Below are 288358 nucleotides of genomic sequence, written 5' to 3' on the forward strand. Positions count from 1 at the left end.
GGAGGCATCAGACATATTAACAGTGAATCTAGTGCCTTGAAGATTCTATAAACACCTCTCCAGAATGCTGGAATTTCTTCCTTAGTCTCCATTCTTTTCAAATTAAATATGCTTTTTGGCTCATATTGTTGTTCAAGATTCCAAATATGGAAAAATTGAAACAGTTTCTTAATTGATTTTTATTATTTTATACATTAGTTATTAGTTTTGTGAGTTTTTAAATAATTTCATAGCATTTCAGTTATATTAGAGATTAAATAAGACCTTGGTGGTATAGCTTGTAAAATTATTTCTATAGGGAAAATAAACTCCACTGTATTACCCCTAACCAGTGAAAGAAATTCTTAGAAGCTACCACTTGTTTACAGGGACTGACTCCCTGGCATGAAGTCTGATGCAGCTGATTTCTTACTAAGGCAGCCTCCATTCTGCTGAGATAAGATATTTACCAGGAAAGACTCAATAACTTCTTTAATATCAAACAAAAGTGGCATTTCTCTAGAAGTGGATTGGCTTTTAATCCCCCTTATAAATGAGAGACTTATCCTTTAAGTCATGTTTGCTATTATGACTTTGACTTGTATACAAAGGTCATATTCATAGATTTATGGGATTTAATATGATATGGAAGCCCAAATAAATTTCCAAAGATATAAATAAACACAGAATTTGTGTGCTTCTGTTGGAGAAGTTAAAACACTGTTGCAGAGCTACTTTCAGATTAGTTTGAGTAGCCTGCCAACATTAAGCCTGTTTCAGTTCTCCTGGCCCACCTACAATGGGTCTGCCAAATTAAGAATTTATACCATATGCATGTATGGAATTATAACAATGAAACCCTCCTGTATTATTAATGTATGCCAATATGAAAATAAAATAAAATTTAATTAAAAAATAGCCAAGAGGTGGAAGAAACCCCAGTGACCATCCATAGATGAGTGGATAAACAAAGTGTGGTATATACATAAGATGGAATATTACTCACTTTTAAAAAGTAAGGAGATCCTGTCACATGTTCCAACACGGATGAATCATGAGGATATAATATTAAGTAAAATACCCAGTTGTAAAAAGACAAATATTAATGTACCCAAAATAGTCAAATTCTTAGAGCCATAAAGTAGAGTGGTAGTTACCAGTGGCTAGGAAGAGGGGGAGTGTGGAATTGTTTAGTGAATGTACTTTTCATTTTGCAAGATGGAAAGGTTCTAGAGATCTGACTTGCAACAATGTGCACATACTAACACTAACTGAGCTTGTATACTTAAAAATGGCTCAGATGGTAAATTTGATCGCAATATAAAATAATTTTTAAAGACTGAATAAAAAGGAACTTTAACACTGTGAATTTAAAAGGGAAAGGTAAAAAAGGTTCATTTATTCAAGTTCTTCAAAGAGAAAGAGAGAAGAACTAGCACTGGTTTCCTGCTTCTTATTCCAAGGTACCATTATCCTTAGCAGGTGAGTGGTTCTCAAATTGTGATTTGAAGACCACAAACCTATTTTACTTTCCTGGTGTGCTTATTAAGATCCATTCTCTTGGGATCCACCCTAGACCTCCTTTGTGATGGTTAGGTTCTTAAATTCACCCCCAAAGGCTCAGATTTGGAGGCTTGGTCTACCAATGTAGCAGGGTTCAACAGTAGGACCTTTGGGAGGTGACTGGATCATGAAGGTTCTGACTTCATCAATGGATTCATCTATTGATGGGTTCACAGTTTAATGGGCTATTGAAAAGTGGTTGGAACTTTAGGAGGTGAAGCCTAGTTGAGGGAAGTAGGTCACTGGGGATGTGCCCTTGAAGGATTGATTTTGTCCCTGGTTTCTCTCTCACTCTCTTTCTGCTTCCCAGCTACCACAAAGTGAGCACATTTGCTCTACCATGTGGTCCCTACCATGGAGTTTGGCTTTACCTGTGACACAAACTGGTGGAGCCAAGTAAGCATGGACTGAAACCTCTGAAAACAGGAGCCAAAATAAACCTTTCCTCCTCTTAAGTATTTTGTCACAGTGATGGGAAGCCAAATGACACATCCTGACTTGGAATTTCTGGAGTTGGGATTGAGAAAATTGCAAAGCTAAGTACCCCCTAAATGTTATGTATGAACTGCCCTGTTTGAGAGCTGGTGATACAGACGTTCTCTCTCAGGATGTACAAAGCTGGCAATGAATGTGACAAAAGTGCCCCCTTTTGATTCAGCACTTGGTCTTGCTGAACCTCCATTTTGTTTGTCCTTGACTTCTCTGGAGTATATTGCTTTAAATGTATTAGTTTGCTAAGGCTGTTATATAAAATGCCAGTCTGGGTAGCATTAATAATAGAAATTTACTTTCAATAGTCTGGATACCAGAAGTCCAAGGTCAAGTTGTCAGCAGTGTTGGTTTCACTTGAGTTTGTAGATGGATGTCTTTATCATCACATGACCTTTCCTCCACAAATGTGTATTATTTGGGTCTTAATCTCTCCTTATATAGGTACCAGTAATATTGGATTAGGGCCTTCCCATATGTCCTCATTTTATCTTATTTATCTCTTTAAAGGCTCTGTTTCCAAAACCAGTCACATTCTAAGGTACTGAGGGGTTAGGATTTTAGCATATGAATATCAGCTCACAACAGCCTAGATGGATCTTAAAACACTATATGAAAAGATAAAAGAGGAGTACTGTTGATTTCTTTTAAAGTTACTTTCCCAACTACCTTCTATCCAATAGAAGGAAGTCCTTTCCTGATTGGTCTTTCTTTTCCAGGACGCAGAGGGGAGGTCAGGACAATTGCTTTCCATTGACTCTGTTCCTCCTAAGATTCATTTATTTGAAAGGAGGGACTAATTGCTTTAGGCTGAACTGCTTTAAATGATTAAGGGTAGTGGTTCTCAAAGGAAATCTGAGAAGTCAAAACTCTTCATAATTAATACTAAAAAGATGTTCTTTTCCTTTTTTACTGCCTGGATTAGTCAGCTTTGCACTAGTATAATGAAGCAATTAATTTATAAAGAGAAAAGGTTTATTTTGGCTCACAGCTTTGAAGATTCCAGTATAAGATCAAGTGGCCCCATTTCCTTGGCCTCTGATGAGAGCAGTACATCATGGCAGGAGTGCAGTTCGGAGCAAAACTACTTTCATCATGAACTAGAACCAAAGGGAGGAAGAAGAAGAGCCTGGGGTGCCACCTTGATCTTTGAGGGCATGGCCCCAATGACCTTAGAACCTTTTACAGTGTTCACCTCTTAATGGTTCCACCACCTCCCAATAGCACCATTCTGGGGACTAAGCCTTAAAACATTAACATATGGGGGCATTTAACATACCGTAGCACTGAATGGAATTTGCCCTGATTGTGTGAGAGCAATGGTGGCCAAAGCATTAAGTTTGCTAGATCTCAAGCCTTGAGTACATCTTTTTAGTATTTTGTGTGATAAAAATAGAAATATGCATAAGGCACTTTTGTTGTACTCAAACATTCAGTGTTTGTTTTGAGGGAAAGCACTTGTGTGATTGAATTATAAGCTGAACTAGCCTCTTGTTTCGTGAAGGTTCATTTTAACTTAAAAGAACCAGAGACAAATGAACTATGGTTACTCAGACTTGGGTTGCTGGCAGAGATATTTACAAAAATGAATGAAATGAGCCTATTGCAATTTTCTTGAAGTATTTTGTTGCCCATGATAAAGTTTAAGTTTTCAAGGGAAAATTAGAATTTTAGAAAACTTGTAATATCTTTTACTGTGAGCTTATTAGTGTACCAGCAATTAATTTTTTGAGTGAGGTTAGAAATGAACAAATGTAATTTTTGAATGTCATGTAATGAAATGGATCAACACTTGGGAACTCAGCATAGCTCACTGAATCATTGTTTTCCAAATGACCAATGTATCTTGTTGCAAAAAATCCATTTAAAGTACAAGGTAAACCAACATATGTTTTCATAGCAGAGTATAAAATGTTCATGACATGATTTCAGACTCTGCATTGAAACTAACCCTTCAGAAATTACCTCTTGTCAAGTTTTGGTATATTATCAGAGAAAAAATATCCACAATTAGCTGAAATGATTATTTCAAATACTATTTTCTAACTACATATCTGAGTAAGGCTGATTTTCTTCACTTACTGCAAACAAAAACCTAATAAAACAGATTAAATGCAAAAGCAAATATGAGAATCTACCTATCTTCTATTTAAACAAAATATTAAAGAGATTAGCAAAATTGTAAATGTTATCTTCTTGCTGTTTTATTTTTATTTTTTGAATACTGGGATTTGAACTTAGGGTCTCATGCTTGCTAGGCAGGTGCTCTACCACTTGAGCTACTCCACCAGCCCTTTTTTTTGTGGGGAATTTTCCAGATAGGGTCTAGTGAACTATTTGCCCAGGGTTGGCTTTGAACCATGATCCTTCTGGTCTCTCTCTCTTGAGTAGCTAGGATTATAGGCATGAACCACTGGTGCCTGGCTTTTCTGTTTTGATATATACATAGAATATATAAAAATATGTTCTGTAACATATAATGGGCTTATTACTGCTATTTTAAAATGAACTAATTAACACATATTTAAATTTCTTTTTAGTTTCGATTTATAAAAAACTGAGTATCTATAGATACAGAAGCTTTTTGGGAGCTCCAGGGTTTTATTAAGAGTGTAAGAACATCTGGAGACCAAAAGGTATGAGACTGCTGACATAGGAAGACATTTTTCTAGCCATGCTGTCATAATTGGTTTAGAATTATCATGCTACATTTAAGGCCAAGTATATTCACTCTCTGAATACTGAATGCAGTAAGCATGACTTCTGCCTTTTTTTCACTGGAAGAAAAGTTGAAATAATATTACATATGAAAATATTCTCATGCATAATCCCCAGTCAGTTTAGATAATCATGGAGAAACTGGGGAGAAAATAAGCCCAATGTACAAACTAATGTTTTTGAGAGCTTTGCTTGAACCTAATGAAAATTTACTTAGATTAGCAGAGTGAAAATTTGCCCTATAGAAACATTCTTGGAAATTTTGCCACAGACATGCTCTTTTTTTTACTCTGCTTATTTTCTCCTTTATCTCATTTATAGGGCATTTTTCCTTGCTCTTCTCTCCTTTCTTTCTTGTCTCTGCTTTTCATCCTTTTCCTCCCTCTTTCCCTTTGCCTTATTATAGCTTCAAGTATTTCTTCATGTGCTGCAGTTTTGTTTTGTTTTTTCTGCTGTGTCCTCTAGGAAAAGATGCTGAATTGGTAAATATGAACAAGACATTGACAAAGTATAGGCCCATCTTTACATTCTCAGTTCTAGGATTAAACAGACTTCCATTCAGCATGTAAAATGCAACACTCAAGACTATAAAGGGTTGCTATTCTTAGATTTCTAGAGACTGTAAAGGAAGGTTAGGATAAAAGATTTTAACTTAAAAACTTTGACCTTCTAGAAAGAATGACTTCAGAATAAGTTCTGTTATACTGTTTTCTTCACAGATTTCTTTCTTGTTTTTCCTCTAGTCTAAAAATCATTCCCGGGTTGGCCTGAAATCAAGCACCAAGCAAAAGGTATGCTTTTTTCCCTCTTCTACATTGTTCCTTTAACAAATTATTATTTTTGGTGGGTGCTTTCTTTATCCTAAAAAATGATTTGTATACCTAGAAGCAAAGTATTTTGCCTCCTAAATAGTAAAACTGAAATTGGAGAAAGATCCTTGAAATGAAACAGAATTTGAGACATTCTAGAAACAGTGACAAAAATTTAGAATCTCTTGGTGGCTTAAAGGAATTTTGAGGCAAGGTCAGAAGACTCTATCAGATTCTGCTCTTTTATTTTCTAAGCCTTTCCCAGGAACCGTTCCTATCTCAGTTTATATTTTCACTAAACTTTATTCTCTCAGTATCTACTGTGGAGAATGGCTTTTATCTATTGCTTATAATGAATTGCTTAAAACATGAGTTCTGTGAGTCAGAAAGAATTGGTTTCAGTTTTTGATTTTGCTACTTTTTACTTTGTGGCCTTGGGCATATTTGTGCAAAGATGATTGTACCCCTAGTATGGTACATCTTAAGGGTAAAAATGAGATAATATGTGTGAAAGCATTTATAACTTAGTGCCTAACACAAGATAAGCAATTAATTATTTTAAAAAATTGATAGTTTAAAAATGCAGAACAGTAGAAAATTTGAAATTCCCAAATTATAATCCTTAGAAACACACACATTTTCTTTATGTTAATTCATGGTTATACATGGAACGATGTTATACATAGATTTCTCAGAGTTTGGACAGGTTTATATTCAGTTTTGGAGGGGTTCCTGTTAAAATATTATTCTTCCAATGTAGAAATTTTCCCTGGGTAGAGTCCTTGTCAGGTTAGTGGACATTTTAACTTGAAATGCCTTTCTTAATGTCAACTGTCATAGAATAAACATTGCAAGAATGCAAAGTGTGCTTGAGGTGCTTAAGAAAATTAAAGAGGCAATGGTTGTGGAAGCACTGAGACCAGTGATATGTGGATATCGCTGTTCTTATTAGAGAAGCATCATGGTGGTTGGGAAGACAGACTGGGGCTCCAACCCAGCTCCAACACTTACCAGATAGTAAACAGCTAACACTAAGATAGCAAGCACTATGCTCCATGAACAGTGTGAATACTTTACAGTGACTCACTCATTTAATACACTCAAAAACCTTCTGAAGCCAATGTTTTTGTGTCCCTCAGGGTCTGTCACTGTCAGGAGAAGGTAACCATGCCAATAATTAGAACAGAGAATTTCACAGGAAAAACTGTTGACCATGTGGGAAGTTGTTAACTAGGTAATGGAAAAGGTGAAAGAGAACTCTGAGGTATCATGAAGTAGCAATTCCAGGAAGTGACTACCACCTTGGGGGCTGAGGGAGCTAAGGAAAGTTGGAATTGCTAAGACTTGTAAGAAACTTTAGAGGACTGGCCTCAGAGGGCTGGATTTCAGACCTCTGTGGGGGGTGCCCTGACTCAAAAATGCCGGTGTCCCTGTCAGGCACACAATGAGGCTGATTCTGTAAGTACTGAGAAAACTGCAAACGGTGCTCAGTGGCTCTGCGGGGATGCAGAGGTGATGCAAGCGCAGAGGAAGGGTCAAGTCCCTCTGTCCACATCCGGCTTGGCAGCCTCCCTCTCACACTCCCTACTGGCAGAGCTAACAAGAAGTCAGCTAACAAAATGGAAATGTGTTTTGCAGCATCTCAGCCTCAGCATCACAAAGTGGGTTATAGAAAGATGAGACTGGAGGTGAGGAACAATTAGTAATGGGTACAGTTATTACCTCCATTTTCCAGATTAGGAAACCAGGGCAATGATCTGTTAATCTGTGTTTACCTGAAGTCACACAGCTAAGAAGAATCAGGGGAACAACTGGCCATGGGGGGAAAAAACATTCTCTGAGTTTTACTTTCAAAATCTGAAAATGGAGCTGATAACTCTTAGCTTGAGGGTAGTTGGAGTAAAGATTGAATAAAGCAATATAAATGAAGTGCCAGTCTTTCTTCTTGGCACACAGTTGATGTTCATAGATGGCAGATAGTTTTATTCTTGCTAAATATGACATTTTTCTTATTTTCAGTATGGAAACCTCTTTTTTGCCTTAGTAGCTAGATGAATAGTCCTGAAAGTATTGTCATGGTGCTTGGAGTAGTCTCCTTGCAGCACTCTTTAGCTGTGTATGAGTGCTCCAGTTTTCTGTGTTGGAAAGTGATTAGTAGAGGGAAGTTAAAGCTGGAGCTTGATCAATGGAGGCTTTATTGATGGTGGCCTTCAAGCCAGAATTTATCAGGTGTTGTGTCAGAGCATTGAGTTAGCCTTTCACTTCTGATTTTAAGCATGGGAGAAATCATTGAGTTTATCCACTCATTCTTTAATGCAACAGTTGTTTATTGGGTGCTTAATTGTACTGGACACTGTGCTAGCCATCAGGGGGAATACAAACATTGACATATGGATCCTGTGCTCAAGAGACTATCTGTTATAATTTAGTGGAGGATTATGATGCCACACCTTAGTTGCTCACTGTCCCCTACTCGTCCTTGTCCTAGACAGGTGTGTGTGTGTGTGTGTGTGTGTGTGTGTGTGTGTGTGTGCTGTTATATAAACAATCATACAGATAAAATATGTACTGAGCTTGCTACAGAGTCGACCTATGTCCAGAGGAAATTTATAGGGGAAGATTTATAGGGAAAGACAACTGCCTTTCCTCAAGGACAGTCATGGATAACCAGGGCTTTAGAGTCCTTTACTAGCTTGCCATGGTAGGCTCAGGCAGCTCCCTGTGTAACTCAGGGTATTTCTGTGCCTTATTTTCCTTGATACTTACTTTCTTTTTGTATAAAAGTGCCAACTGCTTCAGCAATCCTCAGAGAAGTAAAGGAAGGGTTTTCTTTGTTATGTATTAAGGCCAGAGCTTCAAGGACAAGTGAGCCGAGCCTTAGAGACCAGCATGATCTTCCTGAGAGACCACCAAGGTCATAGTCATGCTGTCAAGGTATCTAGGTCTTGTTGATCTTTCTGCAAATTCTGGTAAAAGTTAAGGAGATTAGATTATATTGAGACATAGTCTGTAGGACACGGGAAGGCCCCAAACCTTCTTTGATCCCCTGGCACAAGAGAGTAGGAAAATAAATGCATGGAGGATGGAGACTGGGAAACGTGTATTCTGTTACCTCAACATAGAATGTCAGAGAGCAAAACGGGAACCAAACAAAGGCTCTTTGCTCTCCCTACAAAGCCCACTCGCTCCTCCCTAAGTATTTTTTTCAAGGTTAGTAATAATATTAAAAGTAAAAAGAAGATATAAATCATGTTCTGGTTGTTTTGTAAACATTTAGCAGTTGCACTGTTTTCATTCCATTTAATTTTTAATATTCCATTTTATTTTTTTAGAGCAGTTTCAGATTCACCACAAAATTGAGCAGAAAGTACAGAGGTTTTCTATACAACTTTACCCCACACGTGCTATCCTCTCCCATTATCCAGAATGGTTCATTTCTTACTATTGATCAGCCCCATTGAGACATCATTACCACCCAAAGTCCATACCTTATGTTAGGGTTCACGCTTGGTGCTATACATTTCGTGGTTTTGGAGAAAATATAATGACTGATATCCACTGTTTAGTATCATGCAGATTGCTTTCATTATCCTAAAAATCATCTGTGCTCTGCCTTTTTATCCCTCTCTCTCCCTACCCTCTGGCAATTACTGACCTTTCCACTGTCTCCATCATTTTCTCTTTTTCGTAATGTCATAGAGTTGAAATCATAAAGTATGTATGTTATAATCTGTGACCTTTACTGACTGGCTTCTTTCACTTGATAATGTGCATTTAAGTTTTCTCCACATCTTTCTATGGATTGATAGCCATTCTTTTTACTCCTGAATAATACTCCATTATTGGATGTACTACAGGTCATTTATCCATTCATCTACTGAAGGATAAATATCCAAATTTTGGAAATTATGAATAAAGCTGCTATAAACATCCATGTGTAGGTTTCTTTGTGAACATAAATTTGCAACTCTTTTTTGGTAAATATCAAGGAGTATGATTACTGGGTGGTATGGTAAGAGTGTATAGTTTTGTAAGAGAAGGCTGAACTGTCTTTCACAGTGGTTAGGCCATTTTGCATTCCCACCAGCAATGAATGAGAGTTCCTGTTGCTCCGTGTCCTCACTAGCCTTTGGTGTTGTTCATGTTCTAGAGTTTGGCCATTTTAATCAATCTGTGGTATCTCATTGCTGTTTTAATTTATAGTTCCCTAATAATATGTGATGTGCAGCATTTTTTTCATATGCTTATTTGCTATCAGTATATCTTTTTATCAGTGAAATATCTGTTAAGGCTTTCAACCAATTTTTAATCTGGTTGCTTGCTTATCTTATTGTTGAGTTCTAAGCTTTTTTTGGTAAGCATTTTAGATAACAGTCTCTCATCAGATATGTCTTTTGCAAGTATTTTCTCCTAATCTGGGTCTTGTCTTTTTATTTTCTTGACAGTGTCTTTTGCAGAGCCAAAAAGATTAATTTTAATGAAGCCCAACTTATCAATTCTTTCTATCATGAATCAAGACTTTGGTGTTTTTATTCTGTTTTATTAGGAAGAAATGCATTGAAGCGTATAGTGACTAGAATGCTTTAAATATTCTCAGTCTCTCACTCAAACATAATTCTGATATTCAGTGATCCTGAGTTTACTATATCATTTCTCCTAGCAATATCATCTTTTCAGGTCAGATAAATGAATTCAAAGTGCACTTGATTCTTAGGACTTCAAGTCCATTCTCTCCTAAGGGTATTTCCATTGCAGTGAATGACAGGAGCTAATGAAATTGAGTTGTAGGGGTAGAATTTATGACTTTAGCAAGGAAGATACTATTTTTGGTTAGTAGAAACATCTTATTCCTGCTCCTAAAATGACATTGTTTGCCTTTAGGATCAATTCAGAAGCAGTTATTAATTGGTTAGATATTAATTGGTTAGATGATCATGTGTATAATTGTAGAGAGTCAATATTCCAGTTTGGAACACAGACTGAGTTTGACATACAGGATTGTATCTCCTTCCACCCTTTCCCCATCAACTTCCTTGTTTATGAGAGTATTATGTTCCTCTCTGTCACTGAACCATAAGCTTTCATCCAAATAAAAATTGTGTTTTGTTAATATTTGTACCTTTCCCTACTGCCTTTGCTTTTGGAAGTACTGGGGTTTGAACTCAGGGCCTTGTGCATATGAGGCAGATGCTCTACCACTTGAGCTACTCCCCAGCCCAAACCTGACTTTTAATTGTACATGTTTATGGGTATATGTGACATTTCAATACATGTTCACAATGTGTAATCAGTTTGGGGTAATTCGCTTATCCATCACCTTGGATATTTATTATTCTTTGTTTTGGGAACATTAAAAATCTTTTCTATAGCTATTTTGGTGTTTCGTTTTTGGTGGTACTGGGGTTGGAACTCAAGGCCTTGTGCTTGCTAAACAAGTGCTCTACCAGTTAAGCCATCCCTGCAGTTCATTTTGCTTTAGTTTATTTTTCAGGTAGTATCTTGAGCTTTCTGCCTGGAGCCAGCCATGGACTGCAATCTTCCTCTCTCTGCCTCCTGCCTAGCTGGGATTAGGATAGGGTTTTGCTAACTTCCTTGTTTTTTTTCATGAACTGGCCTTAAACCATGATCCTCCCGTCTCTTTCTTCTGCATAGCTGGGATTATAGATATGAACCACCACTCTTGTGCTCTACCAGTTATTTTGAAATATATAATTAATTGTTGCCAATCAAAGTTATTCTGTTGTGCTATAGAATATTAGAAATGATTTCTCCTATCTAGTTGCAGCCTTATATCTGTTAACTATCCTTTCTTTTCTTTCTTTTTTCTATTTTTGTATTGCTGGGATTAAACCCAGGCCTTGTGCATGCTAGGCAAGTGCTCTACCACTGAACTACATTCTCATCCTTACCCTTTCTTCATGTGCCCCCTGAACCCTTCCTGGGCTCTGATAACCACTATTCTACTCTCTAGCTTCTAAATATGATAGAAGCCATACAGTATTTGTATCTCTGTGCCCTACTTATTTCATTAAGCAAGACATCCTCGAATTCCATCCATGTTGCTGCAAATTACAGATTTTTTCTACTTCTGACTGAATACTATTCCATTGTGCATATAAGTATATATATCTACATATCCATCCATCTGTGGGTAGACACCTAGGATGATTTCATATCTTGGTGATTGTAAGCAGTACTGCAATAAACATGTGAGTGCAGATGTCTCTTTGACATACTGAGTTCACCTACTTTGGATAAATCCCTAGAAGTGAGACTGCTAAACATATGGTAATTCTTTCTAGTTTTTTGAGGAAACTCCACATTTTTCTTCAGGATGGCTGTACTGATGTACATTCCCAGCAACAGTGTTTGAGAGTTCTCCTCTCTTTGCATATGCGCCAGCACTTATTTTTTGTTTTTGACAATAGTCATTCTAACTGGGGTAAGATATTCTCAATGTGACTTCAGTTTGCATTCACCTGATGACAGGTGATTTTGAGTATTTTTTCATATGCTTGTTGACCATTTGTCTATCCTGTTTCACATGTAATGCAGGCTGGCCTCAAACTCTTTTTTTTTTTGGCAGTATTTGGGTTTGAACTTAGGGTCTCACGCTTTCTAGGCAGGCGCTCTACACTTGAGCCACTCCACTAGCCCTTGCATATCTTGTTTTGAGAAAGATCTATTTAGGTCATTCATCCATTTTTTTCTTTTACATTCATCCATTTTAAAAATGAGATTACTTTGATGTTTTGTTGTTGATTTGTTTGCATTCCTTATATATTCTGGAAGCTAATCCATTCTTCAATGAATAGTTTACAAATATATTCTCCCATTCTGTAGGTTGTCCTTTCATTCTGTTGATTTTCTCTTTTAGCTGGACAAAAGTTTTTTAGTTTGATGTGATCCCATTTGTCAACTTTTGCTTCTGTTTCCCATACTTTGGGGTCAGATCCAAAGCATCTTTGTCCAGATTAATGTCCTAAAGCATTTCTTCTATTTTTTTTCTTCTAGTAGAAGAAAAGTCCATAAGGGTGGTGAAAGTTGACATCCTTGTCTTGTTTTTAATCTTATAGGAAATGATTTTAGCTTTTCCCCATTAGATATCATGTTGACTGAATTTTTCATATACAAGCTTTATTATATTGAGGTTTCTTCCATCTATACTTAAATTTTTAAAGTCTTTTTTTTATCACGAAGGGATGTTTAATTTTATTGAATACTTTTTTTCTGAATCTATTGAAATGATCATTTGGTTTTTGTCATTCATTCTGTTGATTAGTGTGTTATATCTATTGATTTGCATATATTGAACAATTTTAGCATCCTTGGGATAAATCTCATTTTATTATGGTTTATAATTTTTGATATCATGTGATGTGTTGTTGGATTCAGTTGCTAGAATTTTGTTGAGAATTTTTGCATGTATATTTGTTAGAGGTGTTGGTCTGTAGTTTTCTCTTTTTTTGTGTGCCTTATCTAGTTTTGGTATCAAAGTAATGCTGATACAATAGAATGAGTGTGGAAGAGTTTTCTTCCTTTCAATTTTTTGAAACAGTTTGGAAGTAAGTGGTGATAGTTCATTAAAGATTTGGTAAAATTTAATGGTGAACTTATCTGGTCCTAAGGGTTTTCTTTGCCAGGAGTCTTTTTGTTACTGATTCAGTATCATTACTTGTTATTGATCTGTTCAGGTTTTCTATTTCTTAATAGTTCAATTTTGGTAGTTTATATGTGTCTGAAAATTTATTCATTTATTTTACGTTTTCTAGGTTTTTTTGCACATAGTTATTACAATAGTTCTCAATAATCCTTTATATTTCTGTGGTATTAGTTGTAATGTGTTCTTTTTCATTTGTGATTTCTTTGTTTATTTGGAGTTTCATTTTTTCTTGCTTGGTTAGTCTAGCTGAATTCTATGAATTTTGTTAATCTTTTCAAAAACCAACTCTTTGTTTTATTGATCTTTTTTAATCATTTTGTCTCTATTTTTACTCTGATCCTTATTATTTACTTTCTTTTTTCTTTTTTTTGCAATTAAAAAAATATCTATTAGTGTATTATTAGTTGTACCAGGGGTACATTGTGACATTTACAAGAGTGCTTGCAGTATATCTTAGATTTACCCCTTCCGTTTTTCTCCTTTATCTCCTTTCCTCCCTCTCTTAGAAGTTTCAGCAGGTCTCATTGTTCAATTTCCATACATGAATGAATAGTGCTTCCACCATATCCATTTCTTCTTCTATTAACTTTGGTTTTTGTTTGTTTTTTACATTTTTATATTTTTACAATATCAGGTTGCTCTCTCTCTTTCGGCGTAGGCATGGTTATGCATTTCCCTCTTATTATCGACTTTGCTGTATTCCATAGTTTTTGGTATGTTGTGTTTTGTTTTCATTTGTTCAAGAAATTTTTAAATTTCCTTTTTTATTTCTTCATTAATTCACTGGTCTTCAAGAACATGTTATTTAATCTCCAGATATTTGTTCTATTTCTAAAGTTCTGCTTGTCAATCTCTAGTTTTATTTCATTATATTTAGAGAAGACGTGCTATCAATCTGACATTTTTTAATTTGTTTTGTGACTTGACATATGGTCCGTCCTTGAGACTGTTTCAGGCACTGATGAGAAAAACGTTGGAGGAGACATTCTGAGATGTTAGCTCTGTTTTATCCACATTATAGTTTAGCTCTAATATTTCATTGGTGGTTTTTCAGTCTGGATGATATTTACCTTGATGAAGGTGGGGTGTTGAAGTCCCAAATTTTTATCGTATTAGAGTTTAGCTCTCTTTTTTGAGCTAATAATTCTTGACTTCTAGAATTGAGTTTGCCAGTGCTGGGTGTAAATATACTTACAATTGCCATTCCTCTTGTTGAGTTCATCTACTTGACTTTATATAATAACCTTCTTTGTCTCTTTTTATAGTTTTTGAATTAACTCCTGCTTTATCTGATATGTGAGTATAACTACTTTTGCTTACTTTTGTTTTCAATTTGTGTGGCATATCTTTCTCCCTTCCTTCACTTTCATCCTATATGTATCTTCATTGGTGAAGTGAGTTTCTTATAGACAGCATGTTATTGGTTTGTCTCCAAGTTCAGAAATTTTTTCTGTTGCTTCATCTAGTCAATTATTGAGCCTATCAACTTTATTTTTCACTTCATTTACTGATTTCTTTATCTCCAAGATTTCTGTTATTTTATGATCTCTGTTGAATTTCTCATTCATCCCATTAATTGTCTTCCTAATTTCATTGAAATATCTGATTTGATTCTCTTGTATCTCACTGAATTTCTTTTGAAACATTATTTTGAATTCTTTTTCAGGTAATTTATCAATTTCCTATTTTCTGAGGTCTATTGCTAGAGTTACCATTTCCTTTTGAGGCATCATATTACCTTGATTTTTTATGCTTCTTGTGTCCCTACACTGATACTTGTGCATCTGGCACAGAAGTTACCTCTATCAATTCTTTTCTTTGAAGTTCCTCATACATACCAAGCAAGTACTCTACTACTGAACTATATCTGTAGCCTTCCTCTATCAATTTTAAATGATGATTTTTTTTTATTCATTTATTCACATGTACATACATTGTTTGGGTCATTTCTCCACCCTGCCACCCCCCTACCCTCTTCCCTCCTTTAAATGATGATGTTTCTGGTAATATATTTTTTCCTGGCAAAGTTTCTTAGAGTGTCTATTGGATAGACTGTATTGGTTTTGGTTCTAGGTGGGCATTTTAGTCTAGTGTCCATGCAGTATTTTCAGCTATTATCAATGTTGGTGATTGATGCCTGTGTGACTCTTAGGGGCCTAGACTGCAGAGTTTGTGGGATTTAACCACCAGCTTGTATCTAGTTCTCTTAGGTGGGGTGAGTTTGCTGCCAGCTTTGAGTACAGTACTTAGTTGTCAGTTTCTGAAGGCTGTGTGTGGGTGGCATCACTCTGGTGTCTGACATGAGTGTGACATAGTATGCCTGTAGCAGGGCAAGATGCCTGTCAGTGTCTGATGGCTGCATGGGGATTCTGCCACCAGTACCCTTGACAAGGTGCCCACCAGTGTCCAAGGGCTGCATGGGTGGCTTTGTAGGCTTCCAGACATTGACTTATTTGGCAAAGCCTATTTAGTTGCTTCCTAGGTCATGGGTAGATGAGTGGGCTTGCCATGTACTTCTAGTACCAAGGGTGTAAATGGCTACCTGACTGTTTCCTTGGGGCCCTTTATGGGTCAAAGTCCTCAAGGTTTGGCTGCTCAGATGCTCCTCAGGGTTACAGGAGCGTGGGCAAGGCCATCTGGATGGCTCACAGAGCTGGGTCAGTGGTGCTTCATAGGCCTTTAAGTATGCAAAATCTCAAGATGGTATTGTGCAGCAGGATCCTGGATAGAGGAGAACACAATGTGCATTGAGCTGTTTTTCCACGGCATTGTGATAGTGCTTTAGTCTGGCAGCTTCCCAAACTGGACTCAAGACTTGTGAGGGCTGCAGGTTTCTCCATCAGCAAATATGTCAGCTGTCTGTCGGTGCATCCTAATACCTTTCCTCATCTTGCTAAGTTCCTTTGCTTCACGGTTGATCTTAAGAGATGGGATGGTAGATGCTATGTATTTAGTTTCCTCTTTGTATGGCCCCATCTCTACCACAGAGGACCCTGTGCTCTGCTTTAATTATTCTAGTGAAGTAGCAGTTGTTCTTTCTTCCTTCTGGTCTTTTGTGGAATGACACATGCCAGATCCCTCTAGTCAGCCATCTTGCTGATGTTACTCTTGCTCCTTGCTCATTTCTATCTCTCTGTCTCTTTCTCTCTTGTCATAAATTTTATTTCTCATTGATTTATTAACAAATCAAAAGTAAACCTCAAGGTATGAGGTGGTTCACTTGAGTGAGGTCAACCACCTTAACAGGGACAGTACACTTCAAGGTTTGGATAAGGCCCAAAATTCCCGGCTCATTTCTTTTTGGTTCTGGATAATATTCCATTATCAGAGGTTTCACCATTTACCTATTCACCTAATGAAGAACATTTTCATTACCTACAAGCTTTGGCAATTATAAATAAAGCTGGTAGAAATATCCATATGCAGGGTTTCGTGTGGACATACGTTTTCTACTCATTTGGGTAAACACCAAGGAGCAGAGTTGCTGGATCAGTTTTTTTAAATCATTTTCTTTTGGCAAATGTCTCACAGCCTTCACTCTATTTTCCTCAATTATATGCTCCAGTCCTGCATTTTCTCACATGTGCTATTTATTTCCTGCACTGAGCCTCTAGAACCCCCAAGAATGGTTTATGCCCTACTTGGAGTCATGTAAGCAAAGAGCAAAACACTATGTAACAATAGTACAAATAAGTTTAAATGCAGCAGCTATGTTTGAATGATTAAGAAGTAGAATAGGAGAAGGGAACCAGGAACTAGAGAAAAGGTTAGTTTGAGAAGAATTAATTTAGAATATAACACATATGTACAGGAAAGCAATGAGAGTAAACTCCCTGTATAGCTATCCTTATCTCAACTAGCAAAAACCCTTGGTCCTTCCTATTATTGCTTATACTCTCTCTTCAACAAAATTAGAGATAAGGGCAAAATAGTTTCTGCCTGGTAGCGAGGGGGTAGGGAGGGAGAGGAGAGGGTGGGAGAAAGGGAGGGGGTGGGGGTGGGGGAGAAATGACCCAAACATTGTATGCACATATGAATAAAAGAAATAAAAAAAAAAGAAGTAGAAACCAGAAGATGAGTTTATATTGCATCCAGGAGTTAAATTGTTGTACTGTCATACAGTTTCTACTGGCATCAGAAAGACTGGTTTAGGCCTTTTATATTACTGTGAGATGCTGCAGACTGAATTTAGCTTAAGGGAAATTAAAAGTCACCTCCTTGGGGTAGTGACAATTCTCCTTGAAGGTTTTGACAGGAGAAGGAAAGGAAATCAGACTCCCCAGAGCAGAATTCATATTATCTTTAGTTCATGTTATCTTCTCATGGCCTGTGAATGATGCCCAGTGGCTTTCTGGAAGATGCTTCATGAATAAAAAGTGACAAAACAAGCGAGATGAATTTAAAAGAAATGGAGATCTCCTCTAAAAGAGCACAATGATAGGATTCTAGTAGAGTCTACCATTTCTATTATTTTTTCCAGAAAATAAGCTAAATTAACATTTTTTATATTTTGGTTAGTTATCAAATACTGTTTTGTTTTCTAGATAGAGGGAAGTTTTTGAGACAAATAGTATTCAAAAGATCAAAGACTGTGTGTCAGACATGCTGACATTAACTTTTATAGTCACCGCCTTTCTGAATTTAGCCATAAAAAGACCCAGAAGGGCAAAGTAGGCATTTCAGCAATGTAGGTCAAGTTCAATTGCTGTGAGCTTCAGGGGACTGGCTGGCTGGTGCTTTTATACTTTTTGAACTTATTTTATATTGAGTAATGTTTGCAAAACATGAGCCTGGGTGAAGGCTCTGGGAGAGTACCTTGGATGTTTTAAAATTTTTATTATTAATTGATAATAGCTATATATATTTATGAGTTATACTGTGTCTAGGATTTTTAAAGTGATGGCCATTGTTGAATGGTGCTTTTACCACTTGCCTCGGGTGGGGATGCACCCGAGTCTTATCAAAGCTCACGTGCCTTCTGTGTTTCACTCCCCTGTGGCTCCAGCCAAGGGTCTCCTTCATTTCTGTCATTTTGTCCTCAAGTTTTAAATATTCTGAGGCATGTGAAAGATAGCATGCATGCTCAGACTCACATAAACCACAGCCTAACAACTCAAACTCACAAGAATCAGCTTCAGGGTTGGTGTGGGTCAGTGGCTTTAGAAACTCCCTTCATCAAAGAGCAGATGTGTTCTAAAGCCTGTGGAAGGTGAGACCCAGGGTGGGTTGCTCAAAGCATTTACCTTGTACTTCTGGAAGAAAGGAAAAGCAGTAATGCCTTGGAGTATAGCTCACCTTGTTAAATATTAAACATTTAACTGCCAGATTTCTCTGTAGTTCTCAGAATTTCAGTAGGTTCTTTTTTTCCAACTGGTCTTCTAATGTGCTTTTCTAGCCTGTGAGTGTGTGTAGCCAGTGTTTTGGAAGATAATCACTCTGCAAAGAGAACCTTACATTTAAACCAGGAGGTAGGGACTAACTAGGTGAGGTTTTGCTGGGAAATGTCACAAAGAATCTGTAATGCAGCCCAAATGCAATGCAATTTCTTCTCTTAACTGAAGAGAATACTAATTGGAAAATTCATGGCACTCAGCTCAGAAAAGCTGGTCTGGAGACCCAGCGTCAGACTGTCATCAAGTCAGAACTTTGAATTTGCGCCTACAGTTTTCTCAAATTGGTCCTTTATTGTAGGTTAATTAGAACAAAGAAGATGTTTTAATTCATGTAAGTTCAAGTCTTTCATTCTCCCCAAATTCTCAAGATAGAATTTCAGAAGGAAAGAATGAAAATGCATCTCTTTCCCCACATTTATTATAACAAAGACCATCTTTATACAGCGATTACAAATTCACATCTCAATCTTGATTTATTTTGCCCATTTGAATGTTTCTGAAAACAATGAGTCAGTATTTTAGAATGCGAGTGTTTTCACATAAAAATCTGGATTTCTGGCAGATCCTGACAAACTGGAATATCTGAAAGGTTACCATGGATTTCAGAATGATAATAGTCATAGCTGTGAGAGGCCACTGCCTCTCTGAACAGGGCAAGGCACCTCCAGTTCACGACAGTCCTCACCTTCCTTATTACTCTTGGGGCATCCTCCAACTCACTGCTTTCCTGGTCTCTAGTGGCATTCGAGTTTTTGACCACTAATGTGAAAGATATTATTCTACCTTTTCTCTTGAGTTCTCAGTCCTTATATAGATGTTTTAGTTGGGATCAACTCCAGGCTGTCTTGCAAACACATAGTATTAATCTAATTTATTAGTGTTCACATTTTCTTTGAGATATGTTTGGCTTTCTTCAAAAAATTTATTTAAATAAATAGTCTTTGCTTTAAATTTATTTTCTTCTACTGAATGATATTTAAGACCTTTTGGTAAATGATAACTTAATTTTGTACAGTATTGCACTTCCTCTAAAGCTGTAAAGTGAGTTTACAGAATGGCAGTTCTGCATTTTATTTAATCTAAGAATCATTGCAATTAAAGACAGATATCTATATATGAATTCTTGTTTTCTTTCCAAGTCCAGGCATTATTTCAAACATAATTCTTTCAAGCCAAAATATTTTCAAACATCAATAATCCAATCACAACACCACCAAGATAAGAACAAAACAGATGGAGAAATAAGTCCAGAAAAGGAAAGATTAGCGAGGAAAAATTTAGACATTTAAATGTAAATGATAAGATTCTTTGAGGTTGCTGCTTAAGCCAAGAACCTCCCATACCACAGCCTCACTGCTACACCAGATGTGTTGAAGTGAGCGAGGCAGGTACAAAAATTAAAGGTATGCCCCCAAACTCAGTAGTTACAGTGAATAAGATTTAGTATTTTTTCCCACCCTTTTTTGCATTTAGCAGCTGAGAAAACAGAGGTATAAAGATCTTCAGTAACTAGCCCAAGGTTACAGCTAATAGCATACGGAACCAGGATCCATGCAGCTTACTCCATAGCCTGCTCGGTGTCCATGGTCCTACAATATCTACGACGGCTGGAATGACTTAGCCACTGTCCTAGAGCGCCTACTAGGTCAGGGATAGGTCCAAGAGCTCAGAAAAGCCTTATATAGATTGGCTTGAGGGAGTGTAATGATTAGTAGGGAAACATGGTTTGTTAGTTTTCTTATACTAGATGCTTTTGTCCAATCCAGTGCCAGATAGAAGATGAGGTGGAAGGAGGAGGAGGAAGAGAGGGACCAGAGGAGAAGAGGGAGAATCAGAGCAAGAACCTTAATGCTAGTGAGATCAAGCCAATGAAAAAATATGTTGTTGACAGAGGCAGGAGCAATGAGGATGAGACTGTTTCACCTTAAAGTCTGAGCCAAGAATGGGGAGCAAGGGAAACCTTCACCAGAAAAGGCCTCATGTAACTCAGTAGTTGAGCTATACTGGAGTTTATCTAAGATCACTTGAGCCTGTTTTCTGACTTTTTTGCTCTGTGTTCTTCACCTGTCCTTCTCTGAATATTCATATCCTTGAAATATTTTAAATGCATTTTAAAAATAAATAAATGCATTTTAATTGACAGTCCATATCTTAATAGATAGCCTGTGGTATTTACCACAACTCCAAAGAGCCCAGTGGATCCCGATTTCCAGACTCCCTCTACCCTGTCTGAGTTTTCGTCTTCTATCTTTTCACTGCCTGACATAGTCTTCCTGACCATCCCACCTCCACCAGTCATCATTACACCTTAAAGTAGGAGCTTCTGTCAATGGAACCATGATTTTCCTTGTGCAGTGCTTCATGAAATTGTAAAGAGCCTGTTGTCTGTGATTCCCTCGTTGACTTTCCATGCTTCAGGGCTGGAAGTTCCTCTATGTCTACAGGGATAGAAGCAGAGGGTGAGGGTTGGAGAGAGCTAATGGAGCAAGGGGCATTGTCAGAGAGAATGCAAGCAGAGGGAAGAGAGAGGTTCAGTTACATTTGCAGTATACCATAAACACATTGGCTCACTTCGTTAGCATATTCCCTGTACAATATTGACACTCAATTTCAGATTTGCTGCTGCCTCTGTAAACAGACTTAGCATACATGTGGTAGGTTTTCCAGAACCACTAACCACACTAAAAATGATAGTTACCTGAGTTGTTCTTAGTCCTAGTAGATCCAAGAACCCCTTTTGAAAATAAATATTTAATAAGCATTTTGTAATGATAATCCCATTAACACTTGCATGAATCATATAAACTATGCATAATTTTAAAAACTCTAACTGCATAAGAAGTAAAAGGAAAGGAAAGTAATTAAATAAAAAATGTTGGAAAGGACTGCAGACTATAGACACAGAAAGCTGTCAGATATTTTTACTTTTTTATTTGGTGGTACTGGAGTTTGAACTCAGTCTTGTTGATTGCTGTGCAAGTGCTCTACCTCTCGAATCATACCTCCAGTGTTTTTTTAAAGAGTCACTAACAATAATGCAGTCTTATGCCAGTGTTTTTTATTAGTCACTCAAAAAGCAAGAACAATGTTACAGTCAGTGAGGTGTATCCTGAAATGGTGACCGTGGTAAGCAGAATAATGGCCTCTCCAAAGATATCCACATCCCAACCCTGGAACCCATGAATATGTTGCCTTACATGGCAAAAGGTACATTGGGGCCATGATTTAGTTAAGGATCTTGAGATGAGACTTGTTCCTACAAGAGCAATACAATCATGAAGGAATGTTATAGGACAGAGGTAAGACTATCAAAGTCAGAGAAGGAGATGCAACCATGGAAACAGAGGTTGGAGCCAAGCGGGGTCATGAACCAATGAATGCCAGTGGCCTCTAAAACTGCAAAGAGCAAGAAAAGGTTCTCCTCTCAACCTTTCCAGACTACATCCCAACTTTTCAGAATGTTTGCCTTTGATGTTGGTGGATGTTCACTTTATCATTTCTATTGTTTGAACTTTTTACAATGGTCAATTACTGGGATCAAATGTATGTCTCTTTAATGAAAAAATAAAAGATTTTAATATTATTTTAGGTCAATTTCTTGCTTTTATGTTTCTACAGTTTTTCATTCATTCACACATTAAATTCACTCACTTAAGGAGTGTCACTGTGAATCAGAATTTGTTCTAGGCACTAGAGTATGGCAGTGAATAAGAAACAGGAAGGTTTTGTATTTATGGAGCTCACACTTTGGTGGGGAATGCACTCAACACTACATCAGGTGGGCACAGTAATAGGAAGAGAAAGAAAGCAGGGTAAGGTAGTAGAAAGTGGTAGTGAGTTCTCCATCACAGGGGTGTTGTGGGGGCATAGGCCTGAATGTAGAAAGAAAGAATGCTAGGTGAATATTTGATAAAGTATGTTCTAGAACCCAGTTTGTAAATTTATGCAATAAATTGAATTTTATTTTGAAATGAGACTTAATTGTATCAAAGCTATTTATTAAGCTAACACTGGGTGCTTGGTGGGTGGGATTGGGAGTTGGACGATGGAGGAAATACAAAACTTGGCATTGGATACCTAGTTTACAGCCTTGACGAGCACAGAGAAAAGTATCAGATAGTAGAACATTATAGAATTATTGGGTACTAAATTGTGTGACACAGATTCCAGGTTTTGGGAGACTCCTTTGAGTCTTATATCTTCTACAAGTAAAAGGCCAATTTTGCTGTGATCGAACATTTTTTAAGGATAAAGCAGTAGAACTGAAGTAAGAAGATGAGAAAAGTGTTCTTTTTGGAACTTTAGCTCTAACTCCTATAGGGATCTCCTCTTAGGAGGGCATCCTGAGATGGGGTTTTTCTTGAACCTTGATTCTTGCATCTCAGAAAAATGAGGGGAAGAGCAGCAAATGCATTATTTTTCTTCTTATCTTCCCTTGTACTATGAACAATTGGTATCAGTGATCTTGATTTAGACTTAAATTGAGACCACCCGTTGTCTAGCATAGCACAGTTAGGGTGGTCAGCAAATGATTCATGACTAGACTATGAGTATGCTAGCAGTGTTTGTGCTAGTAGAATTATGACACTTTAATATTTTTCAACTTTTCTGCTTTCTACAAATCTTGATAATTCATAGCACAGTTTCTAATTATAGTTCAGTTTCTGGTTATGTTACTTATGAAGGAAAAAAGATAAAAGGTAAAGATTTAAGAAATATTGAATTTATTATGTTAACAAGTGCATGTTGAGTTTGCACAATAGATTTCTCTCTACTAATTTTTTTCTTCAAAGATTTATGCTTGAATCCAGTCTTTTATTTTAATGAGGAGTAGTATTGCAAGCATTGATTATAATACCTAGTGCTCACATTATGGCATTATGACTTTCACCCAAAAATGTGAAAATATTTTTAAAAAATTCAATAATCTATAATTGAGCCTACCATAGAAGTCAGGCAACAGATATTTACACTTTATAGAAAGGCTTAGAAGTTAGTCAACTTAAAACAAACAAACAACAGCAACAAAAACTGGGTACTATTTCTTTTACCTGCCTAGACTATTCCTAAAGCTGATTGTAATGAAGCTAGTGAGAAGGTTTTCTGAAATACCCAAGTGCTGTTACAAATCTGAGTGGGAGGCTTTCCCTGTGGTTTTGATTTATAATTTCATTAGCCATAAAAATCAAAGATGAGATTCTCCCTTGTTTTGTTCTCTGGTGTTAAAATTCCAGGCAGTGATCTATGCGTGCAGCTTCTCAGATAGGGGCCTTTGATTGTTTCTGAGCATCTTTGTTGGAGTTGTGGTGTATCAATATGCTGATTTGCCTACACATGCCTTCTTTGCCTTTCATCTGCTCTGCTCCCTGTGACAGTGGGAATTGAACCTTGCAGGTTGGATTGATTCCTAGGCTCCTCCTTGTCAGTTGGTTTCTGGTAGGAGTTAACCAGTAGGAGGTACTCGAGGTACTAGAAGGCATCTCCTTCCACCAGGTACCCTCATGTCTTTCCTTCCCCCTTTGACCTGGCCAAGGGGTGGCAGAGCTTTCTGCTGCAGCTAATCTCTGGGCTGCCTCATTCTCTTTTTTGGCTTGTCAGCACTCTTCCATTGCCTGTGCCACCAATTCTGTTGTTAAAACTCTATTTTAACTACACAGAATGGTTTCTGATGTCTTAGTTAAACCTGGACTAGGGTAGTATCATATCCTAGGGATGTTTGCCAAGAGAGTGAATCATTGCCTCTGAGAGAACTTTTAGAAAGTAAGTTTATAAAATTTACCACATTTTAGATTCCAAAGAAGAGAATAATATGGAAAAACTGAGGAGATAATAACTCTATCATTTTGCAGGCAGGTATTTCTAAGCTGGTGAATTATTTTATATCCTGCTATAAAATGAGACATGTTAATTACATGGATCTGTGAGTTTATTTATTGTACACTTCAATTTATAACATTTCATCATTAGTGAATGATCTAATGTAGTATAAAGTGATGCCACTAAAATATATTAATTGAAATAGTTAAAAGTTTATACATACCAGCATAAGCCTTTGTCTTTATTTGAGACAGATGTATTTCCAAAGCAAAGGTAAAATAAGTTTACATGATTTTTCAGAGACAGGAAAAATGTTTATTTTGTCTCAGTTACCATCACCAGTAAGTAAAGGACTTTTTAAAAATGTTTTTATTAGTACATAGTAGTTGTACATTTCCATATATGTGTACGACGTACTCTGACTTGGTCCATCTCTTCCATGATTATTCAAGGGACTTGTTTTAGTTCATTTGCTGTTCCTCTGACAGAATACCACACACGGGTAAATTATAAACAAGAATGTGGCTGACAATTCTGGAGGCTGGAAAGTCAAAGACCATGGCACTGGCACCTGGCAAGGACCTTCGAGTTGCATCATAAATGGCAAGCAAGGTCACATGGGCTAGAGAGAGGGAAACTGGGCTACAATCATCCCTTTATCAGGAACCTACTCCTGTGATAACTAATCTGCTTCCTGATTAATGGCTTTAATTTATTCCTGTGGGCATTCCTCATGACCTAATCACCTCTTAAAGGTCCCGCTTCTTAATATCATCACAATGGCAATTAAATTTCAGTGATGAGTTCTGGAGGGGCTGTTCAAATCATAGCAGGACTAGCATGTACTGTCCATGCAGCATTCTGTAGCAGAGAAGCCACTGCAGTAGGAATCATTATATAGTACTTACCTGAGGTTAGGGTTGCTGGAGTTAGGATATGCAAATGAGTTATTAAGGGAAGAGTTTGTAAGGAAGTGAGGAAATAGGTTAGAGTGCAGAACCAAGATATACAAAGATATGTTTCATATGAAGTCAAGTCCCAATCTAATTGTGTGAGGAACTCTGGCACTTGAATGTCCTGTCTGGAGACAAGGTATCTAGGTTTTGCACCCCTGTCAGTCATTCACTATGGCTGCCTCTGGGGCAGACATACATAACCCTCAGGAAGGGTATTGTCTGGAGGAAGGCACAGCTATGAGCTCTTAGCAGCAACACCCACACACATTGAGAGATGGACACACTGATCTAATAAAGGAGGGATGTGTGAGGCAACCATAGCATCTACCATAGATGCAAGACACATGGGATTGTCTGCACCACTTGCAAACCTTTTGCCAGTGGGCAAAATATATAATCTGTCCAAACCTCCGGTTCCTTATGTATAGATAGATAGGGAGTTTTTGATAACTACCTTCACTATCACTCACCAGTGTGATTTGAAAGAAATAAAGTGTTGCGGAAGTATCTTTCCATCAGGTGGCTAGTCTGTAGCAGGAGAGGCAACGTAAGGGCATAAACAATTGAAAAGTTCCAGTTAACATGATCATAGTCATAACTTGGATTCCTTTTCAGGCAACATCTGAGAAAAGGACTTAATGAAGGCAATTTATTTTAGAGATGATCTTCAGAGGCAGGACTGATGGAGTGGAAAGAGTGAGGCCAGGGTGTAGAAAAAGCAGTTCTACCCCTGAGGCCCCTGCTAGGGTGTGGTAGAGCTCAGTCCTGTGCATCCTAAGGCCAGCTGCTCTCAGCAGAAATCAAGCTGAAGCCTGCATGACACTGTTCACCCCAGCACTGAAAGTTCTTGCCTGCTATCCTACATTCCTATTCTACATTCTTGGCACAGTTTAGACCTATCATTGTTCTTTGTCATCTGTCACTTCAAAGGCAGGTTGATCCCTGTCTCTAGGAAATGACTTATCAGAGGAGAGTTTGTGCAACAAGTTGCAGTCCCTTTGATGCAGCTGATTCTGAGGCCACAATCAGAGTCCACCATCTCCTCCACTATGACTTCCCTTTCTCCTGTCAGCACTTCTGAGGTGGCTTGTCAGTAGGTAACCCAGACCCTCAATCTTCAGGCTTCTGACACTAGGTTGACCAGCTCACTTCCATTGCCTGAACCCTGTGACCATTGGGTTGGAAACCGTGAATCCCCTGATCCAGAACTTATTCTTTCTCCCCCACAGTTGTGTAGCAGTGAACCTGGTTCCTCAGATTTCCATGGCCAATTACTCCTGCCAATGTAGATATTCTCTCTGTGGTCTACTGGCACAAACAGCCAGACTGACCAGTTTCAGACTCTGTGTCCCATGGTGAAAGTGTTGCTCCCAAAGAATCAGAATCTCTAGTCTATTAACGTTTAAAGTTGTGGAACTAAGAAGTCCAAATGAAACAATTGTGTCATCGGGATGAATAATGAGAGGGTCTGACAATACTTGTATCCCTCAGAGCCCAGACTTTTCTGCATACAGCACCTAACTTCTGGGTATATAGCACTGTGAAATGCTGTTGCTTCCATGCTATAGTTCAGCCTGCACAACGGCACCCCAATCTCCACCCTGGAGGTTTTCAACATAAGTTGGGGCCATTTCTGACCATTCTGGTCTTCTCTCAGGTTGATACTTATAATTAACATGATATACAACAGAACTAGTGGATTCCAGGACTATCCATTGTTAGATCTTCTCTAGGAGAGTGACAGTTGTCATGAATTCACACAAATGTACACCTCAGTCATGGCTGAAATCAGAAGTCTAAGAGAATGTCAGTTGGGGCAACAGATATGTCTGCTATAATTACCACCACAGATCTTTTGTGAAATTCTTCTTTGTATCAGATGCTGGGCTTAGGAGCTGTACCAAAAAAATGATAGATTCTGCCTCCTTTGATTTTGTGTTCTGTTCACATAGTCATTTAAGAAACACAATGGTGATTGTTATGTGCCAGGTTTTATGTTATAGATATAAATATGAGTACATTTCTATCCTTAAAGGAACTCCCACCTACCACAGGAAACAGGCATATAACCATTTTTGTAATGGTTTTGTATTTTTGTAATTACATATTTTGTAATTAATGGTTTTCATATAGAGAGGACAAAAAAGAGTGATTAACCATACCTGGAGAAATCTGAAAAAGCTTCAGAAAGGAGGTGGTATTTAGGTTGACTATTAAAAAATAAATATGAGTTTTCAAAGTAGTCTTTGGTTGGTAGAAGTCATGCAGAGTAGAGAAAATAGTATTAGTAGAATCATAGACACATGAACAGATGTTGTATGACTGGAGAATAATGGGAGCTTTGGTGACTAAAGCAAAGAGTGTGTATTGTTAGGTGGGATGGGGAGCATTACAGAGGGGTAGAATGTGTGGAGAGAGGTTGAACCAGTTGAAATGGACAGGCTGGTTCTAAGAAATCTGGACCAGACAAGAAATTTTAAACATAGACATGTCCATAGATATGGACCATGCAGTCAGCATAGTGGGAACATTAAACCAGGATATAAAAAGATAGACTAGGCTATTTAGGAGTGAAGCTCTCAGAGCCAGTGCTATGGCACTAACAGGGCTAGAACTTGAAGGAGCCTTATCTGTCATTTTAAAATGAAATCTTACCATGAAAGTCCACATAGTCTAATAAAATCAGAATTGTAATTGAAGCATTGAGGGTAAGAATACGTGTGATAGGATGGGTCTAGGGAACTGTTTGAAGTTTTCTTTGCTCTTTTTGTTTACCAGATGAAAACATGAAAAGTCACATGAAAATGTGTATGTCTCATCATAGGGTAGAAAAGGAATCTATGGGAGATATGAAACCCTTCTTCCTTATGATTTGATTATTCAGACATCTAAGTGCTATGGACAGAATCTCAAGTGACATGTGTACATTTTTATTTCATAAAATGTTAGGTTGCTATAAGATTCCAATCAGTGTTAGCTATTATTATGGATATTATCATTTAATAATGATAATATTATCCAGGAAGTATCCAGGAAAAGTGAGGGAGAGTCAGGGTGAGAACACACTGAGTCTCTACTTGGATAGGTCTGGGAAGGGGAAATCCCATGTCTGGACTGATGATGGGAAAGCTGCCAGAGCTGTCTCCTATGTGCCACAGTCCTTTTTCCTGAAATTGGCTCGTAGTCTCACATTAGTGTTGGAAACCCAGTACAGTCATGGAACCAGAAGTGGCAGAGGCAAATTGTAAATTACTCAGTCTCCATGTTGCTTTGAGCCCTTATCTTCTGCTCTGTGGTGACGACCTCCTTCATCTCTTCTCCCTCCTTCTTCTCTTCTTCTCTCTCCTCTTCCTTCTTTTTCTTTAATTTGGTCCCTCAACTATTGACCTAAGTGGGATGAGAGTAGCAAAATGAAGAGGAGGGGAACAGAAGAAACAGTCCTGAGTGGAGACTACAGGTAGAGGAGGCTGCTAGAATTATCTGGGGGGATTTTTTGAAGTTACACATCTCCCTTTCTCCACCAGTGGTGATGCTAATAAGCCCACCTTGGGAAAGGGGAGGTGGCCCTGTGTGCCTGTGAGTCCTTCAGTGTCCTGTCTTAGGCATACTGGAGAGAAAAAAAGGCTTAGAATCTCTGATCTAAGCTTTGCTTTTTCTTGTCTTTCTGTTAAATTCTGGGGTAAATCCTTTCTAATTTCATGTTAGTCATGACACCTGGATATTGCTATTTGTTTGCTTATTACAGTCCTTAGAGTTAATAATCCTAATTAATGATAGCACAATTAAAATAAATATCACTGCGAAAGTCTTAGGCTCATACATAGATAGTTCAGGACACATGTTGACAGTTCTGTCTGATTTAGCATGAGGAATGGAGCAAAAGGAAGAGGTTTTATATGTGTTTGTTGTGATCCTCTGTCATAAAGACATTCCTAGTGTTCTAAGTCACTTTGAAGCACCTACAATATGAGTGGATAATAATGATATGAAAAAGAAAGATAGCTGCAATGAGCTTTGTACTTTGGTAATTTTTGGGTAGCAATGGATGAAGCGGGAGAATAAATACCTTATAACCAAATCTTATATATAAGGTAAGTTTAGTACAACTGTATAACTTTAGTTTCCCCAGTGTATTTTATAAAGATTTAAAATGCAACTGTTTTGCAATTTTATCCAATGGTTAACTTAATTTTTAAATTTGTCACGAATAAATGTGCATGGTTTTAGAAATTAAAAAATGCTAAAAGACATATTTTTTTAAAATACCAGCCACTACCCCCACCAATGTAAAGCCAATTCTCCAAGAAGAATGATTTATTTACAATTCTTTTCTTGTTCTATAACTTCCTGTTTTATGAACTCAGAATTTTTACTGTCATTCCTGTTTTCTTTCCTCTGATATCCTTTCAACCAAGTTATTTAGTAGTTTTGGTTAAATCCCTATTCGTGTTCTTTTTAACCAAGTAAATGTTATTTATTGCTGTGTCAAATAGCAGACTGTGATTATCCTGGCTTTATTTAATGATATTTTGGGTTTCCCAGAATTAATAGCTGCCTGATTCACTGTTTTTACTGTTTTACTGCCACTGAGTCTTACTTAACTCTACCCATACCTTACAACAACTTTGTGCAGTATCTTTCTTAAAACTGTTCTCATAATCAAATCTATCAAGTTATGGACCATCCACTTTTCTTTGGCAACATCTGTAGCCCTGGGTTACTTGGTTGGTTGTTCCCTAGGCCTGGTACAAAATTGGCTTTTGCCCATAGCTTTTGATTTCTCTCTTATATGTCCAGGATTCCATGTTATTTTCTTTCTTAGTTTATTTTCTCACCATCCTGAATATTCTGCTTCCTGAAAAGTCATGGGAGATAAATTTTCTGAGATTTTACATATTTGATTGTAATCTTTACACTTGATTAAAGTTTGGCTAAATCCAGAGTCTTTGATTAAAATAATTTTCTCTCAGATTTTGAAGACATTACTCTATTGACTTCTGTCTTATAATATTGTGGATGTTTTTCTTATCCCTGATCCTTCACCTGTGACCTATTTTTCCTAGCTGGAAACCTTTAAAATCTCTGTATCTCTGATAGTCACACATTTCACAATGGTACTCTCATCCATTCTGCCATGTCTTTTCAGCACAAAATTAATGTCTTTCAGTCCTGTAAATTTCTTTGTGTTTCTCTGAGAATTTATCAATGATTTCTCTGTTCTTTCTGGATTCTGATTGGTTGGATTAAAGGAACTTTCTTAAGCTTCCTGTCCTATTTTCTGTCTCTTTGTCATTTTGTCCTACTCTCTGGGTGAATTCCTTAACCTAATATTGCCGTTCTTTTACTCTTTCCTATTTTTAAATTTTAGCACCATTTTTAATATCTAAAAATGCTTTCTTGATTTTTTTTGTTTATTTTTACAGCACCATGACATTATTTCATAGATGTAATTTAAAAATAATTATTGGTAAACTATCTACTTCCTTTTCTCCCACAGTAGAGATGTTAACATGTCTTGTTCCCAGGAGAAGAATAGGATAGTGCCATGGTTATATCACATCCCCATGCATGTTGGGAAGAAAAATTTCAGAACTCCTGGGACTTTGAAGTTTTGTTTTCTTCTTTATTGTGCCTGTTTCTTCAGAGTTCCAATTATTTCTTTGTGTGTCTTGCTTAAATCTTGCGTGCATTCCTCAAATGCCTGGTGTCCTTGACTTTACATTCATGCTAAGAGCAGATCTTTGGAAAGCTGACTGAAAGTTCTGTGTCTAGTTGTTGGCTTTCCAAATTGTGGTTTTCAGTGTAGGACCACCAGGATTCCACACTCAAGACATCAGAATCTGTAGTGTTTTTGTCTGGGGGTGACTCAGTTTTCCTAGAGAAGTCTTCTAGAAAGTTTCTTCTGTTTAGTCTGTAGATTTTTACTTAATCTTCCTGTCTTAATTTGTGTGTCTCCATTCTCCTGTCTCTGCTTCTGTACTAATCCCCATCTTCTCCTGCAGGGGTGAGGGGAGAATGGGCAGACCAGCCTCATTCTTCAGAATCTGGATGCTATGGGTATTTCCAGTCATTTCTCCTCAGCAACTTCCTTTGCAAGCTACTTGGCTGTGTCCTGCTTCCTCCCTGGGAAGTCATCGCCTTCTCAATTGCTGTCTCCATGTTATAATTTAATTCAGAATTAAAACTGTCTCCCAGACTGATTGAAGGTGGAAATTCTATTTCTGACTCTTATTTATTTGAGTGTTAGGGTGATTTTTAAAATGACAGAGACTGGAAATGTCTACTATCTTGTTACTGAAAATTTAGTAATCATCAGTTTAACTATAATGGTGAGTAACTAAGGGTGGATAAATAAGTCACTGCGTGGAAAGACATTGTTTTTCCTCCTTAAATTTCCCATCTGCCTAATAGCTGACACATTGACCTTACGAAATATGCCTTTTTTTTTTTTGGTGAGGGCAGATAGGAAAGCAATGGAGGTGATTGATCATGGCTGAAAATCACATTGAAGAACTTCTCTTCTATCACTGACAGAGTAGGGATTTCTTCCCGTCATTTCATACTTTCTGTCAAGGTTAGGATATAAATAAGAGGTAATTGTGAATTTTCTGGTGGTCAGTAGTACTCTGTGTTTTTGCACAGAAGTCCCAAGTACAATCTTGACTTGAGAAGTGCTTGGAATCCTGGTATCATCTAAACTGATGCATCATGATGAAAAGAAACAGAGGGAATGGACGAGCCAAATGACTGGCTTAGAAGAGAGAAGGATGCTAGTCTTTCCTGAGAGACAGTGGTTTTGTAGGATTGATATAAATGGGAACTAGATTGCAGGTGGCCAAACAGCACAGTGGGTGACAATTGACATTGAGTGCTTGCTATGTGGCAGGGACTGTGTTTGAAAGTGCTCATGTCATTGAATCCTCATAACAGCCCTATGTGGAAGATACTGTTAACTCTTCACAGGTTAGGACGCAGTAAAACAAAGTGACTTACCCAAAATTGCACAGGACCAGGGTTCAATCCTTGGCAGTCTGACCTGGGAGCCTCTGCTCCTAACCCAGTCTGCAGTGATGCAGAGATCATAGAGATACTGAGCACGAAATAAGGAGGCAGCTGCACATTCCAGGAAACTGTGCCCCAGGGGTCTTGTGAACACTGCAGAGAAGAGGGGATGAGGAAAGGAACTGTGTAAACATTTGCTTCTGCTTGAATGTGTACCTCCCAGGGCTCTTCCATCAATTAGGAGAGCCGTCTTGAAGAGTGCTGCCTCAGCTTCTGAAGAGAGGACCCCAGGACATGCATTAATGAGAGGAGGGGTAGCCACGGCTGACAGAATAATAAAGCTCTCCCAGGGAGCCCTGGGCCCCCACTGAGGCCTGAAGCTGGTTGACAGAACAGGAGGAGAGTCCCACTGCTGGGCCCCGTAGCCCTGCATGTAGCCTTCCTGCTGCACTTTGGACTAGGGCACTCTACTCCTATGACTCGCCTTATATGGGGCAGTTAATGAGCAGTACAGTGACAGGAGGCATTTCTCCATACTGTTCATAGTGCAGGTTTGTGACCAGACAATCCACCATTGCCCTTCTGGTTCCATTAGGGAAGAAGTGCCTTTTCAGCAGTTTGCAGAACTAGGTTGCAAAGCAATGGGCACAGAGTGCTATGCATCAAATCTTTCATTTATTTAGTCACTTGCTTTGGGAGAAACATGGGTTTAGAAGGGAGTGCTGTTTTGTTCTGTGGTACAAACACCCCATCATCATTACTGGGGTGCTTACTAAAATTACCTTAGACAAGGATGACTGGATTCTATTACCCACTAATTCAATAAATCAGGAAGTTTCTTAAATGAAGCAGAGTGTTTGAAGGACTTTTTTTTTTTTTCTCCTTAACCTGCTATGATTATAAGAGGAAGACAAGGAAACTAAGACTCAGTGCAGCTCTACCCAAGGCCACACAGAGTGGAAACGGAAATGAAAGTAAGGTTGTTGCCTTGCTAATAACCCTAGCTTCTTTCTTCAGCACCTTGTGTGTTCTTGCCTGTTAAGTTTGCTGAAGATAGTAACTACTCATCTTTGAAAGAACTCTTGTTCCAATGCCCTGTGAGATCATCCAGTTGGTTGCTCATTAGGTATTTCCTCTTCTGTTATACACATACTAAGTACATTTTCTGGGGCATGGAGAAAAAAAAGCCAGGTCATGGTTTCTGATTTTTTTTTTTTTTTGGTCTTTAAGGAGTTTGCAGTTACATTGGAAGATGTAAATGTAAACAAAATACTTAAGAAAACAATTAAGTTCTTAATTACAGCAAGAATTATTTTAAAAAGAAGGTATAACATAAGCTGAAATACTTGAAGAGAGAGGGTGAATTGGGAGCGGTGGTGGAAAGATGGATGAGATGTAAGGGAGCAAGGAAGGGTTTTCAGCCAGTGGGAACACAGAATTAGAACAGATAGGAAACATTTTAGGCTGGCTTCAGAGTTGGGGTAATAACTGTAAATAGTGGAGGAAATCAGGGATGTGTGCATGCAGGATATACATTGCTTTTGTCTCTTTTGCTTTACTTGGATTTTTACTTTACACAAGGATGCACAATTTAAATGAGACCAAGAAAGGAAAAAAAATCTACTTTTTCTTATGTCTGTATGCATTGCATTTCTCTCTTTGTTTGTTTGTTTCTTTCTTTCCTTTGCTGTACTGGTATTTTAAACTCAAGGCCTCACACTTGCTAAGCAGACACTTTACCTCTTGAGCCTCCTTCCCAGCCCTTTCTGCTTTAGTTTGTTTTTCAGATAGGGTCTGATGATTTTTCCAGGGTCAGCCTAGGATGATGAGACTATACCTCCTGCATAGCTGGAATTATAGATGGGTGCCACCTGCCCAGCCTGTATTATATTTCTTAATCTGTTCATTTTACTAATCAGGTTTTGAAAATACCCTACTAATTACTGAATACATTGGGTTTAAATTCTAACCACTTTCCTCTCCAGAATTGATTTTAGGGATTTTTCTTTCCCCCAAACAAGTCTCTATGTTTATCAGAAAATCCACATGGGAAGAATTTGTATTAATGTAATAAGTTTAGTAAGGGTAACTAAAAGTAAGATTGCCATATGAAAGTTAGTGTTTCCATAGGGAAGAGACTGTAAATGAGGTCAGGCAGAGCCAGTCATCTCCACCCTCAGTGTTTTCACAGAGTTGTGAATAATCTCTCATCTTCACTGCACATGAGCTTCTAAAAGGAAGAAAGAGGAGACCATGTTGTGAACATCTTTATATCCCCAGTGCTGAGTATATACTTGACTAGTTGAAGTTACTAAAGTAATGTTAAGTGAATACATGATCATATAAATGGAAGTCTAGTTTTCATCCTGTGTACCAATTAGGATAATGCTAGCTGTCATATCAAGTAGGTCCCTAAATTTCAGTGACTTTGTTCAGAGAACTATAGTTATTACTCACAAGATAGCTTTGCTGAGACCCATTGTGGACATCTCTGAAGGGCCCTCCCAGCTTGGTAGCTCCCTGTGGAGTAGACGAAAACCTCTGTTGTAACCGAACTCAACTTCTATCCAGGCCTGTCTCCCTCACCTGCCTAGCTGTGATTTCCACAGCATTTCCTCATGAAGCTCTTGAATATGACTCTATCTCAGTGTCTGTTTTCTGGAGAACTGAACCTAGAGGATGAAGAAGAGAAGGGAAAGGAAGGAAAGCAAAAAGAAATCATGTACAGTGGTTTCTTAAGGAGCCTGCTTTGAAGGACCCTTCCAGATTGCCTCCAGGAAAACAGCGTAGGGAGTTGACATGACTCCAACTTGAAGTAGAAACTGTCAGTACATTCTTCTGGATTCCGTTGATGCGCTTTCTCAGCTAACAGAGTTTGTTTAATAGTGGTGGTCTGCTCACTTGGCACTATCAAGAAGGGGTTGTCCTGGGGCTACAATTTTGACTACAGAGTTTGCTTTGTTACAGAATGAATTTCCTGCCTCCCTCCATACTCACCACAAAACACAGTCTAACCTATCTAGTATTGCTCAGAGCAGAACAATAAGGTATTGGTGTGTCAGAATTCGCATGTTACAAGAAAAAGGGGAAAGTCTACTTATAGCATCTATCATGGGAGGAGCTGAGGAGCAGGCCCAAGGATTGGAAATCCTATGGCCTGCAGAGCAGCGGCTAAGCGGGGCCTAAGGGGCAGGGCTTGGCGTGCAGCGCCGGCTATTCTTTTAGTATATTGTAGGGTGGAGAAGCCTTCCACAAGCTAGGGGTTCAGAGTGCTGATGTTTCAGCTCTCCCTTGTGCTCTACCTTAGCCAAGTGTGTCTCAGCAAAGTCCCTGGTTCACGGAGCTCACTTACCAATATTAACACTGAATGCTAATGGACTAAATTCCCCCATCAAAAGACACCAATTGGCAAACTGGATTAAAAAGGAATATCCAACAGTCTTCTGCCTATAGGAGACCAACCTCACCAACAGAAATAAGCACTGGTTGAGAGTGAAAGGCTGGAAGAAGTTTTACCAAGCCAATGGTCCCTGAAAACAAACAGAGGTGGCAATACTTATCTCGGACAAAGTAGACTTCAAACCTACATTGATCAAATGAGATAAAGAAGGACACTCCATAGTAATAAAAGGGGAAATACACCAAAAGGAAATAACAATTACCAACCTATATGCACCCAATGTCAATGCACCCAATTTCATCAAACATACCCTGAAAGACCTAAAAACATATATTAACTCCAACACAGTGGTAGTGGGAGACTTTAATACCCCCTTATCACCAATAGATAGGTCATCCAAACAAAAAAATCAATAAAGAAATCCTAAAACTAAATCACACCATAGATAAAATAGACCTAGCTGATGTCTATGGAATATTTCATCCAACTTCTGCACAATATATATTCTTCTCAGCAGCTCATGGAACCTTCTCCAAAATTGATCATATCTTAGGGCACAAAGCAAGCCCTAGCAAAATAAGAAAATAGAAATAATCCCATGCGTTCTATCTGACCACAATGCATTAAAACTAGAAATCAACAACAAAACCAGCAATAAAAAACATGCAAACAATTGAAAGCTGAACAACACATTGCTCAGTGACGAATGGGTCATTGATAAAATAAAAGAGGAAATTAGAACGTTCCTGGAACTTAATGAAAATAAAAACATGACCTACCAGAACCTATGGGACACAGCAAAAGCAGTCCTAAGAGGAAAATTTATAGCCATGAGTGCGTACATTAAAAGGACAGAAAGATCTCAAATCAATGATCTAATACTACAGCTCAAACTCCTAGAAAAACAAGAACAAGCAAATCCCAAAACAAGCAGAAGGGAAGATATAATTAAAATAAAGGCTGAAATTAATGAAATAGAAACAAAAAAAACATACAAAGAATCAATGAAACAAAAAGCTGGTTCTTTGAAAAAATCAATAAGATGGGCAGAACCCTGGCAAACCTGACTAAAATGAGGAGAGAAAAAACTCAAATCAGTAAAATCAGAAATGCAAACAGGGAGATAACAACAAACACCATGGAAATCCAGGAAATCATCAGAGACGACTTTGAGAGCCTATACTCTAATACATTTGAAAATCTTGAAGAAATGGGCAGGTTTCTAGATACTGACAACCACCCAAAACTGAACCAAGAGGACATTAATCACCTGAATAGATCTATAACACAAAATGTAATTGAAGCAGCAACAAAGAGTCTCCCAAAAAAGAAAAGTCCATGGTCTGATGGATTCTCTGCTGAATTCTATGAGATGTTTAATGAAGAACTAATACCAACCCTCCTTAAACTGTTCCATGAAATAGAAAGGGAAGGAACACTGCCTAACTCCTTTTATGAAGCCAATATTACTCTCATCCCAAAACCAGACAAAGACACCTCCAAAAAGGAGAACTACAGGCCAATTTCCTTAATGAACATTGATGCAAAAATCCTCAATAAAATAATGGCAAACCAAATGCAACAACACATCCGAAAGATCATACACCATGACCAAGTCGGCTTCATCCCAGGGATGCAGGGTGGTTCAACATATGCGAATCTATAACTATAATACAGCACATTAATAGAAGCAAACACAAAAACCACTTGATCATCTCAATAGATGCAGAAAAACCTTCAACAAGATCCAATACCATTTCATGATAAAAGCTCTAAGAAAACTAGGAATAGAAGGAATGTACCTCAACATTGTAAAGGCTATATATGACAAACCTACAGCCAGCATTATACTTAATGGTGAAAAACTGAAACCATTTTCCCTAAAATCAGGAACTAGACAAGAGTACCCACTACTCCCACTCCTATTCAACATAGTACTAGAATTCCTAGCCAGAGCAATTAGGCAAAAAGAAGAAATAAAAGGAATACAAATAGGTGAAGAAACTGTCAAAAAATCCTTATTTGCAGATGGTATAATCCTATACCTTAAAGACCCAAAAAACTCTACCCAAAAACTCCTAGACACCATAAACAGCTACAGTAAGGTGGCAGGATACAAAACCAACCTACAAAAATCATTAGCTTTTCTATACACCAACAACGAACAAACTGAGAAGGAATATATGGAAACAATTCTATTCACAATAGCCTCAAAAAAAATCAAATACCTAGGAGTAAATTTAACAAAGGATGTGAATGACCACTACAAGGAAAATTACAAACTCCTGAAGAAAGAGATTGAGCAAGAAAACAGAAGATAGAAAGATCTCCTGTGCTCATGGATCAGTAGAATCAACATAGTAAAAATGGCTATACTACCAAAAGCAATCTACATGTTTAATGCAATTCCCATCAAAATCCCAATGACATTCATCACAGAGATTGAAAAATCTACCCTAAAGTTCATTTGGAAACACAAGAGACAGTGAATAGCCAAGGCAATACTCAGCAAAAAAGAGCAATATTGGAGATATCACAATACCCTACTTCAAACTATATTACAAAGAAATAGCAATAAAAACAGCGTGTTACTGCCACAAAAACAGACATGAAGACCAGTGGAACAGAATAGAGGACCCAGATCTGAATCCACACAACTATACCCACCTCATTTTTGACAAAGGTGCCAAAAACATAAGATGGAGAAAAGACGGCCTCTTTAACAAATGTTGCTAGGAAAAGTGGTTAACCGTCTGCAAGAAATTGAAACTAGATCCACGTCTATCACCCCGAACTAGTATCAACTCAAAATGGATCAAGGACCTAAATATCAGACTTGAAACTCTGAAGTTAGTATAGGAAAGAGCAGGAAACACTCTGGAACTAATAGGTGTAGGCAAAGACTTCCTCAATAGAACCCCAGCAGCCCAGCAACTAAGAGAAAGGATGGTCAAATGGGACTTCATAAAATTAAAAAGCTTCTGCACAACAAAAGAAATGGTCTCTAAACTGAAGAGACCACCCACAGAGTGGGAGAAAATATTTGCCAGCTATACATCAGACAAGGGACCGATAACCAGAATATACAGGGAACTAAACTCTTCTAAAATCAATTAACCAATTAAGAAATGGGCAACTGAACTTAACAGAACTTTCTCAAAAGAAGAAATTCAAATGGCCAAAAAACACATGAAAAAATGCTCACCATCTCTAGCCATAAAGGATATGCAAATCAAAACCACACTAAGATTCCACCTCACCCCTGTTAGGATAGCCATCATCAGCAACACCACCCACAACAGGTGTTGGCGAGGATGTGGGGAAAAAGGGACCCTAATCCACTGCTGGTGGGAATGCAAGCTGGTGCAACCACTCTGGAAAAAAATTTGGAGACTTCTTAAAAATCTAAACATAGACTAACCGTATATCCAGCAATCCCACTCTTGGGGATATACCCAAAGGAATGCAACACAGGTTACTCCAGAAGCACCTGCACACCCATGTTTATTGCAGCACTGTTCACAATAGCCAAGTTATGGAAATAACCAAGATGCCCACTATTGATGAATGGATCAAGAAAATGTGGTACTTGTACACAATGGAATTTTACTCAGCCATGAAGTAGGATGAAATCTTATCATTTGCAGGTAAATGGATGGAAACAGAAAACATCATTCTGAGTGAGGTCAGCCAGGCTCAGAAGACCAAAAATCATATGTTCTCCCTCATATGAGGACTTTAGATCTAGGGCAAATGCAGCAATGTGGTTGGACTTGGATCACATGACAAGGGGAGAGCTCATACGGGAGATATAGGAATAGGTAGAAAACCCAAAACATGAAAGCGTTTGATGTCCCCACTCCAGAGGAACTGATACAGAAACCTTACAGTAACAGAGGTTATCATGAGAAGGGGATCAGTAACCAGTGTAAAGATCGGTTAGAGATGAATCAACCTGGGTCATAATACATGTGTACATGAAAGCAATGCTAGGAATATTTCTGTATAGCTATCCTCAACTCAACTAACAAAAATGCTTTGTCTTCCTTATTAGGCTTGTCTGTTTTCTTCAACAAATTAGTGATAAGGGCAGAACAGGACCTGCCTGGAACTGAAGGGAGTAGTGGGGAGAGGCCCGGGGAGGGGGACAGGGTGGAGAAATGACCCAAACAATGTATGCACATGTGAATAAATGAATAATAAAAAAAGAAAGAAAGAAGATACTACATAAGGCAAAGAAATAAAAAAAAAGATTTGTATGTCGGTAAAAGTATGGAAATGATTGATGCATTAAGCTTATTACAGCCTCGTTTGTAACAGTAGGAGTACATTAGCTAGTGGGCTGCAGTAACAAAAATCCTGGAATCTCTGAGCGATTGAATGTTTTAAAGAACATTTGTCATGGTTCTATGACCATAATATAGGTGTGAAAATCAAGATACAGAATTGTGAATAGAGCTTAACAGCCTGCATATTGTAATCATCTACCTATCCATCATTTAACAAAATGTTTATAATGATTGTTGCTGGGATGTCAAATTATTATACTTTTGTTATACACTCTAGGGTCCCTTCAGTCCCAGGCAGCCTGGTATGGTTGGTCACCTTATTTTAGCCTGAAATTAAATACCTACTCAGTAACTAAATAAAGGCAATTTAATGTTCTGACTTCCAAACTAGAAATCTAGAATATTGGTAACACATCCCTGTCAGTACCTTCCCCATGTTTTATTGTCCCCCTCTCCCTTCCATTGGCAGAAAGAGGGACCAAAAAAACTTTGCTCTTTATATGAAAGATCTTAGGTTATGTAACTGTCATTTTAAGGTAACTGAGAGATGAATCCTTAAAGAACACCAACTGAAACTCAGCTGCAGGAGGTTTATGAATTTATAATAGATTTGGTTGAATGTTTATAGTTTTATTTTCAACTAAACATCTTAGCAAAAAATTTAAGCACAATTTTACTATTTGACTCTTTTGAAAGGACAAGTAAGAAGACTCATGGACCTATTCAGTTGTGGAGCGGTACTATACTGTAATGGAATAAATACCAGTTTGGATTAAATATTCTTAATACCAGTCTCTTAGTCTAAACTACAAAGGTGGCCCTTTAGCTTCTTATGAAGAATTGCCGGGAAAACTTAATACATGTAACATGCGCCTGGCACATATTATGTGGTTAAAAAATGTGAGAGAATTTGTTTGTAGCACTGTTTCTTTCCAAGGTTCAGTGATTCTCCTCTTCCAAACTCTACTTAGGGTAGGGTTTATGGCATCAATGTATTTCGTAAGAAAATGTTTGAGTATTCAATAAATGTGTTTAGGATGCAAAAAAAAAAAAACAAAATTAATTGCACCATGTATGTAACCAGTGTGCTCTTCCTAGTCAGGGTGACCCCTGAGACTGCTATCACTTTCTGGCTTTCTCAGCTAACCTGCTCTATCTGCTACCATTTAATGGAATTGTTTCATAACAAGAGCTCCCACTTGAAGAATACTGTTAATATTCTAAAATTTCCTTCTGTTTCAAGTTCTTTTTTCTTTGTGGATGAGTTTGCCATTCTGAGATTCAATTTCCCTGATAAAAGTGGGTTTTCTGGCCTCCTGTGTGTGATTAATTCAGAGGAAGTGTTTATCTGTTGTGATCTAAATGTGTATTTGTTTTACCCTGAGTCAATGAGACAATTACAAATGTTGCCTTGCCTGCAACCATAGGCTTGGAAATGCAGTTGTCACAGTAAAAGCCACAAAGCATATGAGTTCCAGGCTCTATGCTGACACTTGACTAGCAGCATACAAGCACTAGCTAGAAAAGTGGAGCTTTTTTTTTTTTTTTTTAAACTGGTTCTCTGCAGAACTGGAAATGGATTTTGTTTGGGTCTTGATTTGATCAAGAGTTGTTCCTAAAAGTGTACAGGGTAACATGACTATCTTAACTTTTCTATGATACTATATGCATGTGGCATTCCAAGAATTCTAATTCTGTCAAAGTACCTGCCCTCCTCCGTCTGCATTCTTGGTGACCTCTTGAGCTCTGATGTACCCCAGCATCTGGAACACACTCCAGAATGACTGGAACTTGAACAAGTAGCTCATGTTGTGTTCAGGAACTGGGTTAGGGCTGATGCTTACACAGGAAAATTCCAGGATAGAGCATCTTCTTTGCTATCTTGGAAGAAGTGAAGCCCAGTGGGCCATAAATCCATGTCTCTTGTTCTTATCTGCTTAAAGCTCATTAGTCCTTTACTTTCATGTGATTAACATTCATAATAAATACTGTTCTACTTTAATGCACAGGCCAAATGAAGTTCTGAAAGCATAGATGATAATGAAAATATACTAGTAATTGTGCCATCTTCATTGTTAAGCTGAAAAACTTGTGGCTTAGGTGATGCCCTTCAGTGACAGCTGAGTATCTAATGCTGTCTTGAGATGCCTCCTTAGGGAGCCATCTTATGTCATTTTCTTGTAACCGTCACTCTAATGTGCTGAAGGGAAGTTTTATTGTCATTTGCATATTTTGAAAGTTTACTGAATTTTAAGAAATGTGTGCCTGAGAAATAGCTTGTCTTGATATATTTAGGAATTTCTGGTTTGTTTTTTTTTTCCTGATTGAAACTGCCAAGCTTGACTGCTACTTTAATCATTTATTCAATATAGCTTTGTGTGGATTAGTCCAAGGATGTGGGGTTTAAAGAAATATTAGCTATGATTCCCATTCACAGTAAAAGGAGGAAGTCATACATGTAAGCAAATACTTGGAGTCCAGCATCCTTACTAGAGCTATGTACCAAATCCTCTGAGAGTGAGAGAAAGAGGGAAGAAAGAAGAGCTGACCAAGTCACCTTGTGGTCTTTTCACAGTGAGAGTGGCATTTGAACTGGGCATTGAAGAAGAAGTCAGAGTTTGATGGTGGGGCAATGACAGCAAAGACCACCCCAGACAAGGGGTAATGCATGGAAAGATAGGAGATCCCACACATGGGGTCTTCTTGTGGATTTGAGGTATTTTGTGGTCAGGAAGGTACACAGAGATAGTGAAGAGGCTTTATGCGATAGCCTGGGATTTACATCAGGCAGATAGAGTCATAGAAATCTTTGAGGCAGGAGTTTAAGTGTGGAGCAGAAGTCAGATACTGTGTAGAGTAAGATGACTTCACTTATCAGAACCACTAGTGAAAAACTGGATGTAGAAAAGGTCTGAGGTCTTAAATTCCTGACTCATTGTCTTCTTGCAGGCTGCAAGGCTCTCCTCATCCTGGTGGAAGAGGTATGTGCTGTTAGCAGCCACCTGGTGGGGTGTTTCTGAACCGCACTGTTTTGATAGGAGAGTTTTAGATCACAGGAGAGGCTGTTCTTGACAGCTTAACTTAGCCTGTTCCTCCATTTCCTTTACCAATTGTGTTAGGTACCTACTATCTGGCAATAAAAATACTGTTGGTTTAACCAGATTCTACAGTGTCAATCATTGTTATTAGACCCAAACTGATACTTCATCCTACCAGGCCTACAAGCTGAACTAGGAAGCCAATAAGGACATGGCTGCATTGTGTCGGGCTTGGTGTATGGAAGAATAGATCTGGTGGGGCGTGGGAGGCAGGGCACAGATGCAAGTTTTGCTCATTAGGCCAGGTGGGAAGGTAAATGAAGCCAGGTGAGGACTGAGTGCTAGGGAGGGGGTGAAACTCCCTAGCACTGGGAGTCTTTATGAAGGTGAGGACAGCTTTCACTAGCCTGGGATTTACATCAGGCTGGTGATTAGAGCCAGTGAAAGCATTAATGAGAATATACTGCATGGTTTGGATGAGTTAGAAGCTTGGTCGAAGTGAGGTGATGTTGGAAAGTGGTGGAACCTTTAAGACAAAGGGCTTAATGCGATTTAAGTAGGCCATTGGGGGTGCTGCACAAAGAAAGGATTCATGCTGGTCTCATGGAGTGAATTCTCCTGTTTGTGAGCTGTTACAAAAAGAGCAGGATGGCTCCTCCCCACTCTCTGGCTTCCTGTCCCCTGTGATTTCTTCCACAAGCACCCCTACCATTTTCCTCCATGAAGCCCTCACCTCAGCAGAGGCTGAATAGATGGGGATGCCTGGTTTTGGACTTTCAGCCTCCAAAACTGTGAGGTAAATGCACCTCTTTTCTTTATAAAGTATCCAGTATCGGGTATTTTGTTAGGCCAACAGGAAACAGACTAGTAGGGTGATATAGCTTATGACAACTTACATATTTTATGGATAACTTGAGGAGAGAAGCTTGTAGGTGATGAATACAAAGAAGTGATAAATGTTTAAGGTGATGGAAATGCTAATTACCCTACCCTGATTTGATCATTACACATTGTATGTATGTATCTAATTATCACAGTGCACCCCATAAATATGTATAGTTATTATGTGTTAATAAAAAATAAATTTTACAAAGTCTAAGGATAAAAATGAAGTAATTTTATCACTAAGGTTCAAAGCTGAGAGCAGTTATCTTATGTCTTAAGTATCTCAGATTTTCCAGTTTCCCCAATTTATAGCAAAAACCTGGGTTTGTGTAGGTAGCAAGCATTTTTTCTAAAATTTGTTTGGATAATTAGAAAGTAGATACATTGCTTCTATACATATGCTTCTAGCCTTCCAGTTGGATTTCATATTTAAATAACAATGGAGATCAGAAACTGAAGACAGATGGTGGCTTGGAATATGTTTTGTTTGCATAACTTTTGTAAAATGTTTGAGTTAGCTCACAATGATAAAAACTGAGAAATCTTACCAGAAAGCCAAGCGTACATGAAGACACAGGTGCTCATGCTGGCTGGAACTGAGAGGTCGTTATCCCATCAGGAAGGATACGACAGGCATCTCCAGCCCTAGCTACCTCTGTATTGCCCTCTTCTGTCATTTACTTTGCCTGCTGACTCCTATGGGCGTTTAAATTTATGACCCAAGTAATAGCTTATGATTGAATAAACTTGTCACCTGGACCTGGAACATGGAATCCTCCAAAAAAATAGGATGCTAAGAACATTCAACCATTGATGATAAAAACTTTATTTGTAATGTAATCTTTCTTATGAAAAAAATTTGTTTTTTGGGTTTCTGGTCTGGATTTTCAGAGTTTAAAGATTCGCAACTAATCTTTGTACTACACTATCTTCTTTGTTCAGCTCTGTTGAGTACTTCCTCTTACTAAGTTATTATTTATGCAAGTTGGAAGAAAAACTGTCAATCAAGGCATTTATTTGTCTAGTCTCTGTTGTCAGCCTCCTTGAATGCTCATTTCTTCCATCATGAAGGCTTGTCTGTCTTCACTCTGTTCCTGGGGGAACCCGTTCTGATCTATTTCCTTCTTTTCCCTCCAGTGCAGCATTTTGTGCACTAATGTCTTTATCTTCCTTTTCTTTTCTCATTCTTCTATCTTGGAAAATGCATCATTTATAAATAAAGTGCATGCCTGAAAAATGAACATAGACTTATAGCTACTATTTTGGTAAAACATACACAGAAAAGCCAACAGAGCTATTTCAATATACATGAAGGAATTAAATTTTATCCATTATTCATTCATGGAACAAATAATCAGCAGATACTTATTGAGAGCCTAATGTATTGTCTGCTATTTCTCATTCCTAAGGATGCAATGGTAAATAAGAGAGTAAGTTTCAGCCAGATTCTAGTGGGGAGACAGGTGCTAAAATGAGTATCTTATAGTATCTTGTCAGGTAGTGACAGTGCTGCAGGGAAGAACGATGCAGGGTAAAGTGATGGAATCACATGGGTGGTATGTCACCCACACTGGAGTTCATCTGAATGTTCTAGGAGAATGAATTTCAGAATAACGAATGTATGAGTATCTGAAGACTCAGACACACATCCGCATATGTTGGAACTGATGGCAAAGTCCTGCCTTTGCAACATTCTGTTCGAGACTCCAGGAGCACATTTGGTGGATATGCATTTAGTCAGATGCATCCATCAGGTGGGATAATTTTGATAGAAAACTAATTTGTGACATCCCATTGATAAAATGACAAAAACATTCATTTCCCCATACTGAAAGGCACCTCAGTAATTAACTGTTTGGAATTATTCTCACGTTAAAGACGTTAGCTTTCCTTCCTGCACCCTTTTCAGAAGGACACCGATTTACCTGTTTTTCTAGTAGGGAGGGTGGTCTACCATTGTGTTCTACTAAAGCCCATGGATAATAAGTGCTTTCTTCTCTTGCCAAAAGTTCATTCTCATCCCAAGTTAGAAAGATTATTATAGGTTTGATTTATTCCTATTTTTGATTTGGCAGGATTTTAACTCAGCATTATACTACAACACAACTCAAAACATTACTTCATCTCTACTTTTCTGTCCCTTGCTTACAGTACTTCAAGCACCCTGGCTTTCTTGTTTTTGGTCTCAGGTTTTGAACTTTCTGTGCCTTGAATAGTCTCTCCCAACATATTCACATGGCTCTATCTCTCATTTTTTTTCTGCTCATACTTCCTGCTCAAAGGTCAGGTTATTACTAAGGCCTTTCCTGACCATTTTTTGTTAAATAAATATGGTAGCCTGTCCTAAACCCAAGGCTTGACACTCATCTCTTTTACCCTGCATTATGTTTCTTTATAGTATCTATCACTCCCTACCATGTTGTTTACTTGGCTACTTCTTTATTGTCTCCCACAATGAACAAGGGTTTTGTTTTGTTAGTGCTATATTCCTAGTTACTAAAATAGTGTTGTGCACAGAGGAGTCATTACACTTCACAATGAACTCTATGATTAGTGACTGGTAGAGTCAAGTTTAAGGTCTATACCTCTGTTAGTAGCATATTCTCACCAACTAAGATACTTTCATAGAGGTATCAAAAGCCCAAGGTAAGCAACCCTTCTAGCTAAGTATCTGTATAGGCCAGTTTTCTTTGGATATCAGGTTGCTTTCTCTTACTAAGAGAAAAAAAAAAAAAGCAATTTGGAAGTGTTAATCATTGTGATTGATAAACTGTATTGAAGTAGGTCTTTGAATTTTTGATTGTCAACCTATGGCATTGGTATTATCTGGGAACTTAGAAATGTATGGTGTCAAGGCTTGCCCAGCCTACCTAATCTGCATTTACATTTTAACGTAAGTGATTCTTATATGTAATTAAAATTTGAGGACAGTTCTTAATCATCCAACTGATGTAAAAATCAGAAGAGATCTTCTTGAATTGGTTTTAGAAATCATAATTAGTAAAGGAGAGTTTTTCAATGCACTTTTTTCTTTTTAAATTGAAAATGGACTTGGGTTTTGGATTTTGAGTCAGTCACTTAATCTCTCAGTCCTCAAATTATTTTTCTCCATAAGGAGGCAGTTGGCCTCAGTGTGTGCGTGTGTTTGTGTATGTGTGTGTGTGTGTCTGTGCATGTGTTTGTGTGTTGGGGCATAAGCCAGAGAAGATTTGTAGTATCTTCAGCCCCACTTTTTCCTATTTCCTTCTCTTATTCTTCTAGTGACTTATAGAGCCACAGACGTAGAAACTGACCTCAGGAAAATGGTGACCACATTCTACTTGAAGGGATGAATCCATAGCTCTTGTCCCTGGGGGAAAAGAAAATTTCAACTGATACGTCAATTGAAATGAGAAAAAATAGTTTTTTGAGTTCTTACTCTGTGTGTAGGCATACTATGCTATGTACTTTACATCTTAAATTCATTTAATCCTAACACATCTTGGTAAGATGTGTTGCTGTTGTTATCACCGTTTAAAAATATGGAAACCAAAGTATGGAAGGGGTCAGTTATGAGTTCACACAGTTATTAAGTGGAAAAGCTGGGATTCTAGCCCAGGTAGTGTGCCCAAGGGCCCGAGTGCTTCACTATTTCTGAGGGAGGATCTTGCAAACTTACTAACACCTATTACCAAGAATGTTAAATTTTGGTAGAACACAGTTGTAGGTATGTCAGTGGGACTCATTTCAAAGGCTAAACTATGAAATAATGAATTTTGGGCTGAGTGATCAAGCTTTGTTTCTTTGGAGGCTCATTTTTAACCTTTTGTTATGCAAAGCTACTGATGCGGTTTTTCTAATGTAAAACCTGTTCAGAATGATTACAAAGTTGTATTTATTATTCACTGTAACTACTAACAAGTAGGATAACTTGAGATTGTGAAAATTGTGCTCAAACCTCCTTCAGGCAAGCATTAGCATTCATGCCAGAGAAGGCAGCACAAAACAGTAATTCCAGTGACTTGGTGAAGGGAGAAGGAAGAGTGGGAGACAAAGCTAATGATGTGTGTTTACACCTTTGCCTTGCTAGCCTTGTGCTGACTGTCTTACATACATTATCTTATTTAGTTTTTACAATATACAAATGAGGTAGTAAATTTCCTCTGCTTTACAAAAGAAGAAAGCCAAGGTTTGGAGCAAAGAACTTGCTCCACATGTTTTAACTAAATTATTGACCCATGGATACAGGATTCCAACCCGGCTTACCTGATCTCAATGCTTTATTTGAGGGAGAGGTTGGCATGTCTTCAGTTACTTCCTTAGCATTGTATGCTATGGCTGGTGTGTGCTGATCTGTGCAGTAAACACACTCAGCAGGAAATCCACCCTCTGTTTTCATTCTAGTGATTTGCTTTACTGGGTGCAGTTGCCAAATGCTGTTGACTTCTCCAAATTAAAAACTCACACTGATTCTATCTGTTCTTGTTCACATATGCTACCAAGATCTAAGAGACTTTGATTCAAATAGGTCAGCCTAGCCACCTTGAGAAGGCAAAATTCCTTGACATATTCCCGGGCATGTTGAAAGTCTGTGAAGGAGAGAATTTCTTCTTACTTAAAAATGCATTGTGTTTTTCACATTCCAAAAGGAAGGCAACTGGGCCCCTTAGTCACCGTGGATGCACGTTGGCTTTCTGCGTGTCACAAAATGGCTTTTGTAGCCTTTAATGAGGCAGCAGTCCCAGAAATTGCTAGGGAATCAGCACACTAAATGTATTCCCCCTGTTCCCAGTTCAAGTGGTTTCTCCTCTTTAAAATTAAAGACTTCCTGGAAGTCTTCAAAACATCTCTCTCTTTTTTTTTTTCTGCATCTTCTTGTGGTCTTTCATATGTAAGGATCTTACATTCTAGTAATTTGAGGTATCATTTTTGAATGTGGTATTATCAAGGCTTACAGAGCAATCATTTTAATTTGAATTACCCATGCATGCTGTGCTTGGTGCAGAATGAAAAGGGAGGCCAATCATGTCTTCTGCACCTTTTCCCAAGCCTGGGTTTCTTAGAATCCTCTCGGTTATTCTCTAGTGACAGTATTTTTTAGCTTCCTGAGAAAGCCAGCAAAACTCTGTATAAAAGGATTTGTCATTTTGATTCTAGTAGAAATGAAGCATTTTGTACACTACATGAAAAAATATAGAAGTCTTTTCAATGGATGAACAGCCTATTATCCATAGCAAAACTACTGTGTTTTATGTCTGTCTGAAAATTACTGATTACAGCAATAGCCCTGGCAGGAAGCAACTAGGCTGCTGCTGAATTGTTGTGGCTTGGAAATAGATGGGAGCTTTATTTTTTTAAAGCACTTTCAATTGGTGCCATGGTCTCCATTTTCTAAAGTACAAATGAGCTCTTTGGTTAGAAATCCTGAGGGTAAAAGGCAGCTACATAAATGGAAGAAGCATTCTATGACTGCCTGGTCGGTTTCGGAGTTGGAGGGGAATGATAGATAACTGATTCGGTCCACCAGTGAGAAAGCCTGCCTCTTTGAAACCTGTTTACCTTTGTAGGATGATCCATCAGCATTACCCATCTGCATCTGTGACGGCCAATTTGGGAGGAAGATCAGTACGTACCTTTTATGACTAATTTGTGTTGATTTTGACAAGAATAAAAAACAGTCTTTTATGGAGACTTACTACAGCTTCAGTATTCAGACATCATGGCCACCCAGGTTTGAACTTATCTTTTTTGTTTCTTGGGTATGAAAACCCTACCTCTAGGAGGAAAGACAGGAAAAATTAATTACAGAAAGCCTGGTTTGATGTTTTGAGAAATTTACAGCAAATATAATCACACTGAGCATTTTTTATTCACATACTCAGGACCCACTCCTTGGGCTTGTGACCTGTTTACTCACACAAGGCTAGCTTTCAGAAGGGACCTGCACTTAGTTTAATGCTCTGCTATTGTCTTCTTGAAATTCTTGGTAAATTTTGAATGAGGGACCCACCATGTTTGTTTTGCTCTTATCTCCATGTAACTAATTCTACATATGGTTGGTCCTAAAGCATGGGTCAAATGGGGACACTGACCAAATGTTCCCCTATCTAGCTTATACAATTGAGATTGTATAAGAGAACCCTCTTGTTCTTTTTTTTTTCTCTGTTTCTCATAAACAGAGGATATTTGTACAATGTATAGTTAAGACACAGGTTGAAGTGAGGTCATTCCTCATTCACTTGCTGTGTAATTTTGGGCAAGTGAGTTTATTCCCTAAGCCTTAGTTTAATTAACAGCAAAATGGGCATGATAATAGCATCTAATTCACAGGGTGGTTATGAGGAGTAAGTTAGATCATGCTCATAAAATATATAGTGTAGTACCTGGCAATGGTAAACAAGAGCTAGAATACCAGTTTTCTCTAATATTTTATGATGAAAAATCTCAACTGCTCAGAAAAGTTAAAAAGTTTATAGGGAGTACCTGTATTCAGGTCCTAGTTCTCACTTTGACATTTTACTATACTTGCTTTATTGGGTATCCATTACCCATCTCTCTATTCGTCCACCAATTCTTCTTATTTTTTGATAAATTTTAAAGTAAAAAACAAATATAAGTTCATTTCCTCTAAATATTTTAACCTGCAAATATTAACTAGAATCCAGTATTTATTTACATTTTAATTTTTGAGCTAATGTATACACAGTGAAACACTATAAGTATTTATTCTCCGATCCTTGACAAATGCTTGTACTCATTTCACTCAAATTCTTACAAGTTACTGTTTTAATTTGGGCTGCCAAAGCAAAGAACCATAGACTAGATGGCTTTTAAACAGTAGAAATGTATTTCTCAACAGTTCTGGAGGCTGGAAGCCAAGACAGGGGTACAGCATGGTCCTCTTTCCCAGCCTCCTTACTGGTTTTTTCTTAGAAGGGTACCAGTCCTACTCATGAATGCTCCCTCATGACATAATTAACTCCCAAATTACCACCTCCAAATACCATCACACTGAGAGTTAGAGTTCAACATCTGAATTCATATGAGCACAAATATTGAGCCCTAACAGTTACAGAAATTGGTCATTATTCCAGGAAGTGTCCCCATGCTGTTCCTTGTTAATCCCATTCCACCTTTCACCCCTATGGGCAATCACTGCTTTGTTTTTGATGGAACCTTGTGTAGGTAACCTACTGTAACTCTGTAAGTCTTCTTTTTTAAAAAAATAAATTACCACATATTAATTGTACCAAATAATGGTTTAATTCAAACTTTTCATTCGTGTATATACTGTACCTTGATCGCATTTATCCTCTCATCACTCTCTTTTGTTACTCCTCTCCCTCAGTCCCCTTCCTTTTTTCTAATAGTTCCCCTTTTATTTTTAGGTGTTTTATTATTTTTTTAAAATCTAGATTCTATATATGAGAGAAAACATGTGGTATTTGTCTTTCTGAATCTGTTTTATTTTTCTTAACATGCTCTCCACTTCCATGATATGATTTTGTTCTTTGTGGCTGAATAATACTCCATTGTGCCTATTGACCATTTTTTTTTATCCATTCATCCATAGATGAACACCTAGGCTGAGATTCAGCCTTGTGAGTGGGTATTTGTTTTTATTGCTGAGAACAATTCCATGTACAATTGACTATACCTCAGTATTTTTTTTTAAGTACTAGAGATTGAACTCAGGGCCTCCTACTTGCTAGGTAGGTGTACTACCACTTGTGTCACTCCATCAGCTCTTTTTGCATTGGATGTTTTTGAGGCAGGGTCTCACTTTATGCCTGAGCCAGGCTGGACTGTGATCCTCCTAGTTGTGCTTCCACAAATACCTACAATGACAGGCACATACCATGACACCCAGCTATTGGTTGAGATGGGGTCTTGTAAACTTGTTTTTGAGTGGGATGGCCTTGAAGCCCAATCTTCCTAATCTCCATCTCCCAAGTAATTAGGATTACAGGATAAGGCACTGTACCTGGTCTACCATGGTGTGTTTTTCCTTTTTCCTATTGATGTTCATGGGCTATTTTCAGATTTTAGCTATTATAAGGAAAGCTGATATGATGATTCTTGTAGAATTATTTTTGTGAAATATATGGATCAGTGTATATTTATTTTTATTTTTTGATAGCTATTTTTATTAGTTTATATTAATTGTGCAAAGGATTTCATTGTGATGTTTCTATACATGTATGTAATGTACTTTGATCAAATGCATACCCTTTATCTTATCCCTTAAAGCCCTTTAAAACAGTTTTTAGTAGTTTTGTTGTTTTGTTTTCTTTTTTTTTTTCATTTTTCTTTTATTATTCATATGTGCATACAAGGCTTGGCTAATTTCTCCCCCCTGCCCACGCCCCCTCCCTTACCACCCACTCCGCCCCCTCCCTCTCCCCCCCCCTCAATACCCAGCAGAAACTATTTTGCCCTTATTTCTAATTTTGTTGTAGAGAGAGTATAAGCAATAATAGGAAGGAAGAAGGGTTTTTGCTGGTTGAGATAAGGATAGCTATACAGGGCATTGACTCACATTGATTTCCTGTGCGTGGGTGTTACCTTCTAGGTTAATTCTTTTTGATCTAACCTTTTCTCTAGTACCTGTTCCCCTTCTCCTATTGGCCTCAGTTGCTTTAAGGTATCTGCTTTAGTTTCTCTGCGTTAAGGGCAACAAATGCTAGCTAGTTTGTTAGGTGTCTTACCTATCCTCACCCCTCCCTTGTGTGCTCTCGCTTTTATCATGTGCTCATAGTCCAATCCCCTTGTTGTGTTTGCCCTTGATCTAATGTCCACATATGAGGGAGAACATACGATTTTTGGTTTTTTGAGCCAGGCTAACCTCACTCAGAATGATGTTCTCCAATTCCATCCATTTACCAGCAAATGATAACATTTCGTTCTTCTTCATGGCTGCATAAAATTCCATTGTGTATAGATACCACATTTTCTTAAACCATTCGTCAGTGCTGGGGCATCTTGGCTGTTTCCATAACTTGGCTATTGTGAATAGTGCCGCAATAAACATGGATGTGCAGGTGCCTCTGGAGTAACAGTCTTTTGGGTATATCCCCAAGAGTGGTATTGCTGGATCAAATGGTAGATCGATGTCCAGCTTTTTAAGTAGCCTCCAAATTTTTTTCCAGAGTGGTTGTACTAGTCTACATTCCCACCAACAGTGTAAGAGGGTTCCTTTTTCCCCGCATCCTCGCCAACACCTGTTGTGGGTGGTGTTGCTGATGATGGCTATTCTAACAGGGGTGAGGTGGAATCTTAGTGTGGTTTTAATTTGCATTTCCTTTATTGCTAGAGATGGTGAGCATTTTTTCATGTGTTTTCTGGCCATTTGAATTTCTTCTTTTGAGAAAGTTCTGTTTAGTTCACCTGCCCATTTCTTTATTGGTTCATTAGTTTTGGAAGAATTTAGTTTTTTAAGTTCCCTGTATATTCTGGTTATCAGTCCTTTGTCTGATGTATAGTTGGCAAATATTTTCTCCCACTCTGTGGGTGTTCTCTTCAGTTTAGAGACCATTTCTTTTGATGAACAGAAGCTTTTTAGTTTTATGAGGTCCCATTTATCTATGCTATCTCTTAGTTGCTGTGCTGCTGGGGTTTCATTGAGAAAGTTCTTACCTATACCTACTAACTCCAGAGTATTTCCTACTCTTTCTTGTATCAACTTAAGAGTTTGGGGTCTGATATTAAGATCCTTGATCCATTTTGAGTTAATCTTGGTATAGGGTGATATACATGGATCTAGTTTCAGTTTTTTGCAGACTGCTAACCAGTTTTCCCAGCAGTTTTTGTTGAAGAGGCTGTTATTTCTCCATCGTATATTTTTAGCTCCTTTGTCAAAGATAAGTTGCTTATAGTTGTGTGGCTTCATATCTGGATCCTCTATTCTGTTCCACTGGTCTTCATGTCTGTTTTTGTGCCAGTACCATGCTGTTTTTATTGTTATTGCTTTGTAATATAGTTTGAAGTCAGGTATTGTGATACCTCCTGCATTGTTCTTTTGACTGAGTATTGCCTTGGCTATTCGTGGCCTCTTGTGTTTCCATATAAATTTAATAGTAGATTTTTCAATCTCTTTAATGAATGTCATTGGAATTTTGATGGGAATTGCATTAAACATGTAGATTACTTTGGGGAGTATCGACATTTTTACTATGTTGATTCTACCAATCCATGAGCATGGGAGATCTCTCCACTTTCTATAGTCTTCCTCAATCTCTTTCTTCAGAAGTGTATAGTTTTCCTTGTAGAGGTCTTTCACATCTTTTGTTAGGTTTACACCTAGGTATTTGATTTTGTTTGAGGCTATTGTAAATGGAATTGTTTTCATGCATTCTTTTTCCGTTTGCTCATTGTTAGTGTATAGAAATGCTAATGATTTTTCTATGTTGATTTTATATTCTGCTACCTTGCTATAGCTATTGATGATGTCTAGAAGCTTCTGAGTAGAGTTTTTTGGGTCTTTAAGGTATAGGATCATGTTGTCTGCAAATAGGGATATTTTGACAGTTTCTTTACCTATTTGTATTCCTTTTATTCCTTCTTCTTGCCTAATTGCTCTGGCTAGGAATTCCATACTATGTTGAATAGGAGTGGAGATAGTGGGCATCCTTGTCTGGTTCCTGACTTTAGAGGGAATGGTTTTAATTTTTCTCCGTTAAGTATAATGCTGGCTGTAGGTCTGTCATATATAGCTTTTATAATGTTGAGGTACTTTCCTTCTATTCCTAGTTTTCTTAGAGCTTTTATCATGAAATGATGTTGGATCTTATCAAAGGCTTTTTCTGCATCTATTGAGATGATCAAGTGGTTTTTGTCTTTGGTTCTGTTAATGTGGTTTATTACGTTTATTGATTTTCGTATGTTGAACCACCCCTGCATCCCTGGGATGAAGCCTACTTGGTTGTGGTGAATAATCTTTTTGATGTGTTGCTGAATTCGGTTTGCCATTATTTTGTTGAGGATTTTTGCATCAGTGTTCATTAAGAAGTTTGGCCTATAGTTCCCCTTTTTGGAGGTGTCTTTGCCTGGTTTTGGGATAAGTGTAATACTGGCTTCCTAAAATGTGTTTGGCAGTTTTCCTTCCCTTTCTATTTCGTGGAACAGTTTAAGGAGGGTTGGTATCAGTTCTTCTTTAAAGGTCTGATAGAATTCAGCAGAGAATCCATTGGGTCCTGGACTTTTCTTTTTGTGGAGACTCTTGATTGCTGCTTCAATTTCATTTTGTGTTATAGGTCTATTCAGGTGATTAATTTCCTCTTGGTTCAGTTTTGGATGATCATATGTATCTAGAAATCTGTCCATTTCTTTTAGATTTTCAAATTTATTTGAATATAGGTTCTCAAAGTAGTCTCTGATGATTTCCTGGACTTCCATGCTGTTTGTTGTTTGTTATTTCCCCTTTGCATTCCTGATTCTACTAATTTGGCTTTTTTCTCTCCTCATTTTAGTCAGGTTTGCCAGGGGTCTATCGATCTTGTTTATTTTTTCAAAGAACCAACTTTTTGTTTCATTAATTCTTTGTATGGTTTTTTTGGTTTCTATTTCATTGATTTCAGCTCTTATTTTTATTATTTCTCTCCTTCTATTTGTTTTGGGATTTGCTTGTTCTTGTTTTTCTAGGAGTTTGAGATGTATCATTAGGTCATTGATTTGGGATCTTTCAATCTTTTTAATATATGCACTCATGGCTATAAACTTTCCTCTCAAGACTGCCTTAGCTGTGTCCCATAGGTTCCGGTAGGTTGTGTTTTCATTTTCATTGACTTCCAGGAACTTTTTAATTTCCTCTTTTATTTCTTCGATGATCCATTCTTCATTAAGTAATTGTTGTTCTGTTTTCATACATGGACGTAAAGTACTTTGATCACATTCATCTCCTTATCACCTTCTCCTTTTGCCCCACCCACTCCCAGCTGTTTCTCCTCCCTCATAAACAATCCCTGTCTTGTATCATTCATTTTCTTTTTAGGTCTAGATTCCACATATGAGAACAAATATGAGATATTTGTCTTTCTGTCTGTCTTATTTCCCTTAACTTGATGACTTCTAGTCTATCCATTTTCCTGAAAATGACATAATTTTATTCTTCTTTATGGCAGAATAATATATAAGTACCACATTTTCTGTATCCATTCATCAGTTGATGGGTACATTGGCTGCTTCCCCAGATTGGCTGTTGTGAATAGTGCTGCTGAAAACATTGGGGTGCAGTTATTCCTATTGTGTGCTGACTTGTATTCCTTTGGATATATGCCTGGAATGGTATAGCAGGATCACGTGGTAGTTCTATTTTTAGTTTTTTGAGGAGCTTCCATACTGATTTACATTCCCACCAATAATGTAGAGTATTCATTTTTCTCTGCTTTTTCACCAGCATTTGTTATTGTTTGTTTCCTTGATGATAGCCGTTCTGACTGGGGTGAGATGGAATCTCACTGTTGTTTTGATTTGCATTTCCTTTATGACTAAGGACATTGAACATTTCTTCATTTATCTATTTGCCAGTTTTACTTCTTTTGATAACTGTTCAATTCATTTGCCCACTTATTTATGGATTTTTTTATTTTGGTGCTTGAAGTTTTGACCTTATTATATATTCTCGACATGAATCTTTTATCTAATAAAGGTTTATTAGATAATAAATTAATCTAGCAAAGATTTTTCTCCCATTTTGTAAGTTCTCTTCTCTTTCTTTCTTCTGTGGCATTATTGGGGTTTGAACTCAGGGTATTGAGCTTGCTAGCTAGGCAGACACTTTACCACTTGAGCCATAGCCCTAGTCTAGTAGGTTGTTTCTTGATTCTGGTAATTGTTTCCTTTGCCACACAGAGCTTTTAAATTTGATCCAATCACATTTGTCAATTCTTGTTCTTAATTCCTGCAAAATTGAAGTCTTATTCAGAAAGTTGTTACCTGTATCTGTATCTTCAAATGTTTTCCCTATGCTTTGTTGTAGTAGTTTCTTAGTTTCAGGTCTTATAGTAAGATCTTTGCTCCATTTTGAAATGATTTTTGTACAGGGTTACAGAAAGGGATCTAGTTTCAGTCTTCCACATGTGGATATCCAGTTTTCCCAACACTGTTTGTTGAAGAGGTTGTCTTTTCCTTAATGTATACTTTTTGGCACCTTTGTTGAAAATCAGATGACCATAGATGTGTGGGCTATTTCTGGATCTTTTATTCTATTCCATTAGTATATGTGTTTGTTTTTGTGTCAGTACCAAACTGTTTTGTTACTATGTTTCCATAGTGTAATTAGAAGTTGAATATTGTGACCCCTCCAGCATTGCTCTTTTTGCTCAGTATTACTTTGGCTATTTGGGGTCTTTTATGCTTCCATATGAATTTTAGGATTGATTTTTCTATTTCTGGGAAAATGACATTGGAAGTTTTATGGGGATTACATTGACTCTGTAGATTGCTTTCAGTAGTATAGCCATTTTCACAATACTAATTCTGTCCATGAATGTGGGAGCGCTTTCTATCTTCTAGTGTTTTGTTCAATATCTTTCTTCATGAACTTGGTTTTTATTGTAAAGGCCTTTCACCTTCTGCGTTAGGTTTATTCCTTGGTATTTAAATTTTTTGAGGCTATTATGAATGAGGTAGTTTTTTTTCTTATTTCTTTCTCAGCTTGTTCATTGTTGGTATATAGAAAAGCTACTGATTTGTATGTTGATTTTTATATCCTGTTACTTTGCCGAAAGTGTTTATCATATATAAGAAACTTCTCATGGAGTTTTTAGGGTCTTTTAAGTGTAAGATAATCTCTTCTGCAGCTAGGGATAATTCAACTACTTTTCCTGTTTGTATCCCTCTTATTTTTTTCTTTTGACTTACGGCTTTTGATACAAATTCAAGGACTATATTGAACAAGAGTGGAAAGTTATTCCTGACCTTAGAGGAAATGGTTTCAACTTTTCCTCATTTACTATGATGTTGGCTATAAGTTTATCACATATAGTCTGTATTATATTATATTTATTATAATATAAGCATATTATATTATATTTCTTCAGAACTTTTATCATGAAGAAATGTTGAATCTTGTCAAAGGCTTTTCCTGCATCTATTGAGATGATGTGATTTTTGTCTTTGATTCTGTTTATGTATTGTATGACATTTATTGATGTCAAACCATCTTTGTCTCCCTGTAATAAAACCAAGTTGATCACAGTATATGATCTTTTTAATGTTCTGTTGAATTCAGTTTATATTTTGAAAATTTTAGTATCTATGTTCATCAAGGAAATTGATTGTATTTTCTTTTTTGTTGGGTTCCTATCTGGTTTTGGTACCAAGGTAACACTTTTTTCACAAAATGAGTTTGGTACCATATCTTACCTTTCTATTTCATGGACTAGTTTGAGGAACAATTATGTTAACTTTTCTTGAAGTGTCTGCTAGAATTCAGCAGTGAATCCATGCAGTCCTGGACTTTGCTTTGTTGGAAGATTCTATTATTACCTCTTCAATTTCATTGAGTATTTTAGATATGTTTAAGTGGTCTATCTCCTCTTGGTTCAATTTTGGTAGGTAATATTCATTTAGAAATTTGTCTATTTCTTCTAGATTTTCCACTTTATTAGAATATAAGTTTTTAAAGTATTCACTAATTATCTTCTGAATTTCATTTTCTTTGTTGTGATATACTCTTTCTCACCTCTAATTTAATTTCTGTTTTCTTCCTCTTTCTTTTGGTTAGCATATCTGAGGGTTTGTAAATCTTGTTTACTTTTTCAAAGAGACAACTCTTTGTTTCATTGATTCTTTGTGTTGTTCTTTTATGGACAAGACAATTGTTCTATTATTCTTCTCCATTTCATTAATTTCTGCCCTAAACTTTATTATTTTTTTCTGAAGTCTACTGCTTTTTGGCTTTTGGCTTGTTCCTTTTTTTTCTGAGCATTTTAAGTGCACTGTTGGGTTATTTGTTTGAGATCTCTCTAATTTTTGTATGTAGGAACTCATAGATGTACACTTTCCTCTTAGTACAGCCATTGCAGTATGATAAACGCAAGTTACATTGTGTTTTTATTTGATTCTAAGAATCTTTGACTCTGTATGCTTTTTAATGATACACTTTTCATTTAAAAGTGAAATTTTTAGTCTCCATGTGTTTGAATATTTTTTGTAGTTTCTTTTGCTGTTGATTTCTGGTTTTCTGTTGTGGTTTGATAAAATATAGAAAGTTATTTCAATTTTTTGTATGCGTTAAGACTAGCTTTATGTCCTAAAATGTGATCTATTTTGTAGAAAGTTCTATGAGATGCTGAGAAGAATGTGTATTCTGTGGTCGTAGGGTGAACTTTTCTGTAGATGTCTGTTAAGTACCTTTGATGTATAGTGTCATTTAATTGTGAAATTTCTTTGTTGATTCCTTTTTTCCTGGATGACCTATTTGTGAAAATAGGCTATTGAAGTCTACCACTATTATAGTGTTTATCTGTGCTTTTATGCCCAGTAGTTTTTGTTTTATGAAATTGAGTACACCAAGATCTGGTGCATATATGCCTGTGGGTCAGACAGGCTCCCATTTGTTTCATAAGTACCTCCCCCCAGTTTGTGTCACCAGAGACAGTGTTCAAGTGTAAGGGTATCCCCTGAATGCATCAGAGAGTGAAGGAGCAAACAGAGCCCTGCATGAATTCTGCATTGGCAGGGGCATCTGAGGGACTGAGGTGCTCCTCTGTCTGCTTTTAGACTCTGCCAAGCAGTTCACCTCCCTTTGCTGTGAGGAGTCTGTTGAAACCATATGATTTGAAGGGCCTGCCTTCTGGGCTTTCAGCCCCACCTGACAGCAAACACACCATGGCATGCAGTTTCTGGAGGTGGACCTCAGTAGTTTCAGACCCTTAGGCCCTGCCTAGAAGTTTGCCTCTTTGTTGGGGGTAGGAGGCTATGGAAATTATGTGATTCAGTGGGCCTAGGTACAGGGCTCACAGACCTGCCTGGCAACCAACACACATATTTGGAAGGCAGGTTGGAAGCTAAGTATTATGCCAGGCATGGGCTCAGTGCCCTGTTTCTGCACTGACCCTCGGACAATGGGACTTGCTCCTTGGTAGAGAGGGTGAGGCCTTCTATTAATGTGAACTCACTATCTGAGGTCCCTGCTGCTTAAACTTCTCAGTACGACCACGTCAGACCCTTTCACTCTCTACAACTTCCTTTTATGGCTGTATTCCTCCCAGATACTCTGGTCAGGTGTCCAAGGCTCCCTGAGTCTTGATTGTTCTTTTTAGAGTCCTTAGAGTAGCTCAATCTCAGTTGGATCCTCTCAAGTTAGCACCTGTTTAAAGCAAGCTGAGATAAAATGATTGACAAACATTTTTCTTTACTAAAGGCAGCCTCCACATTGAAACAGAAATTATCTCACAAAATTCTGCACTGTGTTTAAGGCTTGCAGGAAGTATGGGATTATCCTGCAGCTAGAATTGCAGTCTCTTACCAGAGTTGTCTACCTTGCCTTGTGTTTGCACCTTTGGCTCCCTGATCTCCTGCCCAAGTAAGCCAGGGATGAAGCTTGGGATTGTTTTCTGCTTTTATCTGATCCTTTTTGGTGTCCTGCCACTTCTTTTGTGATTCCTGATGTTCTTTTTCTCTTTTGCACTTCACAATATAGTCTCTTCTTTGTTACCTGATTCTTCTCATTCACAGAGTCAAAATGAAGGACACTTCTAATCTGCCATTGTCTCCCAACTGTATATATTTAGTTTTATAAGAATTTACCATAAATTGTCCCCCAAAGTGGCTATATACATTGTTATGCTGGTAAATGTTTATTAACTGATTCTTCTAAAAAGACCAAGTTAGGGAGATGGAGGAGGAAGACAAAGAGGAGAAGTATGATGATGAAGAGACAACATCACAATGAATAAAAGTGCTAAATTGCCAGTTCCGTGGTGTGAACACTCCCACTGTGATCAATTTTAGGCTACAGCTGTGAAGTCACTGAGGGCTGAGATGGGGAGAGATGTGCACAATTTGCTCTTAGAACCTAGTGTAAGCTGAGTCCTGTGCATCACTTGTACTATATATTCTTATCAATAGTTCTGATGGTTTCAGTTGTACTCTGTCTTTGCTAACATTTGGTGGTGTTAGTCTCTTTAGTTTTAGCCATCTTTGTAGGTTGCAGTAGTATCTCATTGGGGTTTTAAACTTTCATTTTTCTAGTGACTAATGATGTTGATCACTTTTCATGTACTTATCATTCATTCATGTTACTTCCATTAGTGAAGGACCTGTTGAAATTTTGCCCATTTTTTTAATAAAGATTTGTCTAAAAACACTAATCTACTGCCAAGTGTTGAAGATATTATCCTGCCTTTTCTTTTAAAAGCTTTATTATCTAACTGCGTATGATTAGTGTATAGTCCATTTCAAATTAATTTTAGTCAGTTTATTTTTTGGCATATAGATATCCAGTTATTTCAGCAACATTTACTGTTGCTTTTTTTCTCTATTAGAATTTTTTTGCCCAAATTAAGAAAATAGTTCTACTTCTTGTTTCTACTCTGTTGCATTGATTTCCCTGCTCATTAGTGTGGCAGTAACACATTATCTTGATTACTGTAGCTTAAGGTTTGTCTTGAAGTCAGGCAGTGTTGAGTGCTTTGTTCTTCTTTTAGGAATGCTTTGGATATTCTAGATTCATTACATACTTTTTACTGTATTTTCCACTGGTTTTGGTCTGAAAATATAGCTAATCATTTCTATAATAGCTTGTTTAGTTTTAGAAGTTAAAAGTTTGTCTTACCTTCTCTGTCTTAGCAGTCATCCTAGACATTCGGATCAATTATCTTTGACCATGTGTATTCCACCGACTCTCCAGTATAAGACTAAGAGATGGGGGCCACCATTTTGAGTCTTTGCTTCCACTTCCTGTGTGAGGAACAGGAAATGTTTCTCTCTTTATCTCCACACTCCCATCTTGTGCACTCTTTATCCTGTTACACTAAAATAAGTCCTTGATGAAACTTCAAAAAAGTTTGTTTTAAGCATTTAGCATATTATAATCATAAAATTATTATAACACTATTATTTTATTATAAATACTAAGTATGGATCAGCAATTTCTCAACATTGTTGCACAGCATTGGCATTCTTACTTTATTTCATGCAAAGAGGGGCAGAGGCCCTTTTTGGTAAGTGCTCCATGGGTATTTGGTGAGGTATGAATTAGGTGTTCTGCCTTTAGAGACAGTGAATTCCATCAGACCATGCTTCTTGAGGCAAACTGTCATCTCTCAGAACAAGAAAGGGCACTAGATTTTCTAGTGGTCTGTTATCATGTAAATGTCATATCAGACTGTTTCTGAAGAATAAACATGTGGCCTTTGTGGCCTTATATAACTTGTATCACAGATTACAAAGAATTCTAGTGGACAATTCTAAACAACTTTGCTGTTTCATACATGTTTGGATTCCATGCTGTAGTCCCTTCTAAAAATGTTTGGGATAAGGAAGCCAATTAATCACAACCCTCTTCCTTTTAAATTCTGAACCACAGGAGAAATACACATAGATAAGACTCAAACATTGGCTCTGATGCTGGCAAAGTTGCTTCAGAATCTTGTGTTCAAAGGAAGCTTCCTGTTTCTTACCTCATGGATTAAGCCCACCCTCCCAGATGTAGACTACACAACCAGTAACTACAGGTCTCCCTGTAAAGACCTGTCCTGGGGAGCATTCCTATGGAGAGGAGGCAGAAGTGAGGAGACCAAATGTGATCTGTGTGCAGACAGCTGAAAGGGAAGTGGGGTGTAAGGAGACCCCAGCTAAATGCCATGTGGTGTCTTTTGCCCACCAGTGTAAGGATGGAAAAAAAAGCATAAAAGGGGAAGAAGAGAGGACAGAGCAGGAGTTTCCACTAAAATAACAGAGGTGAGTGCAAGGCAGGAATGTTGGAAGAATCTCTGCTTGGACATTTCAGTCAGAGGAAATCTGCTGTTTACCAAGGCAACATAATTATTTCCAACCATCCCTTGGGAAAAAGTTCTTTATTATTTTAAGTTGGAGCTGCCACATTGAGATTCTAACTTTTGGTCTTAGTTGTATTCTTCTGACACTCATAGGGTAAATCTTCAGCTTGCTTTCACACAAACTTTAAGTACTTAAGCATGTCATTTTTTCTTAATTCCCTGGACAACATTTAGCAGTTAACTTTCATAGATTCTGAAAAGTATACTTTATATTTTAACCTGTCCGGTGTCTATTCCTCTATTCTCTCTTATTTTGTTAATAACCCTCCAATTTATCTTATGAAACCTTCTCTTTCCTGCCTAAGCTATTTAATTGGGTTCGGCTATTGTTTGAATATTTGTGTCCCTTCCAAAATTCATGGTGAAACTTAATCCCCAGTGCAATAGTGTTAAGAGGTGGGGATTTGAGGAAGTGATGAGGCCATGAGAGCTCCATCCTCACTGATGTGCTTAGTGTCTTAGAGAAGAGCTAGAGAGAACTAGATAGACTTTTTTTTTTCAGCCCTTCTATCTTTTCTACCATGTGAAAGCTCAACACTCATGTCACTATTTTGGAAGCAGGGACTGGGCCTTCACCAGACAAATCTTGATTTTGAACTTTTCATTCTCTAGAACTGTGAGAAATAGATTTCTGTTGTCTATAAATTTCCCAGTCTTAGGTTTTATTTTTTTACAGCAGCACAAACAATTAAGGTGGGTGGGAGTGAACACTGCCTCCCTCACCCTCTTTGAAGCCCATATTCTAGGAAAAGGTACTTGATCCCATGGACAGTCAAAGGATTTGAGATCACCAAAGTCAGGAGCTCAACAAGATCTTTGCCTTCTGGGGAAGTAGTTGTATAATTAGAATATTTATTTTCTGGCATACTGCAACATCAATCATTATCTGTATCCAAATATTTTATTGCTGGCAAGTTTAGCATTTAATCAATTTTCAAGAAGAATTAGACACTAGCTAAATATTTCTGTAGTTCCATTGACTTGCTATCATCGGAGTGACCTCTAGAATGGCCAGAGAGAAATTTCTTGGCAGTTTATATCTGTATCTTCTGCTCCTTGATTGCAGATAGATTGCTATGAATGTGTACACAAGGTCCTTTCTGCTGGGTGTGATTGCCCCAGTGAAACTGAACTGTTCTGCTCTACAAAATAAAATGAAGTAATCTATACATTTCTTTAGATTCTTACAAATTACAATGAATGATGTAGTTTTTATCTTGCCCCCCTTATTTTCCATAATTAAGAATGAAATTGATGTAGTGATTTGTACTGGCTACTTAGGATTTCTGCATTACTCATGGTAATTGTTACTCAGAGAGCTTTTTATTGCCTGCATTTAAAGGTTTATTTTTCATTTGTTGTGTTTTCTTGGCTTTGCTTCTAGCAGGGCTGACAAATTAATAGGCATCAGGTACTAAAAGTATTTGCAATTAAAGCAAAGTGGTAATAAAGGTCATCTGTTCCAAGAAAGCTTTTCTTTAACAAAACCTGCTTAAATAAATGCACATGTGTGTGGATTGTTCTTTCTGCTGCAACCCCTTTTCCACAATCAAGTTTTAAATATTTTTCTGCTAATTCAAAACAAGTAAAAATTGTAAGTACTAATTTTTAGCTTTACCACATGTTCCTTGATTGTTGTCACACATATTTTGAACTAGACCTCTTGAATATAAACAGAATCAGAAATAATTACACTTACTTTAGCCTCCCCTATTCATTTAATTCAACAATATTTCTTGATTACTTCTCAAATCTGGGGATATAGAGAAGCAAGACTGTGCACTTTCTCCCTAGGAGTCACAGTCTAAGATAGAGAGAGAGAGAGAGAGAGATGATTGCTAAGCAACGTGATTAGTACAACAGAGCAATGCTGGACGTTTAGGAGAAGTGTGACTAATTCCGTCTTGAAGGTAGAATGCATAGCCTTTGAAAAGAAATGTGTTTTAAAGGATGAGCAGAAGTTCTTCTAGAAACCTAGTGGGAAAAGAGTCTGTCAGGTGGAGAGAGCAGCCTGTGCAAAGCAAGGCAACATCAAAAATCTTTCTCACTTCGGGAACAACTTGCAGTTTGGTGCTTCTGGAATATAAAGTATGAGGTGGGAGATCTGGAATTCTAGCGTGGGGAATTTAGTCATGAAATAAATTGTGTTCTACCTGTGTTGGATTTTTATCCACTGGGAATAAGAATTTTTAAAAGCTGGGATGTGCTAGGATCAATATTATATTGGGAAGGTTGCTCTGGAATAAATCCATGAGTAGACTTATTTGCTAATTTTAAGAGAACATGTAGTCAGCAGCTAACTATTTATACATTGGGTCTAGGAAACCACAAATAATTGATATCCTTCTATGATTTGACAGAATAAGCAAAAATTAGGTATCAGGCTGGGTTTTATTCCATATTCTAAGTAGCTGTACAACTTTGAGAACTCTTTTAACTTCTCTTGGCCTTGGTTTTCTTGTCTCGACATCTGAGTTTTTAGGCAGTTGAATAAATTTTATGAAGTCCTCTTCAGAGCTAATATTGTATGAATGTCCCATAGTGAGTTCAGTTTCCTTTTCCTCCATATCCTTTAACAGAATTTAAGTGATAATCAGGATTTTCTTCTACCATATACTAATAAAAGGGTAGGTAAGACAGTAGGTAGGTAGGAGAGTAGGTAGTACTCTTTAAGGATAGGATAGTGTGCTTTGATTAATAATTACTGAACCTCTTCTATGGATTTCCCTCTAACACCTATCTGTGTTTTGATAGATCTGAAATTTCATATGCTGGCTTTTATCAGAAAGCTTAAAAATCTGAGAAAATTCAAGACAGAAATCATGTTTTATTTATCTTTTAATGGATTTTCTTTCTAAAGAAGCAAGTAGCCATTTTAATTGGCTTTCTCCATGCTCATCTTATTTTCTATGCATCCCTACTTTTCTATTTCTTCTTAATTTGAGGATTCTTTTTTCATTTATCTCAAGGATTATAGACTATAGGAAAGGTGGTAAAATGCTGGTCTCTATGACTGGAATAGGTTAAAGATAGCCTTTTGCCTATAATGTTTTCATCTAAAGTCAGAATAATACAGTGTTGAAAGTGTTGTTCCTCAGAAAAGAAGTTAACCAATGCATATGAGCTCAGAGAATTAAATACTTGGAAATTTTTTATTCTAAACATTATAGTTTGTTATAATCCAGTTACTAGTATATGGATTAGAATATACTCATGGTCAGATTGAGTTTTTTGACCTTTCTGATACTAATTCTAATGTAAAATACTTAACTTTTGATGTCAGTAATACTTCTGCCTTTCAGCATTAATGCAAAAGGAGATGATACACTGTATGCAGGTTGGAGATCTGGAATTATACAGAACCCTAGGAGATAATAAAAACCATTTTTAGATGACCTCAGTGATAGAAAAGGATTTTGAAATTTTTATAGCATTTATATTTTTTGGATATGTGGATCATTTTGTTTTATATGGGGAGATTTTAATATACCTAGAAAAGGTATACCAATGTGAAATTCACATTCAATACCCTCACTATTCATTTTGGAAGGTGTTTATGTAAGACTCAAAGAAAGAAAAAACAGCAGTTTCTCTCCTTATTTTCATGCAGATTTGCATAGTTTGCATATGATTTGCATAATTTAATGTCAAAATGAACAGACTTTTCTTCAATCTTTGCAACTTTCTCACCAGTCTCTCTTTTTTGATTTGTTCATAGAACAAATCACATTTATTCATAATAGCTGATGAACATTTGGGTTTCTATTTTTTTTTTTTTTTTGCTATTATCAGTAATGTAGCTATACATATCCATGTACAAGTTTTTGTGTGGAAATATTTTGTAGTACTCCTGGGTACGTATGTAGGATGTGTTGTATCATATGTTAATGATATGTTTATCATTTGAAGTACTGTGACAATATTTTCCAAATCAGAGGCAATGTTTGTATTGCTGTCAACAGTGTATGAAAGTTGCAACTTCTCCACATCCTTGCCGCTGACATGTTTTTGTCATTCCTTTTAATTATACTCATCCTGGTGCGTGGGAAGGGATACCTCATTATGGCTTGACTTTTGTTTCCTTGATGACTGATACCTTTGAGCAACTTCTCCCATGCTTATTGTCCATTTGCATATCTTCTTTGAGGAATTGTCAATGCAATTTCTTAGCCCATTTTTAAATAGGTTATATATTGTTTCATCCTTTGAGTTGTGAGAGATTTTTTTTTTAATTCAGGGAAGAGAGCAAACTAGTATCACACCCTTATCAGATATGTGTTTTTCTGCCATTCTGTGATTGTGTTTTCACTCTGTTGATGGTATAATTTCAGCACAAAAGTTCTACATTTTAATAAATCCTATTTATCACATTTTCTCTTGTCATTTATATTTTTGGTTCCATATTTTAGAAATGACTGCCTAACAAAAGATTACTAAATCTTGGTCCTTTCTTTTCTTTTTTTTAAAATATCTTTTATTCATATGTGCATACAATGTTTGGGTCCTTTCTACCCCTTTCCCCCCTGCCCCACCCCTTTCCTTCAATCTTTGCAACTTTCTCACCAGTCTTTTTTAGTACTTATTTTCCCTTCTAAATAACAAGCTGTGTTTCTTGATTACATTTACTTCCTCTTTAGTTTCTAGAATGAAACACCTGTCCTTATAGGAAATCTAATCTGACTTTGTCTAATACAACAACATTCTTTCTCTCTGTGCATGTTTCAATGACCACTTGACTTAGGATTGACTTTTCCTTTTTATTCTAAGTTTTTGGGTATATACCTGCTGTTTGAAGAATATGCATAAAGACATGGTGTGATTGGCTTCATTCATGTGGAAGAGTAATAAATAGCTTCCTTTTGGGATATGTTGTATCTTAAAAGCACAAAGCAGTAGAGTATGGCTGTTGAGAACATGGGCACTAGATCTAGACTGCCTGCATATGAGCTCCAGTTCTGCCATTTACTGATTATGTAAGTTTGGGCAATTACTTAAGTTCACTGTGCCTCAACAGAGAGTGAACTGTATCTACCTTGTAGAGTTTGTTGTAAAAGCCAAATGAGATTATTCATTTTAAAAACTAAGAACAAAATGTTAAAAATATTAGTTATTGCCATTATAATCCAACGCATTCATTTTCATCTTGGTATATGAAAGGAATCTGGGAGGAGGTTATAAAAATCTTTATTTTTAAATGTTAAGAATGGCCCTAGACAAATAAACCTTTATAAAGCTGAGCTGACTTTAAGTTAATCTCTGTACTTTGCTACTTTAGAACAGGAAGAAAATCCAAAGCAACCACCAAAATGCCCTATATACCTGTCTAGTATTCTATTAAAAGTGCTAAAAGCAATTTAACATTTTAAGTTTCCTAAAAACACCTAAAACATACTTATAAGCTTCCTTTATATAATGCAAAACTGGAAATAAAATCCTTTCCCCATCTCTTTTCACTTGAATTCTGTATTTTATCAATAAATAATGATGCCCCTAATGAGCAATAGCATCTTAGATTTGATGAAATAAGATATCTCACATGGCATATTGAGGAGGATATCTCAGATGCCCTCCTCAGAGATGGGTATTGAGCAGTCTTTCTTCCCTCAAAGGACTCCTTCAAACAAATAATCTACATTGAATTTGTCTCTTGATGAATTTCTAATGCATTTCTGGATTCTTCTTTTCTCCTTTTTTTCACCTCCCCTCTGTTCACTTTTTCTCTCCCAGTACAAATCATGTTGTCTGTTCTGATTCCTCTTGTTCTTCAATTCATCCTATATTTCAAATGAATGCAACAGAAGACCCACCCCTAGCCATGAGGATTCATTAGTCTGATAAAGTTGAGGAAAGCAGAAAAGTCATGAACCATATTAGTTTGGGGTTTTGAATATAAGAGTGGCTGCAGAATCTTGCTTCCAGTACAATACTCAATTCTGTAGCCTGGTTTGCCTGAGCCCAGTACTACTTACCTTACTCCCATGTTTCTTAGATACCACCAAGTTAGAGACTATGTATATACCTACTCTCCATGGAAAATCTGACTAAAGAGATTAGCACAGTGGTAGATTCCAGGATTCCTGAGATTTCTTTTAGAGTTGAAAATCTTTTTACTTATATAGTTATAATAATAACCTCTGCTTCATTGCTAGAGTATTTGGAACATATAGGGATCAGTGGGAACTCAAAAGAGAAGTGGCTAATCTACCTGGTTGAAGAAGGGATTACTTAAAATGTAACTAAACAAGAGCAGACATTAAGAAGAGGTAATACTTGAACTGTATCTTGAGAGATGAGGAAGTGTTCATTGAATGGGGGAGAATTGGGAAGGAATTAGCTAGAAACTAGATGATATAAGTAAGTTCAGGCAAAGACATGAGCAAATACATAGAGTTAAAACACATTCAGGAGAGCCAATTCAGTGGAAAATAAGGAGTTTGGTTTATGTGAAGCATAGATTCAAGGAGAAGTCAGGGTTCATTGAAAAATATGATAAATTTAATTTAGACATATTGAACTTTTTTGACTGTAAATTACCCACCTGAAGCTATCTATAAGAGGATTATGGGTGGGTTTGGAGTAACAGCAAGTCTATGAATGGAAGTACACATTTGGGAGTTTTGAGTAATTAAAAGAATAGTAACTTGGAGAAATGGAGTAATAAAGCTGTATGGGTAGATAATTATGGTAGTAGACTACTATGTTACAGTTTAGGGTTTTTAGAAGTAGAGCAGTCCTGTTGTGGCAAACTCTAAGATGAGCAGATTCATATTAAGATGATACAAAATAGCATATGTTGTATCTTTTATAATCACATTTGAAAATGGTTTTTCTGTTTGCTAAATTCTTTTCAAATAAGATAATAAAGGGCACCATGAGAAGTGGATTAGGAGTCTGAATGCCATCTTTTTTAGCAGTCCTGCCTAATTCTCATACAATTTAATCTGTTAGAAAGCAGCCATTTTAGGATATTTTAAGCTTTGGCTTATGTGACCTAAAAGAGGGAGAAGGAATTAAATAATTTGGTGACTATAAAGCTTCTGTATGTGCAAAATTTCTAGTAGAGATATAATGAAAAATGTAAGATTAGCTGTCAGTAGTAAGTATTCATGTATCCCAAAGTAAGAACTATAGTTTGGATGTTGAATGTCCCTCAAAGGCTCATGTCTTGAACTCTTGGTCCTCAGGGTGGCAGTATTGGGAAGTGGTATATCTTTAGGAGGGAAGGCCTAGTAGGAGATCCTTAGTCATTGGGGATGTGCCCATGAAGGGCATTGTGAGATTCTGGCTTTTTCTAAGTTCATTTTGCTTCTTGGCATATGGTGAGCAGTTTTCTCTGCCACCAGCTCCCTGTTCTTGATATGCTACATGGCCATCAGAAGCCCAAAGCAACGGGTCTGCTCAGTCTCAGACTGGAACCTCTAAAACTGTGAGTCTAAATCAATCTTTGTTTGTAAGATCATTGTCTTGTTACAGCAACAGTAAACTGACTAATGTAGAAAGAATGATAATAATAGACTAAGGCAGGTGTGGAAGTGGCTATAATTATAAATGAGGTGGGTGCTTTCTGAGCATGGCCTCTAGGTTCTGCTCCTACTCATGGTGAGGCACACTCAGGACACAGGTGACTTGTGCACATCCTCTTGCAGATGTGGATGAACTTTACGCTATTGCTGCTTTGGAGACTATATGTGGTGATGACTGTTCTCAGACCTTTGAGAAGAACTAATTTGCATTTTCTTCTGTTTCTGTATCGTTTTTCGGTTGTGCCCTAAAGATACCATATTGTATTTATCAATCTGAAATCTTTGGAGGCAAAAATATATTAGTCCAATTTGTTGAAATCAGTTTTTTAAAAATAATTTTTAATTATTGTTGTACTGGGGGTACATTGCGACATTTCAAAATCAGTTCTTATTGGTCTATATGTTTATGTGTTAATTATGTCAAGATGGTCTTGGCCATGATCAAGCTCTGAAAATCTTTAAATAGCCAACTACAAAAAAAACAAAAAACAAAAAAACTAAGGAGCTGTAAAGAGCTATATGTACAAAGGAGAAGGCCAGAAAAATTTATTCAAATTATTGCTATCTGGGACTTTTGGTCACAAACCATCTTCTAGACTCTAGGTCTTCTGGATGGGCGTATGAATGACACCTTTGTTCAAAGTAGGTCTGAGAGGCAGACTGAAAACATGTCCTACTGTTTCACTCATCTTTTTCCATGAATTTCACTCTGTACTGTGTATCCTTCTTGGTGGTGAGAGGATATAAGGAAAGATGATGAAAGAAAAGAAGGTCTTATCTCTAACTGGCCTAATGCAGAAGGACAAAGGCAGTTCCACAGGCCCCATTTATCCTGGATGGAACTCTGGTTTCAGTTTGCTTTGTTTAAGAGGAAATGTGTAGGCAATGAAGGAGAAGGGGGAAAGGAGAAGGAGAAGAATACTGTATGGCAGGAGTTAGGAAAGAGGAGCACAAGTGAGAGAATTGAAAAAGAAGTCAGAATTCCAATGATTAAAGCAAAAGGAAATGATATAGCCCCAGAAGATAGACATTTAACCTTTATCACACCAAAAACTTCACCCTCTGTGACCCAATGTTGTCCTTGTCTCCACCATCTTCATCACATATTCCTTGTAAAAGTGGGAGGAGCAGATGGGGGGACAGTCTTAGAATTTTGTTCATTCAACATATGTTAGTAATATTAATATTTGATGAATATTGTTCTAGGAACTACATAAACCATGTGGAAACACACACACTCACACACACACACACACACACACAGAAACTGAAACTTTGATCGTTAGTTCTGGATTTAAATAAAATAAAACTTAATCGTTCTGATAGAAAAATCTACCTTGGAACAACTGTTATATAGCATGCTAATGGGGAATTTTTATATTTCTACCTGGGTGGTGGAAAAGTCTTTTACTTACTTCCGTTTACACAGTTAAAAATTACTTATTAATATACTATATTGAATTACCAAAGATTGGGAAGTTATCCAGGTCTGTTTTTGTTCTGAGTTAAATTGTTTGGGAGATGTACCAATTTATTGTTTTGGCAAGTTGCTTAAAATGACTGCATAGTCCTGGGTCTTCTGAAAGCCAGGCTACAGAGTGCCAGGTTATTTGGAAAGATTTCTGTCCCAGTGTGCAGTCAGACAGAATATGCTCAACTGTGGAATAATCCCCAACCTTTCCTTGGACCAGGGACCCTTGGACATTTTGAGGACACAGGTGAAGGTCACTTGTAGAATTTTACCATTGAAGATTTGCTAGTAGATAAATGAGGTGGTAAATTTGTGGCTCTTTGTTATTTGGGAGCAAACATGAACCAGCCCAGTTGATTATGGAGTTTCTGGATAGTGAGTGAATTAGCTAGAGATTACCAACTCACAGGGATGTCCCCATGCTGATATTTGGCTAAAGAAGCTTGGCATGAAGGAAGGCTGTCCTGGCCAGCCCTCATGAAAAAACTGGAGCAGAGTCTGACACTGAAAATTGACAATAATCTAACATCCTGTGCTAAGGTGCACCTTTGAAGAATGTCTTGCTTTTGCTCGATTTGTTTTTATTTCTTTTTATAATTAACTTATCGATAAATAGCTACACTGAATGCTAGTTTTTCTTTATGGATTTTTCTATTACTAATGACATTTGAATTTAGTCGATCTGCTCTGCTCTAAATACTTTTTGAGTGAAATTATCAGCTATCTCTAAAGAGATAATCAGTACTGTGTTCCCTCAGTTTTCGGGTAAGTTTAAGAAGTTAGGCTCTGTATTTTTAGGCAGTTTTGGAGGTTCCACATGCTCTGATGGTAGGTGTGAGGAGTATACATTATGACAGAAATAAGGATGTGAAAATATAAAATTAATAACCAAATTTATATCTGATAGCAAGTTTCTTACCCCTGGTGGTGAACCTCTTGGTAAAGATGGATAGCTTGAACTGCAATGGTTTTCTCCCTCTACTTAGGAAATTAAATTGAAAGCTTTGGATTCTTCTTTGATGGAAAATGAGGAGATTTCCAACAAGAGAGAAAATTCTTCAAGGTTGGCATGGAATGCTGCAAGTCAAACCTAGTTCAGTCTTTTCGCTGCTTGCTCCATGCTTTGAATAGATTAGTGTCTTTCCTAAGTGCATTTGTATTTAATCATTCACTTGCATTTGACTTTCTCTGGATTTCCATTTTTTGGCCTTGTTTATTTCATGTTTGCATAGAATTTCATTGCATGGAACTATGACTGTTGTGAGTCTTGTTTAAATTTTTCCAGTTACAAATTCTGTTCTCTCTAGCAGAGATCAATTAACTTTGTTCAAAATTTAAAATAATGATAGAGCTGAGTTTTTAGAAACTAATCCTGAGCTTTGTGACATGGTATACTCTTGTAAATTGTGTTCCTGTTTGAATACCTGCCTATACTGCTATGTTGAAGTAAGATTAGCTCTGAGTTAGTGTGAGTGACTATTTTTAGGCATAATGTATTCTTGAAAATGTGCACAAAAGCCAAAAGCATGAAAAATGATTAATGGGCTTGAAAATTTCAATATGCCATGGGGTGGGATGAAAAGCTAGTGCCACAGAGCTAAAATATATTCTAACATTCTAGTTACTTCTCTTAAATGCTCTTTTCATTGGTATATTTATCTCATTTTATACACATTCTTATTTTTAAAATTTCCCATTGAACACAGATTGACAAGCTTAAATCCTATCTCATCCTGATTGAAAGTTAGAAGTTGCCACTTTTGTGAGAGCTAAGAATTCGCTTCTTTGTCTCTCTTTTGTATCATGATTTTGATGAGAAGTTCATTTCTTATCGTTAATTTTAGCATATGAATTGATTGATTCTTAGCTCATTTGGATTAAAAAGAAAGGGGAGTAAAAGGAAATGAAATATTCAAATAATTACATATTAACAATAAGTGACAGAGGCAAAGACATTGTCATTGCTACAGCTGAACTGGCAGCATTGCCATGCTATGATCTGAAATGACCATGGGGCAGCTTACAGTCAAAAGTCTGCTTTAAGGTAGGAAAGTTTTGTTTTGGGATATATAGACATAGTGTGAGTTATATCAACGTCTAAATGTATAGAGTTGTGATTCTTCATATAATAGATATAGCTGTGACTGTTAAAAATAATCAGGAATTAAAAGAAAGTGCAGCATTGATTGCTGGGATTAGATCACTAATTATCAAGAAAGAAAAAGGGCATAACTCCCCCACCCCAAAACCTTATAAACAAAAGAAGGAACATGATTTTCCTGTAGTCTGTGGACTTGGGATAAAATAAATAGAGTGTAAAATAAAAAAGGAGGGCTCTGAATTAGAAGGATATTCATCCATAGAAAATTAAATATGTTTTCTGCAGTTAATTTATGGAAATCTTTAAATAAGACTTATGACAATTAGCTATATAGATAAGCTCTGAAAAAATTATGATGACAAAAATTCTACAAATACTAAAAGATAACTTCACAGAAGTTTTCCTAGAGAGGCTATGATAACATAATAGTATATTAGAAGCAACTGTTTGGGTTGGACACAGTGGTTCACGCCTCTAATCCCAGATACACAAGAGGCAGAGATCATGAAGATAGCAGTTCAAGGCTAGTCTGGGCAAAAAGTTAGAGAGACTGTATCTCAGTTATAAACTGGATATAGTGGTATGTGTATGTAATTCCAGATAAGTGGAAGGCATAAGTAGTATGATCGAAGTCCAGGCCCACCCAGCAAAAACATTTTTCAGGCCTACCAGAAAAATAACTAAAGAACTAAAGACAAAGGGCTGGAGGTATGCCTTAAGTGGTGAGTGTCTGCCTAATAAGCAGGAGGTCCTGAGTTCAAACTGTAGGGGGGTGGGGGAGAGGGAGAGAGAGAAAGAGGGAGAGGGAGGGAAGGAGAGAGGGAGAGGGAGAGAGAGGGAAAGAAAGAAAAAAAGGAAGAAAGAAAAGAAAGAAAGAAAGGAAGGAAGAAAGAAAGCGAATACTTTGGGGAAGAAGTTTGAATGAGAATCCCTCTGGGACTTCTGCAGGGGATCTAGCAGGGGAAAAGCAAATTGAGCTGTACTGGGCAGGGCTCTTATGTCTGCCCAGACAGCCTGGACCCAGGGGCATCTCCAGCATTCCCTCTGGTGTATCTGAAGACTGTGATGATCTAGCTGTTCCTTGCTCAGAGGCATTCTTCTTAGCCTACCATGCCCAATTTGGTGGGTACAACAGAACAAGAAGATGTGTTTCTAGACATCTTCTCCCTCCCAAAATTTCCTTCATTAATCCTTTCTTGTTAATCTTTGAACACCCCAGTTAAACTAGATGAGTAGCCATTCTTCCATCACTGTACACTCCTGAAACTTTTCTCTTGTATGTTACATCTGTGTGAAATCACTTTTCTACTTTTTCATCTGCCACATCTACTCAGTGCTAAAAGACCAGATGATCTGGAATAGGATAAGAAGGACTGTAACAACCCTTCACATCCTCCACCCTAACCAAACACAAGCATCTTCTCTCTGAACTTCCACAGAACTTTTTTACTTCTTTGATACATTCTGGTTTGTACAGTTGTTATTGGACATTTTTATTTCCGCTACCAAATTATCAACTCATGCAGAGAATATACTTACTGTATAGTCTCCCCGCCTCACTTCTCACTATACTTTTCATAAAGTAGATATTCAAGCAAGCATTAAATAATCTTGAAGATAAATTCCACTCTGCTCTGCAAAACAAATGTAATGCTCTTAACATGCACCATTTAAAACTCTCTGAAAAGGAAGTTAAATAACAGAAGGTAAAAGAATTGAGGAGCTTTGTCTTTCAAGTTTCTTAAACCAAAATAATGACAGCATTGTATTTGAGAGAAGACTAAAAGGGCTCATGTGGATAGTCTTATGTTAGACACCCTGGAAACACCCTGATGGGGTGTTCTTCAGGAAGAACTGTAGGAGAGAAATGATATCTTTTCCTCACCCATCACAAGGTTCCTGGTTAAGACCCCAATGAGAAGACAGTTTAATAAAAGAAAAGCACAAGTTTATTTAACCAAGGTTATATGTCACACAGGAAATGAAGACCCAAGGGCCCAGGGAAAACTTCATTTTTATGGATGGTCATGCCGAAGTTGATTGGAGGATAAAAGGTTACGATCTAGTGATAACAGACTGAGGGAACTTAGCAAGTCCTGTTTGTTTGGATTCTTTTGAGCATACCTGTGTGGCATTTCTTCCCTCCTGTTGTTACATGAGGGCTTTAAGGGGAGAAAGAGTGAGATCCTTAAAGGATCTCTTCTTCTGCAGTTTCTCTGTCTCTTTCAGCCTAAAATGCTAAAGTTCTCTGTCTGGGTATTGTGTTCTGAGACCTGGCAGGACAAGAGTGGGGGATAGGACAGGCAGCTCCAACATATCCTGTTCCTTGGGGAGTTCTAGAGTTGAATGGTACTTCAGAGTTGCTCCTCTTGAGATAAAAGGCTGAGGGTTTAATACCACTTGGTTGATCTTTGCTGGGAAATGTTCTGGTAGCTTTGGGGTAGGCCATTCTTTTTCTTGAGGGCAAATACTACACAGTGATTGGGCTAAGAGTCAGCTGCCAACATTCCTAGCAGCTGGAGGATGAGTGCCTCTGTCTTAAAGACAGGACCTGGGCCAGCAGCACAGCAGCCACACTGGCTATGGATCCAAAGACTCAGTCAAAGAGAGAATCATACGGAATGATGTGTGCTGTCACGAATGCTCTATTTCAACTTGGAATATATGAATGTTCACTCACTGGCCAATCTTTTAATTATAGAAATCAAGCTTTTATTTCAGTGGGGAACTGTAGCTAATGTTTTATATCCTACACAAATGGAATAAGTAGATCACTGTGTGAAATATTCCATTTATCTAGTGATGTCTATGAAACATTGTCTTTTTTACACATAATTTAAAAGTATTATTGTCAGTGACTTGCTGTCTTAGTTTTTAAATTTTATTTTAAGGCATCAAACAGTTCTACAACCTTATGATTGAAAACAGCAGTATTCCTTTCCCACTCATACCTGCTTCCCATAGGCAATGACTTCAATTCCTTTTTCTATTTCACCTGGAGTCCCTATATATAAACATCTCTATGTTTATGTCATTTTGTCTTAGTTTTTCAGCTTTAGATATTTTCTTCTCTATTCTGTTTTTTGAGACAAGGTCTCACTATGTAGCCCAGAGTGGCTTCAAACTCAAGATCCTCCTCCCTTAGCCTCATGAGTGTTGGGATTATAGGTATGTACCACTACACTTGGCCCATTTTAGATGTGTTCTGTTGATATCTGCTATGGAAAATGTGATGGTTTAGTTTTCGTACATTGTCTATATCTCTCCTTGTCTCATTCTCAAGCACATGCTTTCTCTCCTTGCTTATATACATGATTATGTACTAACTTTTTGGGCTTATGTGATTGTCTGCTACTATCATTTACAGCTAAGCCATGAACTGTTTTATGATTAAATTGACTTCTATACATAACATTTAGGGATATTTTATTTTGTTTTTAATGTTTTTTTGAAGTTAGTAATTATCAAAAATTCTTTATGCCTCTATTTATTTAAATAAGATTGGTAACTGTATGTATGTCATAGGGTGGTCAGAACTGGTAAATCTTAGTTTTTATTGACTTTGTTTTTATGTACCACCTCCTAATTCATCTCAAATATTCTAACAACTCTGAATATTCTCTCAATACACTTGGTTTCATATTAAGTGCACAGTGAATAAATGAAAAATATGCATTTTTAAAGCAACAAAGCCAGTTAGTTGAGAGAGCAGTGCATTCAGGGTTTTTGAGAGTGGCCTGGATCTTCTCTTACCTAGTGACATGACCTTGGGCTTGCATATTTGAGTCACAGTTTTACAATTTGCAAATGAGAGAATTGGATTAGATAATCCCTAAGGTCTCTTCCAACACTGATTCTATTATAAAGTCTATTATATGCAGAAAATACCAAACTATGAAAAATATAACTATAATGCTATTAGTTGCTACCATTTCTATCCCCTTTTCAAGGGGGTCTCTTAATAACTTGTCTAGCAACATCATGGTGACATTGCTTATATTGTGATGAAGGAGAACTTTGCTAAGTCATTCTATACTAGCTATTGTCCTATTCCTTGGGGACACCTGGTTGTAATTTGAGGGAGCTACCACTGAATGTCGCTATAGGTTACATAACTAAGTGGTCAGGAGTGCACTTGTGCTAGTCGCAGGAGTCTTGAGGATTACCATTTAGTCTTCTTACACATTTACAACTATATACTTTCAACACTCAAACTTAAAAAACCTTGAGGCGCTAATTAAAGAAGGTTTTAAAAAGGACATAAAACTTTAAATACTTCTTCCACATGCTTTTCCCCTCAAATGCTATTTACTGGTATAAACTGGATGAACTGGCATTGAAAGGAATTCCCAGTTGAGCAATTGCTTCACTTTTCAGCTTACATCTTCCTGATTTTTTTCCCCTCAAGATAAAGAGCTAAAGTTGCAATGGGAAATATAGTCTCTTTGTTTCCTGGTTCTTGCTTCTGTTGCATCTGTAACCTTATCTTGAATCCTAGGTAAGGTTACTATATTTCATTGATTTTTATGAAAATGTGCACATATTTTCATATTTTTAATATTTCTGAATATTTATTATGAATGGCAACATAAAATTATTGACAGTGCTTTTTTTGTAATGTCTTATAATCAATGGTGTTTTTGACTGGATAATATCATATCTGATATTATGGTATATCTATCTTAACTTATTAGAGTTTGGGCTGTCATGAACATTTGATGTATTAATTTCTTTATCTATTCTAACATTCTTAAGGAGCTCTGAATGGAAGAAAGAGCATTTATTGAATGTCTACCAAGTGTCTGAGCTATGTGCTTCGCATATATGATTGTATTTAAATCTCTTAACACTGTGAAGGGAGTATTGGGGTTTCCATTTTGCAGATGAAGAAACTGAGGCCCAGAAACTTCAGCAGCTGTACAAAGTCATACTGCTATATATGCCTCTGTTTAAACCAGAATATTTCTATATTTCCAATTACACTTATGCTTTTTCTACTAGGCTATGTCTACTGACATTTTAGGGTACTTCTTACCCTTAATTCCAGAAGATTTTTCTAACTTAGAACTCTTTGAACAATGTTGAGCAGTTTCATGAATTCCCTTAAAAAATGTTGAAATCTTTGATTAAACAAAATAAAAATTTTTGTGATCAAAAGGATAGAGGGGACTTGATGTCTCTGAGAGGAAATTTGCTTTCTCCGTGAGAGACAGTGCTTGGCAAGAGACAGCATGGGGTGCATCATGACTCATTTAGGCCTCTTGGATTTCCTTAGTTTTCTGGTGGACCACTTTTAAAAATAGTTTTCCAAATGCTTTGAATTAAAAAGACCACGACCAATAGCAAGAAGAAAAAACCAGGAGTATTTCCTTCAAATCTTTCACTTACGGAAAGCTAGTTTATCAACTTCAGTACATGGCTCCAGTCAGAGTTCACAAGTGTCCTGAGGTCTCGAGTTGCAGGAAAGATAGAAAGGATTTTATCCAAGTCCCTTAACTTCCCAAGGGACAAGATCGAGAAACAAGGAACGAATTCCATTCATACATCTTCTTTACTTGACAGTCCCTCACTTGTAAATGGCATTCTCTGGTAAAGTCATGAAAGGCATAGAGGGAAGAAGGCAGTTTACTTTTCATCATTGTGTTTGCAAAGGCCTGAAGTAGAAAAATTTTAACTCCCCGTAACTCTGAGAAGCTGCTTAACCACATTCCCTTCTAATTCCCACCTCATGTCATGAAGGGCGTTTGCTGTCTACAGGCTGTACTTAGGATTTTCATTTCCAGTCCTCGTCATTTCAAGTTCCCCTCATTTGTAAATCTAAAACCAAAACATAAGTAATATGTCAGAGGTTCTGTTCCATTCATTTGTCTTGGGATTGGTCATCAGAATACTCCTTTTATATCTTACAATGATAAATAATCTGTTGTCACATTTTGCAACATAAATAAGGACATAAGATTATAATGCACGGGAAATAATAGATAAATATTCAAGATCACTGAAACACGAGTTTAAAGTTTCCTTGGCTTAAGGACAATACTATTTGCTGATGCAATTTTGAAATGAGGTATTTAACTTTCAATCTCTTAAGGGATGTAATGACTCTACTATGTGTTATCCATTGAAAACTGTTGGACGAAAACTATTTGCTCCTATTCAGAGCCATTCATCTATCTCCATAGTAATTCCTGTAGGAGGAAGATAGCTTTTCATCTCATCTCAAATTCTTGGACATTCCAATGTGAAACCAATGAGATTTATATGGGACTATGTGATCAAATGTAAGAATAAAAGTCACTCAGTATCTTTGTGAATCCTAAAATTAAGAACAACTTTTAATCCTTTTGTGATTTCTTAGCTGCATTCACTCATATATTTAATCATATATCCCTTTTGTTACTCAACAAATATTTATTGAACATGAGCTAGGTGTCATGTATTGTGCCAGGTACAAAGATATGCTGTCATTAAGAGAGTCCCTGCCTTTTAGGAACTTATTGCTGTAAGCGTTATAGATAAGTGGACAGTTAAAGTGTACTGTGACAACCTCTTAGATAGGGATAAGTATGGTATGAGGTGGGAACAGATGGAAGGGGATTTTAGTCCCAATTTGGCAGATTGGAGAGGGTTTCATTCTGGAAGTACTATCCTAAGCCTGCTTGAGAGACTGTATTCTTGTCTGACTCTTCTACTCCAGTGTCTGCTTTTCTCAATTTCTTCAGCTGTCTCTCTTTTTATTTTAATAAATATCAATGCTTACTGGGAGTTTTCACTCCCTAATTTCTTAAAATTGTACATTTTCTTAGGCACTCTCAATCATAACTGTGGCTTCAACTGTCATACACAGTTAGTGCCAACCTGTATCTCTAATCAGACTATTAAATTAGTGACTCACTCATTATTTTATTAAGCAGCCATTACTATATACCATGCACCAGTCCATGCCTGAGTAACAGATGAATAAAGTTGCCTTTGGTAGTACTCACTCAGTTTTCAGCCTCATTAGTAAGAACTAAATAAGATACTATAAAAAAAACCATGAGAATGCTATTCTTTTCCATTAGTCTCTGTGTTAGTTTTTACATGAGTAACAGGTTTTGTCTGTTTGTTCGTTTCTGTGGCTCTAAAGTATATCTTGTAATAAAGTACTGTGAAGCCTGCAAAAAAAAAAAAAAGTGACAATGAAGGACCTAGGAACCCAGAGAGGGAAACCACTGACTATTCCTGGGCGGGGGGTTGGGGGGAGAGTCAGGAGATCTTTGCAGAAGGAAGTCAGATTTGGCCAGGAGACTGGGGAAGAGATTTCTAGGTAAGAGAATGTGGTAGTATGTGCAAGGACTTGGAGGTTTCCCTGGCTTGTCCAGAGAATGAAGTTTGATGTGGTTAGTTTATGGAATACATAGTGTAAAACATCATTGTGTAGCCTGACAAAATAAGATATAGTCAGAGTATCAGCAGAGGTATATTACATGTAGCTACGTTTTCTCTAAGGGAGTAGAAAGTCAGCAGAGATCATTAAATTGGCAAATTCCAGAATCAAATTTGTTTTAGGTACATATTGTGTGTCAATGTAGACCATGGAAATCTGGCAGAAAACTAAGTAAAAGGCGACAAAGATCTGAACAAGGGCAGTGCCAAAGGCAAGGAGAAAAAAGTCTTTATGATTTGAGAGATTTTCTGTAGTATGACAATAGGTGTGATGGGTAAGAAAGAGAGAAGAGTCAAAAAAGACACTGTAGTCAAGAGTGAATAGATGGACTCACCATTAACCATGATATAAACAGGATGTGGAATCAGAAAATATAATGTGCTTAGTTTTGGTTGAGTTAAGTTGTAGATGGTTTGGGGACATTCCGGTGGGGATATTTAACAGGCAACTGGGAACAATTAATTTGAAGCTTGGGAGAGCCAAACACATTTAAAATGATCATCATGTAGCTAGTAGTTGAAGCCATAGAAACAGATGGATTATGTTCAAATTCAATGAATCTTTGAAAAATCTATAATTCTAAATATCTTTAAAAATATCAACAAATTTTTAAAAATATCTAGCTGTTGTGACATTCAGAATAGAAGGAAAAGTATAGCATGGTCCAGCTTCTAAAGAGCTCTCTGGGGCAAGGGACATAATTGAAGAAATATGAAGTAGTATGGAAAAGTTTATTATAGAAATATGTAGAAGGTCCAGAATTAGCACAAAGGAAAAGGAGATCACACAGGAAGGATGGAAGACATAGAAGAGAAGAAAACCAAGGACAGAACTCAGTAGAACATTTGCTAAGCATATAAGAAGCTTCACAGATTTGCTCATCATCTCTTTTTAAAAAAAAACTTTATTTGGATGTATACTAATTGTATAAATAGTGGGTTTCATTCTGTCATTTTCACACATGTATATAATGTACTTGGATCATATTCTCACACACCATAAACACACTCATTATCTTGTCTTGTCCTCTGTCCCCCTCCTTCTGGTTATTTTCCTCTTCCCAAGTCATCCCCCTTCTATTTTCATGTCTTGTTTTTGTTTTTAATCTAGATTTTGCATATGAGAGAAAACATGTAGTAATTATCTTTCTGAGTCTGGCTTATTTCAGTTAATATCATGATCTCCAGTTACATCCATTTTCTGCAAATGACCTCATTCCTTCACCCAACTTCTCTTGAAGGCACTCATGGCATCTCATTCATCTCTATACCTCCAGCAGCACCCAGCCTAATCCTGGAATGTACATGCTCTGTAGTGTTTGTTGAATAAATGGGCCTGGGGCAGTTGGAAAAAAATGAAAAGAAGAGAAGAGGAAGAAGAAACACTGGATTTCCCCAAGCCCTGGGCAACACTTTAATCATCCCTTTAGCCTTTCACTTGGAGAGCTTGTGCAGGTGGAAATCAAAATAAACTCTGAAGATAAAGCAGTTCAGAGCTCTAATGATGAAATCTGCTTAAGGCAAACCAGACCCTTTATTTTTATTTCTGGTGTGTAGTAAAATTATATAGCCATTAATATTCTGTCAAATCATCATTAAGAGAGCCTCAAATAATGGCAGTCATCATCCATTTGCTAATGATAGGACTGGGCTTTTAAATAAGAACTCATGGTGTTGGGCCTTACAACCTCATTCTTACTGTGCATCCACTTAAATGATTTGTAATAGTCAGTAATTATGAAAATATCTTCCTTGTCCTTCTCCCTCCTCTCCTTATCTACCCAATTCACACGTCAATATTTTCATCAGCTTGGATTATAAATTATCACAGTTTTTTTGTTTACAGAAGAACTAATTTAGGTATATAGTACCCAGAATTACTATTAAAAACAAGAAAGAAAGACAATGGGTTAAGAAATTTATGATAAAAGACATCCCTGTCCCACACATACACTTCAACACAAAAGATCTTTCTCAGGATCAAACACCTCCAACTTTTTTGCCCAAGGCTGACATCACTTTAATTCTCCTCTTTCCTGAGAGGTTTGAAGGAGGGAGTTATTTCATCAGGCATCACAGCTAGGCTTGAGCCTAATATACTTTTAACCTGCCCTATGCTATTGTGCTTATGGTATAATGCAATTCATTGCTTTATCTGGCTGACATTTAGTTTTGCAAGTTAAAAGATTATTTTTTCTATATTCTATCTCTTACTACAGAAAATATCACGCTTTTCTTGAGGATGGAATGTAGAAACTTCTTGGATGTTTTTCTCAATAGTTTAGACTTATAACTCCTGTGTGTACCACCCATGCATGTGTGTGTACTGGAAATGATCCTCTGCATCTCTGGTTTCTTCTCAGGGACTGCATGGTGTTTACAGCTAAGTCTTTATCCATGCAGTTTAACCAGGAACATGAAAATTTATCAGTATATAATAATCCAAAGATCATTTGAGAAAGAGAAATCCAGTTCCTCTTCCCTGCTCTCAGCCATTTGCTCTTCTAGTGCCAGACTTCAAGTAAGCTGGTGACTTTTTCCTTGCTTCTCCAGCTCCCATTATGCGCTTTAGTTGCACAAATCTGTCCCTATAAATAACATTTGTGAACTCTGTAGACTAAATGTGTTTAGAGGTAGAGCTGGAGGAGATGTCCAATATTCTGAGAAATAATCAGAATAGCTGTAATTTATTAAGCATGCATCATACTAACTTCTTATAAAACATTCTAAGGTGGATAATCTTGTTCTGATTTTATAGATAGGGAATTTTACAGATAGTAATTACAGATAGTGATGAGTCCTTGTCTACATAAAGGAGTGGGGCTGGGATTTGAGCCCATTTTCCTTCTGTTAAGCTGCTCTGCTCCTGAGAGGGACTCCTTTAGCCTATCCATGCTTCTTGTGTGAAAATCTCTTGGAAGGAGGTATCAAGTTGTTTAGAGATCGTCAGCAACCCTGACATCCTTTTCGTTCTTTTGAGAAGAAGTTGTGGTGATGTGCTGGGGTGAGAAAAGGCAGAGAGAGGGTATTGGTAGGCAAAGAGCATGGATTCTCTTCTGCTTATTTCAAACTTGAGTACGAGGAATTATAGACGTCACTTCTCTACACATCCAGGAAGCACTGTTGTAGTGATAAAGGAGAATTGGAGAAATTAGTTTGGAGTAAAATACCTACTTCCTAAGGACTTACACTGGCAGGTATGCTAGTGATTTGGAAGGATTTAAAGAGTTTCTCAAGGATATTCAGTTCCAGGGAGGTCTGCAGCCCATGCAGTATTGGCAAATGATATTTCTGCCTGTGAACTATTTTCTTTATTCCTTGGTGCTTTCCTGGGCTTTACCTTGTGCCAGACCTGAAAATCTGGAGCTGTCAGCTCACCTCCAGCTCCCTCCAGAGCACAGTGGCAGTATTCCAATCCCTATGGCTATGAGTGTGAAGATGTTTCTGCATGCAGGGAAATATTTATGGCTTTGTCAGCTATTGGCACCATAGAAATGGGCTGAAGATAGCCAGAGGAGCTTTAGTGGATGATGAATGTTTGTTTAGAATGATGATCTAGGGAATGAGTTACAGTGCTGCCTCTTAGCGGTAGGCCTGTCCTAGTCCAAAGCTTTCCCTAGAAGAAAAAAAAATTCTTGGTACAGCAGTAGCCCAGAGTCAAATGTAACCCTAGATGACAAACATTTGTTCTTGGAATTGCTGTTCACCTAGGAAGTTTCTTCGGCTGCTTATGACATTGTGTATGGCGTGTTTTTTGTTCTCTTCACTGGTTCCATCTGAAATGTGGGTTATGAAGGGACTTATGTGTTTGTTTTTATTTTGCCTTGACTCCTCAACTCAGAGCCAATTGATCATCCTTCTAGCCTTCATGTTAAAATTTTTTCTGGGACAGTGAGACAGAGCCAAATATATCAAGATATCAATACTGTTGCCATATACAAAGTATTTTAAGGTATATGATTTTTGTCTTACCCACATAATAACCTTCTGGGTTGGCAGGGAAAAAATTGTTATATCCTCAAAGACTGAAGCCAGTGGCTAAATCAAGGTTGCAAAAATCAGTGATGAGACCAAGATTGGAGCCAGTAGAAGTCTTCCAGTCACTAAAATAAAAGATCAACAGATACCCTGCCACATATTTTCTACATTAGTTTACTACCATCTCTACTGTGAAATGTATCAAAAACTGACTGGTTTCAAAGAAAGGGAATTTATTGTCTCACAGTTCTGGAACATAGAAGTCAAAAATCAAAATGTCACCAGGGCTATCCTTCCCCTGAGACCCTGGGTAGAATTCTTCCTTTTTCTTTCTGCCTTCTGATAGTGGTCCACAATCCTTGGTGTTCTTTCGCAGCTGTATCAGTCCAATGCCTACTTTCATCATCATCACAATTGTCTTCACCTCATTTTCCTTGTGTGTGTGTGTGTGCTTGTGCATGTGTCTAATTTCCCCCTTTGTGTAAGGATGCCAGTCATATTGAATCAAGAACCACCTTGATTGCCTCATCTTAAGTGGGTCATCTATAAAGACCCTATTTTTAAATAAGGTCACATTCAAAGCCATGGGGTTAGAACATCAACATCTCTTTTTAGGAGAACACAATTTAACTCATAAGACCCTTTCCACTACAATGTGTGGTCTCCCTGGTTTCATTACTCTTCCTTCTTCCCCTGCTTGCCTCCCTTGGTACTTCCTTCTTCCTTTTTCCTTCCTCTTGCTAACCTTGCCTGATTCACTATATATTCAGTAAGCATTTACGAAGTTCCCCCTTGTGTCCTCATGGCTATGCCTATCACTATGCTAAACTATAAAATTAGAAAGATGATAAAGAATTGGCCTCTGTACTCCATGAACTTACAGTGTAATGCAGAAGATAAACTAGCTGTAAATTCTTCTAAAGGGGTTTGTAATAAGGTATGGTGGAATCCTAAGAATTTAAATTCCCAAATATTGGATAACAGTCTTTTTAAATCATTGATGTGGTTCCATTATTTAAAGTACCACAATTGTTAGGTCAAAAGTTATAGATGATAATATGCACAGCGTTTGAATATAGAGTTTTTGTTTTTTTGTTTTTTTACTTTTTTTAAAGTAAAAAATGTATGGAAATATTCTGATTCTGATTTTTGCTCTCATTCCTTCAATCCATTTTACTCTTCAGCACTTACTGTGTCAGATTAGCACACTGTGCTTTGGGAAGGACAATGGCACATGACCCTGAGCCTGGTTTGTCATATTAACGATGATGCCTTTCGTGAGAGACTTGGTTTGCAGCTTTGTGGGATAGAGCTTGTCACACTCAATGCCTTTTGTCTGAAAATGTTGTTTTTTGTTGTGTCTTTGAGGCTCTTTGTTGTTCTGTCCTCTCCTCCTGGCACTAATTGGTCATTTTCAAATACTGTCCCGAAGTGCATGAAATGTGTTTTGTCAGCTACTCCTCCCCTAGCCCAGAGCACAGTGTCCCCCAGTGTCACTGGATTCTCCTTGCCGGTCCGGGTTGAGGCACAGCAGAGGAAGTGGGTTCATCTTCATGATGATGATTCTGCCGCCTGGGGAGGCTGCATCATCTAGGTCTTACTGCTCCATTTCTATAGAGTTTGTAAACCATGACATCCTTTTTCTCTCTGCAGAGTTGGAGGTTCCTGTAGGCCTTTACTCCAAGGTGCTAACCTGGTAGAAAATGTCAGGCAGGAGAGTGGGTACAAAGGAGTAACGTATCTTCCCCTGACAGCATTCTTTGTGCAAGAGTCACAGTTACTATTGACCATAACTTTGGATCTGGAGGTTATATTTGCATTTCTCAGTGGTCTTTCCCTATTAACCCTTTTAAGAGAGTGTTTAGATCTCTTTTATATAAGTTACTATGAATGAAAAGGCTCCTTAGCTTTTATAAGTACTGCTGAGTAAGTATAAATTAATATTAATTTATTAAAGACCATTTAACACTGATATTTTGAGGTTAGGACAATCTCATTTTGTTCATTATTTTATTCTGAGTGGGGGTACATTGTAGCATTTATAAAGGTTCTTAAAATGTATCAAATGCATCATAATTGAATTACCCCCCTCCCCTGATTCGAGGAGCAGTTTCAACAGGTACCATTTTTGCATTTACACACATCTATAAGCATGTTTGTACCATATTCATACTCCTACCCTTCCCCCCACCTCCTCCCTCCACCAGTGCCAACCCCCCCCCAGGCAGAAACTGTTCCACCCTCCTGTTCTCTGCTTTTGTAGAAGAAAAAACATAATAGATAAAATGAAAAACATGACCTTTTGCTAGTTGGAGATAAAGGTAGCTACACAGGGAGTATCTCTGTGTTGTTCACATATATATATGTATTACAGCCCCAAGTGATTCACCTCTTCCAGTCCTCTTCATTCCTCCCTAGTCTGTTTCCCATGATGGCCCCAGCCAGTTTAAAATTTCTATATTCATCCCTGTACAGTGAGCACATCACCCTCATTCAAGTTTTGGGTTGCCTATCCCTCCCTTGTACAGCCTCCCCTTAGTGTGACCCATGTGCCATAATATTGCTACATTTGTTTTGGGTCTATAATCTGCATGTGAAAGAGAACATGTGGCTTTTGACCTTCTGAGCCTGGCTAATTTCACTTAAGATGATGCTCTCCAGTTCCATCCATTTACCTGCAAATAACAAAATTTCATTCTTCTTTGTGGCTGAGTAAAATTCCACTGGGTATAAATACCACATGTTCTAAATCTATTCGTCAGTAGTGGGGCATCTTGTCTGTTTCCATAGCTTAGCTATTGTGAATAATACTGCAATAAACATGGGTGTGCAGGTGCCTTTGTAGTAACCTGACTCACATTCCTTTGGGTATATCCCTAGGAGTGGTATTGCTAGGTAGTATGGCAGATTTATTTCTAGTTTTTTAAGGAGCCTCCATACTGTTTTCTGTAGTGGTTGCACTAGCTTATAGTCCCACCAGCAGTTTATGAGGGTTCCTTTTTCCCTGCATCCTTGCCAACATTTATTGTTGTTAGTGTTCTTGATGGTAGCTATTCTAACAGGAGTGGAATGGAATCTTAGTGTGGTTTTGATTTGCATTTTCTTTATGGCCTGGGATATTGAGCATTTTTTTAATGTGTTTTTTAGCCATTTGGATTTCTTTGTTTGAAAAAGTTCTATTCAGTTCAGTTGCCCATTTCTTTATTGGGTCATTGATTTTAGAGAGGGGTTAGGTTTTGAACTCCTTGTATAGTCTGGTTATTAGTCCCTTGTCTGATGTGTAGCTAGCAAAGATTTTCTCCCACTCTGTGGGTGACCGCTTCAATTTCGAGACCATTTCTTTTGTTGTGCAGATGCTGTTTAATTCCATGTAGTCTCATTTGTCCATCCTTTCTCTTATTTGCTGAGCTGCTTGAGTTCTACTGAGGAAGTCCTTCTATGCCTATTGTTTCCAGTGTATTCTCTGCTCTTTCCTGTACTAGGTTCAAGGATGTTAAGATCCTTAATCCACTTTGAGTTGATACTTGTACAGGGTGACAAACATGGATCTTGTTTCAGTTTTCTGCAGGCAGATAACCATTTTTCCCAGCAACATTTGTTGAAGAGGCTGTCTTTTCTCCATCGCATGTTTTTGGCACCTTTATCAAAAATTAGGTGTGTGTAGCTGTGTGAATTCATAGTTGTGTCCTCTGTTCTGTTCCACTGGTCTTCATATCTGTTTTTGTGCCAATACCATGCTGTTTTTATTGCTATGGCTCTGTAGTATAGTTTGAGGTTGGGTATTGTGATACCTCCAGCATTGCTCTTTTTTTCTCAGTATTGCCTTGGCTATTTGCTGACTTTGTGTTTCCAAATGACCTTTAGGGTAGAATTTTCAATCTCTGTGATGAATGCCATGGGATTTTGATGGGAATTGTGTTGAACATGTAGATTCCTTTTGGTAGTATAGCCATTTTTACTATGTTGATTGTGCCAATCCATAAGCATGGGAGATCTTTCTATCTTCTGTAATCTTCTTTGATTTCTTTCTTCAGTGGTTTGTAGTTTTCCTTATAGATGTCATTTACATCCTTAGTTAAGATTTTTCTTAGACATTTTTTAAGGCTATTGTAAGTGGAATTTTTCCCTATATTCTTTCTCAATCTGTTTATTGTTGGTATATAGAAGGCTACTTTGCTGAAGCTGTTAATGATATTTGGTGTTTTTTGGATCTTTCAGGTATAGGATCATGTCATCTGTGAATAGGGATAGTTTGACTTCTTCTTTACCTGTTTGTGTTCCTTTTATTTCTTCTTCCTCTCTTATTTCTCAGGCTAGAAATTCCAGTACTGTGTTGAATAGGAGTGGAGAGAGTGGGCACCTTTATCTCATTCTTGACTGTGGGGGAAATAGCTTCAGTTTTTCCCCACTAAGTATGATATTGGTGACAGGTTTGTCATATATAGTCTTTACTATGTTGAGGTACATTCCTTCTATTCCTAGTTTTTTCAGAGCTTTTTATCATGAAATGGTGTTAAGTTTCATCAAAGACTTTTTCTGTATCTATTGAGATGATGAGGTGGTTTTTGTTTTTGCTTCTGGTAATATATTGTATTACATTTAATATTTGTGTATGTTGAACCATCCCTGCATTCCTAGGATGAAGCCAACTTGGTCATGTTAAATGATCTTTCTGATATTGTTGGATTCGGTTTACCATTATTTTATTGAGGAGTTTTGCATTGATGTTTATTAAAGAGATTGACCTGTAGTTTTCTTTTTTTTTGGATGTGTCCTTGTCTGGTTTTGGGATGAGTGTAATACTGGTTTCGTAGAATGAGTTAGGCAGTCTTCCATTCCTTTGTATTTCATGGAAAAGTTTAAGGATTGTTGGAATTAGTTCTTCTTTAAAGGTCTGGTAGAATTCAGCAGAGAAGCCATCAAATCCTAGATTTTTCTTTTTGGAGAGATTCTTTATTACTGCTTTATTAACATGCTTTATTGCATGCTATGGGTCTGTTTAAGTGATCAATATCCTCTTGGTTCAGTTTTAGATAGTCATATGTATCTAGAAATTTGTCCATTTCTTCTAGATTTTCCAATTCATTTGAATATAGTTTCTTAAAGTAGTTCCTCATGATTCCCTGGATATTCTTGGTGTTTGTTGTATCTCTCCTTTTTCATTTCTAATTTTATTAATTTGGGTCTTTTCCCTCTTCATTTTAGTAGATTTGCCAGGGGTTTGTCAATCTTGTTTATTTTTTAAAGAACCAGCTTTTTATTTCATTGATTCTTTGTATGATTTTTTGGTCTTTATTTCACCCCTTATTATTATTATTTCTCTTCTTCTGCTTGTTTTGGGTTCTGCTTGTTCTTGTTTTTCTAGGAGTTTAAGATTAGCATTAGGTTGTTTATATGCAATCTTTCTGTGTTTTTAATATATGCACTCATGGCTATAAACTTTCCTCTTAGGACTGCCTTTTCTGTGTTCCAGAGGTTCTGGTAGGTTGTGTTTTCATTTTCATTAAATTCCAGGAACTTTTTGATTTCCTCCCTTATTTCTGCTATGACCCACTGATTGTTGAGCAATGTGTTGTTCATCATCCAATTGTTTGAGTATTTTCTGCTGCTGTTTTTGTTGTTGAGTTCTAGTTTTATTGCATTGTAATCAGATAGTATTTGTAGAGACTTGCTTTGTGCCCTAAGATATGATTTATTTTGGAGAGAGTTCCATGGGTTGCTGAGATGAATGTATGTTGTGTGTTTCAGGATGGACTACTCTATAGACATCTGCTAGTTCCATTAGATCTATTATGTCATTTAGTTCTTGGATTTCTTTGTTGATTTCTGTCTGGATGACCTATCTATTGTCGATAGAGGGATATTAAAGTCTCCCACTACCACCGTGTTGGGGTCTATATGAGCTTTCAAGTCCTTTAGTGTATGTTTTATGAAGTTGGGTACACTAACATTGGGTGCATATAAGTTGATAATTGTTATTTCCTCTTGATGTATTGCTGCTTTTATTAGTATGAAGTGAACTTCTTTATCTCTTTTGAGTAATTTGTTTGAAGTCCACTTTATCTGATATAAGTATTGCTACTCCGTCTGTTTTTGCAGGCCATTTGCTTGGTAGGTCATTTTCCGGCCTTTCTCCCTAAGCCAGTGTTTGTTTCTGTCAATAAGGTGGGTCTTTTGTGAACAACAGATTTTTGGTCTTCCTTCTTAATACAGTTTGCCAAATGTTGTCTTTTTATGGAGGAGTTGAGTCCATTAACATTCAGTGTTAGTATTGAGAGGTATATGGTAATTCCTGCCATTTAGTTGTTTTTGTTTTTTAAGGATTTGAGTGTGTGCAACTGATTCAGTGCTACTCTCTGAGTACTTGTATGTTCTTCTCATGAGGTTTAATACTTCCTGTCCCTTTGTGGTTATGTTTGTTTTCATCTTCTGTGTGTAGGATTTCTTGCAGAATCTTCTGTAGTGGTGGGATGGTGGTCATACATCATTTTAGTTTCTGTTTATCATGGAAGACTTTTACTCCTTCATCAATTTTGAATGATAGTTTTGCTGTGTAGAGTATCCTAGGATTGAAATTATTTTCTTTCAGTGCTCAAAATACCTCACTCCATGCCCTTCTTGCTTTTAAGGTTTCAGTTGAGAAGTCTGCAGTTATTTTGATGGGTTTGGCTTTATATATCATTTGTTTTTTCTCTTACAGCCTTCATTATTCTTTCTCTGTTCTCTGTGCTACTTGTTTTAATGATAATATGCTGTGGAGAGGTTCTATTTTGGTCAAGCCTCTTTGGTGTCCTGGAGGCTTTCTGTACCTGAATGGACAACTCTTTCTCAAGATTTGGGAAATTTTCTGTTATTATTTTGTTGAATATATTGCATATCCCTTTGGCTTCTTTGATGCTTATGATTCACAGGTTTGGTCTTTTGATGGAGTCACTGAGCTCTTGTGTATTCCTTTCATACTTTTGAGTCTTTTGTCTAACAATTCTTCTGTTCTTTCTCTAATATCTATTTTGTCTTAAAGTTCTAAGATTCTGTCTTCCACTTGTTCTAGTCTGATGGAGTGGCTTTCCCTGTATTTTTTATTTGATTTAAGGAACTTTTATTTTCAGGGTTTCTGTTTGATTCTTTTTTCTGAGGTTTTCCATATCTTTGTTAAATTCTTCTTTCATATCTTGTGTTGTCCTCTTTTCTCATGTATCTCTCTCACTCTCTCTTTTTTTTATCTCCTTTGTTTCACTTTGGAGTTTGTCAAGGTCCTCTCTGAGTTCATTTAGTTGTTTCTGTTTCTTCTCAACTTTTTTATTTGTGGTATTTCTTGAGTGCATCTTGTACTTTCTGGTTAATCATGTTTTGTACCATCTCCCTGAATTTCTTAGTGATCTTGTCCATGATTTCCTCTCTTAGAGATTTTTTTGTGGGTGTTGCTGAGCTCATTGGTGGTATTTATCATTGTTCTGTTGGGGTCAGGAATTGGGTATTCATTTTCTTCATCTCCCAATAAGTCCTCTATTGAATTATTTGTATTTTAGGGGTATGATTTCCTGGCCCCCTTCTTTTCCCCATACTTCTATGATGTGCCGTGCTCCTATATTGTTGAGTGGCTAATTGGGGATTTTAATCACCTGTTATCTTCCCCTTGACTCAATTACTGTACTATGACTGGCTTATTTGTTAGCTAGGTTGGTGTGCTATTTCTGTTTTCTCTGACTAGGTGTTATAAATTAGCAAAACAAATTCACTGATTCAATGTTGGACCAGTTATTTACAAAATATGTAGTGAGTCCATTGGTGATATTATTTATAAGCCATGGAGATTGGGGGATAACAGTTGTTTGGGTAGAGGTGGACACTTAGGTATTGAAAAAGCTGGCACTGGAGGAAGGGGCAGGAAGGAGTTATGGGATGGGGGAGGGATGTGAAGTATGGGGGTTCTAGGGTACTAAGTCCCTAGTATGTGTTGAGGTGTAGTTCAGTCATTATGGAAGAAGGTGCTATTGTCAGGGTTGTTGAGGGATAGGAAGGATGGTGTAATGTATAAAGTTGGTATAATAGACTATTCAGTGGGCTTTGTATTTTGAGGAGCTCAAGGTAGTAGAGGGAGATGGAGGGGCAGGAAATGAAGGAAAGGAGGGGGAAAGGGAGGAGGAGAAAATAGAAAGTGATGAGAATGAAAAAATTGGGGTAGGGAATGGAAAGTGAGGCAATAGAGGGCTGAGTGAGTTAGTGTTAGGACAGAATGGAGAAGGGAGTTAGGTAATAGTAAGATGGAAGAAAAAAATGAAGAAAATAAACATTAAAATTAGAAATTAAAAATACAAAAAACAAAATAAAAGTAAAGCAAAATAAAAATTTTAAAAAGATATATATATATATAATTCAATGAATGTTCTGGACTCTTTCCTCTGATTTCAGGTTGAGGTGGTGATGCTTTTATTTTTTATAGGGGCTTTGGCCAAGACTATCCCTTCTTAAGTTTGGTATGATGGGTTGTGTGGCAATGAGTGTTGCTCTTCCCTATCAGAATGCTTTGGGGGGGCTTAGCTCTGGGTATTTGACCCTGGGCTTCCTTTAGTGGAGTAAGGCCTCTGGAGCAAGTGGGTTCTCAGAAGTGGTCCTGTGAGGGGTTGGTAAATGAGTAGTCACCAGCCCCTTCCACTTGCAGGGCAAGCCTGTGAGTTAGAGATGAGCTTTTCTCTTGATGAGACTGTCAGTTTTGGCTTGCTCTTGGTTTCTTCAAGGCAGTGCAGTGCCTGGCTTTCCCTACAGTGGCTGCTGAGTTGCCCCACCCCAGTTAGCTTTGCATTCTGCCCTTCACCCCCAGGCAGATGGAAAATATTCCCTCTGTGTATTTGGCCACCAGTTTTGTCAGGAAGGGGTGCAATTGGCTTTTCTAGAATATGTGGGTCCATCCCAAACAGTGTGTTGTGCTCACCTGGAGCGTTAGCAGATTCACATGGTTGAAAATGGATCAACTACAGGGCAAAGCAGGCAGGCGGCAGAGAGAGGTTTTGTGTCTGCTTGTTTTGGAGGTCCAGGTCTTCCCAGATGCTTGCAGCAGCTCTTTCTGTGGTTCTCTGCATTGCATTATTGTTGGCAAGGTTGCAGATACACTAAGGCAGAGAGAGATCTGTATAGGCAGGTGATAGTCAGGGGTTCTGTGTCTGCACATATTATGGCAGATACAGGTACTCCAAGATGCTTACAGGTCTCTGCTGTTCTCTGCATTGTGTTTTATCTTTACTGATCCAGGTGGGAGGAATTAAGAGAGAGAGAAAAAGAAAAGAAAAAAAAAAAAAGAAAAAAAAGCAGCGGATTGGCAGGGGCTATCTGACTCTGCTGCTAGCTGTTCCCAACTGGTGAACCTCATTGTGTTCATTTTAAGTGAATTTAATATTGTGCTCTGATGATCCTAGAGTACAGTTCTCATAGCACAATCTACCCTAGAAACACTCCTGAATACCAGTAACTTGAGTTCTGCCTCGAACACTCACAAGTTAAGGAAATTTGGGCAAGTCACTTAACCTCTCTGTTTCTTAATGTCCTAAAATGAGGTTAACAACTACTTCATAGGGTTGTTTTAGAAAGTTGAGTTTAATAATATATGTCAAAGGTCTTTAGAGTGAGAAGCCTCATATCAATGTTAAAGGGTATTATTAGCATTGTCACTAATGAAAAATATGCTCTGGAAATTCCAGAGACGGTTTCTACTTTGGCAAGGTATAAAAGCCATAATTATCATTGGTATGAATTTTCTTTGGGTATTGCTTGGACCAGTTGCTTCTCAAGTTCCTATTCCAGGAGAGTCAACATTACCTGAGAATGTACTAGAAATGCAAACTCTTGGGTCCTACCACACCTCTGCTAAATTAGAACCTCTGGGGGTAGACCCAGCAGTTTGTGTTGAAGAAGCTCTCTAGTTGATTACCATGCCACTAAAGTTTGCCCTTCACTGACTTAACTTTATGCCCAACTGAGTATGTGTGGGCTCTGATTTTGTGATGAGCTGGGCTTCCTTTAAGATGTGGAAAAGCTTCTGAAAGATACGAATGTATACAGTTAACCTTGCGGTATCATCATTAGCTGACTTTCCACATCATGCATGCCAGTGATGTGTGCCGTTTCTCTGCATAGGCATAGATCCTAAGAGTACAGGTTCTTGAAGCATCACCTCGGCTAAGCAGACTTAACAGGGACTATGGTGGGGCCCAGAGAGGGAGTTTTAAGGTTTCCCTTCTTCAGGGGGATAGTATCTGTTGGATGAGCCAACTGGTAAACTAGTTAGTGAACTAGTTAGTAAATTAGTGAACACTCCACTGAGTGTAATTCCTGTTTGGGCTACTCCTGAATGCTAGGTTTTTGCTTTCCCTGTAACATCCTTAGTCTTCTTCACATGGCACTGATTTATTAGTGAGTCTGAGGTCTGTCTCTGAGGTGTTCTGCCAGGTCTGAGAAAAAATCCAGGTGCCCATTGCATACCTGTACTTCTCCATCATGCCCCAGGATTGCAGCCATGCTGTGTCTGTCACAGTAGACAGGGGACTATAGTTACCTAAGTGAAAACCAGAGTTGTAAATTTAATTAAGATGGAGGAGGGTAAGTGGTGGGAGAAACATTAAGTGGATCATGGTGCTGTCATGTTGAGCCACAAGGGCAGAGGCACGTGGAGTTTGTTAAATGTTTATTGAATGAATGAAGGAGGAATAAGTTTTGGGTTTAGGGAGCTAAGCTGGCTATACAAGTTATAGGTATCTTTCTTTTCCCAGATGAACAGACATTATGCTTTGATTGAATGAACTATTAGGTATGTTTAGTTTTAAATGCAGACATAAATAGATTTGGTCTTTCCGTGGTTCAAATTTCCTCCCATCAGCTTTGCCTTAATTATCCACAAGTGTTCCAAGCCTTCATTAGCTAAATAGGATGCAGATGATGGTCATTAGTTGGGGATATAAATCCTGCTGGCACATTCCATGGCTTTTTACTTGGCTAATTGAAATTTTCAGTATTCATGAACTACAGAAAACACTGTAATTTTATCATTTATTTGGGTGCATAGTTTTTTTCTTTGGTTGGTGCTTATAATTATGCAGTTAAAAAATAAAAGTGAAAGGCACACTTTGCCTGGTGGGCCTAACACTTAATTCGATGTGTATATATCACTTGTCTACTAAAGCATGAAGACAAAATGCAAATTGATAATTTGTAAGGAAGCCCAAGGATCAGCCTACCTAACTGTCTAACAAAGCAAGCATCCAAGTGGTTTGCACTTTGGGACTCATTCATTTAAATGCAAGAGATTTCCAAATTGTTAGTAATATGAGCAGGTCTAGCCCTGACATTTACCAATGAGTGAGAAATCATCCAGTGTGTCTGTGAGGTGCAAATTGGAGGTATCAAATGGAGGTGCTTTCTCCAGGCATCATGAGCTCTTCGCCTTCAACTGTATTTGACCATTTATCAAAACTAGCTGGCTTCTCACTGTTGGTATCTGGCTAAGAGTGAAAAATACCCCCCAACCCCACACAGACACATGTGCATACAGGGGATGCTTTAAATAAAATTTTATAACATTGCCACCTCAGAGATTCAGTTTCTGAATTCCTTTATTTTTATAACCCAATACTTACGCTGTTCCGATTTAATTAAGTAAGTGTCATAGTCTGCTGCTTTTAAAATATAAATCTTATTAATGGAAGAAATTGGTTAAGTAGAGGTAGAATATAGTTATTCTAGTTTCCTTCCTAAACCTAATTTAATGGGAATAAAAAACACTCTAATAATTCTAAGAGGTAAATACGCCCTTAAAATGAACATGTGGCGATAACAATACTTCACAAAACATTCCCACCAGTGAGAACCAGGTGAGCAGTTCATCTTCTAGAAGTCTCTTTTGGCAGACTATACTGGATGACCATTAATTATTGATCTTCCATCTGTGGGATCTCTGACTAAGGACTTACTAGGGTTAGTTTTTTTAATCCCAAATTACTTTTCCTTCTGGATTACTTTTGCCTTTCTACCCACTTGGAGTATTTCTACAAATGGCTATAAATGTTAATTTAGGGAAGACAAGTTCATGTACCCAAGTCTATCAAATTAACCACGAATGTGTCTCAAAGTAAAATGTAAAGGCATTTTGTAGGTTATTCTTCTGTGGAACATCTGTATAATGGTGAATTACATGGGTCAACCTGATTTGGCAAAGGGATGCACTGATAGCTGATAAAACATTAATTTGGGGAGTTACCTATGAGGATTAGCATTTCAGTCAGAATATTGAGTAAAGTAGATCTGCCCTCACCAGTGTGGGAAGCATCATATAATCTATTGAGAGTCAGTATAGAACAACAAGGTGAAGGAAAGGTGAACTCTCTCTCTCTCTCTTTCTGGACATCCATCTGCTTTCAGGCATTAACAGCGAAGATCCTGGTTCTTGGGCCTTTGGACATTGGAATTTATATTAGCATCCTCCCCCATTACCCAGGTTCTTAAGCTTTTGACCTTGGACTGGGAGTTGCACCATAGGTTTCCCTATTTCTCAGGCCTCAGAGTCGGTCTTAATTTGACCTCTGGCTTCCCTAATTCTTCACCTTGAGATGGCATATTTTGGGACTTCTCAGCCTTCTTAATGGTGGGAGCCACTTCCTATAATGTCTCTTCTTACCTCACTCTATATTTCCTACTGGTGCTGTTTTTTTCTAAAGAACCCTAGCTAATACACCTCTAAAATTCTCTCCACCTTAGTAGATAATCAAGAGCTGACCATGTTATTCAGTCAGGTGTTCTCGCATTAGAGAATGGAGGAAAAAAGTAAACCTCATACTCACTGTATGCTTGATAAAGTCAAACAATATTTCTAATAAAGTTTGACTCCTTTTCTTCAAATTAACAAGACAAAAAAAACCAAAAAACAAAACAAAACCAAAATATGGGTATCCTTATTTCACAGTAAAGAATTCAAACTTCAAAACCAATGACTCACAAGAAAGTGTGTCAAGAAGGGATAAGACTCAGAGCCTGGACTCCTGAGCAAGAGGTCCATTTGCTTTCCTGACATAAAAGACCAGACAACTTTAAGCTATTAGGAGATCATGGTCAACTAGAGTGACTCAGCAGCAGCCAAGATCAAGGTTAAGTGTATCGTGGTGCACTTTGCCATGCTCACACAGATCTCCCTGCTGCTAGGGTGCTGCCAGAGAAGTTTTCTGCTTTCTTTGGAAATTGCACTTGGCTGAAAAGATTCATGTGCTCAGGATTGTGCTCCTTTTCCAGGCCAGCCCTTCAGCTCTCCCATGCTCAGAGTGAGCCTTTCCCAGTTTCAGAGCATCCCTTTAGTTTGTTGAGACCTCTGTTGATTTTTTACCACTGCCTAAATTGTTCCTCTGCTCCATCTGCTTCCTTCTCTTTCCTTCTGTAAGCTATGACCTGAGAACACTCCCTAATAAACCTCCTGCATGCCAATCTCTACCTCACAGTTTGCTTTTTAGAGACTCTAACTTGCAACCTGTGTCTTTAGATCTTTTCCCATCGCCATGAGTGGCCAATGTCCTTATGACATAAGTCTTCATTTTTCTTCTATCAAAATCTTTTAGCCAGATGCTGGTGCCTCATGCTTACTTGGGAGGCTGAGATTGGGAGCATCATAGTTTGAGGCCAGTGTGGGCAAAAAGTTCTTGAGACCCCCATCTTAATCAATAGCTGGGTGTGGTGGTGCACCTTACCATCCCAGGCTATGTGGGAAGCTCTCAGTTCTAGTCTAGCTTTAGCACAAAAGTTTGAGAGATTCCATCACAACAGAAAAAAAAAGGTCAAGGTAGTGGTGTGCTCTAGCCATCCCAGCTATGGTGGAAAGGGTACAATAGGAAGATTATAGTCTGGGCTTGCTTGGGCAAAAAGTGAGACCCTTGTTCCAAAATAATAGAGCAAAAAGGGCTGGAGGTGTGGCTTATGCGATAGAGTGCCTGCCTAGCAAGCACAAAGTCCTGATTTCAAACCCCATAATAGCCAAAAGAAAATTCTACTTTTGAATTTATTAAAAAACAAAAAAACCCTCAAAGTATAAAAATTTGCTTTTGGAAAGAATCTGATGAATTAATTTTCTTTAAGGTTAAGGGGCTAATGAAGTGTGAGCCACGAAATCTCTCTGTAGCGACCTACACACTATAGCATCCCTCATTAGTTGTTCACAATAATCCAAGGCCTTATGCTAAGAACAGAGCACCTACATGTGGAACTTCAGGCATTAGTACATAAATGGTTAAAAATAGTGTCTTCCCTTTCCAAACTTGTTTGAGTAAATTACTGAAACTGCCAATGTATCCATCCCCATGCTGGTCACCTCACTAATAGGGTTAGAAGTCAGTGCTTTCAGAAAAGACTGTTTTATTGTGCTTAGACTCCTGTGACAAATATGGCATCATGAAAACTTTGGTGGAGGTGACTCATTAAGAGTTTCCCCGTTTAGTAGAAAAATATTGATGCAATAATTAAGAAGGTCACAGCATGGGTAAGTCACAATGTCTTGAGTCTTTCATTTTCAATAATTAAAGTGAACATTTTATTGGATGGTTCAGAAAGCCCACCCAAAGTCATTCACAATAGCAGCAATTAGGAAACTGGAATGCCAGTTAAAGTCTTTAGAAGGGAATGAAATGAGATTGGCAAAGTGTATAGGTAAAATTCCCTTAGAAAATGGCTAAATGGACCATGGACTCTCATTGATCCATGCCACCCCACTTTCACACTCATTCCAGGTATTAAGACTTCACTATGTATTTGTCCTTTGGCTCAAGTGGTTACTTTCTGCAAATGTAATATAAGAGATACTTGCATGGTTTTGTGTGTGTGTGTGTGTGTGTGTGTGTGTGTGTGTGTGTGTGTGCATGAAGCTAATTTCACCCATCTTTGATACTCATTACTGCTCCAAACATGTTTCTTATGTTACTTGAGACTGTTCTCACAGGTTGGATGGTATGTTTAATTTTGAAGATCATTTCCCCTGGGGCTACAGCACTAATGTCTCAATTTTTAGATATGATCCTTAATTTATTCTCCCTGCTGGTATATCTTAAGCTTACTTAAAAATGCAGTTATTGTACCTTGAGTTGTCCCAATATGGAGTCTTCAGTAGCTGGAATTTGGGTTTTCCACAGATTGTGACTCCTATTTATATGATAGAGTATGAAACTTGAAGAGAAATGCCTGCAATCAGACTTCTGTGTCTTGGGGAAAATTTAGTTGCAGTAGCCAGGGAGTCAGGATCGTTCTACAACAAGTCCCTTTAGTGGCTAGTCTAGTTGTTCTCAACAAGGGCAGTTTGCCCCTAGGAAACCTTTGGCAATGTCTGGAGAGATTTTTGGTTGTTACAACTAAGGTGGGCAGAGTGATATTAGATGTGTGACAAAACATCTTACAATGTATGGCAAGCCCACTACTTCTCTGCAACAAGGAATTATCTGGTTCAAATGTTCATAGGCTGATGTTGCAAAATTCTGGTTTAACCAAGTGGACAGTAGATATGTGCTAAATATCGTGTATTTTTGCCATTATTTAGGAGTCTTTTCTCTTGCTCCTTTCCCTTCTCTGAGCTTCACTCTTCAATGCAGTAATGTAGAGATCTGCCTTTCCAGCACCAAGTTCTAAAGATACAGGACAGAAAGAAGATTGACTCTTTCATTGCTTTTCTTTGTTACATTGTTTTTCTTTATTACAATAGGATTATTAATGATAACTTTCTGAGTCTGGATTAGATATGATATGCCGAATGCTCTGCTGTATAGTTTACATAGATTATCTTCTTTAAATCTTACTACAACTTTAGAATAAAAGAATATCTAGCCATATTTTATGGGTAAGGGAAATAAAGCTAGAAATAAAATAGCTTGCCCAAAGTCAGCACTGCTATGAAGTTAACTCTAAAGCCAGTTTTAAATTCCCTCCCAACATTTGTATCCTTACTAGAAACCCTCTGAAATGCACTTAATTGAGGTTGTATACAGAGAACAACTAAACTAAATCAAAGCATATTTAATCCAAATTAAGCATTATACCAGAGGACTTGATGAAAACATTACTGAAAAATTTATAGTCACCATTATAATTTAATAAATAAGTAGTAGGCCTTTAATGAGTTTATTTCAATCCATGTAAAACTAAAGACAAGATATCATGTTTGAGTAGAATGCTGAAGAATTTTTGAGAAACAAAAATAACATATAAAAAAGAATATTTATGAATTTCTCATTTAAAGAAAAAGAAGAGTTTATTTAAAACATCTCAACACCATCTGTGTGACTGGCCACAGCTATATTTCAGTGTGTACCATAGTCCTAAAAGAACAAACTTGTACTGTAAATCCCAACATAGACTTGAATGCTAATGTGCAGATCTGTGCAAAAGTAGGTAAGAGGTCAATCCCAGGGAGCATGAACATGGTAAAGGAAGTAGGAAGGAGATGGAAAGCTAGCACTATTTTGTGGGTGCACAAATCTCTTCATCAGAATTTGTGAGAAGCTTCACTCTACCATTTAGACTCATAACAGCTGTCATGTGAAATAGTTTGGATATTTGTATTTTTAACATTTTGTACATCTGAGCATCATGCGTAGTTGAAGGTAGGGCTGGAGTCAGACTGCTAGCTTTGGTTCTTGACCTAACTACATCCAAAATGTGTTATCTGTGGAAGTTAAGCTAATCGCACTCCAGTTACCTTATTTATGAAATGAAGACTTGTAAGAGTCCTTTCCTTATTGGATGATTGTTGGCCCATAATGGATGTTCCATCCTGGGTGGAGTGGCTTTGGGATGTGAAGGACATATTTTAAAATCCAGAGAAATCAGAGGGGCCACAGGAGGTGGTGTCCACCTTGGACTCGAAATGAACAGGGAAGGTCAACATCATCATACTTTGACAGTTCTAATGTATTCACCACCTTCCTATTTCGCAGCCCACCATTTTCAGCACATTGACCAATGGGAAGTCCTTATCTGACTGCAAAAAGGTAAGTCAGCATCCAAGAAGTCCACATGCTGTCAGAGGAATAAAGGATACAAGTAGGTGACATTCAGTTGAAAGCTGTGTTCTGATCTCATATTATCTACCTTTTTCTTCAGAGACAGAAATGTGAATGGTTCACTTTGAGGATGTAAGAAACTGCATTACTATTTGACATCATTTTATTGCAAAGAGACTGGCTCTGTTTCCATATATTTCTATCTCACTATTATCTGAAATTTTATTTTGCAAGATGAGTATCAGGGGAGTTAGGGGCATGTTGTCTAAACTGCAATGCAGGTTTCTATATCTTTGCATATTTAAACCTAATAAACTTAAACCCAATACAATGGTATAATGATTTTGTATTTTGAAAGTTGATTGTATAGCATAAAAATTGGGTTTGGATTCACCACAGTCAAGTTTGAGAAGCTGTCATGCTTTGTAAAAGGATTAGCTTCACCAGCATCTGATGGAAGATGTTCCTGTAATAGATCGTGTCTGCAGAGTGCCTGCCATAGCAGCATGCCTAATTCCCCTTCTCACAGGCTAGGGGTCACTTTTATCCACCTCTTTAATCTCAGATTTAACTAGATCTTCTCCTTCTGGGGGAGAAAGAAGTGATTTTACAGTCCAAACAACTCAAATAAATTATTTGACACTATCAATTGATATGGAAAACCAGGTGCATGAAGAGTTTACCTGTGCCTAATATATTAGTTACTTCGCATTTCTTAAGATTTTATACTATGACATTGTCTGTTGTGCTGTTTCCGTTTGTAATTTTGTTTGATGTAGAAGTAGCTAGCAGAGTATCTTTAGAGGTGGTGTAAGGGCCCACCACTCTGAACACATTCCATTTTATTATTTTGACAGTTTTAGATTGTCTGTTAAATCTCTATCTTGATTGAGTTCTACTATGTTTGTCTTATTCTCTACATTGAGTTGCAAACTGTTTGAGAATGAGGACCATGTATTATTTTTAGAATCATAGATATTTGACAACAAAGAGACTTTAGGGGATCTCTAGTTTCACCTTTTTCCCAGGGTGTGACTGGCTTTGATATTATTTATAGGTAGACATCTAGCCTCCACCCGAATACCCTATTGGCAGGAAACTTGAGGCTGATTTTTCCCTAGTGAGATAATCCTAAGAAGTAGAAAGCTGTCCACTTTACTGAGCCAATATCTATTTCCTTAGATTTCTATCTAGCTATTTAAGAATGAAGCCAGTTAATATTCTTTCTGATAACTTTCCTTCCCATACCATCCCACTCTAATGATTTTACTTATTTCTAATAGGATATAGATATGATTGATTTCCAAGGGTACAGAATGTGGGGATCTGGCTGGCTGGTTTTGAAACCTGGCTTTGCCACTTACTATTTATTATGGTTACATAGCCTATAGGTACTTCCCTTTTATTATCTGTAAAATGGGAATTATAATTGTATCTACCTTATATTAATAAACATGAAGTACTTATAAAAAGACCCAACACACAGTGAGTGCACATTAGCCATTATTATTCTTACTTCTAGACCATGTTACTTTTCTTTCTTTTTTTTCTTGGCATGGTCTTTGTTGTTAATGTCAAAAATTGGGTATCATTTTCCAGATGTGGCCCATCTGGCCTAAAATGTCATGTAAACTCTCACTCTTCATTCAGCAAGCTTAGTTTACCTATTTGGTATATGCCAGGCACAACCTAAGGCATAGGCTAATGTGAGACGGCAAGCTGTGGGCCTTGTTGAATGTATCATTGATATTCTACTAATAGCGTCAGATGTTGTCAGTTTCTATTTATAAGCCATGTCCTTCTGTTGGTCATATGAAGTTTGAAGTCCTTGCATGTACCTTTAAGACATGCTGCTGTTTAAACATGGTGCTTTTATATTTCTATAGAATGATTCTTTGAGTATCAATAGGGACCATTTTATGGATTCCTGTTCATTTAAAAAATTTTAATCAATGAAGCTAACTTATAAACCCAGTCATTCATTCAGCTTTATGTAAATTCTCACAGTTCTATGTCATGTGCAAATTGTAGTAGCACAGTTCATCTCTATGACTGCACTTTCATCCGTGTCCATTAACTAGTGTTTACTGAACACATGCTATGTGACATGTGCTGGAATATCCTGGTGAACAAGTCATGAATGCCTTATCTTTATCCTCCTAGAAATTACAGACACACTCATCAGACAAGTAATTGCCAAAGTTGGGATGAATGATACTATTATTTTTTGAGAGTTTTCAGGACCCCATGCCAGCAGTACCTAATTTGATCAAGAGGTCAAAGAACACTTCTTGGAAGAAGTTTAAGCAGGGATACCAGGAATGAATGAGAGGCTGAGTATGGTAGCTCATGTCCGTAATCATAGCACATGGGAGTTAAGGCAGGAGGATCAAGAGTTCAAGGTCAGCCTGAGCTACATAAGTGAAACTGTATCTCAAAGAAACAAAACAACAGCAACAGTGACAACAAAAAAGAATGGATGAGATTTGGCTGCATGAGGACAAGGTGGAGGCAGAAGAACGTGTGAATGCCTTGGGGTAAGGCAGGAGAACTATAAAAAGTTCATAGTGTCTGGATATTACAACTTGAAATGTATGAGGTGAGCAGTGAGTCAAAAAAGAGGTTGATCATAGAGATACTGGTACAACCATATTAAGAGTTTAAATTTATCCTTAAGGTAGTAAGAAATTTTAAGGGCTTTGAATTTGATAAAATAGGTGTGTACAACATAATGTAATTTTTATCTTAAGATCACTTGGCTGCCACAAGATAGATAAAACAAGACTTAACAAGACTTTTGACATGATGTCTAGGTATAAGTTTACTGATATAATCTAGACAAGAGATGGTAGTGGCCACGATCAGAATAGTGGATAGTGGCAGTGGGGGTCACAAAAAAATTTGGGTGATAAAATCAAAAACATACAATCATAATTTGGTTAAAAGCTGACAAAGAAGCTAAGGATGATTCCCAAATTTCTGACATGGGTAACTTGTATAATATTGGTGCTTTCTTCTCAGGCCATTAGCCAGAAGGGAAGAAATAGATGAATTCTGATTGGCACAAGTCAATTTTGTGGTGTTGCTAAGAACGAACAGCAGATAGTTGGGCATACAGATTTATAATTTAGGAATGCATTTTGGGCTGGATATGTGTATATGTAAGGAATATGCATATAAAGGATAATTGAAAGAGTGGAAAAGGATAAGATCACCCAAAGCGAATATATCCAGTTAAAAGGAAGAGAGTTTATAGGATTCTTGAGGAGAATTAACATATAAGACTTGGGAGAAGACTTTGAAGGAAATTGATATGTTGTAGAGGTTGGAAAATATCACAGAAAAAGTTAAGTAGATAAAAAAGAAGTAGTCATTAGTCTCAAAACTGTTGCTGAGAGGTTGAGTAAAATAAAGACTGTACAGTACATATTGGCTTTCATTAATATGGTAGGCTTTGCTGGTTTTATTGAGAGCAAAATGAGGAACATAGAAGCCAGACTACAATGGGTTTGATAAAGGTGAGAAAATAGAAATGGTAAAAATAAAATCTCCTTTGAAGGAATTTGTTGCAAAAGGAAGGAGAGAGATGAGTAGATGTACAGGGGTTATGGGGCTGAGGGAGTATGTCTTAAGGTAGGACATTTAAATATGATTAAATGCTGTTAGAAAGAAGATAATCAGCAGGGAAAAGATGAGGACTCAAGATGGGAGAGAGGGAACTTTCCACTGAGAGAGGTCACTGAGCAGACTGAAGACTTTGGATTGCAAAGAACTGAATTAGCCATGGACAGATGGAGGGGAACATCTTCTTCTATAATAGGAGGAAAGGAAGAAAGAATATGATTTATGTTGGCAAGAATTATGGGAGAAGGAACCCAAAATTGGAACTTTGCCATTAGATAGCTCTGATCACTTTATTCACCTATAAGTGGGGGGAAGAGGGGCAGGGAATTGGAATAATTGTTCAATCCCTTTGAGTCTACAGAACTTTATTATTCATTTATGAGGAAGAATAATTAGAAAAAGAATATTGTGAGTTGTTTACATAAATCTTATTCTTTTTTTCTATTTTATAGACAGGGAAATAGGAGGAACTTTGATATAGCAATGTTAGTTATACTATTCTTACAGTATTTATTTAATCCATATATTTCCCCACAATATTTTGCATCAGTTGTGCCAGTCACATGATCAACAATCTCTGGGCAAACTTGGTCAGTTTATAGGAGATTTATCTTAAGAAAATCACTCTTCCGTCTGTGTCTCAAGTAATGAAATGTCTGCTGAGAACAGGGTCCCTGCTGCTGACTGACTGGAGGTCTTTTCTACTTCGGTGTCCCACAGACCATGACCAAATGTAAACAAATCTTTACCACATCCTGAATATTCTTCTCTTAGTTCACCACCTTGGTTAATGGCTTCACTACCCCAAACTAGAAACCTCAGTGTCATCCCTGTTTCTCCTTTTACTTCTCATAGCTGTGAAATCCTATAAATTCCACTTTGAAATGTCCCTGGAATCTCTCTAGCATTTCTCTTGGCTTCTTTGTCCCTTCTTTCAAAGAGTACACTGACTCACTCTTTGCTCTTTCTTTATACCAAGTTTTTCCCTCTCCAATCCATTTTCCAAAATATTATTAGAGTTATTTTCCAAAAAACAAATAGCAAGTACATCAGTTCATATCAAACTCTTATTTAAAAATATCTAAGGGATTTTGGTTTTACTCAAAATAAACTTCAACTCTCCTGAGAAATCATTCCTATTCCCATTATCTCTAGCCGCAACTTAACCTAAGAAATTATCCTCACTTTGAGCAGCTTCCTGTCTTGTGCTCTACCAGATGGCTGGATTTGGAGGCCTTGCACAGACTGCTCCTTAATGTGAACTCCTTGATCTTTGTTTCTGTGTAGTTTCCTCTTCTTGGAATGCTTTTTGTTCCCTCTTCTCTGCCTGGAAAACATTTATTCTTTCATGGAGAAACCCTTCATATTGTTACTGCCTTTTCTTGACTTTCTTGATTTTTTTCAAGAAGGATTAGAGGTTTTACCTCCTGGCCACATAACATTTGTACTTAGTCTTAGTATAGACTGAATATCCCTTATCCACAATGCTTGGGATCAGAAGCATTTCAAATTCATTTTTTATTTTGGAACATTTGCATATATATAACATGTATGCATGCATCTTAGAGATGGAACCCAAGTTTAAACATGAAATTCATTTATGTTTCATATATATCTTATACACACAGACTGAAGGTAATTCATACACTGTTTTTAGAATACAGAGTTTCCCCTGTAGCTTGTCACCTAAAGTCAGATGTGGAATTTTCCAGTTGAGGCATCACATTGGTGCTCAACATGTTTCTGATTTTGGACCATTTTGGATTTCAGGTTTTTGGACTAGGGATACTCAAACTGCAGCACCTAGCAACAATCACATAACTTGTCAAATGTTTACCATATTCCTAGCTCTGTGAGAAGTGCTTTCTGTAGATTATCTCATTTCATTTTTACAACAACCCTTTGGTTAGTGATATCATTGCTATTTTATAGATAAGGAAGTTGAGGCCTAGAGCAATAAAGCACTTGCTTGAGGACATTCCAGTAGTAAGTGTTGGGGATAGGATGTGAATGCAGGCAGTCTGACTGCTGAACTGTTGCTTTTAGTGTTTTATTACCTCTTTCTCCCTCCCATTGGACTTTAAATACTTATTTATGGTTCTAATTTCCCCCTACACTATAAGCTCTTGGAGAGGAGGAATAATGACTGATTCTGTTAGGAACAGTTAAACAATACCTCACAGGTAATAAGCACTCAGAAAGGCTTATTCAATGAATGGATTCACTATGTTCAAGAGTATCAATTAGTGAGAGATCTTTCAGGGATCATTTTGTTTAACAAGCAGTCTTTTTTTTCTTTTTCACAGGAGTTGAGAAAAGAGTACTTATATATAGGACTTATGAAGGTCATTTTTACACTAAAATAAGGTGTTAATCAATAGCTGGGGAGATTGACATGTTTAGTTCAGCCAAAGATGGCAGATCTCCCAAGGCTTGCCTCCCAACACCACATTTCAGAGTTGTAAGAACCCTTATTATTTTCAGCCAAAGACCAGGCTACTCTTTAATTAAGAAAGCCTAGCAACAGTGAGAGGAGAAATGTGAATTCATTCATTCATTAAGGATTACTTATTGAGAGTCTCTACTATAAGGCATTTATTATTGTTGACATGTTACAGAAGAAGAATGAATGTGCTGAGATGTGAGATGACTCACTCCATGGCACATCTTAAACACAACTGAGACTATTGCAGGATAGGCCTAATATCCTCTCATATTTTCCATGGACAACTTCTTCATCCTATGTTATTTAATGAAGTTGACATCTGAGGGATGTGTGCTGGGTTGATAAATGCCAGAGAATGGTCCCTAAGTATGGTCCACAGTGTCTCATGCCATCTGTTTTATGTTCACTGATGTTTATATCTTTGTAATCTTAATATATTTACATCTCTCAGTGACAGATATTTGGGTCCACTTATTTTGGCTCAGCACTTTTTGTGGAAGGGCATTGTGATACGGCACTATTAAACACACAGCATTTAAATTTGAGAGTAATATGAAGAGTAATATGAAGCTTTCTCTGTCCCCTATTAGTACCACCCAGGGGCACATATTAGAGATAGGCTAGAAGTGATGGACAGGTAAGAGTGACAGGTGGAGGAAAGATCTGGGATAAATGAATACCAGGAAAAATTTAAAGTATAGGGAAGTCTTTTACAAGTTACTTGGAAATGAACAACAGCAATTTTTCAATTTGGTATTACAACATCCTGCTATAATTTCTATCTTATGTATAGTAACTTAGAATCTCACCCAGAATTCCTATCTATAGTCATAAAAATAGAATCCTTAAGTTGGAAGTTCATTTTCAAAATTCAGCTACCATTTTGATGCTTTATTATACATTTTGAGGGGGGAGGGTGGGGGGGAGCTCCATTTCTCTCTTTGTATGTTTCTCCCTGCACTTATGACATCTTGACACATATAAATGACCTTATAAAACAGTTTAGAAAATTTTAGTTTAAAAAGCTATTTTTGAAAAAAGAAACATATTTAGAAAATGTCTTCCTCTTATGTAAAAGATTTTAGATTTTAAAATATGTGGGAACCTAAAGGAAGTCCACCTACTGGCAGTGGTATTTCTGTGGAATTGTTTTTTGGCTATTATCAGACCCAACCAATCTTGAGTTTTGACTTGGGCCTCTCCACCATTATTAAAGATGCAAGGTTGTGTCCATATGGTCTTGGGATGAAATTTTTATTTTTAATAGACATTGATGATGCTTCACTCATGTAGACAAGTTACTTTTGGGAGGAGGTGACTATCACATAGAATATGATAGGCTACTGAAAGAGTCAAGCTTTCGCCAAGTTGACGAATAGGTCTCTGGTAAACCCAGGCCAAGACAGTATATTGGTGGTTAAGATATGTAGTCAGGGTTGGTTCTACAGCCTTTTGAAAACATACTATATCTGCTTTCCTGTTTTAAAGACATAATACCTTAGATGGCAGTCATTAACCACCACAAAGCTGTCTGGGAAGATTCCCATGACTGCCAGCCTCTTGACAGAATTTTCAAGCTGGTGGGTCATAGTGGCTTCTTCCCACGCCCTGAAAAAGGGCACAGAGATGAAGTCAACCCTGTCAGCATTGAGGAAATTCCTCAGTTCCTCTTTAGAATCCCATGTTCTGGAGTAGTCACAGCCATGGATATCATTTTAAGTAAATTTAAATGCTGTTCACTTTTAAAATAGAGTTTTGGGTAGCAACGAAGGCTCATTTTTGGCAGAGTGCTTGTTTTGCTGACTTGCTGTCGGGCTCTCTGCTGGGTGCAGGATGACATATGCACATTTTCAGAATTCCTATCCATTTTTCATATATGCCAGTACAGGTCCCTGGTTTATGGGAAGGAAGATTGTGTGGGACACAGGGGAGTTGTGGCAGCCTTTCCTCCCTTCTGCAACCCTTCCCTTCAGTTCCCCTCCCTTACCTCTCATTGCCCCAGCAAAGAAAGGGCTCCTGGCATTCATCTGCAATTTTTGAAATAAGAAAACTTGTCTCAATTCTTTGCACTCTCCTTTCAGGTCTCATTGACTGGTTTTGGTTTTTATCATTGCATTTTTTCCATCCCACTGTCATGAGAAGCTGGATATTGGTGGAAGCCAGGGCTAAAAGCACAAGCTTGGGAGCCCTGTTCTGTGATTGGCGTCCCAGGTCCACCACCCACAAGCTCTACAGCTTTGACCAAGTTACTTAGCCTCTCTGTGCCTCATTTGACTCATCTATAAACTGAGACAAATAATGTCAATGCATAATATTGCTATAAGAATTGAATGTTTGGATCCATGTAAATTTCTTAGAACAATGTCTTAGTAAGTGAGGGTCATTATTATTCTACTTATGTGCTTACTAAAAATAATTTGAGACTTGATAACTTGCTCTAGGAGAGCAATGATATTAGGACAAGTACATGAATAAACTTGGGCCAACATCAGTGTTTGGAAAAAAAAAGCAAACTAGTTGCACTGAATAAATACCCTTGTATGAATGTTTCTGATTCTCAATAACTAGAGTGCACTCAAGTTCAGTATTGTCATAAATTCTAACTCTATAGAAGCAAAGCTTTCTTTACAAAGCAAAGTATAAAATAATGGTAGAATGAATATACTTTTCTATGTCTCCAGCACCTGTTACAATTCTGAGCACACAGTAAACATTTAATAATACTTGCTAATTCATAACTTTAGCATAGAAAAACATTACTTCAAAGGCCACCAGAAAAAGGCTTGAGTGGAAAAGAAAGGAAGGAAGGAATCTTCATATGTCATACCTAGAACATTCATTGGTAGAAAAAGAACCTTATTACCTACTTAGGTACAGAATAAAATAGGAAATCTCTCTCTCCCTCAACTATATACTGATCCATTCTCTTTTTAAAATGTTAACTCACCTTGGCCATTAACATTATAATAGGTTTGGATAGCTATTATTGATTGCTGTGGTCTTTTCCAAATGGAGTCATTACTGTGGGCAGAGCAGGCTGGTGAGCTTGTCTCTTCCTTGCAGTCCGCATTTCAGTGGGTAGAGGACTTGGCCTGATGGGTAAGTGCCCTCCTTGCTGTCAGTGTACTAGCCATGGAGATAATTGGGTAGAGCGGATACTGGTGATTTTTCTGTAATGTTATGTCATATCCTTAAGCTAACAACTTTTCTTTCTTAAGCTTATGATAATGAAATTTTCAAAGGGAAAGACACATATACCCAAGCTCAAATCAATAGTTTACAGGATTAAAATTGGTTGTGGAGAACAGTCTCATGACTAAGAAGAAAAGAATAACCTGTTTCTATGTATTTTCTACTTTAAGCAAGAATCAAATAATGAATTAAAATTATTTTACTCTGAGTAAAATGTAGTGATCTTAAGTTTACAGTTAAATGATAACCAGCTTTTAAAATTTAACAACAGAATCACATCAGAAACATCATCTGGCACTTTTTGGGGTGTGGTTAGCATTACTGCTAAACACACCACTGTCAGTGTGGTACATACCCATTATTCTCTCCTAGCAGATGCTATAATTGTTACTGTCATTTCAGAATAAACAGCACATTTAGAGCCATGGATTGATGGTATGATATACTCATTGTCTGTAGCAGTAACACCACTAATAGGAAAGAAGGTAGTTAAGGGCAAATGTCATGAAATACGTTGCTCTGATCCCCCTTTGAGCTCTAATTATCATGGCTGCATCTGCATGGAATCAAGTTTCAAGAAATGACCTTTGCAGTCTGTTGTTCAGGCATAACTGCCCATGTAATACACATTTCAGAATATATGGGAAACAGTAGCAATTAGCATAACAGCCCCCACTGGTACACCTGCTACATCAAACACGAGGTTTTGTCACAGCAATTCCAGACTGCCAAAATAATTTAAAGGGGTAGCAAAAATAAAGGAGTGTTGACTAATCTTGCAAGTTATACATGCAAAAGGACATTTAATGATTGTGATCATTTTTTCCTTTTTGCTATCTTTTGTTTGTGAGCAAATGCCACAAAGGGTACTCTGTTCAACTGCATAATTGCTGCCTTGTTTCTTTGTCAAGTACTAAAGATATTATGGTGACCTTTCAGCTGGAAATTGTGTTTCCCTTGAGAGTTAGAGTTTTTTTTTACTAGGTTGCTATATTACTGAGCCTCAAGGGTATAGAGTAACTTCTTCTTTCTTTGTTACCTATTTTCCTTTCAGATTTTCCAAAATCTTCCATAATTGATATTGGGCTATAGTTCTTTAAGTATGCACACAAGTATAGCTACACACATTTAATTTACATAACGTGCTCTGATGGACAAGTTTTCACAGATACTTTATCTTGTTTTCCTAGTCTATAGCAAAGTACACTAGATGTGAAAAGAAGCAGAAAAATTAAAAGATGAATCAATATGAAGAATGGGGAAGAGTTTATGTAAATTGGATCTCTATACTGGCTCGAGATCCTTTTGATACAAGTGGAGTAGTCAGAATACTTAATTTACTCCAATTAAGAATGATCACTCTGGCTATTGTTGCTCAAAATGGGACCAATTACTCTACAATTGAGCTAATTGTAACTTGTGATTTAGCTCTTAGCTCTGTGCTTTTCTTTTGTTTACATAGATGATTTGTACTATATAGACAAAAGCAATCGCTCCCTCCTCTCTCTTCTCATGTTGACTGTTTTTCTTTATTATTTTAATTCTACACTTTGATGATTGCTATAATCTCCTAAATCACTGCTCAAATAAGACAGCTGTGTATGGTGACCTCAGAGCTGCTTGGTTAAGGAACTGGTGGCTGCACTGTGTGGTTCAGAACCTGTGGTGGACTTGCACCAGGAGCTGGGAGTTCTCCTGCAGGCCCAGTGAGACACACAGTCAACAATGCAAGACATAGTGTCTTGGGAACAGAACTCCTTTCTTCCTTTACTAAAGGAGTTGTTCTGGAGATAAGATGACCTCCACGATCATTTCCAACTCTTAAACTCTGTGGTTGTATTACTTGTTATGATGCAAAATAGGGATGAAAGTGACATAATACTAGTAATTCTTTTAACAATATGTTTTTTTTTTTTGAGAAGCTACTGTGTACCAGTAGTTGTACTAGTTCACAATAATGAACAGAATGTGTATTCCTACCATCTTGGAATTTATTCTGTTGGTTACAGATGCAAACAATACATAATAAACAAAATAGATGAATTTCATAGTGTCCTAGAATGTGAAGAGAAAAAGATGGGGGGCAGTATTAAAGGCTCTTGAGGGAGGGGTAGGTTGCCATCTTAAATAGGGTAGTAAGGTGTCATTTGGTCAGAGAGGGGGTGAGGAAGTTACTCACACAGATTGTTGGAGGAAGAGCATTGCAGGCCTAAGGAACAGCCAAGGCAAACCCCTGAGACCAGAATATACCTACAACACATGTAGAAGAATAAGGAGGGCAATGTGGCTGGATGAAAATAATAAGGACTAACATTTATTAACTCTTATATAATTGTAACATTTGTTAAGGTTTTATTATGTGCCAGTGACTATAATAAAACCTTTATAGGGATTAATACATTTTATTCTCATAGTGAACTCAGGAGGTACAACAACCATCTCTCTACATGATGAAATGGAGACACAGAGAAGTTAATTAATGTGTATAAAGTCACTCAATAGTAAGGTGCAGACTGCCCTGTCTGGTCAGTCAGATAAATAACTAACCTTTATCTAAATTCAAAGCAAATTCCAGAATTGACTCCAGTTGACTTGGCTTGTTGCAATAACCACCCGAGAATAAATCACAATGCCTAGAGTGTTGAGTATGTTGACTGACCAGATCTGGATTAGAACCTACCTCTGAGTTGTGATTCTGATCAGAGCTACTCAACCTATGGACCAAGAGTGGGGAGTGCTGGTTTTCCAAAGTCATGGAAGATGAATGGTGCTAAGCAGGTGAAAGAACAGCTGTCCAGTTTTTATACTGCATCTTGCCTTCCTATTTCTTTCCTATTCTTTTTCATTTCCATTGGCTCTGAATCCTTATATTTTCTTTTTTTACTTTGTAAGACAAGAATTTATCAGTATGAAAAAATCGCAGAGGATATTGAGAATGGAATGATAGAAAACAATTTTTGAAGAAAAGTTTTAAGACTTTATGGAACTCAATGTATGTCACTTTAGAATCTTTCAAGTGGCCCATAGAGAATGGGCTTTTGTTATGGAAAAATCATATAAAGTATTTAACATATATCATGGCTCACATATACCATGGGCTTTCAGATATTGATGAGAAGTTAGGGCATGACTAGTTGCCAAATCTTTGGGAGTGTAGGGTTGATGTAATGTATACAGAAACTGAGCCTCAGTGGAATGATGTAGGGATGTTTTAGATGCATTATCTGACTACGGTGAAAAGAATCTGTGAAATATACTTTGAACCTCATATGTGTCGTTTCCTGCTTGGGCTGTTTCACGTACTCTTGTCTTACTCCTGTCACTAACAGTAATAACAATATCGCTGAGATAGAGGTCTCATGCATTTGTCCTACATTCTCAACAGCATTGGTAATTTAACTATTTCATTGTAAAAATGTAGAGATTTAGAGACACTTCATGAAGTTTGAAGCCTCTGGGGACTATAGCTCTGCCTTCCCTTTGGACAAGGGATAGCTCTGAATCTATTACCAAATTTTCATGCAACCTGTTATTGATAGTTTAAGTCAAGCAGAGATTAGTGTCAGATTAAGCAAATTTAGCTTGACACCTGAAGTGTGCTTATATTTATGGAGATTGTAGCTGCTTGAATACATTTATCTTAAGGATTAACAGAAAGATTTAGCTTTTTTGCATTTCAATATTATTGTGGTTTTGACCACAGAAAATTCATTATGATGGGGAAAGAGCCTCTTTGTGGAGTTTTAAATAGATATCACTTAGCAGGAGGTATTTTTGTAAGCATAATTTCTAGCCTGTGCATCCCAATAACTTTGCATAAATTTCTTTTTTCTTTCTTTATTTTCATTTCTTTATCTAGCTTCCTCTTATTTTCCCTCCCACCTTACACTCCCTTTCTTTCTCTTACTTCTCTCCTTTCTTCCTTCACCTAATATATCAGTTAATACAGGATAAATTATTAGACACATCACATTCATTGAAATATTTAGCTCCTGGCTAAGACAATGGTTTGGATTCATCTAAACCCAATTAGTTAATTATTTAATACAAAAATTAAAGGTCTCCTAGGATTGTTTGAAAGAAAAACGGCAAATAACAAATGAATCCCTTGTTACAAATGAGCTCGTGATTTAGAGTGGGCAAGATAAAACTATACTTGGATAAATAAATCGCAAAAGGAGAAGCTCTATAATAAATGCATAAACTAAGTGCTTTGATAGCAAGGAACAGGTTGTGAATAACCCTTCCTGGGGAGCCACTAGCTTATTCTACCTGTCCCATTCTAAATTCTTACAAAGGCAATGTCCCCACGCATCTCTGGGTTATCGAATAGGTTTTCTGCTTGGTGGCCAAGGACCATTTATATTCTGAAACAGAGCCGAATGATTGTCTTCTCAAAGACTTGCCTACCCCATGGAAGTGAGTGGGGGAACCCTTGAACATGCTAGTGCTTTAAATACCATCACAAGAGATCATGAGCTCTGTCCTGCTCTGTTTGGGGTTGAGCCTAAATTTAATGATTTCCTCTAAAACCACAGACCATGCAGCCTTGTGGAGCTGCCTACATATGTTAACAAAAAATGATGCTTCTGGTGTGGAATTGCAAGACAAGCAGAGAACTCAGTAAATGACTCAGTGGGAGTTTTTCTCAAGGGAAGGATAAAGAAAAGAGTACACTGCTTTCTGGCAAGGGAAACTGGTACTTAATATGATTATTGCAACCCTGGGCACTTGGCTTTTCCCACTGGGGAGCTCAAATTTGATGAAGGCAGAGCTGCTGTTTCAGAGCTGAACCTCTATGAGTGTCAGGCATCCAACTGAGATGTCAAAATGGCCAATATTCCTGGCAAGGAGAGCTCTTTAATTAATTAGCACCTTGAGCTGGCAGCTGGCCACAAAAGCATCTGAACACCTTAGCCTTTAAAAGAACTGCAGAGGACCCTTGCCAGCAACCTGCTGCTCCCCCAAAAGCCTGCTGCAAGCGTCCACCTGTCTCCATGGGAAAGACAGGTGCCATGTCCTCCTGATGAGAGATCGGTTTCCACGAGGCATTCTTTGGTGAGAAGTCCATCCCTTTCACGCAGCCCTTGAGGTGGGATGAGGGTGAAAAGGAAAGTGCTGTGTTCTCTTTCTGTTTAGAGAGCTGTGAAAGTCAGCAGCTGGAGCAAACAGAAGGTGTTTAAGGAAAGGCTGCACTCCTGGTTGGATTCGAGTTTGTCATCTTGCATTCCTCTGGAAATCACAAGATGATTTAAGCAGGGAGAGATCTGGAGGCTCTCTGGTGTCATCAAGGTGACCTGGTGTTTTGAGGGTCATCGCTTCTGTTACCTGTTAAGATGATTTGAGACTCAGTTGCCAAAAGCAGTGTTGCTGGGGTCTCAGGAAAGGAAATATTTGGCATGCCCTTGCTGTGCTTGCACACAGCACCTTCTGCCCTATTGCTTCCAGGGGTGCACCTTGCCAGACTGACTTGGAAAGCACAGAGCTGTGCTCACCTTCCATGACAGAGAGAGACCTATTGGGCAGAAGTCATGGGGTTGTAATGAGGGTGGTTCACTGTGCAGTTTCAGGTACTGACTTACCCCAGGCGACCTGTTTCTTTCTTCTAGTTCTATTTATTTATTTGCTGTTTTGGCACTACTGGGGTCTGAACTCAGGGCTTCACTGTTTTTATTTTTTCTTTCTGTCCTGGGGTTTGAACTCAGGGCCTCACGCTTGCTAGGCTTACTAGGCAGGTGCTCTACCACTTGAACCACTCCACCAGCCCTTGGGGCTTCACTCTGGCCAGGCAGGTGCTCTACCACTTGAACCATGCCTCTAGCCATTTTTGCTCTTGTTGTTTTGGAGATAGAGTCCCACTTTTTTCCAAGTCTGGCCTGGACTGTGATCCTCCTATTTTACACTTCTAACATAGCTGGGATGACAAGCATGTGTCACCATGCTCAGGTTTGGTCTGTTGAGATGGGGGTTAACAAACTTTTTTTTGCCCCAGCTGGCCAGGAACCATGATTCTCAGTCTCCCACATAACTTGGAATAATAGATGAATGCCACTGTACCCATCTGTTGGTTGAAATGGGGTCTCTCTTCATGAACTCTTTGCCCAGGCTGGTCTCAAAACATAATCCTCCCAATCTCAGCTTCCCAAGTAGCTAGGATTACAAGCATGAGCCCACAGTGTATGGCTCTTCCTCTAAGTTTAGTCATGGGTCACTCTTTATCTTGGGGCAAATTCGTTTTTATTATCACTTCCTCAATACTTCTCCTAGCTTCCTAAAGTATCTCAAAATCTTTAAAGCTTCAGAAGAACACAATAATGTTCTTTTACACCTTAAATGGGGTTACTAGTTATGGATTCACAGGTGAGCACGGGATATTTATAATATTTGCAGCATTGGGTGATACAAGCGATACGTAACCACTGGATGACTCCGGACCCGAATTGTTTGTAGAAAATGCTGCCTATAGCACTCATTAGTGATACTGAGTCAAGTATGGATTTGGTGTCAGTGACATAGAATCTGAAGTTTAGGACCTCATGAGAGTTTCTAACACTGTTTCTGGATGTAGCTTTCCTTGATCTGGAGACAGAGCTACCCATTACAATCTTCATGACAAATTATCTACCCCACATATGTGCAGCACCCAGTGGCCAAACAGAAAAGAGATAACCACACTTATTACTCTCTTTGGAAAGGGGAAACTTGGACACTCACAGCAGCTGCTGGCTGGGCAATCCTAACATCTGTGTGGGCTGTTCAGATGGAGGTCTCTGTTTACAGGGATAATTTTTCTGCATCTGCTCTCCCTCTGAGAGGGGTTGTTTTTACTGTTATTATCCTTATCACATGTGAAGATGGATTTAGAGAAGATGCCCTTTTAGAGGTACAGCTACTTTTTGAGCCTACTAATAGTTCATTGAATGGACATGGCTCCTTTGAGTTCCAGGCTCTGCAACTCTCTTGAAAACTTAGTTGGCTTTTTCCTATTTGATTTTCAGTCAGTTCTGTGTGCTAATAGGCGTACTCATAATTCTTTAATTTAAAATATCATAGTCTCTCTTTTTTTAATGGAAATATAACATTTAAAAAATGCACTGATTTCAAGTATAACTATAAGCTCAATATATTGTGCATATTCCAGTGTAGCCACCATCTTCATTAAGATAGAAAGCTGTCTGGGCACTTTGTTGACTCTTTCATGCTCTCAAGTAAGGCAACCACTTTTCAGACTTCTATCCCCACAGGTTAGTTTTGCCAGCTCTTAAAGTTTGTATACATGGAGTCTTATTGCATGATTTGTTTCTGGTTTCTTTTGTCTAATATTTTATCTGTGAGAATTGCATATAGTGCTAGTTCTTTTTCTTTCTAGTGTTATTCTGTAAGAACACACCATAATGTGTTAGTTCATTCAACCATTGGTGCACTTTTTAGTGACTTTCAGTTTTAGACTATCTTGATGAATAATGTGATTATTCTTATACTTGAATTTTTGTGGCCAAAAGCACTGTCCCACCTAGACATATACACAGGAGTAGAATTTCTGGGTCACAGGGCATATATATTTATGTTTAGTTTTAGTAGACAGCCCAGACTTTGCCAAGGTAGAATAATACTTCTCTTGATTGTCTGTAAGGAATATGATACTATAATATAAAGTTCTATGAAGTTGCAAGATATGCCAAAAAATAGTAAGTTTCGCTTCTTTTTCAAATACTGTTCATGGAATTCAAATGAGAAGTCTGTGACCAGAGTCACTTATTGGCCTGCACCATTTCTACTCCTATTATGTTCCCTTGCATCCTGAGGGGGAGAAGGCAGAGTCTGGTCAGGGTTCAGAATGTGTGTTGGCTTCCTGTCTTTGTTCTTGGGGATTTTGGTTGAGGGTATCTCTTCAAGGGCCATCACTGCTCAGCAATCGAAGCATCACCAGCTGTTTTTTAAAAATGGAGATGTACCAGAGGCAAGGTTTTTGTGTAATTATTCAAACTGGTAAAATGAAAACATTATAGACTCTGATAAGCTACCTAATTGTAGCACCTAGAGCATCCACCAGAAAAGATATACAATAAGATACACTAAAAACACTGCAAGTAATTCAAACAGAATTTGAAAAAATAGTTGAGGTAACTCACAAGAAGTCAATAACAAAAAACGGAACAAACTGAGAGAGCAAATAAAGTTTAAATGGCAAACTTAAGCCCTAAAAACAAAATTACAACTTCTCTTTATCAGTAAGACATTATCAGTGAGAAGCTAGGAGTCACTCTCCTAACTGAGCAGTGATTCTAGAACTTCTGTAGGAATCCTTTTTACAGGTAAGCTGCCTTTTTGTTCAGAGACCCGGTGAGGGAGGAGAGGACTCTGCATTTCCTCTTCTTTGGAGCTTGTTTCCTGGTGGGTTCTAGAGGAGCCAGCAGGATGGTGTCTGGAACCTCATTTCATCTTCTCATCTTTTAAGGATTTCCTTGGAGAAGGAAGCTGTTAGAGCATCCTATCCACCTTGCAGTTTATTCTCATTAAGCACTGGTTCAAAGATCAAAGAGTCCAGAGAATCCTGGCTGGGATTCTGTCCTGGCTTGCACGTAGGGCATGGGAGTCCTGGAATGGAACTGGGTAAGAAGGCAGACTGTGCTGACCACTTAGTGGCCTTTGCAATTGGGTCTACTTGGGCTTTCAAAACATAGCTGCAGTTTTGGTGACATGACTTGGGTTGATTTGACTTAGAGACAGAAGAGGTGGCACAAGTGTCCAAAGAAATTCTAGGGAGTGATCTTTATTTCTCCTAAGGTAGCCTGGTTAATAGGAAGGTCATAACCCAGAATTTTTATGCTTTTAAGCAGAACTACATTTTTTCCTTTTGCTCACTATGCTTTCGTTTCATTTGCATTCTTCATGTTAAATTGTGAAACAATCCAGAGATTTTCTTTTTTTTTTTTTTAATCCACTCTGTTTGACCTGAATATCCCAGGCTGTGAGTACAGGCATTTACATGGAATGCTATACACTGCCAACTCCTAGCTCTGTAGTGCAAATGTAGGCCAACTCAAGTTCTTGGCCAAGTTTCACTTAGCAAGAACTCTTTGGAAGTCTCTGAGTTTTCACCGTGATCTCTCAGGATTCCTCATGGGAGCTGTGAACGAGATTTACCTGAGGAAAGATTATCACTGTCTTGGCTGTCAGCTTTTCATGAACACTTTGCTTCCCTGTCAGTCTGAGTGGGTTGACTGGTTCAACTGTTGCACAACTCTGCTCCATAACCCCACAAAACGCAGCTATGCTTCAGTGGGTGATGAAATGCGAAAACACCTCTTTCCCCAATTCTGCCAAGGATGTGAACCATTAGGCTTCAAACCACCACTCCTTGGCTCAGAATTTCAGTCTTTCATGTGTACAATGCCGCAGCTCTATTCTTACCATTGTTACCAGGGAGTCCCAACACCTTCTCCTAAATCTAGGAAGAAAGATGTAGGTTACAGTATTCCTCTCCATTTTGCTTGTCTATCTTTTCCTTGCTATCATCATCTCTTTCTCCTGAACACCCTTACACCAAAATTTTTACTCTCTTACAGATAGCTTCCAGATATCTTAGTTCATAAACACATATGCTCAGATTGTCAGTGGCCAAGTTTCATGAACAGGAAACCTTAGAATCCTAATCCAGACCAGCTAAGATGTCCTGATAGCTAGTCTTTCAACTGATGACTGGCCCAAAGGCTGTGCTCACAAGACTTCTAGATCCAAAAAAAGTGTGATAGTAAATTAAAAATTAAACAGAATATTGGTCTTTTTGTTTTTCCAGATACTAATAAGTTCCTCAAGGAAATCCAGGGCTGTTTCTAATGTTCCTTGTTTCTATGATGCTGTGAATTTTGACAGTGTCTGGATTCAAAGAGCTGAGAGAGCTGAGGTGTCTATAGATTCTTATCTTGACCTCCATTCAAAAAAAGGAAGTTAGGTCACTTATTGAACAACCCATCCAACATCCTTGGAACCAAGCTTGCTACCTCAGCATTTTAAAGATTGCCTTTTGTCTGTAGAGATACTCTAGTGGGATCATTTAGTACCAAATAAACTCATGACCTGGTCAGGAAAACCTGCCATTTAGGCTTCACTTAATGTCATTTTATTGCTACTTCTACCTGGGAATTTTTTTAAAAAGATGTTACACAAAGAATAGGCATAATTCTAGGTCTAAGAGGAAGTTGAAATTAGACTGATACTATGAAAATTAAGTACTTATAACTGTATGCTCTTAGAAAATAATATTGATTGATTCAGGGGAGGTTAGGTTTGAATAAGTATGATGTAGTAAAAAGACAGACCTTGGATCTGGTTTCATCATGGTTTTGTATTTTTTGGAGGAAGTACCCTAATAGCATCTTCAACTGACCCTCTATATTCATGTGTTCCAAAAGAATTCAACAAATTCCTGTTGGAAACTATTAGAAAAAATTGTGTCTATACTGAATGTGCACATACTTTTTTCTTCTTATTATTTCCTAACCAGTACAATATAAACTATATGCATAGTGTTTACATTTATTAGGTATTATAAGTGATTTAGACATTACTGAATGCATATGAGAAAATGTACATAGATTATATATAAGCACTATGCTATTTTATATAAGGGACGTGAGCATCCTTAGATTTTGGTATCTTCAGTGGTCTTGGAATCAATCCCCTGTGGATGCAAGGGATGAGTGTGTTTCCTTGTTTATCAATGATTATGGTAGCTTTTAAGCCTGATATGGTGTTGGTGATATCTGCTGGAAAGATATGAACATGTTTCCTCACTTGAGGGGGGAGAAGAGAATTAAAGGGAGGGGAGCAGAAAGAATACCTTTCTGTAGGGACTGAAGAGCAAGATACAAAAAAACTGAGCAGTTTTTGGGAAGAAAAGAAGAGAACAGAAAGAGCCAATAAGGGGAAACTTTGTTATGATGTTCCATTTCTTTCTAATGAGAGAGGCTGGGCAGTGTCCTATTTGTGAATGACACTGTGATGAACCCTGTGCACCATTAGCTCCTCAGGAGCAGGAATGCCAGTGCTGTCACCTCTGTCATCCAAGCACATCCAGACCAGACACTGGAATAAAGCAGGTTTCCAGTGAATGCTTGTTGAATGATGAATAGATGAGCAAATGCACCCACATGGGATATAAGCAATCTCAGATGAATGTTTATTGGCAGCACAGTGAATGAATAAGTGAACACACAGAACTCATATCTGATGGTTGTACAATTAGGTTAATTTGAGGAGTATAGAATATACAAATTTGTGGGTACAAAACAGTTAAAGTGCAAAACACCATGAAATATGAAATAGACCTTTTTTAACCTTAAGCTGCTACTTCTGCAGTGAAACATGACTAGGATGTGTTCATTTGATATAGGAAGTAACATATAAACGGTTTAGGAACGTCTAAGAATAAGGAAATCTTTTACACTTTCATTCTGAAGATTTATTCCCAATAAAGAAATGAGGGCAACTTGTAAAACCCTGATTGTCAAAACTGACACAAACAATTCTATGAAAATGTGCACTAGAAAAGAATGGTAGCCCCTGTCAAATTAGGTGAATTTGTAGAAATACTCAGAGTTATGTTAATAAAGTATTTAAAGGTTGAATCTTGACGCATTTGCCAAAAATGTATATGTTAAAGAACTGTAGCCCACCAGGGCTTTCTTCACACAATGTTGGTGCTGTTTACATTTGTGCATGAATGAGTAAATCAGTGGATATTGGATCAGAACTTCAGAAGTCTTCTTTTGTTTAGCTCACCAAAATACTTGCTCCTAGGAAAGGTAGTTGGTTGATGAGATGGGAGAAATTGTGATATTTAAACAGCTATGTTCACAGTTAGCTTTAGGACATACCATAGGAAAATGAGGCTATCTGCAGGCCTGTGTTTTTCATTTAAGAACAAAGAATTATATTTGGTTTAGGTAACAGCTAAAGATAAGCAGGAAGTAGATATGACTCAGAGAATCATTTGAGTAAAAATATTAAGTCATTAAATGTGTTTTACAGTAAAGAATTTCCTGGATCATCCCTTGGGGAATATAAACATGCACCATGAGCTTGCCACTGTCAGTTGGACAAATACCAAAAACCTATCCGCTTTAGGGGCTTAGAACAAGAGAGACAGAGAGGAGCAATGATGCTGTTAACTCCAAGTCATTTGAATTGACTGAGATCTCTTATACCTCCATGTCTTTTGACAATGTTGTTTCTTGTTTTCTCCTGCTATTCTGTTAACACCCCTGTTAACACTGCTATGACAGAGCCTTCCCCAACTCTGCAAGCTGCGTGTTGTTCTTCGTTCCCTAGAACACTGGCCATACATTTTGTTTTTATAGCACAATTGTGTGTGTGTGTGTGTGTGTGTGTGTGTGTGGAGCATCTTATCATGTGCCAAGCACTGTGAACACAAAGATGAATAAGAAAAAAATGTCTCTAAGGGTCTTAAACTTAGTAAAGCAAATAATATTTGCAGCAAAGAAACTAGAAAAAGGATATGGAAGATGTGGTGTGGAAGACAACTTGGTGGGGAGGAGGGAGCACTGATATTTCTCAGGAAGAGAACAACTTAGATAAACCTGCATTTCTAGCACGACTAGAAGTTTGGTGTGTAACTCCCAGCCTCATCCTTATATCAACACACCTACAGTATAAATACACGTGCTAGACGGCATTAAGGAAAATTGTGTGGAGCCCTGGCCAACCCTGTGCCACTCACTGCCATGTTTGATGCAGAAAAATTGCTTTACTGACTGCTCTCATCTTCCAGATTTAAATTCCCAACTTTGTATTTACTAGAAAAAGTTTCTACCCTGGGCCCTCCCTTGGACCGTTTGCACTTTCTCCTCACTGTGCTGCTGTTCGCTTAGTTTTCTCATTCACCTCTGGGCTCTTCTAGGTGAGCTCATCCTCTTTAGGCCCATATACCACAGGTGGCCACCCTAGCCTGGCTCCTCCTGGGAGAACTGGGCTTTCCATCACCCACATGGATGGAGCGCCTCCCTTACCCTGGAAATTCAGGCTTGGTTGAGAAATGCAGACCTAATCACAGGGGCAGCAGGTGGCTGTGCTGTTGGTCAGAGGCTGGAGGCATAAATTGGGCAGACAGAGTTCTGTGTCTTTTTGCTCCTTAGGTTAGAAGCTAAGACAGAGGTTATAAGTCCTCACTGAGGAGAATTAGCGTAACTGGAGATTCCTGAACCCTCTTTTCTTCCTTAAATAAATTCTATTTATTTGTTATGGACATTGACAAATCTGTGAGCTCTTTGGAGGATCCTCATGTAAAGCCAGCATTGAGAACTACTGAATTAAGGGAACAAGAAGGCTCTCATCTCTAAGTCCTTTTCCTGATGCACTGTCCCTGGTCAAGTTGATCCAGCTTGCTACACAAACTCATCTTCCCCATGTTATGGATTCTGTTTCCACTGCAGGATAGTTGGAGAGTTTGGGCGCTTCCCTCATTGATCTTTGTTTGACAGTACCTCTAATGTGTTCTCAGTGCTGCACAGTTTGAGATTGCTTGAACTAGACTTCCATCTCTTAACTCTTTTCCTTACAAAGCTCAAGTCGTGACGCTGTCTCCCTAGCAACTTCATCTAGGTTTGGGGATTGACAGCTGGAAGTCACCTACCGAGATACTTGGAAATTCCTGCCTCCCTATCTTTTCATGGATCTGTTCTCAACAGAGACATATCCCAGAATCAACCAGGGAGTTTCTCTAAATACACATTTCCATCCTATACCCCCAAGTAAAATATTGAGTCTGTCAGTAGATCCTGGTAGGATTTGTGCATTTGTGGTGAGGAAAAACATCCCAGGTGACTCTAGTAGGTCAAACTTTAATGGAGATCCTTTGCCAAAAGTGAATGAGTGGAAACCAACAGGATCTGAATTTCTATTGATAGACACTAGCATGTATTTGGACTTCCTACCTGTATTCCTTTATGATGGAAACCGCTAGGCTAGCTGCTATCAAACCTATTCATCTATTCTTCCATAATCATAGGGTTGTGATGAGCATATTGCTATCAAGATAGAAATTAATTTTACAGCCCTCTTACAGTTAGTTTCATGAGACTAAGTTCTCTCTAATAGGAAGCAAGTACAAGTGACATTTGCTGCTTCTGAGCTGGTCTCTTCAGCTAGTGAGCAGCCTTCTCCATCTCTTCGCATCCATCCTCTTGACTGATCAGAACAGCTTTGGTGCTACGTGTTGAAGATGACAGAACTGTTGTCAGCCCTGGATTTTGAATGGCAGCATGGAGCAGAGCTCTCAGCCAATGTGAAATACTCACCTAATACTGTTACACAAGAAAAATGAGCTTCTTTTCTTAAACAACACACAATCTCTGCCTGATTTTGGCTTATCTCAATGTTCCATTGACAGTCATGCTGCCAAAGTGCGGTAGCAACATTTTTGTCCTCAAAGACAATATAAAGCTACTTCCAGGCTCAGTTAATGTTCTCAAAGTTTAGCATTATCTAGGAGGTCTACCACCTATGACCATCCAGCAATGCATGGGGAGCACAGAACAGCTAGGCAAGCAGGTATTTTGACTAAGCTGGGCCGCAAGTGCCTCAGTCTTCCAGTGTTGAGCTTTACATTCACTCTATGCCTAACGTCTAAATGGTTGCCACCTTGTTCCATAAACCACAATATTGTGGGGTGGCCGAACCTCATATTCTGAAAGATGCACCCAAGATCAAAGATGCAACTAATGTCTTTGAATCTATTTAACAGTTTTTTTGTTTTAGAGGAAATTAGGTAGAGACAGCCAACAAATGCTAATCACTCACTGAAATTCAGACATACCTTGGAAACTCCCACAAGATATTAAGTATATAACTGGGAGGGTCTTGTCTAGTGAATTGTCTATTAGTTATTTATAGAAGCAGGTAACTTAAATGCCATGGCTCCCCCTGATTGCCATATTACTAAACTGGCTGATCTTTAAAAGTCATTCAGGACCTTGAGCATGACTCCAGGGACTTCTGGAATCCCAATTTACAATAAAACCCACTCCTGCAAATCAGCTGTCAGGACACATGTGCATGGGCCAGACATACCCAAAATCCCCAAAGGAAATTAGATCTGTTCTTAACCTACAAAGACCGAGAGGCTGCCTTTATGATGAATTTTGTCATGGACTTGCCTCCCTTGTATGGTCATGGTGAGAGATGATACCCTCATCAAGATGAAAGAATGAGAACACATAACAGTTATCTCTACTGTGTTCATTAGGGGGATTCCTGCCTCCACAATTAATGTAAAATCCAACCTCTGATTCCAGGTATCCAGTATCTAGAAAATGCTTATCAAAATCTCTCTTGTGAAGAACCATCTGCCTTCTGCTCCTGTTCATAGAATGTGTCAGTGGAACCCTGACCCCTCTGCAGATAACCTGCCACTCCATACATGAACACTGCTCAACCTGTGTGTAATGATTTAAAACACTCCTCCATACAGAAAACCCCACAGTTTTATTTATGGCACTCACAAATACTACTACAACTCCAACATCTGGAAGGCCCTTGGAAAAACTACCAGTTACTTAAGATCATCTGTAAGACACTCTTTTCTGTGTCAAGAGGCAATTCTGTACTAACTGTTATAGGCCCTTAGCATCAAAGAAGCAATCTGAATGGGAGAAACCTTATCTTCCCAATACAAATATAAAATCTGTCCCAGACAAAGCCCACAGGACTGCTCTTTCAAACTATTTAAAAACAAGAAAAATGAGGGTATTCCTTTTCCATATTCACTGCTTCCCATCACACCTGCTCCTCAGAAATATGTTCATATAGCTCTCAGAGCTGAAGGGTTTTTAATATAGGAGCCAACTTCATCACTCCAGAGGGCAACGATAGCTTCCAACACTTGATTCCAAGGAGAGGTACAGACCCTGGCCTACAGTTGTCCTTAGCATTCATCGGTTGTGCCATGTGTACCATCTGGCAAATTCAGAATGGCCTTGAGACCCATGACCCATGGAGAAGTGGATGTACCAACCTCTACCTTATTCTATTTAAAATGGAGCCAACGGTGAACATCAGTAGTGCTCAGGACTTCTCTTTAATTCTGACCTGCATGCCTTCATTGTCTTCCAAATCTGGTTCATTCATGATCTCATCAACCACCTGCACCCATTTCCAGATCTGTCATGCGTTCTTCCTTTTTCCTATTAGGATTTGCACTTTTATATTTCTCTTAGTCTTCTGGCTTAGTTCACCTACCCCACTGCCTACTTATACCAGATCATTAGATCATGCAAGCACAAGATATATATGTCACACACACACACACACACACGCCAATGAAAGTATGAGGCCAAGTAGTAGTGGTCAGAGAATAAGAGGTAAAATGATGACCTCTTTGGTGGTACTGAAGTTTGAATTCAGGGCTTGCTAGGCAGGTGCTCTATCACTTAAGCTACTCTATAGCCCTTTTTGTGTTGGTTATTTTTGAAATAGGGCCTTGGTCTATTCTCAGGCTGCCCTAGACTGTGATCCTTCTATTTGTGCTTTCCCAGTGAAACTAGGATGACAGGTACATGCCACCAAGCCCAGCAGTTGCTTAACATAGGATCTTGCAAACTTTTTGCCTGGGCTGGCCTCAAACCATGATCTTCCCAATCTCCTCTTCCCAAGTAGCTAGGATTACAATCTTAGGCCACCATGCCAACAATGACTTACCTCCCAAATTATGTGGATTTCATCCTGCAGACTAGGCATTCATTGAAGAATTTTAAGAAGGAGAATTGCATTTTAGAAATATCTCACTTTCTAAACCCAGTGTGGAAGGTGATTTTGAGCTGATTAGCACAAGAGGGAAAACAATAGGCAGGGAAGCTTTTTACATGGGACCAGTTTGGTTGAAGAGTTGAGAGTGGATAAAACAAAATTGTTAGGGGAAAATGCATGCAAGTTAAAGTAGGCACAAATGACACAAAAAGTAAAATAAGAAAATGTAAGGATGCAGCTTATTGTGGCTGGAGAGAAGAGAAACTTCATGTAATTCTAGTTCCAAACAATCAAGATGAATGCCAAAGTTAAAGGCATCGTTCACCAAGGGAGAAATTAGAGCTGTACATAGGTGGGATTTCTCTTGCATGAGATGTGAGTTGGAAGATGTACTTTGTGAAAAATAAAAGGTTTGTAAATGCATATCCTCCTCAAAAGATTTGTAAGATTAAAAAACTAAGGATAAATATCTTTCTGTGTTATAAAAAAGACAGTTTGGGGAAAATTTTAACTTACAACTTGAGAAAAAATGTTGGTTAGATAAAGCAACCAATATTTGATAAGTGAACTCAGCTACTTAAAATAAATTGGTCAGAATATGCAACTGTAGCACAGGATTCAATGGAGTTTACATGATGGCTATAAAATAAGAGAGCAACTTGGTGACATTAACAGTAGCTAAGTTCAACCACAAATAACAATAGATGTGATAAAATGAATAAAGTATCTTTTGAAACTCAGCTATCATAACAACTGAATTATTTTTTCCTAAAAAGTTGGGAAAGCATGTGTTTCACTACTGAGCCACACCTTAACTTTTAAACAAAGCTTTTTTGGGAGTATATGGGGGAAACTTTGGTAGACAGGGTAAAGGAGGAATAAAAAAATGGATGTTAAAGATGAAGAAAGATATTAGAATTTGGAAGTCGCCACCATTACTGACAACTTACTACAGTGGATTTTACCTGCAAGACTGGCTGAAGTGCTTGTTTAGATTAACATAGGACATATCACAAAGTTTTATAATGTAGTATACATGATGGGAAGAAAATGAATTCAAGAGAAATCTCAAAACATTCTAAAGGTAGGGGTGAATAGAATGTATGTTATGTTTGAATTAAGAATATGCTTTTGTTTGATCTAACAAACTGATTATTTTTCTTGGAGACCATGCAAAAACTTGTAGTGCCAATAAGATGTAATGGAAGATCTTCTGATCCGTAATCAGACGCGTTATCCATTGCGCCACTGGCCCGTATGCAATGGAAGATCTTAAAGTTACCCTCAACCACTGTGTCCATTTCTAAAATCATTGAATAGAATGGGTAGAAAATGAAAACATGAGGGTAACTAAACATGGCCCCCAAGATAAGGCTTATTCTATGCACAGTCTGTTGTCAATTTCTCCATCAGTTAACCCAAGGAAGGAGAAGGAGTAGAAGATGTACATTAAGAGATTTGTTGCAAGGAATTGGTTACACAGCTGTGGGGCTGGTTAGTCAAGTCAATTCATAGGGTAGGAGGGCAGGAGAGGAAGGCTGGATTCTTGGCATGAACTGAACCTGTTGCCCACAGTTGGAATTTCTTTCTTAGGATGACCTCAGTTTTGCTCTTAAGGTCTTTCAACTGACTGAATGAGTCTATCAAGATTATCAAGTATAGTCTCTCTTACTTACAGGCAACTGATTAAAAACTTTAATCACAAATACAAAATACCTTTACAGCAACAGCTAGTCTAATGCTTGATTGAATTATTGGGGCTGTGGCCTGGCCATGTTGACACAATAAAAGACTGTCATACTCTCTTAAGAAAATGGAAACAATAGGGTGTTAAATGAAAAGGTATAATTGTAGGGAGTCAGTCAGAGAGCATGCTGTTTGCTTATTCTGACAAAAAAAAGAAAAATGATGCAATATGACTAGAATATCAGAGATGCTGCATGGAGCATTCATTCATTCACTTACTCATATACCTCTTGTTCATTCATCCAACAGGTGTTTGTAGTCAATATATGAGACACTGGGGTTATAGCAATAAGGCATAACCTCTTCCAATAAGTAGCCTAGTAGGGGAGACAAAGAGTGAAAATACATACAAAATAATATGTGGAAGAATGTATGAGTGCTGTGAGACCAGCAAGGAAGAGCCATGGGGATGGTAGACAAATAGAAACAAGCCTGTATTGAAGGTGTAGAAATGGATGGTAGACCAATGAGAATTTTTGGTATGCAGGAAAAGATTAATAAAGAGAATGAGAATAAATATAAATTTAGAGTCAGTCAGCATAGGAGGGTAACATTTCCTGTGCTAGTTTTTGTCTTACATATTTGTGAGTGTGGCTCCCCCAAAAGTATATGGGATCCCACCACTGGCAATGAATATCCTTTTATGGACTGTAAACAAGCACAGTCTCAGAGGACTAGGTTACAAGAAAAAGAACATGCTGCATACAGATTTTCACATTCCAGGTTTATTGTATTTCAATTTTAGGAAGCCAGAAGATGGCAATGATGGTTGAATATGGGTAACTGAAATACCAGACTCCTAAGTCAGCTCAGAAGGCTCCCCTGGAAAGAAGTCATTTTTTATCATTAATATCTATCCAGATTATGTTTTCTTCTCCTTCCACATACTTGCTTTCCAAAATCCCCACTGTAATAACCTGAACTCTTAATTGCAAGTAACAGAAATCAATTCAAATAGGTTAAACAACAACAAAAAATGATAATTCATTTGTATGAATGTGGGAATGGATTCCCAAACCAGGAAGGTAGACTGACTTTACAAAGGGGCTGGGATAGGCACTGGGATTTTCTCTCCTTTGCTTTCTTTTCAGCAGCTTCGTTCTCTTTGGAACGAGCTTCCTTTGCTCACCAGTGTACATGGTGGGGCATCTGCTGCATTGTAGAATGTTGGTTCTAGAGCTCATTAGAACTGAGCCTTATGGAGAGACTGTCTTACCCAGGACAGTTTGATTGACTGGCTTTGGATCAGGTGTCTGCCCTGTTCACTAAGGTATGAACCAGGGCCAGGACAAGAAGGGCTTTGAGGTTCAGATTGAGAGAGATGAGTGTTGTACTAGTTAAATATTTCCAAGAAATCACAAAGAAAGAGAAAGGAGATAGTCTCACTTGTGAAATTCTTGATTGTTATTTTTGTTTTTCATATCCTAGCCTATGGAGTGGGCCTTTTATTTTCACAGCATTAGAAAATTATGATGCCTGAGATCCATAGTGAAATTTTCAGGAAATAATAGTAAATGAACTCAATGTGCTTCATTTGTCTTTCCACTTTAGTATAACCCTAACAACCCACAGAATTATACAACAACCCTTTCCTCTGTTCTTCATTCCAATCTGCCTATACCACAAGTTGAGAAAAAAAAAAGCAATAGGCCAATAGATCATTATTTAGCCCCTCCTACATGCTAGCTATCAGGGATGCAGTGAAATATAATAAATGGATCATGGGGAAAAAAGCCATATTATCTGTGGAAAGAATAAAATGCTAGACAGGCATGGTAACTCACACTTTTAATCCCAGTACTTGGGAGGCTAAGGCAGGAGGACAGTGAATTTGAGGCCAACCTGGGCTAGATAGTGAGAGCCTGTCTCAAAAATAAAATAAGACAAAAAGAACAAAATGAAATATTAAAAGTAAGACTATATTATATCTGGTTAATGTTCTAATGCGATATATTAATATATATTTAATATCACAAAGTTCTTGATAAATAAAATACTTGGCACACTGTCCCTCCAGTTCTCGTGTGTACCTGCTGAGTTGAGTCAGTCTTCCAGGCACAGAGAGGGGAAACTCCTTCCTCCTGACGGGAAGAGAAAAGGCAATGAGAATTGAACAGAAACTCCAGGAGATGCCTGGCTCAGAGGAAGGTGAAACACTGAAATATTTCTCAATCTGTGTAGTTGTTTTTAAAATCAAATTTATTAGGCTTCTTTCTCCATTATGCCATACTACTTGTCCATGAATCTGTAAGTGATGAAAATTGCTCTAGGTTTCTGAGCTTTAGCCCTTGTAATAGTCTTATAATGATAATATAATTTACATGGTAATACCCTAATAAGAATACTACATATAAGATTAGGTGAATTGTATTTGACAAATTTAATTTTTAAAAGTCAACAGGAAAAACCACATCCCAATGAGATTAAGTGCTGACTTAAGTCCTCAAAGCAGGAAATTGTTAGAAGGTTCATTTTGCATTAACACTGTCCTGCTCCCTCTTTATTCCCAGTGGTCTTTGCAGCTACCCTCTTAGCTTGTACCCTGAGCCTATGAAGCCCTTGTGCATTCCTGGGTGAATGGCAGGTGAACTTCAAAGTGAGTTTTCCTAGTTATTGCTGTCATTTACCTCTCAATGGGCTTGATAAAGATCAGTTAAACAGTTGAAATCTAAGTAAACCAGTTTAGAGGTTTGAGGGGAAAAGTGATTGATAGACTTAAAAATAATTCAGGGTTTCCTGGCCTATTTTCTCCATTTTTCAGCAGTGCAAAATCACTATTGGTTTTTGACAGGAAGAGGATGTGTGATTTTTTTTTTAGTACTCAGTGGTTTTCAAGCTTGGTTATGTAAGAAAAATTTATCCTAAGATGGTTTTTTTTTTTTTTCATTTTTCTTTTATTATTCATATGTGCATACAAGGCTTGGTTCATTTCTCCCCCCTGCCCCCACCCCCTCCCTTACCACCCACTCCACCCCCTCCCACTCCCCTCCCTCAATACCCAGCAGAAACTATTTTGCCCTTATCTCTAATTTTGTTGTAGAGAGAGTATAAGCAATAATAGGAAGGAACAAGGGGTTTTGCTGGTTGAGATAAGGATAGCTATACAGGGCATTGACTCACATTGATTTCCTGTGCGTGGGTGTTACCTTCTAGGTTAATTCTTTTTGATAAAATTCTTAAAGCTGAGTTTGAATTTTGAATGTAACCATGTCACAACATGCTTCTAGAGAGATGGAATGGAGTCTTTCTCAGAAGTAGTACAGAAAGGGAGATCACTCTGACTGCAGTCTGCCTGCCATCTGTCGTGAGGGCATGAAGGAAGGCACTTACTTCCTTCATGTGAGTGGAAAAAACACCCACAGTTTTGCTATGATAAAATAAGTATGAAGTATAAACTTAGTGGTAATAAGAGATACAGTATTCTTCTTGTAGTACATAGATAGTCTGGGTGGGGTTATGATGATTAGTTTTATATCTAAAACTAATTGGGTAGGCCACAGTGCTTATATATTTGGTCAAACATTATTCTGGATGTTCTATGGGGTTGAAATTAACATTTAAATTGATGGACTTTGGATAAAGCAGATTGCCCTCCATAATGTGGGTGGGCCCCATTCAATGAGTTGAAAGCCTTAACAGAAGAAAGGACTGACACCCTCCTAGCAAGAGAGATTCTGCCAGCTGCCTTTGGACTTGAACTCAACTGAATTCCCCTGGGTCTCCAGTCTGATGCCTTCCTTCTTGATTTTAGATTTACTTACCTTCATAATTCCATCAGCCACTTTCTTAAAATAAACCTCTCTCTCTACACCTCCTATTAGTTCTGTTTCTTTGAAGAACCCTGACAAATACAGAGATTGAGGTCCATTATTCAATGGAAAAAAAGAAAAAAAATCTTAAAAAAAGGCAGCTCCTTTTAAGAGTTAACTCCCCTTAAATTTTTATTTAAATGGTGCAGACTATGTTACTTCATTGGAGATACTGTGTCTTGAATGTGCTAGTGTATAAATCATTTAAAAGATGCTTTATTTAAGCAAGTACTTATTAAATTGGAATAAAAGCTGCAACAGGAAATAAATTATGTGGGACACATTTTAACAAGTAGTGGACCAGATTCTTGGCATACCAGGCCATTTGTGCCATTTCTAGTTCTATCTCTGATCAGCTTGGCCCACATGAAATGACCAGTCTTTGAATGTGCCTGACCTGTTTCTAAAATGGTAATTTACTTCTACTCATTCTAATAGGAATATGTTTCATTTTTAATATAATGGTCAGGAAAGAACATTTCTAGATTTTTTTCCGTCTGAATAGTTTCTGTGATTTAAAATTACTTGTTCTAGTAAGTAAGGACTAGTGAGATCAGATGGAGGTGATCATGTGAAAAATACACAAACTTGGGCAGGGTGATTGATTTATTTTTCATTAAAATTTGAGATTTTAGCTCTTTTTCTCTAGTATAATGAAGTAGTTTGAAATCATAGACATAACCTCTTTTTTCACTTAAGGTATCTCTTGCTCTGAAGTCCCATTCCATGTAAGTAGAGTTGCTATGTGCCAGGTGTTCACAGTGGTATTGTTGAAGGGCTGGTTGGTGTGTAGCACGTGTCTAGGTGGTATTGATAAACTTACACAGCAGTCATTTCTGACATCCCTAGTGATCTTCAGTAGGGAAGATCTATAATAGTGTAATGGTTCCTGACATTTGGATACCACTTGACAGTTTAGGAAACTCATTCTCCTTTCATCTGTGCACAACCATAATAGCATACATGTTTATAATGGAGAAAATACAGTCCACACAGCTGAACTCACTGGCTAAAGCTATGTAAATTAATGGAAGGGGCTGGACCTGTAAATAACTCTGGGTACTACTGTTAGAGATAGATCCATCTAGAATGAATTTCCAGCCTGCTTGTAATTTGCTCTTCTTCCAGTAGGTTCTACCATTTTGTGGATTAGCTCATCATTAAGTTGCTTAAGTAGCAGGATTCTGTGAACATTTTCAAGGCTGTTGTTTTCAAGGGAAAAATCTAAGCAGTGCCTTGCTGCATTCTGGTGGATGGCCTTGCTGTTTCTGAGTATGTTCTTTTTCCAAAACAGTACTGGCTCTGCCCGTGGAAATGCTGGCACTTAGAAAACTCAACTATTGGCATCCAGCAGAACTGAAGTCCTAGCATCAAAGCACCTGTCTGCTTAGACCACAACCTTACTTGCCTTGTGTATTCAGAGAGAATTCCACATTAGGATGCTAATGTAGCTCTTGTGTTGAAAACTCAATGTGCAAACTATGGGAAAACAATTTGTTAGGGGCTTCTTCAAGGCCTGCCTCAAGTGTGGAGAACAACAGTGTATAAGGGGAAACCACACGACTTATCATAGACCATCCTGGCCCTTAATAAGGGTCATTCATGAAATGTTCTCTTTCCAGTGAAGGTACAGGTTGCAGATCTCACAGAACATGCACTGAGGTACAGGAGCTATGCCTACTCTCTTTGATGTCTGCCTAAGGACAGCACTGAGCCCAGACACAAAAAAGGGATAAGATCAGCAGAAGTACATTATATCCATGCATGAAAATGTCACATTAAAACTCATTAGTTTGTACAATAAATATGTGCCAAAATACCAGATAATGCAGTTAAAAGAAAACTTATTTGCAATTAAAATTTCTGTGAATATATTTATTATGTTAAAAAATCAAAAAGAAAAGATCTGCAGAATCTTCTTTGTGGTCTCCAGATAACACTAACTCTATAGTTAAGTAAAAATTATCAACTTCTTTCTTCAGTGTGTTTTAGCACCTTTGCTGGTACCTTTTGTTGAAGGAAAAAAATGCATTTCTCCTTTACTATTATCTGAATCTATCTTCACTACTGCAAAAATTCACAGAGCTTGTGAATATATCTTCAAATTTGGCTCACTAGTTCCCTAATTGCATATTTTCTTTCTTGTGAATTTATATATCAGGCTTTTGCCTAGACATTTATAGCTGCTTCATTCTTCCTGGCTCAGTGCCACAGGGACAATTCTGGCACAAAACAGACATTAGCAGAGTAGAATACAAGAGCATTCTCTTATCTTTCCAATTATCACTCATTCCTGCTAACAAAAATCTTCAGGTCTTAAAGAGAAAACAAACAATTTACCTGAGAAGCAGAGGCAAGATATGTATGTGATTTTGCCTCACTGGGGGGGTGGGAGTGGGTGCTTGTTCAGAGGGATTTGCAGCCTTGACTTTTGGTGTACGACTTAAACAGGAGTGGTGGTAAGAAGGTCACCTCTTGAGTCTCATAGCTAGTAAATTCAGCCTTGGTTTCCAATTCTGTAAAACTGGCATAATTATAGCTACCTCACAGTATTTGAAGATTGAATGAGATTAATAAATGAGAAGATGCTTTATAAGCTATTAAGTGCTGTATGAACTTCAGCTGTGATGATGGACGTTAGAGTCTCTCAACTGTCAATTTTAAGCTGAACTTTCTTTTATTGCTCTCTTAAGTCAAATGACTTGGTATAGAGGATTACGGTAAAAATACACACACCTAAATGTGTACAAATATCATGCATCATTAAAAAAATGGACACACAATTACTTGTAGGTGTCTAAGAACTGTTGAACTATATGACTTTTAAAATCCTTAAGACTATATGGAGTCTTGAGAGGAGTTGGAAAACTATGGCTCATGGACCAAACGTAGCCATCTTTCTGGTTTTTTAAATAAAGTTTTATTGTAACACAGTTATGATCATTTGTGTTCTTAATTGTCTGTGACTGCTCTTCATGTACAATGGCAAAGTCAAACATTTATTTTTAAATATCTTATGAATTTTATTATTTGCCCTTTTTTTAATTGTTGTACTGGGGTACATTGTGGCATTTATAAAGTTCTTACAATATATCAAATATATCATAGTTGAATTCACCCCCTCCATTCGTCTTTATCCTTCCTCCTCCCATTCCTGGAATAGTTTCAACAGGTCTCATTTTTCCATTTACATACATGTATACACTGTATTTGCACCATATTCTCCCATCCAACACCCTTTTCCTACCTTCTCCCTCCCATAGTTGAATATCTGTAATAAAGACTGTCAAGCCTAAAATAGTCACTACCTGGCCCCTTGTTGACCTCTCAATTAGGCCAAAGAATTTTGACAAAATGAAAGGGATTTTAACTTCTCAATATGTATACCTATTTCATTGTCCCCAGTGACTCATGAAATGGACATTTTGATACACTGGTGAAAAGAAAGTTACAAAATTTCTAAACAACAATTTGAATAAAGAGTTTTAAAAAAATTCAAATCCATTTTTAGTCACTGAATACAAATACAATGAATATTTATAATATTTACTCCTGAAATAGAGAACTTCGAAAGCTTTTAAAACAAACAATCAAAAGCTCTTCTAAATTTAAAATTTTCCTGCTGACATTTTAATGTCTTCATAGGGACCAAATAAAAACACAATCATATTAATTTGCATGACATTGAGGGGAAATAATACCCCTAGAGCATTGTCATTTTAGTGGGCTATAGAATGAAGCCTTTTGGTATAGGACTAGGCATCTTGTGATTTACTTATTTATTTTGCAAGCTTAGGTTTTTTTTTTTTTTTAAGTTTCCTTCAGGTTGAATAAACCTTGGACTTTAAGTCACTCTACATTCTTTCCAGTCAAATGTTTCTGCATCTTGTACAATTGCACACACACAGACACACCATGGACCAAAAGGACAATTCAGTATTAATAACAAACTGTCATTTTCTGTGTTTTTAACCTCTTTTTCTGGAGCAAGTAATTTCATGTTGGAAGCCCTTGGGATGGGAAGGGCTCAAGTGCTCTTCTCAGTGGAAGAGCACTTGCCTAGCATGGGAAAGACCCTGAGTTCAATTCCCAGAACTGAAAAAGTCCTGTGATAGGTAGGACTTAATGATTCTGTAAAAAAAAAAAAATATTTCTGGCAGAATAGCTAAAGATGCAATAGCAAAAGTTTGCCCTCAAAAACATAAAGGAGAAAAAAAGGAAGACAAAGAAGTCGAATATAAATTTAGTGCCCTTGCTACAGCTTGAAAATAACTTTATACTGGAATGTATTTGCATTTATCATTTTTTTGTTATCAATGTGCACAGAAACAACACATAAATAACTGTAGTCAGCATGGTCATGGATAGACCCCCTTCACTGATACCTTACAGTCTTCCTCCAGAGACAAATATATCTGGGATAGTGGTAACCCATGGCAACACTGTGCAGAGGGGCAAACTAACTTGGAGGTGTGCTTAGTATTCTCTCGATGAGGAAAGCTGTGCATTTCTCTTTTCCTTGCTTTCATAATTCACAAGAAATGCACTGTGTCGAGTGTCATAATGAATGCACTGTGAGATGTGACTTACTTAACAACTTTTGAAGTTCAGTTTCAAGGCTACATAACTGCATTGGAAGGCCTGGAGGCTTCTAAGTACATATGCAAAGCAGTTAGTGGGTGTGTTTCTCACAGTTAGTCTGCAATTTTAGTGATTACAGAGTGGCTTTTGCTTCAAATAAGGGCCAAGATCCAGGGTCCTGAAAAAACAGACTATGCATTCTGTGCATATGGAGATAAGCATTCATGCATGAGCATGATTTATAGATAACATGTCTGTCCCTGAATAGAGCTGGGTGCTACTTTCTTGGAAGGACTGAATACACTGATGAAAAATTCTGAGAAAGACCTGTCTGTCCCTCATGCATACACAAACACACCACAAGATGGTATTTACTTCAGTATGGAAATGGAATGGGAATTGTTTCTATTTTTACTGTTGAATTTTCTTGAAAAACAGGAAAACTTGTCAGTTGGAGTATAGACAAAGCATGGAATAGTTAAGATGTGGGGGGAAGCTCATTTTAATTCACTCTGCAGAGCAAAACTCACTGGCAAATCTTTTCAAATAAAAAGAAACCACTAAATTTATAAAAATAAAAAATTAATGGTTATTTCTCATTTGCAAAATTACCACCTTTATTCCAAAAACCATTATCACACAGTGGCCTTGTTATTAATTGTACTTTGCCCTATAAATTAAGTAGCAAAGCAGAGTTTACAATAGTGTGTGTAGGGATGTGGAATATAATACTACAAGGGTGTATTTGTGACATAGATTTATCATCTCTCTACCTATTATCTGTCTAGAATGTATAAAACTTTGTTCATAGCTATGTTTAGAGAGAAGGCAGAGTTTGAGGAAGGGAGAATTTTACATCTCTTATTTTTCATCCCTAGGTTTTCCTAGGCATGGAAATTTTACTATTTGTGGGGAGTAATTTTATAATTTAATTAAAGCTTATTTAGAGGGTAGAACTTCTGTTGTATATGCTTCTCAGCATTTAAATATATCTATTTCATGTTATTAAAAACTGTATTTGTTAGATATACTATGGTGGCAATTGACAGCCTTTTTAGCTGTACAGAATCAGAGGAGAATTTGTTTTTGTCTCTGTGTTCCACAGTTAATGATGAAGTTAAGAGGAGCTGAGTGTCATCCTAAGCCCTCCAGCTACTTCCATTACCCACCTTGCCTGCCTGTAGAGAGAAGTGTATTTAACCTCCACAGTTGCTGGATGTAATTTCACATCCTGAAAACGTACAGGGTTGAATAGTTCCAACACCCAATAGTCTGATAATTGAAAACAGAGAGGTTTATAGTACAGAGTTTAAATTTTCTATGGATTCAAATTCCATAATCCAGAGAACCCAGATTTTTGAGCTGTGACTTCTCTTAGAAGAAACCACAGTTACACAGCAGTAGAAAATTAATACACAGGGGAGGAGAAATAGAGAGATAGAGTTATATTCAGATTTGTCAGGACCATATAGCTCTATTGTCACCTATGACATCTGATTTCCAAATTTTATGTAGACTGTATGTCTCCAATTAGTATGTAAGTACACTTTTAAGCAATATATAAACATTTGTTTAAAATCATATTGTAAGACAAATTAGGGGAAAATATTACTATTACCCCTAATTTTAGATAACTTTGGAGTTAGCCCACTTTTAGTTCATCCAAGGAATCAATATTGCAAGAGAGATTAACCCCTAATCCACTTACATTAAACCACAAGAGAGAAATTATTGATTTCCTTCTGGGAATCCAGCAGTGGACTGCAGACTTGCTGAACAGCTAAAACTAGGGCCTCAAATCATGTTGTCATCATCTTCTGATTTCTTTCCCACTTTGTATGTTGGTGTAATTCTCTCCTCCAGGCCCTTTTCGGTGTTACATAAGAGATGGTTCCTGGAAAGCTTTATAAGGTTTTCTCTTACAGTCCAGTAGGATTGGGGTAGTCTTTCCCCCAATATCCATTATTAGAATGGTTCAAGGAGGACTCCATTTGTCCTTCTGAGGGTCATGTGCTATGTGTGAGCTCCATAGCCAGTCATTGGCTCTAGAGGCATGTGGTACATAACTGGCCTTGCCTGGCTCAGTTGCCTCCTCTGTAGTTGATACTAGTGATTGAGGGAATAATATCATGTTTGACAACCCAATAAATTATCCCAAAGAAACCAGAGTAAGCATGATGGTCCAGCACTTCAGAAATGAAATGAAAAGCCTGTAGGTGACATCAAAAGCCATTCTTTCCTCCTCATGCATATCCTAAATGTGACACTATTCCATCATACTTCTTTCCACGACTGAACTAGGACAGGATTAAGAGAGAGTTTGGGGACACTGGTTTTCAAGTAATTTTGTTAATAAAAGACATTCTTAAATCTAATTGCCTACCCTGAGAAATTTCTCTCGTATTTTATAAAAGTATTGAGAATCTACAAATTTATGCTTATTCTATATTAATTATGTATATTTTTTAAAAAAGGTCTTTGTCCTCCTGTGAAATCAATAAAGATTCCTGAGAGACCAAACCAAAGCAAAAATTGGTTTAATAAGTTACTTAGTTGACATGCCAAATGAAAACTGTAAGTTAAACATGAATAGAGAATTCATATCTTATTGTACATTTGCTTTTTACTTTAGAAAGGTGGGGAAACCCTCAAACTCAAGTGTGTCAAATTCTCATAGGAGATTTGACTTTTAGGACCAAAAGTGATGTCATTAAGGCCTCACCATTACTTTATGGCATGGCATTGATTAAGAAAGAGGGGGAACATATGGGAAGTCTATTTCTTATCTGAGAAATTATTAAACTTTTATAGGCATTGTATCCTTTTCTGAGTGGGACTTTTGAACCAGTCCTTTGTGTAGCAATTCAACTAATAGCCTCCATAGAGCTCCTGGCAAGTATTTCTAATTTCTAGCATTATTTTAAAGTTAAGCCTAACTAGGAAGCTCTGATCCAAAAATCAAGTAATTTTTAGGGAGTATGATTTTTGTAAGAGCCTTTAAAGTATAATTTAAAAAATGAATTCTAGAATACAAAAATTATAGAATTATCACTTTTCTAAACATACTATCAATACTTTATTCCACTTTTCTTCTAAAAAAATTCATCTTTGAAACTCTTGGTCCAGTATCTTACAGGAAGAAGCACTTACATAAGCAAGAAGTACCTACATTACTAAGAAAGGCAGGAAGATATGGAGGCTACCATTATACCAGTTTGAAATCAGAAAATACTAAGATTTATTCTGCCTTTGCTGTATGACAAGTTTTGTGGACAAAGTTTCTTTACTTTTCCAAGTCTGTGTTCTCCCTAGTAAGCATAAGATAATATTTATTACATATAGTTATTACAAATTCCAATGAGAAAATATTTGTAAAGGATTTATATCAGAACCAACAAATGCTCATAAGTGTGTGTTTGTTTAAGTTGTTGTTACTTGGATTGTTATTTTTTTTCACAGCATGGGGGAAAATTCCGGTCACAGTTTATGCAAGATGATATTGTTTCTTCTATTGACTTCTGATTCTATATGTTTCTTTATGGACCATGTTACGTGCACCTAGCCCTCTAAGATCACTGACTTTAGGAACTCTCCCTTCATGTGTGAGATGACTACTTTCAGGGTTACTTAAACGCCCTCTCGTGCTATTTTCTCAGATGTTTCTGCATTGGCTCTGCAATTGTGAAGCTGTTGCCCACTAGGTCACTAAGAAATCCCTGCTCCCTCTGCATTTGGGAAAGTCCTTTCTGAGTTTGGTTCTAGGAGAAGCTGTATCTCCATTTGGACTGTTGCAGGCTTCCTCTTCTCATATCAGAATGATTTATGTGACTTATCACATTTTCCTCTTAGTCTTGCTTATCAGGATGATTGTAGTTGGCCTTTTCACTCAATCACAAACCACCTGACTCATTATATTTTGAATATTTACTTTTTTTCCTCCTGTTTCCCATTATAAACATTATCTTATTTTTTTTGTATTTTTTCATGCCTCATGTTGTTTTGAGAAAAAGGTAAATAAACAATACATTAATATACAGAAATATTGTTTTATTACTTTTGTGGAGGCTAATAAAGAAATACTTTGTCATATATAAATAACTTTTCTTACTGATTTTTATTTGAAAGTTTCACACTGAAGTTTAAATTTTGACCATCAGCAACCCCTTACCCAATTAGTTCTCTCTTTTCCCTTTGTTTATTCCTTTCATGTTTGTTGGGCAGATATTTCTCAGTGCCCAATTTGTAAGGGAAGATATGAAAATGAATCAAATTGCCATCATCAAGCTTATGTCCTATAAGAAAATATAGATGCTTGAGGGGAAGTAAAGACCTCATGAGATGAGTGTTGCTTTCTATAAAAAATTTGAAATTTGAATGCTATGCTGTTAGTTTTCATGAGCAAATAATAGATTAGAGAATGGCTTGGCCTGTTTTTTTTTTCCTCCTGACATTACTGCTAAATCTCACGGTCTAATAGCATTCCACTTGCTGGGCCACAGCCTCAGGTGAAATTGTTTTTTTCTGTTCCTTATCATAGTGCCTTTTCTACAATAGCTATAAATAGATGTCCTTCCATATATGTGAGGAAAGAGAATTAATTTTGTTTTGTCACATTTCTGACTATGCTCTTAAGGCAGGCAGAGAATATGGCTTAAGAGCCCTTCATTGTTGAATCCCATTTTCTTGTCATTTTGAACTATACTTTCAGGATTTTTCTGAGGATAACTTACTATCCTTCCTTTATGTTGTTATATTTTCCTCCCTGTGGGTGTTTAAGGCAACAAGCAGCCTGTTATCATGTTATATGAGGAAATGTAATGCATTATTAATCGTGATTATTTTATTCACAGGCCAACCCTGCCTCAGAAGAGCCAGGGCTACACCAAAGATAACTCTTTTTGCTTTCAAGTCAAGGTCTCTTTGGGGTCGTTTCAGAGAATTTTTTTTTTACTTCAACATAACAGTGCATTTTAGTTAGGAAAGCTGATCCTTGTGTTAAGGATAACGATACTTATTTTGTATTTATTTCCTCAATGTCTTTGAACTACCATTATTAGTTTTATCTACTTTGGGGCCTGGACTGATCATAACTGTTTTATTCTGTACCTTAAAACTTGTCAAAGTCTAGAAGTATGAATAAAAAATGATTTTTAGGGTATAATTTTTGTTGATCTCTCAAATTTTGATTCTAAGAACAGGCACTGTATGTGGAAGGGGCTTTATGAATTGATATAGACTTTGGTTATTAAGGTCGGGGTGACCAATGGCCCTAGTTTTAGAACTTAATTTACTCTCTGTGCTAAGCTAGGCATTTGGTAATAACTGTTTTTATACCTGTCCAAATTATAAAATATTTGGGCCATGTTTCCATGTTTGAGTCATTGATATTGAGCTCTTGATGTAGTGGTGATTGACTTGTCTGTGAGTTAGAGTGGTAGAATCAGGGACTTTTCCATGGGAGGAGGGAAGTGCCACATGAAGAGGGATATTCTTTTGAGACCATACAAAGCATATCTTAGGAAAATCTGTTTGGCTATGAACCGTATAGTCAGGGCTGGCTTCATGGGTATGTCATTTGTGAAATCACACCCCCCCTCACTTCTATCTTAATGTTCTGTTGTCTCCATCTTGAAATTGTTAATAATTTTGAAGAAAGAGTTCCACAGTTTCATTTGCATGAGATCCTGTAAACTCTGTAGCTGTACTATTCACAATGGCCAAGCTATGGAAACCGTAAAGTACCCGTACAACTGATGAATGAATTAAGAAAATGTGGTGTGTATATACAATGAATTATTACTCAGCCATAAAGAAGAATGAGATTACATCATTTGCATGTAAATGGATGGAACTGGATATCATCATGTTAAGTGAAGTAGACCAAAGGACAAAGGTCACATGTTTTCTGTCATGTGGAAGCTAGACCTAAAAGATAAACATATACATAAATATGTATATGATCACTATATATACATATGTATATGACATGTTTACAATATTGGGACTATTTGAGGGAACTAAAGAGAGATGGGAGAGGGGAGGAAAAAAGAATGAGAGAGATTGAGAGTGAATATCGAAATACATTGCATCTCTGCAATCTCTGCATGAAGAAGGGATAATGAAACACAGTGAAAGCTGTTGAATAAGAGGTGAATCTAACCAAGATACATTGTAAGCATATGTGGAAATGTCACAGTGAAGCCCCCCTGTACAACTAATATAAGTTAATAAAAATGCTTAAAATTTTATATATCTGATCCTGTATATGATCCTGTACTCATTTGGACCTAGCAGCATCAAGTAGCTATATTCTTGGTCCTGATTAGAATTAGAATTTTGAACATAGGCCCTTTCGCTCTTATCAAAAGCTCATAAAACAGCATTTGTGGAGAGTGGCTGAAGGATTTGTGACCTTTCCACTCTGAACATGTTAAAATCAATTTCTGGATTAAGCCAGACCAGATAGACCAGATAGTGCCTGGACCTCATCACTTGCCTTTCATTCCCATCTCCCACTGCTTTATTGAATTGCTCTTTGGTGGCTAGTCCTCATAGTGAAGGATGTCTTTAAAAGTCCATCTGGTCCTCAGAACTATTAACTGGAAAGATGTCATTGAGGGTACTATTTACAACATTATCCACTATCCTTACTGTGAGAATCAGCAAAATATTTTTCTTTTTGTTTTTAGTACCCAAAATAGCTGTTTTCCTCAATGATTAAATTGGCTTATTTCTTAGATTTTTGGATCATGTGATTGTGTCTTCCTCTTTGCGTTGGTTCCTAAGAAGCTTGGAAACATGGAAGTTTACTAAATGCACCATTTTGCATTTTACAGAGTAACCTCATTCTGCATTTTACAGAGTAACCTCATTCTTGCTTTCATTTTATCTTCCATACCTCATTTTCCCTCTTCCTTCATTTTCTCATACTTGTTATTTTTAAATAGCTTTCTATTTTTGTCATAACATCTGTGATTTTGTAAACTTGACTTTTTTCTGGCATATAATGTATTAGAAAGTTAGTCCTTGACCATACCATGTTCTGATCTGGGAACATACAAGGGAAATATTTTTAAATGAATGATAACATTGGAGCAATGAAGAACAATAATGGCATTTTTACTATTGTGGAGATACAAAGCATCATTTCCGAATGATGTTAATTGAGGAAATGATAATGAATATGTTTAGTAATAATAAAATATTACTTGAAATGGACAGGCTTACCTGCAAATCAGTTATATTTGAGTTTTAGTTCATGGTGACTCTTGACAAATCCTTCCACCTCTTTGTGTCTCATTCTTATCGCTGAAGAGTAGATATTGACATAATGTATATCTCTAAATCTATAGGAGAAGTGTTTAGCATTACTACAGTTTTTTTAAAAGAGTCGACTTCTGTATAGAGATTTTTGTAATCACAGATAATTTATTATTATTGACTTTGAATAGGCTCTTATTTCAGTGTTGTTTATTCTCATTTATCTGTTTATTTATATTTGGTAAAGTGTAGGAGGTTGCGAACATCATGGATATAAAATAACTTCAGGAAGAGAGACATGAAACCGTGATATGTAGCTGTACTTGTTCTCTTGTTGGAACTTGTATTGTCATGTTTTTCTCATAACATTTTGTTACAGCAATTCCTTCAATGTTCATTCACAAATACTCAATGAAGACCTTTATGTACCAGACATTGTTCTAGGTGATTGGAATAAGCCAGCAAACTAAAACACCCTGCCTTCCTGATGCTCACACTTTAGTGGTTTACTTAAATTATCCCATGTTTTTCATAAGTTAATGTCCTTTTTCCAACACAATATATTTTTTTCTTATTGGCATTTTAAAATTAACTTCATCTGAAATACAACTTTTATGTGCATTTTAGGTCTTACTCCTCCCTTTTCTTTACTGATCAAATAGCTGGAAGCTTCACTTGATTTGCTAGGGAACCACATATTTTACTGATTATGGGGTATGTGGTATACTCGATTTGGGCTAATTTACATAATTTTCTGATTAAGTTACATATTAGACTTTTGACCTTTGCACTTCTTCAAAGTTAGAGGATAATTAGCCTGTACAATTTGATAGAATTCACATCTGTTAATTTTTTCCTTTTGCATCAATTAACAGACACTTCTGATAATACGTGGATTTTCTTCTAGGCTAAATATGAATAAGTTATTTTCATTCTGACAGGCACTGCATCATTGAACATTGCCCATATTTTAAAGAAATTATGTAACTTCTTGTTTAAAATGAGTAGAAAAACATTTAAAAATTTGTCAATGGAAGACAGCAGTTTCTTAGCCTCAAGAGTTTCCTTGTTTTACCTCTTAGAAGGAAACACAAAGGATCATGCTATTCAAAAAACACATGAGCTGGCAGTTAACACTCTAATATGTAGCACAAAGAGGATTTGAAATTTCTTTTCTTGAGGGAAAGCCATTTCACTATGCAAGTCACCATTTACATGGAGAAAAGCCACCTAGAAACAATTTTGTTCTGAAGATAATTATACTGGAGGAATGGAATAACATGACCTTTTATGGATGGCTTGCCAAAGGCTAAGGGGGCTTGAGCTGTGATCTTATGTTTTTTGAGGCTCTCTGTTACTAGAAGTTATCTGGTGAACTGAGGAAGCTCTAGGATGCCATTCTTGTTTTTCCTAGCCCAAGGAAAATTCATTATGATTTAAAGTGAAGTTCAACTGGCAATGTGGATTTGACATCAGGACTTATAGATCCCGGTGGAGGGATGATATCATAACTGAACACACTTGGTTCTCTTATTGCTGAGTGCCAAGTCAATAAGCATAATCAGAACATAAAAGAATGGAGAAAGATTTATTACCTATAGCAGATAAGGAGAGCATGGAGTCACTTAAAAAAGCAGTGTCCTCCTTGAGCAAAGGAAGCATGGAGATTTTATTTTACTTCCTACATGTTCATACTTTGGGGAGTGAGCACATTACTGGGCATGCTCAATTTAAGGTTATAGTTCGAGAAAGAAAGATGGCGGACCCATTCTTGGACATGCTGAACCCAGGGTCATGATGCACATGTTTGAAAGGTTAAAATAATGAACCTGAACACTTCTGGGCATGCTCGGTTTGTGTCAGAAAGTTGGCAGGCAAGAATATGTCTGGCACATGTAGCTTCTTTTCCTCAAAAAGTTTAGCTGTAATAAAAGGAAACTTGAAAACCATATTAATATAGGAATTTGTCCCTAAGGGCACCTACCTCACCTAGATGTTAATAATATGAACCCCAAATTTCACTCTACCTATATCCTTAACATTGCTTTAGGAATAATGGTTATGTGTGTTGCTGTAAATAAAGAACAAAGACCTTGGAAGTCAAGAAAATAGACTGGAGAGAACAGACTCTCCTTCCTTTGGAAAAGCGGTCAGACCTGTGCAAGGATCTGAGCCAATCCTAAAGCCATAGGACAACCTGGCCCATGCCTTTGGTGCTGTAACTTCTCAGTTGTGACACTGTGCATTGGTCTCAAGAGAAACATGAACTGAACTGTGTTACTAGAGGGCTATGCAGAGTTTCCCATTTTCTCAATGCATCGTATTTGGAATTAGAAGTTTTGGTAAACTGGTAAAGTGAGTGTGCCAAAAGATGAATATTTCTACATCTGAAAAACAAGAGAAAGAAATGGGAGAATGTCATTAGTCCATGTTAAAATGTTTGCAAGTGGACTGGCTGCAACAGGTTTTCTAAAGCAACCAAAGAGAGTTGTGGGCACCATAATAAAGAACATTTAAGTTAAGCAGCACCTGCAGGTCAGTTGGTGAAATGAGTAATCAGGTCTTTCCAGTAGTTAGCATGAGTGGTATCACTTTAAATTAAACAGTTGCCACTTGGTTATGTCTGTGAATCTTCAAGTTGGCCTTCTACTTTGGAGAAAGTCTACATATAGTTTTAAATCCAAACTGTTAAATAATTTCACAATTCCTAATGAGCCGTGGTAAAAGGAGTGTTTGATCTCATGTCAAAAACTACCTCAAACTACTTTCATCTATGACCTTTTTCAGTTCTTCTCTACAAATGTACATAGTTTTCTTAGGATGTGAGGAGGGCTGTACTTGGTTCTCTTAGCCAATGTAGTGTATTGTTGAGTCTTACTTGGAGCTCTTGTTTTTATGTTCTCTCAATATTCCGGTAGACAGTGTTACTATGTTTTTTTCAGGGTTAAGGTTGGTTGCCATGCCTATAGGCCTCAGCAAACTTCCCAAGGCCATGTTGAAGAGTAATGGTTCAGCAGAGAGTAAGAATTGGTTTTTCATCAAGTTCAAGTGTGACATAGAGCACATTTCTCTCTTATATTGCTTTGAAAATTCAATATTAAATGGCCATATAAAGTTATGGCAGGAATTTTAGGTCTGATACTGCCTAGCAAAAAAGCCTAGCAAATATCAGAGGCCCGATGAAGATTATTGTTAAAAAAATTAATAACTGTTAGGGAAATATGATCTACTTGGAAATGACAAATAATATTGATAACACTGTTATCTTTGCTAAATTACAAAAAGGCTACATGGAATCCAAAAGAGTAACTTTTGAAAAGAATGCTAGTTTTACTTAGAAAAGGCACATGGCCTTTTTGATCTTTACTGTCTACCTGATTGGTCAACTTATTCATCGCCGGCCTATCACAGAACTAATCACAGCATTGCTCAGAAATCAGAGTTTTAGTCCTTCAAATTTTTGATAAACTTTTAAGGGCCTTTAGCTAGTCAGTAAGAAGCGGAAAGGAGAAACTTAAATGATACAGACTCCAAACCTGATGCACAGGATTGATTTAAATTTGTACTACCTCGGTAAGCCTTAACCCCTCACCAACATTTTCCTACACAAATTACTCATTTTATCACTTTTATGAGGTATAAGAGGGTAGAAAGGCGAGTTCTCAAGATACCAACTAGTCATGAGCCCAGGAACTTTAGATTAAAAATAGTAATGATTTTGAGCCAGAAATAACAGAAATACACAGGCATTTGATGCCTTCAAAACAGGCTTCAATGCTATACACAACATTACGTCTTCCCTGTACACAACAGGCATGATGAAACTTTGTCCTTACTCACAAGGATCATCATGAATAAAAGACACCCAGTTAGATAGTGACTCTAAGGTGCTACATTACAATCATCTGGGGTCCTTGCCAAAATCGATTTGGAGTTGCATTCTTGACACTATGATTTAGTGAGGCCAGTGTATACAATAAAGATTTAAAATTTTCTGGTGGTAGGGTGGATTAAATGATCAGAAAACCTTTCCTGATACACATCTAAAAATGCTGAATAAGATACATACTAACAAACAGCATGGTACACACATGAATGTGCAGCTGAGTTGGAGGCAGACTAATGGGATTTCCTGTTTTAAGATGTTGTAAGGAAGTTTGACTCCAGGAAATTAAGCAAAGATGGCATTCATCAGGTGGCCCAAAGCTTGAGTTGCATTTTTATTTTTATTTTTTTTTAAGAGTAAAGCAAGCATAAGGTTTATTGAAAGGACAGCAAAAGCTCCCAGTGTGGGAGGAGCCTAGGAAAGTTAAGCTGTGGGTCTAGGAGTGGTATAGGGCTCTGCCTGCTTAGGTCTACCTTGAACTATTCTACCTTGAAACTATGCTTGTGATTGGATGTCATCTAGTTGACTTCCCACTGAACCTGATTACCTGGTCATCCTCATCTTTATGGAGCTGGACATTCCAGGAGGATCTGGTCAAAGCTTGAGTCTTAACAGGCTACATATGCACTGAAGGAGAAAACAAAGCCTCAAGCTTAAAGCAGGTTGGTAGGTCATATCAGCATTTGCATGTAAACTCAGAACCCCTGAAAGGCAATGTGCTCAGTGGATGTTTCAGAAAATTGTCTGGCCATTATGTACTTGCTTTAGTTCTGGCTCTGGTTAGAGCAAAGAAGGAAACTTCCCTTCTCTGGGAACTCTTTAGCATAAATTCAGTCTCACACAAGATTGGGGCTTGAATTCACATTATTTTTTAGGTATCAAAACACTCCAAGCTGTATATTTAATATGACATAGCTCTGGTTGGCTTGGCTTCCAAGTGGTAAGAAGAAGAAAATGAATTCTCCCTGAAGATATGCACCTTGAATGGGATTCAAAAAATACCCACAGATGATATTCCAAGTAAAATGAATTTGAAATTTTGCAAATCCAATATACATGAGAAAATAAGCTACACTAAGTGAGAAATTGCAGTGACAAAGAACTGTGGAATCTGCAAAACCTACATTGTGCTGAAATGCTCAGAAAGCAAATATAATATATAATAGTGTGTTAATCATTTTCTTCACCACTGTGACAAATACTTGAGAGAAAAATTGAAGAAAGATTTATTTTGGGTCATGGTCTCAGAGGTTTCAGTTCATGGTCACTTGGCTGCATTGCTCCTGGGCAGTGGTAAAGTAGAACAATATGGTGGAAGAGTGTGGTGAGGCAGAGCTGCTCAGCTTATGGCAGCCAGGAAGAATATATATATATATATTCTTTGTATATATTATATATACATATATATTGTATGTAGAGAGAAAGAGAAGAATGGGGGCAGAGCCAACCCCTTCAAAGGCATGCCCCCAACAACCTACCTTCCCCAACTTGGCTCCATCCACCTTAATTCCACTGCTTCCCCAGTAGTCTATTCAATTTGTGTGTGTGTGTGTGTGTGTGTGTGTGTGTGGTACTGGGGTTTTAACTCTGGGCCTACACCTTGAGCCACTGCCCCAACCCTATTTTGTGATTATTTTTTTCAAGATAGGGTCTCACAAACTATTTGCTCAGACTGGTTTTGAATCATAATCCTCCTGAGTAGTTAGGATTATAGGCATGAGCTACCAGTTCCTGGTCTCAGATTTTTGAATCCATCAGTGGATCAATCCATTAATTAGGTTAGAGTCTTCATGGACTAATTGTCTCTGAGAATGCCTTCACAGACACTCCCAATTAAGGTTGACAATCAAGATTAACCATCATAAATAATAAAAAATGGAGGCATTCATTTTACTCTCAAGAATAAGATGAAGATGCCCACTAACATTGCTTTATATTCTCGACTGAAGCAGGAATCATTCAATTGTGATATAAGTTTGATTTTTTACATGACTAATAATGGAATAACTTTAAAATGTAAATACATCTGAATTTGTTTGCTAGGGCTGCTGTAAAAAAGCTCCAAATGATAAGGTGACTTAAACAATAGAAATTTGTTTTTTTATGGTTCTAAAGGCTGAAAGTGTAAGATTAAGGTATTGGCAGGACTGTTTTCTGCTGAGTACTCCCCTTATCAAGACAGATATCTTCTTTTTTTTTTTTTGATTAAAACAGATTTACTTTTTTTTTTTTCATTTTTCTTTTATTATTCATATGTGCATACAAGGCTTGGTTCATTTCTCCCCCCTGCCCCCACCCCCTCCCTTACCACCCACTCCACCCCCTCCCGCTCCCCCCCTCAATACCCAGCAGAAACTATTTTGCCCTTATCTCTAATTTTGTTGTAGAGAGAGTATAAGCAATAACAGGAAGGAACAAGGGTTTTGCTGGTTGAGATAAGGATAGCTATACAGGGCATTGACTCACATTGATTTCCTGTGCGTGGGTGTTACCTTCTAGGTTAATTCTTTTTGATCTAACCTTTTCTCTAGTACCTGTTCCCCTTTTCCTATTGGCCTCAGTTGCTTTAAGGTATCTGCTTTAGTTTCTCTGTGTTAAGGGCAACAAACGCTAGCTAGTTTTTTAGATGTCTTACCTATCCTCACCCCTTCCTTGTGTGCTCTCGCTTTCATCATGTGCTCATAGTCCAATCCCCTTGTTGTGTTTGCCCTTGATCTAATGTCCACATATGAGAGAGAACATACGATTTTTGGTCTTTTGGGCCAGGCTAACCTCACTCAGAATGATGTTCTCCAATTCCATCCATTTACCAGTGAATGATAACATTTCGTTCTTCTTCATGGCTGCATAAAATTCCATTGTGTATAGATACCACATTTTCTTAATCCATTCAAGACAGATATCTTCTACCTGTGTCTTCATGTGGCCTTCTCTCAGTACATCTTAGAAGTCTAAATTTCCCCTTAAAGTGAAACCACTCATGTTGGATTAAGGCCTAGTCTAACAACATCAATTTAATTGCCTTTGGAAAATATCCAATCCCCAAATACAGTCATAGTCTGAGTGGGGTTAAGAATTCAACATATGAGTTTGAGGTGGACACAGTTCAACTTTTCCAAAGGTGATGAGAACTATTATAGGGAAAAATAAAATGGGAAAGTGGCCTGGAAATTACATGGTCAGAGAAGTCTCTCTGAAGAAGTAATCTAGGCAAAGACCTCAGGTGAAGAAGCCAGGCACACAGACTCAGAAGTTTCTGGTGTAGTCCTGAAAGAGTAGCAAGATATCATTTGATGTCTACAATATCAGCAGTAACTAACATGTCTGAGGACACCAGTGTCTGGTGAGGATGTTGCTGTAGTTTGGATCTTGAATGTCCTCTAGAAGCTCATGTGTTGAAGGCTTGTCCCGGGCCTTGGATGCCATTGGGAACCTTTAAGAGGTGGGGCCTACTAGAAGGAAGTTTGGCCATATCATTGAATGGGATATTGAGAGTGCAGGTCCTTTTTGCTCTCTTTTTTTGCTTCCCTGCTGCCATGAGATGAGCAGCTTGCTCCACCAGCTGTTCCTCCACACATACTTCTTTTTTTTTTTTTTTTTCATTTTTCTTTTATTATTCATATGTGCATACAAGGATTGGTTCATTTCTCCCCCCTGCCCCCACCCCCTCCCTTACCACCCACTCCACCCCCTCCCGCTCCCCCCCTCAATACCCAGCAGAAACTATTTTGCCCTTATCTCTAATTTTGTTGTAGAGAGAGTATAAGCAATAATAGGAAGGAACAAGGGGTTTTGCTGGTTGAGATAAGGATAGCTATACAGGGCATTGACTCACATTGATTTCCTGTGTGTGGGTGTTACCTTCTAGGTTAATTCTTTTTGATCTAACCTTTTCTCTAGTTCCTGGTCCCCTTTTCCTATTGACCTCAGTTGCTTTAAGGTATCTGCTTTAGTTTCTCTGCGTTAAGGGCAACAAATGCTAGCTAGTTTTTTAGGTGTCTTACCTATCCTCACCCCTCCCTTGTGTGCTCTCGCTTTTATCATGTGCTCATAGTCCAATCCCCTTGTTGTGTTTGCCCTTGATCTAATGTCCACATATGAGGGAGAACATACGATTTTTGGTCTTTTGAGCCAGGCTAACCTCACTCAGAATGATGTTCTCCAATTCCATCCATTTACCAGCGAATGATAACATTTCGTTCTTCTTCATGGCTGCATAAAATTCCATTGTGTATAGATACCACATTTTCTTAATCCATTCGTCAGTGCTGGGACATCTTGGCTGTTTCCATAACTTGGCTATTGTGAATAGTGCCGCAATAAACATGGATGTGCAGGTGCCTCTGGAGTAACAGTCTTTTGGGTATATCCCCAAGAGTGGTATTGCTGGATCAAATGGTAGATCGATGTCCATCTTTTTAAGTAGCCTCCAAATTTTTTTCCAGAGTGGTTGTACTAGTCTACATTCCCACCAACAGTGTAAAAGGGTTCCTTTTTCCCCGCATCCTCGCCAACACCTGTTGTTGGTGGTGTTGCTGATGATGGCTATTCTAACAGGGGTGAGGTGGAATCTTAGTGTGGTTTTAATTTGCATTTCCTTTATTGCTAGAGATGGTGAGCATTTTTTCATGTGTTTTCTGGCCATTTGAATTTCTTCTTTTGAGAAAGTTCTGTTTAGTTCACATGCCCATTTCTTTATTGGTTCATTAGTTTTGGGAGAATTTAGTTTTTTAAGTTCCCTGTATATTCTGGTTATCAGTCCTTTGTCTGATGTATAATTGGCAAATATTTTCTCCCACTCTGTGGGTGTTCTCTTCAGTTTAGAGACCATTTCTTTTGATGAACAGAAGCTTTTTAGTTTTATGAGGTCCCATTTATCTATGCTATCTCTTAGTTGCTGTGCTGCTGGGGTTTCATTGAGAAAGTTTTTACCTATACCTACTAACTCCAGAGTATTTCCTACTCTTTCTTGTATCAACTTAAGAGTTTGGGGTCTGATATTAAGATCCTTGATCCATTTTGAGTTAATCTTGGTATAGGGTGATATACATGGATCTAGTTTCAGTTTTTTGCAGACTGCTAACCAGTTTTCCCAGCAGTTTTTGTTGAAGAGGCTGCTATTTCTCCATCGTATATTTTTAGCTCCTTTGTCAAAGATAAGTTGCTCATAGTTGTGTGGCTTCATATCTGGATCCTCTATTCTGTTCCACTGGTCTTCATGTCTGTTTTTGTGCCAGTACCATGCTGTTTTTATTGTTATTGCTTTGTAATATAGTTTGAAGTCAGGTATTGTGATACCTCCTGCATTATTCTTTTGACTGAGTATTGCCTTGGCTATTCGTGGCCTCTTGTGTTTCCATATAAATTTCACAGTAGATTTTTCGATCTCTTTAATGAATGTCATTGGAATTTTGATGGGAATTGCATTAAACATGTAGATTACTTTGGGGAGTATCGACATTTTTACTATGTTAATTCTACCAATCCATGAGCATGGGAGATCTCTCCACTTTCTATAGTCTTCCTCAATCTCTTTCTTCAGAAGCCTCCACACATACTTCTGTCATGATGTACTCACTCATCATAGGCCCAAAGGCGGTGGGGCCAACTGACCATTGACTGAAACCTCCAAAACTGTGAACCAAAGCAAACCTTTCTTCTTTTTAGTTTGATCACCTCAGGTGCTTTGTTACAGTGATGAAAAGCTGACTCATACAGATGTAGAGAAATGGAAGCTCATATACTCCTGGTAGGAGGGGTATTGCTGTAGACACTTCAAAAAACAATTAGGTATTTCCAAGTAAGATTGAAGATGATGATTTAATAATTCTATTCCTCAGCCTCAACCCACAAGGAAACTTGTACCTGAATATCCAGTAAGAAATAAATGAATGTTCATGGTACCATGGCAATATTCATTGTAGCAAGAATTTGGAAACAACTCAGATGTCCATTAAGAAAAGAACAAATAAATGAATTTTATATATCAATAAGTAGAATACTGTATACCAGTAAGATTGAGGGGAATATTGAGAGGTACAAGTATTATTATGGATGATTATCAAAAATATAATCTTAAGCATATATACTGTAGATTTCTACAGATTGAAAATAAGCAAAACTAAATCATGTCTTTTAGGAACACACTCACACGCACACATACTCATAGTATAATCACAAAATTATCACATACTCGTAGTATAATCACAAATTATAATTCAAAAGGAAGGGAATTATTACAAAAACTCAAGATGGAGTTTACTCTGATGAGAAGGGAAGGAGATGGATTGGGAGAGATTTTACATGGGAACTTAAGAGTGCTTATCTATGTCATAACCCGATTTGTTTCTACATAAGTAGAATTGAATGTAAAAATCCTTGGCATGTTAAAGTTAGTGTAGATTAAGTAATTAGTTAAGTGGGTTGAGAACAGTCTTTGTGTTTTTTTACAACTGGTAATTGGAAATATATATTCCCATTTAAATCAGTGCTAGAAAAAAGTGGTTTCTTCAAATACAGTCTGAAGTCTTACAGGATGGTTGTGTATGTGTGTGTATGGTGTTGTTGTTGTTGTTGTTTTGTTTTCCTTTAAGCAGATATTTTCTGTGACAGTTGGGAGAGAGGATGATATACAATCCTTTTATGGCAAGGTTATTACTATATTTATTAATGTACTTTTCACACATTAAGAAATCTGACATTTTATTTCTAAAAATGAAGATGCAGTTTCAACACTAGCAGAATCAAGACCCCAAGCTAATTCAAAACAGGCAAAGCTTTACTTCAAGTACTGTGCAACCATCACCAACCCTTATTAAAACATGTTTCTTTTATTTCAGCTAACCGGGGCATTTAACTTCTCTAAACAGCTACTCTTGTTGAGGAACCAAGCAAAATACTAAGAGAGAAAATGAAGCAAATTAAACGCACGTTCTCCTGTTTGTTATGTAGGCAAATACGCACTATGAGGCTCTAAAAAGGGTTGGACAGTTCAGTTTTCCATACAGCTAAACCAAGGGATGGGCCTTGGGCTTCTGGAGGCAGGGAGGTGGTCTAGCCTATGGTAGATCGAGGGAGGAATGCACAGTGATCAAGGACTGTCTTGTTATGCACATAAAATCTCCAGGTAACAGCCACCTGTGGTCATCTCTGTGGGGCCAGGTATCACACCTCCAATCTCTTTTTCCTGTGGAAATGTCCTCCTAGGCAGAAAGGGGCTTTCAAATAGCAAAAGGCTGTATTCAATCACTGGCTGTTTTCTTCACTTACATAATTTTCTTTTACAAAAGGCAGCCTTCCAGAGATATTTCTGTGTTTGTAGTTGAGTTGAGTTTTGTATGATCAGCTCATAGTGTGTGGTGCAAGAAATAGGAAGCATAGCCCAGAAACTGACATTGAAAGCTTTGATTAGTCAATACTACATAGCCATTTCATTTATAAGCTTAAGAACTTGTAAACCCTTCTGATACTTCTGAATAACCAACTTGAAACATGCCAAAGAAATCTATTTTAGGTGTTGTATTTTATTTTCACACATCCTACATTGGAGCATTGAATCTGTGTGATCAAAATTCGAAGTCATTTTTCTTGGTGGCATATCTCTAATCATAGTGCTACATAAGCTTTCTAGTTGTCTGTAAGCATGTTTACCTGTGTTTTTAGACCTGAAATTTAAGTTATCCTCAGAAGTAGGTTAACAATTGGAATTCCAGAGTAGGCAAATATACCATGTTACTTTCATTAGTTTCTTAGTTTGGGAAATACAACTTTCTTTCTTTTTGAGATAGGTTCTCCCTATGTATCCCAGGCTGGACTCAAACTCACAATTCTTCTACCTCAGCCTCCCAAATGTTGAGTTTACAGTTGTGTGCCAACCATACCTGGTGGGGAAAAAACAACATTTAGAAAGGATTTTTGTTAGAAGTAACAGGAAACATAGTAACAATGACTTACATAAAGAGTGGTTTATTCTTCTTAAATCAAATCCAGGGCAGAGGTAGACACTGCTGACGTTGGTTTAGATTAAAGGCTCTGTTTGTTGATGCTTATTTCCTTGTGGTCACAATAGTTATGCCAGCTTCAGACACTGTGTCTTTATTCAAGGCAAAAGAAGACAAAAATTACAAAGGTGGTGCCAACAGATTTCCATTTATATCTTCTTGTTCAGAATTGTGACATATCAATGTTTCATTGAAAGAGATTCTGCAACATTATTTTGTCTTGTTTGTATTCCAATGTCTATAGCAGAAGCACCCAGAGGAAAATAGGGTTTAAATTAAGTTTTGCATGATCAGCCTGTAGTGTGTGCCACAAGAAATCAGAAGCATAGCCCAGAAACTGACATTGAAATCTCTGACTAGTTAATACTGCATAGCCATTTCATTTACAAGCTTAAGAACTTCTTTGTAAACTCTTCTTCTAAGGGTTGTTCCACTAGTGGACCATAAGTAATTACTGGAATTCTGTCTGTTAATTAAAAAGAGGATTACTGGGGAAGTTAACAACAAACACTACAGCAGTCCTCTGTGGTCCCTGATCAATCTTCCATAGGTGTTGCAGGCTATCTTGCCCTTGGGTACTTACAGATTTGATTTTTGCTTTTATGTAGCATCAAATAACTTGAGGCCCCCAAAAATCAATCCAGGAACCAGATGCCAAAGGCTCTATGTAGTTCTTTTGTTTTAATTCAACAAGACACAACTGCAAAGAGGTATCATTGCTCTCTTTTTGCACATTTATGTAAGCCCCTGGAATGTGTTGTAGAACAGTGCTTGGCAGACTTTTTTTGTAAAGTGCCAGGTAGTACGTATTTTAAGGTTTGTGAACATTGTTACCTTTCTGTTGCAACTAATCAACTCTGTTATTGTAGAGCAAAAACAACCATAGACGACATGTAAATGAATAGGTATGACTGTGATCCAATAAAACTTTATAAAATGGGCAGAGAACTGGATTTGACATGTGGGCTATAATTTACCCACTTCTCTTCTAGAGAAAGGTTGTGGAGTAATTGTCATAGTACCAAATAATAGTCAAACTTAGTAATTTTTATGTGTCGGACTTTATTCTAAGCCCTTTTCAAATATTATTCTATTTAGTGACAATAATTCTATGAGGTTGACACTACTATTAATCCATTTCATATATAGGAAAACAGTGACAGGAAGTCTCATCTAAGGGCCCTGAATGCTATGTTCATAGAGGCTCTTCAAACTCAAAGTCTGGTTTCACTGTGTATAACTACTAAGATGGTGTTGAAATATCTTTTTAAGAAAATTAGACAGTTACTAAAGCAATAGAGTATTTCTCCATAACCCACCCATCCATCCTTGAATCCATCCATTCACCCATTCATCTGAGTTAACAAATATTCATTATTGCCTCCCATATGATAAGCACTGCTCTGGGAGTGGCTACACAGCAGTGAACAAGACTGACAAGATTCCTGCCTCCATAGGGCTTGTCAACTAGAAAGCAGAGGCAAACAGATAAACCAGTAAGCCATTAAATGAAGATGATCATTGCAGAAAACAATGTCAATATGCCTGGATGATGTGAGAATGATTGAATTGGCTAGTGAAGCCTTCTCTGAGGAAGGGTAACTTGATCTGAGATGTTAAGAATGAGAGCAGCAGCTGCATATAGTCTGGGGAGAAAGGAAGTTCCTGGCAGAGACAAAAACAGGTGCAATATCCTACGTGGGATGAGCTTGGCCAGTGGGTACACAGCCAAATGCAGAAAGGGGCTAACAAGTGGGCAGTGGGAGTGAGGTTTTACAGTTAATCAGGAGGCTCAACTTATAGGGCCATGAAGACAAAGATGTAGAATTTAAGTGGTGAGAAGTCACTGAGGATTTTGGCAGGAAAGTGAGTGAACCAGTTTGCCACTTGACATTATACTGGCTGCTCTGAGGAGCCCACAGGAGGGAATAGAGAGGAAGCAAGAAGCTGGTTTGGAGGCTTGAATTCAAGTAAGAGTGGCAGTGTGTTTAGGAGATAGCGGTAGAAGGAAGACAAGTATAAATTTAAGGATTTCATTTTGTATGTAGACAGAACTGGGGGCGAGAGTGGATGTGGGGTGAAAGGAAGAGCAACATTTACAGAGGCGGAAAAGCCCAGAAGAGGAGCAGGTTTGGGAGGGAAAGGGCAATCAGAAGCTCTTGGACAAGTTATTTGTGCATGAGTATTAAATATCTGGGTGGAGAAGTCAAGTAGACAAATACACAAGTCTGGACTATAGGGCAGATGTATGACTCAGATAAAAATTCAGTGTTATCTGCATTTAGATGATTATATCAGTAAGAATGTTCCCTCCTTCGTGTAACAGGAAACCAAAATAGAAGTAGGTCAATGGTAATGGCATTTATTGTTACACATGAGAAGAGTCCTAGCCACAGGCAGGCTTTTGGATTGCTTCATCAAACACTTCAACAAGGTCTTCAAAGACTCAAGTATTTCCTTCTCTTTCTCATATTGCACAGTGCATTATGTATCCCATGGTTTGCTGTTGCATGACTGAAATCAGAACTATGGGCTTCCACTTTCCTATCTGATCACTGGATTTTATTAGAGTAGGGGAAGGGCACTGTACACTGTATTGCGTTGTGGCTGGAAACAGGGTATTAACTCCAAAGACACAAAATACCTGTATCAATACATTATTGTCTCTGGAAGAAAGATAAGAAGTGGCAAGAGTTTATGGTCCTTTTTCTACTTACTAATTGTGATTGATAGTCATAAGGGATAGCAGTTTTCATAATTGGTTTTATTATGCAAGTAAAATGTCTCTTTTTCATATATCAATATCCAATTATGACCATTTAGCATGCTCTTTTGGAAAAAAGCAAAATTAATATGAAAATATTAAAATATGATCCCTTTATCTTCCTCCCTGGATTCTTTTTTATACCTACCCGCCTGAGTAATGCACAGCAGTGCAGAGCACAGGCAGGTCAAACCCCCACCATGAAATTTGCATAAATGTCAATGACAGCTCCATATTCCATTAAGCTGGGAAATAAAATCATGGATGGATGCACGATGGATGGATAGAATGCTGAATGCTGAGTGTGAAAAATCTCTTAAACAAGCCCAGAGTGAGATACAGTCAGAAGTCACATAGTTAAGTTGGGGACTGATAGGGAAGGGGATATGAAGGAGTGACAATGTAGCAAGTTTTGCAACATGTTTGGGCTTTCTTGGATTCATTTGCTTAAAAGTCTGCTTGTCCCTAGAATATCTGAACTCCTTCAATCAAGGGACTGTTTTATTTACTTTTCTGTTCTCATAGTTTAAATGCAGCACTATGCATGTAAAAATGTTAACTAAATGTAAGGAAGAAAAGCAGGGAGAAAGGTTAGGTGGAATAGGTAGGTTAGTATAAGACTGCAGTTACATAAAGGAAACTGATAATTTTGCATCTTTGAAACTATTAGTTATGTTGTGAAACCTGGTAAGAAGACATGTTGAAAAATAAAGTTTTCTGAAAGATCCAATAGTTCTCTTAAGCCAGAGATTCAAGTAAGGGTGATTTCGCTCTCCTGGGGAAATCTGGAAATATGCTGGTTTGCCACAGCTTGAGAGTATGTGGCACTGGAGTGGGAGGGAGGGAGCAGGGATGCTGCAAAAACACCTTGCAGTGTATAAAATAATGCTCGCAACGAAGAATTATTGGCTCCCAAAATAGTGTCACAGTTGTGAACTCTGCCTTCATCACGTTAGTTCAGTTTTCTGTGTAATAACTATGCATTTACTTCCCATTTCTTTGTAGTAGAGCCTGTAGTTATCCAGGTAATGACACCTGGAGAAGAGCAGAACCAGTCTGAGATTCCAGGATCACATGGAACTTTTAAAAATAGTCCATGGAGACCAGGTGAGATGGTGCACACTTGTTAACTTCAGTTACTCAGGAGGCAGAGGCAGAAGGATCGTGAATTCAAGGCTAACTTGGGCAAAGTTAGTGGGACTTTATCTCAAAAACCAAATAAATTCAAAAGGGGGCATAGCTCAAATGGTAGAGTGCTTGCCTAGGATGTACAAGGCTCTTAGTTCAGTCCCCTGTACTGAAAAAAAAGTACTCTATGAGATATGTTTTTATAGAATTTATAGACACTACAGTTATAAGTAAGTTGAGCTTTGCCTACTTACATTCATTTCTCTGGATAGAAGCTTCATTCTTCTTTACATAAGAACCTGAACCAGCACAGTCAGAGCACACAACGAGTAATGAACTATAAGATGTGTAATGGAATGTGCCCAGTTTTGCATCTCCCCAAACTGTTTGTAAAGGGAACAACACAACAACATAAAACAGTGTTGTGTCCACTAACATTTCTTATTTGGAAACGAGCAGTGGCTTCTGTCTGATGAACTGAAGGGTACTGAATACAGGCTCTACACAGCTGGAAATAGTAGGGAGACCCGGGATAAGGCAGGCAGTGTGAGGATTATTCCAAATCTGGCAGACTTCTGTGCAATCACATCTGCGTGCATCCTTGTGATATCTCTCATTACAATTTTAAATGACGAGCTTGTTTTTTAATGCACATAAATTGCCTTCAATAGACTTGGTGATTGAATACAGTAAATATTTTTCTGTGACACTAAAAATAGTAAGAACTCTGCAAAGCGTTCCTTTCTCCCCTTCTACACATAAGCTCTTGAGTGTGGTCGCTTATACAGTGTCCTTCTCACTGCCTCTTTTATCATCTGTACTAGATAGAGTGATGACAGGTTCTACCCAAATGTCACTGCCCTTAAAATGGCTTGGGGAATATGCTGCTGCCCTTGCTCTGTGCATGTGTAGGGGGTGGGGGAGTTTGGGGAATGCCTTTGACAAAAGCTGCTGGATTTGGGACAAGAAGGGCCCCTCCAGGAAGGCTGCCTTGTCACGTGCCTGAGCTTCTGTGCCTCTTTTCCTTATGGCAAACAAACAGCTTGCTCTTTCTGCACATTTTCCAGGGCCTGCCATCCCCTGAGGAGTTGCTCATGCAAATTATGTGTGGCAAAAGTTGTCCTTTTTGTCTTTTGTTTTCTGTGAGTTCTCATCTCAAGTCTGTTGTGTTAGCAGACTTGATGTAAGATTGAAAAGTTCCCCACCACCCAGACCCAAGAATGCATTCTCAGACCACGTGTCTGATAGGGGATGGGAACTTGTGTTAAAAAATATATATGCATCTATTCTTGTGATGCTGAGTCTGGTTGTCTGTAGTAACACTGAAAAAAATAGACTTTTTTCAAATTCATATTAAATAATTTTTCAAATTCATATCAAGTAGATCAAAAAGGGAAATAATTACCTACAGCTCAGGACAAAGTTCACAGATATTCAGAAGTCATTCCACGTTTACAGAATGTTGGTATACTTCATTCTTGCCTGATAGTTCATGAAAAATAAAGATATTGTGAGGAAGAATGGGTTCTTGTTGATCCTGCCACTTTCCTCAAAGTGAATACATTTGTATTTTGGTAATCTTATAGAGAAAGCATAGGACATATTTCTGACTGCTTTCCCTGATACTTGAGGAGGGTTTCATCACATGGAGAAATCTTGCTGGGAGACAGCAGCTGAGAGGAGCATCTAGGGAAATGCAAGAGTAAGGCTCAGGAAGGAGCACCAGCTCCACCTCGGCGTCTCACTAGGGACTCCCAATACTCTCTGGTGAGTTCTTTTGGGTGTAAAATGAGGAAATGTGATTCATTCTGCTATTCTTCCACTTTTATATCCCAAGTCCTAAACTGTTGGTAGGTGAAGACACAGTGGGTGCAGTGTTACTGATAACAAATAATCAGCAAATAATCCTTCAGTCAGCTCCATCTATAAGTGGCTGGGGGACACTTTCAATGTCCTAACAATTTGGAGCATCTTTTTCTTTTTTTACATGGTACTGGGGTTTGAACTCAGGGCCTTGCACTTGCTAGGGAGGTGCTCTCCCACTTGGGCTATGCCCCCAGTCCTTTGGCTTTAGTTATTTTTCAGATCTTTTGGTTTTTGTCCAGTCAGCCTCACACTTCAATCTTCCTCCCTATGCCTCCTGTACAGCTGAGATTACCACTGTGAATCACCATGCCTGGCTTCCTTTTCAGATAGGGTCTCACAAATTTTTTTGGCCTGCTCCAGTCTTGAGCCATGATTCGTCTATCTCTACTTTCTAAGTAACTGAGATTACAGGTGTTAGCCACTGAGGGTAGCCTGATGCATGCATTCTTTGAGGGGATGACAGTGACTGAATGTCATTCCTTCCTTGAGCTTCTAAAAGTAGCAGGCCAGGGATTCAGTGCCAGTGGACCACAGAAGCAGAGAAAGGCAGCTATAAGTTGTGGTTCTCCTACTGTTGTTACAGAGCCAGCCAATGAGGGATTTCTCTCCATCAGACTTCTCAGAGAGCAAAGAGGGATTCTGCTTGGCAAGGCAAGAAGGAGAAGTGGTATGGATCCATTACTCTTTGGCAGCGGGCCAGTAGTGACAGAGGGGAGGCTCTTTCTGCTAGCTCATCCCTGGAGCTAAATCTGCAGGAATGAGCAGAAGACATAGACTTTTAAGACTTTCATGAGAACAGGAAACATTCACAAATAAAATAAATTCATTATTCGAATTGCTAAGAAAATGATGTCCACATAATTATCTCTTATTTCCTGATAAATGTGCATTTTTAAATTTTAAATTTTTGTATAATATTAAATTAAGACCTCAGCCTTAATGACTAGCTCACTGAAAATGAGTTCTTCAGGCATGACTGTAAGGAATACGAGTGAGGACACATCTCAAGATGGAAAATTCCCAATCCCAGTACACATCTCTACATATTTATTTACTAATTCAGTTGAGAATGGTGTAACACAGACCATAATTTGCAGCTGAAAGAGTCTTCTCTCACCTCCTGTGTAAAAGAAAATATGATTAAAATGTGCTTTTTCCAAACCCATCCAACCAGAGCAGTGAGGGAGGTCCAAGAACTACTAGCCAGAAGAATACTATCAGTAAAGAAAAGCAGAATCTGAGAGAGAGTTTAAGGAGGAAGGAGGTACAAATGGCTGTGTCACTGGGGACAGCAAGACCCAAGGAGATTAAAACAAGGAGTGTTACTAGACTGTTCAATAAAGAGGCCCTCAGGTGACCTTAGAAAGAATGCATGGTCTCAGAAATGTGGCTGAAGTGTAGGACAGGTGTAAGGGAATGGAAAAATGAATTTGTGGTAAGGATGAAGGGTCAGTGCCTATGGATTATGCTTTCTAGGGGTTGGTAAGAAGGGAGAGCTAGAGGAGAACCTAGAGGAGGACACTGAGTTGAAGAAAGATGTTTATTAGTTATAAAGCAATGAGAAAGTTTGTACATTGAGAAGGAGCTATCAAAAATAAAGGTTAAAATACAGGAGGAAAAGATGTGGGAAGTACCTAAGAATACAGGAAAAGTTTCAGTTGATGTGCACATAAGGAATGTCTAGACCTTGGTGATGACAGGGAATGTGGTTGGAAGAAGCATGACTGTGGATAAATTTGGTGATGGTGATGGGAAGGAATGGGAAGTTGAAGAGACTTGTGTCCTACTGCCTTGAGTTTTCTGTGATGTCCAAGGCAAGCTCAACTTCTGAGAGTGGCAAATAGAGGGAGGGTTCTAAGACAAGGATAAAATATTGACATGGTTTCTTTGTGAAATGCAGGAGAAAGTTTGCCAGTTCAAGCCAAGGAAACACTAGGTGGTCTCACAGAACTTGGAGTCAGAAACTGTTAGTAGTAACAATTGACATGATGATGTAAGCTATTTCTATAGTGATTTGTGGTTTGGGTAGAAGAACATACAAGGCAGATGGTATATGGATTAAGAAATTTGAAAGACAGGTACAAGAAAAAAATTTAAGTGAGTAAGACAAGTAAAGATGCTAGCCAGTGAGGAGTTGACATAATGGCTTGTTGGGTCAATCCTGGAAGAAGGAAATGATGACGAGAGGACAAAAATGAGAAGGTAAGACAGACTTCTGTTCATGAAGTCTGCATGAAATCTAAAAGCAAAAGTTCTCAGAGATGGAATTTTGTAGTCAGAAAGTAAAATTCTGGAGTTTACAATTTTATAGATGAAACCAGACCAGGTGAAATAAAGATTGTGGTCAACAGAAAAGATTAGTCCAATAAAGTGTGGTTAAAAGTCATGAAGGTTAAAAAAAAAAGACAAATGTTCACTTTTATCACAATTTACCTTGGAAAACTTAAACAAGGTAAAATGTCTTTGAAGAGTGATCAGGCAGAGCTGGTGTGGCAGACTGTATGCTTAAAAATGATTAGTTATGCAACATTTTCCCTATAGGTAAGAGTGCTTGCTTACTTGTTCAATTTTGTGCATGCTTACTTAAATAAAGGGAATGGACGGTCCAGGTTTTTCCATTTTTAATGTCAAATAAATCCCTAGGAGCTAGAGGAAAAGCAACACAGATGTGATGACTGCTCCACATAATCCATTCTCCCCCAGTCACCAAATTACAGATGATTGATGATGTGGTCATTATTATTCCTTTAATGAAAATGTGGCAGCAACATATTCTCAGAAACATAGTGAATTCTGTTTCCTAATACACTGTACCTTTCATTATCCTTTTTGTATATATCATAGGATCTATTTTCTATACATCAAAACCTTTTGAATCTCTCATAAACATAGAGTTTTCCTTCCCAGGACATGAGGGATGAGAATAGGAGGCTCTACCTTCCGGTTCTACAAGTACCAAAGCCACTAAAAGAAGATTTATGACTGGAAAAAATGGAAATTTTAGACGACAATTGTCATGGGAAGTTTTTAAATCTGTAAAGTTCCGAAATGCTATTATTTAAATAGCTTAGATTTAGTTTTTGTCTTAGCCTAGTTTGTTCTGGTCTAACAGAGTGTCTGCAACTGGATAGTTTATAAAGAACAAATATCCATCACCATGTCCTCACATGGCACAAGAGCAGAGAGAGAACATTTACTACAAGCACTTTTTCTTTTGGTACTGGAGTTTGAACTCAGGACCTGAACCTTGAGCCACTCCACCAGCTCTTTTTTGTGATGGGTTTTTTTTTAGATAGGGTCTCTTGAAATATTTGCCCGCGATGGCTTCAAACCACAATCCTCCTGATCTCTGCCTCCTGAGTATCTGGTTACGGGCACTTTTTTTTTATAGAGGCAATAATTCATTCATCAGAGTGGAATCCCCATGGTCTAAACACCTCTCATTGGGCCTTCCCTCCCAACATGGTTACACTGGAGATTAAGTTCTGACACGTGAATTTTGGGGGACACATTCAAATCATAATAATCTTTGTGTTTTTGTATTATTTCCTATTTCCTTTGAGAACACAGTTGATAAAGACATAGAAGAGGTAAGACAACTTGAAAAAATTTATGTAGGTTAAAAATAGTCCATAAGGCTGATCTATGTTTTTTGTTTTCCAAGACTCAATTCTTTCACTTTTAAGTGGTTTGCAAAACATAATATGTCTTAGGCTGTGCCCTGGAAATTGTCCATCAAGAGTAGTTCTACTTATTATGGTGCAATTTTATTTCTCATAAACTGTGCCTTAAACTGTTGTATAGAACAAGAGGCAGTGAATTGACCTAAGCATGGCTCATATCAACTGGTGAGAAAGTGAGACTGCCAGGGTACTGTGCAACATGCATTTCTCAAAGATAACTTTAAAGGACTGAAAATAGCCTTACTGTTTTCTTTTGCCATGTTTTCATTGTCAGTGATGTTTTTGTCAGAAAGTAATTGTGCTAGTCTGGATCAAATAGTTTACTCAACAGAGTGGGCGGAAGAAACACTGGAAAGATGCTGAAATGTTATTAGATAGAGATGGAAGTGAGTGTGGGGGCTTGCAGCAAGCAACACTGGGCACTCCTTTCATGGGCCTCCATGGGGACCAGTTGGCCCAGCATGGTCTTTCAAAGTAAGTGGCACTCTCCTTCCTCTTCCCTTTGGGTATCCTGGAATCTGGAATCTTTCACATAGATTCCTGTTCCGTATGGCTGATGGTATGGTCTGAATGTTTGTGCTCCCCCAAATTCATAGACTGAAATACTAACCACCAAGGTGATGGTATTAGGAGGTGGGGGCCTCAAAGGAGGTGACTCCACACTCACTAATGAGATTTGTTGCAAAATTCATTACAGGTACCAAGTGAGGACAGTGACTCAGGACACACCCATAATCCAGGAAACGGCCCTCACCAGGCCCTGAATCTGCCAGCACAATGTTTTTAGACTTCCCAGCCTCCGAAACAGTGGGAAATAAATTTGTTATTTATAAGCCACCCAGTATATGGAATTTTGTTGTAGCAGCCCAAATTAAGAGAGCTCTCCCAATATTTCCTTCAGCAGGCTATTGTTCTCACCTGCTGTGAACTGCTCTTCCATGTGAAAATGTAAGAATCTGTTCTTAGACAACAACACAATGATCCACCCTTCACTACCTGATCTTTCCCGTCCAATCGCAATCGAGAGCTTGGTTGCAAGAAATCATAGTTATGAAGGTGCGTTTGCAGCTGTTACATTTCACCCACCCCTCCGGCTATATACCTTGATTCTTATTGTAGTTTCCCTATGGGAATACTTTAGTGGAATCGCACTTCAGAATTTGAACTGCTTTTGATTCACAGTGCAGGTTTTGCTAAACAATTGCTGAGTGTCCTTTGCGATTGATTTTTATTGTGCGATGGGTTTAGGAGTACTGCTCACCACAACCTGTAGTGGTTTCTTTAGGAGATCCCATGGGAGATTTGCTCTGAGGCCTCGGTACCAGGAAAAACCATACTCCTACTGGATAGGCAGCTTCTTCATCTTAAGGACAGAATACATCTTGTAACATTATGATTTTTCCCTCTTTGCTTTAGCAGTTAGAAAATTGGAGCTAAATTTGGGACACAGCTCTAAGAAGCATAATGCTAATTTTACCCTCCAGTTTTTATATTCCCACCGACTTTTACACCAACTTCTTCAAGGGTTGTATATCCTTTTTGTGAATTGTATGTTAAGAATTAAATAAAATCTCTCTTTAATGTGCAGAAATGATGATACGAAGTCTTAGGATTTGTAAGTAAAGTTGTACAAGTACAAGTACAGCACCTGATGCTCACAGAAAAGGAGAGAAATGAGCTCATGTACAAAGGAGTCCAGGAGTAGAGCTGGCTCAGTTCAAAGTACATATACATTGCAAAGAATGTCAGCTGAGCAGCTTTGGGCCATTTATTTGGGGACATTGTTGTGACAAAAATCAGTGTTCCCTGGAGTGGGATCCAGAGGACCTTAGTTCTTTCTCAAGGGTTCTATGATCAAGTATGTTTGGGACACTCAAGGATATGTCTAGCTTTTGTCAAACCAAAACTGCCAGGTTTCTAGAAGTCCCTAACATGCATGTATTGTGAATCTCCAGGAGGCAGACCGTGTTGTGCAGGCTTTCCAAATTTATCTGATCATTTATTTTCCCTGAAACATCTCCAGGAGCTAATTAGTCTTCTTTGAGAAATTCTGGGGCAAAATAATGCCATTACGAGGATGATTATTATAGAAAGGACTTTCTGTTTCCTGTTAAAACATAGAGGGAGAGGCTTAGATATTTACTTCGGTATTCATAATTTCTAACTTTAACATTTAAATTGACAACTACTAAGAACGAAAACAGTAATAATCTTTATTAGCCACATATGGTGTTTTTATAGATTTAGTGTAGTCTTTTAGATTATTCCTTCTGAATTTAATATTTAAGGTTCTTAACTGTAGGACAATGTTACGTTGAGGTAATATCCATGGTAGCTTGCAGGTCTGATGATACAGTTACACTTCAGGAGGGCATAGTAGTAAGAAGTTAGAGTCTGGAATCAGACATGGTTTCAATTTATGATGACTCTTTCACTTACTATATATATGATTTACTAAATGTGTAAACTTAGGAAAGCTACCTAAATTCTATAAGCCATAGGTTTCCTTGTTTTTCACGTGGGAAGCATAATAACTACTTCATAGACTTGTGAAGTTTAAATGAACTCATGTACATATCATATATATGTGTGTACACATACATATATCTAGTGCTTAGTACATGGTTTTCAGATAGTAAGTTATAACTATTATAACTTTTGTCTATTCATTACAAATTTCCTGAGCATCTTCTAAGTAATGAGTACTGTGCTGCATATGCTGATATAAGTATGGAGTCAGTTCTGTCTTTGAAGAGCTGGCAGCAAGTATACAAGTAGAGGACAGTTACATAAACAGTGAAGTGCAGTGTTTATGGATGAATATAAATATTTATAATGGGTAGATATAAGCACATGGATGGTAGAGTAATAGAAGAGAGGATTCTTGGTTTGAGGAGACAAGGTAGGAATGTGGTTTGTATGAAGATTCCTGGTGGATGCTATGTTAGAGATGAGTTTGAAAAGATAATCAGATGTTTGCAAAGGAGAGGACAGTGAGGCCAAGGATGAGGTCCAGAGGGATTCCAGGTAGACATATGACCATAAATATAGGAAGCTGATCAAGGCTGGGATAAGAAACGAGGCTGCAGAGGTTGGTTGTGACTGACTCAATGAGTGTCTTAAATCCAAAAGAGAAACATTTTCATGTTGAACTCCAAGCAGTGGGGAGCCAGTGAAGTATTAACACAGTAGAGTGACCATATTATATTTGTTTTAGATAAGTACTTTTCCAAGTGTGGTCTGTGTGCTTTCTGTGTTAACTATCATCCAAGAAATATTAGAAATATAAATCTCAGAACTACCCAAAGCTATTGCATCAGTTGTCTCTGGGAATGGGGCCCAGGAAATTATGTTTGAGTAAGCTCTCCAGATAGTTTGTTTGGTAACATGAAAGTTGGAGAAGCACTGTTTTAGATTGATCGCTTTTTAGTTTTATAAAAGTTAGACTGTAACTCTCCACTTAGATGCAAGGAGGGGAATGAGTACAGAGCCATTTACAGGAGAAGAATGTTAACAGAATCTCTAAATGAGCAAAAGTAGAGAAAAAAAGGGAGAAGACGAATAATAGAAATGTAGTAACGTTTATTTTGTAGAACCTTAATCACCACTTGGATGTTGTGTTAGGAAAAATATTAAAATTCAGGGGTGACTTCCAGGTTTCTTGCTTTATGAATAGGCTACTACATTGTGCATTAATACAGGGAATATAAGAAGAGTACAGAATGCTTTTTTTCTGGTTGTGGAGCTAAGTTATAATGAGTTCTGTTTCTAATATAATAGAAATGCCCATAGAAGATCTAGATGAAGGTGTATTTACTATTGTTTGTCAGACTTATGGTCTTAGTACTCAGACTAAAGTTCTGACCATTGTTACAGATTTAGGAATTATGAACATTGGGGGAAGTAAAGGAGAGATAAATTAGCAGGAATGTAAAACTGAAAAGGCAACCTAGTGTAAATGTTTTGTGGTTTTGAATTTCCAAAGTATTTATCTATCCTATCGTGTCTTACTCCATCTCTTCTGAGCAATCTACATACCAGTCAAACAAAACCACTTGAGGTTCTCTAAACATTCATGCTATCACAATCTTAGGTCTTTTCACATGCTATTCCTACAGCCAGGAACATTCTCTGCCTTTTTCCTTTGCTCAGATCTTAACAGCTGGCAAACTCCTATTGATCTTTCAAGACCAACCTCCAAAACAGTTCCCTCCTCAGGAAAAATGCCCATTCTAGATACTTTCTTGTTGTTAATAAAGTGGACTGTTTGCCTCTCTGTCCTCCTTATACTCAGTTACTGATGGTCATGACTGTGTTTGGTTCAGTCTTTCATCCCAAACTCTGGCAGGTGCTTGAGAATAACAGTTGCTCAATAACTAATTGTTGAATAAATTTTGAAAGAATGGTCAGAGAGAGAGGAGTTGTCAAAGGAAGACTAAGAAGGCATGGCCTCAGAAGTAGGAGTGTAAGAAGTGGTGACATGGAAAGGTATGGATGAAGTTTTTAGAAAGCAATGGACAATGGTGTCAAAAGCTCCCAAGCAATTATGTAGGATAAAGACTTAAAATGTGTGTAGGATTTGGTAATTAGGTTGATGGTGCCCTTAGCCAAGATGGATTCAGTGGAATGAATGCTCATAATGGAAATCACATTATGGAATTTAAGAATAGATAAAAGAGCAGAACCTAAGACTATGAGGAACTGGCTCATGACAGACATGAGTCAAGGGAAGTCTCACTGAAATGAGATGACTCAGCTCACATGTGCTTCTGAATAGGGCCTAGTCTAATCAGGAATCTAAAGTTAAAGGGAGAAAGAAGGGTAATTGGACAAGTGTCTAGTTAGAGGAAAGGGATCATGCTTCATGAAGAAGAATTCATCTTAAATTGGAAGTGGATTTAGAAGAGAATGGAAATGGGTTTATAGAGATCAGGGAAGGAAATTTAGGGAATTGAGAATTGGCAGCTTAATTTTCTTAGTAAAATAGGGGTTAATTTTAGTATGAAACTCTGTGAGTGCATGTGTGTGTGTGTGCCAGGTGTGTGTATGAGTGTGTGTGTGTGTGTGTGTGTGTATTGTGGGGATTAAGATGGTTTGGACAGAGAAAGAGGCCTGGAGAATGGATTTGTGGAGAGGAATGAAAATTCTAAGTGGTCCTATTAAGACTTGGCAGAAGGACTTGACCAAAAACACATTCTGTCTTTCTCAGAAGGAAGTCTTATTAGTGTCCCTTATGAATTGTAAAGATTTATTGATTTTTAACAAGAACTTTTTATTGAGTGTATGGGGAGTGCCATAGGTCATTTATGACTTCAGAGACCGTCATAGAGGACAAATTCTTTTCAAAGTTTTGTACTTTCATAATTCAAAAATGTTATTTGTCTCAAATGACTTGAACTTTTAATATCAATGTGATCCATCTGAATCACCCACATTATAGAAGAAAGAGAGAAGAAACAACCATGCTATTTCTTGGGTTGAGTTCATCTTATTTTTTAGTTAAATGCAAGAGCAAGTCATGCTGTGCTGTCTTGAATTAACTATTAATCAGTCTTATAAAGATATGCACATTAAGAATCATGGTTTTATGTCTTAAGTGGCACCATGATATTAAATATTAACACTTATTGAGTTCTTGCCCAATGTCATTTATTATGCCCATGCTTTCTTAGTATAATCTCACTATGGCTCATAATAATCCCAGGAGAGAGAAAATATTTCAGCCTTATTTTTTAGATGAAGAAACTGAGGTTAAAAAATAGATACTTTGCTTTTCTTTTAGTTTTTCATTCAAAAGAAAAGAGGTTCAAGAGTTCAGAGGGACCGACAGTTTAGAATTCTACATTTTATCTGCAATTTTACAATATTTCTAATTTTTAAATTTTATAAGTTTATATCATTAGATTACCTAGATTGGGAAGATTAAAAGTGTAAAGTTAGTCTGGACCAGCACTATGCTTATGATAGTTAAATACATGGCACGTGTACATTCCCATACTTCTCTGTGCCCATTGCAGACATTGATAATCAATCATAACACACTTTTTCTCGGGGCTCAGACTTGGTCTCTAAGACCTTTGTAAGATACTGCTGCCAGCAATCACTACTGATTGGTTTGCTGTTCAGAGGCTAATATATCCAGTATTTTGTGAATCTTATCTGGTGGACAGAAAGTTTCTAAGCAGCTAGAAACTTAAAGCAGTTCTTTTCTTGGAGTGTGGCTCATCTTCCTGAGTTTTATGTGGAAGAAGTTTCTGTTTGTTTGTGGAGCCCATGGTGCCTTCACCATGAGACCCTGAGGAAGAAGAGAAATGACAGACACTCTTTTTTAATTTGCAAATGACCCCTTCTCTTTTCTAAACACTGTCTACCTGGAATTTATCTCTCACTTTCACTTCACCAAAGCTATCTTTTTTGCTATAGATTATAAAATAATAAAATATGATTTATAAAATATCATGAGACACGAGGATTTACAAGGAATATGTGAAGTCTTCAAATCTTTTCTTGACGTTATGAATAAAGAAATGTTTATACAACTGATTGGCTTTCTTTCAAATCAGATCTTCACCAAAAGACACAGGCATTTTCTTTCTCATGTGATAGGCATTTTTTTTCTTAACAAATAAAAAAATGTATTTTACTACTTCAGGTGTTGCTAATGATAAGTAACAACTCAACAAAGCTGCTTTGGCTGGTAATTAAGTTTATTCACCGAGTTAGTACTGGGTACTACTTGGTAAACTTACTTGGGAAAGTTTACATGTTAACACACATTCTAATGATGACAACAACCATGGCTTATTACTACCATTTATTGGTGGCCCAGTTAGTGCCAGGACACTGTATATGACATATATTAATTTTAGATATTTATTATAACCCTGAAAAGCAGGTGGTATCCCATCAAGACATGAAGGACTGCTGGGAATTCAGCTGTTGAGAAAATGTGATATTCATTTAATGGGAGGTCATAGACAGGAAAAGAATATTGCAAGTTTACTTAAATTAAAATGGAAAAAATTCTACAATGTTGTATGCTCAGACTCTGATCAGTGTTCTGCTCTACTTTAAGGTTAAGGGTGGTTCTTTGTGGATCTGATTTTCCTAAAGGCCACAAAAAGAGGCAATTGGCTTAGCCACTGAGAAGAGAAAATAAGAAGGAACTTGACCTCTAACTGTTTTTTAAAGCTTTATTATAAGTCCTGGAAAAATGTGGGTGGTAGATCAAAGCAGCCAGGTGTTTGGATAACAGCCTTCCACAGCCAGCTGGCCAAAGACAGCTGGTCATCAGAGTTGATGAAAAAAGCATCTTCTAAAAAAGTGAAGAGTGAGACCAAGGGAAGTCACAGGAAGGCACCCAATATGTGGGAGGCTATGAACAGATCATGAATTATATGGATGAAGAAAGAATGAAAGGGGCACATCTTAGAAGTTGCTGGGCTCTGAATCAGCAGAGGCACATGTCCAGCCAGGGAATCAGTTGACCCTTCAGAGGCTGGTGGGTCAGAAGACACACACAGCATTAAAATGCAATGTGTAGTTTGATAATACTGTATACTTCCAGCAAGTGAAACTCCAAGCTCGGAGTCTCAATTATGAGGCAAGTCTTTTCACCAGGGGTGAAAAACTGCTAAAATTTGGACAAATACAGTGCAATCATCTAGTGAGGAAATAATCCAAAATAGTATGTTTTGGATTTTGAACTTCCCATCCAGAAAAACTATGTAAGAATTGCTATGGATTATATTTAGGAGGGAGAAATTCAAAGAATTGTTGCTTACTCCTTATTCTTCATCCCCTCTGATCCCCTGTGATACCAAGTCAACATCATGTTATAAACGACATCACCAACAGGAAATATTGCTTGACACTGACTCCACATAGGCACTGTTTTTAGTGATTTCCTTGTTCATCATAACAATAGCTCTCTAAATAGATATTGTTATTCCCATTCTACAGATAAGGAAACTGAGTCAGAGATAGGGAATTGATACAAAAAATAAACAGTCTCTAGCACCTAATAAAGGAACAAAAATGTTCCCACCATTTCCAAAATAATGCTGCCAGTTCCAATGACCAAGAGCTGAACACAAAAGGCAGAAAGCTCAGACAGGAGAAATGTTAAAAAGCCGAAGGAACGACTTTTTTTTTTAAGGGGATAAAAGGCGACTAGCCTTAAAAGAAGAAAGGTAAGACAAAGACTTGAAGTCTATAAAATCGGGCCAACATTTATTTATTAAAGGGACATTAGAGCCACAGTTACTCTCTAAATCTTGAAAACAAAAAACATTTGCCCTTAAATCCTCAAGTCAGCCTTGTAATCATAAACCTTGTAAAAGTCCTGGAAATCAAGCAGCAGAGAAGGGACCTAGACAGTGGAGGAGGCGCAGGAGAAGAGAGTGGTTCTGTGGCTTGCATGGCGTTGGCCATCTGTCATGGCCCATAAACCCTCAGGGCTTTGGCTCCCAAACCTGAAAACTCTCACATCTTTTGTGGGGTCCTTGGAGAGAAATGAAGCGGGCTTGCCCTTCCTGGCAAAGCAGTCTGCTGTTACACATATGTTCAAATTGAGACCTTTTCATTATGCACATGCAAGCTAAATCAGCTAACCACAAGAGGGACATCTCTTTCCTCGTCCCTACACTTGCTTGTCTCTCTCCGACCTCATTGCCTTTGAAGCAGGTGCCCTGCCCTGAGTACATGCTCCAGCTAAGGACTCTCTGATGCACTGTTCTCACCTCTAGTCACCTCCGGAGACTCTGGGAAAATAACCACAATGATGTTTTTGTGAAGAGGAAAAACTTCAAGCAGACTGGTTTGAAGGGACCTAAGAGGCAAATCCAGAGTCTTGGCTTCTGAGGTTGAGCACAGAGAAAGAGGTCAGGAGCTAGATGTGAATGTAGGTGGTTCCGACATAGAAGCATGAGGGGATTCAGGCTTTCAGTCTCCTTGTTGAGGCTGAAAACTGAATAATAAAATACGAACACTCCAAATTGTTAAGCTGGTATCCTCAAATTATAAGCCTAGATTAAAATCTGCCTTTTCTCATTTCATAAGACCTCCGATGCTGTTTCCTGTTAGAGCAGTTCCCATAGCAAATGCAGACGTCAGGTTGTCTCTCCTGCTTATTTCCTCTCTGCTCTGCTGTGACTTTGAGATTGCCCAGTTCCTGTCCCTTCTGCCCCTTGTGTGCTGTAGGAAGAGAAAATTCCTTCCATACCATCTTGACATATCTGGAAAGTTACTGTCTCTTAAGTGAGGAAACATCATGTTGAAGGTATGAGAAGAGTACAGATGGTAAACTTCCTGAGAGAGAAAGGTCAGAATTCCTCTCCCAGCCGGAAATCATAGCAAACCAGGGCAGGCAGAGGGTGTGTATCTGTCTGTCTGTCTGTCTGTGTGCTTATGTGCCTACTTGTTGCCAGCAACATATGTTTTGTAATTGATCAGGTAAAGCTTCAAGATTAACTGATTCCCCACCCCTAGTTAGACTTATTTCTTTGTTTTCACAGTGTATTGTAAGACACAGTGATAGCTACATTGTTTGGTCCAACAGTGTTTTCAACACTGTTGAAAACTGCCCGCTGTCATTATTGAGAAGCTTTAAAACATCTGGATGTGAATGAGCTCCCCCCAAGAGTCAGGTTCAGTTGGTCTGGGTATAGCCTGCTCATAGGGACTTTTACAAGAGTTATTCTAATCAAAGGGTTAGAATTGGGGGTGTGGCTCAAATGGTAGAGCACCTGCCTAGCAAGCACTCAGGAGGTCCTGAGCTCAACCCCTGCACCAACACCAAAAAAAGAAAAAAAATCAAAGGTTTAGAGTTACTTTCAAATGAGGAAAAGGAGGATTCCTTAGGCTATTATGTCAAATAAAAGGACATGTTATAGTGACATCATTATTAAAAGGAGGAAAAGACAGTGAAAATAAATTTCTAACTGCAGGTCTTTCTGTTTCCAAAACAGCAGTACCAATGGCTATGAGTCAGAGGAAGCCACAGAAAACATTTGATCTCTTCCAAGTTTTATTCTTGTCGTTAATCTGTTTGCATCAGGGAATATTATGCTCTCTAAATCTTAAACTCCTGCACCTGTCGATGCTCGGGAGCTGCAGGCTGAAGGTACAATGTTATTAGCAAGGTGCCCACTGGTTCTCCCTGGAGATTAAGCAACAGAATAATCTTTACAAATAAAACCCCACTGTTTGCAATGCACATCAAGATAGACACCAAAGCCAAGCACTTAGTTTTGTCACCCCTGCTTTCCAGGGAAACAGACTGTGAAGCCAGAAAACTATGCCACTGGGATTAAGAAAAGAGAATGTCAGCCCGATTCACATTGTCATTCTGCATCTTGGGAAGCACAACACAACAATCCAGATACGACTGGATTTTAGTTAAGGAAATTACCTTCCCTGTAAATATATCAAACACTCTCAGTGGTAACACAGAACCTTTGCTGGACACTTGTTGTGTCCTAGGTATCTAGGCATTCTGCTAAGGGCTTTACATGGATTAATCCTCACATCTACTATAGAATATAGATGCTGTTTTTCTGAGACTTTATGTGGTCATATGATGTGGTTATTATCTGGTTGTGGGTAAATGGTGGGGCAAGGATTTAAACCTACATGGGGGATTTTGAAATCCAAGCTCTTATCACAGAGCTACTGCTTTGATTAGAAGACCTCTAGAATAAAATAATTCAATTTGCTTGTCTTTCACTCTCTCCCTAGAATATAAACCTGGTCATTATAATGAGTAATTTTTGTTGTCGATTTATTTTAAAATGAATGTTTCTCTAAGAGTTAACCAACAGTTACATGAAGCTTAAATGGTAGATGACTTTTTAATTGAAGACCGAGATACTTCTTTATGCAATATAATTAATCCCAAGAATGAAGCAACAACAATAAAAATTGAAGTAATAAAAGAGTTGGTGAATATATTCATGGGTTGACACAAACCATTGCTATTTTGTCGACATTGAAGATTGCGTTTGATACTTTATAATATTCCTTTTCTGCTTTAGCTGATTGTGGTTATAACATATTACTCAGCCTTCCAGAGGTACTTGAAAATCTTCCCAAAGCTGTCATTAGCAAGTTATGTAAAACAGGGCCAGTACTTCTCTGCCTTTAATATTTGGATATATTGGATGAAGATGTGAGACAAGATGATGTGTGAGCTTTTTTAACCTTGACTGTATTGCTACAAAGCAAATTAACAGTTACCTAGAACAAGAGGACAGCAAGTGAAACTATTGTTAATTTGCATTTGAATGTGTGTGCCTATAGGGATCCTCATGTATCTGTCTTCCAGTACTTTCTGTCCTGCACATTTTCTGTGCCACTCTGGCGTCTACCCGGCCCTGTTCTAAGTACAGGGCTTCTCTAACTGTCTCAGCTCAACCTGCTCTTCTGAGAGCACAGAGAGGGAGGCTTTTCTCTGACAGGGAGGTTTATCTGGCTACTATAGATCTGTCAGAGATTCTTGCTTGGGGCTCCACATTTGAAGTTACAATGTCAATGAGTGAAGGCCATCACTAGGGATTTATGGAGTCTTTAGCACTTCTAAAACCTGTTGCAACTTCTCAGTCTTCTGAGGCCAGAAAGCCTAGAATAAATAAATCTGCTTGATAGGTTTATTTCCTTTTAAAGTTTCTTCTCCTCTGAAGCCAAGACTGCATTTTTACTTCCCCAAATAAAGAATGTAGGGACATGTCTAAGTGTACTTGGGGCTCTCTGATTCTGGGCTCAAGGACAAAGGAGTAGAAGAGAAGCTGGGAGGAGGAGAGGAGATGCTTCTCCCGTACTGACAGAGAGCTCTGAGCGTTCGCTGTCCTTGAACTTGGCAAGGTGCACATGGCAGAATGCTAGAGATGTCCTTTTTCTTTCCAGTGATTCCATATAATTTATATCATTATGTATATATTTATATGTAACTATACTATTATATAAGTTATAAGTGAAACTGTCCCCAAGGTCCCCTCAACTATGTGTGCCCTCTGACTGCTTTGGCCACTGAAGTATGGATGGAGGGGAAGCACAGCTCCATCCATCAGCCCAGGTCCCTGAGGAAAACTCTTTTGTGACCCACTGTGCACAGCAGGAAATAATCTTTTGTTATTTGAAGTTACCAAATTTCAGGATTATTTGAATAAAGCAATCTTATTTGAGTGATAAGGAAATCATTATGATTAAAGTCTTTCTCTTTTGATGTAATAGAAATGTGAAAAAGGAAAATTGCTCAAGGGTAAACAACTTGATGATTTATATGTTTGCTTTAACCTTAATGTCAGCTGCAGCCAGTAAATATGGGAAAGGATGCAAAAGACGTTAAAATGCCTTGGCCAAATCTCATAATGTATCTGTTTTTCTTTTTCATTTTAATTGTGGTAAACATATATAACATAAAATTCGCCATATTAATGCTATACACATTAAACTATTACACCCCATTCCTTACTTTACTTTCTGCTGCTGTGAATTTGACTACTCCAGGTGCTTCATATAAGGGAATTATACTGTCCTAGTCTGTTTTGTTATTGCTTATTTTGGTTTTTAAGGTACCATGGATTGAACCCAGGTCTTTGGGCATGTTAGGTAGGTCCTTGAACCATGTCCCCAGCCCTTTTGTTTTTTGAGATAGGGTCTTATTAACTTTGCCAGACTAGCCTTGAACTCTCAATGCTCCTGCCTCCTGAGTAGCTGGGATTACAAGAGTACATCACCATACAGGTCCTAGGCTGTTTTCAGATACTGGGTAAGTTATAAATATAAGAGATTTATTTTGGCACAAGGTTCTGGTCCAAGGCAGAGGGGCTGCATCTGCTTGTGGCCTTGGTGGCAGAGACCTGAGGTGGTGCCAGGTATCACATGGTGAGAGACAGGGAGCATAGGCAGTAGAGAACTAGCCGAACTGGCTTTTATAGCAAAACCACTCCCCAGAAAACCTCAAACCCATTAATGTATTTGCTGCCAGTATGGAGTGACCTATTCATCAGGGCAGAGCCCAAGTCACCTCTTGCAGGTTCCATCTGGTCCTACAGCTTAATATCTCAAAATGGGTCTTAAATTTCAACATGCATTTCAAAGGGAATCAGTTGATTACAAATCATAGCTTATATTCTGTTTTCCTTTGTGCTCTTGTGGAAAGATTGGAGTCTAGATTTTGCCAGCAAACCCTATATCTATTTAACTATTTTCTAGGCATTCTTTGCTTAAGAAGAGAGAGGGATGGCAAGAATCAGCCTTGAGAACTGACTCTGGCTGTGGTTCCAGGTGTCCGGACCAGAGGTCAGCAGCCTTTCCAGATGGAACGCTTCAGTTCCCAGCCCCACGCTCTCCTTGGGTCAGTGTTTAGGGTGCTTTCAAATCTGAAATGATCAAAATGATGGAGGTCAGCCTCCTGCTGTTATGGGGAACACATTTCTTAAAATGAAGGACAGAGTTTTGGTTGTTTTAGTAGCAGAGTTGTCACAGGTTGGGAGTAGTGACAGCAAGTGGTTATAGCCTTCAGAATGTAACAATGTGATAGTGGTGACAAGTTCAAAGACATGGAGAACCAGCTTATGGACCATCAGGGAAGGAGGGGAGCTTACTGTTCTTTTCACTTGGGGAAGAGTAAAATGTCAGAAGTTGTCTGGGGACGTTATTACCCTTTCTGTGGATTGCTTTTCTTTTTTCCAGAATTACAGTTGTTAGAAGTATGCATGTAGCTGACAGTGGACATCAGAGAGGTGAGGGGTCAGAGGAGTGGGAGTGGAAGGAGGCATGGAGTCAAAGCATTGTCAGATGGACGGTGTGAGCTTAACTGCATCCATATAGTCCCTGAGCTCTTGTTCAGAGAAGCAGGTGGCTAGGGGAGGAAATGGGGGGGGGCCCTGGAGGTCCCTCCTGAAATCTACCTTCTGTGTGCTGTGTCAGATTTGAAGGCCATGGGGAGGCATGAATAGCAGTGAAATCACTGTCTTCTGGTCACGTTGGAGTTTTTTTTGGAAGGAAGAAGAATCAGAGGTTAGTTTTTTAACAAGGGTCATGAGAAATGTCATAATTACTTGTCATGGAGATAGCAAAACAGAACTGTATTTCACCCATTTGATCTGTAGATATCACCTATTTGTCAAGCATCTAGGGGATACAATGGGAGCATAAACAAACATGGCTTCTACAGTCCAACGAGGAGACAAATATTATTTCATCAACCACTAAGCCACTCAATATGCATTTGGTAGCAGTTTTAGTAGCAGTAGTAACATTAGTATTGTGAGTTTTTGAGTCAAGGTCATGCTGTGTCCTCCATTTTGGACTGGAACTTGAGATCCTCCTGCCTCAGTCTCCCTAGTGCTAGGATTACAGGCATGTGCCACCATGCCAAGCTCTCAATAAGTATTTTTGGAACATGCATTATGTTACAAACACTGCAGGTGCTATAGAGAACAAATGAGACCCAAGTCACATAAACAAATGTCAACTTGTACCTCTAATAAGGACTTTGCTCCAGGAGGGCCATAACCAAGAGAGGCGACTGATAGACAAGCTAATGTTAGGGGAAGAAGCAGAAGCCAGTCATGAAAGAAATCCTTGTCAAAGTGAAGGGGACTAGCGTGTCATCTTTCTTATCAGAATGTGCCTAACTTCTTTCCCTCTGCACAGTACCATGGTAGAGGTTGGATCTGGACTCAGATTGCCAGACTTCTCCCCCATACAAGCATTGCTACCACAAGCAGATTACTTAATTGCTCTGTGCTTCTATTGTTTAACTGTGAAGTGGAAAATATAATAGCATCTATTTCAGAAACCACTAGGAAAATCAAATGAGTCCATATATATATATAAAGTGCCTAGAATAAAACTGGGCACTAATTACAAGCACCACTTAAATATGACCTATTATTATTATCATCATCTTAGATGGTAGGGAGCATTACTATTCAGAAGATATTTCCCCATCCATTTATGAATAAGAAATCCATCCTCAATTATAGCCAGAACATGTAAATGTTTACGTCATGAACAGACTAAACCTAAAACAAACTGAAGGTGTCTTCAGTGTTCCTTTATGGTATGGAAAGATGCATTTCTCAAGTAAATTTTCTTGAAAAAGTCCTCTTTCAAAGCTGAGAGAATGAAAATGCCTTCTACTTTGCCCAGTGATATTTGAGATTTTCTTGGAAAACAGTGTATTCTTGACATGGATTCGGGTGATATTTGGGACTGACTAAAGGCAGAACTACCTAAGATCCTTTTATAATTTTCTTACTGATGACTGAGCAATCTGAGAATGGTGGAGTCAGGAGCAGACTTAGAGATTAGCTAGTCATTTGTTTAGATTTAATTGGCTATTGGTTTCTGCATAAAGTAATCATATTAGTAAAAAGGAACTGCCAGTCTAAAAATTTAATAGACAGGCAATTAATTTAACTGTGACATTTCTGTGAAAATCACAAATACCATCTGCAGCTTCTCCTCTGAATGGTGGTAATGCATTTTTGCTGAGGTTCTTTTTTTTTTTTTTTAACTCTTTCCAAAAAAATAAAATATGTAGTTTTATCTTATACACAATAAATGTGGTAACATTGTGAGTTGTCATGCCCTCCATGTGGACAGTGCTATAATATTAAATAAGCGTACTTTTATTGAAAGCTCACTAAGTAACTGGCCTTGGGATGGATGCTTTACTGAGATGCCTCATTTAACCTTCCCAGGCATCATATGCAGTCTTGGGCAGGTCTTGAGCTGCTGGTCCTTGGATCCACCTCATACTCCTCCTGCTCTGTGCAGCATTGCAGGGGGTGGCAGTATCTCTTGTTCACAGATTCCTGGCTGGGTCTGGGCACTGAGAGGTACTGATGAAGTTGCAGGGTGGTTGAGAGGGTCTGTCTGTGCTTTGGGTTACATCTTCTCTATGGCTCCAGCTCCAAAGAGATTAGCAAGCCATGATTTTACCTTCCAATTGAAGGCTTCAGCTCCCCTTTTCCCCCAATAACATTTTCTCCTTCTTTGTTTTCTCCAGACAAGGGGATGCAGAACATTCTGCTCTGGCTTAAGTCTGGAGAACTCCATTATCTGTTTTGGCTTATAGTCGCCATTGCCTGTCTAACCAGTTCCTAGGCATTACATTCCCTCTATTAAAAAATATTTAAAGTAATTTCTACATTCTTGTTTAGACCCTAATTGATAGAGCTCTGCATAATTATACCTGTTTTTTAATAGATGAGGAAACTGGGAGCCATGGAAGCCAAATATCACAATATTAAGACCAATATTACAAATCTACTAACTCTTAAGAACACATAAACTTTTTCTATTATTGCACTATGATAGCTGCCTAACTCTTTAGAAAGGCAAAGTCTCAGTCTCAGAGAAGATCCCTTTTGGATCATCCATGTCATGACAGGTTTTGCCACAGTTCTATGTTAGTTCAACTGGACTGTGACCTACAGCAGATGAATCTGGGGGACATCTGACATTTCTCCAGAGACAGAATTATGAGGCTTTCAGGAAGATCAGAAAGAAATTCCTTTGTATTACCACTGTATTAGTCAATTTTCCACTATCATAAAAATGCCTGACGGTGGGTAATGTATAAGGAAAAGAGATTTATTTAACTCACAGTTTTGGAGGCTGAAAGTCCAAGATCAGACAGCCCTATCTGTTGGTCTCTCGTGAGGGCCTCATGGTAGGTCCTCAACAATGTGACAAGGCAGGAACCCAGAGAGCAAGGTGGGGGAGGCTAGTCTTGATCTTTTATAACAACCTCTCTAAAAGGAACAACTGAGGTCCCATGAGGGCTACTTAATCCTTTCCTAGGTTTTGCTCCCAATGACCTAGTCACCTCTCATTAGGAAGGTAGCACTTCTTTTTAATTGTACGAAAAATATAGGCTTTATTATGACATTTCCACAATGCATATAGTATACTTTGATTTTATTCACCCCTCATCACTCTCCTTTGTCCTCCTTGCTCTCCCTCATTCCTCCCTCAAAAACAGTCTTCCATTTAGGTTCGTGTCTTTTTATTTGTTTGTATTTATGGATCTAAATCCCACATGTAAGAGAAAATGTGCTTTTTGAGTTTGGCTTATTTTGCTTACTGTTATGATCTCCAATTCTATCTATTTCCCTGAAAATGACATAATTTCCTTCTTCTTTGTGGCTGAATAATACATTATATATATATTCTGCTTGTCATTCTTCTGTTAAGGGGCACCTTGGCTGATTCCATAGCTTGGCTATTGTGAATAGTGCTGCAATGAACGTGGGTGTGCAGGTGCCTCTATTACATGCAGACTCACATTCTTTTGGGTATACGCCCCAGCAGTAGTATGGCAGAGTCATAAGGTAGTTGTATTTTTTTTTTTTTGAGAAACCTCCATGCTGATTTCCATAGTGGCTGCACTAATTTACATTCCTAACAACAGTGTATAAGGGTTCCTTTTCCTCTGCGTCTTCTAGGTACCACTTTTAAAAGGTTTTACCACCTCTCAACATGGTCATACTGAGGACCAAGCCTCCAACACTTGAACCCTTGGGGGTCAACCACATCCAAACCACAGCAACCACAAAAACTTGTTCTTTCTGGAAATCCTCTCTGAGTGTAGAACCACCCAAATCTGGAGAGTGGTCCAGGACAGATGATGAATTCCCTTTGTTTCAGCTTGAACAGAAAATGAGGGCTTTATTTCTTACATTGAATTTATTCAAAATCAGGACAGGGATACACTTAAATTAAAGTCCCACACATAGTCAAAGGCTTCAGATTTTACCATAATTTTTTAATTTTTAAACTCCTTGCAGAGAAATAAATCATAGGCTAAGATGGTTTTGATCTGAAAATACTGAATGAATCTTAGGATGCCATTAATTTACTTGTAGGGACTCTTTTTGTGAAGGAGCTGGTCTTCTAAAAAGAATAAATGAAATGTTAAACAGTAGAAAAACAGCCTCCAGATTCTCTCCTTCTAATAAGTAGTGAGAATAGGTAGATGGAACAAAATAGTAGAGAGTATTGAAATCTAGGTTAAAGACTGTTTTGTGTGTGTGTGTGTGTGTGTGTGTGTGTGTGTGTGTGTGTAGCAGGAGGGGTACAACGTATAGTCATAAAAGCAATGAGTGAGTTAGCCATGTATTTAGGAAAATAAGTAAAATTGTGTTGGTTAAGCTTCAAGATGGGGAAGAGTTTGAATGAAGGATATGGTTATAATTCTATTGTATGTTGTGTATAAAGAATTCATCATGTCAGAGTTCAGAAAAAAGATCCTCCAAAATATGCCACTTTGAACTTGAGACTGAGAGCATGGCGGTGGCAGGGAGCAGGAGGGGGGGTGGGGAACTTGTCTCTGAAGTTCCCTCAGCTTCCTACAGACTGGAGCTGCCACAGAGGAACACAGTGGCCTTCACTTTTCTCATTGAAATTTTATTAACCAAGAAAGATTAAACTCATCACAGAGGAAGAAACTGAAACTCAAAAACACTACACCCTGAGGAAGGTTATCCCAGGTCACTGTGTCAAACTCATTGTCTCTTCTAAAAATCATTTACTCTTCCTCTGAAATTGCATACAGCTCTCTTCTCTTTCCCCTATGACAAGGGTATTAAGCCTCAATCTTCAGACCCTTCTTTCTGTATGACTCCCATGTGCAAGTGCACATTAATATACTGTGTGTTTTTTCTTCTGGTAATATGTCTTTTGTCAGTTTGTTTCAGCAAACTCAATTACTGAAACTTCAGAGAGAAAAGTTTGAGCTTCCCTAAAATAACATATGCTCTTACTAGGATAATAGATAGTATGGTAGTTAAGAAAAGGGTAAAGAAGGCTCGGACTAAGTGACATTAGAACAGAAGTTACTGGTAGATTCATAGGTGATGTGGAGGTTGGATTGATAAGATCTGATCATTGATTGTGGTAGGGGATGCTGAGGAAGAGAGAAGCTGAGGACAATTTTGAGATTTGAGGATTTTATGATTTTATCTCTTATTTTTTCATATTCTATCCAATCCAGTAACTTTTTATCCTATTAGGGAATTTCATATTACTATAGGAAACTGGATGATACTCATTCTTCCTTTAAGGAGTAAAGATCTCAGTCCTCGTTTTCATCTGAGGCAGAAAGTGAGCAGGTGAGTCTTAGGTTGTCAGTGCTGCTGGCACACCCTGAGACCAGGGCATACGAAATAAATGGGTGAGGGCCTAAAATCCATGGGTCTCCTTAGGTATCTTTCTAGTTCTAGAACATCCTTACAAGGTAAGAATTGTGTGCAGGGTCAGGCAAGAGATGAGGTAATTGTCTCTCTCGGTTTACCTTGGGTCACAGGTAATCCTTGAAGGGTGCTTCTCATACTTATCATACCCCTGGAATCCTGCCAGTCTGTTCTGTGGCTGCCCTGAGGACAGACCACCCTCTTTCTTTCCTTTCTGTACTTTGCCTCTGTAGCCCTCTCACCTGTAGAACCAGCTCTACCTGATAGTCCCATCTCCTAGCCTTATGAACCGAGTGCCTCTTGCTGCCTGATCTCCTCCTAAATTATTTGTTTTCCTTTAAACTATCACATCATGTGTTTTCCTTCCTTCCTTCCTTCCTTCCTTCCTTCCTTCAACAACCATTTAGCTGGCCTTGAAGTCACTACCCTCCTGCCTCAGGCTCCTGTGTGCTGGGATTACAGGTATGCAGCAGCATGTCCAGCTTTCAGATTTTCAAATTTCATTACCCCATAATCTCTCCAGTTGAGTTAGTATCGTCTTTCCAGTGAAGAACTATTTGGTTATTTCCACAACACCTAGGGCAGGATGAACCTTGTGAATGATAGTTTAGTATGAAAAATGAATCTCTGTCTTCTCCCAGCCATCTTATGTACTTAGTTACTTTATTACTTCCTTCTTGAGTGATTAAATTGCCAGCAAGCATATATGCATGCAGAACAGGTTCAAATATGAAAACATTTCTTTCAGGCAAAAGAATACTGTGATCATAGAAAGTTCTAGACATGGCAGTGAAGAGGGAGGCAGAAAGAAAGGCAAACACATTAGAAATACATCTTGTTCTTTGACCTGGGCGAACTTGTTTGTTGGAAGTTGCCAAAAAGCAAAGTTGTTTGGAACAATTATCAATCCATCTTCAGACTCTGGTATGTTCTAGAAAAATGCAGTGACAGAGCCCAAGAAAGTCTCAGTGGGCCATTTGAGAAAAAGTGCTTTTTACTTTAAGAACATTAGCTTCTCCATCAGTACCAAAGACCAGCTTGAGGACATGCAGTAACAACTATTTATTGTGCCCCAAATGTTTGGGCAACTAAAACTTCCATGTTGAATTTTCTACCATAAATGTAGATATAGGTATTTAAAATTTCACCACAAAGATGATGATACTGAGATCTAGAGAGTTTAAGTAACTTCACATCAGTAAGTCACTTCCTCCAAGAAGCCTTCTCTGACCTTCAGGATGTATTAAGTAATGTTATATCTCCTATAGTGACCTGGGGCTATCTTCATCATAGTCCCTGCACATCGAGTTGTACCAAAAATAGAATAGTGTACAATCTGTGTCATATACCTGCCTCTATTATTAGATCACAGCCTCCTTGAAGGAAGACAAGCTCAGGTTCTAAGTCCAATGGATTTTTTTTCTCTGTTATATTGACACTGTCATTTTTGTACATGTCCCAGGCCTTGGGGTTTTAACAAAGGATGTCCTTCAGTCACTGAGGATAACTTACTACCTTTATTATATAGTCAAGGTTACTTGTTCTTTGACAAGAAAGAAAGGGAATATTTAGAACCATTTCCCCTCCCTCCCTCCCTCCCTTCCTTCCTTCCTTCTTTCTTTTTACTCTACCACTGAGCTGCGCCCCCAGCCCCTAATGTGAAAAATGCACATGAATTTTTTTTCTTACATGATACCACCACAGTGCATTTCAGTGGCTGGAGAGCCTGTGTTTGCAGAAGCTAACATCAAAAGAGACTACAACGTGTGATTAGAATTGCTCTCTGGCAGAAAGGTTACCACTGGTGCTGGAGAATGCTTGCAGTTAATTTTGTAGAGCCATGGCTAATGGAACCAATCCCTTGACCATGGAGACTCCTCAAGCTGAAAGAGACGCACAGAGGGCGGCAGGTCAGGGGCCTTTCCTCTGGCTTTTCAGGAGTTCAGCATGGCAAAAAGAAAACAGGCAGACGAGACTCACCCAGGCTGTGGGTGGTGCTCATCTCAGCTGTCACAACTGGTCTGACTTTAGCAGCATGTGGTTGACATCAGTGCAGATAGCTGCCAGGCAGCCAGGGACAGCCAAAAGGTCTTCCAGGTGTTCGATACCTGTCATGATTTGACGCAATGGCTTGTCATTGTCTCTTAGAGACAATTTTCACTGATTAAGTCAGAGAAATATTTCAGCAGTGCCATCATGGTGCATGAGCTGATTTCCATTGACGTACCAGAAACAACAACAATGACGCACGCATGAGAGATTTAATTGGGGATCCCTTCTCATGTAAGCAACACTCTGCTTTTTAAATAAGAAGCAGTCATGCATAATTAAAACTATAATCATCTTTAAAATAATTTTAAAAGATAATAAACAGACTGAATTTGCTAAATGCTTCATTTATTCAAAACACTTTGATAAATCCTGTATCACTTCATCTTCACAGCTATGTCTACATCACTTAGGGGACAGGTGGAGTCACCAATTTTATAGATAAATCTGAAACCAGAAAAATTTGATGATTTGCACAAGGTCACATAGTAATTATTGTCAGGACTGGGACTAAAATCTCGGTTCTTAATGTAGTCTTTTGTGTAGTAAGGTTCACAATTTCTTATTGGAAATTCTAAAAGCCAAAAACCATTTGTTTTTCCTTTCTCATTTAGTGGCCCATCTACCTGTTCTGACTTAAATTTGGCAACAAGATCTGTTTTGAGACAGTCCAACCCTCTTTATGGTCCTCTAGGGAGAATATTTATATATTTTGCCACAGAATTTTTAATAGATTCAGTTCTAGGATTCTTCTTCAAACCAGCATGTTATATTTATTATATGAACCTCTAAAGTCCCCAAATTTCTGAATTCAAATGCAAATCAGAACAGAAACATTTTAGGCAATAGTTGTAACTCTGAAACAGACTGCCTGTGCCATGTAACAGTGAGGAAGTGAGGTGTCTATCACATACTCTGGCTGACAGTCACTGTAGTGCCATACATGTGTTGCTAATGCTGGACAAATTAGACTATAATGAAATACACTGAAATCTGACCCAGCAGTTGTTGCGAGGGTTAAGTAAGTTAATCAGGTAAATCATTTGGCATAGTGTCTTCATAGGACACATTCCGTAACTAGAGTCTTAGCTATTGACTTTCTCAATCAACTGTGTCCCCATGAGACAGATGAGGAAATGGTAGTAGGCAGAGAGATTAAGTAACTTGCCCAAGGTCACACAGCTAATACGTGTCACCACCAGGACCGGACACCTAGACTGTCTCTCACCCCTAAAGCATATGCGTAACCAGTAGGGTAGAGATAATTATTGGATCTTCCAGGGGGCTCTAGAAATCCTTCCAGATCATCATTATAAAAATTAATTACCGAATCATTGGGATGCAGCATGTGGAAGTACTGTTTAATTGCCTGCTGGTTAAGCCAGGGTTTTTTTTTTTTTTTTCCCTTGGTGTAGGGTGGGGAGAGGGGAGGGGGAGGGAAAAGAAAAAGAGGGATTAAATGACTAGAAAAATGCGTTACAAATTAAAAAGTTGGAGTGACTTTATGGAGCAATTGAGCATCCTCTATTCCAGGGACTTATTACAAGTACAGTGTCTCCCTTGGCTGGAGTGAATTAAGGTCTTTCTGGAATTGCAGCAAATGGAAAACATTGCCAGGGTTTTGCTGAAGACTCTGAGGATCAGGCCACTGAAATCTATGTTGTTAGTGTTGTTGAGGGTGGGTGGTATTTTTGTGTCTAGATAATGAGAATTCCCTCCACTTCCATCCCCTCCTTGTTCCCCTCACTTGAACCTAGGATGCTTTGGCTTTGAGTGCCTGCCCACTGAGAGTGGGGAAGGTGGGTGACCTGACAGAGGAGAGGGAGAGCCCAGGAGCCTGAGATGGGAGGGGGACTGGTGGGGAGAGTAATGCTTGCCTCCAAAATTGCCTCTGATCCCAAAGCTCCCTTTCCTGTCCCAGCCCCCCACCCAGATGGCTGGAGGGAAGCTCAAGTGCCTGGAGCTTGTGGTCTGTCGGGACAGGCTGGCAAGAAAGTGAGCCCCTCAGAAGCTAAGCCTGAGATTAAGAGGACCTGGCGTGATTGTGTTGGCAGCTGCTCAGGCTGGCCCTGGTGTGTGCTGCAGGGTGTGCGTCTGGCTTTCTCTGCTGTTTGGGGTGCAGGACTTGAAAGGTGCCCCTCCCCCAGACTCCTTGACATTTGTCCAGAGATTAATTGGGCTAATCCCTTTCTTAGAAGAATAGGTTGGAGAGTATGTATTGGGGGAGGGTGAGGAGGCAGGCAGGGGCAGAAGAGGCGAGCATTAATGAAGGCACTGTGGCTTGCTGGACTCTTTGAAGGAAGAAAAGAGCAAATTTCTCTGCTGTTTCTGGACAAGGCTGACAGGTGGGCAGGGAGGCTGCAGTTCCTCTGTGCTGCCAGGCTCTGCCAGAAGGCTTGGGTGCACCAGCGGTAATGACTCTTGACAGGACCAGCTGTCACTCAGGGAGGGATTTCTCCCAGGACACTTCGGCCTGCCATTCTCCTCTCTTGTACTGAGGGCTGAGAGAGAACCCTAAGACAGGCTATCCTGATGGTGGAAGGTACACATTGCTCAAATACTTGTCTGGGATACTTCTAAAACATACACTTAAGTTTTATTTTAAATCAAGCATTAAAAATAAACACCATTTATTGTTTTAGATTTTTGGCTGAGGGAAGACAGATGACCACGAACAGAGCTTTCTTATGCTACATTCAGTTGTCTATATTTTGGGAGGGGACATGAAACTCCTCACCTATTGTCTAAGAAAATAGGTAGCATTTATTAATTATAGCTTATATGTGCCAAGGTGCTATTGAAACTCTATATGTGTTGATTTCTTCTTCGTAACAACCCATATGTGGTGGGTACTGGTATTTCCAGTTTACAGAGTTAGACTTGACTAAGGTCATTTGTAAATGGCAGCATGAAACTTCAAACTCAGGCATCCAGTTTGTTGTCTTACCCTCAGGACCACTCCACTAAGCTGTGTCGCTGGCAGAGAGAAGGGAATAAGTATATTCCTGAGCTAGTCCCGGGTTAGAACATGACTGTTGTGAGATTGAAAAGTTAATTGAAGATAATGCATCCCTGGAGAACTGAAGATATAGAGCCACACTAATACTTTGAGGTCCCTGGAAACCTCTGAAAGGAATGTGACTGATTTTACTACAGGTGGGGAATTTCCTTCAGTTAGCAGGATTCCTCTCCTGTGTTGTGTTTCTGTGTAAATTACAGCAGGCTCTGGCATAACAAAAACTAAAGTCCTGGTGGTTAATCAAATAAACTTATGAAAAATGAGTAAGTGGGATTTATATGGATGTCCATTATAAAAATGTTAATAATGAGGAGTCAACAAAATGGCATTTCAGAGTGAAAGGAAACCTGTAAAAGTGTGCATATCTGTGCATCTTTTGTCAGAGGCAATATACCAAGGTCACAGAAACTGAAGAAAACTGAAATGACAGATGCTAATGTCAGAACAGTGATGGGAGAGTTTGGGGCATGTCTTTGTAGTTTTGAGCACAATGAGCAATCTTTGACTTAGGAGCATCTAACTTGATTCTGTCCCTTCTATATAACTTCTGTCTTTGTCTGCCCAGTAGGGAGCACACCTACAGCCTTTTCTTCCTCTCTTTTTTTTATGCTACTGGGATTGAATTCAGGAATTTGTGTTGAGCAATATGCCCAGCCTTTTCTACTTTCAAATCCTTTTTAAATATGGTCTCACACTTTTGCCCAGGCCAACCTCAGACTGTGATCTTCCTATCTCTGCTTCATGAAGAGCTGGGATTATATGTGTGTGTAACCGTATTTGACCTCTTTCTACCATTTTTCTAAATCTGTGATTATTAGGATGAGTCCCTTGGTATGAGAGACCAGAGCATATTCTTAAGTGGGGTAAGGAAGAGAAGAGAGTAGATACTGAATCAACTCACCTTCTATTTGGTCTTCAAAGCAATCCTAAGTAGGATTATTATCCTCACAATATGAGAAAACCAAGCTGCTAACCCAAGACCACCAAGAGGCAAAACTGGATTTGTGCACTGGCTATGATGTCCACAGTGGTGCTTTCCACATTGGATCCTGCTAGTCCATACAACTCCAGCACCAGGTGGCCAGGAAGGTGAAGGAACAGAAAGGAAAGCATTCCTCTTCTCAGATCCAGCCCCCTTCCCTCCTCTGCTTGGCTTCCAGACCATTTTGTCACAGCCAGCACCAGTCTCTTTGCCATAGGAGGGAAAGGGAAGCAGGTAAAGTAGGTAGAGACCCTTGTTTTCTGATTGCCCATTCTGGATCTTCCTTTGTTCAACCACAATCCCCCTGTCATTGCCTACTACCTCTGCTCTCCATCCCACATAGATCCCCACTGCCCACTTGGCCTCAAGAGCAGCTACACCACTGTTGAGTCCTTAGTACAAAGTGGACTTTGGTGAACTGCATTAAACCCACACCTTCACAGGTCTCAGGGGTAGCTCTTCCTTTAAACTCAGGGAGGTGTTTGCTTCAATATTTGTTACCAGTACAGGGTTACAGTTGAGAGGTCACTACATGTAAAAAGTTTTGTTAGAAAGTAGCCTGTTTCAAAACAAAGAATTCCAAATAAACTTGAAGTAGGCACTTCTCATTATTTGGTGACCACTAGCAAAATCTTTGTTTCTCCAGGTGTGGAGAGTTTAGTCTCAGATAAAATGCTCAGTGGTTTTCAGGTTATATTTATGCCAGACATAAGATGTCAACATGTTATGCCAAATAACGTCATCTATGTCCATCTGATTTTATTTTGACATTGCTTAATTTTTTAGGTGACAAGAAATCAGACCAAATTGTCCCTTCTTTGTACTGCTATGGTGCCTCAGGCATGTATACCCACCACATGCATCAGAAAAACTGCACTCCAGTCATGTATTCATTTGTCTTTGTCTCACATCAGACTGTGAACTCCTTGGTTGCATGGACCAAGTTTTCACTTATTTTGAGTCTTAGCGTGTCATCCTTCTACTCTTACTCTGTCTAATCTATTTTCCACACAGCAGCCAAAGAAAACTTTTGTAAACATAAATCATATCATGTTGTTTTCTTGGTTAAAACCCTTCAAATCTTCCCATTGCCTTAAAATGAACTGCACGTACCTGACCAGGGCTCTCCACTCCCTGTAGGCTCTGGTTCCTCTCTGCTCAGCCTTGCTTTCTGCCTGCTGGCCCTGCTGTGCCCAGGGCTTGGCTGCCTCGGGCCATTAGAGCTTACTCTTCTTTCTTTGTACCATGCTTTTCTCTCAGCTTTTGCATGGTTGTCTCCTTCTCATGACTCAAGTCTTAAATGCTTAAATGTCACCTTTAATGTCAGAGAGATCTTTCCTTGAGCACAACATTTGAAGTGAATCTTCTCTGTTTCTATATCTGCTTTCTGCTTTCTAAGACTTATCACGGTCAGCAAGGTCTTTGTTTATTGGCTTTTGTAGTTCTTTTTACTCTCATTGGAGTATAAATATGAGATCAAGGAGCTCAGCTGTTTATTCCCAGCTGTACCTTCAGCACAAAGAGTGGCATTTGACATGTTATTTGTGCTCCATAAATATGTGCTGAATAAATGAATACAGGAATAAACAATGACCACACAGAGATTTTCTTTTAGTCATTGTCCAATAGGAATTATCTGAAAAGATCAGACCAATGGTTTGTAGCTTTTGTGTTTACCCAATTGAATGTGTGACTCCTCACACTTGCAAACATATCACCACAAGGTGCCCGGAAAGAGATGGTTCTTATTTATAGACAGCCATGTCCAAGAACAGAGGCAGTGTCCAAGGGTCTCAGTGCTATGCCCCTTGCTCTGTAGTTCATGCCCAGTCTTCCTACTCTTTCTGCTGAATTCTGGGTCTTCTCCAAGCCAGGGATGCCTTTGGACACGCTGAGTACAAATGAAAGTGAATTTGTGAGATTCTCACTTCCTAATTTGGTAGACTGTCAAACATAACTTTTAAAACAGATTATCTGCTTTATAAGAAACTTTAAAATGAATGGTGGTAGATAATTGGGATGTGGCCCCTTTCAAGGCTATAGCCCTACTACAGCTTCACTCCCTCTTGGACCTGGGCACCTTCAGAAACAGATTATTTGCATTGCCACATCTAAGGCCCTGGTTCTTTTGTGAGTCTTATCTTAACACTTTGAGAAGCATGGGAGTGAGTCACCAACTTTACAAGCATTTAGAATGGCTTTTTTTTTTTTTTACTTAGCTTTATAATCTCCAAATTCATCTTAAAACAAAGGAAAGATGACCAAAATCCCAACAGACAAGGGTATCACAGTGCCTCTCTTGCCCCTGAGCTTATGCAATAATGCTGAGGGGGGACACTAGAAAATAACTCCTCCAAAACATTTGTGTTATATAGATCATTTAAAATGTATTTTCTTAAACTAAGGTACTATTTTGTTTTAAATTTTGTAGTCATTTATATTTATAATGCTTACATTTTGGTTACGTTCCTATAACACTGTGTTGATGATAACCAGGACAGATTCACAATGGAAAATGACAGGGATTTACCTAATAATATTCAGAGAAAAAATTATTTTATCTCTATATTATCAACAATTTTTAGACTGAAATGTAATTGCCTAAATTGCAGCCTAAGGTGATAATCTCCTAAATACAGTCTCTTTCTCAGTGAAAGGATTGGAGTCCTTGTTTTGTTTATTGCTTTTGAATTATTTGTAGGTTTAAAGCCACCCCACTGAGTGTTGACTCATCTGCCAGGTGCATTGGGCCCCAATGGGTTAGAAATGAAATGTGGGGTTCCTAAGCAGAGAATGGGATGGAAACCACATCCACAGTTTACTTGCTCACAGATGTTCACATAATAGAAGTTGAAATTTAAGAAGTCACTTATTTCTCTTTGTATTTGACAAGAGACAAAGAAAGGCAGTTGTATTGGATTTGTGAAGGCAGGGGCCAAGGGAACTCTGAGAAGAACTGGGAATCCCATGTTCCCTGCTCCTAGCAGGAGAAATAGCTCATTGACAAGTGTATTGATTTTCATTCCCAGGAACACAGACTAAGGCATCTGGCTCTTGATGAATCATCAGCAAGTGACTTTTACATGAGGAAGGCACTAGGCCTTGATCCTGGATGATGGCTCAAAGTCCTGACCATCAGTTTCTCCCCTCTCTCAAAAACCCTGTGGAGCTATAAGGAAATCATTATGCAGTACAGGGTCATGACAACTCCTGACGCTTGGTGATGCTATGACGATGTCAGCTACATGCTTTCTCTGTCTCAGCACAGTCTGTTTTGGCCTGTGTTTTCCATCATGACCCTCATCTTGAGGTATTGAGTTCTCTGTTTTCTCATACAAGAAAGGGTGGGATAAAGTGAATGAAAGAGACACATTGGTAAGTTTGGACTTCATAGACCAGCAATTCATAAATGTCTTATTTCCTCCTATGTGCAGTTGTTCCTATGAAAATCATCAATGACTAAATTACTAGTGGCATCTGAATTACAGTTTTCATGGTCTGTGTAGTTAGATTTCTTTCAGGGTTGGCTGAGTCAAAGGTTAAGATGGATTTCCATATATTTTGATTTTTCTTTAAAACTATACTTCTCTTCCTTTTGAACAAGATCAAGTGTAAGACTTATAATTCATTATGTATTATGTTACTGTCACCTTGAATTCTTAGACTGGGAAACATCTCCCTTTTCCATTGCTCTCAGAGTCAAGGCTCTGTTGAAAAAACTACAAGGACAGTACCAAAAGGCCTTTTTCTACTGATGTCTCTAAGTCTCATTTTCAGCTGCATGAAATTTAAACATATTTGGAGTTGAAATCCTATTTTTTTCCTTTCTCTAGAACTTTTATTCTATGAATACTAGTAATACTCATTAGTTAGGACAGGGTAATTGTTGTATGAAGCAACCCCACATTTCAGTAGTTTAACAGAAAGAAATTTATTTCTTATTCAGATAGAAGGGGTAAGATGTTCCATTCGGACAGATACCCAAATTCCCTCCATCTTATGATGCTGCCCTTTTTCAAATCCTTGGTGTCTTGTCCTTAGATGCCAAATGGGTAAAAAGAGTGACTCTTAGTCATTGGAGATGTTGATGGGTCAGGCCTGGAAGAGATTACTTTATTTTATTGTCTAGAACTTGCCTATGTAACTGTAGCAGAGTACAATGGAATCTGAAAGTGTAGCTTTAGGCATCATGGCCAGGGGAAAATGGAGAACAGAGATAATACTAGACTTAAAACTGTTATAAGACCTCTCTATAAACATGAAGTTAGCTGGCAGAGTGGCTCAAGTAGTAAGAGCGTCTGCCTAGCAAGTGTGAGGCCCTGAGTTCAAACCCCAGTGTTGTCAAAAAAAATCATACCTTGAACTGAATGTGTGGCTCAAGCAGCAGAGCATCTGCTTTGCAAGCACAAAGCCTTAAGTTCAAACCCAGGTCCCACCAAAAAAATAAAATAAAATAAACATGAAATTATTCAGCTACATATGTTCTTGGAACGTTAGCTCCAAAAGTAGAGTACAGAGTAACACGTGGGTGCTTATTGGCATTATCTTCAAGGCCTTCATCCAGAGTCCACTAGGGAGCATCTGACTTTGAAGCAGGAGCTGGTACAGATGTTGTAGGAGCTTGTGTGATGCCTCTGATTTCTGCTTCTGATAGAAATATTTCCATTTAGTGCATAGATATTTTTATATCTGGTGTGGAATAATGAATGGCTCATAAAATGGATACTTTTTTTGTGTAGTCAGTAGTTGAAGACAAGTTAGTTTACTTAGGATTTTCTTCCTACTCTTCTATTTTCTCAGAGATTTCTGAGTTAATGATACATTGACCTGTCCAGTTGAGGAAACTGATCCTAAACAGTCTGCCTATGTGACTGTCAAGACTGTAAGACATCAGGATGCTCCATCTTATTTACCTTTGACTAAAGGTAGACTATTGGAGTATCTGGATTACTGAATCCTAGATCCTCAGACACCTACTGTATATTAAAATGAACCATATTACATGTAATTTTCTTTATTATTAGACTTCCTTTACCATTAGCTTCTAGAGCCCTGGGATGTGTTTTGTTCATAATACATCACTGACATTTGATCTGTTATCTCTGACCTAGTGCCCCAATAAATGTTCCCTATAGTGGTTCTCAAAATATGGCCTCAGGACCAAGTGCATCAGCATGATATGTGAACATGTTAAAAATGCAAATTTCTGGGCCCCCACAGTCTTACTGAATCAAAAAGTTTGGTACTATTTATTGTTCATTGTTCTCAAAAGTATATTCTAAATCATGTGTGATCTGCTCCTCAGTTTTAATTCAAGTTAGAGTAACATATATTGAAAACTTTTTCTAGAATTGGTATTTCTGAGATTTGTCATAATAATAGAAGTATATTCAGTTTCATCAGATGTGCTATAAAATCCCAGTCAATATCAAAGTTTGGCTTTGAGAACCATTCTTAAACATTCCACATAATTAAAGAGATTTAGAGGGATATACTTTTATATCTTAAAGAATAGTTTCACAGTGTACTGAAACTTTGTTTGGAAGATTCTTTAAGCAGGTACAAAAGTTGGGAAAGAGGAATGGTTTTAAGAAAGTAGAAATAGACTGAGTTGTGCAGCTCTGGTCTCTGGCTTATGGCATATGGCCTGGGGCATGTTACTTAACCCTCACTCATCAGTTTCCTTGTAAAATAAGAACCCTAATAGTGGCCACCTCAGAGAGTGCTTATGTGGACTAAATGCTAGTATCTGTAAATAACTCAGAATAATGCATGATCAGTCCTGTGTAAGTGCATGTTAAAGGAAATAATCATCTTTCAAGAAATTCAGAATGCACAGCGCACTGTTCCAAATGTAGTGGATTGAGGGACGATAAGGATGGGAAACAATACTTTTAGAACAGTATCTTTGCAAGAATAAAAATTATTCATCAAAATTAGCTACTATTGTTTCAAAAATTCAGTTTTCTAGATCCCTATGCAGTTAGTCTTACAAAGTCAGAACCAGGTGAGACACTTGTCCCTTCTTTCACCAAGCTTCTCATGACATTCTCAAGCTAGCAGAGTTTGAAGAACATTGTGGCAGAGTAATGTGGTAAACTGAAAAATGCTCACCGCCCCCCTCCATAGCCTAATCTTGGAAACTGTGACTGACTTTTAGCTATGTAGAAAAGAAAAAAAAAAAAAAAGGCAGATCTTTGTAGATTTAAAGCTTTTCCAGATATGGAGATTATTCTGGATTACCTGGGTGAGCCCAGTATGCAGTCACTTGTATTCTTCCTCTGTGAAGGGAGGCCAAGGGAGGTTATACACATGCAAAGAAGGCTATGAGAAGGCAGAGCAGAAGAGCAGAGAGAGATTTGAAGGTGCTGGCTTTGAAGATGAGAGTGCTGTACCTGTAAGCCAAGGAATGCCAGTAGCTTCCTGCAGTTGCAAGGAGCAAGGAACAATTCTCTCAAGAGCCTTGGAAGGAGAGAGTCCTTACTGATACCTTAATTTGACCTAGGGATACTCCTTTGGGACTTTTGGGCTCCAGAACTGTGAGAAAATAAATATATGTTGTTTGTATGTCACTAAGCTTGTTGTTTGTATGTCACTAATTTGTTAAAAAGTCACAGGAGATTAATCTAAATAGCATTCTCATTTTTTTGTTTTTGTATCTATTAGTAAAATATTTTGAGCACATCTTTCAAAATACATTACTGGTAAAATATTGATATATAACTCTAGACCAATATAGAGTTATATATCGTATACTATACCAATTAAATCATATAAACTATAAGACATACAAAATAAAAATTTAAAAGTATTAAGAAAGAAAATAAGTAATACATGCCATTTTATGTTACTTATGTTTCAAAAGATCCTTTACTCCTACTAAAAGTGATAATATTTTAGCTAAAGCAATGTGAATAAATATGTGACATTAGTGTGGAAATCTTTGTTTAACATTTTGTTAAAGATTTTTGTAAGCCAAGCATGGTGGGGCACATTTGTAATCCTAGCACTTGAAAGGCTAAGGCAGGAGAATCAAGAATTCTAGGCCAATCTGTTGAGATCCTGTTTCAACAAACAAACAAAATCCCAAAACAACAACAGCACCACCAACAAAAACTGTTTTAAATACTATGCTGAAGCTGCGGTTCAAAGTTCAGTTTCTTTGGATGCCTTATTCAAATGGCTATGGTAGCTGGAAAAGATACCTCAGAAGGATGTACAAATCCAAAAGGAAGAAGTACATCTGTTACTGTGCTTGCTAAGACAGTTTATCCCTTTATTTTCTAATCTCATTTTCTAATTATGCAAATCATTTTTTGTCACATTCAGCTAATAAATTTTCACTTTCACCACTTTGTCATCAGTTGCTCTTATGAACTAGTAAGATGGCATCAAGTCCATGTACTTTTAACAAATGTGATTCAAACCCCACTGAATGTCTTTATTTAGAAGACTTAAAAATAGATGCGAATCTCTAAAGAGAACAGATAAGAAAATATTTTAAGTGAGACAGTGTTTTCAGCAACAAGATCATGTAATCATGGAAATATTCCCAGACATCTGTTTTCAAAATGTTCTTTTTTTTAAAAAATGATATTTTTATTCATTGTTAAAACATTCCTCTATCATGGAGGGACAGATTTAAAAGAAAAACATAATTAAATCTTTAAAAAGTTGGTCAATGGATTTGTGGTTGGATTTTTTTATTGTTGTGCTGGGTGGGGGTACATTGTGGCATTTACAAAAGTTCTTAAAATATATCAGATATATTGTACTTTAATTCACCCCCCCCACACACACACACCATTCTTGTTTATTCTCCCTCCTCCCCTATTATTGGATATTAAAAAGTGTTGGTCATTAATATAGAAAGTATCAAAAAATTTACCAGGATACACTTGTGTTTTGGTAAAAGAATATGAGAATCATCTTTAAGTTTGACAGCTTCTCAATACTGCTAAGATAGTCAGTGAATTTCAGTGGAGTGCAAGAGTTTCATGGATACTGGTATCCCGCTGCAAAATATTACAAGGATTCTACTACTGAAGATGAAATCATTCATACATTCTTTTAATCAGGTGTTGAAAATACCTTCAGAATATACTGCCAGCTCCTCTGAACCTCCAACTTGCCTGATTCTCAGGACACCTCACTTAGTATGCCCCATATTTAGCTTTTGCTTATTTGCCAACTGTGTGACTGTGTCCCTGGGCAATATTACTTAACACTTGATTTTTCCCTTAGTATTTGGATCAAAAATAAGTATAAATGAAAATTCCAATATTTTCTTCCCATGCACCAATCGTTAATTTTCAGACTTCTTAAGCTGCAAGAGTATGTCAGAGAGTAGCTTTAAAATAAGGAGAGGCTTACATATGGATTGTAGAGAATAGAGTAAGATTTGTCAAGATGTGACAGAAAAGAAGAACCTGAGAGATCGTAAGTGTAGAGTACAAGAGAATGGATGATAGATGAGCATGGGACTAGCATGGGAAAATAGAAGTGGTCATGCAAAGATCTTGGTTGGATTTTCCTCAAAAGATACTGAGATGAAGATTGGCATGTAGTAAGTTTATTAGAGAGCACTCTTTTTCTTACATGTTTTTGTTAATATATGATAGTTACACAGGAGGGTTTAATATGTGACTATATATATATATATATATATATATATATATATATATATATCATACCTGGTTTGATTCATCCCCATTTTTCTCCCTCTTTCCCCACTCCCCTTCTTAAAATGACTTCAACAGGTTTCAATATTCCATATTCATACATGTATAGAAAGTACCTCAACCATATTCACCTTTCTTTACCCTCTTCATTTACCCTCACCCTCCTGCTACCTATTAACATCGCACTTTTGAGTTCAAAATCTTGAAAGGAGGGAGAAGTTGGGAAGTGATTAGTTGGCCTCATCCAACCACAAAGAGTTTCCCAAAGTTAAAATGGTAGGAGGTGAACTTTCATAGCCTATGTGAACCAGTCACTGGATGCAAGCTGCCTTGGGAGAGAGTGTGACCTTGGGTGAGGCAGCACTCCTCTGTGAGAGTGGGGAGCTAAGTCGTCTTTGAACACCTCTGTTGCTAGGAGAGTGACCCCCGAGTGCTGCAGCCTGGCGGCACCTCCAGCAACAGTTATGCATTGCTACCACAAAAAGTCCTAGTCTAAACTAATTGACTAGCTTTGCTCTGAATGAAATAAAAATAAATTAAGAATTAGAGAAAGTAAGATTTAGTTTTAAAATACTAAGTTAATTGCCCTCTGTATGTCACATATCTCAAAGGGGCTCATATCACCTTCAAAGAGATGATGGCCAGTTCTTAGTGGTGAAAAATCTTACTCACTATGCATAATGTAGAGATCTATATACAGTAAATAGATGTACAGTAAGTATGTCATTAAAACTTCACAGAAGGGGGTGGTGATTAAAAAAAATAGATCTAAAAGAGCTCCTTAGGGAGAGATACTGAGAAAATGATTGAGAAATACTGTTCTAGGCAATTAACGAATAACAATTGTGTAAGTATGTATGTTGGGGGATACTCTGAGTATTTTAAATAAAATATGTAGAATTCAGGACAAGAAAGGCATATACAGGAAGCAAATAAGAGGGTCCTTCTTCCTCCACAGAAAACAGGAAGTCTTTAAAGAAAAGTTGTCAGCCCCTCCCCCTATAGTTTTTAGGTACTTTCAAACTCCCAGGTATTTCTAGACAAGTCCTCCAGTCTTCTAAATTCAGGTGAACAGTCTAACAGGGCAGGTGGCTTATTGTTTATAGTAGCCCTAGGGTGGGAATATCAATTACCTATTAGAAGAAGGAACTGAGGCCCAGAGGAGACACTCAATCCACCAAAGGTCACACAAGTCAATGATGGTTTAGGACCTAGAACAGTAACTGAAGTGTTATTCCCCTGAACACCCAATTTTCCAGGACAGAAAGCAAGCCTGCTTCTTCTCAAAGATGGATACTTCCTCTGTGCCATCTGACACTCCATTTTTCTTAATTACCTAGTCATGGCACTCAGAAAGATATGTGTGTCTTCGTGAGTCCAAAAGAGAAAATTCAGCCTGTTCAAATATGAAGCATGTAAACTCAAAGGGACATGTTTATGATCAACAAACTGTCAGGAGAAATAACAATGAAAAATTCCATTCAAAGAAAAGTAATTTCTGTACCCAAAGAAATCACTTTCAAAATTCTGTGTCTTGCTGTGTGTGACCCATACCTTCCACATGGGTAAAAGCAGCTCCTTGGCTGTACAACACAGAGGTCCCCTACCCCCACGAGGGCAGTGTCAGGTGCACAGCAGGTGTTAGGTAATTATTTTCTAAATAAATAGATGTGCAGGCCTCTCCCCTCAACTTCCATAATCACTTCCCTGCCAGACTCTAGCAAACCTTTCTCTAGTCTTCCTGGCTATGGAAAAGAGTGTTGTGACTTACAGTGTTGCAAAGTAGTTATTACTATTATGCTCCATTTGCAGATCTATGTGTGAATAACCAAGGTACAGAAGGTTAGGAAGGTTTCAGAACCTTGCCTTGCTTTGTTGTCAAATAAGTCTATTGGCTGGGACCTACAGAAGTGGCCATCTAACTTGTCATTTGAAAGCATTTTTTGAAAACTTACCATAATGCCAGGCACTAAGCTATATTTGGGAAGTACAAAGACAAGTTGTATGGGCTCTTTCCTTAATTATATCATTATGTAGTACTTGGAAGCCCCTAGAAGACTGGGGCTGTAGAGAGAGGGCAAATCCTCCAGTACAAGGGCTGCCTAAGGAATTTGCATCTGAAAGAAGGCTGTTATGTTAGCATTTTGTGGGCCTCATAGGATATAGTTTAAGACAAAGATGTGAAAATTAAACTTAAATTATATTGAGAAAAGAGGAGGAAGATGGAACTTCTGTAGCTCACCCTTTCTTTACTCTCTGTTCCATAAACATAGGCCATGGGCAGCACCCAGTTTCCCTATCTAAGGAGGAACCTAAAAAACTCACTGTGGTAGCAATCTGAGATGGTAAACAGGAGGCTACAGTTGAAGTTTGAACTACAAATACTGGTGTGGAGGCTGTGGAGGAGTGGTGTGAGGTTAGAGAGGAAAGGCTGTCCATGAAGAATGTAATTCATAGTAGCCGACATTTATTGAGTGCTCACCACTTGTCAGGTGCTGTTCTCAGCACTTGACATGCATTATTTCATGGGCTTTTTATAATAATCACATATGATTGATGTTATTATTGTGCTTTTTAGATGTAGTAATTGTGGCATAGTTAATTCCCCCATATAGCATAATTAAGTGACTTACTAGCTGTGTGTGCTCATCAGTACTAGAGGCGGAGGCAGGCATTGAGCTCTCCACCTCTCTGTGCCACACTACAGTTGATGGGAGATGAGAAATGAACAAGCAGGTCCAAGGTTGACATCCAGATTCTGGTTTAGGAGCCACTCTCCTTGATGTGCTCACTATGACAAGAAACACAGAGGAAAAAGTAGGCCTGAGAGGCTGGGAAGGCATTCAATTTGAGAATGATGAATCTGATTAGCAGATGGTATACAACAATGGAAATCCAAGCCTAAAAGTAATCAAGCTGTGTCCAAACAAATAAGCGAGGAAGCAAAAAAACCAATCAAAAACTATATAGCAAGAAACTAAACATTTTTAGTAATACTTGAAAATCTGACTGTATTTGATGTAGCTGATCTTGACAGTCACCAGATAACCTAATCTCTAGCATGTATATGAAATAGGCTTTCAAACATAAAATGATTTCTCTGACCCTTCTCGTTATGAAGCCAACTTTTGAGAGAGACAGAGAGAGAGAGAGAGAGAGAGAGAGAGAGAATGTGTGGTTGCAAGGATGGATTTGTAGCCATCTATCTGTAGCTTTTCACCCAGCATTTGTTACACCATTGCTAGCATTGTTGTGTAGTTTGTGTCCATGGAACAATTTCCCATGTGAATCTAATTGACATATGTGGACATCAGATGCAAGGCATTGGTTCCATTGGTTTCATGCACCAACCAAGGAGCTGACCGATAGCAACATCAAGAGAAAGAAGAGATACTTCTGACACTTTTACGAGTCTGTAAAAATAATGTCTCGAGGCTTATGTACTCAATAAATCTTCTTGCAAGACTGATGGAACATTTTATATTATGGGGAAGATAAATTAGCTTCATGCCTGTGCAGTTCTTTGTTCCCTGTTCACCAAAGGGGGGCGGGGGGCTGCCTATGTGCAGCTGTTCCTAACAGGAAATTGCATTTCAGTTGTTAGTGAAAGATGTCCTTCAAGTACAAGTGCATCCTTTTCAACCCCAACTCAGAAAATGCCCCTGTTTTCTGACCTTTGTTGAAATGCCTTCACATAATCTGTTTCATGAAGATCTTAGGTGATGAGTAGTTTAAAACCAAAGATTTCATCATTAGCTTATTGATGGCTTCCTAGGACAGAAGTCATTTCCCATAAACTCAGAGCCTCTTCTCTCTGCTCTTCTTGGGGTAGGTGTGGAACTGCTCCACAAGAGAACTCAAAGTCCATTGAGACCTTACTAATCAGAAAATTACAAAGGGGAAAGAAAAATGGCAACCAATACATTAAGCAGTGCAAAGACAAGAAGAGCTGGACTTGCAGATTTCTGAATAAGCAGGGTGACAGGTAACCGAGGACCTGCTTCTAACTTGCTGTCTCTAAGAGAAACTACCAGAAAACTATTCCTTCTATGCTCTATGCAGCTAGGATAGCTGAGAAATGTGACACCTCTAAGAGCAACAGATATTATCCTGAAAGGAATTAGCATTAGTCTCACTCTTTCTCATTAAATTGGTAGCCTTTAAGCTTTTAAAATTGTCTTCCTCATTCAGTACTAAAATTGTGTAAAGACTCAATATAAATGTATGCATTTTTAAATTATATATGTGCATGTGTGTTTACTACTGGCTATTATATTATGAACATTAAACAATTTTCCCTTGCCCATTTAGGCATATTGGAATGCATATGACTGAGAATGGCATTATCTCAGTTAGTTGTTAGTAATCATTAGTAAAAAAAATTATTCTAATGATGTCATATGTCTACATATATCTGGATATTCCAAAGTGAGAAAGCCTGGGTTGTAAAGAAAGACTGGAGAGATTTCCACTACAGTTTAGCAGAGAAGTGATGATAGAAGTCAGCAAGGTCATCTTTTCAGCAAATTTGTATTGAACACCTACTTCGTTCTTTAAGCAAGATAAGTCCTTGCTCTAATAAGACTTTGTTTTCCTGAGAGAGCTCATCCATTTGTCATAAGACTCAAGAGGGTACCATTTACATAAGCTACATGGCAGCCCTTGAGCTAATGGTGCCTGTGAGGGAAATAGCCCTATATGTTATGTATGTTAGTCAGCTGTCCCTCACTGTGACAAAAACCTAACATAACTTAAAAGAAGGAAATGTTTATTTTGGTTCACATTTTCAGAGATTTCAGTCCATGGTCAGCTAGATCCATTGATTTTTGGTCCTATGGCAAGACAGAACATCATGGTTAGGATTGTGTGGTGGAGTAAAACTGCTCACATCATGACTGCCAGGAAAAGCGAGAGATAGAGAGAGAGAGAATGAAAACGAGAGAGAGAGAGAGAGAGAGAGGTGCTGCCGTCCCAATATCCCAATATCCCCTTCAAGGGCACACCCCCAATGAGCTAACAACTTCCTTCCATTAGGCCCCACTTCCTAAAGGGTCTACCATCTTCCAAACCTCCCCAAAGCATCACAGGCTGGTGACCAAGCCTTTAATACATGCAACTTTAGGGGACACTCCATGTGCAAACTCTAACACTGTGTCGTGTAGGGATAAGTGCTATGATGAAGAATGATGCAGACAAGGAGAGAGTATGAGGCTGCTCTTTCCTAGTAGAAAACAAGGGAAATTGGCGTTTTGACCTTAATATAGGGAGGCAGTTAGTCCTGTGAGTATTGGAGGAAGCACATCCTGGGTATTCATTTTGGGTCCATCTTGCCTCCCTGGTTGTAGGTGATCACTGCTCATGGGAGAATGACCTCCCCTGAGGCTTGCTGGCTGCTGGGGAACAGGAGCTGTTCCCATCCTCAGCAGCTGTGAGCTGCCACGTAAATAAGGCACTAGGGCTTTGTTACATGCAGTCTGCTCCCTGTCAGGCAGTACCCTTTGTGTTCACTGATAATGGATTTCCTCTGTGAGAAGCCACTGGGTTCCGAAGCACTAATCCTGAGTTGAGAGGCTTGGCCTCTCCACAGTTCTCTCTCTGGAAGTCTGCATTCTCAGAAACTTTTATGGCATTCTTGAGCATAGGTTGGCAATGTCTTGTATAAAATGAAGTCCTAAGCCATGCAAGCAGTCAAACCACCAGTTGGCTAGGTCCTACCCTTTAGCTACCAAGTATTTTACAAAAATGGTCTTATTTGATACTGGTGAGGAGGTGTGAACTTTTATTGTAAGGACAATAGAAGAGTTTAGTCTCTTTCCCCACAATTTAAAAAAATTTTATAAATACCACAGTTTTAAGCAAGTCTGAAAATACTATGATATAGCAAATTTAACAAACTGCAACCTGATTCTTCCTTAGTAATATGTTTAGCAGAATAGTCCAGAGGCTAAGTGTGCAGGTTCTAAACCAGGCTGCCTGGTATATATACCCTGCCTACCACTTGCCAGCTGTGTGACCTCGCTCAGATTACTTAACCTGTTTATGCTTCAATTTCCTTATCTATACAATGGGAATAATACTTTATCTACCTTATGGGGTCATTATTTTAATGTGTCTCACATAATGCATTTAAAATAATATTTGCTACAAAGTAAGCGCTATACTTATATTGGTTATTGCTGACAAAGCAAGTATGAGATAAAACTTTTCCCCCTTTGTTTTCTCGTCAATCAGATCATATAGAATGTGGCAGCTCATTGTTTTGTGTTTTTTTTTAAAGACTCTGTCAGACATCTTCCTAGATCCAAATACAAACATATGTAGATATTATTATTCATTTTTGGCAACTGCATAATGTTACTTAGCATAATTGCCAGAGATTTGAACATTAAATATTTAGTTGGCATTGTGTTATTTCTAAATTTTTACTCTTCTAAATAATGTAGCAATAAAGATCTTTATACATAGACCCTTCTGGACTGTTACTTTGTTTCTGAAAGATAGATTCTTAAAAGTGAGATTGTTGGAGCATAAATCATGAGATTATAAAATGGTAATAGATATCCCAAAATATCATAGCAATTTGCACTCATACTAGAAATATATGAGTGCTCATTTCCCTGTGTGCTTATCAGCAGTAGATATTATTAATCTTTAATGTTTTCCAGTCTAGTGGGCAAAAAATAGAATCTCATTGTCTTCCCAGTTGACATTTCTCTGACTGCCAGAGAGGTTGGCTGCATTGAAGGGTTCTAAGTGGGGTGTCAAATTGTACAATTTCCAGTGGGACGCCAATGTGGAAAACAGCACAGGAAAGGAGTTGGGATGGCTGACCTGGACTAGGGAAGATGCTTAGGAGGTGGTTTGTTTCTTCCTTTACCATTATTTTAATAGTAACCTCTACAATCAAATGTCAGCCTCTAACCTTGATTTCTGATACAGAGAAAGAAGGTCACATGCCCAGAACAAGTTCCTGTCTTTGATTCCCCCTTCTTCAAATCAACCCTTCCTCTTATTTACTTGACTATCACCCTAACTAAACATAGGAGCGTTAAGTAGTCTTGCTTAACCTATGGAACTTGGAGTCACTCCTCAGGCCTTATCCTTTACCCAGACAGCCACCCAGCCACTAAGCACGATGGTTCTGCCTTGTCATTCAAGTTCTTCCTGCCTATTGCTGTTTCTGTTGTGCCATGGGTCACACCTTCAACATCTTTTTTTCTGGATTGCTGTACTAGCTTCATGGATTCCAACCTAATCCTGTTTCTCTCTTCTTTTCTTTACTTGTAATTTTCTTCCCTCCTTTGCTCCCAACGAGTGAAATAAGCTTTTCTACCAAGCTCAGCTTGAGTGCTGTTTTTCCTATGAAGTCACCTGGTGCTCACATTCCTGCTCCAAGCAAAGATAAGACGTTGCTCTGCTCCTGTTGCATTGTATATACTCCTAGTTATAAAATTTAGTGCATTTAATAATCTCTTGAATGCATTGTACTTCTTTCTCCCTCAAATATGTGACCTCCTTGCAAATACAGACCATGCTTTCCTCATCTTTCTATCCAGTACACTACCTGGCAAAAGGTAGGACTTAATGGATATTGATATAAGGAAAAAAGACTGGTTTAAATTGTTGCTGCTAAGAATTAAGTTCTAATAGAAAATGTCTTTTCTAGGGGGGAGTATAGTTCAGTGTAGAACACTTGCCTAATATATGTGGGGACCTGGGTTCTATTCCTAGCAAAAGAAAAAAGGCTTTTAAGTTTTCTAAAATGTAAAACAGCACTCACTCTTTGTGGAAAATTTGAAAAAAAATTGAAAAGTAGAAATAAAAAATGATGAAAAGTCATCTATGGTCCCATTTATAATTTTATCCCACTAATATATACTGGGATGATTTTTTCCCACTCAAAGTCCCTATTCATGTAGTTTTGGAATCCTACATTAAACTTAAAAGAAGGGGGCAATTCTTTAATATAATAAAATATAAAAGTGTTAATAGGTAGTTATATATCACAGTGTTTTGATAGGTGTAATATTTTTCCGCACTGAAACCAATATAAGACCTCAAGGCTCAAAAGTTAAGTTCTTGTGGGAATTGAACTTGGAAATGATTTGAACAGACTATGGGTACTCATCTTAAATTCCCACCACTTGATGCATACATTATCATCATTTTTTCTCAATAGTAAAGGTTCTCAGTGAAATTCTTCTCTCTCCCTTATTCATTTTCAATGATCAACTAAAGCAGTCAATAAACTAGTATTTGTTATATACTTTGAGCTGGAGCTTGAAAATGACACAGAGATGGGACAAATCTCATCCCACCAGATCTCTGTAATGTATGAATAGAAACAAAGAAAGCATTGAACCTCCTTTGGGACTTCAAGTTTGTACTTCAACTATGACTGTAACTCTGTTTTGTAAATGACTTTTTTTCTCCTTTTTCATGATGAGGGAATTTTGCAATTCTCATAATGCAAAATTCATAATTTTCATACTCAACCTTATATTTTGGGGCATTTAATTTTTTCCATTTTGATGGATAAGAATTATGGTTAATAAGTACTTCAGGCATGGATTATTTTTCTTATATTTCTGTTTTATTTCTATATACCATTTTTAGATGTTGAATTACTGAATCAAAGGATATAAAGACTTTGAGGTTTTTCAAACATTTTCCTGATACTTTTCCTAAAGAGTTTTTCAAATTTATGCTCTCCCCTGTGGTGTATAAAAGGGATCACTTTATCATACTACTTGCAACAGTGAGTGTTAACTGTTAGAGAATAAATCCTTGCTAATTTGCTGGGTGATAGGCTGTATCTTTACTCTTCAGGAAATCAGGGCTAACAGAGACATCTAATCTGTCTAGAAAGGTTTACCTGGACTAAAAGTCTGTGATGAATGACTTTAAACGTTCTGGTAACACTCTGATTCTAGGCAACCCTGAGTGTTAGTCCCTTTTGCAAAGAGCACAGTTGCACTTTAAAAGCAAATGGTTACAAATAATATGGCAGTGTCATCTTTGTGTAGGAGAGATGTAGCCTTGTAAGAGTGATGACAGTTGGAGGGCCCAGGGAGAAAGGGAAGGAAAGCAGTGTCTGATTAGGAAATGTATTGGGTGGTGTAGACAAGGATAGCTCACTAAGATTTGCTAACTCTAGATCATAGTTTTATGGCCAAAGGAATACTAGAGAATGTTACTGAGGGCTTGCCTTCTTTTTCACGTAGACACACACACACACACACTCTCTCTCTCTCTCTCTCTCTCTCTCTCTCTCTCTCTCTCTCTCTCACACACACACACACACACACTTCTTTGGGTTTAAATAGGGAAAGGGTGGAAACACATCACAGATACCTTGGGAGTCTCCATTACCTTTAAATCAGAGCGCTCTTCTCATTGAGAGTCTCTCCTTCATGACACTTGGGTGTTCTGTATAGCCTCTGCCTTTCTCAGCTTAGAAAACTGCAAAATGCAAGATTTGGATTTCAAATCAGTATTTGGAAGCCATAATTTCACTGTCTCCAGAGTAGCAAGTTGCTATTTGTGGCAAATGCTTCCCAATCTATTTCTGGCACTTCATAGACTTTTCTCACTAATCACCATGTATTTTGTTGTTCCTTAATAAGAAAGTTGGGCTGGTGAGATGAGATTCTGCTGCTCTCCCATATTCATTTCCAGCATTCAACTAAAGCAACTGACAAGTGTGTATTTATTGTGTGCTTATTTAGGGCCTTGAAAAAACACAAAGAATGTTGGCTGAATCTCTTCTCACTAGATATTTTTGTTTAGAAACAAAACCAAAAATTTTGGGTGATTATTGACAAATTGAAGTTCTGTTTTCAAATAAGTAATAGTCAAGTTTGGTTGAGACACACATTTATCAATAATAGAATTGTTTCATTGGGTTAGAGGCCAAATGTTGGGGTCCAAGTGTAAATGCCGACCAAGATTCATAAACATCTGAACTCTTCTAGAGCCCAAAAGTTTACAAAGAACTTGCAAATGAATTATTCTTATTTTAGCTCCAACAAAACCCTGTCCAGTGTTAGAGTGTCCATTTTATAGCTGAAGAAACTGAGGCTGGAAATGTAAGATAAATAACTTGTCAGACAGAGTCCCATAAGTTAGGAGACTTGAAAAAGTATCAGAAGTTCATGACTTAGGAGATCCAGTTTGCATCAGAAGATTCTACAAAGTAATTTTCAAGGAGTTAGATCTCATAGGTAAGGTGGAGCCTTTGTAGCTAAATTAGATGTCATTGACTATTAAAAAATAGTTATGAGCTGGAATATGATGCATTAAAAGTGGTACCTGGCATAGGTATACAGGTGAAATTGGGATGAGGGGAAAATCAGAGAGGTTGCCTAAGTAATATTGTAAGAGCCAATCAGTGTATGGATTTAAATGTTGGATGAGAAGATGATGCAAGATCCAGAGGAGAAGATCCAAATGAGGGATGTACCAAAAGAAAAATACACATTTGAATAATCATTGGTAACAAGATTTCCATTATGAGGCTCTGTGAAGTCTGTCTCCTTGCAGAAATATAGTTTTAGGCTATTATGAAAACTTGTACTTCTCTGCCTTCCGCTGACAAGCACAGTTTCTAAATGTGCCTTTAAAATACATTGCAGCTATTGTAGTAATGTAAGGTTTGACTGAGTCAATAATAACAGAAACCTTTGAGTACAAGGATGTCCTAAGCAGATTTCAATATAATTAGTAGCTTATGGAATAATTATATTCTTATGTTGCAGAGGATGCCTTATTTCAATAATACAGAATATGATCTATTCATATTTTATGGCTTTTAGAGGGTAATGGAGAGAAAGTTAGGTTGGGCATCTTTCAGTGACATAGAAGAATCAGAATTTTAAAACGGCCTTTTCATTTACCTGAGTCTATGCATATAAGACAAGGAAGCAAAATGCTAATAGGAGTTTTTAAGTCCTTTTGTTCCAAATCTTTTTTGAGTAGATGAAACCCATAGTTGAACCAATAGCTGTAATCAGTGGCTTTTAGATGCTGAGTCTTTGATCTGAAATGAAAAGAGGAGTGTGAACAATGACCTTCCAATGTCTGGGGCATGTTAACCTCCTCCTTGTCCTCCTCCATGTATGCCTCCTCTTAGTTCAAGGGATGCTTCCTGTGTTCTAACTTTGCTAGGTTATCTCTCTGGACTTTCTGCTTTGGCAATTATTATACAATGTGTCCTAAAGGTATATTCCAGAGATATACACATATGCACACACACACACACACACACACAGTTAATAGAGATACTGCTAAAGACACAAAGAATGCAATTAAAAGAGACCTGACCTGAGGATTTCTATTGGAATTTTCCAAACTTATGTGAGGTTTTATCCTGGTTATCTGACTTTGGGTGAAGTTTTCCCGTGTGTTGGGCTAGAGGTTGCTTATGTCTGCACCCTACCATTCTGTTATCACATTGCCTTTAACTCTTTCTAGAAAAAAGTGATACCTCCTATACCTTCAAAATACTCAGGAAACTGATGTAAACTGTACTAAATTAATAATGTACTTTACTAATCATTCAAAAACATCCCTTTTTCCCAATCAGTGGAAAATAAATCTACTTAAATAGACTATTTGTGTACTGTGACTGTCAATGTCTCTTTATCTTGGGAGTTTCATGTGCATAAAATAAGTATAAATTTTTCAGAAGAGATAAAACTCCAGCTCCAAAACTTTATGCTGAGCATTTTACTGAACCTGTTCTCTGGAGGTCATATTTTCTTATTTTATGGACAAACAATGTCTTTTATTTTTCAATAGACTAGTTGAGCCACAAAATACGTCTATGGAAGGAATAGGGGGTGGTTTTGGTTGGGCTTTACATTTGGAAGAATAGAGAAGAGAGAGGACCAGCTAGAAGTAAAATGGATCCTAATTAAGTCTGTTTCTTTTAGGAGGAAAAAAAAAGACCCAGCTGTTCCTATGAATCTAAAATAAATAAATAAAGATGTATTGTTTAATTATTCAGTTGCATGCTCCCTATAAGTAATGAGAGTGAAGGGAACTGAATAATCTATTTAAATTAAACTGTCATAGCGCAGTTTTTTGAGCCTTAGCTAGTTCTCCACCTCACCAGGGAAAGTTTACTGTCTGGGTTGGCATCAGGCCAATCGTGAGGATCACATTGTCCTTGACAGCAGCAGCTTTCAGTGTGTGGGGATTGTGTGCAGGAAGGAGGGAGATAGGATTGGGATACCTGTGTATATTCCCCAGGTTCACTCAGGGAACATGCCCTGTGAGAAGGCAAGCCCATGCCTCCCCTGCGACTCATTCCACTACAGTGTGTAATTCTACAGCAAATCGCTATTCCTTTGGTTGCATTTGAGACCTATTCTTTTGAACCAAAGTTGAACTCTTCAAGAAGATTTCCTTCCTAGAGTTTAAAGCTCGCTCTGATCTATCCCCAATTTACTGCAGGCTTTTGTTCCATTGCCGGTTCTATGGCCTTCAGTTGCAGGACACAGGTACAATTTTGCTAGCAGCTAAATATGGTCCCTTGATAGCTACCAAAGGCAATGGCTTCCAACAGGGTCTGCCATGGCCTTGGGCTGGTTGTGTGGTCAGACTATTAATTGCTGCTTCTGATGTTTATCACAAATGCTTAGGAATGAAGATACTACAGTCTTAGATCCTTTCTCTACCTCTCCTGTGAATCTGAACTTACATATAGCTGATTATAAGAGGGAACAAATGTATTATCTGCCATTAACCAGACCCTAGTTCCTTTCTGAGTCTCACCTTCCTCATCTGATAAATGAGTGTTGTCCGAAGTCACAAAGCTATCATAATATCTACATTTTAGTCACTTTATTTCCTACCAAGTTCCTGCTAAAAATCCATCTGCTCTACGAGGCCTCACCAGTCAGACTATCCTGTCTCCATCAAAATTAATTTCTTGAGCTAGGCTTGGTGGTGCATGCTTATAATTCCAGCATTTGTGAGTTTGAGGCCAACCTAGGCTACGTGGTGAGACGAACCCCATCTCAAAAAACAAAACCAAAATAAAACAAAACCACTCTGGCTGATATCACCTCACTGGGTGTTCTATTATAACTTTTACTACAGTCCACTTAATATTTTAGACCCTGGATCTGTGTCTCTCTCCTTGATTAGACTGTTACCTCCAGGGTCTCTCTTTCAATTTCTCATGGTGCATTAGGCATTGCAGGCAGACACTCAGGAATTGGCTGAGTTGAGCAGAACTTTTACCTGCAGTCCTAAGGAAATGATCTGTAAGCAAGACCATAGCGACACAACAGGTAGAAACTCAGTTCCTATTAACTTGTTTAGACACCTAGCAATTGAGGAGGAAGTTATCTCCTTGCTCCCAGGACAACATCATTTAAAAGGACAACTGGCTCCAAGAATTCTAGTTCTCTAATGCATTTTTTAAGTTCTGCAGCAAATAAAGTTATTTCAATTCCTGCCAGATTAATGATCTAAAAAGAAACAAGCCTATACAAATACTCTAGAGACTTTGGGATTCACTGAGAACAGAGAACAATCAGGGCCTCTTTTTTTTATCCTGTTGGGACTTCAGATTCAAAGTGGTATCATTCAATGTATTCATTGAATACATTTATTGAGTCTGTAGTGTATTCACAGTATTGCTGAAGGGAACACAGCCTCTGCACTTATGAAGTTTGTGGCTTTACAGAAGGTTGTAATAAATCACTGAAATGACTCTAATGAGAGGCTAAATTGAAGAAGTGCAAGTAGTGAGTGAGAAAACACTAATGAAGGGTTCAGAGGACAGAAAGCTCACCTCTGATCAGACAAATTCAAGAAAGCTTGAACAATGTAGGATTTGAGAATGACATCAAAGATAAATAAGATTTTGGTAGATAGGGGAATTGCATGAGCAAAGTAAAGGTATGGGAAAAACTGGATCATAGAAATGACAGTCTAGTTTACTAGAATGGAGACTAAATTTGTACAGTAACAACAAACAAGAGGATGTATGCGTAGGGCTCATGCTGTATGGGATATTAAATCCCAATGGGTGGGGGTTTGTCCTGAAATTTGTAATCAATAGTGTGCTATAATGATTTTGACCGGGGGAGCAATTATTTTAAACCAGTGGTTGGCAAACTATGACCAGTGGGCCAAAGCTTAACTCCTATAAAATTTTATTGGAACACATGCTTGCCCATTCATTTATGTACTATCTATGGCTGCTTTGGGGCTATATGGGAGAGATGAGTGGCTGTGACAGATACATGACCATATGGCCTACAAAACCTTAACTACTTACTGTGTGGCCATTTATAAGAAAGGTTTGCCAGCCTCTTATCTAAATATCATTCATTCATTTCTTCCACAAACATTCAGCATTTACTGAATGCTAGGGATATGTTTCTGTATTTTTTGCTTATTATTTAATTGACAGTTGGGTCTTTACTCAAATTTTCCTTTAGAATTGTTCTGAGAATTTAAATTTTTGTGTAATTAATTATTAGGCATGCATCTTCTTCACATGCTATGAAGATGTTCCTTTTTCTAATACTTTTGGCTAATCTCATCAGGGCTAAACTGAAGTTCAAACAATATTTATGTCAATAAATCAGGTGATAAGTGATAATCATGTAAAAAATGATATCATGTAAAAAGTGACAATGTGAGTTTATAAATTAAATAATGCAGGGGGCAAGTTACTATATTAAAAGTTAAAGACAGAAAGGTAAAATTGTACCACATAAGTAATATTTAATTTGGCTTCAACATCAGTAACTGACTTCACTTTCCTGTAAGGAAAGATGGCAGCAGAAAGGAAGCATTTGAGCCAATCTTCTGACAGCCCATCACTACAATTTCTCCCACTTCCTGTTCTTGTGGTGATCAGCTATGGAACATGAAAGTTCTTTGCTGTGGCTGCCATAGCAAGTACCACAGCCTGGGTGGCTTAAACAACTGAAATGAATTTTCTCACAGTTCCGGAGGCTAGTAATCTGAGATCAATGTATGGAAAAGGGTTGGTTTCTTCCAAGGCTTCTCTCTTTGGCTTGTAGATAGTTGTCTTCTCCATTTGTCTTCAGATGGATTTTCCTCTGCATGTCTTTGTCCTAATCTTCTTTTTATAAGGACACCAGTCAGATTGGATGAGTACCCACCTATATGGTCTCATTTTACCTTAATCACCCCAGTAAAGGCCATATCTCCAAATAGTCACAGTCTGAGGTACTGGGTATTAGCACTTCAATATATGAATTTTATAAGGACAGAATTCAGCCCACAACAAGGAACAATTTCTTGAATATGTGCTTTGTTTTTATTTTTATGTTTGATTTTGATTCAAATGATAACTCTAATAACTTCTCACATTTTAAGAACTATACTAATCTCAGTTCCATTTATGAGCAAGAAATTGTGATCCTGTGACTGTAGAATAAAAAGAAAGTGTCCTCCACTTGTGTACTAGGCTGGTGTTTCTATGTGTTTACCAGCATTTCCAGCCCACTGACCTAAGCAGTGGGAAACCAGTTCATCTTTATACCAATCTATCTTTGTAAAGACAACTCCAATCTTGACTCTTCCACTATTGTGGGATTTTAAGGGACAGACTCTGACTGATTTACCTCTGAACTTTAGGAGCTAAGCTTGTTTCCTGGAAAATAGAAGATACTTGGCAAATGATTATGGAAAAGCAAGTGAGATGCAAATTCATTTTTAAAAGGTACTTTTCCAGTTACTAGTTTGCATAATAAATAACCTCAAAACATAGTCACTCAAAACAATAGCCATTTTCATGGTTCTGTGCATCAGAAATCCCAGTAAGGCACAGCTGAGATGTTTGTATTTGCCTCCTATGTCTAGAACCCTGGAAGAAAAGACTTGGAGGCTTAGTTTAACCCAATGACTAGAATTTCTTCATTCACACACATTGCACTTGGGCAGCAATGCCAACTGTAGCACCTACTTAAGGGCTTTCAGTATGGCTTGGTCCTCACAATTGTAAGGGCAGCAGACTTCTCTTACATGTGGCTCAGTGCTCCAACACAAGTATTCCAATGAACAGGATAGAAACTGTCTCACATTTTATTACCACAGCCTCAGTTACCACATGATAATATGTTTATCATATTATACTGACCAAAGTTTCACAGACCTGCTCAAATCCACAAAGATAAGAATTAATTTCTATCACTTGCTGGGGTGTTGGTACTCTCACAAGGTCTATGAGAAATGTGGAATGGGAGTTATAGTGGCCATCTCTGGAATATAAAATCTGCCATTATAAAGAAACCAACCTAATCAACAGATAATACACAGAATGTTTTTTTAGTCACCAAATGTCAAGGAGGCTTGGGGATAAATACTAAATTATTCATTTAATGTCAACAATGGGAAATGATCGAATGTACCCTCTCATTGGTCTTACCCAGTCATCATCAAAACTGCTTACACTGATGTGTAATAACAGGGACATGTCAGCTACATTACCAGTTAAGCTAGATTAGAGAAAGCAGCTTGACTTATGGTCACAATCAGGCTTCCTATTAATTTCCTTCCTGAATTAAACTCTTCGACCCCAAATTATAGACCATCCTTCTCTAGCAGGCTTTCTTCATGAAGGAGGCAGAATATATGCTTATGTAGGCAAACAGGTCCTGGAGAAAAACCACTTGTGTGTTGAGGTTTCTAACCTACTAACTCCACCAAGATGGATAAAGAGGGCCAATGGACTGAAGGATATCATATTTGCCAGCTGAAATGGGTTCAATAACTCAGGGATTCTTAAAAGTAGATAATAGTCATTATCTCCACAAAGGTAAAAAATGAGACTATATTTTCTTTGGCATGAGTAATGTTTTAAGAATGTTGAAAGGTTTATTAGTTAGACTCAAGAATTGGCTTCTACAGATATGAAAATTTTGGTGTGCATTCCCATACAAACACCTGCTATTGGAAGGGGATTGTAGCTGTTATTTTTGCATATCTGTGGCTACTCTTTTGAATAAAAAGCTGGGTCAGGAAAATCTTATGTTAGGGAGTTTTCTTGAAGGAGAGGTGGGGAGTTATTAGATGTTTGATATGAAAGTGATGGCTTGTTTATTCTTTGAGATCACCTGTCTGCACTTGTAATCATTTGAGGAGTGACCATCCTGGAGACATAGGGAAAGTAGTGCTAAAAACCTCTTGGGGGTAACAGAACCCAAAAGAAATGGATTTCGCAGTCCAGGATCAGACTAGGTGAGACTGAGTAGAGGTGAAACTGTAAAACATCCCTCACCCTTCTGTTGTCCTCTCAGAAGTTCTAAGGAGGTCTTTATCATGGTGAAAAACTGAGTTAGTCAGACAGGCTTGGCTATGATTTGTAAGCATACAGGCTCCAAATCGCACTGTCTTATAGCATCAGGTTTTATTTCCTTCTGACACTACAAAGATGTTTGTCATGTGAGAGCTTGGGACTCTGCTTTGTTGTTTAGTGCTCAGCCCCCCCTGTTGAAATTGACACCACCCAGAACATTGCCAGTTATTAGTAGAAAGGGGAAGGAAACTATATAAAATTGCTCACTGGCTCTTCTTCTTCCACTTGAGATAAGCACATGCTAGTTCTGCACACATTTCATTGGCCAAAGCAAATCACATGACCATGCCTAACTATACAGATTCTATTTCCTACCACACCCAGTAATCAGAGAGCTGAAAACATTTATTGGATTATACTGAGTAGTATGACATAAACCTTTAAAATCTCTTAACTTATTTGTCTTGTGAAAGGAGTTTTAATCAGTCTACCTTGAACTGAATTTTAGAAAGAAATGACTGATGTCACATGACTGGACATATTGAATACTATATTAGGTTTGCCGAGAGAAACAGACCAAAGGAGATACACACACACACACACACACACACACACACATCACTAATTCAGTGCACTTGACTGCCTTATATTTACCTAAAGGAATGCATTTTTATTGTTCCTTAAAAGATTTTAGAGGGTGTTCAGACATATTCAAATAGACACCTTAATCTTTCACGGGAGTTTTAGCTACTAAAATGTCACATCTACTGTCATCAACATTTAGACTGCTTTTTGATTTTTAAAGTATCTCCATATGATTTCTGTTTGTATGGAGAGGAAGGTTATTTATTTTAAAACTTTCATACAGACCTAGAAATACATTGCCCGAAAATTGGATTTACAGGTGGGGAGTAGTTTGACTGACTGGACATTTGTTTTCTTTTATTAAAGAAGGGCAAAGAGAAACATTTGTACATATGAATTAAGTAGAAGATATGGTTACTAAAATTCCACTTGTTGGGAGAAATACATGCCAGGAAAAGGTTATATTGTTAATGTATGAAGTTCCTTTACTTTCATCAAGGAATCAAAAACCTTTTTGTGTGTCTCTATATTTTACTTAGCCTATTAAAAAGGAGGAAGGAAAACTCTTGGGATTTTAAAAATAAATATCTTCTCTTTAAAATATATAATGCACAAGTCATTGATCTCCTCAAGTCAGAATCTAGGAAGACCCAATCTCAAGGCTCAGAGGTGTTCATCTCATAATACACAAAAGGTCACAGTCTTAGTTGTACGTTATCAGAGGATTTCTAATGATTGCTTTTATGTAAGTTTAAACTTTTTGAATTAAGAGCAGGAATAAAGATATCCTCAGTAAAAGGGAATGTAGAATCAACTATCGTGTTGAGAAAGTGGAATAAAACCACCCTAATCTCAACAAATAATCTCCCATGTTCTAGCTTCCTGGCTTACTGCAACCTGGCTGTTCTCAGCCTTACCTTCTACAGGGCCAGGTCCTCGGTGGTCTTTATGCAGAACAACTGGCACTCTAGATTCCCCAGAGAAAAGCAATTCCATTCACCCCAGGCAGCAGGAGACTGTATTTCTTTTTCTCTTGACAATATGTGCCTTCTTTTCATCTAAGGATCATTGAAGGACTTTGCAAAAAACAAAGAAATACTTACAGATCACAAAAAGCATGTTATCCCACTTTGCAGGTAGAAAAGCTGAGCCAGAAAGACTTAAAACAAAGTTCCTTTCTCAATATAATAGGTGATATTTTTGTGCAGAAGTCAGAATTAATGACTGTGAATCTAATGGAGTAATCTAAGTCACAATTCATGAGCACTTTTTTTTTTTTTTGGTGTCTTCAAAATTAGCTCCACAATTAAAACATAATTATACTTTACTCTTCAGTGGTACCTTTCAACCAGGGAACAGAAAGTGCTTTACAAACATTAATTAAACAGCACAACAGCCCTGTGAGGAAGATAGGAATTATCCTGCTCTAGATATGGTGACATGAAATTCAAAATTTATTAATTTATCCATGATCACATTGGGAATTGTCATCCAAAGTTTCATATGACTGAAGTCTCTCTGTGATCTTACCCTTTATTTGGAGATCTTTTTAAATGCATTAAGAACCTTTTCTGAAAAGTATTTTCAACAACTTGTTATCAACATTTTATGTTATTTAAAAAATTTATCTATGCTTTTGTGAGTCCTTTCGATTACTATAAATTTTAAGTCAGAACTTAAAAGAGGAGAAAAACTCTTCTGTGTTTTTATTAAAGTGCTCTAAATAGCTAAGTCTTACGGTTATCTTTTAGTAAACTTTTTATTGAGCTATTTTAAAGTAATATATACATACATGGAGTAAAGTAACATATTTCTACCCTAAAATATGGACGTGCATAAGGAAAAGTGCACAAATCATGAATATTAGGCTTGCTGAGTATTCAGACCACGAAGACACCCATGTAACCAGCACAGAGCACTACAAGCAAAGCACCCAAAACCTCTTCACTCTGGGTGCCATTCACTGCCCTCCCAAAGGTAGCCACAGTCTGAATCCTATCGGCATAGATTAATTCTGCTGGATTTTCAACTTCAGATGTATTGAATTATACTATAGGTACTTATTTGTCTCGTTTCACTTAACACAAGGTTTGTGACATTCATCCATGTTGTCTGTAGTTACAGGAAATTCATTCAATTGTGTAAATATTCTACAACTTCTTTATTCTACCGAGGATGAACAATTGAGTTGTTTCCAGCTTATGGTGATTTAAGTGTCATTTTTAACAATTTTTTGCCACACACACTATTTTCAACTAGTTTGGAATAAATTGAAGTTATCTTTTTTATATGCATTGCCACACATTGAGACACATGTGTACTAAAGAAATGGTAGCTATTATTTGTGCTTCTTATAAAGAAGACTAGGAAACTGGTTTCTCAATTGCAGGGGTGAGAATAGCCACAACTTTTTTTTCTTTCAACCTAAAAGTATCACCTGATTGTATTGGTTGTTTGCATTCACAAAGGTGAGAAAGAGCACAGGTTGCAGGTCAGCCTGGGTGTGAATTCCAGCCCCAGCACTTACTAACTGTGAACCATTGATCAGCTCATCTTCACCCAACTCCACCTCTACTTTTGTCAACCATTATCAAAGTACATTATATGCATGTTGTAAATATCACAGTGAAACCCCTTTATACAAATCACTTATGCTAATAAAATTTTTTAAAAAATGGTTTCCAGAGTTACCAAAAGATATAAAGTTAAATATGCAGCACTGAGTAGGAACTTAGTGCATATCATATATTATTTGATATTTTCTGAGCTGGTATGACTGTAAATCTTACTAAATGGTAGTCTGACTGACCTGGATAATAGTTTTGGATTATTAAGAACATTTATTTTTAAATTCAATAAATAATTCTACATCAAGTCTGGAAACATTTCTATTCAAAGAGACCACCAACACTAAAGGATCATCCAACATTAAGGATTCATTTCTTCTTGAGATGCATTAATGAAAATACAGAGGGTAGTTGATTTAACCTTGGCCACTCCAAAAGAGATTATCACAGATGTAATCAAAAAGCAGATCAAATGTCATTACACACATGATCCTGAAGCAGCCTGACTTAATGTATGATTTGGGTTAGAAAATTGTTACTTAATTTAAGCTCAAAATTCCATGGAAGCAGTGTAGAAAATTGTGTGGGATTTTACACTTGTTGGATCCTGCATCAAGAAGCTTCATGTTAAATGATTATTTTGGAGGTGATAATAGTTGGGGTGAACTGAAAAGGGGTGGTGGTGGATACTTTTTTGATTGATTCTCATTTGGCTACTTACCAATAAATATACTGTATGTATTCCTGAATTGCTACTGGAGAGTCTTTTATCTAAATCCATGACTTCCTTGTCACCATCTTGTTCTATTTACTTTTCCCATCTTGTTAATGGTAAACAGTTGGTCAAAGTAGAACCTGAATATACTTGACTCTTCATTTTCCTCACAATCATCCAACAATTCTGGCCAGTTCTACTTCCTAAGTGTTGTGTCAGTCCACCTGCTTCTCTCCATTCCATTGCTACTGTCATAGTACAGCTTGCCAGTGTCATCTACCTGGACCACTTTAGTAGCCTTTAACCTGATCTCCTTGCATCCATTTTTGTTCTTCTAGCATTTGGTCACTATGTTACACTCAAAGTGATCCTCTAAAAGGACATGTTTCTGCTTTAAATCCTTTAATTAATTCACATTGAATTTAGGTTGAAACTCAGAATCCTTAACTTAGGTTTAAAAACTGCCTCTCTCCTTTGCTTCTTTCATGCCATAAGGCCTCCTTTCTAGTCCTTGAATGGATGGGTCCTTTTTTCACATACTTTTCAATGTACATTGTCTTTCCCTAGCATAACCATTCTTAGGACTCTCTTAATAATTCTTCAGAACTCAAATTTTAATATTTGTTCAGCAAAACATGATCCTGTGATCCCATGAATTAAACAGTTGGGTCTCTCCACAGCATATTCTCAATTGCACCTTCTATTTGTATTTGTGATCATCTTTATATTTAGAATTTTTTGCATTTTTTGGTGCATTTTTTTGGTGGTACTAGGGTTTGAACTCAGGGCTTTGTGTTTGTAGGCAGGTGCTCTATATTTGAACCACACCTCCAGCGAACTCTGCATTTAATGCTTGCTTTCCCTACTAGTCTATAAGCACTATGAGATTGGTGATCTTTGTGTATTTCATTTACTTATGTTATTTTTATTGCTAAGTGCTCAATATACATTACTGATTGATTTGTTGTATTTTCCTATAGGATGGAATTAAGTTGTTTATGACTCCATATGAAATAGTGGACAAATTTTATCACTTCAGAAATGTTGAAATATTTTAACACAGTAAAGTCAGTGAAAGAAATTTTGCATGTTATTTGTGAAACTAAGGATAATGACCCTTCAAAAGAGATTATAAAGGTTTTATGCTGATACTTATTATTACCAATTTTTCTTGATTTATTTTGTTATCAATTAATAGGGCATACCTTCACAATATAATTTCAGCAAAAGCAACAATAAAATACAATGTATGTGGCCTTTGAAAACTCAGTAATCACATGCAGCAGAAAGATCTACCCCAAAGGAATGCCTTTCCCAGGCTTCCTATTCTAACATCTTAACTATTTTTATTCTTAACTATTTTATTGCTACTTCATAATTGAGTATCCAAAAAAGACACCTTCAAAATGAGAGATGACCCCTCTTCCTCTGCTCTGCTATAGTTTTTATTCATTACAGAAGAGCACAGGAACTCCATTTAGAACCAACTTGGGGTTTTAGTACAAGTGTGGATTCCTATCAGAAATCTAATGAATTAAAGTCTTTGGAAGATGAGGATTAAGGAACCATGTTTTAAACAAGAAACCAATGTGTGAAAACTATCAGCTTAGTGCCTCATCACTACATATTTAGAAACTGACAATAAGCATACATGATTGATGTCAACTGTGGGAAGTACATAGTTACAATTTATGCATGCCTTCCATAAGGTCTATGAGCCATAACCTTGAAATAACGCTCTATCTCTAGCATGGTAGAAGTTATAGAAACACAATGCTAAAAGACCTTAAAAGATCATTTGTCTAAGTTTTGCACTTAGACATACTTATACCCAAACCACATTGCCTACAAATTAGTCTGTTTCCTCAGTGGAGATGTTTGAGGTAAGAGAATCCACAAATGTACTGTATCTCTAAGACCATCAGATAATCTTACATGATCTTCTTTCTTCTCAACTAAAAGCTTTTGCCCTTACTTAAGGCCTGTTCTTTTCATTGATACTTTTAAACTTGGAGAATAAGTAATACAGTCCACATCTTAAAGTTCTTGCATCCTGTCATCCCATCATCCCTTAGGACTAAGGCCCTCAAACCTGGACATATTGAGTTGGAAGAAACCTTACACACTACTTAAGTCAGACCTCCTCATTTTACAGAAAAGTAAGCAAATGCAGAGATTAAGTACTATTCAGTTATTAATCTGACAGTTTTATGGATATTTTTCAACACCCCAAATTAATTTTTATCCCAGGTGCAGTTGAAACGTATCTGGCCCCTCTTAATTCAGGTCTGGCTTACATCCCTCCCTATCATTCTCTGCCTGGGTGATGTCAGCACATAACTTGTTCCACCTAAGTTTCACTCTCACCATGTGCATTATGAAGACAAAATCTACTCAGTAAAATTATATTGAGAATTAATTGAGTTACAACACAATGCCTGGCACATAGTAGGAGCTCAGTTGAAAAATTCATGTGTTTGGTGTTGGCTCAATTTTTGGAAAGCAGTTTGGGAACAGGCATAGCTCAGGACTTGGCAATTCCATTCACTCCAGGGAAATCAGTCCCTGCAGGCAGAGTTCAGAAACCTTCTGCCAAGTAGCTCCCCAAGGGTTACATGTGGGCCCTCAAACAGGAGCTCAGAGTAGCAATCAAAATACTCTAAGGCGGTGATGCTGTGCTCTGCAACCTTGTGGAAGAATTTAATTGCACCTATTTTAGTCATAAGAAGGAAAATAGCAATGGTAAATAATAAGAGTTAATAGTTTAATGTGTATGACCTGCCAATCCCAGTTGTAGTCATTTAATCTTTGTAATAACTCTGATACAGATACAGTATCCACACTTTAAAGAGGTTAAGTAATTTATGCATCTTGTGGGGAGCCATGGTGTGTCAGAGATTGTCACACAATTAGTGAATGAATCAGAATTTGAACAGAAGTTGGTTTTATTATGCTGCTAACTACTCAAATCTATAATTTGTGTCTGTGGAGAAATGTTTTTAAAAAGCCAAACAATGACTATTAAAGTAATGCTAGGACTCCAACCCAGACTTCCTCTGAGCTATAAAGCAGATAGAATTGAGAATAATGTTATGACCATTACACTACCCTATCTCTTTCAGTTGTTTGTATGTAGTCTGCTTATTTAAAAAGAACATATATTTCTATACAGGTAATGACCTTAATTAATTGCTGTTGCCCTATTTTCCCTCATCTAACTCTTCATATACAACTTTGAACTGCCTCAGAGAGTGAGATTCCCCTTGGGAAGACCTTGATGAAGAAAGCTAGTTAGGTACTTGCATGTTTGTCTTACTTACTGATGGCTGAATATAAATTTCCTTCTTGTCCCTCTGTAAGGAAGCTGAGCCTCTGAGGCAGCAGGCTGCAATCTAAGTACAGGGGAAACAGGGAAGGAAAATCTTGGAAAATGCAAAGGTCTGGTATTTCCCAGACATGCCCTAATCTACTTTTGACCTCTCTCCAAAAGGAGTGGTTTCCATCCAGGATGTGTGTGGTAAGGTGCCCCTGCTGGAGCAAATCCTCATTAGACCTTAGCCTAGGACTGGTTGGTGTGGGCGTTGGATATGGCTGCCTATTGAAAGAGGGACAGCTTCCCAGCACACCACACTTCACCATCCAGCTCTGTTTCTCACTCTTGCTTCATCAGATTGGATGGAAATTTGCTTGTGCCCCAGGTTACATGTATCATTTCCAAATCTTCACTAACTATATTCTCCTACGTCTAACCAGCACTGCCTGGAAAGTGATCAGGGAGCTAAAACTCTTTCTCCTTACATTTGGTAATAGAAAAGACAGAAAATTTTGGAAGGTGAAAGATTGTGCCCAAAGCAGCATAGGACATCAACAGAGCTAGACAACTCTGCTCACTGTCCCCAGTCTGCTCAGCAAGGTCACCTGTCAGTTGGCTGGGAGGGCCCTCTCATGCTTCCCTTCTGAGACAGACTGCAAGACTGGAAAAGAGGTCAGTTGTCTGGGTGAAGAGGTGATAGCTTCCATTGGGACCACTGCTTTCTCCATAATGAAATTCAATCTCACAGTTGAAATGCTTGTCCCAAAATATTTCAAAATGTGAAACACATACGAGCCAAATGACAAAAATGTTTTCTGAAAAAACAAAAACATGGGCTTTGTGTCATCCACCACACTAGCTGTTTGCATGTCTGTTCAGTCAGTAAATTATTCTTTCTGATCTTCATTCTGATGATATCCAGATGGCCTAAAAGTCAATCTTTTCACAGAGAGAAATTCTCTGTGAAGTTAAAAGTAAGTAGCCACCATGTTTAGATGGTGTGGGCAGGAATTAAATGGAATGACACTGGGGTTTTCTGTATCCAATTAATAACAATTGATATTCAAATTATTATAGTGTATATTCAACTTGAGGTTAGGTTTCCTTACTATTGTTCTTAATTCTCAGAGACTTTCTCTCTAAACCACAGGCTTCTTATAAAAGCCAATATTGCTAATATTTCCTCCAAACTAAAGCATTACGTTAATGGGATTAAAGATGTCTTTTGCCAGCCCACCATGAGTAAATTCTGAGAGCTTCACCTGGCTCATATTGTGCATTATGAGATTCAAGCCTATTTCTGTTTCTTTTTAAATGTAATCTCAAAATGGCTAATTGATGGTAATAATTTATAATGTTAGCATTATTTTTGTCAGCATCACTTACCAGACTTTTAAAAGAATAGAATACTTTTCTTAGCCTCTTTTGGTTCAGTGTCTATTCTGTGCAAAGCATGATAGTAGGTAGTTTTTTTCATTATCTCATTTAGTTCTTCTCTGAACTTGTAAGATGAACGTGCTCATCTATGTTTTATAGATGCAAAAACAGAGGCTCACTTAAAGAATTCCAGTAATTTTCCCAGCTGTATTAATTGTAGGGGTAGCAACCCCAGAAATGTTGGATTCAAAATCCAGTCTCTTTCTGCTTTGCAACGTAGTGTACCTCATTAAAAACCTCCACAGACTACATTCTGACACAGTGAATGAAAGGTAAGAAGCTTTGTTATACCAGTTGCTCCTTTGTTGCTGGAAGCCAAATGGAAATATATATTGCCTTCCCTTTCCCACATGCAGCTGTACAGATGCCAGGATATACATATTAGGTAACATTATTATTTTTGACCAAGCTCCTGCACCAGGCCCCATAGACCAGAACAAAATGGAGTCACATGTGCTAAGTGCCGTAATTAAACTGAAACTTCAAAAAAGTATCATGAACACATCAGTCTTTTTCTAAAATATTGATTCATAGCAGCCATTCAGAAAGGGTCCAATGAACCTAATGATAGGCAGTCCCCTCTGCTCTAACCCTTACAGAGAAAGTGACCTGAAATGTTAGCCAATCTGCTTTTCTCATCATTCTATTCCTTGTTCCTGCTCAACCTGTCTTATAAAAACCAACTACGCTGCCATGCCCAACAGAATGCCATTCTGTATTTTATGGATGAAGTGTTGCCCAATCAATGAATTACTAATAAAAGCTGATTAGATCTATAAACTCAGTTGATTGAAATGTTGTCTTTTGACATAGATTAGCAGTTGTTGATTTTCTTATTGGGGCTGAGGGAAAGAACTCTACATAATTGCATTTTACATGGAAGATTCTTAGATACAGGACTTCGGAATCACACTTAGTTGTGAAAATCATAAAGTATAAGGATTTGAACAACACTCAGGGAAGGAGGCAGGGAAGAAAACTGCAAAATAAATATTGCTATGCAAAGACTGACTATTCAAAGAATGTCAAATACCTCAAACTCTCCCTTTTCCTTTTCTTTCTTCCCCTTTCCTTCTTTCTCTTTCTTGCTTCTGTTTTATTCTCATTCTCACCCTCTGGCTTTCTGATTATAAACAACTTTCTTCTCCATTTCATCCGAAGGAAATAACACACTCTCACCAGCATGAGAACCCAGGAGTACAGTGAATAGTGTGAACTTGCCCTCAAGTCCATGAGGAATTGCCTGGGAACCTATGAGAAACATGGGGTCTCAGGCTCCATTTTAGGCCTGAAGAATCAGAATCTACCCTTTCACAAGGCCCTTAGGGAATTCATATACACCGTAAGTTTGAGAAACATCACTCTTGTAGAAGTGTCTAATGTGTCTTTTCCTCCAGAGAAGAATTACTGCTCAAAGTAATTCTGGTTCCAGGGTCCATCTTACTCAACTCTGGTTAGATCCAGGACTTTTGGGAGGCATGTTATATCATGTAATAGAATAGGACAACATTGTCTAGATAAGCATCTGTTGGGAATTCTGGCTACCATTTTACTACCACCACTGACAGTATTTCCATAAAGCTGGTCTCTGGAGCCTGAGCTCTTATGTCAGCCACATTCTCAACTCCCTATCAACTAACATACACACACCTGCATATGCATATCTGCACACAAACACTGGGTTTGGAAAATAGCCATTTGCACACCTGAGGTAGAGAGAAGAAAAAAACTCAAATCTATCACGTGTCTACAGTGTGCCAGCTATTGTAGTAGGTGCAGTCACCTGAAGACTGGGCAGAAAAAAGAAGATAATCTGGTTATTGTGAGTATCCAGTCAATTACTAGCCAAACTTTATCAACCAGAGCCTCTGCTATTGAATAATTCTATAGCTAGTGTTTTTATGATGACCTCATTAAATAATTAAATGAGATCCTAAAAATCTAAAGTATAAGAGAGTAATTAAGTTATATTGATTAGAGTTCTCATGTTATGATATCTTAAAAGTCAAAATGCAAAACAATTCCCGCATAAACATTATATACCTTTAAGCCCCAGGTTTTGTTGCTTGATGGGGACTAACTTTCCCAAGAGTGGTTTTCTGGAGTTGAAGACTATGCTACAAGTACTATAACTTAAAGTTTCCCCTCACCATCCCTGGGAAGCCTGTTTCTTACAGTATTCCTTTCCCTCACACCAAGTCAAATTTTCCTAGAGCTGATCCTCTACTCCAAGGGAACAGGACACTGGTTTCAGGGCCCATTTTACTCAGCTCTGGTTAGATCCAGGGCTATCTGGAGGGTAGGGAGATGTGTTACTTTAGTTAATAGAATAGGACAACATTGCACAGATAAAAATGTCTGTCAAGAATCTAGCTACCATTTTCCTAGCACACTGATAGAATTTCCACAAAGCAGTCCTCTGGGGCCTGAGCTCCAATGTTCCTAGCATGGATTTGCGTAATTCTAATACTCTAGTTCTGTTGCTGTGCTGACTGGTTGGGTGGTTTAAGGCTACCACCAAATCCCTTTGGGTCTCAGTTTTGCCTTCTCTGAAATGCCAAAGGAGTAAGTTTGGCTGAGTTCCTGGCTCCCTCCATCCCACACCAATATTCTAAAGTCTATGAATGGAAGGGTTCAGAGTAGAATGTTTCAGCAGGGATTTAAATGGATTCAGCTGGGTCTTGCCCTATGCTTCCATCACTTCCATGCATCCAAAATCTGCATTTCCTGTACTACCTCTCTTCTCAGAGGCATGGCTTCTGTCGGTTCAGCTACTGAGCAGAAGGTGGCAAGGTACTAACTGGTGATCACTGGACAAAGAATTTTTTTCTCTTGAACACAACATTGTTTCGGAAAAGGACTTAAGTATCTGTGGTCAATGCAGGGTTGCATGTTTAACACTTTCTTTTGCTTTTGAAATGTTCGTCATATCCTCAGGACAATGCAAAATCTAGTGTAAAACTTGTTAAGGTACAGGAGGCGTAACTCTCTACAGAACCAAGTTTTTGTTTGGCAACATGCAAGAGAAAACAATAGAAGTTTTGAAGTTAGACGGATTTATATTTGTGTAGTGCCCCTTCCTAAGGGGATATGATGATTAAATTCTCTGGAACTCTATTATGGCAATAACCAAGTTATGGATCCATTGTTGGTGCCCATCAAAAGATGAATGGATAAAGAAAATGCTCTCTATATACAATTCAGCCATAAAGAAGAATGGAATTGTGTCATTTGCAGGAAAATGAATGGAGCTGAAGGTCATGTTAAGTGAAATGGTCCAGACTAAGGAACACAAATGAAACATGTTTTCTGTCACATGCAGAATCTAGACTTTTTAAAGAAAAATATACAAAAGTAGAAGGGGATTATTTGGGAAAAAAAGGGGACCGGGGGAATGATGACTAGGGGCAAGAGAGGGCAAAAGGGGGTGAATACAATCAAAGCATTATATATTTGCACGAAAATGTCATGGTGAAATGCATTATTTTGTACAATTAATATACAATAATAAAATTTTTAAAAAATTATCTTAAACTTAAACTCCTACTATCTTAAGTAGGAGTAGTAATACCTATGTTGTAAGTAATTAGAAGAATTCAAGTTAATATATATAAATCTCCTAGCAAATAGTAGATGCTCAACAAATGCCAGCTATTATTTGCAGCTAGAACAATGGTTCCCAAAATACAGTGTGGCTACCAGTGTGACCTTTGACACCATTTTCACTATTTCATGACAAATAGTGTAAAATAATTACAGTATAGTACAATACAATAATTACAGTAAAATAATTATAGTATAATGTAAAATAATTACAGTTGCACAAATTTAAATTTATATCATATTTCTTTCTATAAAATGTTAATGTCAGTAGTTGTTAATCACTATTTTAAACTTATTTAGCAAAAAAAAAAGAACTAGTAATTCTAAGATGGCCACCCATCCATATTTTGCTTGTCTGTCTGAATTAAGAACTCCTGATTGTACCTAATATTGTCATCTACTGAATCAGATGGTTTTCATTAACAAATCATTTCGATGTGAGTGATAGAATGTTCTGGCCACTTCCTGCTACAGCTAGTTATTGTCTCCTGAATTCCTATAATACCTGTCACCAGCACAACTCAAATCACACTCATTGTGTGTGTTTAGCACCAGTGTTAAGTATGCTTTTAGAGTTGTATGTCTTCCCAAAAAGATTTTGGAATCAGACATAGCAATGTGACAAGGCCAACTACAGTTGTCACAGAGCCTGGGCTCTGTAATCAAACTGCCTGTGTTCAGTGCTTAGATGTAGCTATGTGACTCTATCTATGTGAAAAAGCTATGTCAGTTTTTCTGTGCCTCAGTTTCATCATCCATCAAATTTCCAAAATAACAGTACTATTAGGGATGTTGTTAAAATTCACTGAAATAATTCATGTAAATGTTTAGTATAATACTTGATGTCTAGGAAGGGGTCAATAAAAGCCCAAAGCAACAAATACACAAACCAAAAGTAAACAAAACTCTCTTGGAAATCAGACAGACTTAAGATCTGACACAGCCACCTCCATCCCATCCCTTCTTCTCCATTTTATTATGTGACTTTAGTGTCCCTGAATCTTATTTCTCTCATTTAAATAATGCCTATCTCACACATTTATTGTTCATATCAGGTAAATTATTATATGTACATTGCTTAACATTGTGCTTGACTCACAGTTGCACAACACGTCTCCTCTCCAACTTACTCTTTACAAATCTGCAGTCCACAGAGCCTTACCTCTGCACTTTGTACACTGCAATAGTAGGTATTTATTGCAGCTCTGTGCCCATCCCTTTGACTCACCACCTCCCACCTGTGTTCTCAGTTACTCTCTGAAGGAGAGCAAAGCCTGATACTGTTTGGGACCAAGGTTAACAAGGATCAAGTCTGTTCTTCTGCTTCAGCCAAGATTGCCTCTTGCTAGACTTCTCTGATGCCAAGAAAGCTTACCAGAAGACACTGGATTAGGACACTTACTGATACGTTGTCACAGTTGAGAGAGTTATGGGGCCAACACATTCTTTCACAAACATGCTTATTTTAAGACGTTTGTGTTTCCCCAGTTACTTAGGAGGCAGAGGTAGCAGAGTTGTGGCCTGAGGCCAGTTAAGAGTGCAGGACCCTGTCTGAAAAATAAGTACAACAAAAAGAGTTGGGATGTAGAGCACTTGCCTAGCAAGGACAAGGCCCTGAAGAAAAAAAAAAAACTTATGTTTGATGCCTCTTTCTTTCCTGAAACTCCAACCTTCACTTCCTCCTTTATGTGACTCTTTGGTTACCAACACGTAGGCAAAGGTGGTCTGCCTGTTTGCACTTGACCCCAGATCCTTGCATGTTTGGGGAAAACTTGCGAGAAATGGTTTTTTGTCCTACACTGCCACATCACTCAAGTGGAATAAATTTCATGTTCTTAAAAACAGCAAAACAAATGCTAGGAATCTCTCTGTATAGCTATCCTTATCTCAACTAGCAAAAATGCTTTGTCTTTCTTATTATTGCTTATGTCTTCTCTTCAACAAAATTAGAGATAAGGGCAGAACAGGTTCTGCCCGGAAGCAAGAGGGGGTGGGGGGGAGAGGGAGGTTGTAGGGTGCAGGGGGGGGGAATGGCTCAAACAATGTATGCACATGTGAATAAATGAATAAAAAATTTCAAAAATAATAAAAAATAAAAACAGCAACAACAAAGCAACACCCTTTTAAGAGCTATTTGAAATGGTACATTTTATTTGCATTGCTAGAATTGAGGGAATGAAGGAATGAGTGATTGTAGAAAAAATCACTAGAATATCTTGAAATATAAAAACAGAACTCTCTAAAATATAAATAAGAACTAAAAACAAAAACCCTGCCTTCACATACTAGTATCTCAGGACAGTGTTCCTTGCTTAAACGCTGTTCCTGTGCCTTTCCCTTGTGACCTGAAACATGTTCCTTTATTTTTCTTTTTAACTGTTTTCTTTGAATAAATATAACATTTCTGGAGAGATTCCCTCAAAATATGAGAATCTGGAAGGAACTGTTAAAACTCTCTTTTATGACTTAAAGTTGGACTCCAAAAAATGTGGGGTGGTGAAGCAAGAGGTGTGCTTTGTTAGGGGCCTGGCAGCGAAGGCTTCAGCTTGGGCAGCAGATGGTCTCTGCCAAGGACAAGAGAGGAAAGAGCACTGTGACTCACATGCTCCCTTGGGGCACATTTGCTGCACTGTTGCTCTTTGGGAGTCTTCACCATTTCCTCTGCTCGGAATAGAATGTTCCTTTATTGCAATTCAGTACCCCCACACCAGGTTCACAGTACTGTTGGGGAAGAGACTTACAAATCTCATCAGATAGTGACACTTTGTTGAAGCTCTGTCAAAGAATGAATTTGGTACCCTTTCCCTCTACCCTTTCTAACACTTTTTGTGACAATGTGATAGTATGTCTTGAGTAGAATGGGATCAGGGTCTTGAAGAGCATCACCACCTGTGAGGAGCCAAGAAGATAAGAAAACAAACGTGCTAATATCAGCTTTACCCAAACTAAGGTTATTCAGAGGCTGGTCATAGTTTTTTCTTTTGCTATATCTGTAGTGTTACCTTTTCCATTACTTCAGGGATTTCTACTTTTAACCAAGGCACTTTTAAAAAGAATAGTTTATGTCCTAAGAAGTGACATCTAAAAAATTATGACTTTTTTATGCTTTAGTTTCCTAACATGGAAGGAAGCACATGATAATTTTAAATTTTAAAATGTGTGGACTTGCTTTAAAGTCATCTTATGTAACACAGTGACAAGCATTTAAACTTGGGGAGGCTTTGAACTGGGTTGTCCTGCTGTTGAAATTGAAACCAAAAGTCAAGACCACATTCTGAATATGGGGTGGGGAATGAGGGAGTTAATTTGCAAAGCCAAGGTTTATAGAAATATCTGCAGGTGTATCCAGATTTGTAAAGCCTCCTTCCCTCTTTGTCTGCTCCTAACTGTCCTATTCTAATCATGTGTGCCTGAAAGTTATGACTCCTCTGTCTTTTGAAGGAATTATTTTTTATTATTGGGGTTTAAACTCAGGGCCTCACTCTTACTAGGTAGATACTGTACACTTGAGCCATGATCCTAGCCCTTTTTGCTTTTGGTAATTTTTTGAATGTGGTCTCACGTTTTTGCTCTGGGCTGACCTCCCCTCAAACTGTGATCCTCCCACTTACACCTCCCACTTATCTGGGATGATAGGTTTGCACCATCACACCTGGCTTTTTATTGACTGAGATGGGGTCTCACTAACTTTTTGCTCAGGCCAGCCTCAAATCATGATCTTTCCGATCTCTGCCTGCAGAGTAGCTGAGATTAGAGGGGTGAACCACTGCCCCTGGCTCTTTTGCATTCTTGACCTCCATTCTTAATTACCACTTCTACTTCACCTTAGATTGTGGTCCCTGAGTCGCCAGCCTCAGACTGATGATGCCCATCTGTAGAGAAACCCCTAGCATTGGTTGTCTTTAGGCATTTTGGGCTGTGGACTTTCTCTAATTTGTAATATGGAACTAGTAACAGTAAAATTAGTACAAAAGAGATGAAATGGCTCTTGGAAAAACTGGAAGGTTTATGTGACCAAGAATGGGGTTATTATCAATTACAAAATAAACCTTATGAGAAGTTTAAAATAAAACAATATATCTGCCCTTATCTCACATTAACAATGTGTTACATGTGAAAAGTGTGGACCACCCTTACTGGTCCTCTTATTATCTCCTGAGGCAAAATGATGTTCAGTATTAGATGGACAATGATTTTTGAATATTCTTATGCACAATTTCACCAGTCTTCACATGTATTCTTACAGACCACAGACAGTTTTAGGCCTGGATAAATGCAAGTTCAAAGACTCTGAAGAAGTTTACTAGTCTTTAATGCAATCTTCTGCCTCCTGATTTAGGAATTTGTTCACTGACCTGTACCTTCAATTTTCTTTAGTTGAAAATGATGTGCTTAATTTGGCACAAAAATATACCTCTGATCCAAGGAGACAATGAGAGGAGAGCACAAGTGGTTAGTGTTAGTTGTAATTTTTAATATGATAAGATCAGCTCTGAGTGATTTTTAAATTAGGCAGAAGTCATAAAATTATCAGAGCCTCTACTACCTTAAGTGATCATCGAAAGTGATCTACCTTTACCAAGAAGTTCTCTGAATGAGACGTCAATTTTTAAGGACAAAATCCATAAGATAGCAATGGTAAGCAATACTACTATAGTTACTTTATTAGATTCTTAAGAATTCTTTTGATAAAAATATCAACTCAGCTGGGCATCAGTGACAATACCTCTAATCCAAGCCACTCAGGAGGCAGAGATCAGGAGGATCATGGTTTGAAACCAGCATGGGCAAATAGTTCATGAGACTCTATCTTGAAAATATCAAGGGCTGGTGAAGTGACTCAAGTGGTAGAGAACCTGCCTAGCAAGTGTGAGGCCCTCAGTTCAAACCCCAGTACCACACACACACACACACAAATCGATGATATACTTCCAGTAAATAGAACCAATCTTGGACCAGGAGGCTGTGCTGTTTATTAATAGTTTTCACCTGGAGTCTTATTTATACTAGTGCAGTGTTTTTTTTTTTTAATGTAATGTTTTAGGTCACACCATTTGCAAAGCACTAAAATGGAAGAACATGCAGAAACCCCAATACTTTTGGATTCTTCCTCTAAAATGTATGAGCTTCAGTGAGGTCTTGGGAGTGTAAAATTCCTGTGTCACATCTACCCACTTGAAGCAAGTTTCAGACCAAAGTGGCACATCCATAAGCGACCTACCATCAAGGGTGGAGGTAGAAAACTTGTCAGTCTCTGAGGCCAGAGCAGGATATCATTCATGTTGTGTGGGCAGCTGTTGCATTGCGATTCATTTGAGAGGTAGCAGAATGTGCTGTGCCTGCCATACTGACTCCTTCCCTCTGTCCCAACCACGTAGCTAGTATCTGATAGTTGTGAGCCCTTTATGATGCATCTCTAAAAATTATTGCTCTTTGGTTTGCTAGACACATGGAGTTTATCCCTCTTCATCGACACATGGACGTCTTAAAATTGAAACAGGCTCAATAGCATGCTTAAGGAGAAGCAGAATGAGTAATGTCTCATCAGTGTTTCTAATCATTGTTTGAGATTTGTTAGCAATACTGAAAGTGCTAATATAAAAGAGTTGAAACTGGTACATTGGATTAAAAATACAGAATGATGGAGGCTTGGGGTTGGCTGATGAGAGCTACCCAAAAATGAACAAAGAGCACTTTCAAGAAAAGCAAGGTCAAATTTCTCCCTTTGTCTCTCTTCTATATTTTTTCTTCCAAAATACCCACATGTCTACCTTGTGTCTCCACCATTTGTAAGGCAAGGATGAAGCTCTTACAGGTTAAAATGATTTGATTATAATTCCATTCATAGCTGTACTTAAGTAATTTCAGAGTTCCTTAATCTTAAAACTCTATCATTTGATCTTAATACTATGAAAACTGATAATTCATATATAGAAAGGAAAGGTTCTTGTTTGACTTATTTTTTATTTATTTTTTTGGCTGAGCAGCAGCTCATGATAAATTGTGCACACTGGATGTCTGTCGTTGCCTTTCAGAAAGTTAGCCCTGGTGTTATCCCATCCTTAGACCTATGGGAGGAAATTCAGGTTGCATCAGCCCATAGACCAAACCCTCTCTGGTTTAAGTAAGAGAATGTGTCACAATGGAAAGAGCACTGGAAACCTAGTTTCAGATTTTGGTTTTGCTACTGTGACTGAAAGCAAGTTATGATCTACGGTCCTCATTTTTCAGTGTTGGCCCAGATCTGGACTTTTCTCAAGTGCAACTCAGATTCATTGGTGAAGATATGCTGGGAAGTATGAAGAAAGACTACAAACTGCATCCAGCCACAATGGGAATAAGGAATCTCATTGATCCACTCAGATCCAGACTTGTAATTGATTAGTAATGTCTGTTCTAGACAGGTGATGACATGAGAGCCATATATATGTTAAGCCTAGCTAGAAAAGCACTCTAAGGCACATTTTATCTTTATTCTAGAGAAGTATATCACATTTCTTTGAAAAAGCCTTAAGATTATTCTATAATTTTTATCACTAGAAATAGAAGGTTCTATTGATCAAGATAGGTGTTTAGAGACTTGATTCTTTGAAATGTGTTGGCCCAGTCTCTTAAATTCTCCTTCTGATTACTAATAACCAGTTGCAATGAATGCCCAGACAGGTGCATCGAGCTTGAGGAATGAATGGAAGTACTAGACACTCCTTCCTTACTCAGCTTCATGAGACAAGATTTAGAACATTTGCTTTGTTTACCAATCAACTCATATTGGTATGAAGTACTTAGTGTTGGAGATGAAGTTATCATTTTCATTTGATGAGATCAGCTCTGAGAGTTCTTTAAATCAGGCAGAAGTTGTAAAATTAGCCAAGCCTCTGCAATCTTCAGGAGAAAGTTTGCCATGTAATTGTAATGTTGACTTTCATGCTTTGGGATTTATGATAAGTACCCTGAAGAGCTTCAGATACACAAATATGTCTTTTGCTTGCTTGTTTAATAAAGATTTTCCTAGAATCTAAGAAAGATTTAGATCACTGTTTATTTCTCTATGAGAGCAATTGGCTCAAATTAAAGATGTGACTTTGAGATGACCATTCATTACCATCTGGCAGCATACCTTATATATAGGTATGAATAGGAGTCAGAGGTTGGGGAATCTGTTCTATTTTCTTGAGTGGATTTATTCTTAAATTTAGGAAAATTGTTGAAGCACAGTATATCTGTTTTTCTATGCAAACAATAGGATATTTGCTTCTGCCCCTTGACTGTACTTCAAGTATACTTGGGGGAATAGATGGTCTTTAAGTCCATTGGTAAAACTCACTCATTTTATTACCATTATTGATGCCAGCTACATTATTACCTATTTTGTGCATTCATGTTATAGATCTATGTGTTCTTTTAAGCATGGAGATCTTATTTACAGCACCCAGAAGCTGCAGAGGCTGAGAAAAAATTACTCAGGATGTGAAAAATAATGCAATTTTTATCTTATTCCACAAAACAAGTTCATCCACCTTAGGATTTCTCAAATGTCTGGGAGAGCTTATGCCACAAAGGCTTCTAACAGGGAATAGGGTGAGTTGAAAGATGTCCTAAGCAGGTTTTATACTCTTCAGACTTCTACAGTCTTTTCAGAACACCTCTTTTCAGGATAAATAAGAACAGGAGTCATATGGCATGGTATCATTGTCCTTAATTAATTTCTAGAGACAAGATCTGTATATCTTTAGAGAGAAAATTATTTGACTTCAATGAGTCCCTCCTGTACTAAGAATTTTAGTGGCCTTTCCTCTTGCTACCAGAACTGGTTGACTATTTTTTTGCCATTGTCTGCTCTTTCTCTTTCCCAACCAATTTCTCCAGTCTTTATTCCATATGAGCAGTGATATGCAAGTCAAGGTTTAACTAGGTCTCTGGAGAAAAACAAGAGCCCTGACTTATACAGTTTGCCAGTTTTTGTAGAATCAAGACTCCCGCCATGACCATTTTCTAGCTATCTGCATGACATCATTAAATGCACGGTTGGAAAGGGACTTGCATTAGCACACCATATTATACAACCCCACACAAAAGCAATAGAATTAAACTTAAGAACATAAAGAGTAGGAAGATAATACGGAGTGATGAGTTTTGAATATATTGTACCTTTTTTCCACACAATTTATTTTTAATAACAGTGTGTTTAAAAACTGGGACACAAAATTCCTGAAAGTTTAATTGCCAGTTCCTATAAGCTGGCCTGGTCTAATTCTAACACATTACTTTTCAAGATATTCAGAGACTAAAGTTTATTAATTACTTGGAAATGCTTGAAAAACTGGATAGGGAAATGGACGTGATTCTATACTCCCATCCTAGGAAAACTCAATGAAAGAGCAGGGACGTGCCCATTAAACATACTTTATTTGGTGCCAGTACAAAGCCCTGGCATTTGTTCACTTAATGTATAGATTATATCAAAAGCAGGAGTGAGGGGACTGGGCTTGCTAGATAGGCCACGCTTGAAAACATCTAAAGACTCTTTAAATTTTTGAAAAGAAAATAAACAAACTGAACATAAAACCAGAAAAATTTGGACAGAGACATTTTTACAAAGTTAGTTTAATCTAGACAATATAAACATAGAAAGATAGCATTAAATCTGTCTGGGATGGCAACACTGAAGACATCATTGTCCATTGTGTAAGAAATGAAGGATGTAAAGAAGAAAAGTCAAAAGGAAACACAGCCTCAGGGTTTGATGTATGTAGGTAGATTAAGAAAATATAATTTGTATTTACTTTGGCTACAAGTGAATGGATCTGAGACCACCATAAGTCAATTTCAAAGCTTGGCTGCTTGAGTAGAATAGCTCAAGGAGCCAGGAGATAATAAGAATTTTGCTATATTCAGCAATAGTGGAATCAGAAAGTGAAAAATCTTCCTTCTCTGTCTCCAGAAATTGCTGCCAATCAACACACACCCTTCCTCTCCACATCCTGTTGATTCTACTGTCTCTACCAAGCATTTATCTGGAAGTTTCTTCATCCATTTCTTGCGTAGTCGTGATCCCTATCTCTTCTCAACTTCTGCTGTGCCTGGAATTATAGCTTGAGTATAAGTTCCAGGAAGCCTTCTTGATACCCCAAGACTTAGCTGACATGCTGAGTTGAAGTTTCTTTCTTACTGGTTTGACTCTCCAGGAAACTTAAATTCATTGAAAATGGAAATGTGTCTTATTCTTTTGGATCCTGTGTATCTAAAGCAAAAGCTGACTTGTGTAATAGGTACCCAGAAAATGTGTTTTACAAATGACTAAAATAAATGAATCAATGCCCAGAGATAAGACAGAATGCAAAGGAACCTGGGAGGCACAATAACATCTACATTGCTAGATGATCACTAGGTGCCTTTACTTCCACCCCTGGATAAATAAGCACAGCAAAGTAAACTGAGAGCTTTCTTTTCATGAACATACCTCTGTTGCCCTTCTTCCTGCCAGTCTCTGTTATTATCTCGTCAGCCTCACTGATATCTGTTTTCTTTTCTCCTAACTGCCTTCTGGGGCTCTTTGCTTACCATACCAAGTGCAATAGATCACCTGCAATTATCTGGGATAAAGTGAAGGAGAAGGACAGTTGATCCTAATGTTAGAGACTCACTAACTTTAAGCACCTATGTCACTTCTCTCCGCCCTTCACCTCCACCTGAATAGTTAAATGCATACTCCTTTGTACTGCACTTCACACTCTGGCAACCACTCCTATCTACATATCCATGGAGACAAAATAAAATGGAGTAAGGAAAAATTACAGGTTAGACAGGTGTCTGGTGATAGCCTAAATTACTATCTTTGCAGAAAGCAAAAGGTTGACGTAGGCCTTTTATACACCTCCAAAGACATGAAATTCAGGTTCTAAATTAGAGGTAGATTTCTATTATGTAGCTTGATAATTTATTCCCAGGTGTGTAGGAGATATTTGGAAGTAAAATGACTTTAGCATCTATGAACTGGGGCTATTTAAGTTGGACAGTATGTCCCATGCATACTTTTCAATAGGCAGGAGACCTGGCACTTTGAGCTTTACAGCCTTCAGGCTTCTAGATCGAGTGTGGGTTTTCTTCTGTCCCCTCAAAGCCATTTAGGGGCAACTGATGACAATCTGTCAGCAGAACTTTTACTTCATCTGCATAAGTGAGATTACTTTGTCTGCCTGATCTTCTTACCTCTACCAAGTATGAGAGTCTCAGGCACCCTCATTACTCCTTCAAAGACTTCCACAGCAATGTAAATAAGCCATCACTACCACAGTCATTTGCTATCTCTTTAGCTCTTAGAAAGGGCCACTTTGGAGGCTTAGATATTTTAAAATGCTCTCTTCTCTCTTTGTTGGATTAGGCAACAACTTTCGTAACTGGCAGTAACTTAAAACCTTGAAGTTCCAAAAGATTTGACATTTTTTAAGGTTCAAAATTATTAATTCTCCCTGCATTTTACATAATAGAGAACTTTGTCTCTGTCAGTCCTTTAGGTTTCCACTGAGAGGTTCAAAAGTTTACACATAGTCACATATTATATCCACTTAAATATCAGGAATAATAGTTCAGTTCTATCTGCATGAAAGCCACTAAGAAAAGCTGGGTAATTGTCCTCAATCCAGTTTTTAAAATATTGTTTCTGAAAGTGTGGACCAGCTTTCCTGCATCTTATCTGGAGAGCTTGCTTCGAATGCTGATCCCTGGGCCTCACACTAGATATTCTGAATCAAGTATCTGGGGCTGGGGCCTAAGAATCTGAATATTTGACCGCTTTCTGTAGGATGCTGATGTACTTTAAAGAGAAAGTTCATGAATTTAGGACATTAGAAAAAGAAATAAATTGCAAGAAATGCCCTACATTTCCCTTTAAATACAGTGGGAATAGAGTTTTCCTCATTTCTGCTGTAAATTGATACAAATACATATGGCACATTCATGCAGGTGAGTGTATATGGTAGAACCTGGGCTGTGGGGTAGAAATTTGGGGTAAGCTATAAAATTGATAGCTTTATCAATCACTGGCAGACTGACCTACAATTGAACATTATATATTATACATGAAATAGCTTTTTATAAAATAGTCAGACTCAATGATATGACATAAATTTTCCTTGGCTGTAAATAATGTGTACATTTCTCTTCATGATGTCTGTAGATTCGGTGATATAAGGACAAGGATTTCTTAAGCCAGTCCATTCCTGCATTCATTCATTTGACAGATCATTATTGAGCACTTACTCTGTCCCAGGTACTTTGCTAGATTCTGGGGATATAGATGTGAGCAAAACAGATGTAGTCTCTGCTTTTATGGGGCTTATAGCAGCATGAAGAGGAAGATATTAAATAAGATTATTTTCTTAGAAACATAGAATAAACACATAGTAATAATTGGTAATAAATGCTAAGAAGGAAAACTACATGATGCCAAGACAGTATAGCAACAGGTTCTAACAGAAACCAAGATAGAACATTTAAATTTATAACTCATATCTCAACAAAACCACCTGAAAAACAGCTTCTCCTACATCTTTTTGTTTAATATATAATAGATTATCATCAAAATAATGGCCACCACTACTGAATACCAACTGTCTGTTATGGTAGCGTGGTAGACATGGTTTACAAATGCCTTCTCATATACTCTTCTCATTGACCCTGTGAAGCCCAGTGCCATTAAAGGCCTCAACTGAGAATCTAATCCAGGTCTGTCAAAGCCCAGTGCCTACATTCTATTCCTGCAAATATGTTAGACAGGTGCCAAAGATTCACAGAATGATCAAATTGGGCAATACATCAGAATTCATCTATTTCTCTACTCAACACGCCATTGTATGGATGCAAGATCACAGGTTAAGCACCTACCAAAATTCATGTCCAAACTACCTAAGAGTAGAATGGGTCCAGAACCGGGATCCTGAACCCTAATCAAAAGTTTTGCTTACTCTACCTGTGACCTCTGAATGTCTTAACTATTTGGGTCCTGTTGGGAATTTAGCATTTAATTGATTCCCTGCATTAGATATTTCAAATTTGTTGGTTTAGGCTACAGAAATAATTAGTTCTCAGAAATTTCACTTTACTATTTTAATTTGTCATTTGCTCTGTAGTCCCACCTAAGTATTCAACACTCATCTCATGATCATCAGTAGCAATGTACTTCTCTGTAGGTGCAGGCAGTGTGTTTTTAGCATACTCTCTGTAGGCAGTGTGCTTCTTAGTAGTATTTTCAGTAGTGGAAATGGACTTATTTTTTCTTCTTTCCACTCTTGGGTTCATTAATCCCAGGGGCAAGGTCAAGGTAGGTGCCTGACCCACGGAGTTGTAGAAAAAAATGCTATGACTTGCTAGAGCATTAATGAAATCACTGACACATATTTTAGCCCTTTTCCTTGATGTTACAGGAAACATAAATCTATTAAGGAGTGGAATAATTTTTAAGATAAACAGAAGACTTCAAGGAGATTATGTACATGTAACCCAAAGTGTGCATATACTTGCCCACTCACATACATTCTCTATTTTCTATCATTAGACATAACATGATGAAAACATCAGAAAACAATGCTGTAAATTCATTATCCTTTCAGGTCTTTGTATCAGTAAGACTTGAGTTGGAATCTTAAAAACAAAACTCCTTACTTGTGTCACTTCCTTACTCTAGACCTTAGGAGGTGTACTTGTGTATACCATAAGTCTATTTTGATGATTAAATGAATTACATATAAAGTATCAAGCACAGTATCTGGGACACAGAAGACACCTGAGAAGTGACATTTGATCATGACCATGTATTTGCAAATGGCAGGCGGAGGGTAAGGGCATGGAGTGTGACCAGGGAAAAGAAACTTCCAAGAAGGATTGTCACCATGTGTTAGTGTCTATAGCATTGAAATAAGGTATAAGAGGAAATACATGTAGCACACATGCATACACACACACCACCCCCACCACCCCTGTATTTATGGAAAGAGAGAGAAGCAAACAGCAGCTAGGAAAGATTGAACTGTGGGAGTGAGGCTTGAGAAAGTCGAAGTTCTTAAGACGTGAAGAGTATGAATCAAACTGCCATAGGATGCCCAAGAGTCATTTTCCATTCGTTGCTTTTCCTTAAGAAGTAGTTCATGAATAAATAGGTAAGGAAACAGTTGGAATGTGATTTTTTCCCATGTAGATATTTTAACTCTAGTCTTTATTTCTTCTCTCAAAACTGTTGTGAGACTGATATTATTTGTGATGTCAGGATTAGAAAAATATTATGCCAGAATTTTGCAGTTCTTGGATTTTTGCCCTAAGTTTGAACTTATTTATTTTCCAGTTTTTCCCTCACTTCCTGTTTCCAATGCCAAGAGTTTCAGAAAGTCAGAAAATGATCATCACACAATATTAAGCCCACAGGAAAAATGTTTTTTTTTATGAATCATGTGCAAATTAGTCAGAATTATATGCCTTAAAATATCTTCAGAAGGCTATACGTAAGTTTATAGACAAAAAAAAAAATGGGTTCAGCTCATCCAAGCTATGGAAAATCTACTGTGTCTTGAAATTAACCGACAAATTCCTGAATGCCTTATGCATTTTGTAAGTATCCTCCTCCATACACCCACAGTACATGGTGGCCTGAATAATACTCTGTATAGATTTCCTTTCAGTCTGGTTCTTCCAGAGAAGAATTGAAGAGTTGGCAATTGGTCTAAGGATCACAAGAGAGTTGCACTGGGCTGCTGCCTCGGGGAGTTAGGTGGAATGAATTCCATCCCCTCCTCCAGAGGAGATATTCTGCACACTCTTCAGCTCCCTCCACTGAGTTCCCCATAACTTTCGGGAACTAGAAGGTCGAGTTCCCCGTATCACCTTCTCTAACTATACAGAAGACAATTTCATGGTCTGTCTCTTCAAACCAGCAACACTGACCTTATGCATATTTCTTGATCAAGCCTAAAAACAGCTTTAATATCGTTATACTTTAAAAAAAATGTAATGTTATTTTTAAAATAAATATATCTAAAAGAAATAAAAGCCTCCCTAAACCACATTCCCTCACGGCTCTGTCATATTTCTTAGATATACTTCTCCGTAAAGGAATACTATTAGGGATGTGGAAGGGGAAAGGGAGGGGGAGGGGAGAAGAGAAAGGATAATAAAGTGGGTGTGATCAAAGTACTTTGTATACATGTATGGAAATGTCACAGTGAAACCTAATTTGATACAATTAATATATGCCAATTTTAATATATACACTTCTGGGGGCCTCTTTTCATTATGCCTTTTGAGGATATTCAGAGATTCCTATCTCTTTAAGGGATTGAAAGTAGGTGGAGGTGACAAAGTTCTCAGAAATGTTTGAAGTTTTTTCTTCCCTACCAAACATCTCTGACATTGCGTCATATCCAGATCTGCCATGATAAATTCTTGTCTAGCTTACAGGTATCATTGGCTGACCTGCCTCGGAGAGAAGATCCACTGATCATCTCAGTAGCATATGACTAAAGCATTCAGAAAGGAAGGGCAATGCTGACAATTTTGATCAAAGACAGAACTGCCCTAAACCACATGCAGGCAATTGTCAGGACTAAAAGCTTTGGCCCAGTGAATCATTCTAACTTCAAAGACAAGTAGAGTCTTCAGTAACTTATTCTTTCATGACACCAGGACAGGGAGAAAAGAGAAGACACAGAGGAGTTTACCAGTTGAGCAACAGCTTCCAAAGAAAATGTGGTATTAAGTTTTCACATAGTAAAGCGTTGAGAAAGATTTCTTTCTCTACTGAATTGGTTGCCATTTTATAGATACCACCACAATTAGGAGCATTTGTTTTCATAGTATGTTTGCTCAGATGACAATTGCCAATTCAGTGGGCCAATACTGTGAATTAGCCAAAGTCAAGAGCATTCATGTAGAATTATTGGTGCCTATCTTTCTGTCAGCAAGAGAGAGAAATTTAGAATTTGAATTAAGTACACTACTAGCAGTTGCTCACAGAATGTGATACATAGAATATTTCTTCATTTAACCAATATTTATTGAGTTGCACGCTATTCTACATGATTGGAGAAAACAGAAGAGGCAAATCCCTCATGGAGGCCATAGGTCAGCAGGAAGGAGGCACATTATGCTAGTAACTGGACCCCCTACACCTCACCTGGGCCCCTGCCAGCTCCTTCCTGTAGGGATGCTGGGTTTTTTACCTCTCACCAGGCTAACCTACCACCCTGAATTACCCGATCTCATCTTAACTCTCACCAAGTGTGTCTCTAATAGGGTATGGTGCTGCATGCCTAAAATCCTAGTTACTTGGAAGGTGGAGATAGGAGGATTGCAGCTGAAGGCCAGTCTGGGCAAAATTAGCACCAGACCCTATCTGTAAAACTAAATTAGCAAAATGACTGGGGACCTGTCTCAAGTGGAAAAGCACTAGCTTAGCAAGTGCAAGACCCTGAATTCAACCCACAAAGAAAAGTATCCTCACAGTTTGGCCCACTGACCTGCTACAGGGTTGTCTTCTGGGGAGTTATGTACAATGCACATTTCTTGGCCTCACACCATCCTACAGAATAAAAATGCCTGGTCTTTTAACAGGGTTTCCACAGTATTTCTGATCCATGAGATAGATCTCTCTTTGCACACTTTAACTGTGATAAGGCTTTGCAATGCTTCTGCAAGAGGGAACCCACAAGTTTGTGGTTGAGTGAGCTCTGGATTTGTGGCTTTTTAGACACAACTTTAAATGCTGGCTTCTCCAGTTGCTATGATGCCATTGAATCTCCTTTCTTTATCTCCCAGAGCACTGAAAGATTGTGTGTGACAGTGCCAAGCCCAAGGTCTATACTTACTTCTTCTGGTTTCTCCATCTAATTGCTAATAAGTTACTTATAAATAATGTTAAAACACAGGCCATGGGCAGGAAAAAGAAACTGCAATATTTATAAAAGACAGGTAAAGAACTAGTGTTTAGAACAGACAGACAGATGACAGATAAAAAGGATTTCCTACTAATCAGCTGGCAAAAGTCAAATAACCAGATAGAAAAACAGGCAAAGGTTATAAATGGGCAAGTTATAGAAAAGAAAATCTGAACCAGAAAAACATCAGTAGTTTATAAGAAAATTCAAATTAAAACAACCACAAGGCATCTTTGATTGTAATTTGTCAAGTTGGTAAAAATTATGAAGACTGACAATATCAAATGTTCTCAGGACATGGTGAAATCATGCTTTACTTAATTCTTGGGCTTGTAACTTGATATTTACAAGGTATATAGCCATCGTCTAATAAAACTCAAAATATAAAACCTAGGTCTCAATAGTTCTTTTATGTGTATATCCAATACCAACACTGGTGTGTGTGCAGAGTCCTGGATGGATGGATATTGCAGCATTGTTCATAATAATAAAAACTTGGAAACAATCTAAATGTCCATTTATAGACAAATGGTTAAATAAAATGAGCAGTTCAAAGCGTGAATGAAAACATGAAGAAGACCAACAGTATGAATCATATATATATATATATATATATACAAAAAAGAACAAAAATAATATTTTGCTTTATGATGCTGGTTTTGCATGCAAAAATTTTTACAAATGAAATGAAAGGAGTCATACAAAATTCATGATATTTGTTGTCTGAGAAGGATAATGGGTTAGATGGCTTAAAAAAGATGTTTTGCTATATGTGTCATTTAATCCTATGAAAAGAAAATATGAAAACTTGGAAGAAGTACAAATAAATGTGAACAGTTGCTATATTCTGGATCATAGGATGATGAATGCTTATTGTTATAATACTCCTTATAGTTTTCTGCAGCATTAATGTTTTTGAAAATTAAAAAAAATGAACCCTTTACTCTTCATTGTACCATAACCAAAGAAATGACTTGGGCTGATAAGAGGTAGTGGCTAAACTGGAATGTGATGAGGTACTGGCCTTACTAGCAGGAGACTCTGGAGTTGGTCAGGAAGTGTTGAATGGGAGTCTCCAAAGACTTTCAGGACTCACTCATGGAGAAAGGCCACAAGAATATGAACCACGTTTGTAGTATGATTGAATTTGTTTGTAGTGTTCTCAGCTACTGTTTATGTAGACAGTGAAATTACCAGTCAGAGACTCAAAATAAATAGCTCTCTTTCTTTTCTTCCACATTCCGTCTTCTCACTCCACGCCTGCCTGTGGTTTGGCAGTCACCCTTGACTGCTTTACAGTTGGCTGCTCCTCTTAGGTTCTATTTTGTCTTTCTATCTGTTAGGTGACTGTGCTGTGGGAGTAGGAAGGAGGCAAGGAAGGGAGAAAAGAAAAAGGGAGAATGTAATCAATTCCTCATAAAGGAAACTACCTCCTGGCTTTTCAGCTGAAGGAGCAAATTTCACAACCTGAAGCAAACTAGATTTTAGAGATGAAGATGCCTGGCAGGGAATTTTAACTTCCAGGTATCTGAGCAGTTTTGTAGTGACCCCTAAGCTCCTGGCAGCCCATCCTTCAGAATGCTGCACACATATGAATGCATGCACACACCTTGCATGCATGTGCAAACCCCACTAGCTCTTTGACCCTTTAATAAAACCCCCAGAGTCTTTGGGGGAACATCTACACCTATGTAGAGAAACCAGCATGCTCACAAGAGCAGAGAATAACATGACATTCCTTCTAAACTGCTTCTTCACATGTGCATTTAGCTTCTGAGCTCCAGTGATACAACTCAGAGGAAAAGAGGGTTTAGGTATTTATCTTTGCAATTAGTGTTGTCAAAAGCAGCCATTCATTTTATTTGTTCATAGCTCTCCAAATGGAGATTTCAGTTATTTCTGATTTTTACTCATAAACAATATTGCAATATCCCATCTGTGTTTTTCTCTTTTCTGGGACAGAACTATTTTTTATATAGGATAAAGACCTAATTTCTAAGTGTGGCCAGGACTAGCAGTGTTCCCAGCATCCCCTGGGCATTTGGAAGAAATGCATGTTCTTGGGTCCTACTTCATTCTTGTTCTAGTTCACAGCCCAGCAACCTGTTTTTAACAAGGCCTGCACATAATTCTGATGTATGTTAAAGTTCTAGAACTTCTGCTATAAAGATCTGGCACTCAACAGTATCAGAAAAGAAGAATTCAGGTTTCAACTCCTTGGAGTGCTGCCCTGGGCAAATAAGTTGTTAGAATTAAGTGTTGTTTACAGGTGGAAGGCCTCTAGCTGTCTGCTGGATGAGTAATGTCTGAAAGGTCTCTGAAAATTTTGAAGGCCCACACAGCTGAAGCTGTTATTATTGCTGTTATCTCATCCAGGGAGTGGTTTTGTTAGCTAAATCAGACAGCTGGTTTAAATATCCTTTCTGCTCCTCTTAGAAGGTGTTTGGTACTATCCCTGAAGAGTTAGCAGATTCTGCAAATGCAAATAGAAGATACCCAATTAAATTTGAATTTCAAGTAAACCACAAGTGTTCTTTTTAAAAATGTAAGTGTATCCAACTACTGAGTAGGCATGGCTATAGTAAAGAATTCTTTGGTTTTCTTTTTTTTTTGTTTTGACAATTCCTATATTTAATCTGGTGTTCTATATTTCATCTGGCCATCCTATATTTTTGGAGTCTTTTACAAGGTTAGGGACCAGGTCTTATTGATTTCAAAATGTTCACCAATGAGAAGGAATACTTTAAAAAGCTGAAAGTATGTGGAAATCTCATAGTGGTTTTAACAAATGGAGTGCACTTATCTTACACAGAAAGCAGTCTTAGAAAGAGGTAATTCTAAGTAGGGTTCCTTGGCTTGAAGACATCAAGTATTCTTATTCTGGATAACTGTGATTCTCTTGGTCTTTACCTCATCATCACAAAATGACTGCAGTAACTCTAAGCATAAGATCCTCATGGAACTTTCTTGTCTGACAACTTTATAAAGTCAGGAAGATGTATTTTCCTCAGAATCTGTCTGGCAAACTAGAAAAATACCTAGCTGTTCCACTCTGTAGATTGGAAGCCTCTAGATTAGAAGTAATCAAGTCAGGAATGGAGTTGGAATACATTTGGTATAGCTAACAAAGTGTCTGCTAGTGTTGAGCACACATTTATTGATTGTCTACTGTATGCCAACCCCTGGGCTTAGTGTTATAGATACAGAAATGGATAAGTCAGACTTCAGGGAGACAAGAGGAATCTAATGAATTGATATTACTTGCTTTGTTAGAGCCATACACCAGGCACAATGGGAACTCTCAGGACAGCCACTTCTCCCAGACGAGAAGTCCAGAAAAAACCCTTGAAGAGATGCTATCCAGCACATAGCAAATGCTTGGGGTTCTGTAATGATTAAAGTAGTGTGTGCATATACACATACACATATGCATGCATACACCATTTTTGTAGTTTTTTTATTACTCATTTATTCACATGTGCATACATTATTTGGGTCATTTCTCCCTCTTGCCCCTGCCCCCACCCACTCCCCTCCTCCCCACTCCCTTCCAGGTAGAACCTGTTCTGTGCTTTTCTCCAGTTCCATTGAAGAGTAGAAATAAGCAGTAATAAGAAAGACATAACATTTTTGCTAGTTGAGATAAGGACAGCTATACAGAGAGAGTCCTAGCATTGCTTTCATGTACAAATGTGTTACAGCCCAGGTTGATTCATCTGTAACTGATCTTTGCACTGGTTCCTGATCCCCTTCTCATGTTGACCTCTGTTGCTTTAAGGTTTCTGTATTAATTCCTCTGGAGTGGGGACATCAAATGCTTCCATGTTTTGGGTTTTCTATCTAACCCTGTACCTCCCGTATATGTTCTCCCCTTTTCATGTAACCCAAGTCCTACAACATTGCTGTATTTGCCCTAAATCTAAAGACCACATATGAGGGAGAACATACAATTTTTGGTCTTCTGAGTCTGGCTAACCTCACTCAGAATGATGTTCTCTAGTTCCATCCTTTACTTGCAAATGATAAGATTTCATTTTTCTTCATGGCTGAGTAAAATTCCATTGTGTATAAATAGCACATTTTCTTAATCCATTCATCAGTAGTGGGGCATCTTGGCTGTTTCCATAACTGGGCTATTGTGAATAATGCTGCAATAAACATGGGTGTGCAAGTGCCTCTGGAGTAACCTGTGTTGCATTCCTTTGGATATATCCCTAGGAGTGGGATTGCTGGATCATATGGCAGATCTATGTTTAGAGTTTTAAGAAGCCTCCAGATTTTTTTTCAGAGTGGTTGCACTAGCTTGCATTCAAGGTTCCTTTTCCCCTGAACAACACATGTTGTTGGTGGTGCTTTGAAGATGGCTATTCTACCAGGGGTGAGGTGGAATCTTAGTGTGGTTTTGATTTGCATTTCCTTTATGGCTAGAGGTGGTTCATTTGAAAACACAAGAGAATGCGAATAGCCAAAGCAATACTCAGCAAAAAGAGCAATGCTGGAGGTATCACAATACCTGACTTCAAACTGTATTACAAAGCAATAGCAATAAAAACAGCATGGTACTGGCACAAAAACAGACATGAAGACCAGTGGAACAGAACTGAGGACCCAGATATGAATCCACACAACTATACCCACCTCATTTTTGACAAAGGAGCCAAAAATATACGATGGAGAAAAGACAGCCTCTTCAACAAATGTTTCTGGAAAAAGTGGTTATCCATCTGCAAGAAACTAAAACTAGATCCATGTCTATCACCCTGTACTAGTACCAACTCAAAATGGATCAAGGACCTTAATATCAGACCCAAAACTCTGAGGTTAGGAAGGAGCAGGAAACACTCTGGAACTAATAGGTATAGGTAAGGACTTCCTCAATAGAACCCCAGCAGCCCAGCAACTAAGAGAAAGAATGGACAAATGGGACTTCATAAAATTAAAAATCTTCTGCACAAGAAAAGAAATGGTCTCTAAACTAAAGAGACCTCCCACAGAGTGGGAGAAAATATTTATTAGCTATACATCAGACAAAGGACTGATAACCAGAATATACAGGGAACTTAAGAAACTAAACTCTCCCAAAATCAATGAACCAATAAAGAAATGGGCAACTGAACTAAACAGAACTTTCTCAAAAGAAGAAACTCAAATGGCCAAAAAACACATGAAAAAAATTTTGTGTTTTTTGATACAAAATAAAAGATAGGATAGATGTTACCTCTTACAAGGACTCTTATCCTAGTGGGAGCCAGTGGTCGATGTGCCACATGGGTGTCCATCTTTTATTGGCTGACCTAAATTAAAGTGTATGGCTTGCCCTACTTGTCACATTATCAGGAAATTGAACAAGAAGTGGTGAAAATGAGCAGAAAATATTCAGATAGCAGAAAAAGGAAATTAAAATTCATACATGAAAAAGAGCTCCCTGATCAGTGTTTCTCAACATTTTACAGCCCATACCCCATTCTATATATGTACATGTGTGTGATGCTCATATGATTATTAATGAATTATTGTTAATTGAAATTTAAAATAAACTCAAGACTGTAACATAAATAAGGGCAGAAAAGGACCTGCCTGGAGCTGAGAGGGGGAAGGGAAGAAGGGGGGGCGGCAGAGTGGAGAAATGACCCAAACAATGTATGCACATGTGAGTAAATGAAAAAAAAAAACCAAAACAACATACAAAAAAAAAAAAAAAGACTGTAACATGAAACAAGTCAAAATAATGGGACAATATGATGCTTTGTTTTCAATCTGTATCTTATCTCCCCTTGCCCCAGAAGACCAATTCAGATAGCCTCTCTTCTACCTACTCTGTTAAAAAATGATTGCCTTAGATCATATTGAATGGTGGTTTTTCATTCTGTGATTCCCCAGATCCCTGGAAGGTAAAGTTTCCCTCAGGGGCTGAAGGGAAGGTCAAGTTTTTTGGACTCTGGTATATAGACAACCTCATATGCCTCCTCCTCCAACACACATGCATTCACTAACACAAGCACCCACATACACACACACACACACACACACACACAGTCATGCATGCACACACCAATCAGGACTTCAATTTGGCCTGGAGGATATTACCAAGAATTCAGAGTTAGGCTACCTATCCTGTACTATGTGGTCTTGAGCAAATTTCTTAACATTCTTGTGCCTCAGTTTCTTTATCTGTAAAAGAATGGCAATATAATTTCTAATTTTATAATATTATTAAGAATGAAAATGAAAAGAGGTAATGTACCAAAAGTACTTAAAGCAAAGCCTGGAGAATTCTAATTATGGTACTTTTTATTAGTACCATTTTTATTGTTAGATATTAAGGGTTTGAATGTGATTTATATCAACAATGAAGAGATCTACTTCTGGAAGGAAAAAAGAAAGAAGAAAAGAAAGGAAGAAATAAAGACAAGAGAGAATCAGAAAGAAGGAAAAAAGGAAAGGAGGAAGGAAAAAAAGAAAGAAAGCCATCGTTGTGATCCAATTCTCTTCATTACTAAGGCCACCAAGGCTCAGAGAAGTTAAATGACTTATCCAGGGTCATCTGGTGGGTTGTAAATCTAGGTCCAGTTCTCAGGACCCACACTGCAAAGCTTGTATAAACTCACAGTTCACAAGATTTCATTGCTCAAAAGAATTGTAATTGAATTATTATATAACTGACATAGCTATCAACAGTGCACATAAATATCCTTCCATCTCTGGTTTCCAGGCTTTGAGGCCTGATGTAAACATGAATGAGCCAAGTTTAACAGCAGGTATTCATACCCATCCAATGGGCCCACCAACAGGATTCCCGCCTGTCTCTTTGTAATTGCTACCACATACCCAGTTCTACCCTCAGCATTGCTAGAGAACTATTCTTCCACAGCAAGCCAAACCCTCACCAAGCCACCTAATAAGCTGACAGGATGGGCTTAGAAAATTTTCAGTTCTTTCATCCAGGAGAAGGACATCCCTTATAAGGGGGTATGGCCCAGTTTAGACGCCCAGAATTTGTCATTAACTTTTCTTTCCCTTTCTTAATTCCTATGTTACTTTTTATAAAACATCAAAAGCATTGTTTTCCCAAACCTCTATCTAATTGTTTCACTAACTTCATCTTGTCCATTAGTGGCAGGTAATAAATCCGTCTTCCCTTGAGTTAGACATGAGGAGCTGTTGTGATAATACATGCAAGGAGGGGCAGTTCCAGAGTTGGCTCAGTGGCTCAATATTGTCAAGGGCACTGGGGCAGCTTCTCTAATTTTCTTATCTCCTCTTGGTACAAAAGTGGCCACCACAACTCCAGAGGTTATGTCCATTCAGAATAGTAGCCTGGGTAGGACTTTTCCCCATGTGCCTCTCCTGGTTTTTGATTTCAAAAAAACCATCACAGAACCTCTTAATAGACTTGCCCTTCTGTTCCAGGATGCGTTCAGTTGTCCATGACTAGCTGCAAAGGCAATTGGATGGTTCGAGGTAAGGGGGGCGAAATTCTGGTAGGCAAGAAAAAAGGAGAGAGGAATGGCTGTTTGGTAGGTTACTCATTTGCTGGGGCTGCTGTAGAATACAAATTGAGAAGCTTTAAAAACAGAAATTTGTTTCCCAGCTTTCTGGAGGACAAAAGGTCAAGGTTGAGGTGCCAGCAGCATTGCTTTCTTCTAAGACTTCTCTCCTTGGCTTGTGGATATTTTTCTTCTCACTGTGTCTTCTCATGGTCTTTCCTCTGTCTGTGTAGAACCCTGGTGACTTCTTACAAGAACATCAGTCAGATTGGATTAGGGCCCATCTTGATGGCCCTGTTTTAACTTAATCATCCCTCTAAAGGTGCAAATACAAATACAATCACATTCTGAGGTATTGAGCATTAGAGCTACATGTATTACTGGGGGAGGGGGTACAATTCAGCCTGTAACAGTGGGCAATCAAGTGTGACTGCCTACTTACCCCGGTGCCATTCTTCCTGTCTGAAATCACTTTCTCCTTTTCAGATATGCAAAACACACTCATTTTCCAAAACAAATTCAAATCTTGTCACTCCTGGGAGTTCCATCTCCTGCCTTTCCTTATTTTCCCACACTGCTTGGGCTGAAGTCTCACTCAAATCACATGCATATCTCTATCATTGGAGATTTGTCAGTCTGAGAAAACTTGGTGCAAGCCAAAAGATATTATAGACAAGTCATGAAAATCACACAGAATGAATTCTTATTGAGACAAAACCTGAGTTTTATTTTTAATGAGCTGTGGCTGAAGTAGGGGAAAGATTCATCATGCTGAGATGGGAGACTGAAAATATTTTCTAAAATCTTCTGGTTCATCAATGTCACATGAAGTTGGAATTCTGTTCAGGATCTTTTAAGGTGACTTTATAATAAAAAACTGAGTGTTTGGTTACAAAAGAAAAATTGGTTGGGTCCTGTTTTGTGTGCTATTGAATTCCTGAGCGGGACCTTCTCAAATTATAGACTCATGTTGTATACTTTCTCTCCTCTACCTATTATCCTTATTATAATGTGTTTACATGGAGATGGGAGCATAGCAATTCCAAAACTAGAAAACTCAGCTTATCAACTTTTATTGCAGCAACCATGCCTCAATTTGATTTTGAAATGTGCAATTAACTTCTTAGTCTTCTATACAAAGAGTATGTTTCTCAGAGGAAGGATACAGAATCCCTTGTTGATAAGATCCTCCCGAGTGTGGAATTCTTATTTGTCTCAGATTCTGTTGGTGATTTTTTTAAAATGGGCAATTGCAAGGTTATTTTGAATCTGGAATTTTAAAGAAGAAACTGTCACTATGTGGGCTTGCTTAAAGCATCATGCTTTCAAGTCTGCTCTGTTCTGTCAGTACAAAGGTCTTTTTATCTCTGACCAGTGATGAGCTTCAAAGAGAGAGGCACATTTTGCACACCTTGCCTGTCTACCAGCTTCACTCTGGGCAGTTTTCACTGAGAGGGAGCCAGTATACACCTATACATGACATGCACATGAGATATCAGGTATCCAGTGCTAGGACTTTCCAAAGGCCAGTCCCTCACCCAGTGATGTAGTGAATGGAGAAAATGGTCTTTCATGTCAATAGCACTTTATTGTCAGGCTCATTAGGAAAACATAGTGTCAGAAGAAGTTTTGCTTTATGCTTGAATGAGCCAATATTTTATAATGTGCACATCTGACATGCTTCCTTATTTAAGATCAAGAGAGGTCTACCAACTCTAATACACTGTGGTAAATTCTAAACGACAGGTATAAAGTGCAGTAGTACCAGGAAGGAAGGCACCATTAGTTCTGTCTGACAAGAGAAACATCAGGGATAAGATGAGAGAAAGAAGCCTTAAAAGATGACTAACGTAGACTTTTCCCAGTTTGGAGGGTGAGGGGTGTAAAGAATTCTAGGAAAAGGCAGCAGCATGGAGGAGTGAAAATGAAAGTTCATCTACTAAAGGAACAAAGAGTAGAGGCAGAAGTTAGAGGCACCAGGACAGGGTGAGTACACAAGTTTTCAGAGAGAGGAAACAAATGCACAAAGTTACTGAGAAATCAGAAAAAGAAACACCAACAGAATCAGAAAGTAAACAGGAAAGTATCTTGCATGAATATTTTACACAATTGAAGAGATTGTAGATCAATACTTGCCTGTGTAGTTAGAAAAAATGTACTACTCAACCATGTCCTTGAGTATATTGTCTGAACTGTCAGTGCATATTAAGATGCAAGTTTCTTCAGATGTTAGCACGGTCGTAGAAGTCTTTCTGGAGTGGGCAGAGATGGGGCAAGGTTTGGCAGGAGACTTGAATTATCAGAGGAAAGGAGAAAACATTCTTTCTGAACAAAATCTCAATAGCAGAGATTTTACAATTGTGGGAACAGAGGTGGTAGACATGAGAGGAGGTTAGGTAACACTTTGGAGTTTCAGAGTCCAAGATTAAGTGGGGAACTGGGGCGAGAGAATTGGTTTTGCTTCTGGTGAGGGTTGTGTACATCATGATGGAAGTGCTATGTATGGAAGAGCTTACATGGTTAAACAGGAAGTTCTAGAGAACAGGGTCCCACACTCCTTCCTGAGGGCACACCTCTAATGACCTAAGGACCACCCACCAGGCCACTCCTTAAAAGTTTCACCACTTCCCAATAGAACTACTCTGGAGATCAAGTTCCCAACACAGTCTACCCCGTGGGACACTCGAACCATGTCCAAACCATAACAGAGGGGTAGATTGTGGAGACCTGCACATTCCGTGATCGAATTTGGACTTCGTTCTGAAGATACTGATGTTTTAAAGTAATGATGAAATGGAATGGAAATGGTCTTTTGGAAAAAGAGAGGAAGCGGGTGATAAAAGTGAATCGGAAAGAGGATGAAGATCATGGAAATGAGTCTGACCATAAAGTCACATAGAAATTCTGGCACTAATTATTAGAGCGTCAGGGAAAGGGAAGAGGAGAGCAGGTCTCAGAGAACCATTGAAGAATTATTCCAAGAACCTGGTAATGGACAGCAAGATTCAGCCTAAAGAGTGGGCGTCCTGGATAAGGTGGACCTGAGTTCAAATTCCAGCTCTGCCCAATTTCCAGCATTATAGTGTGGGCAAGACCTTTTGCTCCTCCTTCAAATTGCATCTTCCTTGGAGAGAGAAAGATCATGGCAGAGGGACAGTGAAGAACAAGTGAGATCATGCTGTAAAAATACCAGGCATAGGGCAAGTATTGAGCAGAAGCAATTTATGCCATCATTCCTGTGGAGAATAAAACAAGATGACTGATTCAGAGCACCCACTTTGGAGACATACCAGTGACTTAAAAGTAGCTCAGGTAAGTGATAATAGCAGACTTTAGATAAGACAGTATTGTCTTTAAACATAAATTTTCCCATCTATAAAGTGACGATAATATGTCCTACCTCATGGTACTCCCAGGATAGGGCTGGACACAAAATACTTAAGAAATCAGGAGTTCTGAGAGTTGCTGAATATGTTCTTTTTTTTCCTTTTTCTTTTTGCAATACTGGGGTTTAAACTCCGACCCTTGTGCTTGCTAGGCAGGTGTGCTACCCCGTGAGCCACACTCCAGCCCTTTTTGCTTTAGTTATTTTTTCAAATAGGGTCTCATGTTTTTGCCTGGGGCTGACCTGAGATCACAATCCTCCTCCCAGCTATGCCTCCCTGTAACTGGGATTGCAAGTATACAACACCACACTGGACCCTCCAAATATGGTCTTTACCAAAACTGAAGATGCAGCAAGTAGATTTGTTTAGTCAACATCTCTACCTTTCCCTAAGGTATTTGGCCTTTGGATTTATACTGTAATTATTTGAGTCCCTTAGTTCCTAAACTATGACAATACATCTTGGCTTATAGATAAGGCAATGCCAAAGAAACCTTATGAGTGGGAAATGTGAATTCACTTTTCGAAAATAAAATAAAATGGGCACAAAAGGGTTTTGAGAAACAACAATAGAAAGCTCTTTTACAGTGCTGATTTGCCTGCCACTGACCTCAGTATTTTATGTACATTAACTCGTCTAAGCTTCACAAACCCATTGTGTTCCAACTGTCTTCAGCTGGTCTATGGCGAGCGATGGCCATTTGCTGCTGAGTTGCTTCTACTGACCACTGCTATGTACAGAGCACCTCATTCATAGCAAGCACTACATATGTTATTTAATTATTTCATATCCATAATTGATATTGGTATTTAGGGAACAAAGGAGGAACCCAGAGAATCTAGTGCCATCTACAGAAGTGGAAGAAACAGGAGAAGACAGAAAACCTTCATCATTCACTGGGAAACTCTCCCACATCATGCTCTGCCCAAGGCCATTGTCTTATCTTCCCCTAGAATAATAAAATCCACCTTAGAACTACACTTCTATATACAAGAAGTCTCCAGTTTCCTATTCTTCAAGCTGGAATTCTCCTAGAGAACTGAATTAACCCAAGATGGAATCCCTGTGGCAGGGCTGCTGTATATGGCTGTTTGTGTGCACTACGCCATCCCATGCCATAATCTCTAGTACCCCAGACTTGTGCCATACAAGGTCACTCACTCTCAGAGGAAAATACAAGGGCATTGTATTCAAGAGAAGGAAAAAAGAGACAGGAAAACATATTTTATAATAGTGAACATATATACTATAAACATAAACAAAATCTAAATGTTTAAAGCATTTCCCTTTCTTTCATATTCTTTCTCTAATCACAGCTTTCTCTATTACTATTGTTACATGTGACAATCCCTCAAGCACTGGGATGAGGAGCAAGTGCAGACCCTCACAGATGCCCAGGGATCCTACCCTGAAACTCAGTCACCAGCTCTCAGGTTCTCTTTCCTTCCAGATGCCAAACCTGTTAACAGGCTGTTCCTTGGCAAAAGGGTAGGTGTGGGTGAGTCAATCTTCCCTTTTCATGGGTCTGCAGCACCAACACACACTAACTAGTGACCCCAAAAGTTCCTTTTTTTGAGACCCTATCTGAAAAAATAACTAAAGCAAAAAGGGCTGGGGTATGACTCAAGTGGTAGAGCTCTTGCCTACCAAGCACAAGTGTCAGCGTTTACCTCCAAACTAGGATGGACTGGGTACATGGATCCAGGTGGATAAGATATTTCCCTACCCTCCCTTCTCCTCACTTCTCATCCCACCCTCTTCCCAATCACATACCCTTTCCACTGTCACCCACCAAACATGCCATGGTGCTGCCAGTTTAGAGTGGAGCTGGTGCCACCATGTTCTGTCCTGTGTTGTGAGGCCCACCTGCCCAATACCTTCCCTGCACAAATTCCCAGTCCCTTCCAGAAACAAAGGGTGACAGTAATCAGTTGGTAGGATAGAGAAGGGCAGCCAGGCAAGAACTGGGCATTGATAAATGTCTGCAGTGGGTTGGAGTCCCCTCAAAGCAGCCACTCATATAAAACTAATCTGTATGCTTATCTACACAGTTTGCATAAATTTACAATGGATGTATTCAAGTTAGCTACATATATATTCAATCTATGATGTGCCCATTTGCAATCACTTCTGATTTACCCAACAGTCACCCCAGCCCTGGGAAACCACTAACCTACATTTTGCTCTTATAGATTTGGCTATTCTGGACATTTCATAGAAATAGAATCATGCAATCTGTGCCTTTAGTGTTTGACTTTTTCCACTTAGCACAATGTTTTCAAAGTTCATCCATGTAGCACATATCATGACTTCATTCCTTTTTATGGTTGAGTCCATTCAATGAATGTACCACCTTTTCCTTGTCTACTCTTCAGCTGAAAGGTATTTGGGGTGTTTCCACATTTTGAATATTACAAGCAATACTGTTGTGAACATTTGTATGCAAGTTTTTTTGTGGAATTTGTCAATTAAAATTAGCTAATTAAAAATCTACTTTCTCACTATATTGGCATTTTTATGTGGACATATGTTTTCATTTCTCTAGGAATAGAGTTCCTGGATCATATGAGAACTCTGTTAATGTTCTGTTTTCTACAGTTCCTTTACTAATTTATACTCTTAACATCAATGTACAAAGACCCAGCTTTTCCACATTCATGCTAACGTTTATTGTTATTTGTGACTTTGAGTGTAGGCATCCTAGTGTGTGGGTGATATGGTGCTTTATTGTGGTTTTTATTTGTACTTTTCTAATAGCTAATAGTGTAGAACATCCTTTCCTGTCCTATGACCATTTGTAAATTTTCTCTGGTGAAGTGTCTGTTGAAATCTGAAACCCATTTTTAATTGGGTTATTTGTCTTTTTATTATTAAATTATAAGAATTCTTTATATATTTTTAATGAAAATCTATTATCAGTCATGCAAACATTTTTTTCCATTTTGTGGATCAATTTTTCACTTTCTTGATGGCGTTTTGTTTTGTGTGAGTGTGTGTGTGTGTGTGTGTGTGTGTGTGTGTATGTGTGTGTGTTTTGTTTTGTTTTTCTGTATAAGGGATTGAACCCAGAGTCTTACACATGCTAGGCAAGTGCTCTCCCACTGAGCTACACTTGCAGCCTTTTTGCTTGCACTTTGCTTTGGAAATATAATATTGTTAACTTTGTCCAGGCTGGCCTGAACTCTTGGTCCTCCTATCTATTGCCTGAGTATCTGGGATTACAAGTGAGCCCCACTATGCCCAGCTTTGATGGCATATTTTGAAGCAAAAAATTGTTTATTTATGATGAAATACAACTTACATATTTGTTTCTTTTGTTGCTTTTTCTTTTGATGCTGTATCTAAGAATACTTTGCTTGACCCAGAGTCATTAAAATTCATTCCTGTGCTTTCTTCTGAGAGTTTTATACTTTTCATTCTTACATTGAAGCCCAAGAGCCATTTGGAGTTAATTTTTATTTATCGTGTGAGAAAGGGGTCCAGCTTCATTCTCCTGCGTATGGATTTGTACCACTTGTTGGCAAACTGATTTTTTCTCCATTCAATTCTTCTGGCACTCTTGTCAAGAATTTGTATGTCGAACTTTATCTTTCAAATGAGAAAATAGTTCAAGTTTTGGAAATCTCAAAGGACATGCTGTTACTGCTGTTTTTTAAAAATTTTTTACTTTTAACTCAGACTTTATTTTTTTATTATCATATTTTGGTTATCCTGGGGGCATATTGAACATTTAAAAAAAGTTCTTATAATATATCGTAGCTGAATTCACCCCCTCCATCATTCTTCTTTATCCCTCCTCTCACATTTCCTGGCATAGTTTCAACAGGTCTCATTTTTCCATTTATGTACATGAGTACACACTATTTCTACCACATTAACCTCCTACACTCTTTTCTTAAATCCTTCCCCCTCCCACTGGTGCCAATCCCACATAGAATCTATTTTACCTTTCTTTTCTTCATTTTTGAAAAAACAACCCACACTTTTGTTTAAGGTAACTATTTGGGTATTTCATTGTGATGTTTCTATAATCACTTTTATTTTATGTCATTAAAACATTTTAAATTATCTGCCATTAATTTTTAAAAACTTGATCAACCTGATCTATTTTTCTTCCTTCTTTCACATATAAAGATTGATGGTAAGAAAATCATTATAGGACCTTGCACATGCTAGGCAAACACTATCACTGAGCTACATCCACAGTCCCATTTGTTCCTCTACCCTTCTGAAAGAGAAAAGCAATCCAGAAAATCATGAAGGCTTGACCTGAGGGCCCAGCTGTGCCTGTACACACTGTTTACTGGTACACATTTCCCAAATATCTTGGCATTCTTTCCTTATGCATAACCCTGGCAGGATAAACATAGGTTTTGTGCTAGGTCACCTTGCTTAATTCTTTTTTCATGTCTGTCACTAGATTTTTGAAGCAAACATTTTGTTACAACCCCAGAAATCTTGTCCATCTACTCCAACTGTCTCAAAATCCTTTTAAAAATGTTTAACTTTTTTTTATCATGAAGTAAAAACATAACATTCTTTCTTAATAGCAAACATCAATGACTCATGGATAGAAACAGAAGGATTGATTGTCCCCACTCTGGGTCCTGTCCTCATTTGTTCAACTACAGGATGAGTAGCAGAAGGTAAAAAGGGCAAGCAGGCTGACCAGCCAGGGCCTCTGTCTATTGGATGGTGAGGCAGCATATGGAGTTGCCTTTCATGGGATGTTCAGCCTACAGAGCGTGTGAGAGGCGGGTGGTGGGCAGCAGGCCTTGCAGCAGAGTTAATCTGCATCTCTAGGGGTCTGATGACTTTGAAGTCCAAGTTATTCTGGTTGTGGTTTGAGGATACTGACCTATCAGAGAAGAGGGTAATTTGTACTAAAAGAAGGCAGCAAAAAGTGATTCTGTGCTAGAACCTGGTGTCCACTAATCATTTCCCTGACCTGGAGGCTAATGATTATCCCCTTAATGACATATGGTATGGAATTTTCCTTGTAGGGAGGGTGAGATGGACATATGGGGAAATGGAGTTTCAGTGAACCCACTAAGAGCACTGAAAAGAAAAGTAAGATCTGATCAGCTTAGGATAATTCTTGTGAGGTGATGGCATAAGCTATGGTTTTGTTTACTCTGAAACTAGTGCCTAGATAACTCAATGAAACAGTGTGAGAAATTAATGAAGTCATAAGCTATGGTTTTGTTTACTCTGAAACTAGTGCCTGGATAACTCAATGAAACAGTCTGAGCAATTAATTTGCTGACACTTCTATAACACACCTGTAATTAATCCATTTACCTTATTTGCACCAACTTCTGCTCTGTTCTTTGTGTGTGCTTACCAGAGATAAAACATCGAACTATTCCTACATTAGAAATGAGAACTTACTAACCTGACTGAGGTTATTTCTTCTTTGTGGGTAAAGATAGTATAGAAAGATTTAAGTAACACGAATGTCATTTCTTAATTTGGATTTTCCTTTGAAGAAGTGTGTGTTTATCAATCTGAATGTGTAACAGTGATGAATGCTGGAGCATTTACCTTCACGGGAGCCTCACTGTATTCTCTGCCCTCTCTAAACCTGCGATGTTAAGAATTCCCAGTCTTCCATGAATATAGGATGCTTTCAAATTCAAAGTATCCATGGTTAATATGTGGGTGCAGTGGTCCCAAAAGTGGACAGTAGTCACCTGGAGAATGTTTAGAAAATTGCAATCACAAAGAGGCACTACTGCAATGCAGAGGACTGGACAAGACATGCTAAATGTCCTACAATGTGAGGCACAGAGCAGTACAGCAAAGAATTTCCCTACCCAAAAGTGAATAGGGCCCCTGAATTGAGGAATAGGGATCTATCCACCTGAGCCTGCATCTTGTCTACGTGCTTTTGAGTGGACTTGCGCATTCAGAATTTGGTAAGCAGTAAGGAATCCCATTCCTGCTTCCCTGAGATCTAGGTTCAGCCAAACTCTATCTCTAGGTGCCATCTTCCTTCCACAACCCCATTTCTACCAGCTGAACCTGAGCTTTATCTTATTATCATCATTAATAACAACTCACATTTACTGAGTGTTTTGTGGTAGCAGGGAAGATGCTGGATGGTTTTTATACATTATTTCATTTTGTCTCCATATTAGCCCCCACGGGAGATTTTAGAGTAACCTTCACAGAGGTGAAACTGAGGTTTTGAGGGAGTTAAAAAAGCTTAAAAGTCAAGAAGAAGGAGCAAGGAAGGATGTGGAACTAGACTTTGACCCCAGCTTAATACCATTTCCAGGATCCACTGTGCTGCCCCACCTGCCTTTGTGCTCTGGCTGATGGACTCCAAATTGTCTCTCCTGCCATCCTACTCACCATATATGCCATTCCTTTTGCTAGGAAGTATCTTCCTTCCTTATCTTCATCCCAGCCTCCTTGGCCTGGCTAACTCTTATTGAGTCCTCAATCTTGCTTCCTTGGGGGAACCCATTTGGGGTGAGGGGCTTCATCTCTGTGTACCCCTATTTCCCTGATCACTGGCAATAACATTATGTGTCTGTGCCCCTTACTAGACTCTAAGGGGTTGTGACTTGTTGAACACTGTGTCTTCAGTGCCTTTCTCTGGGCCTACATGCATCAGGTACTATACAGATGCCTGAGATGTGGAGATGGAGGTCAGGCCTCTCCACTCTGGTTCATCCCAAGAATAGTTCAGGTGGGACTTCCCTAACTTCAGCTCTTGCTCGAGTCATAACTAGCCTTCTTGATTGGAATCCTCTGCTAGGTTAACTCTAAGTAGGAACTTTTGTGTTTGCTTGTTTGTTTGTTTGAGACAGGGTCTCACCATGTATCCCTGGCTGGCTTTGAACTCAGGATCCTCCTGTCTCAGCCTCAGGCATGCTGGGATTATAAGTGTGAACCATCATGCCTAGCTTTAAGTGAGAATTTGAACAGAGGCTGGGTGGGGGAGAACAGTACTGATAGAGAAGGGAGAAAGTGTGCAGGGAACTTTGTGATGTAGACTCCCCAGACCACATAAGGAATGACAAATGGCTTCCTGGTTCATTAATTCCTCTAACACTAACATAATTAAGCTAGAACACAACCTGAGTTCAATGGGGCTCAATGGGGGAAACTTTCAGGCTACTTGATAGGGAAAAAAAGAGAGAGAGAGATGTGGATTGTTCCTTGGATAAAGATTTTGTTACTTATTATTGAAAAAAATTAATTTATAACTTTAAAGTTAACAACCCAGACACATTTTTATAGGATTGTATAGCTCCCTCTCATAATTATTAAGTTACAATGGTGCCTATGACATTCCAGGGACAAACATATGCATGTCTAGGTCTATTTACTTGCTTAATTATTTTTGCCTCCAATCTTTACCAAAATCCTAAGAGGTGGACATGATAGTTCCCATATTTTGCACATTAGTAAGCAAAGATGATGTAACTTGTGCTTCCTAAGTGATTGAGTTGGAATCTGAACTCAGGTTTGTCTGAATCCCAACTCCAGAGTGTTGCTGGCTGTCTCCTGCAAATGTGTCACTGCCCTGTTACAGACTAGCTCTTCTTTGCACAGTCCTTTCATTTCCTCATTCTTACAGAGGCGGTAGTGTTCTTTGTCACCTGGGTGAGCCAACTGGCTGCAGAAAACATGAGGAAAAGGAGACTCAGGTATGACAGAGGTGGGTGAATGAAGAGAATGATACTTGGCTTTTCTTTGTCAAAACAGAGGACAAACCCTCTGCCAAGTTACAGGTGCAACGCGCTGTGATACAAAGGGGAAGCTTCTCTCCTTCCACCTTTAGAACTGCTTTTTGTTAAGCAGAAGTAATTAGAAGTGCTCTGGGCCAAACAACTGATCTACCTTGGTTTATTCTTATCCAAATTTTGTGTTTTTTATCCAGAAAAATATTTCATCTAACTCAGCCAAGAAATCTGTACTCATAAACAGATCCTTCTGAGCATAATCAAAATGATAATTTCCTACTCTGAACTAGACCAGACCTGGCCGCCTGACTGCAATTATCATCTATCTGCCAGTCTACCATGCTATTTCATTTTGTCAATCTGTACTAATTTTCAGGCAATGTAAAGAGTTGGGTTCATTTTCTTTCCTACCAGCAGCTCATATCCTCCCAGTATCCAGAGGCAAGTGTGATTGGTGTAAGTCAAATAAAATTTGCAATTCCCAGGGTAGCTTTTATCACTGCAGTGCAAACACTGCCCTCTTAGAAACCTGTCTGAGGAGGAACATTCAATACTTCTGCACCACCAGGCTCCTCAGTCAAGATAGATGCTGAAGAGTTCATTTTCCTTTGCCATGGTGGCCTAGTCAGTTTACGAAGTGACTTTTCTTTCCTCCAAGTATTACCTCTTTGAGTGACTCCATCAACAGGAATTGGTCATCACTAAATAAAAGAAATTAAATTGAGTACTAGTGGCTCATACCTGTAATCCTAGCTACTTGGATGGTTGTGATCAGGAGGATCACAATTCCAGGCCATCTCTACCAAAAAAAAGTTTGTGAGACCCCATCTCAACCAATAGTTGGGAGTGATGGCACTTACCTTTCAGTCTAGTTACTGTGGAAAGCATAAATAGGAGGATTGCAGTCCAGGCCAACCCAAGCAAAAAGCAAGACACTATCTCAAAAATAACCAGAGCAAAAAGGACTGGAGGCTTGGTTTGAGTGATAGAGTACTTGCCTAACAAGTGCAAAGCTCTAAGTTCAAACCCCAGTACTACAAAAAAGAAAAAAGAATTATCAGTGCTCCCTGACAGAGATTTTAGGTGTAGACAAGTGTGCTCATTTATGAAGGAATCACTTCTGTTCTGGATCCACTAGGCAAACAAAGGACAATGTCACGAGGTGGATGATGTAGATAATTACATGGCACGCTGCAGAGTCCTATTTAGAGCTTGTCATCAAGAGGTCTTTTGACAATAGGCAGGTGAAGTCTCTATTTCCATTGTCCAGAAAGCTGATAGAGTGAGATTTCAGTGTCAGAGCCAGTGTCTGTCAGCACTGATGCAATCAGCTTTTGATCCAGTACAGTCTGTTTTTATGAGTGATTTAGGGCCTTTTATTCTGTGATTGCTAGTACTTCTTTCACAAGAAGGGAAGGGGGAGGGGAAGTGAGTAAAATTCCAACATGATCATTCTTCAGCTCTTCAGTAGTTATCCTGAAGAACTTCATGTGTGGGATGAGAATTGTCACCCTAATAACTGTGACACCTCGGGATGATTTTTGCAGAAAGATATCGTTAACCTTACTGGTATTATACTATTTCTTAGAGTTGACACAGATTCAATTTTTGAAAAAAGAATGTGAGGTTGAAACTCCCTTTTCTGTGCCTAACTATAATATAACATAATATCCATGTCACCATGATTAAAGACTTTACTATTTAGCCCTGTAGTCCACACCCGGTTTCTTGAAGCTGTCTCTTTCCACTTATTTCTCTCGGTCTGCACTCTGCTTTCCTCCTACAATCCTTAGCATCCTTTGCTAATTCCTAATTTTTCTACCTAGCTCCATGATGCAAGAGTTGCTTTAAGGTCTACAGTCATCTCTTCTCTGCTTCATTCTTTTCCCCAGACTGATCCCCAACCACTCCTTTGTCTTCATGAAAACTTAGATCTCTTAGTGCCAGAGCTGAGCATCTCATTGACTGCTGGGTACCAACATGTAGACATTCAACAGTATCTTAAGTTTCATTAGGTGAAAATCAAATTAAATTTCATTCCCCTCCTTCCCCTGCTCCACCCAAACCCCAGTTCTATTCTCATAGTTGCTTATCATCAGTAAGAATTTCCATTTGTGACATAAATAGCCTTTACTTCTTTGTAAAGAAATCTTGAAGACTCAGTTACAATTAAAAGTACAAATACTCTCTGTTATGCTTTGGGTGTGGTTTGAGTATCCCCCAAAGGTACACTGTGACTGGAGGTTTGTTCCCTAAGGTGACACTATTGGGAAGTGATAGAACCTTTAAGAGGGCAGTCTAATGGGAGGTTCCTAGGTCATTAGGGGTATGAGGTAGCTCTGTGAGACTCTTGGTGGTTCTTGCGTCACCCTTTATAGTTCTCACTAGAGGGTTATTCTAAAAGGAATAAGCTGGTCCCACCCAGCTCACTCCTCTTTCTGGCTCAAGACATGATTGCCTACCCTCATATGGGCTTCTTCCTTTGCCATCCATCATCTACCATCTGCCACCCATCAAGTAAGACAGTCAAGGGGTGTCTCCACCATAGCCTACACTGTGCTATTTAGACTTTCAACCTTTATAACTGTGAGCTATTAAATAAATCTCTTTGTGTCATAAGTGGCCTGTATCAGGTATTTCATTACAGAAATGAAAAGCTGCCTGATATACCTTTTAACCTGGAAAGCCCACTGTTGGGCTTTACCTTTTGGAAATCAAAGCACCTGTCTACAGGGGTATGTGTAAAAGGATGTTTATTGTTCATGCTGGTGAGAAACTGGGAGCAACCTGAATGCCCATCAAGGGAGAATAGATGATAATGAATTATAGTCATTATGTCATTCTTTGATGCAAAAGATATATTCTATGATATAATTTGAAGTGAAAAAAACAGCTTGCAAATTAGTATATGTATTATCACATGTAATATTCTGTATTATAAAGGCAAAAATAGCAAATATTTGTACATATGTAAAGGTATTTGTGTGCTTAAATGGACAAGAGGAAAGAAGGATATTCAGCAGACTTAAGATCGTTGCCCTAATGGGGCAGTGGTGAGGAGGAGTGGGCACATTACATTAGTAATACATGAAAAAATTAATTGCTCATTGTCCCTTATTTTTTGCTATTCACTCAAGTAAGAATGTTAGCATCATCTTAGGCGTGCCCTCCCTTCCTTCTTCCCATAATTCATTGTTTTTGTGTCTGTATCCTCCATAGCCTATAGTCACCAACGGCAGAACTGTATTGTATTTACTTTGTCTTCTGTATGGTCCCTTGCACATATCTTTTGGCATAATTATTGACTTGAAGTGAAGATTTTAGTGTGTGATTGCTCCATGTTTCTATTATATGGACATCACTTACCAATTCTTTTGCTAAAACCCTCAAATCACACCCCCTCCCTGCATCCTACTTTGGTAAACTTGACCTTGAAATATACTGTATTACAAGATATGCTCTTCCATTTCAGGTTTCATTATTTAGTCTTCTCCTACACATATTTTCAGCCAGCGTGGCATCCTACTTTAAGTATCATGTAGAGTCCTTAGGGTAGGAGGCAGGTAAGTAGGGGTAAACAGCCCCCAATGGGCCCTGTGCATATTGCACTGCAAGAAGTACAGGAATAGCATCTGTGTCAAACATAGTGATTTAGAAGCTGGACAGGCACTCAGGATGTGTCCTGGACGTCAAATGTTTGAAAACATGAAGGAACATTTAGACACTAACACCAAATCTTAAAATAGCTTTGCTTCTGTATTAGAGATTGAGGAACCCAATCTTGGGACACTTTTGCTATGCCTAAGGGAATCTTTCACCACACCCATGGGCTTCTTTATATCTGGTGCACACCACATACCTGCACGAGCATACTGCATTGACCTTTACCTAAACCTAACTTGATAAATCATGATTTCTCTGGCTTGGCTCCAGTGAACTTTCAGGACTGATGGTTAATATGGGAGTCTCCCTGATAGGGGTGTGGCAGATGTTCAGTCAGACTTGATGGATGAATTGCTCCACCAACTTTCTACCAGTTCTGCATGCACTGGTCCATATTGCATTCCAGAGCCTTGATCAAATTCTAATACAAAGATCTGTCATTGGCCAGCCTCAGAGTTGGTCAGATTATACAGGACATTGAGTAACCAGGTGCAATGTCATCGCTATGCTAAGAAACAGCAACACAGGATCTCTTAAAGTAGATCTAGTCACGTCATCAGGGTGCTATTTATATCCTGAAAACATGTCAGGCAGAGAGTTCAGCAGCATAGTAGCAGATATTAGTCACAATCTCCATTGTTTCTGGAAGTTGCCGTATCTTACTATTTCCATTTTACTAAATGGGAAGTGAAACCCTGGCTTATCCATGAAAGTGCTGCTTATAAGAGGTAGAATTTGGCGTTTCATTTAAGAGTATAAACTACAAATAGAAGCAACTGAGTGGTTAGAAATAATTCACATTAAACCTATCATAGACCCCAAACAATGCTACCCTTCTTGATGATAGCTATAGTTAGATATGTCATAGTTATGGTGTGTCATATATTCTAGGCTTAACATAGTCAACAGATAGAATTTCATGCAGGAATTATGCTTCTTTAATTCTGATCTCTGTGTGTTTCACATTTTTAAAGAGTTGATGTTAGACTCATAACTATTAATGGGCTACATTTTCCTATCTTGGTAGTGGATTCTGAGTATGGCCTCCTCACTCCAGTCAGTGAGCTCTTCTGTTGTAGTCAAGCCATTGGAAAGATATTCTTATACATCTTGGCTCTGTATTGAGTCATCTTTTCCCACCACATTCCTCCCCAAATGAGCAGGAAATGCTACCCCATGCCGCAAAATATCCTTTGAGTGAGCACAATCTCCTAGCATTAGAAGTTAGTGGGAGACTTGCCCAGGGAAAGGAATTAGAAATCAGCCCATAAAAATAAATGAATCTGTTTCCATAGTAACGGGAATCTTTCTCTGTATAGTTTTCTCCTGTGTTCCCCCACAGATCCCTTAGGCAGAATAACAATAAACTCGAAGAAAACATTTTATTATCTTAATGGATTCTTAATTTAAAGCCAAAAGCCTTTAAATTATCTTCCCATGGATACCATTGGCCATGACTTTTGGAATTGAATACCTGAATGGAGTTATAGAAGGAATATCATCTCATAGAACCCACCCAGCAGGAGAACTGGAATAGGGAAGACCTCATGGGCTACACATGCATTTTGTGTGCAGTCTTTCCTGATGGGTAATGCACCTGTCACATTTAATATTTCATTGGTGAAGGAAATGTGCATCTGTCTGTGTTCATCTACCAAGTGAAATTTTGCTCTGATGAAGGCTGCATGTAGTGAACACAACAGGGCTTCCTCATTACTCCCCTAAATCGTATTCTACAACAACCAGGAGGAATCCTCACTAGCAGCAAAGCCTGAGCCACTGCTCTTCACCCATCAGCCCTTCCCTTTGTTTCTGCAGCTGTAACTGGGCCTGCTCTTGCCATCACAATAAAGAAACTCACAGAGGCCCAACATCTGTAGTTTCAGAGCAGGGTTGCGGAGACAAAGGACCCAGAAGAATAAACTTCTGGAAAGAAGTGTCTTAGGGTGCAGGTGAAGAACTGGAACCCCACCATCAAGGCAGAGTTGGTGGAAATTTTTTGCATGCACATGGTAAACACATAAATAGTGGTCCTTGTGTAATGATGTGATTGACCTAACGGGAAATTGCTGCAGGATTGTTGGAAAACTGGATGTGATACTGTTTGATAAATGCTTTCTAAGATGTCATCTCAATGGGGAAAAGTCTTTACTTTTCCTTAATTCTTTATGAAGGTGACCATATGCCCCAGTTTTGTAGGAGGTTAAGGGTTTCTGCCTATTATTCCAGGATAACTTATTAACGCCACACCTTCCCATTCTCATAAGAATCTTAGAAGTTTGAACAGTAAACATTCAGGATGCCATACTCAATGTCCACCATTGTGGATCTGTTTTCTACCAACTGACATTTTCTTTATTTCTTTCCATAATTTTATATGTGGTTTCTAGATATATTTCTGTGGCTTTTCATGATGTAACAGCTGCTAGGAGAAGACTCTTTCAAACTAAAGATAAATGGAGAGCTGGGGATGTAGCTGTGTGGTGCAGTGTTTCTCTAGCATGCTTTGGTCCCTGGGTTTGTTCCCTGGCACTGTCTAAAAACTAAAAATAAGTGGAGTAATGAAGACATGTTTTTCAAGATGCAAAGTAGAGAATGAAGGAGTTGCTTCTTCCTTATACTGTAACACTTAAGAATTATAAAAATAATAATAACCCATTCATTCATTTTTTCATCCTAGATGTGAAGCCTTGAGCATAAAGGGACAATATTTCTTATCTTTCTAAGTCATAGGCAGTTTATAGGTAGTCAGTAAATGTGCGTGTAGCTGCAGTCATAAATGAATGAATACAGCCATAGTAAAAAAGAGAGTTTATTTGCATCTAACGCCAAATAAACTCTGGAGGAGTAGGGTTGGGTACTAACATATGACTGTGGGCTAGAAGAAGCAAAAAATAAAGGGATTTTGGGACTCATGTTCTCTTATTTTTTCTAATTATAAAACATTACATGCTCATTATAGGATATTTTGAAAGAGAAATAGGTTTTGAAAAAAAAAAAAGGAAGAAGATAGAAATCACCCACTTCCCAGCAGAATGACCACTATTAACCTTTCTAATTGTAAATCTTTTGTGTTTCTCACTCATATTCACATGTGTGTAAATGGGTACGTATTCTTTTACGTGTTGTATCAGGATCACTGTTTCCACAGGGTCTGCACTTTAGCAGTTAACATGCTTTCTCATAAAGTGTAGCTTACTGTGACTTACTCAGGTGGCAAATGAAAGCCTAGAATCATGTGGAGAATTTATGTGCATTTCTTCCCAAAGTGGTGGGGGAGAAACTTGAAGAAATAGTGGGGATTGTTTATATTATTTTATTTGGGCTCAAAATATTATCTCCAAAGATATTCTGCTTTTGCCAGAGTCTTCTGTCACTAGGTTCAAGTGAATACAGTCAGAAGCACTGGATGTGGGATCAGAAGACTGGCAGACGCATTCTGAATTCATCACAACTATTTTCTCACAATTGGGCTAGTTCTTCAACCACTCAGAACTTCACTTTTATCACTATGGAGGTATTTATTCATACCACATAGCATCAATATGAAGATGAAATGAAATCAGAAATATACCAGACAACGTCTAGAACAGGTGTCAATCAACAGAGGATGGCTGATCAAAGGGAAGTAAATAGGTTCTTTATAGCTCCTTATGGAATAGATTGGTGGGGAAATCCACCAATCCCAGGGTTGGGGATATGAGGGTGGGTGGGAGATTGGGCTGGGGATATGAGGGTGGGTGGGAGATTGGGCTGAGCCTGCAGTGACTGTGATTATAAGGCAATTCACCTAACCCATTAATTAGTTTTTTGAGCTTTAGTTTCCTCATCGACCATGTGAAATTATTTATATAATGACATGTTAATTTAGTAAATTTTGCATAATAGTGATGATAGTTCCCTTTTTGTTATATTGAAAGAAGAAAGAGGAAGGAAGAAAATATTAGTTCTATAATACTATTCTAAAAGACAGATGAGAAAGTGATATTTTGTTATTTTTCCAAGTCTTATACCTCCACTTTGATACTGTATTTCTGCTGTTTTCAACCATGGCTGTGCATTGGAATCATTAGAAGAGTTTTGTTTTGTTTTTTAATGCCTGAGACCCAGTTGAATGAGAATCCCTGAGGGGTAGGGTTAGAGACCATATTTTTAAAAGATTCCTAGATCACTGGCATGGGCTACTAGGTTTGAGAACTATCTCCAAAAGGAAGCTATTGTTAAGATACACAGCTGATTTTCATAATCCAGAGGGGTTAGCTAGGAAACCTGTCCTTCCTTGGCAGGAAGATGGAAAAACTGGAAATGGAGCCACAGGAACGGGGGCACCCAGCCTATCTTTGGGAGGCAGCTCCTACCAAGTTCAAAAGCAGTGGTCTAAAAATCGTATGTTCTCATATGTGGACATTAGATCAAGGGCAAACACAACAAGGGGATTGGACTATGAGCACATGATAAAAGCGAGAGCACACAAAGGAGGGGTGAGGATAGGTAAGACACCTAAAAAACTAGCTAGCATTTGTTGCCCTTAATGCAGAGAAACTAAAGCAGATACCTTAAAGCAACTGAGGCCAATAGGAAAAGGGGACCAGGAACTAGAGAAAAGGTTAGATCAAAAAGAATTAACCTAGAAGGTAACACCCACGCACAGGAAATCAATGTGAGTCAATGCCCTGTATAGCTATCCTTATCTCAACCAGCAAAACCCCTTGTTCCTTCCTATTATTGCTTATACTCTCTCTACAACAAAATTAGAGATAAGGGCAAAATAGTTTCTGCTGGGTATTGAGGGGGGGGAGCGGGAGGGGGTGGAGTGGGTGGTAAGGGAGGGGGTGGGGGCAGGGGGGAGAAATGAACCAAGCCTTGTATGCACATATGAATAATAAAAGAAAAATGAAAAAAAAAAAAAAAAGCAGTGGTCTCTGTCACCTTCAGATGTGTGGGATCATCCCTTGTCTGGATGACTGTGGCAACCTCCTCCCGTCCCCCTGTCTCTCTTTGGTTTTAACCCTCTGCAAACTATTTTCTGCACAATATAGCAGAAGCCTATTTCAATTTTCTATAATAAATTAGTATCATAAAACAACAACCATTTATTAGCTCACATTTCTGTAGGCATGGAGTAGCTGGATTCTCTGCTCAGGGTCTCCCCAAGCTAAAAATAAGGTACTGGTTGACTGTTCTTACCTGGAGCATGGAATCTGCTTCCATGCTCATCCAGATTGCTAGCAGTTCGTTCCCGTTATAGACTAAGGTTCCTGTTTCCTTGCGAGCTGTCTTCCAGGGCCCACTGTCAGCAACTATAGGCCATTCCCACCCTTTGTCATATGGCCTCCTCCAGCACTGGAGAATCTTCCTCACATCCAATTTATCTCATGCCATCAATCTCTTTACCAGGAAGAGCTCCAGCCCTTTTAAAGTCTCACCTGGTTTGGTCAAGCTCACTAAGGTAATCTCCTTTATTTAAAGTCACCTGACTTGGGACCTTAATTACCTCTGCAAAACCCTTTCATAGAATTAAGTAAATTCATGTCTAATAATTGAGAGAAGACATGTATGCCCAATGGGCTAGAAATCAAGGGGAGTATCTTAAAATTCTGTTAAAGTCCAAACATATGCTTAAAACTTTTCAATAGGTGCTCATCTACCTTCTGAATAAAGCCCAGGTTCTTTAGCATGGCATATAAAATCCTCATGGTCCATCCTGTCTCTCCAGACTTGCTCGGTACCTTACCCAGATACATAATATCTGCAACAATTTTTTCATATTTTTGTGGTTTTATCTTCTATCTTGATTTTACTTCAGCTAATGTGCTTCCCTGTGCTTAGAATGCTTTTCCTATCTGTACTCACATGAAAAACTGTGCATGATCCAACACAGGCTTCTTCTCCTCTACGACTCTTTCCCTGGATTCAGTCATCCCCATAACAAACATTTATTGAGTACCTACTATGTGCCAGCCATGTTGCAGGCACTGGAAATACAGCAGTGACTCTCTCTTTCAGAGTTCATCTTCCACTGCAAAGACAGGCAAAACATAAAAATAACTATAAGATTTGTCAGATTGCAATAATGATACGAAAAACAATAAAGTAAGATAGAGAGTAATGGATGAGTTGTCATTATATATTCTATCAACCCATAGTACATCTGTGATGGTGACATTTGAACAGAGACCTGAAAGAAGTGAGGGAGTAAAATGCAGAAAATGAGAGAAGGACCTCAGGGTCATTGCCCTTGCTGTTTCTTTTGTCCCATTATTTGCTGAATGGATGAATGAACAACAACAAAAGAGTTGTGGTCAAAAAGAACAAGAAGTACAAAGGCTCTGAGGTAGGAAGTCCTTCAAAGCTCAGTTAATGCTTGCCTGACCTGATGGGAGCAATTAGACTTCTTGGGAGAACTCGCCTTAGAAACTGGGGAGAAACAAAAACAGAAGTCAAAGTCCAGTTTCTGGATCAGGACATTGGCAAGCAAAACAGGGTACTGAGCACCAGCTAAGCAGACTGGGTTAATGGTAGAATAATAAATCCTGTGGGATCCTTAGACCCCAAACAGGGAGACTGAAGCCAGAAGCCTAGCCATGGGGATAGCATGACTACATTGAGGGTAAAAAGACAGTGGGTGACCTGAATTCATCCCTAGGTATGGCTGCTGATTTGGGTTGTCATTCTCAATACTCCCTTTGCACTCAAGAATCTGTATTGCCATTTATGATATTTTTTTAAAGTAATGGCTTATAGTTCTAACTTCTGGCCTTTTGGAGATGAGAGTTAATAATGATCTTCATTGGGTCCCTGATATTCACGTAGTTATCAAAAAGCAGAATCTTCCCTGGCAGAGCCAAGGAGCCAAATGGGTGTAGTAAAGAAAACAGGATCAACAGGGTCTGGTCTTGTGACTTGACTTATCTGACTATAAAGAGAAGGGGACCTTGTCACAGTAACTTGGGAAAATAGTGTTTGTTCTAAAGAAATATACTGATTTAGTAGTATAATTAGAACTAAAACTAGAAAGCTCTCATTGTACAACTCTAGGAAATAATAAAGTACACACATTCATCTTCTTGCTCTTTGTCCTTCTTTCTGAGACTGCCCCTGGGTGTCAGCTTTGTTTTTCTTTCTTTGCTGTGAGGCTTTTTCTGCTTACTCATAGTTTTCACTACCTTAAAATTGTGGACTATGTGTGCCTTTGGCTTGCCATGCATTCAATTCTGCTTCATGGTGTTTTTTTCAGCTTCAATTCATACCACTAACTGGTATGGTTTGCATGACTTAATTCAAATTTAGGAGACAGAGAACTTAGTTGTCCCAGCTCATCTTTTTTTTAATACCCATAAGCTAAAGGATTAGCTTGGCTTAGATGCCCACCATTAGCTTAATTACCTAAAGCCTGATGAGGGTAGAAAGCAGGAAGAAAAGAAAAGGGATTGTGTGGGGCTTTAAAATGTAGTTGCCTACTTATAAGAGGCTAAAGTCCCTCCAAATGATGTTGCGGGTGAGCAGATACCAACTGACTTCGCTAATTCGGGGAATAAAGGAAGTTCTTGTGGGGGGATTGACAGTTAACTGGGGAATGTAAATATTAGCCAGCATTAGCACCAAGAGTCAAGAGTAGCTCATGAGGGAAAATTTGAAAAATTCAGGATCCCAGCAAAAGCAGTCTGGAATAGAAGAAGGCAGTGAACAATCAGGGAAGGAGTTTAAGGAACACTTCTGGTGGAGGCAGAGCTATTTCTTTATAGGTCAATATTATTCCTACTTCACTGGACAATGCAGGAAATAGGGCAAGTCCTTTTTTTTTTCATTTTTCTTTTATTATTCATATGTGCATACAAGGCTTGGTTCATTTCTCCCCCCTGCCCCCACCCCCTCCCTTACCACCCACTCCGCCCCCTCCCTCTCCCCCCCCTCAATACCCAGCAGAAACTATTTTAGGGCAAGTCCTTAAGATCATTTACATATAGAGAGATATATTAGACTAGTCCAACAGAAAAAGTGAGGGGAAGCTGAGAGCTCAAACAATGACAGTTCATATGCTCCAATGTTTTGGCCCTAATTCATTGAACATTCATTTGATGAATTATCATCCATTGATGATTCATTTGATGTTAGATACTGTCATGGCTAGCAGGAGTGAGTATGGCACTCTTCCCCATCTTTGATGTGCCGTTCCCCTTCTGTTATTTGTTTTTGTTCATAGTACTTTTAACTTTCTGAAATCTATTTCACTTACCTTGTTTTTATTTTTTTGTGTGAACTCTAAATTCTATGTAATTTGTACTCCATGAGAGCAGGGATTTTCTTTCCTTTGTTCAGTGTTAAATTTCCATCTATAAAGTACCTTGTTCAAAGATTAGTCATTAGATAAATAAATAATTTCTATCATTTATCTGGTTACTTTTATAGGAAAAAAGAAATCACATTCATAAGTCAAAAACTGTCTGCGTATTCCCTATACTCATTGATGGGGCATAAATACATTTCCAACTTTGAGATTTTCTGTTATTGGATATAAATAAGGATGGCTGCAACATGTTTACCAATATGTTAGTCAGCACAGGACATTATGTTGTAATAGCAAGTCAACCTCTGAAGTCTCAGTGGCTTAACTCAACACAATATAGGCCCTGGAGAAGGATGTGGTCCTGGTAAACAAAGCATGAGCAAAATGAAGGGACCACCTCTTTCTCCAATATCATCTCAAGGGAGTCTAAGCGTCCTCCATGTATCTAAGAACAAGAGAAACAGTTGTAGTAAGCACACTAGTCTCTCTCTCTCACAGCCAGTGAGTACTGATGTGGAGATATCACCAAATTGTAATGCAGAAAGCTCTTGGTGAATGTAACATTGACTTCTTAGGTTAAGTTGTTTGGCTTAAAAAAGTTTAAAATACAGAGTTAGAGCTAAGTAATAATAATTACAACACTGTCATATACACAGATGAGTAACACTTAAGTATTTTTTCAGTAAATTAAAGGGAAAAAGTAGCAATTGAATATCCAAAAGTGGTCATTGGCCCACAAAGTGATTCAAGAATCTGGCCTATTGTGAAATTTGTTTCTGTACCAGCACCTTTTAGTGCTGGTTCTCTTTTCCCTCATTGAGAAGGAATTTGTGTTTACTTCCTATGAGTCTGAAGTTGCTCTAGTGGAATCCATCTCTCTAAGGAGATATGGCCATGTGGACCTGACTTCTAAGGTCCTGTTGAGCAGGGAAGAAAAACTGTCTTCAGAAAACAACAAATTGTGACCTTTTCTCTAAGTATGAAGGAAATTCCATCATATCAGGCTTGGTCACTGACCTCAAACATTCAGGCATGGTAGGAGGAGTTCTACATGGTGTCAGTAGGCCCAGTTTTCATAAATTCACCCTGCTCCTCATGGAAAATGTTTGTAGAAGCAATTGAGTGAGCAGGCACCAGCACAAGAAAACAATCAGATACCTACTATTCCTCTCAAACTTTTTAGATTTTAATTTCTAGATAGACTAGTTGACAAATGGATTCATGCACATGGGTGAAATAGAATGTTAAGCATTATAAAAATAATATTATTTTTCACTATTATAAATGTATGTTCATTATAACATATTTTAGAAAATACAGAAATATACACACAGAATGCAACTCTATAGCAAGGACTGAAAAATATATTCATTGTCACCTGTTTTGTATCAGGCAGAATGGTAAGTGCTATAGGGATATCAGTGGATAAAACTGAGTTTCTGCTCTAATGGAGTGCTACTTAGAGATAATTGCTATTAAACATTTAAATGTTAAACTGAAACCCTTCCAGTCATTTTTATTTGCACATGCACCCACACCCACGCTCACATATTTAACCTCAGAAGACTGAAGCAAGTGGGGATAGCCACAGCTTGCAGCTGCTCTGGGTGTAGTCTGTTCTCAAATCAGAATCATTCTCAATGTGTATTGCAGACCCTCCAAATCAAGACACTGCAATGAACTGAAATTATAGATGTAGATAGTATTGATTACAAAAAAACCAGATAAACATCTGCATCTGCACAATTAATAAGTTTCAAATGTGTGGGTGACACTTTTATAAAGTGACAAAGGAAATGAGTCTTATCAGTCTATCACAGGTTTTCATATTAAGCTGACTTCATAGTTAATGGTAAGATTGACATTAACTAGATTCTTAATTTCAGCCAAAACAAATAGGTTCCATGAACTAAAGTTCAAAGTCAGCCAAAAAGCAGAGGGAGTATCATGAATAAAATTACTTATGACAACTCTTCCTTGCTCTACAAATTCTGTAATCGCTTTCTGTTACACTGTCAGTTATTTGGTGGATGCTCCTAGAATTCTTAATTCTTATCATGCTCAGTCAAGTAGAGTTCAGATACAGACCAGGTGTAATGAGAAATTGATGTGTATCAACCTTTATATTTCTTTTCTTTTTATTGTTTATTTGCAGAAGCAATATTAAAGGATACATCCCAAAGTTAAAAGGAGAAGCTAAGAGAAATAAAATTGCATATTACCTTGTTTTGTTTGTATATTTAACTTTCTCTAAGCATTTAAATCAGGAAAATCCATTGAAATAATGCACGGGGAATCAGGAATTAGACAGTGACCCAGAAGAACTAAATACCGGGTTGAAAACACCTTTGGCAGGGGAGAACACCTAAATACCAGGTTCTGAACCCACAATGATGGCTCATCCTCTTGAGTTTCGTAGGTGAGTTCTTCTTTTATTTTTTTAAGCATTTTATTTTATTTTATTTTATTTACGTAGCTGAGTTCTTTAAAAATTTCAGAACCTAAATTGATTGCTTTCCACCAAGAGCTTAATTTTACCTCAACCTTTCTTTAGCTAGCAAGAATATTTCCATGGTTCAGAAGTCATCATTTTATGATTACAAATTAAATACTATGGACACTGAGAAAGAATACCGACCATTCAGGGTATGGCAGATGGGAGAGAATTATTTGAATACTCTCACAGGGCTGTGCATTTTCCTGGTATTGCACAAGCCAGCTGTGCACCTGTGAGTCTCCAGAAGCGGCTGCCTTCCTCCAACAATAATGGGAAAAGTGCTCTCTGGCCTGTGGCTGTGACTGAGGGTGAAGTGTGTGAAGGTGCTCAGGCTCACCTGCTGTAATTGGTCAAGGAGTTAGCTGCCCACATTCTGAAGGCCAGAGTGGTACCACGGGGAGTAACAAGTGGTATGCATATGACCGCGAAATGCTCACATCGGCCCAGACTGCAAAAATAGAAAGTGCCATCACTGACAACCAGCTTTGCTTTTGGATGGAAGGCACAGCTATCACTTCACTTCAAGGCTGATTAATTACACAATTTGCATCTGGCAATCACTTGTAAATTATAAGCAGCAAGCAGTAAATGATTCTGTAGCTGCTCAATAGTAATTTTTCAGAGGGGTGTTCAAAATAGGATTGTTTTATGAAACAATGTAATTAAATAAACTGCAAAAAGAAGATCTTCTTATTACTATTCTACTCTTCTGTTTGGCCAGAAGTCCTTTCTTAGAGGTTGACTATTACTGCTTCCAAAGTGAATTTCAAACTGGGTGCTGGTGGCTCACGCCGTAATCCTAGCTACTCAGGAGGAAGAGATCAGGAAGATTGCGGTTTGAAGACAGCCTTGGCAAAACCTTCACAAAAAAGGACTGGTGGAGTGGCTAAAGGTGTAGGCCCTGAGTTCAAACCCCAATACCGCAAAAAAAAAAAAAAAAAAAAAGTGGATTCCAATGTTTCCTTTTGATATGATGAGACTCTATATGTGTATCTAATATGCAAAAATGATCTTAGAGTATGCCAGATCTAGTCAGTTTCTTTTTTTTTTTCATTTTTCTTTTATTATTCATATGTGCATACAAGGCTTGGTTCATTTCTCCCCCCTGCCCCCACCCCCTCCCTTACCACCCACTCTAGTCAGTTTCTTAAATTTTTCTGTTATCTATGTTTTGGAATCATAGAAACTTAAAAAAAAAGAATAGAAGGAATCCTCTTTATTTGAATAATGTGTCCTTGAAGTATTTATCTGGGGTCACAAGCCTGTTACACTTTATGCCAATCAAACATTGAAAAGTCACCACCAGCTGAACAACAGCAACAAGGCCAAATGCCTTTCCACACTAATCAACCAACCAAAATACAATCTTACAATCTGTAAGGTTAAATCAGGATAGTATTTTGATACAGTGATTCAAATTTAGTATTTAAAAATGAAATAGAAGAAAACATAACAGCAAACATACTATATTCCCTTTCTACTCTGCATACATTCTGAAAAAAATGACACCCTTCCAAAAAATCCTTCAGTCTTATTGCTTATTGCTCTTTAAGACCTGACCTAAATGATTTAAGGGTGTAAAAAATGTTATGAATATGAGTTATTATATAAGACTCTGTTTTCAGCTCAGTTGGAATGTAGCATTAGTAGCTGCCAATAAATTAAGAATATTCATAAACAATTTGTCATGTGCTCCACTCCCTGGAATGTTCCATCTTTCTAATGACACATCTACCATCCTGCCTGGGATGCCCTACACAGACACTGCACGAAGTAAAGAACTCTGAAACATGGCTGGTGCCATGTGTTAATTTAGAGTTAACAAAATTTGTTTTAAATACCATTCATAAACAAATCAGTTCTTTTCTTGGCTTAAAAACAGACTCAATAGCAATGTGATATATTGGTAAACAGTACCATCTTTGGAGTCAGACAATCCTGGGTTCAGATTCCTGCTTTGTCAATATTTACAGTTGAGCTTAACTAAGTTACATCAACTTATTAAATTTCAGTTTCTTAATCTAAATATATTTAATCATACCTGGTCCATAGGGTTTTACCTAATACAGTTATCAGAGTAAAATTGGCAAGTTAAAATGATTAACTGAGATTATCTCTGGCTACTAACCTATCTAGGTGTGTGTGTGTGTTTGTGTGTGCGTGTGTGTGTGCACATGAGCTCAGTCTCTGCTTGTTAAGAAGTCAACACAAGGAATTCGTGTAATACCTCCTTGCTATTCTCAACCTAGAAAATTCCTCTACAGACTTTTCACATGTGCTGTGACCTTTATTTGCAAGCAACAGAAACTAACTCTGGGTAATATCAGCAGTTTAAGAAATTCTTTAAAAGACATTACGAGAGGAAGCTCATGTTAGTACAGCCATACTAGAAAGCTACTGGCATTTTCTACTAAAACTGAAATAGGCAGAGTTTATGACTTAGCAATTCTTTTCCCAGTTATATACTCCATGGGAAAAATGTATATACGTGTACCAAAAGGTATCGATAAAGATGTCCATACCAGCATTGTTTGTAATAGCCCCAACTGAAAACAATACAAATATCTATCAGCAATGAAATGAATAAATTGTGGCATATTCGCAGAATGGAAGGCTGCACAGCAATGAAAGTGAATAAACTATAGCCATACAAAGTGGATGATGAATCTCAAAACATTATGTGAAAGAACAGAATGCTGACCCAACAGGGTATATTGTGTGTAACTTCATTTATATGAAATTCAAGAAGAGGTGAGTGGAGGAACAGTGGCTTTAGAAATCACAGTCATGGTTTCCTTTGGGAAAATGACTGAGAGATGGTATGAAAGGGTGTCCCCTTGTAAGGGATATGGATGACCTTTGGATTGCTGAGCTGATCACTCACCAAGGGAGGAGAGAACTTCTGTCTTCCTTAGCCTGAGAAGATTGGGAAGCCCCAGGCTGCCTTGTTTAGAGATGTAAGAGGTGAGTCAGACCAAGGAACAGAGTATGACCCCATATCCTGAAACATGCTCCATGTCTGCTTTTTTATCTTTATTTTTCATCACAAATTTTGCAATAAAAAATGTCCTTGGCATGCATCGTCTACTAAAATAAATCATACTGCGAATCTTTTTATGTAGAGATACTGTTTGTGTGATGCTCTGTAATCTGGTTTCTGAGATGCTTCATATCTATATCTCATGAAATATTGCTTTGAGAATGAAAGACAGTGTCAAAAATCCTGTATCTCTGTGGCTGAGCAGGTGGTCATTCCACAACAAAGCTATAAGGTTGGTAGGACAGGTGAGAGAATGGTAGTAGTGTCTTCCCTTCCTTTGTGAGGAATCAAAGGCAAAATCTTTTGATGCTAATTTCTGTGCTCTTCTATTTAAATACAGTATGGATAATGAATCACATTTTCTAATGAAGAAGATTAAACAGATGGCTTAACAACTAAAGACTAGACGCAGCACATGATGTGTTCTGTGAACCCTCTGCAGATGCTTCCCCTGGCACTTCCACACGGGAGTCACCTCTGTGTTCTGAAGTCCAGCCCTGGGCGGCTCTCCTGTCATTAGGGTGAGCTCATCTAATCAGGAGTCAGAACCACTTCCACCCACCATTACTGTTCCTGACCACTGCAAACATGATGACAATTAGATACTTCAAATAATATAGATTTCATTGGGGGTATTTTGCTCCATTAAAATTGAGATTAAAATGGTAGGTAGGGCTGCTTTTGGCTCATAAGTCAACATATAATTAGGAAAGATGAAGACCCAGGGATGAACTAAATGCAAGATGGTGTAGTCCAGTGTGTCCCCTCTCAGTTGCAGCCACTGTTTATACCTCTTTGGTCTTTCTTGCTGGGGGAGTGTACTGGGTTTGAACTCAGGGCTTTATGCTTCCTAGGAAGATACTCTACCACTTAAGCTATGCCCCCAGCCCTTTCTCCTTTTTAGTTCTTTTCCAGATAGGGTCTCACTTTTTGCCTGCAGCCAACCTCAGACTATGATCCTCCTACCTATGCCTCTGGAGTAGCTGGGATTACAGTCATGCACCACCATTCCTGACCTTTGCTCTATTTCTTATATTCTTCCTTAAACATTTTTTCTGCTATTGTGAATTAAGGTCAATATGCCGCCTTTCCCAAGGTAATTTACACATTAAACCTTTTGCTAATTATTAATCACAGAATAAATGTCTTTCTCTTGGAAAAGAAGGTTTAGGTTCAGGTATTCAATGAATTAGTTTATCTTTGCAATTAAAATTGTCCCACCTAAAAAAATAAATAAAATAAAATTGTCCCACTTGTCTGCTTTCTCAGAAAATTATGCCTAGGGGTTGTAACTCCATTCGGCATGTCATCTGCCAGCTAACTCCACATAACTCTTAGTAAATTGTACTCCTAGGCATTTGTAGGAAGGCTGGTTAAAGCCTATACTGTTTGGAAATAGTATTACATATATTCTTCTTAGAAATATTGCAGTAATTCTGAGCAATTTTAGCTTCAGGAAAGGAGACAGATTAAGGTCTCTTCCACAGTACTATGTTTAGACCTGTTTGTCTTACAGAAGTTGGTAAAAAAAAAAAAAAGAATCCAAGAGATAGAAGCAGCAGCCAAAATAATCTGCTTGGAAAACGGAGAAAGCCCTAAAAATGTGAGAACCATTTGGTTTATCTGAGAATAAAGGAGGCATGGCCACTTTCATTTTTATATTATATATATTAATTTATTTCATATAGCTGGAACCTACAGTTGGAGTGTTCAGAGGTGCTTGGACCAGATAAAGTTCAAGGTGTCAGACAGATTATCTTTCGAATCTTATTTGGCTATCTCTTTCATTTGTATTTTACTTGAATGCCTAATTGAGGAAAAGTACTGCAGTGTATAAAGTACAGCTTGCTAGTGTCCTTTAACATTATATCAAGATAAATTTGCCTAACAGTATGAATTAATTTCACCTTTTAATGGACCAGGAACACCACAGTAGTTTTAAGACAAGCCATTTTTTAAAGTACAATAGTACTGTATAGGTATTTCTTAACTGCTTACTGATGGGATCTGTGATTGTCTTCCTTGTGTTTTGGTACCTGGCAATGGTTCCCTTTCAGCAGCGCTGGCTTCATTCATTGCCAGGCCCTTTGTAAAATGTAAATTCAGGGCCTTTTGTTGAGAAAACAGGAACAAATTATACAAAGCGTTTTTCTTTCTTCTTCAGTCTCTCTCTTAATTTGTCATGGTGCTTTTTATTTGCTATTTGTTGTCATTCTAAGCAAAGAAAAATTAAAATCTAAATTACTAGCATGATTTATCATTCATCTTTATATTGTGCAATGTCAGCTTTAAACATAAATATTAGAGAATTTAACTCAAAAGCAGAACCACTGAAATGGTCCAATCTGTGTTTTGTAGCTTGTATGTATATTCCATTCTTACCAGAACAGTGGACACAACTCACTCCTAACTCAACTGCTTTTATTTCACTTCTTCACACACACACACACACACACACACACACACACACACACACACACACACACCACTTTCCTCTTACTGATGAGCAAAGAACTGAAAGGAAAGGACTATGGATTGTCGTTGTTTTCAGCATAAGTGGTTAGCTAATACAGGAAAGTAATATGAACAAAAAGAAATGAGCAGGTTCCTTGCTTGTGTTTTTCTTACTCCATTGCCTTCATATTGCACCATTGGCAAGTCCTGGTTCCAGTGGAAAGTGTGGTCTCTCGGGGCTGTCAGTGTCTGTTTACTCAGGTGTAGGCATTACGTTCACTTGCTACCATGTACTTGTTTGAATCTCTCTGAGCTCCCATGCCTCATGGTTCTGTTTGAATTATGTGCTCTTGGAGCGTGGCAAACACGGCCTGCAAATGAAGTGAGAAAGGGGCATAGACATCCAGGTGGTGCTATCTCCTCTGCATCCTTCATTGCCCCATTGGATGTCACCTGTGAAACAAAGTTTAAAATAAGACTATTAAGAATTGTACAGTGACCATAACATAGCATTGTGTCAAGCATGGGGCCCTTCTGGGTGTGGAGTCCTGTGATATTGCAGACGTATTTGCCCATTGAGCTGGCCCTGAATGAGCTACAGTGAAAGTGATATGTTGCCAAAATGTCATCCAAAAGGGTTTCTACAATAATTTATTTATATCTTAATGAATTAGGCATATCACTTGTTCATATGTCGTTACTTTGCCTTGGGATAAAAGGAGAACATCTTATTCTAAAAGTTAAGATGAGACTCAGCATTCCTGATTAATGTGCAGGGGTTTATGAACATTGATTGACACCTTTCCTTTCTTATTCCCCACCCAAACTCAGAGGCTCTTCTGTATGGTATTGTTTTACTGGGGACTATGAAGACATAATACTAACTCAACATGGTTCTGAATATATATGGAAGGTAGAGTTAAGGCTTCACAAAACATAGACACAAAGCCAAGACATGTGAAAGAAAATTTTAATATCATTCAACAATTAGCTCTGGTAAGCACAATAGATTTTAATTCTCCTCAATCTGGCCCTTTCTCTATATTCCCAGATGCTACCACCTATTTTAGTCTCCAGGATCCTGCCTGATCTTGGGGCCTCCAAGCTCACAATCTTCTAATACCTTCTTCACTATAACCCCAAAGTGATTCTGGTACAACTCATAGCCAATTCAGGTGTCCACCCCTGAATTATTTTCCTTGCTCTCTATAACTTCATGATACTCCAGATTCTTCGTGGTTGGGCTCTATCTACCTTGCCAGCATCCTATCCACATTTCAGGACATCTGAAATATTTCAAATATGTTTTCACTATCTCATCTCTCAGTTCATGTGTATTTACTCCACTGCCTGCAAAACTATTTCATTTGCCTGCTATCTGACTTGTCTTTTAAGAATTACCTTAGAAATTCATCCATTTGTTTTTCCAACTTTTTATTTATTTACTCAAAAAATATTTGCTGGGTGCCTGTGATCTGCCAGGCACTGTACTGCAGTTGTAGGGTGTAGTGATGGATGAGAACATACACAGCCCATCCTGTGGGGAGCTAGAATCATGGGGAGTTGAGACAAATAGTATTTGCTCTCTGATTAAGAGTCACACAAATACTCATGTAAAAAGTACTCAACTCAACTGCAATCATCCCAGGGGTTCCCAAGGAGAGGTGCTTTGCAGGATGAATGCATAGAACCAGGTGAATAGGACCCAATGGAAATTCCAGTCAAGCTGCCTACTGAAGGGAAAATTGGATTGACTTAGGAAAGACAGTGAGAAGTTGATGCTGAGAGGTGGAAGATTTTTTTTTCTGGAGGAGAGAAGAACACAAAAAAACCTGACATTCCAGACAATGAAAGGAGGAAAAAACTGTAGTATGAGTCGGGAGGAGGTAGGAGGAAGTCTAAATAAGAAGGGCCTTTATAAGCCAAGATGAAATTTTAATCTGCATCTAAGAGCAGTGGAAACCTCTGAAGTGTTTAGTATAAGGGGGAAGTAAATAGAAAGAAATAGAAGAACACTGTGAGAGAATCACTTCAGTTTATTTTTGTTTTTTCTGTTTGTTAGTGGGACTGGAATTTGAACTCAGGGCTTGGAACTTCCACAGAGGTGCTCTACCTCTTGGGCAGTTTACTTTTTAAAGATCAAGTGTGGTATGGAGAACAGGTTTGAGGAGCAAGAGTGAAAAACCTTCCTGAAGTCCAAGGAAGAAATATGGATTAGTGCAAACGGATAGAAGTGGGGGCCACCACTTCTGTGAAGATGTCTTGATTTCCCCAGCCCTCACTCTTCTCTACAAGTCTGACTTAGAACATTTTTCCTTGTAGTTTGGTGGAACCCTGTTGTCTTTTCCCTATGTCTTCATAAAGTTTTTCCTCTGTACACATCTATATCTAACCTCTTCTTCTTTTAAAGACACTGGTCACACTGGATTAGTGGGCACCATTAAAGACCCTACCTCTAAATACAGCAATATTCTAAGGCACTAATAGTTAGTACTATTAATACTAATAGCTAGTACTAATAGTTATACTAATAGTTAGTACTTTAACATATGTTGTGGGCCTCTTACCTATTTACTCCTATCTAGAGCTACAGGTTAAAGCATCCCTGGCTCCCTCGCTCCCTCCTTCCTGCCTCTCTGTTGAAAGCACTATTATGATGAGTTTATATTTGGACCCTGTAGAGCTCATACTTCTGGAATCATTTTGGGCCTCCATTGACATTGGGAACTATGAAGAATTATTTCTTTCTATGTTATGTTTTCTCATGATTGAATAGATGACTTCCATTTTCATTTCCTTTCTTATTTTTTCTGAACTCCTATAGAACTCAGAGTTCATATCATACAAGTGAATAGACTGTGTATGGTATAATTAGCATATGATTTGTTTTTGACACTCCAATAAGATATACAATTTGTATACATGTCTTTTCAAAGAAAAGACATGTATCAAAGATTATTTATTGTTTTCAGGTAAATTGCCTTATTGGGTCTCCTAAAAAATTATGTTGTACATTTTTCTGCTGAAGAAATGGAACCCCAAAGAGGTTTCATGTCAAGCAAGTGTCAAAGCCAGTTTTCAAGTCCAGGTCTTCAACCAGGACGGCAGCATGCCTTCCACTGTGTTGTGGTTATTTTATTTACAAGTACCTTAAAGGCAGATATGCTTATTTTATAAGCATTTCTTTTAAAACTTGTGCTTATTTGGCTAACTCATAATTGATTACTTTAAAATTATT

The sequence above is a fragment of the Castor canadensis genome, chromosome 9, assembly GCF_047511655.1.
Source record: "Castor canadensis chromosome 9, mCasCan1.hap1v2, whole genome shotgun sequence".
Taxonomy (NCBI): Eukaryota; Metazoa; Chordata; class Mammalia; order Rodentia; family Castoridae; genus Castor; species Castor canadensis.